General features: G+C 35.3%; 30 protein-coding genes, 2 long non-coding RNA genes, 1 other non-coding gene and 1 pseudogene across 52 annotated transcripts in view; 26 read left to right on the top strand and 8 right to left on the bottom strand.

Moving 5' to 3' along the window:
• Positions 1 to 2,034, top strand: part of LOC133783486 (KH domain-containing protein At5g56140-like) — a 5,098-nt gene extending 3,064 nt beyond the window's left edge. The window contains exons 4-7 of one of the 2 annotated variants that reach the window (XM_062223125.1): positions 670 to 789; positions 870 to 986; positions 1,064 to 1,207; positions 1,287 to 2,034. In XM_062223125.1, coding sequence (XP_062079109.1) covers positions 670 to 789; positions 870 to 986; positions 1,064 to 1,207; positions 1,287 to 1,439 — 534 coding nt within the window. In that variant the 3' untranslated portion in view covers positions 1,440 to 2,034. The remainder of the gene's footprint in view (positions 1 to 669; positions 790 to 869; positions 987 to 1,063; positions 1,208 to 1,286) is intronic. The other variant, XM_062223126.1, reaches the window with a different exon arrangement.
• Positions 2,035 to 2,510: 476 nt separating this feature from the next.
• On the bottom strand, positions 2,511 to 4,845 carry LOC133783488 (probable calcium-binding protein CML21). Its single transcript, XM_062223127.1, has 5 exons — positions 4,580 to 4,845; positions 3,962 to 4,198; positions 3,653 to 3,855; positions 3,124 to 3,298; positions 2,511 to 3,035 (listed from the first exon to the last, which is right to left on the bottom strand). Exons 2-5 carry the CDS (start codon positions 4,158 to 4,160, stop codon positions 2,914 to 2,916), a joined length of 699 nt encoding a protein of 232 aa, XP_062079111.1. The 5' UTR covers positions 4,161 to 4,198; positions 4,580 to 4,845; the 3' UTR covers positions 2,511 to 2,913.
• A 3,324-nt stretch (positions 4,846 to 8,169) lies between these two features.
• Positions 8,170 to 10,310, top strand: LOC133783489 (ubiquitin-conjugating enzyme E2-17 kDa-like). Its single transcript, XM_062223128.1, has 5 exons — positions 8,170 to 8,337; positions 8,727 to 8,837; positions 9,085 to 9,212; positions 9,744 to 9,848; positions 9,941 to 10,310. Exons 2-5 carry the CDS (start codon positions 8,768 to 8,770, stop codon positions 10,085 to 10,087), a joined length of 450 nt encoding a protein of 149 aa, XP_062079112.1. The 5' UTR covers positions 8,170 to 8,337; positions 8,727 to 8,767; the 3' UTR covers positions 10,088 to 10,310.
• A 2,301-nt stretch (positions 10,311 to 12,611) lies between these two features.
• On the top strand, positions 12,612 to 14,869 carry LOC133783490 (uncharacterized). The gene is made up of 3 exons (XR_009870901.1): positions 12,612 to 12,875; positions 13,390 to 14,455; positions 14,527 to 14,869. It is a non-coding gene; the product is annotated as an uncharacterized LOC133783490 (long non-coding RNA).
• Positions 14,870 to 19,994: 5,125 nt separating this feature from the next.
• LOC133783491 (phosphatidylinositol/phosphatidylcholine transfer protein SFH13-like) lies at positions 19,995 to 25,048 on the top strand. 2 transcript variants are annotated; one of them, XM_062223130.1, is made up of 16 exons: positions 19,995 to 20,233; positions 20,508 to 20,643; positions 21,111 to 21,221; positions 21,411 to 21,714; positions 21,824 to 21,923; positions 22,177 to 22,443; positions 22,631 to 22,708; positions 22,783 to 22,887; positions 23,013 to 23,062; positions 23,143 to 23,242; positions 23,338 to 23,436; positions 23,521 to 23,634; positions 23,737 to 23,902; positions 24,057 to 24,448; positions 24,544 to 24,618; positions 24,718 to 25,048. In XM_062223130.1, the coding sequence occupies exons 3-16, from the start codon at positions 21,206 to 21,208 to the stop codon at positions 24,736 to 24,738; spliced, it is 1,887 nt and encodes a 628-aa protein (XP_062079114.1). In that variant the 5' UTR covers positions 19,995 to 20,233; positions 20,508 to 20,643; positions 21,111 to 21,205; the 3' UTR covers positions 24,739 to 25,048. The 2 variants fall into 2 exon arrangements, with proteins under 2 accessions (XP_062079114.1, XP_062079115.1); XM_062223131.1 differs by lacking the exon at positions 20,508 to 20,643.
• Positions 25,049 to 28,017: 2,969 nt separating this feature from the next.
• On the top strand, positions 28,018 to 30,075 carry LOC133783494 (GPI-anchored protein LLG1). Its single transcript, XM_062223135.1, has 3 exons — positions 28,018 to 28,384; positions 28,473 to 28,529; positions 29,408 to 30,075. The coding sequence occupies exons 1-3, from the start codon at positions 28,297 to 28,299 to the stop codon at positions 29,767 to 29,769; spliced, it is 507 nt and encodes a 168-aa protein (XP_062079119.1). The 5' UTR covers positions 28,018 to 28,296; the 3' UTR covers positions 29,770 to 30,075.
• A 187-nt stretch (positions 30,076 to 30,262) lies between these two features.
• LOC133783492 (pentatricopeptide repeat-containing protein At5g56310-like) lies at positions 30,263 to 32,202 on the top strand. Its single transcript, XM_062223132.1, has one exon. The coding sequence runs from the start codon at positions 30,519 to 30,521 to the stop codon at positions 32,163 to 32,165; it is 1,647 nt and encodes a 548-aa protein (XP_062079116.1). The 5' UTR covers positions 30,263 to 30,518; the 3' UTR covers positions 32,166 to 32,202.
• Positions 32,129 to 36,422, bottom strand: LOC133783493 (actin-related protein 8). Of its 3 annotated transcripts, none has more exons than XM_062223134.1 (12): positions 35,928 to 36,407; positions 35,753 to 35,838; positions 35,599 to 35,648; positions 35,420 to 35,487; positions 35,274 to 35,335; positions 35,016 to 35,113; positions 34,432 to 34,513; positions 33,989 to 34,131; positions 33,573 to 33,721; positions 32,957 to 33,090; positions 32,722 to 32,840; positions 32,129 to 32,541 (listed from the first exon to the last, which is right to left on the bottom strand). In XM_062223134.1, exons 1-12 carry the CDS (start codon positions 36,263 to 36,265, stop codon positions 32,464 to 32,466), a joined length of 1,407 nt encoding a protein of 468 aa, XP_062079118.1. In that variant the 5' UTR covers positions 36,266 to 36,407; the 3' UTR covers positions 32,129 to 32,463. The 3 variants fall into 3 exon arrangements, 2 of the variants coding, with proteins under 2 accessions (XP_062079118.1, XP_062079117.1); XM_062223133.1 differs by having other exon boundaries at positions 35,578 to 35,648; positions 35,928 to 36,405; XR_009870902.1 differs by lacking the exon at positions 32,129 to 32,541 and having other exon boundaries at positions 33,643 to 33,721; positions 35,578 to 35,648; positions 35,928 to 36,422.
• Positions 36,423 to 38,395: 1,973 nt separating this feature from the next.
• On the top strand, positions 38,396 to 41,500 carry LOC133784543 (uncharacterized). Of its 2 annotated transcripts, XR_009871404.1 has the most exons (4): positions 38,396 to 38,565; positions 39,685 to 39,795; positions 40,700 to 40,749; positions 40,839 to 41,500. It is a non-coding gene; the product is annotated as an uncharacterized LOC133784543 (long non-coding RNA). The 2 variants fall into 2 exon arrangements; XR_009871405.1 differs by lacking the exon at positions 40,700 to 40,749.
• Positions 41,501 to 48,672: 7,172 nt separating this feature from the next.
• Positions 48,673 to 52,028, top strand: LOC133783495 (uncharacterized WD repeat-containing protein C2A9.03-like). Of its 3 annotated transcripts, none has more exons than XM_062223136.1 (10): positions 48,673 to 48,822; positions 49,121 to 49,309; positions 49,400 to 49,570; positions 49,675 to 49,761; positions 49,850 to 49,984; positions 50,071 to 50,181; positions 50,518 to 50,609; positions 50,700 to 50,805; positions 51,090 to 51,176; positions 51,267 to 52,028. In XM_062223136.1, the coding sequence occupies exons 2-10, from the start codon at positions 49,178 to 49,180 to the stop codon at positions 51,678 to 51,680; spliced, it is 1,335 nt and encodes a 444-aa protein (XP_062079120.1). In that variant the 5' UTR covers positions 48,673 to 48,822; positions 49,121 to 49,177; the 3' UTR covers positions 51,681 to 52,028. The 3 variants fall into 3 exon arrangements, with proteins under 3 accessions (XP_062079120.1, XP_062079122.1, XP_062079121.1); XM_062223138.1 differs by having other exon boundaries at positions 48,687 to 48,822; positions 49,131 to 49,309; XM_062223137.1 differs by having other exon boundaries at positions 48,728 to 48,990.
• Positions 51,686 to 55,581, top strand: LOC133786161 (uncharacterized; annotated as a pseudogene).
• Positions 55,582 to 57,631: 2,050 nt separating this feature from the next.
• TRNAW-CCA (transfer RNA tryptophan (anticodon CCA)) lies at positions 57,632 to 57,703 on the bottom strand. Its single transcript has one exon. It is a non-coding gene; the product is annotated as a tRNA-Trp (tRNA).
• A 131-nt stretch (positions 57,704 to 57,834) lies between these two features.
• Positions 57,835 to 58,552, top strand: LOC133783497 (photosystem I reaction center subunit V, chloroplastic). The gene has a single exon (XM_062223139.1). It carries the CDS (start codon positions 57,949 to 57,951, stop codon positions 58,456 to 58,458), a length of 510 nt encoding a protein of 169 aa, XP_062079123.1. The 5' UTR covers positions 57,835 to 57,948; the 3' UTR covers positions 58,459 to 58,552.
• Positions 58,553 to 61,404: 2,852 nt separating this feature from the next.
• On the top strand, positions 61,405 to 64,476 carry LOC133783498 (high mobility group B protein 10-like). 2 transcript variants are annotated; one of them, XM_062223141.1, is made up of 6 exons: positions 61,405 to 61,844; positions 62,454 to 62,532; positions 63,097 to 63,259; positions 63,363 to 63,434; positions 63,589 to 63,944; positions 64,031 to 64,476. In XM_062223141.1, the coding sequence occupies exons 1-6, from the start codon at positions 61,618 to 61,620 to the stop codon at positions 64,109 to 64,111; spliced, it is 978 nt and encodes a 325-aa protein (XP_062079125.1). In that variant the 5' UTR covers positions 61,405 to 61,617; the 3' UTR covers positions 64,112 to 64,476. The 2 variants fall into 2 exon arrangements, with proteins under 2 accessions (XP_062079125.1, XP_062079124.1); XM_062223140.1 differs by having other exon boundaries at positions 61,409 to 61,844; positions 63,363 to 63,443.
• Positions 64,477 to 91,635: 27,159 nt separating this feature from the next.
• Positions 91,636 to 96,680, top strand: LOC133783499 (vacuolar cation/proton exchanger 5-like). Its single transcript, XM_062223143.1, has 13 exons — positions 91,636 to 91,891; positions 92,299 to 92,457; positions 92,633 to 92,896; positions 92,993 to 93,060; positions 93,157 to 93,185; positions 93,602 to 93,798; positions 93,884 to 94,096; positions 94,245 to 94,379; positions 94,848 to 94,964; positions 95,046 to 95,099; positions 95,368 to 95,484; positions 96,115 to 96,211; positions 96,327 to 96,680. The coding sequence occupies exons 2-13, from the start codon at positions 92,416 to 92,418 to the stop codon at positions 96,347 to 96,349; spliced, it is 1,356 nt and encodes a 451-aa protein (XP_062079127.1). The 5' UTR covers positions 91,636 to 91,891; positions 92,299 to 92,415; the 3' UTR covers positions 96,350 to 96,680.
• An 8,867-nt stretch (positions 96,681 to 105,547) lies between these two features.
• LOC133783501 (heavy metal-associated isoprenylated plant protein 47-like) lies at positions 105,548 to 106,275 on the top strand. Its single transcript, XM_062223145.1, has 3 exons — positions 105,548 to 105,685; positions 105,811 to 105,889; positions 106,002 to 106,275. Exons 1-3 carry the CDS (start codon positions 105,680 to 105,682, stop codon positions 106,145 to 106,147), a joined length of 231 nt encoding a protein of 76 aa, XP_062079129.1. The 5' UTR covers positions 105,548 to 105,679; the 3' UTR covers positions 106,148 to 106,275.
• On the bottom strand, positions 106,238 to 107,924 carry LOC133783500 (uncharacterized). Its single transcript, XM_062223144.1, has 2 exons — positions 107,780 to 107,924; positions 106,238 to 106,915 (listed from the first exon to the last, which is right to left on the bottom strand). The coding sequence occupies exon 2, from the start codon at positions 106,882 to 106,884 to the stop codon at positions 106,276 to 106,278; it is 609 nt and encodes a 202-aa protein (XP_062079128.1). The 5' UTR covers positions 106,885 to 106,915; positions 107,780 to 107,924; the 3' UTR covers positions 106,238 to 106,275.
• A 3,261-nt stretch (positions 107,925 to 111,185) lies between these two features.
• Positions 111,186 to 115,464, top strand: LOC133783502 (probable amino acid permease 7). 2 transcript variants are annotated; one of them, XM_062223146.1, is made up of 8 exons: positions 111,186 to 111,315; positions 111,389 to 111,507; positions 111,694 to 111,930; positions 112,733 to 112,826; positions 114,024 to 114,238; positions 114,315 to 114,448; positions 114,549 to 114,776; positions 114,856 to 115,464. In XM_062223146.1, exons 2-8 carry the CDS (start codon positions 111,414 to 111,416, stop codon positions 115,255 to 115,257), a joined length of 1,404 nt encoding a protein of 467 aa, XP_062079130.1. In that variant the 5' UTR covers positions 111,186 to 111,315; positions 111,389 to 111,413; the 3' UTR covers positions 115,258 to 115,464. The 2 variants fall into 2 exon arrangements, with proteins under 2 accessions (XP_062079130.1, XP_062079131.1); XM_062223147.1 differs by lacking the exon at positions 111,186 to 111,315 and having other exon boundaries at positions 111,361 to 111,507.
• Positions 115,465 to 116,234: 770 nt separating this feature from the next.
• Positions 116,235 to 122,020, top strand: LOC133783504 (probable amino acid permease 7). 4 transcript variants are annotated; one of them, XM_062223150.1, is made up of 8 exons: positions 116,235 to 116,559; positions 116,645 to 116,887; positions 117,042 to 117,135; positions 118,807 to 119,021; positions 119,106 to 119,239; positions 119,339 to 119,566; positions 120,469 to 120,849; positions 121,883 to 122,020. In XM_062223150.1, the coding sequence occupies exons 1-8, from the start codon at positions 116,457 to 116,459 to the stop codon at positions 121,892 to 121,894; spliced, it is 1,410 nt and encodes a 469-aa protein (XP_062079134.1). In that variant the 5' UTR covers positions 116,235 to 116,456; the 3' UTR covers positions 121,895 to 122,020. The 4 variants fall into 4 exon arrangements, with proteins under 4 accessions (XP_062079134.1, XP_062079135.1, XP_062079136.1 ...); XM_062223151.1 differs by having other exon boundaries at positions 121,860 to 121,992; XM_062223152.1 differs by lacking the exon at positions 121,883 to 122,020 and having other exon boundaries at positions 116,645 to 116,743; positions 116,822 to 116,887; positions 120,469 to 121,052.
• Positions 121,927 to 127,490, top strand: LOC133783503 (probable amino acid permease 7). Its single transcript, XM_062223148.1, has 6 exons — positions 121,927 to 122,065; positions 122,657 to 122,878; positions 122,996 to 123,089; positions 125,796 to 126,010; positions 126,144 to 126,505; positions 126,997 to 127,490. The coding sequence occupies exons 1-6, from the start codon at positions 121,927 to 121,929 to the stop codon at positions 127,396 to 127,398; spliced, it is 1,434 nt and encodes a 477-aa protein (XP_062079132.1). The 3' UTR covers positions 127,399 to 127,490.
• An 11,916-nt stretch (positions 127,491 to 139,406) lies between these two features.
• Positions 139,407 to 150,379, top strand: LOC133783507 (probable amino acid permease 7). 2 transcript variants are annotated; one of them, XM_062223155.1, is made up of 6 exons: positions 139,407 to 139,661; positions 140,220 to 140,441; positions 140,593 to 140,686; positions 147,848 to 148,062; positions 149,061 to 149,422; positions 149,902 to 150,379. In XM_062223155.1, the coding sequence occupies exons 1-6, from the start codon at positions 139,502 to 139,504 to the stop codon at positions 150,301 to 150,303; spliced, it is 1,455 nt and encodes a 484-aa protein (XP_062079139.1). In that variant the 5' UTR covers positions 139,407 to 139,501; the 3' UTR covers positions 150,304 to 150,379. The 2 variants fall into 2 exon arrangements, with proteins under 2 accessions (XP_062079139.1, XP_062079140.1); XM_062223156.1 differs by lacking the exons at positions 139,407 to 139,661; positions 140,220 to 140,441; positions 140,593 to 140,686 and adding exons at positions 145,427 to 146,707; positions 146,787 to 147,020; positions 147,651 to 147,744.
• A 7,906-nt stretch (positions 150,380 to 158,285) lies between these two features.
• Positions 158,286 to 159,418, bottom strand: LOC133784544 (uncharacterized). The gene is made up of 3 exons (XM_062223842.1): positions 159,363 to 159,418; positions 158,872 to 159,239; positions 158,286 to 158,790 (listed from the first exon to the last, which is right to left on the bottom strand). The coding sequence occupies exons 2-3, from the start codon at positions 159,229 to 159,231 to the stop codon at positions 158,761 to 158,763; spliced, it is 390 nt and encodes a 129-aa protein (XP_062079826.1). The 5' UTR covers positions 159,232 to 159,239; positions 159,363 to 159,418; the 3' UTR covers positions 158,286 to 158,760.
• A 4,361-nt stretch (positions 159,419 to 163,779) lies between these two features.
• Positions 163,780 to 166,340, top strand: LOC133783509 (probable amino acid permease 7). Its single transcript, XM_062223158.1, has 6 exons — positions 163,780 to 163,933; positions 164,018 to 164,251; positions 164,526 to 164,619; positions 164,720 to 164,934; positions 165,023 to 165,384; positions 165,832 to 166,340. Exons 1-6 carry the CDS (start codon positions 163,864 to 163,866, stop codon positions 166,231 to 166,233), a joined length of 1,377 nt encoding a protein of 458 aa, XP_062079142.1. The 5' UTR covers positions 163,780 to 163,863; the 3' UTR covers positions 166,234 to 166,340.
• A 7,201-nt stretch (positions 166,341 to 173,541) lies between these two features.
• Positions 173,542 to 174,761, top strand: LOC133786162 (probable amino acid permease 7). Its single transcript, XM_062225372.1, has 4 exons — positions 173,542 to 173,591; positions 173,689 to 173,903; positions 174,116 to 174,333; positions 174,636 to 174,761. The coding sequence occupies exons 1-4, from the start codon at positions 173,542 to 173,544 to the stop codon at positions 174,759 to 174,761; spliced, it is 609 nt and encodes a 202-aa protein (XP_062081356.1).
• A 2,086-nt stretch (positions 174,762 to 176,847) lies between these two features.
• On the top strand, positions 176,848 to 179,840 carry LOC133783508 (probable amino acid permease 7). The gene is made up of 8 exons (XM_062223157.1): positions 176,848 to 176,978; positions 177,107 to 177,199; positions 177,561 to 177,797; positions 177,895 to 177,988; positions 178,226 to 178,440; positions 178,537 to 178,670; positions 178,766 to 178,993; positions 179,258 to 179,840. Exons 2-8 carry the CDS (start codon positions 177,118 to 177,120, stop codon positions 179,657 to 179,659), a joined length of 1,392 nt encoding a protein of 463 aa, XP_062079141.1. The 5' UTR covers positions 176,848 to 176,978; positions 177,107 to 177,117; the 3' UTR covers positions 179,660 to 179,840.
• A 136-nt stretch (positions 179,841 to 179,976) lies between these two features.
• LOC133783510 (transcription factor MYB80) lies at positions 179,977 to 182,601 on the top strand. Its single transcript, XM_062223159.1, has 3 exons — positions 179,977 to 181,409; positions 181,501 to 181,630; positions 181,727 to 182,601. The coding sequence occupies exons 1-3, from the start codon at positions 181,277 to 181,279 to the stop codon at positions 182,442 to 182,444; spliced, it is 981 nt and encodes a 326-aa protein (XP_062079143.1). The 5' UTR covers positions 179,977 to 181,276; the 3' UTR covers positions 182,445 to 182,601.
• Positions 182,523 to 195,154, bottom strand: LOC133783506 (proteasome activator subunit 4). The gene is made up of 35 exons (XM_062223153.1): positions 194,873 to 195,154; positions 193,846 to 193,948; positions 193,635 to 193,747; positions 193,035 to 193,157; positions 192,600 to 192,701; positions 192,349 to 192,514; positions 192,087 to 192,203; positions 191,920 to 191,987; positions 191,724 to 191,825; positions 191,434 to 191,635; positions 191,034 to 191,267; positions 190,831 to 190,958; positions 190,575 to 190,692; positions 190,251 to 190,469; positions 190,006 to 190,161; positions 189,809 to 189,885; positions 189,490 to 189,698; positions 188,856 to 189,072; positions 188,686 to 188,765; positions 188,460 to 188,577; positions 188,203 to 188,373; positions 187,321 to 187,489; positions 187,202 to 187,245; positions 186,844 to 186,886; positions 186,635 to 186,780; positions 186,387 to 186,481; positions 185,376 to 186,277; positions 184,554 to 184,832; positions 184,375 to 184,470; positions 183,720 to 183,898; positions 183,511 to 183,592; positions 183,231 to 183,355; positions 183,052 to 183,144; positions 182,807 to 182,960; positions 182,523 to 182,705 (listed from the first exon to the last, which is right to left on the bottom strand). Exons 1-35 carry the CDS (start codon positions 195,031 to 195,033, stop codon positions 182,664 to 182,666), a joined length of 5,433 nt encoding a protein of 1,810 aa, XP_062079137.1. The 5' UTR covers positions 195,034 to 195,154; the 3' UTR covers positions 182,523 to 182,663.
• Positions 195,155 to 203,628: 8,474 nt separating this feature from the next.
• Positions 203,629 to 210,622, bottom strand: LOC133783511 (BRASSINOSTEROID INSENSITIVE 1-associated receptor kinase 1-like). Of its 5 annotated transcripts, XM_062223160.1 has the most exons (11): positions 210,254 to 210,622; positions 210,026 to 210,161; positions 209,851 to 209,922; positions 209,244 to 209,387; positions 208,822 to 208,893; positions 208,662 to 208,733; positions 208,489 to 208,565; positions 207,316 to 207,450; positions 206,894 to 207,232; positions 206,073 to 206,464; positions 203,629 to 204,206 (listed from the first exon to the last, which is right to left on the bottom strand). In XM_062223160.1, exons 1-11 carry the CDS (start codon positions 210,363 to 210,365, stop codon positions 203,892 to 203,894), a joined length of 1,866 nt encoding a protein of 621 aa, XP_062079144.1. In that variant the 5' UTR covers positions 210,366 to 210,622; the 3' UTR covers positions 203,629 to 203,891. The 5 variants fall into 5 exon arrangements, with proteins under 5 accessions (XP_062079144.1, XP_062079145.1, XP_062079147.1 ...); XM_062223161.1 differs by lacking the exon at positions 209,244 to 209,387; XM_062223163.1 differs by having other exon boundaries at positions 209,244 to 209,922; positions 210,026 to 210,166.
• A 3,354-nt stretch (positions 210,623 to 213,976) lies between these two features.
• Positions 213,977 to 214,534, top strand: LOC133786164 (tabersonine 16-hydroxylase 2-like). The gene has a single exon (XM_062225373.1). It carries the CDS (start codon positions 213,995 to 213,997, stop codon positions 214,532 to 214,534), a length of 540 nt encoding a protein of 179 aa, XP_062081357.1. The 5' UTR covers positions 213,977 to 213,994.
• Positions 214,535 to 215,561: 1,027 nt separating this feature from the next.
• Positions 215,562 to 217,027, top strand: LOC133783514 (photosystem I chlorophyll a/b-binding protein 6, chloroplastic-like). The gene is made up of 5 exons (XM_062223166.1): positions 215,562 to 215,720; positions 215,817 to 215,978; positions 216,065 to 216,102; positions 216,201 to 216,715; positions 216,821 to 217,027. Exons 1-5 carry the CDS (start codon positions 215,665 to 215,667, stop codon positions 216,836 to 216,838), a joined length of 789 nt encoding a protein of 262 aa, XP_062079150.1. The 5' UTR covers positions 215,562 to 215,664; the 3' UTR covers positions 216,839 to 217,027.
• A 105-nt stretch (positions 217,028 to 217,132) lies between these two features.
• Positions 217,133 to 223,628, top strand: LOC133783513 (pollen receptor-like kinase 3). The gene is made up of 2 exons (XM_062223165.1): positions 217,133 to 221,548; positions 222,199 to 223,628. Exons 1-2 carry the CDS (start codon positions 220,228 to 220,230, stop codon positions 222,780 to 222,782), a joined length of 1,905 nt encoding a protein of 634 aa, XP_062079149.1. The 5' UTR covers positions 217,133 to 220,227; the 3' UTR covers positions 222,783 to 223,628.
• Positions 223,629 to 224,614: 986 nt separating this feature from the next.
• On the top strand, positions 224,615 to 226,442 carry LOC133783515 (uncharacterized). Of its 2 annotated transcripts, none has more exons than XM_062223169.1 (2): positions 224,615 to 225,721; positions 226,109 to 226,442. In XM_062223169.1, exon 1 carries the CDS (start codon positions 224,861 to 224,863, stop codon positions 225,542 to 225,544), a length of 684 nt encoding a protein of 227 aa, XP_062079153.1. In that variant the 5' UTR covers positions 224,615 to 224,860; the 3' UTR covers positions 225,545 to 225,721; positions 226,109 to 226,442. The 2 variants fall into 2 exon arrangements, with proteins under 2 accessions (XP_062079153.1, XP_062079152.1); XM_062223168.1 differs by having other exon boundaries at positions 224,619 to 225,601.
• Positions 226,443 to 226,639: 197 nt separating this feature from the next.
• LOC133783516 (THO complex subunit 3) lies at positions 226,640 to 229,781 on the bottom strand. The gene is made up of 11 exons (XM_062223170.1): positions 229,627 to 229,781; positions 229,467 to 229,562; positions 228,317 to 228,446; positions 228,126 to 228,217; positions 227,875 to 227,943; positions 227,715 to 227,772; positions 227,528 to 227,627; positions 227,351 to 227,437; positions 227,181 to 227,259; positions 226,949 to 227,081; positions 226,640 to 226,860 (listed from the first exon to the last, which is right to left on the bottom strand). The coding sequence occupies exons 1-11, from the start codon at positions 229,687 to 229,689 to the stop codon at positions 226,823 to 226,825; spliced, it is 945 nt and encodes a 314-aa protein (XP_062079154.1). The 5' UTR covers positions 229,690 to 229,781; the 3' UTR covers positions 226,640 to 226,822.
• An 833-nt stretch (positions 229,782 to 230,614) lies between these two features.
• On the top strand, positions 230,615 to 232,784 carry LOC133783517 (probable ribosome biogenesis protein RLP24). Of its 2 annotated transcripts, XM_062223172.1 has the most exons (5): positions 230,615 to 230,756; positions 230,928 to 231,038; positions 231,863 to 231,976; positions 232,114 to 232,250; positions 232,343 to 232,784. In XM_062223172.1, exons 2-5 carry the CDS (start codon positions 230,958 to 230,960, stop codon positions 232,512 to 232,514), a joined length of 504 nt encoding a protein of 167 aa, XP_062079156.1. In that variant the 5' UTR covers positions 230,615 to 230,756; positions 230,928 to 230,957; the 3' UTR covers positions 232,515 to 232,784. The 2 variants fall into 2 exon arrangements, with proteins under 2 accessions (XP_062079156.1, XP_062079155.1); XM_062223171.1 differs by lacking the exon at positions 230,615 to 230,756 and having other exon boundaries at positions 230,845 to 231,038.
• The last annotated feature ends 5,321 nt before the right edge of the window (positions 232,785 to 238,105 follow it).

Genomic DNA, 238,105 nt, shown 5'->3' on the forward strand with positions numbered 1-238,105 from the left:
AACACCAATGAGCAATGAATAATAGATTTTAGCTTAGCTTCCTGTTCCAGAATCTACTGATCTAAGATGGTTCTCTATTTCTCCTGCTTTATCTTTGCTGTCCAGGCAAACTTGATTTCAAGACATAGCACAGTCTCGTTTACTTTTGACATAAGGCTGCATTTTTTGTTATGAGGGAATCGTGAAGCAGTATAGTATTGAACTAATTAGCATCCTCATCTTCTTATCACTGACCCTTTGTTTATGCATCCAATGGTCTCATATTTGCCATTAGAGAGCTTTTATCTGACATCATTTAACTTATCGGGTATAGCAAAAGTCCTAAATTGAGGTGCTGGTTCATCAGCTATTGTATGCTTTTATCTGATGCAAAATAAATAATACTTAAAAAAAAAAATTGGTGTGACAATATAAAATTAATATCTTGGTTGTAGTTCAACTTCTTGATGTAAAGCCTAGAAGAAATAGTCTTCTTCTTCTTCTTCTTCTGAGGTTAAGTTTGGTTTTTTTTTTCTTGGTTACATATCAGCTGCAATGAATCTCTTTTACTCACTTAATATCAATCTCTCCTTGCTCTTCTATTTTCTAATAAAGCTTTGCCAATATATATCCTGTGATTTCTCTTGCACTAGCTTTGTTGTGGACATTGACACTTATGGTAATATTCAGATGTCGAGTTTATTACAGCCCGCATCATCACCAAACTGGCTGAGTTCTCAAAGTAGCTCATCGGGTCTAATTGTTAAGCGAACAATCAGAGTGGACATTCCGGTTGAAAATTACCCCAATGTACTTGTTAAATTCCACACCACTTTTCTCAGGGACCTTTATTTTTTTAAAGGCTGACATTGCTTGCTTCATTCTTGCAGTACAACTTTGTTGGCCGCCTCCTAGGTCCTAGAGGGAACTCTCTCAAGCGAGTGGAAGCAACTACAGAGTGTCGTGTTCTTATCAGAGGTCATGGTAGCATAAAGGATCCAACTCGGGTAATCATAAGATAAAGCATTGGTTATATCAAGTCCTAGAATATTCAGTTATTTATTCTGTTGTTCATGTATAACAGGAAGAAATGATGAGAGGGAAACCAGGGTATGAACATCTGAATGAGCCTCTACATATTCTAGTTGAGGCAGAGTTACCGGTCGAAATCATTGATGCTCGTCTAATGCAAGCACGTGAGATACTCGAAGATCTACTCAGGCCAATGGTAAGTCATCTTTTTTCACGTCTTTTTTATCTGCTGGCACACGTTCCCTCCCTTTACACCTTCCTGCATTTGATCTCAGGACGAATCCCAGGATTTCTACAAGAAACAGCAGCTGAGGGAGTTGGCCATGCTAAACGGTACTCTTCGCGAGGAGGGTTCTCCCATGTCTGGCTTGGTCTCCCCATTCCACAACAACAGCCTCGGCATGAAGAGGGCCAAAACCAGGGGGTAATGTGTGCTATAACCGGAGGGCTCTTGGAGCTCGTGTGTGAAACTTGAGCGAGTAAAACAAACAAACAAACAAACAGCGGTTTCCCGTGCCACCACAGGTATTGCTGTATCATCATCGGACAGTGCCTCCAACTACCATCGGAGGGGGGCACCGGCACTGGCACTAACCATGTGCCAGTTGTTCTAACTTGTTTCTATATATGGTGTGTGTTGTTTATTCTAGTTGGAGGAGGTTTAATGATCGTAATGAGAGAGTTAGTAAAGAAAACGTTTTGAGTTTGGAGGATTTGCTTTTGTTATGTCATCGTCTCATAATTTAGGCTGTTTGGTCTGAGCAGTCTCTCCAAGACTGCATATATATATAATTATATTATTATTATTATCATTAGGCTTTATTGGTATAATATATATATATATATATTTGTGGTTGGTTTCAGTGATTTTGCTTGTATACCAAAGTTTACAAAAAGCCAAACAATGCTCATTTTCTTCTTCTTCCTTCCTACCCTTATGGATGATATGTTCTCTGTGTACTATTCAAGTGTAGATTATATAGAACAACAATTGGTCAACGCCATTCTTTATATTATCTTCTAGTCAAATTTGTTTTTATGATTTGAAGAGAGTGAAAGAACAAGTTTCTATGCTCTGTCTGTTTCATGTGGAAGAACAGTAAAGTCAAGATGTATATTTAGTTGGTTGCAATAATTGAGTCAATATATACAACTACCAAAAAAAAACAAGGTATTTATTTTGGACATCCTTTTCTTTTTGTTGAATCAATTATTCTAGGTTGGACTTTGTGTTTTTTCTTTTTATTTGAATACGTGTTTTGACAAATTACTATTTGGATTCTATGTTTTGTAAAATGGTTAAAATAGAATCCTAAACACGATTTTGATCAATGTTTTTTCAACTAAAATCACAAATAATTTACCAAACTAATAATTCATAACAAAAATAAAATCATTCTGTTTAAAAATTGTGTTGTTATACTTAATTTTTTCTTCATCAAAATTGAGTTTAGGATTCTATTTTAATAATTTTATAAAACATAAGGTCTAAAAAGTAATTTATCAAAACGGGTCAAAAAATGTATAAACCCATTATTCTATACATGAAATAGGTTGAGAGTATTTACACTGAGACTGAAATTACAAGCTCTACACATACATATCCAATATAAGCAGAAGAAGAAGAAGAATTATTATGAAAAGCACAAAGAAAAAGTAGGAATATACTATTTTGTTCTCTCAAGTTTAATGCCAAATACTACAATTGTCTTTAGATTCTCAAAACAATTAAAATTAACCTGCAAGTTATTTTAATTTGTTTTTTTTTAAATTGAGAGACAAATGTAGTATTTGGCTTAAACATATAAACTAAAATGGTATATTCCCAACTAAAAGTTTGTGTGGTTACTAAATTTGTCTTCTCAAAGCATTCAATCCACATACATACATGCATATATACAATTATGAACCACAACCACCTTCTTCTTCTTCCTCATCCATCTCATCAATTCCAACCCATCTGGTAAATGCAAAGAGAAATTCTTTGAAGTTGACCATTCCATTCTTATCCCAATCCATCTCCTCTGCAGATACCAACAACATCATCATCATCATCATCATGTTATGTCACTAACTTTAGTTGGAGAAGAAAAAGAGAGAAAGAAAGCTAACCAAATCTCTTCATTGCTATTCGGCCTGAGGAGCGTTCCCCTGATGTAGTTTCATTAATGGCCTCAACCATTTCACTCCTACTCACATAACCATCCTTGTTCTTGTCCAAGAACACAAATGCATCCACCAATGTTTCGAATGTCGCCTCCAATTTCGGCATTGCACTTTTCAGTTTCTACACAAAGTCATGGAAAAACATTGGAAAAACAAGTTTGAATCTGGCAAAAAAAAGAAGGGATCCTGTGTTTTTTTCCATTATCTGTTTGGACTCTGTGTTTTGACAAATTACTTTTTGAACCCTATGTTTTGTAAGCTAGTTAAAATAGAACCCTAAACCCGATTTTGGTCAATATTTTCTCAACTAAAATAACAAATAATTTACTAAACTAACAATTCAGAACAAAAATAAAATCATTATGCTTAAAACCAATACAGGCTCCAAACAAGTAATAGAGAAAAAACACATGTCCAAAAAAGTATAAACCCAAAAAAGATTGAAAAATAAAAGTTATGGTTTAGTTTTGGATACAGTGTGAAGTGTAGCTTGATCTTCCTTGAGTAGATAAACAAGGCAGAGAAGAACTATGAACTCATTGAACTTTATTCCCTTATCCTCATTGAAATCACAGGCTTTGAAGAAATCACTCATTTCCTCTTCTGTGAAGGATATTCCCAGCTTGTGGAAACATTTTTTCATCTCTTCTTGGTCGATTGCGCCATTGGAATCCTCATCTGTTTCGATAAGAATACATTACATTACATGGCAATTGTTATAGTTTTTCTAGTTTTTTTTTTTTCAGAAGAAAAACACACAATCTTTGGGAATTTGAAGACATACCAAAGAGCTGAAAAGTAGCCTTGCAATTCCTCAAGCTCTCATCAATCTTAGGGAACTTTAAGATTATGCTATCAAAAGATTTCATGGAACTTCCTTGAGTTGCTCTCTGCTGCATCACTCCAACTAATTTGGAGTCAAGCTTTGTTTCAGATGTACATGCTTTTTTAGGTGATTCACTCTTCCCTACTACACCCCCCATTTCCTCAATTAGCAACACAAACACAAAAATATGGGATTCTGCCAAAAAAAATAAATAAAAGATCTTAGGAGTGAGATATCTCAGAAAAAATCCTCTTTTGCCTCATTCAACTCATTGTAATTTTGAATCAAAATCTCAAACAAGGCTCTGCAAAGGGCATACTAATCATTGATTAAATAACAAAGCTTTTTTTTTTTAATGTTTATCCAAAAATCTCACATTTTGTGGCCCCCTTGTACCTATCAGATTGTAATTGCTGCTATTTGTACATATAAAATAAAAAATTATAAAAAAAAAAATATATGCTTTTTACATAATCCAAAATCTCAGTTTACAGAAAAGGAAGAAACAGATGATAAAATCAATAAAAGGTAGAAACTTTGGTGAGAAAGATTATTAGAGAAAAGCATATTGCACACCAGATGTTTGATATTATTTCCCAGCTTGGAGGCTCCTTCTAGTGAATAGAATCCAAGAGAACCAGAATCAGAGATATAAGAGTAAAACCCAGAAACAGATTATGAATGGTTGATAAACCAAGTGAAGAAGTCAGAGCCACACTCTAAAGAAAAAAAAAAGATGTATATAATGATGATATGTATTGTACAAGAAAGAAAGAAAGAAAAAAGAGAGAGAAATAGAAAGAGAAAGAGAGATGTAATTGATTGATTTTTGGCTAAAGTTAAGGGAAGTTGGGTTGTATTTGGTTTTATTTTGGATTTTGGACCAATCTTTGTGCTCCACCCACCACCTATTCATCTCTTATTTCTGCTGACTTTTCTTTCATTTTTTTTTCCTTTTTCTAAATTAATATATACATGTGTAGTGTAGGAGGAACTGATGAGGTAATTCACAACAACCCAATTTAAAAACTAGCTAAATAAATAAAAGAATGTGAGAAAATGAACCAAAATTTAATAAGTTGTAGTGGAAAAACCACTTCTAGATTTGGGGCCTATGTATATAATATAAATGAAGAAAAAAAAAGTCAAGAGACGTTAGTCTTTTACATTATTATTATAAAGTAGGAAAATGTGCATACAATTACATGAGTTGTTGTAGTGAAAGAGGCCAAAGGAAGAAGGCAATGGAGAAATAACAATGGAATTGGTTGGTTTTTGAGATGCTATCATCAAATGTTGTCATTTGTCAATCATAGAGAAATATATAATTTCATAGCGTTTGTTTATGAGTTTATACATTTTTATATCATGTGTTTTATCCTATTATTTGTTTGAACCATGTCTTTTAGTAAATTACTTTTTGGACCCTATGTTTTATAAAATTGTTTAAATAAAACCCTAAACCCGATTTTGATCAAAGTTTTCTCAACTGAAATCACAAACAATTCATCAAACTAACAATTCAGAACAAAAATAAAATCATTCTGCTTAAGAAATTGTATTGTAATATTCAATTTTTTCTTCATCAAAATTGAGTTTAATAGTCTATTTGAACCATTTTACAAAATATAAAATTCAAAAATGAATTTTTTAAAACATAAGGTCCAATTAAGTAATACGACAAAACACAATGTCCAAAAAAATATAAACTATTTGTTTATTATTAGATATATTCAATTAGATTAGATGATAATATCTATCTTAAGTCAAGTCAACTTTATCTTAAACTTGACTTAGTGTACCAAAGTTTGGGGTTTAGCTTAATGTTCAAAGTTAGTAGAGTGCAAACTTGATGAAAAGGAGGTCCACTTCACTAGAAATCAAATGAGAAGATTTAAGAAGGATTATGCTTTGAGATTATTGTGATATCAATTTGCTATTTTATTCAATATTTTTGTTGCTTTCTAAATTTTGATGATCTCAAACTCAAACTCAAACTCAAATTAAACAAAAATTAGGCTATAAAATGAGCTTAAGGACCAACAACAATGCTTCTCTCATAGGGTAATGTAAGAAGGGTTATTTCATGATCATACTAAAAATAAAGATTGATGATTGAGAGAAAGAAAGAGAGTTATAAATTAATGGAAAGGAAAGTCCATTTCTATACACATAGCAACAACACATATTTGATACTTCACCCATTCCTTGTATTTTTTTTTTTAGAAAATCACTTTTTAAAAAAAAAAAAAAAGATTTAGATTATTTTCATTTAGACAAAATGCAATTTTTAAATAGTTTACGTATTAAAAAAAATATTCTTCATATTAGGATACATTAAATATATATTTTACAACAAAATCAAATATATACATTTTTTTTTAGTAAACATCAAATATATATACTTATTTTGAAGGAATCAAATATATATTTTATACATGATAAAAATCTTGTAAATAAATTATTTTCATGATAAAAATAATGAAAAAGATTAACAAATAATAAAAAAAGGAAAAAAAATCTACAATAATATACGGTTTCTTTTTATTTATCTTATTTGTAGGGTATTGTTGTACCTGAAATTACTCAGCTCGGATACAGCTGACAGATGAATAAGTGGGAAAATAACCAAGTAGAATATCTGGCTAACAGTGATGTGAACAACTCGAGTTTTGGGCTAGACAGCAAGATATATAGGCTATTATCAGACTGCCTCTCAGGATAATAATTGAGCTTGAGACTTATAATGACCAGATCCAACTTTGGGTGCTCTGAGCTTACTACATGCAAGAGTCCAGATAGTCTTTGAACACGAGCTCGGATGAGATACTCAGCTCGTGGAAACCTAGACAGAGCTCATACTGAAGGATCCCAAGAGATTCGGAGGCTTTTTATACGCTCATTAATGGCTAGACTATATCACATATCTATCATTTATTATCCGAGATAGTAGGAGCATATTTATTCTGTTATCAATCATATCCCAATGTAAATGAGAATAATCTATATTAATTATATACCTTATTTATTTACGTAGTTACCCAAACCTGTCTATGGAGTTCCCCTAAAAATACTATGAATATTGGACTGTAAATTGGGAGAGCCATTTTTTGTATTTTCGAAACTCTACAGAAATAGAGAGAGAAAAGTAATAAATATTGACTCGTAGACTAGGTGGATTTTAATCACTGAATCACGTAAAGGTTGTGCGTTTTCAAGAGAGTGTTTACTACTTCATCACGGTTTATAATCTAGCATTAATCTACCCGTTTAATTTCTGAATACACTGTTGGCAAAAAATCGCGTCAACATGTATGACTCTGTTTTATGCACGTAAAGTAGTTCTAACCTCAATTTTTTTTACGATAGTGTCCATTATAGTCAGAGCAAACCTCCTACAAAAAATTTCAAGATAATTTACGATATCGAAATCAGGGTTCAAACAATATGTTGTATGCACTCGTGCATTTTTTTTACATACGTAAAAAAAAACTTTTAAACTCTCATTTCGGCACAATAATTTTTCAAAAATTTGCCAAAAATGTGTTATATGATTACAATCAACAACATCATTAAAAAACGTGTTTATACGTTTTTAGACCATGTGTTTTGCCTTATTACCTGTGTTGAACCCTATGTTTTGACAAATTATTTTTTGGACCCTGTGTTTTATAAAATAGTTCAAATAGACCCTGCATTTTGTAAAATTGTTCAAATATGCTCCTAAACCTGATTTTGATGAACAAAAAATTAAATATAACAACACAGTTCTTAGACAGAACGACTGTATTTTTGTTATGAGTTATTAGTTTATTAATTATTTTTTGTTTTAGTTCAAAATTTTTTAATCAAAATCGGGTGTAGGGGTCTATTTGAATTATTTTAGAAAATACAGAATCTAAAAAGTAATTTATCAAAACACAGAATCCAAACAAACAATGAACAAAAACACAACAAAAAATTAAAATTTTAACTAATTTACTTACCTAAAACAAAATCGTACCAAATCAATACCATAAAAGCACATAGCTTAGTCTATACTCTACTCTACCTAAAAATATATATTTTTCTTGTAAAAATATCTTATTTTTCTTTAACTATTAAGAAAAATGAAAAGAAAAGAAAAAGAAAAAGAAAAAGGCTTTGGCATCTGCGTGGGCTTTCGTTACACCGCCACCTGAGAGAGAGATAGACTATATATATATATATGTATATATATATATAAATGTATAAGTATCTAGAAAAATCACTGGGCTTCATCTCCTTGGAACGCTTTGGCTTCTTTTTCTTTCTCTTCTTCTTCATCACTCAAACCCTACCCAATTCCAATTCAGGTTTCTCTCTCACTCTCTCATAAAAAAAAAACCTTATTTATCTGATCATCTGATTCTTCGTTTGATTGGTTTGAGTGCTTCAGCCTGGTTGTGTCAGAATCTTTTTCCCGTATTTATATCTTATTATATTATGATCATCTTAATCATATATTTATATAAATATATATATATAGGGATTCGTTCTTTACTTTATATATTTTTCTTGAATATGATGATGACGATGATGATGATACGATCGTTGTTTTATTTAAATATTACTACTTTTTGGTCTTTTCTTACTATTAATTTATTGGAAAAACAATACCTTTATTTCGTTTAAATTTTGAAATTTGTGATTAATTAATATCTTTTTGGTCCATAACAAGAACATTCTTATTGTGTTTCTGCAGCTTAGAATTGTTAGGTAAGAGAAAGTCTCTGTCTTTTTAAGATGGCTTCAAAAAGGATCAACAAGGAGTTGAAGGACCTCCAGAAAGACCCTCCTGCTTCTTGCAGTGCTGGTATTCTTTTACTTTTTGACTTGTGATGATTGAAGAAACATTTTACAAACTATGTATTTGTTGTTTGCATGCATTTATGTGTGTGTGTATCTAATTGGGAACAAGGGTTCATTTTGTCTTGTTTGCTTGGGATTGTTTGTGCCAAGCCAATTGACTACATTTAACTTGAGATTCATTAAGGAGAATGCAATTATTCATATTCTAATTGGCAATTGCTAGTAGTAACTAAAGGGCTAATCTTTAACAGGTCCTGTGGCTGATGATATGTTTCATTGGCAAGCTACTATCATGGGCCCTGCTGATAGTCCCTTTGCTGGGGGTGTTTTTCTCGTATCTATTCACTTCCCACCTGATTATCCATTCAAACCACCAAAGGTATACATACAATCACATTTTGTCTCTGTAATTATTACTATTGTTGTTGTTTTTATATTTATAGCAACTACTCAGTGATTAATATTCATGTTATCTTATACCCTGTTGTAGAAATCCATGGCTAGTAGTAGTATTGATAATGTTATGCCAGAATAATTACTTATGGAGATGTTTGGAAAGTAGGATTTGATCAATTTTGTCAAGTGATTTTGTTATGAAATTAGTGGAATATTGAAAGATTAGTCCAACAATCTAAGTAATTCTTTGGGATATTTAAATCCCATTGGAAAACTTGGAGTGATTTTAATCACTCAAATCCTCCATCCTCATATGGTAAGAAAACAATTTACAACTTTGTATTCAACTTGTTTTTTCTTAACTGTATACAATTACATGGGATAGCATATTAGCATGGTTATTAGTTATACTCGAAGTTTGTATTGGAAATTCTCTGGTTTTATGCAACACAGATTTTCTTGTTTGTGGTTTTCTTTCAACAACTGCTTATTCTCCTGTGTTGTGGTTGGACAGGTTTCCTTCAAGACAAAAGTTTTCCATCCGAACATCAATAGCAATGGCAGTATATGTCTCGACATTCTGAAAGAGCAGTGGAGCCCTGCTCTAACCGTATCCAAAGTAAGATAGGTTCTTTGTTCTTGGTGGTTTTGTTTCTCTTTAGTTTCAATGGTGTGAAAAGCTTGTTAAATTGAATATGTTGGGGGTGGCAGGTTCTTCTGTCGATATGCTCGCTGCTGACTGATCCAAACCCAGACGATCCTCTGGTACCGGAGGTCGCTCACATGTACAAGTCGGACAGAGCTAAGTATGAATCTACTGCTCGATCCTGGACTCAGAAATATGCAATGGGGGGTTGAGAGGGTTATGGTTTATTCTGCCAATGGTTACTGGTGTCCTAGACCTGTTTTGGTAGAATTAATAGTAGTAGTAAATAAATAGAGGTTTGTTTGAGTAACTTTCTTGGTCTGTTACTATGCTTTGTGTGTCACTCTCTTGAGTCTTGACACACCACACCAGCCATTCTTGACATTATTATTTTGAATAGTTGATAATAGTAGCATTGCTGTTGAATTTTATCAATTCATTATTGATTTTTTTTTTTTTTAATTATTTGGGTATGTTTCATTCCTACTATTGGTATTGGTTTTCCGAGTGATCATGCCATCATAGAAGTATCTGATTCATTGGGACAGTTTGGGCCTGCCTGGGCTGCTGAGGCCCATTTCACTAGTTGAAAGTGACAATACCACTAGTAGTCTCCTATCCCATATGCAAAAATGCAACTTACTTTGGGTCTTGTTAGTTTATTTATAATCACTTTTGTTTTGTTAATGATAAATAATATAAGCATGTTATTATCGATGGCATGGCACATTAGACATTAAAGTGTGTTTTGGTTTGGACAAGAAGAAGAAGATGGTGATCATGAAAAAAGTGGGTTTGATATGATATGAGCTTTGAACATAACTTTGAATATTATAACATGTGAAATAAGTAGACTTTACTTTTGGCAGAGACAAGTAAAGTGAGCCAAGTGTGTTATGGTTGTATAGAATAGACATGGATGTGTAAAGATTTTAGAATACCTAACTAATAATATTATGTTTTAGGAGGATTCTCCGGTGCACCCAAAAAGGGGCACACACCAGTGTGTTTTTGCATCGGAAAGTATTTACGGTAATTTTTTTTTTTTTTGATCGTGTACACTTTTTAGAGTATTTTATAAATTTTCAAAAAATTCTAAATAATTTATAGTGCTAAAAATAATGTCTTTACATTTACTTTTTCCGCGCACTAAAAAACAATCAAAACAATCACGCTTGTACATTGTTTGGAATTTCTACCTTTTTTGGCATGTAGGGGATAACTACCAATGTTTTGTATAATAGAGCAGTATTACAAAACCATGGGAGATGTTGGAAATCATGAATTTGACTTGAACCTAATAATTATTAAAAAATGATAATCGACCAATTCTAGATCTAGTACTTCCACCAATTCTAGATTTAGGGGTAGGGGTAGCTGAATATTGTATTATGGTTTTTTGTGTCAGAGAAACAGAGAGGGGAATCACTGGGGTATTTTTCTTTGTCCTTCCTTTGGTAATACCAGTTCTCTAAACGTATGTATGTATGTATATGTTGTTGTAGCTTTTAGTCTGATTTCATTTGTCTTCTGACTTTATCTGCGTTTATAGGAAAAATACATACACAAATGGACTCAACAAAAGTCACAAAAGTGAAATGAGAATTGAGTAGTAGTCATATTAATGCACATATATCCAAATTCTAAGCTCTTGTTTTGCCTTTTTGTGTTTGAATATTTCCTTTCCATAACACCCTATAACTAAAACAAGAGTAATTTAAATCGTTCAATTAAAATTTTTACTTAGTTTAATAGTTAAAAACTTCTCACGATTTTAGGAGTGGTTACAAGATATCTTATGTGAATTTAAAATATTAAATTATGCATAAATATATTCTAAATTTATCTATTTCAAAATAAATAAATCAAAAGAAAACTAAATATCTAATTAGTTCCTTAAAAAGTGAACATCATTTAAATCTTGATATTTATTCTAATATTTTTGAGCTAACCCATGTACATAGGATCCCTTCGAGCTGAAGTTCAATCTAACCCTTGTACATAAGATCTCTTCGTGTTGAAGTAGTAGAATCTTCTTGAGCCCTTCTATAGTTTTATTCATTATCCAATTAGACAAATTAAACACGTTATGAGAGTTTGAGTAATATTTTCTTTTCCTAGTTTACTCTGATTAGGGGTGAGTATCTAAACCGACAATCCGCGGCGACCGACCGCACCACACCGCACCGTATACTTACAAATATGTTAAAAAAAATTAAATTTTACATATATACTATTTTTTAGTAACCCAATCTAAAACTAGGAACCCACTTAAATTAGCAGTCCACTTAAATTAGGGTATAACATTATTCTCTAACACATCATACACGATAACAACTCATTCATCTCTCATCTCATTTGCGCCTCCTTCCTATCACCTCTCTATCTCACACATATTTTTTAACACACTTACACTGTGGAAAACCACCCTAACCACACCGCAAAAAATGGTTTGGTTTGGTCGGTTTGGTGCAACGAAATCACACCGCACGGTGTGTTCTAGCTACTACACTGCACTTGTGACGTGTATTAAAAAGTGTTCAAACCGCTCAAACCACACCGTGCACACCCCTAACGCTGATATTATTTTTCAGTTAATTTTATTTACCTCTAAGATCAAATATAACACTTGCCCCTTCAAAAGTATACTGTACCCGTATTCTTTCGAGAATGTGTCCACCTACCACTCTCGAGTATAGTATAAATCTCATTTTGTTATCGAGCATTTGGTTGGTACTTGACCACTTGTCATTATAAAAGTTGTCGTTTTTTTAAAAATACCGTCGTTTGTTAAATTTTTTGTTGCTTCGAGATATCATTGTCGTTTTTCAAAATAATTGTGTCGTTTTACGAGAAAATCGTCAAAATTCATTTTGGGTTAGTTTCGACGGAAGCTTATTGTAGACGATCTGTTTGCCGCCTCACTCACTCAAACATCGCCGCTTTCCCTCGCACACAGACACCGCCGGAGACGCCCTCGGACGAACGATTCCCCCTCAGGTGTAGTCGTATCATCCGATTCTCATTTTTATCTTCATTAGTTTGAAAATAAATTTGTGTTCATTCCTTGTATTGGGCTTGATTTTGATATATATGATCTGATTCTGATTTTTGTGGTAATTAGTTTCAAAATAAATCTTTGCTTTTCTGTAAATAGATTGTGAATCTGTGCCTTTATGATTGATTAAGTAGCTTTTTAAGAAAATATGATCAGTTCGAACAAGAACCAAAAAAAAAAAACTAAAAATTATGGAAGTAATTGAAGAGAAAGGCATGAGCTAATGTATGTTTTAATTTGGAGATGAATCAAAGAATCACAACACTTCGATAATTCTTATCACAAACCTGAGTGTTTTCTTTTAACCTCAGTTTGATTCATCGAATACTTTGATATTGCTGTAAATTTTCAAAATTGTGACTGTTGCCTTTGTTGCTTGTGCCATTAGATGTGATGATTAAGAATATGGGTTGTTCTATGTTTTGCAAAGGGGTTCTAAAGTTTGCTTCTTTTTAGGTCAATATGAAGACAGTGTCAGGGAATGTGGTCTCTTCAAAGCCAATATCTCTATCAAAAGCTACTTCAATTCTCTCCACATTCGTCTCTACTAACACCGGCGCTTCCCAAGCTATTGCTGCATATCTTCGACGCTCCTTGGCGTCATTCAAGGAGCTTAAGCAGCTTCATAAGGACCTCAAGACCAAAAAATCAGAACGCAAGCGGAAGAGGCGTGGAGCTGCTGATGCTGAGGGAGAGGCAAATGTTGGAGAAAGTGCAGCTCTAGTTTTAGACCCAACTCAAGAAGAAGTGTGCCATGAGTCGGAGCCTAAGCGTAAAAAACAACGCAGATGAGTTCATTGTTTGATAGTTCTTCTTTTAAGGATTCCCAATGTTATGAATTTATATGAAAAGCAGTAGGAATTTATGGCTAGATTTTGGATTTCTGATAAGTAGATTAACCCTCTTTTTTGTTTCTTTTTATAGTCAATGTCTAAGCCTCAATTTTGTTTAGGTTGTTACCATTTTATGTTGGGTTAGAGATTGAGTTTTACTTGCTAAGGTTGTATCTTTATTACCATGTTTATTGTTCAGATTCAGAGGTCGTCTATATTACTTTGACTTATGGTAATTTTGAGTTTAATGCCTTGAATCGAAATAACACAAGTAAAATATCAAACAAAGCTCTGCATAGTGCATGCCAATCATTGATTGAATGACAAAGCTTTTTTTTTTTTTTTTGCTGTTCATACAAAAATCTCACATTTTGTGGCCCCCTTGTATTCATTAGATTCTAATTACTGCTATATGTCTTTAAAAAACATTAAAAAAGAGGTTTTTTTTTACATAATCCAAAATCTCAGTTTACAGAAACAGAAGCTTAAATTAATGAAAGGTAGAAGATTTGACAAGAAAGAATATTTGGAAATTTATATTGCACACCAGATGGTTGATATTTCCCAGCTTGGAGGCTCCTTCCTTATAGTAAATAGAATCCAAGACAATCAGAGAGAGAGAGAGAGAGAGCAGTATATGTCTTGACATTCGGAAAGTGCAATGGAGCCCTGCTCTTACCGTGTCCAAGGTAAGATAGATTGTTTGTTCTTGGTAGTTTTCTCTTTAGTTTTAATGGTGCTAATGCTTATTCGGTGGCAGGTCCTTCTGTCGATTTGCTCGCTGCTGACGGATCCAAACCCAGACGATCCTCTGGTGCCGGAGACCGCTCACATGTACAAGTCGGACAGAGCTAAGTATGAATCTACTGCTCGATCCTGGACTCAGAAATATGCAATGGGGGGTTGTGAGGGTTATGGTTTATTCTGCTGATAGTTACTGGAATCCTAGACCTATAAGTAACTTTTTTGGTCTGTTATTATGCTTTGTGTGTCATTCTCTTGAGTCTTGACACACAACAGCACCCCCTTGTTCACATTATTTTTTTGAATAGTTGATTCATAATAGTAGTATTACTATTAAATTTCATCAATTCATTATTGAACTTTCTTGTGTTCTTAGGTTAGTTTGCCGAGTGAGTGATCATGCTAGCATATAAGTATCTGATTCATTAGACAGTTTGGGCCTGCCTGGGCTAAGGCCCATTTCACTAGTTGAAAGAAGCATAGTTTTATATATATATATAAGAAGAAGCCAAGGCACTGTGGTTGTGACTGTATATTGATAGTGACAATACCATCAGCCAATCCAAGCCAAGCCCTCCTATGTGCAATTTGCTTACTTTTGGTCTTGTTATTTTATTTGTTACACTTTTGTTTTGTTAATGATAAAATGAGCATATAGATGTAGATGTAGATGTAGGTGTAGTGACACTAGTGTAGTGCTACTATTAGGTATGTTATTATATAATGGCATGACACATTAGAGTGTTTTTGTTTGGAGAGGAAGAAGAAGAAGAAGAAGTGATCATGAAAAAGTGGGTTTTGATTTGAGCTTTTGAACTTTGAATGTTACAGCATGTGAAATAAGTAACTTTACTTTTGGCAGAGAAGCGTGTAAACTAAAGATTATAGAATATTTTTAACTAATACTATTATAAAACCAAGGGAGATGTTGGAAATCATCATGATTTTGACCTGACCCCAATATTTATTAAAAAATGATATAGATAATCAACCAATTCTAGTTTTAGCAATGTCACAAATCACAAAATGCATGGTTTAGGGTCAAAGAGTAGGGACTAGGGAACATAGATATAATACATATATATATATTTATAGTTTTTTGTGTCAGAGAGAGAGACAGAGGGGAATCACGGGGGTATTTGTCGTTGGTAATACCACTGCTCTAAGCATGTAATCTATAATTGTAGCTTTTACTTTTAGTCTGATTTGTGTAATTTCTTTCAATTAAGAGAATGAGAATGAGAATTTGGTTGTGTTCTGATCTGATCTGACTTGACTTCATCTGAGTTTGTAGGAAAAGAAAAATACATAGAGAAATGGACAGAGCTAAAGTCAAGTCACAAAAGGAATTGAGAATTTAGTTTGGTATTATTATTGAGTACTGAGTATTGATATTAATGCATGTGTATATAACTATATAACTATATATATATAATATATGCATATTGTAAGGTAAGCTGTTGTGTTGTCTTTTTGTGCTTGATTTTTACAATGCATACCATACTAATTACCAATGATCATCTGCTCCAATAGTGAATACTCCTATTCTCTTCCTCTGTGTGTGTATATATATATATATATAACTATACACCTATTATATTAGATAGAGGAGAACATCTATATAGGGAGGAGGGAGGAATGTGAAAGTAACTAGTAACTGCAGGTCTAAGGACAAGTCGTCTCTGTCTTGTATGAAAGGGACCTTTCTTTACCGACTTCTTCCTCCTCCTCGAGACTCCCAAATCCAAAACCCATTTCCCATTTCTCATTCCCCATTTCCCTATTATCTCACCCTTTCCTTTTTTTTTTCTTCATATTTTCATATATAAATTTAGAGTAAAGATACGTGAACCTATATGCACACAAATATTACACACAGTGTGTCACTGCTTTTTAAAACAGTGGGTGTGATTGGTTAAGCTAAACTGCCACATCACTGCGTGTAATGTTTGAGTGTATATTTTTTGTGCTTATATCATTACTCAAAAATTTATAGAGAATAATGATATCTGGACTAAATTATTATGCACCAAAATATTACACCAACGGATGTGACACTGATTTTTAAATAGTGAGTCTCGTTTGAAAATAAATTTGATTAGTTCAATGAAACTGTCACGTTAGTTGGTATAATATTTTGGTGCACATATCACTACTCATATGTAAATACAAGTTATCTCCTCGTGCATGCACTACTTGCCACCTTATTTCCTAACCTAGGAGCTACCTCCCTTCTTTTATCTCACCACATACTTTGGGTTTTCACCTTGTGGTGAATTCGGTGACTCTATCAAAGTGTTTTATCTATGAAAAATATACCGAGTATTCATCTTCTTTGTGCGGGGAGATTCTGATTAGGGTTTTGTTCTAGGTTTGCTTTAGGGTTTTTGCGTTTGTGGTGAATTCGGTGACACTACCAGAGTGTCTTATTTAAGAAAAATGAACTTTCTGATATTCATTTGTGTGTCGAGATTTTGAGATTTGTATTAGCTCTTTGATATTTTCCAACTTATAACAACCAAATGAAAAAAAAGTTGTATTTAATATATTTTGAGTTTCATTTTATGTACTTAATATTTGATTGATTAATAGGGGTATTATTATGACTATAGACATTGTAAACAAAAATATATAGGGGGTTTCTTTGGTAGGACTCTTTTGTGTTTCTCAATCATTGAACAGTTTTTGGCGCGATTTTTTGTTATGACCGTGTATATTGTAGTTATTTAGAGCATCCTGCAAATTTTCAGAAAATTCTGAATAATTTACAGTGCCGAAAACAGATTATTGCATACGTGACTAATTTTTTTATGCTCGTGGAAAATAACATGTTTGAACTTAGTTTTCGGCACTGTAAATTATTCAAAATTTTCTGAAAATTTGCAGGATGCTCTAAATAACTACAATATACACGGTCATAAAAAAAAATCGCGCCGAAAACTGTTCAAAGGTTGAGAAACACAAAAAAGGCTATGGTATGGCTCTTTTTGAGACACCTATCAAAGAATTACCCAAAATATATATATAAATTACTAATTAAATAATTGATTGTGACTGAGCCAACTAGAGGGTAAAATCTGACCCAATTTTTTAAACTCAGAAGTTATTATGATAAAATAACTAAAAATACAATAAAAGAAAAGTATGGGGTGGTTTGAATAAATTATTGGTACTATTATATGTTTTATATATATAGAGTTGAGTTGACCTTTTATCTATACTCAACTCCCATGCAAAAATATTAAAACTTGATTCTTACGCTCACTTACACATATTTAGTTACGTACACATTCAAATATATATATATATATATATATATAAACTTCTACTTCATCACAATTCACAACCACATTAATTAATTATTAATTAATTAAATCACATAAATACAAAAGTAAAAATTAATAGAACAGTGACCACACAATAAATACAGCTGTCTAGCCAAAATTCTTATTGTCCCATTTTGGAATATTAGATAACTATACATGTTATATTGGCCTCTACTTCTTCTACACTTTATCTTATATATTTTTTTTCTTTTTATCTTCATAAAATTTAAAAATATATATATATATATCAATTGGGTTTGATTTGATATATATCCAATGGTTATATAGTAAGTAAATACTAAAGTTCATTTATGACATAAATATAGTTAATTGATGTGATTAAAATAATGACTTACTTGGGGGTATCATTAATTCACATCACATATCTATTTTTCTATAAATATATATATATATACACTTTTATTTCTTTCTTTTAGGTTTCAAAATTGATCTCCTACCACACACATTATTCTTATTCAGCCAAATTTCCTCCTTATCCTTCCTTTCCTATAATATAATCTTTTTTTGTTTATTTTTGTAAGTTGATAAATTGGGTAATAAATAATAAAAACAGTAAATGTGTGAATATATATATGGAGAGAGAGTAGTTGTATGTAATGTGGTGGAGAATATGTATTAAATAAATGTATGTGTTACATTAATAATAAGTGGTTGGATGCTCATTGCCAAACCACAAAATCCTTGTGATATCTAACTCATATTAATCTTTGACATATTATAAATATATATATATATTATGTGACTTTTTTTTTGGCAAAATCATATATATTTTTAATATTATTTTGTAATATAGTATTTTTATTTTAGATGAGTATCAAATTTACTCGGTATCTTATTTATCTAAAGACTATTTTGTAAAGAATTATATAAATAAATACAACTAGTAATACTAAAAAACAAAACTATTTTGATTAATTAGTCATAATATATAATTAGTAATATAGTAGAATGAGAGACTAGTGAATATAATATATAGTGTATATATATATATACATAGAGTGTAATTATGAGTTATATGGTGTGGCATTAAATTTTGGGTCACTATATCCCTATATATATACATGAACCATCCACATCCACATATCATTGTCATTTATATAACTATATCTATATATATGATATATATATACATATATATAAGAGGTGTAGGTAGTACTACTTAGTAGTAACTATGATTTGTATTTGGTTACAAACAATTCCATATAATAATAATAATAATGTGAATGAGTCAACATAATACTCATAATATATTAGTAAATAATAATATTATATAATTATAATGTTAATTAATTACAAATCTGATATTTATTCATAATCACACACCTAACTATTTTTGCTATTTGGAATTAGCTAATTAATAGTTGTTGTAACCTTCTTAATCTAACCATAATATCAGATTAAGACTAGACTCATTCTTTCAAATATTATTTTTATATATATATATATTTTATTTTATATAAATACACACATATTATTAATAGTCAATTCTCCCTATTTGTCCGTACAAATTTCCAACTTACAAGCTACATTATATATATATAGGTTATATATACAGGGGGAGACTTCGGTGCAGCCAAGACACGATTTGGACATTTAGTATATATTGTTGTCATTTAAGATATTCTGCATATTTTTTAAAAATTTCGAATAGTTTACGGTATTGAAAACAAGGTTGTTGTACTCATATCTATTTTTTGTATGCGCGTGTAAAATTCAACTGTTTGAACCCTGTTTTCGGCACCGTAAACTATTTGAAATTTTTTAAAAATTTACAGAATGTCTTAAATGACAACAATATACACTGCCACGACAAAAATTAAATTTTTTTTATCTAAATCTTACTCTATATATATTAATTTTAATATTAATACTAATTTTATATATATATATGTATAAGAGATTTCATATGATGACACCTATGACTATCTATGAAAATTCTCATTTTATATAAAATAAAAATAATTAAAAGATTGAGACACTCGAACCTTCATTCATAATAAATATCTAAATAAATTACCAAAACTATTTATTATTATTTATTTTTATTTTTTTATATATTATATATTAACATATATAGAGAGAGAAAGTGAAGAAGAAAAAAAAAAAAAAAAAGCAGAGCCACTGAGGCACACACCAATATATTTATATATATATACATTGTATCTATAGGTGTATATATGCATAGATAGATACAACAAAAGGCATATTATATAATACGATACACACCAAAAGCAGATCTTCGTCGTCTCAGAGGAGCTGCTGCTTTGCTTTCTTCGAGGTAATTCGTCCAGACTCCATTTTGATTCTCATCTCCAATCCATGGTGCTTTTTCCGATCAACTTCTCCCTCTAGGGTTTCGCTTCTCTATCCCCGAAGGTATTTTCATATTCGTTCATCTCCCAAAGCTTTCTGCTTTACGTTTTTTTTTTCAATTATTGAATGCGAGATCGGACCACTGCTTTTACTCCATTGTTTTTTTTTGGCTTAAATGCATTTTTACATATCGTAACGTTACCAATACGAATTCAATAATCATTTATTGAATTTACTCTTCTTCTTCTAACGCTTTCGTTCTCTCTTCTTTTTTGTCTCTTTAATGTTCGCATTTTTTGTTTTTGTTTTTCGTTTATGGGTCTTTGGTTCTTTTCAGCTCAATTGGCTGCCTCCAACCCATTTAGTCGAATTACTCTGTTTTTAATATATCATTTTGGAGAAGAGGAAAATACCCAGATTAGAGAAACCGACAAAAGGTGGCAATTTGGATTGTGGAGTACCATTGTTTTTGGGTAAGGAGAAAAATGTGCTTCTTTAGATTTTGAGATTTTAGCTTCACCAGATCCATTTTTGTTTTTTGTTTTTCTAATCATTAAGTTTATATGTGTGTGTTATGTATATTCACCCTTGAAAAAGTCTCCATCTTCTGAGTGGTACAGCTATCAAATTATGAGAAACTTACTCCTCTATCTGATTCCAGCTCTCTCACTTCATTCAATAGCATAGAAAAATGGGATTTTTATATTATTGTTTGATTAATTTTACTCTTTTCTCTTTGGGGTTGGGACTTGGAACTTGCATACAGTTGGGAGTAGCTCACTGAAATTTTAGTCAACAGCTCAATAGATCATCCTCATCCTTCTATAGACTACCATTTCAAATACTATGAATATGCATTTTAATATTTTTCAGTACTCGTGTCTTAGTTTGGGGTCTTAATCTTGTGGTCCGCTTCTATGCTTGTTCTGTTCTTTGACAGCATATGGAGACATGTACGTGAAAGAATCTTCTTCTGTCAATTTGTTTTTTCCCTTGGAAGACTAGTCAACTGGTTCAAAGACTTGTCTTTTCAAGATGTATTCAATGCCAGGTATGCTTACTTAATTGAAAGCCTTTGGTGCTTGGTTTATTGGAAGCTAGCTTATCATTGTATGCTAAATATAATTTTGAAAGTAATGTACTAGCTAAGGAGTATTTTTATTCAGAAGAAGAAGAAGTATACGAAAAATTGATCCTTATACATATGATATTTTACTCCTACTTTATTTTGTTCTTGAAGGCCTAGAAGGAATGAGTACTCATGAAGAAATTAGAGATAGAAGATCAGATTTTGAAAATTCTGAAGATGAGAGGAGGCGTTCGAAAATCGGTAACCTCAAGAAGAAAGCGATAAATGCTTCTAATAAATTCACTCATTCACTTAAAAAAAGAGGGAAAAGAAAAATTGACTACAGGGTTCCCTCAGTGTCAATAGAAGATGTACGAGATGAAAAAGAGGAAAGTGCTGTACAAGATTTTCGCCGAAGACTCGTTGACAGGGATTTGTTACCGCCTAGGCACGATGACTACTATACTTTGTTGAGGTTGGTAGTCAAATTTTCACACTACACTCCGACAATTTCTTGTTTCTTTTTTCTCAATTTATTGTCTATTTGCTGTTGTGATTGCTCATGCTCACCTCTTACTTAGCAGATTTTTGAAAGCTCGGGATTTTAACATTGAAAAGACTATCCAAATGTGGGAAGAAATGCTTAACTGGAGAAAAGAGTATGGAACAGACACTATTTTGGAGGTAAGATGTCACATTTACCGCTCTGTTAATGCATGCTTGAGAGTATCAGTGTAGCTGAAAAGGCTATATGTATTTATTTTAACCACACTATTCTTTGCTTGGTGATAAACGGATTTCGGATTGAAGATATTTCTGTGATTTTGCCACTTTAGAAGCATTTATATTATGCTTGTTTTCTCATGAAAGCTTAGTGAATAGCAGTTAGACATGAACATTATTTCTGACAGCATTTTTGGTATTGATCAATACAAAGGATTTTGAATTTGAAGAGCTTGAAGAAGTGTTGCAGTATTATCCTCAAGGGTACCATGGGGTTGATAAAGAAGGCAGACCAGTGTACATTGAAAGGTTGGGTAAAGCTCATCCTAGTAAACTCATGCGTATAACCACAATCGAACGATACTTAAAGTACCATGTCCAAGAGTTCGAGAAAGCAATACAGGAGAAATTCCCTGCTTGTTCAATCGCAGCCAAGAGACAAATCTGTTCAACCACCACAATATTGGATGTGAATGGCTTAGTAAGTGGCCTTTCATCGTGTATGTTTTTATTAGTTGAATATAGTTCAAATTACCTTAAAGGTTTGTAATTTAGCAATTTTCTGTGACCCTTTGTGTTATATTCAGTTTATGGTTTGGTAGTAAGTAGGTCTAGTAAAAAAAATTGTATATGTGCATAACTGGCAATTGATTTTCCTTGAAATCCAGGGAGTAAAGAACTTCACTCGAACTGCTGCAAATCTTCTGGCTGCCATGACAAAGATAGACAATAGCTATTATCCTGAGGTATCTGACCCGTTTCGGTAATATTTTATTTCTGCTGCTAAATCAGTGTATAATTATTTATGTAATGATTTCAGACACTACATCGAATGTACATTGTCAATGCTGGTCCTGGCTTTAAGAAAATGCTTTGGCCTGCTGCACAGAAATTTCTCGATGCTAAGACGATTGGAAAGATACAGGTTAACAATCTCTTTTATGCTCCAGTTTCTTGTCCTCTGCAACCTTTTGAGTGTGTTTTTTTTTCTTTTCATTTTGATAGTTACTTTGAGTACTGCTGTGTTAAAAGCCCATTTTATTTTGGCAGGTTCTGGAACCCAAATCCTTGTGCAAACTTTTTGAAGTCATTGACTCAAGGTATGTGTCTAATTTATTCTGTGTAATGTTGATTGGTTTGATTGTACTGACCATTTAATCTACTTCCATACTTTCCTCAGTGAATTGCCTGACTTCCTGGGTGGATCATGTACATGTTCTACTGAGGGAGGTTGTCTTAGGTCCAATAAAGGACCGTGGAATGATCCTGACATTATGAAGGTATGAACTCTATAACTTAAGCAGGAAAAAATCTGCTAAGCTTAAAACTTTTGTGGAACTAATATCTGAGATTAACCTAGGTCTCTCATTTGTAGCTCGTACATGATGCTGAGGCAACTTTTGTGCGGCAAATCACCAGAGTGTCACATGATCAACTGAAATTTGACTCTTATGTACAGATACGCCCAATGAAGGTAAGTTCCATTTTTGCTATTTACATAATGTTAGTTTGTTATTCGCATATACATATAACTCGTACGATTTATTCTATGAAGCAGGGAAGGAGTAGTGATACTTCAAATGCAGAATCAGGGTCAGATATTGACGATCCATGTTCTCCATTGAGGCGAAGGAGTTCTGCAATTCCATGTTTGGCACCAGTACATGAAGAAGTGGGTCTTTCAGATCATATAGATAGGCTTATGGTTGTGTGTATGTTCTTCGCCTAGCTTTTGTATTAACCCATTTTAAGATTTAACTTCTGTTTCGTGCAGGTCAGGGCATCAGATTCAAATGTATACTTTAGCTGTGACGATCATTTTCCTTCAGATGAGAAAACTAATGGAAATGATGAAGAGGCAGGACGTGTCCAGGATCAATCACTAAATAACAATTGCAATAATATTAGGAATATTTATTACGAGGCACTACCTTCGGCAGGTAACTGTTCCCTGCCATTAAAATGTTATTGTGGCTACCAGCTACCACACTTCTTGGATATGTCCACTATTAGTGTTTAATCGGAGCTTCAGAACCGTAACTTTTACTTGCATTTATGTTATGAAATTAGTGTCTAATTTTCATCAATCTTCAGGTAGTTCAATTATCCATTGGTTCAATAACATCAAGGAAAAATTAGACAAAAGGGAATTCCATCGCGGGGCTAGAGTGCTGATGTCTTTCTTGTTCAGACTATTCACAATTTTCCGCAGTGAACGGTTTGAATATTGGAGAAGACAGAACAACATTCACCCCTCTAACTTGGTTGAAAACAACACAAGTATCCATTCAGAAGCTGTTGAAGCTGAAACATTAAATGAAGAAGATCGTGTCCTTCCGTGCATGGAGCGTCTTCAGAGACTAGAAAAAGTATTCACCGAACTCAGTAACAAGCCTCCTGCAATTCCTTTGGAGAAGGAAAAGATTCTCATGGAATCTATGGACAGGATTAAAAACGTCGAGATTGACCTCGAGAAGACAAAGAGGGTATGTTTTATTCGACCGAACGGTGATATATCTGATTATGCAACCCTTGATTTGGCTAACAGTTATCTGTTTTCATTGGTATCACCACATCACAGCTGGTCCATGCTACGGTGGTGAGGCAAATTGAGATTGCTGAATTTCTGGACAATCTACAAGAGTCAAGTTGTCGAGTAAGTCACTTGTTATTTAACTTCATAAGCATATGCATTTTTCTATTTGATGAGCCAAGTCTGTCTGACACTGGAAGAGGGATCTTTTTCTTAATGCAGCAAAGAAGATTGTTTTGTTGAATGAAAGCTTAGAAAAAGAGATTTGGGGTTGAAATGAGTGAGTGGAATGGTACAGTGATGATGGCACTCACAATTGTTAGATTTCTAAATTGCTAATGGGATAGATGGGGGAGGAAAGAGAAGACACTAAATATAAATAGATAATAATATTAAAAATAATTAATTTTTTTTTAGAGAGACAGAGAGAGATGAAAGAATTGCGGCATGTTGATGTTTCACTTGAGCTTCTTTGTGTTGTCTCTTGGCTATATGTAATTGTAATGTACAGCAAGCAAATCCAACAGTTGAATTGAAAGCCTCTCTTCCTTTCCTTGTGTTTTTCTTCAAAGTATTTCATATTTATAAGTAAGATTATATTTTTTTGGACCCTGTGGTTTGTCTTATTACTTGTTTGGATTCTGTGTTTTGACAAATTATTTTTTTGACCCTATGTTGGTCAATGTTTTCTCAACTAAAATTACAAATAATTTACTAAACTAACAATTCAGAACAAAAATAAAATCATTCTGCTTAAAAACTGTGTTGTTATATTCAATTTTTTTTTTGAGTTTAGAGTTATATTTTAACTATTTTACAAAACATAGGGTTCAAAAAGTAATTTGTCAACACACAGAGTCTAAACAGGTAATGAGACAAAACACAGAGTTCAAAAAGTATAAACCTTTATAAGCAACCATACTATATTATTATCATTATCATTACTTGGCAATGTTGTCAAAACTAACTAAGGTGTAGTATAGGAAATTAGGAACAGGAATAGGATGTTGTTTATTTTGGTGCGAACCACCACCAAATAATAACTATACTAAAGAACTTTATGTGGACCTGGTTTGGGTGGTGACAGCCATATTTGGCTGGAATATGATGTCAAATACATCAGCCTTTATTTTGTTTTTTCTTAGAACGTGCTCTCCAAACCCAAAACTAAAACTAAATCTACCACTGAATGTTATGTTATTAATTCAAAAAATAGTGTTATTAAGAACTTCAGCATACTAAGGGGTGCACATGGGTTGGGTTCATCTGATTCGGATTTTACAGGTTTCGGGTTGAGAAAAATGGTACCGAAACCGATCCGAAATTTTTGGGTTTTTCGGGTTTGGGTTTGGGTTTGATTCAGGTTGTGCTGGGTCATTTGTGTTTTTGGGCTGAAAAGTCAAATTTTGCAAAAATATCATTTTTTTACACTTTTTTTTTTCAAAAATACCATTTTTTTTTTGGATTTCGTGTTTGAACCCGAACCCAAGTTTTTAACAAACTTCAAATCCGAACCCGACCCGATTTTTGTCGGATTCGGGTCGGATTTAACCCGAATCCGACGGGTTTTCCCAAAAATTGGGTTTTCGAGTTGCGGGTTTTTCGGATCAAATGTTCACCCCTAACATACATTTTGGGGAAAGGGAAATATGGGTTTTTGTTACACTATAAGAGCATCTACAATGGTAGTAGCCACAGAAGTGGCATTACCATATATGTCAGATAAAATGCCAACATGGCATTAAGAAGTGATACTTTTATATATTGTGGCCAGAGAAGTAGCTTGCAGATGGCAACGTTGCCCATTCTACTTTTAAAAAATTAATAATATTTTAATACAATTTATGTACTTATGGCAACAAAAAAGATGGCTTACACTGCGGTTGCTCTAATATCATAATACCTATTTTAATGCACTAGCCACAACAAATAATAACTCAGACTTGGTAAAAAAATAGACTTTTTCTTGTTGGGTCATTGTTAACTTAATATTATTATTGTAAGAAAGCAATTTCAGATTATTAAAATCTAAAAAAGACAATTTGGAAGAAAATAAGTATGGGTTTTTGTCATATTTGTATCAATAGATAGTGTAGTAACTGCTACGCCAACTAATTTAATGCACTACCCACTTTGAAGTGTTGGGTCATTGTTAATATTATTATTAGATAAAAAAAAGTGCAATTTGGGAGAAAAACATCACATGTTTTTGTCGCAGCCATTTATATCAATATGGCACCTTCTTTTTTTTTTTTTTTCTGAAGACAGTATAGTTCCTAATTTAATGCAATAGACTTGGTAAAAAAATACTTTTTTTTTGTTGGGTCATTGTTAATTCGAGGGTTTATATATTTTTCACTTTGTATTTTGTCTTATTATTTGTTTGAACATTGTATTTTGATAAATTACTTTTTAGACCTTATATTTTGTAAAATAGTTAAAATAAAACCTAAACTCGATTTTGGTCAATGTTTTCTCAACTAAAATTACGAATAATTTACCAAACTAATAATCTAGAACAAAAATAAAATCATTTTACTTAAAAACTGTGTTGTTATATTTAATTTTTTCTTCATCAAAATTGAGTTTAGGGTTCTATTTTAACTATTTTACAAAACATAAGGTTCAAAAAGTAATTTGTCAAAACACATGGTCTAAACATGTAATTGGACAAAACACATCCAAAAAAATATAAACCCTTAATTTTATTATTAATAATAAAAAATAATAACTTGGGACAATATGGGGTTATTAAATCTAAAAATACAATTGGGGAAAAAGGAAAGAATGGGTTTTATTAGGTGTGAGCATCGGTCGGTTTGGACGGTTTTTTTACAACAAAAAATCCAGAATTCGGTTTTCTGTCCGGATTGGTGCAATCCAAAAACTGACCGAACCAAACCAGTTTAAAAAAAAACCGACCGTTTTGGACCGCGATTTGGTCGGTTAAACCAACCAAACCGAATTGATTATTGTTTTTTTTTTTTTGAAAGTTTTAGTTAAAAAAATTAAAAATTTTGGATTGTTGGAATTCATTTTTGTGCATTTTTAAAATATAAATATATAGAACATAATTACATTTACAAATTTTTAAGTTTGAAACATAATTAAAAGTACAAATTTTAAAAATTTTAATAATTAATAATTATATAATATTATATTATTATTTTATTATGTTCGGTCGGTTTCAGTTTTATTGATCGGTTCACCCAAAATTTCAAAACCGACCGAACAGTGGCGGTTTGCACCGTCGACGGTTTTTTCGGTTTTCGGTTTAAACGGTTTTGGTTTTTTCGGTGTTCAGTAAGTCGGTTTACACAATTTTTTCGGTTTTTCAGATTTTATACTAGCCCTAGTTTTTATCACATTTATATCATTAGAAAGCCAAAAATTTAGACTTGGTAAAAAAAAGTATATATATTTTTGTTGGGTCATGACATTGTTTATATTATTCTAAGTTTTTTTTTTTAAAAGGCAATTTGAGACAAATCACGTATAAATTATAATAGATATAAACGCGGTTTGGTTTCAGTGCTAGAAATCTCAGTTATCGCGTTTTCTTTGCTTTGCTTTGCTGTACTCTACTGTAAACCATCTTTCTACCCAACCTCATTTGCTACTACTGCTCAGCTCTTCTCTTCTCTTCCCTTTTTTTTTAATAATTTTTATTTACTTATTTTGTATGTTTCTCATTCATAACGTTTGTAGATCTTAGTTCTCAAAGAAAGATTCAAGCTTTTTCATTTATTTAGTTATTTTTTCTCATAAAAATCTAAGAAGTAGAAGGTGAACCCAGAAACCATGAAGCTGGATCGGAGCTCTGCGCTTATCTTTTCATTTTTATTGATGGGTCTTCTTGCTTCTGCTTCATCTTCTACTCACATCTCAGGTTCTTTTCTTACTTTGATCCTTTTCTTACATAAACGCATTTTGGAGGTTGGATTCTGAATGAATTTTGTCTTTCTTTTTTTATGCAGATTCCATCTTTGACTTTCATGTTTCTTCTGGTCGCAATCTCCTTCAAGCTAAGAAAGGTATGTTTCTTTACAAATTTTCTTCTTTTGTTTGGTTGGAGAGAGGCTTTGATGAATGCATTTATATATGTGTGGCTGTCTCCTGTTTCAGACCTCATTCATTTCTACATTTAAGATTTGCCCATTTCAATAATCTTTCTTTTGTGTGACACTTCACCCATATCAAATTTTCTTTGAAAAGAGAAGCCTTTTAGATTAAATTATCTTCTCCATAGGTGATAATTTTAAGCTTATTTGACCATGTTCCTTTTCAATAGGATCATCTTGGCTGAACAGATTGTAATAAAGCAAAGTGTATATACATATATACCTTTAAGAATCACCATGCTATATTGGAACTATCAAGTTTTTCCAAGCCAAGCCATTGATGGTGTTTAAAGTCTCATTCTTTTGCTAGCATAACATAAATGTGTTGCTCATCTTTGTTTGCTGCAACAAAAACAATTTCCATGATACTGAGTATTCTTCTTGATTGTGATCTGTATCATATCAACCTCTTTAGCTCAAATGAATGCAAGAAGAAGAGCAAGGAAGCTTCCATTTTTTTTCTTTCAAACTAGCTCCCTCATGTAACCCTAGATACAAAGAACTATAGCAATTTCTATGTAGGTACCCAGTAGGGCTCCAACCTTTGACATTGTGGGAGCAAACCACATGCCTAATTATTTGAGCTGCCCCTCTGGGGTGAAAGCCTCCATCTGTCTTTGAAATGAACCAGATTTTATACATAAATGAAGGGCCTGTTGATTTTTCTTTTCCTTTTCTTGACTTTGAAATGAAGCAAAGTTGAGGTGCCATCTCTGCTGTTTAGAATAATGACAATAGTTCTCGACTCCATTAGTGTCCTCTAAAGAGATTATATGTCATGTTATATGCAGGTTGCCCTGTGAACTTTGAGTTTTTGAACTACACTATCATCACCAGCCAATGCAAAGGACCGCATTACCCTGCCAAGCAGTGTTGTGCAGCATTCAAGGACTTCGCCTGTCCATATTCGGATGTGTTGAATGACTTGACAAACGATTGCGCTTCAACCATGTTCAGCTACATTAACCTCTACGGCAGATACCCACCTGGTCTTTTCGCCAGCGAGTGCAAAGAAGGGAAGCTTGGTTTGGAGTGCCCTGCACAGCCACCATCTGTATCAAAAGATGTAAATGCATCTAATGCTGTGGCTTACTCATCACCATTGAGCTTGCTAACGGCAGCCTTTATTGTCTTGTTACTCAAGTTATTTTAAGGAAAACACCTTTTCTTTTCACCCTTAAAGTATTGGTTGGTTGACTACTAACCTTGTGGGCAATTCAAATTTTCATTCGTTGGGTTAAGTCATGTTTCACCCTTAAAGTTATATGCTAGAGGCTTATTGTATGTAATTGTCTCCCTCCACTTATGTATTGGTTTGAGTTTATTATGGCTTTGTGGCCGTCCAAAGTAGGCGGGTTGAGGCTTCTCTTGTACTAGACATGGGTTTGTGTATTACCTTGACAACTATATATTGTAAAAGATTCTTTCATATTAATTTTTATACCTTGTTGCTCTCTGATTTTTGTCTCTCCTTTGCTAAATGAGAAGACTTGGTCCGATGTTAACAGTCATGTCATCACAAAGATTTTATATCATTATTGTCAAATATTTTTAATTAATTTTTATGTTTTAGATATACTGACACGCCGTGACCATGCCAGATGACTTTTCCATTTCATTGGGAGGCAATGAAATCATATTATTTCTTTTCAATCAAGTTCAGAAGAGTTGGAGGGGCAATATGATATTGCCATAAATATGGGGTCCCAAATGCAATTATCTAAGTTTTCCAACAAGTTTTGGATTTCTTTTTTTTGTGGCTGTGATTGACCAACCAGTAAAAGTTTAAAATCATGGGCTGAATCTTCTTTGAGATGGAGAAACTAGAAACCAGCACCAGTTTTCCAGGGCTTATACAAATACCATGTAAAGGGAAGAACTTAATATACCATTACATACAATATGGCTTCTTTAACAACACTACCACCATCTGTTGTTGTGAACCATAAGATTCCTCCCACTGTGGCTTTGCTTCAAATGTGCTGCAACTTTCATGAGGTAAGACAAGTTCATGCCCAGTTGGTAGTCTCAGGACTCCTACGCCGCCATCCCAACGGCGGCAGACTTATCGAGTCTTACGTGAGAGCCTCACACGTGTACTATGCCATGTCTGTCTTTGACACAATTCCTTCTCCTGATGTATTTGCCTACAACACCATTATCAGAGGACTCATGCTGATAAAAGACCCTCATAGCTCGCTCTTAATGCTTAATAAACTGTTGCTAAGTGGCCTCATCCCGGACAATTATACTTACACCTTTGCCCTCAAAGCATGTTCCCAACTCAAAGCTCTTTGTCCAGGTAAGCAAGTCCACTGCCGGATGATCAAGGCTGGAATAGCAGCAGCAGCCAATACTTACACTCACAGTTCACTCATACGAATGTATACAAGCACAGGTTGCATGGATTCTGCAGAGCTTGTTCTTGCAGAGTTAGTGTCCACACCTGAAAACACTGCTAGTACTATTGTTGCCAAGAATGCCATGATATCTGGGTACCTGAGTCAGGGTCATGTGGATAAGGCCAGAGCCATGTTTGACAAATTGGTAGCTAAAGATGTTGCTTCTTGGAGTGCTATGATATCAGGGTATAAAGATAATGCTATGTATGTTGAAGCCTTGAGCATCTTTGGAGAGATGATGGCTTCTCGAGTTTCGCCAAATGAATCAACGCTTGTGAGCTCTCTGTCTGCCTGTGCTCATTTGGGAGCACTGGACAAAGGAAGATGGATTCATTCGTATGTGGATAAGAATGGTGGTGATGAGATGAGTGTTACTCTTGGTACTGCTCTGATAGACATGTATGTTAAGTGTGGCTGCCTTGAATGTGGTTATCAAGTCTTCGAGGAGTTATCTCATAGAGATGTAGTTACATGGGGAGCTATGTTATCTGGCTTTGCAGTGCATGGGAAGCCCCAAGAGTGTTTTCAACTGTTTGATGAGATGGTTTCTCAAGGATTCCAACCCAATGGAGTTGTATTTGTGGCTATTTTAACAGCTTGCTCCCATGCTGGCTGCGTTGAATTGGGACATCAATATTTCCATCAAATGGTGAATGACTTTGGAATAGTACCTTCAATTGAACACTATGGCTGCATGGTAGACCTCCTTGGCCGTGCTGGGCGGTTGGCAGAAGCAGAAGATCTCATTTCGGCCATGCCAGAAAAGCCTAATTCGATCATTTGGGGTGCGTTTCTCAGTGCTTGTAGAACATACAAGGACCTAAAGAGAGGGAATGTTGCATTCAGACACCTGACCGAGCTAGAACCAATGTCCGGTGATCGGTACAAGCTTGCAGGGCTTATGTTTCAAAATGCTGGTGAAAAGGAAAATGCCAACATGATTAGGAAGTTCATCAATGAAAATGATCTGGAGACAACCCGTGGAGTGAGCTTCATTGAAATCGATGGCGTGGTGAACAAGTTTGTATCCGGCAGTGTTAATCATGACAGAAGTGAAGATATCTATACAGTATGGGAAAGTCTACAGAGATTACTAAAGATAGCTAAATCTGAAGCTGAGAAACAGTTGGAGTATACATTCTCATAAATAGTTACACCACAAGTTCCATAAGCATTACAACCTTCTTTTTTGTGTGTGATTTTATTAATGTAGTAGCACAAATGTCACAGCATAACATTATTATTCCATAATACTTGCATTCAAGACAATGAATACACACCATATAAGTCAAAGACTAAATCAAAAACAGCCTATAGTCTTTGACAGAGTTCTATCCTTTCTTTTTGTATAAATTTATAAGTTGAAAGATCTTCAAAGCCCTCCACAAGATAAGGTTGACTTCGAGTTTTTCTGTAAGTGTACAACTGTATTTGATAAAGAGGATTCACCATCGGCGTTTGATTCTGGGATTTTGTCGAAACTGCTTCTTTGTCACACACCAAGGGCCGGGGAACGTGCTCAACTGTATGAATAACAACCAAAATGAGACAACCACTACTTCAAATAATTTAATGTGATAATGGAGAGAGCTCATGTTGTATATTGAAATAGAAGTCTCAGAGTTAAATTTTAATAATTTATTAACATGCCATCTCGAAAGAGTACTATAAGTCCAAATGTTTAGTAAGTAATGCAAGCTTACATTGCTGATAAGCTTAGCGCCAAACCATGCCGTGTCTTGGCCATATGGAGGAGGAATGACCTTAACTCCACTGGACAAAGATGGAGAGAGTATTCCATGCAGTTCCTTTTCTAGTCGCCCTGAAACAACAACCAAATGCATGCCACATTGATATCAATTTTCATTTAACCAACTGGGTCAGAAAGATTTGATTCACCAATTGTATCCTTTCCACATGAAATTGAGCTATATATACCTGCCAGTCCGGGTAAACATGCCGAGCCACCTGATAGTATGACAGTCTTGAACCAAGCATTATCATTTGTTAATTCTGCAGCATCACAATGGTCCATACAGAGTGCTACAGCCTGGTGCAAACCCATTGCTCGCCTGTACCAAAAGCAACAAATAAAAAAACTGTAGATGATGCATTCCAGACCAGTTGTACTCGTACAAATACATGAGATATACAAATACCACTATCCTTATTCTAGACATAATAGCAACTTACAAAAACTACAATATTATAGAGTTCCAATTCTAGTGAAAAACAAGATTAGCTGTACCAAATTTGCAGAAGAATAATGAAACAACTACCTGATTATATGCATATTATTCATATGTTTTTCACAATTTAAACGCTATACTTTCATGAAGTCTCAATTCTTTTCTATTAGAAGAACTGTATTCTCAATCACATTTTTAACGCCTAGAATCAAGACATAAAGCATTTCTAGACATCTTTTTCGATGAATTATATGGTAGAAGTTTTAATATCCTTGCGGCACACACACACACTCACGCATCCACACAGTTGGAACTTTCGTGACAGTGCTCATGAAGCAATAAATATTATAAGTCCCAGAACTTACACTCCTGCCATTCGTGGCTGGAATAAGATTTCTCCTGTTTGAAACCGCTCTTTTGAAAGAGTGAACTGACCTTCTCCTGCTGCGTCAGATGATGCTCGTGTATCTTTGAGTAGCTCAGCTTCATAATCATAGGCAACATAACAGAGATTCTGTATAGAAATAGGTCATAAATAGAACTCAGCTTCAGCAAGGTCTCCTTACAAAAATGAGAGAGAAGAGCAGTAGAAAACAAAATCGAAACATTCCACTAAAACACAGGATACTAATGGTATTAGTAGTTTAATGTACCATGAGCAAAGTATTTTCTTTGAGGGTGCAAAGCTGATAGTATTAAAACAGAATGACTAGAGTCTGGAAAAACAAGGATAAATATTCAACACAATATTCTGCACTCAAGAAACAAGCAAGACTTGTACCTCTTTCAAAGTGCGAACGGTGTACAGCGATTCAAAACTAATATTGTTCTTCTGCATCAACTCCTTAAGAAACCCGGTAAGTTTTAGTGCTCCCAGTCCCACAACCTCCACACCCACTTTGCGCATTACTTTACCATGTAAAACTAGAAACCGAAAAAGAAAAGAAAAGAGTATATTTCAGATCCCCAAACATTGAATGCAACCAAGATATGATATAAAAGAAATGACACCAGCATAAAAAAATGAATAAAAGAAAGCACTGGAAAATCCATAGAATGAAAATGAAAAAAGAAGAATAAAAGCATCAAGGCTGCATGGAAAGTTAAAACTGTAACTTATACTGCAGGGCTAATCAGTATATATCATAGGTAAATGAAACCTTGTTGATAGTTTAAGGAAGCATAAAGCATATAAAAGATAAAAGTGAAACTAGCACTCCTTACTTGGAACAACCGATGTGACTTGAAACCCAATATTTACAACAATTCCTGAAGTTCTTCTAGCAGCATACAAAGCTAAAGTTGCCTACATTTTCAAAAACAGAAAGTGGATAAGATCTTACAAATAAAAATCATCTATCAAAGAATCAATTGAACATTTTAAGCCAAAAACAAAAGGTCCAAATTACTCACAAACAAGCATAAGTACATAAAGCATCTCAGCTTATAGTGTTACACAAAAGCCACACAAAAGGAAAATGAAGAATGAAAATTGGATCAAGGCCTCAAAATCTATATCCGATGGTAAATGTCATTTTTGCATGAAACAAGCTAATCTTAATTCTTTACCAAAGAGGGGTAGCTCAAATGATAAGGCATATGGTTTGCTATACCAAAAGGTATGAGGTTTAAGTTTCTCTTGGATACCTACATAGCAATTGCTATAGTTTTCTTAGTCCTCAAATACTACTGTAGTGTTAGCGGAATCCTAGTTTTATAAAAATAAAAAAATTACTCTTATTTCTTTTAGTACTAAATATTTTAGAATATTAAACAGCAGTGGCAAGTTAAGGCTTAGCGAAATTTACCTGATTAATTGCACAAACAGCAGGAACATTCATGTCAAATAGTGTTGTGTATATAGCTTCCTTGAGTTGCCGTCTTGATGCTTTTGCAGATTCAGTATCTGCAATAAAAAGACAGAAACCACATCATAAGGACAGAAAGTGTCTCAAACAAGAAAAACACACAATTCTCAAGTGTCTCACTAAGGAATTACACGACCAAACTTCAACAAAATTGAACTATCTAAATCACAGAAAGGCAATGAATATATAGAAGCTGACCATCATAATGCAATATTGGTATAGACACAACCACTGGCTGTGATGGTGCTCTTACCTGCATCCTGTGAAAGACATATCAAATATACATACGTGAGTAAAGAAGCTCATTTCATGAAAGCCAAAGCAAAGAAAAAGAGAGGAGCTACCTGTTATAAATAGTGGAAAAAAACTGTCTAAGTCTGGAATACATTGGAGACTCAATGTTACCAAATTCCTGCATATGAGAAAGTGACAGTTGGGATTACACACAGTTGTGGTGAATGAATGAATGATGAAACTTTGAAGCTGTTAGTTAAAAGGTGACCAAGAAAGTAGCAGAGCGCACAGATGGAGCAGCATACTTGCTCCAACCGTATTTGCAATAGCCAGAGCCACCTGGTCAAAGGGCAGAGAAGACATAATTATAAAAAACAAGAAATGGGTATTGAGTAGTGTTCCTTCCTATATGATAATTACCGCAAGGAGCATATAGGTATTACCATCAATGATAATTGAGCCAGGGACTTTCAAACGTTGACCATAAATCCGCATAAAAGACAATTGGGTCGGTTGAGGTGTGAGGGTTCTGCAACCAAGAAAAGCGAAAAGCATTGATAATGAAAGGAAAAAAGCAAAGAAAAAAGTGAAAGAAGTCCGAATTGAAAGTGGACTTACGGAAGGGGATAAGCAGATCTCAAATGGGTTTCGGCAAACATAAGAGAATCCCAAGAGTGAGGAGGAGAAGCATTCTCATTCTGGAGGAAGAAAACCCAAAGCTTTTCGTCTGAAGCCACGGAATTGAAGTACTTGCAGACCACACTCATCTTGGCAGCTTCTTTGGGTCCCAGAATTTTGAGGATTTGCAGAAAAACATCTGAAGGTATCTCCTGGAAGGGGGAAGACGGCGATGGCGGATGAGGAGAGAGACTGTGGCGTTCGGATGAGTCGGGTCTGGGAGTGGGAGAGGAGCGCTTGGAGACTGAATCCCATACTTTTTTCAAAAGGGTAGCCATGGATGGTGGAAAGAGAGTGTGAAAGCTATTCAAGCTTCATATCGCCATAGCCATTAGAGACAGAAACAGAAAACAGAGGAAGAAAGAAAGAAGTGGTTGATTTTGGTCTGTTTCTAAACTAAAGGTTCAGACTTTGAGTTCACACGTGTGTAAAGGAGGGAACTTGACACTCTTTCTGATGTAGTTTTTCTATTTTTTAATTTTTTAAAAATCAGACAACATTCTCTCAGCTGAAATTACCATGCAAATCATTGAATCACCCTCTTTCAGTATAAATAATAGATTTTTTTTTATTCCATAACTAGTGGTATTTTAAAGGTATTATACTTTTTTATAAAATAATTAAAATAGAATTATTAACCAAAACCGGGTTAATAATAGTTTGGTAAATTATTTGGGGTTTTTGTTGAGAAAATAGTAACCAAAACTGAGTTTAGAGTTCTATTTTAACCATTGAATCACCCTTTTTCAGTACAAATAATAGATTTTTTTTTATTCCATAACTAGTGGTATTTTAAAACACATAATATTAATTTGAAATAATAGCATTAAATTTGGATTGGAATTAATATTTAATAATCTAATAATTCATCCTTAATTAATTAAAAGATGAATCAATCAAACAAAAATCTATAACTGATTTTTAAAATTTTTGAAGAATGACAATGTTTGAATTTTTTTTTTTTTTTTTGTATTATTATAATTGTAAAGAAAGTTTGATTATTGCATAATTTTTAAATTTGGATTCATGTCCAAAAAGCCATATAATTTATAAAAAAATTATATTTGAAATTAATTGCTGGTTAAATTGTATTAAAAAAAATCAAGAATCATTTTATCAATTTATGAAGATAAAAAAATTGAGGCATTCAACAATTATCTTTAAAAATATATATTTTTTTATTAATTAATATTTAATAATAATTAGTATTAAGATAAAAATTCACAAAAAAAAAAAAGCTAAACTACAAAAAGAAAATTATATTTGAATGCATATATAATTTTGACACTTTCTCCAAGAAAAAATAAAAATAGGAAATAAATGATATTGTGCAAGTAGTAGAATACAATAAACCAAAACAAATGTAATGGAAATAAGATATTTACATTTTATAATAACAAATAAAAGACAAAAAGGAAACATGGGATTCCAATGAAAATAAGTAATCTTTAGACGATTTTTTCAAGTAAAATGGTATATTGGCTCTTAGTAGATAATAGGATAAAAAAAAAATAAATATATATATAATAATTATAATTGTGTAGAATCTATATAGTAAAATATCATAATAATAAAGAATAATTAAATATTAACATTAATTTTTATTTATATTTTTAATACTTATTTACAGTATAAGTAGGCACCCATACTATTGAAAAAAATACATAAGAGGTTACTTTCTTTTTATATTTCTTTATTGTTCTATCTTTTTTTTATACTTTATTTTCACTATTTTTCATAGTTTTATAACAAAAATTAGATTTTTATGATGTTAGAAATTTTTTATATAGAAATGTATATATAAAATCTCCTAAAAAAGAAAAAAAAATCATACTACAAAAACAGTTAAACAAAACTTTTTTTGTTCAAAAACTATTTTTTATTAAAAAAAAAATCACATGAGATGTTTCCGGCTTGCTCTTCATGTCTCAATCCTTTAAGAAAGTAAAAAAAAAAATGTTTTATGTGTTTTGACAAATTATTTTTTAGATTCTTTGTTTTGTAAAATATTTCAAATAGAATCCTAAACATAATTTTGATCAGAATTTTCTCAACTAAAATCACTAAACTACAATTCAGAACAAAAATTAAATCATTCGGTTTAAAAACTGTGTAATTATAGTCAATTTTTTCTTCATCAAAATTTAGTTTAATAATCTATTTTAACTATTTTACAAAATATAAAATCCAAAAATAATTTTTTTAATCAAAACAACTTACAAAAAGTTATAAACTCAACAAAAAAATCTGCTTCCTTTTGATTGATTGGGTTTTATACATTATTTTCATAATTTATGTTGGATTGGGAAGGGGACATGTGCCCAATTTAATGGCTGTCAATTAGGGAAATAAAAAATCTATTATTTGAGTGGTGAGCTGGGGAGTAGGGAGAGAAATCATTTCATATCACTCTCTTCCTCTAGCTTGGTCGAAACCCTCACTCTCACTCTCACACTCATTAATAAGTTCATCTTTAGTTCATCAACACACTCATCCAACTAAGTTTGGCAGCCTAATAACCTTCTACAACTTCAAGCTGAGGTCAAAACTTGGATGCAAAGGGTAGGATTTGAAGAAGGTAAGAGTTAGAATTTGTAGCTCATCATCATCTAATTCTTTAAATAGAAAAGTTAGAAGGATTCAAAAGGCTTGAAGAGTATCATCCACAAGAGTGAAACTAAAAAGGTTTGGGTTTTAATAAGTTGTTATTTTGAAGTATATAGTTAGATGGAAAGTTTGAGCTGTGTTAGAGAAAATATCTCATTATTTATAAAAGTATAAGGTACTCCACTCATCACCAATTGGTTTTGAGATAGAACATCATGCTTCTTATCATGCACTCTATTCTACTTTAACGAAATATGTATTCGATCCAAATCCAAATCCAAAATCGGTCAAAAAAGAAGGCTAAAAGAGTCATTTGTGATTCGGGGATAGTGAGCCAAAAAATGTTAAAAGAGCTAATGAGTCACTTTCGATAGAGTCGTCCAAGATTGGTGAGCAAAAATAGCCACCATCTTAAGAGGATGTTAGAGAAAATATCCCACATAAAAAGTGCGTGGGTATATTCAACAATTTATAAAAGTATGAGTTACTCCACTCGTTACTAATTGATTTTGAGATAGAACTTCATGCACTCTATTCTACTTCTAGACCGCTTTTCACATTTTAACAAGCTGATGAGCTGATTTGATGTAAAGTTTAAGCATGCTTTGATGTTGTATTATGTTGCATGCATGAGGATATAAACCCAAATCAGCTAGAAGAGTCCAAAGCTCTTTTAAGGGTTTAGGTTACATTTTGAAATTGCCCAGCTCATAGGTCTGACTTTCAATGGGTTTAAGATGCTATATTTTGTGTGGTATTTTTTAATTAAATTGCTATGGAAGAAAAGTAGATAACATTATTAGGCTGTGGAATCACTAAAAAATGTTGAGTATTCATTAAGTTATGACTAACAAAATTAGTGTGCAATATGTTTTAGAAAATCCAAATTTGACCTATGATTTTGGACTAAGGTTTACAAAAACGAAAAATAACCTTTTGGCCCTGGAATTGTTGTGTTATGTTCTTAACATATTAAAGTTATAAGCTGGAGAATTTTGAGAGAATTTATTAAAGGATGTGATTTTTGGAATTTTCGCAATTTGAAGGTTTGAGATGATGTGCTTAATATTGGGTTTGCATGTTATCATAGGCTTGTGAAGACCCTTTTGAGGAGGAAGAAGAAGAGATTGAGTTTTTGGCTGAAACATCTGATGTTGTTGAGGGTGAAGATGAGGGCATTGACTTTGACTTTGATTATTTGGTGGGTCATTTAATCTAATGTGTTCAAACAAATCCTTGGAATAAAGACTTTAACTGCATTTCTCTTTTTTCTCTTCGTATATGTTCAATCCATATATAGATATATATATGAGTGCACTCTTAATGGTTACTATCCATGGATGGTTACTTTAATATTAATCATTAGATTAAGATCAATGATCCATATTTATAGTTGTTAATTAATATTTCTAAAAGTAAATTTTGATTTTTTTTAAGTTTGTAGAAAGATTACCTGATGAAAAATGTGTATTTATTATGAAAATATAATATTGTAAGCTTTTCATTTTTCAAATACATGTCAATTTCAAAATATAGCTATTGTTTCTCATTAGTTCGAAATACCATTAATTATAACAAAAAAAATTAATTAAATTCGAAATTAATGTAGAAAAAAAAATATTTACTTGTTGGTGACTTGCTATACCAAGTCTCTATGTTGTTAAATCATCATAATTATTAGTACTCATCTATAAGTAGTAACCATTGAGAAGTCTTCTATATATATATATATATTAATTCTGCCTTAATATATATAATTTTTCATATGTCTATATTTAATTGGAAATGGTTAAGCAACCGCAAGTTAATACTCTTAATGTAAATAGTTGCTGTTGGATTTCAAGGTGAACTTATTTGCAAAGTGAATGGACTTGATTTTAATTTTCTCCATTGACTGAGTCTTCCACAGCTTGTACAGTCTATTGCAAATGGTCTTTGAAGACTTTGAATTTTATTTAGTCCATGAACTTGCAATGTCTTTAGAATCCTCAAATGCTATAATCAATTATATGAAGACATTTTTTAACACTACACTTTTAGCTATTACCAAATTGCCAATATGATGATGTCACACCACTTTGGCTGAGTTTGATTTATTTTTTTAGTTATTTTTCTTACTGGTTTGCTCTTCCAGTCTCTCAATCATCTAAGAATGGTAAATATTTTCCCCTTCTATTCTTTTTTTCCCCACCACCAAACCAACTCATAAAGCTGATAAGTTATTTTGGTGTCTTCATTTTTCAGTGGTGCAGTTCACTTCACATCAACAAATAATAATGACCGCGGAGTTGGAGATTTCGATATGGAGAGATTTCAACTTTTCGAGTCTTTCTTCTTTCCTTGGACAGTGACTGTGAGACTTAAGTCTCTTGCATTGTGTCTAAATCCCCTGCTGCAACAGCGACGGAGCTAGACTTTGGGAAGAAGTGGGGCTTTCAATAGATTTAGAGTTTTAGTGAGGGCTTTTATGTTATTTTCTTTAGTTATGTTAAAGTATTTAATTAAAATTTCAAATAAAAATTTTTTTTGAGGTGGGGCTTGAGCCTTCACATTGGCCTTACTACCCTCGTCCCTGGCTGCAATAATTTCTTGCCTCCCACCAACAACTAACTTGAAAATATAATATTCTTGCTAAACTTTTAAGTTTGGAAGAACTAGTGTTGTAAGTGAAAACTTTGAGGGGGTTTTTTACTACAATGGTCACCATGTTTGACTAATGTGGTTGGACGACATAAAACCGCAGTTTTGTAGTAGTGAGTGACCCTTGCAATATGCCTAGAGTCCTTTTGCTTAACTCCTGTGTTGTGTCTTTATTTGCAGCATACTAGTTCGATTCGAGTCCTGATGGTAAGCTTCGTGTAGTTGTTGGCGACAATCAGCAGGGTATGTTAGTGGACTCCCAAACTGGAAAGGTACTCATTTTTTGTGTCAACATTCTGCTGATAGCAATAATAATGCATCGAAATTCGAAAGCTTATATTGCTAGATTCATATATTTTCATGCAGACAATGATGCCTTTGCATGGCCATTTGGATTTCTTTTCCGCATCAGCCTAGCACCCGAATGGCGTCACTTTTTGTTAGAGAAAAATATACCACATGAAAAGTGTGTGAATATATTCAATAACATAAGAGCATGCGTTACTCTACTCATCACCAATTGGTTTTGAGATGGAACCTCATGCTTCTTACCATGCACTCTATTCTACTTCTAGATCACTTTCCACATTCTAACACTTTTGCAACTGGAAACCAGGACAAGACCTGCCGGATATGGGATGTTCGTAACCTCTCAAAATCGGTTGAAGTACTAAAGGGTAACCTTGGAGAGATTCGGTTTATTTGGTACACATCAGATGGTCGGTACATGGCAATGGCAGAGGCTGCAGAGATTTTGTGCATGTGTATGATGTGAAAAGTGGTTATGAAAATGAACAAGAAGTCCATTTGTTTGGTGAGATATTTTGCTTGTCATTTAGTCCAGAAACAGAAGCACTTTTCATTGGTGTATGGGATTGTACTTGTGGAAGTCTCCTTGAGTATGGTTGACAAAGGAACTACACAACTCTTTGATTTGAGTTGCACTTGCATAGTTGCTTGGCAGGGAAGAGGTTTTTCAAGAAGAAAATTTAGATGTAAAAATTGTCTTCTTTTTTTTGTATAACAAAAAGGCCTCAAAGGATATATTTAGTTCATAAAAATAAGTTAGGAGAGCATGGTGTATAGCATGGTGTCTTCAACTCTCAATTACTATACTACTACTAGTAGTTGTGTGTGAGTTTTTTTTAAGGACTATGAAATAATGAAAATATATTATATTACAAGTCCAATTACTCATAACAACAAATACAAAATCTTTACTAATATAGAAAATATCTTGCCAGAAAAATATTACAAATTCTTCAATAAAAATTTATGGTCACCTTCTAGAGTTGATTCTTCTCTTTATGTAGTTTTGTGGAAACAAGTCACCAGGATAACATTATTAAAAAAAAAAATTGTTAAAAATTACAACATATAATATTTTTTTGAGAGGTAATGTTTTTTACAACAAATAAAATTAAATAATAGTAGTTCCTTATTTGGTGTATTGGTAAATTGGTCTTTACTATATCTTAAAAATGTAGAGGCTTGCTTCTGAACAACAAAAACTCTTTGAAGTTTTGGAGCAAAGGGAGATATTTTGGAGACAAAGATCGAAGCAATTATGGCTAAAGGAAGGGGACCAAAATAGCAAATATTTTCATGCATCCGCTAGTGAAAGGAGAAGGGGAAATCAGATTCAGCGGCTACAAAATAAGGAGGGGGCCTGGGTGGAGTGGGAGAGTGGTTTAAAAGACGTTATGTCTTAATATTTCCAAGAACTATTTCGAGCTTCTGATACTGAGTGGGGCGAAGTTATCGATTGTATTGAACCAGCTATCTCTAGTGATCATAATGATGCGTTACTCAAGCCTATTTCTGAGGAGGAAGTTCACGCGGCTGTCTTTCAGATGCATCCAGATAAGTCTCCAGGTCCAGATGGGATGACCCCAGCTTTCTACCAGAAATACTGGCATATTATTGGTAAGGATGTGGTGGAGGTAGTTCATAATTTCTTTGAAACAGGGGTTCTCCCTACTTCTGTTAATGATACCAATATTGTCCTGATCCCTAAGAAGAAACATGTGGAAAATATGGGAGACTTGCGACCGATTTCTCTATGTAATGTTTTGTACAAAGTGGTGTCGAAGGTTCTTGCTAATCGGATGAAGAATTTATTAAACCAGATTATCTCTGACACTCAGAGTGCTTTTATTCCGGGTCGGTTGATCACCGATAATATTATGGTTTTCATTTGAAGTGATGCATTATTTGAAGAGAAAACAACAAGGAAAGGAAGGGTATATGGCGCTCAAACTAGATATGAGTAAGGCTTATGACAGGATAGAATGGTCTTTTCTACGAGCAATTTTAAGCAAGTTCGGTTTTCATGATAAATGGGTGAATTTAATTGTTCATTGTTTAGCCTCCGTCCAGTACAAGATCGTTAGTGGTGGCCAGGAAATGGGTCATATTGTACCTACTAGAGGAATCCGACAGGGGGACCCGCTCTCTCCTTATTTGTTTATACTGTGCGCAGAAGGCTTCTCAGCTCTACTTCAACAATATGAAAGGAAACGATGGATTCATGGGTGTAAGGTGGCTAGAGGAGCGCCTACGGTATCGCATATGCTTTTCGTAGATGATAGTTATTTGTATTGTAAGGCTACTGTTCAGGAAGCAGGAAAAGTTTCTCAGCTTCTTAATTGTTTTGAACAAGCTTTGGGTCAAAAGGTTAATCTTGCTAAGTCCTCAATTTTCTTTAGTCCCAACACTGATATTCAATTGAGAAGGGTGATCTGTGAGGAGTTGGGAATGCAGGAAGCTGGTTCGGGCAGTATGTATTTGGGCCTGCCGAATATGTTGAGAAGAAATAAAGGACTTCTTCTGGGGTTCCTGAAGGAGAGGGTTAGGAAGAGGTTACAAAACTAGCAAGGGAAGCTTTTATCTAGAGCCGGTAAGGAGATCCTTATTAAGACTGTCATTCAAGCTCTGCCAACATATGCAATGAATGTTTTTTTGAAACCTTTGTCTATTTGTAAGGACATTGAGCGTATGATGAGTAGATTCTGGTGGAATGTTCCTGAAAACAGAAGGAGAGGCATTAGTTGGATGAGCTGGGATCGCCTTAGTACTCATAAAACTAATGGCGGAATGGGATTTAGACACTTGAGGGATTTCAATTTGGCCTTGTTGGGAAAGCAAGGCTGGCGTCTATTGTCTAATAAGAATAGTTTAGCTGGACAGATTTTCAAAGCTAGATACTACCCTCGTGGTGATTTTTTGACTGCAGAACTAGGCCCCAATCCTAGCTTCATTTGGAGGAGTGTTTGGGAAGCTCAGAGTTTGGTTCGTCTGGGGATTCGGAGAAGTGTTAGCTCAGGGGTAGAGATCGATGTGCTTAAAGACCCGTGGCTCCCTAATGATGATCACCTGTTTGTCACCTCTAGGCACCCAGGCCTTATCAATAAGAAGGTGGCTAGCTTGTTCTACCCAGGGTAGCGTATGTGGGATGTTGAGCTATTAAATGATCTGTTTGAAAGCAGGGATAGGGATCTAATACTGGGTATTCCTCTAGCTGATGAACCAGGTGCAGACGTTTGGTACTGGTCTAAGGAATTCTCGGGCTTGTATTCAATCAAGAGCGCCTATAAGCTAGCTCAGTTGATGAATGGTAGATGGCAGGAGGATGGGAACGCAGCTTTCTGGCGAGTGATTTGGAAGTTGAAAGCCCCTCCTAAAGTTAGAAATCTGCTGTGGAGAGCAGCTTCAGGCTGTCTTCCCACCCGTGTCCAGCTTAGACTTAAGCATGTGGAGGTGGACTCGTTGTGCCCGCTGTGTCAAGGAGCGCCTGAAACTATTATTCATATCCTGGTAAGCTGTCCATTTGCTCAAAGATGTTGGGAGAAGGTGAGGATAGGCATCCCAGGGTTTACTTCCTTAGTGTTTGCTAGTTGGCTTCAGGATGTGTTTGGCCAGATTTCAGACAGCAGCAGAGGTCTCTTAGGTTCATTGTGCTGGGCTCTTTGGAAGGCTCGTAATGAGCTGGTTTGGAGTCAGAAGCATCTCACGGTGGATCAGGTGGTGTTTCTAGCTACATCTTCTCTGTCTCAATGGCTTCAAGCTCAGGATAACCAAGTGGTTTTGCATTCCAGTTCTGTTGCGGCAGGTGATGGCAGTGAACGCTGGACCAAGCCTCAAGTGGGATCTATAAAAGTTAATGTTGATGCTTCTCTGTTTCTCAATGATAATCATTATGGCTTCATCTGTGTTGCCAGAAACCATGAAGGGGTTCTGCAAGAAGCTATTGTCTGCTATAGACAAGGGGTAGTGTCTCCTATAGTGGCGGAGGCTATTGGCGTGAAGGAGGCCTTGAGCTGGATTAAAAGGAAGGGGTGGAGTCGCGCGGTGCTGGAATCTGACTGTCTAGTGGCTGTACAAGCTATTAGGAGTAGTGTTTCCATGCCCTCTTATTTTGGTTTATTAATTAAAGACTCTCAATGCATTTTGTCCACTTTACCAAATGTTACTTTGTCATTTGTTAAGCGGTCTGCGAACAAGGTTGCTCACTATTTAGCGAGAATCTCTTGTTTGTATGCTGACTGTATTTTTTGTGGGAACGATATTCCCGCTGACCTTATAGCTGTTTTGGTGGCGGATTGCTAGTTAATGAAGATTACATTTTATTCAAAAAAAAAATGTAGAGGCTTACAAGCAATCAAGGCTAAAGCTCTCTTGTAAATATATATATATGGTGTATAGTTACTTCAATATTAATAATTAATAATTGAATTAAGATCAATGGTCCATATTTATAGTTGTTAATTAATATTTTTAAAAATAAATCTTAATTTTTCGAATTTTTGGAAGGTTTACCTGATGAAAAAAGTGTATCTATTATGAAAATATAATATTGTAAACTTTTTATTTTTCAAATACATGTCAATTTTTAAATATAGGTAGTGTCTCATTGGTTGGACACAACATTAATAATGACAAACGAAAAATAATTAAATTCAAAATTAACGTAGAAAAAAAATATTTACTTGTCTATGATTTGCTATACTAAGTCACTATGTCATCAAATCTTCATAATTGTTAGTACTCATCTATGAGTAATAACTATTAAGAAATCTTCCATATATATATTTGTTTGTACAGAAGATTTGATATTTTATATTTAAACATCCTTATTTTTCATTTTAATTTATGTATACACCTTTGCTCAAGAGAGTGAGCTTAATTAAGCATCCAATTCAAGTGTTGTTCATTGGAATCTGAGCAGGATTGGTCCTGAAAAATTGGAGGTTCAAGCTAAAGTATATAATATGAGGCTTTCAATGTAATATTGTTTTTTTGTATATATAAAAATAATATTTTTTGAAAGTCTATATAAAGTACTTTTTTATATATAAAAGAAAAAAAAATGGGCCTCCAGTTTGGTGCTACCTTATATGGTTGGGTTGGCTAAGCCAAGAGCTACACTAATTAACTTCTTCTTAAAGTGTTTTTTAGCCTAAAATGTCAAAGTACATTGTTAATCTAATCAAGATTTAAAATTGATTTTAAATTTTAAAAGCTTAAAAATGGTTTTTAGAATCTTATCTAACCACACATCTGTAAAGACAAAGACTTTAAATCTAATCAAGATTAAAAGACATAGACTTTGAGTTCACACGTGTGTAAAGTATGGAACTTGGTTATTATGATAATTATCAATGTGATTATGTTTATTGGCGATAATTAATTATCTTCTTTCTTTCTTTTGTCATTTTTTTTTAATATGGGATATTTGTGGTAAAAGTTGGGGGTGAACATTTGACTCGCAAAACCCGCAAAACTTGCACAACCCGCCCGACCTGTAACCCCAAAACTCGCTTTTTGGCCAAACCCGTTAATTTCAGATCGGATTAGACTCGAACCCGAGTATGTTCGGGTCGGATTCAGGTGTAGTAAATACACATATACGGGTTCGGGCTACACCCAAACCCGAACAAATAAAAAAATAAAACTTTATTTCAATTTTAATTCAAATTTGATGACAAAAAAACCTAACCCCCTACCCTTTCAAAAAAATTTACCAATGCCCAATTTGTAAAAAATCAATTGAACCAAACTAACAACAAAGTTTAAAAAAAACATGGGAAAAGTAAAAAAAAATTAAAAAAGTGTAAAAAAAAAAATTGGTATTTTTGAATTTTTTTTACCAAGATCCATTTTCGGCTCAATCCCACCCAAAGCTCAGCCCCACCCAATCTGACCAAACCCGAAATTACCCAAAAAATCAAAAAATTCGAAGGGGGTTAGGTACCCCATTTCCCACCCCGAAACCCGCAAAACCCGACCTGTGTGCACCCCTAAGTAAAAGTATCGAAATTATTATGTTTATAACACTTAAGTAACTATAATATTGTTTTTCTAACGGAAGTACCTACCGTCTATGTTTTGTTGCAATCATTTATTTTGTCACTAAGTCCACCACGTGACATCAAATTTGCATTTAATCTAAGTACTTTTGTCATAAATATCTCATAATTTAGATATTTTTTATGCATATATATCTTAAATTATGTATTTTCACTACAAATATTCATTTAATTTGGTACTTTTGCCAATGTGTCACTAACGCATTTAAATGTTACAACAAATAGCTGCAACAAAACATGAACAGAAAATACTTTCATCGGCAAACAAATAATTTGTTACTTAAAAGCTACAAATATAGGTGTTGTTTGGTAACACTTAAAAAAAAGTTTTTTATTTAATTAATTAAAAATTTAAAAATTAAACATGAAATGTGTTTGGTAACTCTATTTTTATTTATTATTTTTTAAAATTTTAATTAAAATTTATTAAATTTTAAAAATAGAATTTTTTCACTTTCAAATTTTTTTTAAACAGTTTTTAATTTTTCCTTTTTTTTTTCTTCTATTCTTTAAATCAACACCTTATATTGTTAAATAAAAAATAAAAATAAAAATTATCAAACTCGTTTATTATTTTTTATTTTTAAAAATAAAAAACAAAAATAGTTACCAAACATATTTTTATTTTTTAAAAATAAAAAAACAAAAATAAAATTATATTTCTATTTTTGTGTTTAAAAAATTCAAATAATTTACTTATTTTCACCACAAATATTCTTTTTAATATTTAAAATATCATACGACACTATTTAGCTCAAATTACCTTGTTTGTCATTTTTTTAGCAACTTACCATGTAAATCATTGAATCATTGTTTTATATAAAAAATAAAGATTTTTTTAATAAAAAAATACCTTTTAAAGAATAAAAAATCATATTTATGAATTTTTTTTATATAAATAATAGATATTATTTTATAAAAAAATATCTTTTAAAGAATAAAGAAATCATATTTATGATTTTTTTTTGAGATAAAAATACAATTTTTTTTCGCAGCAGATAAAAATACAAACTTTATATATAGAAAAATAAAAAATAAACAATCTTTTTTGTTACAAAAAGTATATTTTCTATATAAAAAAAAAAAAATCGTATGAGATGATAGTGATGTTTTAGAGAATGAGAAGGGTTGATTGCTTGCTTATCTTCTTCCCCGAGAAGTTCTAATTCTAATTGCTTTTGCAGATACCCCATCACAGTCATTTCTTCAAACACAAAGAGGTCACCTTTCTTTTCTTTTCATTTCACTTTTTTCTCTTTCTTTCATCTTTCATTTTCTTTCTTTCACACACAGCTTTCTGAGATTCTCTATTTTCTTATGCTACGCGAATTCAATTACTTACGAATCAGAAGGAAGAAATGGTTTTGATTAACTATGCACATATCTTTGTATGTTGTTCGTTATTATTCCTCTGAAAGATGGGTTCCATCTTCCATGCATGTTTTCGAAAACCCAAAAAAGTTTGTAGCTTTATGTTTGAGATAGTGTGCTAATTATTGGGTTTGCATGTTATGAAAGGCTTGTGAAGACCCTTTAAGAAATTGAGCTTAACTAAGCATCTGGGTCAGGCCAACTATGTCTCATTTTGAAGGGGAAGAAGAAGAGGGTGAGTTTATGGCTGAAGCATATGATGATGATATTGAGGATGAAAATGAATACTTCTCAGATTCTGATGGCGATGACCTTCGCTCTGACTTCGATTTTTTGGTGGGTCATCTAATCTAAAGTGTTCAAACAATTCCATAGGATAGAGACATTAACTTTATCTCTCTTTTGGTTGGGTTTCTCCAATTGCAGCAAAATACTAAATCAGCTGATACCACTGCTAAGCAAGCTAGAGCAGGCAAAGATATCCAAGGTATTCCTTGGGATAGGCTTAGTTTTACCAGACAAAAGTATCGCCAGACTAGGTTGGAACAGTACAAGAACTATGAGAGTTTGCCTTTTTCTGGACACACCTCCTCAATGGTATAAATATTATTACACCCTTTTATTTATAGTATTATTATGTTTTGACACCATAGTTATAGCTTGCTTCACAGACTATTTATTACTCTCTACTTTCTGAACAGGACTGTAAAATTACTAAGAAAGGGTCTACATTCTATGATTTCAGAAGAAATGCACGATCAGTGAAATCAACCATTCTTCATTTTCAGGTTTGCTATACAGAATATGCCACCATTAATTCATATCAAAGTAAACCACAACAACAATGCATTTATTTTTATTTTTATGGTGATGCAGTTGAGGAATCTGGTGTGGGCTACTTCAAAACATGATGTTTACCTTTTGTGCAATTACTTAATCATTCATTGGTCATCATTGACCTTCACCAAGTCTGAAGTTCTCAATGTTTCAGGACATGTAGCACCCTCTAAGGTCAGTTGTTGTGTGGGGTTATTTCCCTTATAATTAATCTAAGCTTAGTATCATTGTCAAATTTACTTACTATTTTTTCCATGTAGAGTCATCCTGGAAGTCTGCTAGAAGGATTTAAGGAACCTCAAATCAGTACTCTTGCTGTAAAAGATAATCTTTTAGTTGCTGGAGGATTGCAAGGAGAACTTATTTGCAAGGTGAATGGTCTCTTGATTTAAATTTTCTGCATTGACTGAGTCTTGCACAGCTTCTAGAGTCTACTGCAAATGGTCTTTGAAGACTTTGAATTTTATTTAGTCTATGAACTTGCGGTCTTTGTTGTCTTGCCATGTCTTTAGAATACTCAAATGCTTTAATCAATTACCAAATTACCAATATGATGATGTCACACCACTTGCGCTGAGTCTGATTTTTTGTTTTCTTACTGGTTTGCCCTTCCTGTCTCAATCCTCTAAGAATTCTTGAATTTTCTTTTGAAAGATTTATGACCAGAAAAAACAGACACTAACTCCTTCCTTTTGATTGGAATGCAGCATCTTGATCGACCTGGAATTAGCTACTGCACCAAGACTGCTACTGGTGATAATGCCATAACAAATTCCATTGAGATATATACAAGTCCCAGGTAAATATTTTCCCCTTCTGTTTCTTTCTTCCCTTCCACCAAAACCAACTCGTAAAGCTGATTAGCTATTCTGGTGTCTTCAATTTTCAGTGGTGCAGTTCACTTCACATCAGCAAATAATGACGGCGGAGTCAGAGTTTTCGATATGGAGAGATTTCAGCTTTCTAAGTCTTTCTTCTTTCCTTGGGCAGTGAATGTGAGACTTGAGTCCCTTGCATTGTGTCTAAACCCACAGCTACAATAGTATCTTTCCATGTCTATCAATAACCAACTTGAAAATATAATATTTTTGCTAATCTTTGTAGTCTGTAGGAACCGACATAATAAGTGAAAACACGGAGAGCTTCTTTACCACATCGGTCACCATGTTTGACTGAGGTGGTTGGGTGTTATGAGAGCCCAGTTTTGTAGTAGTGAGTGACCCTCGCATTATGCCTAGAGTCCGTTTGCTTAACTTCTGTGTTGTGTCTTTATTTGCAGCATACTAGTTTGAGTCCGGATGGTAAACTTCTTGTAGTTGCTGGGGACAAACAGAAGTGTATATTAGCAGACTCCCAAACTGGAAAGGTACTCGTCTTTTGTGTCTACTTTGTGCTGATACCGATAGTAATATATTCAAACCCGAAAGCTGATATAGATTCATGAATATGCATGCAGACAGTGACACCCTTGCGTGGCCATTTGGATTTCTCTTTCGCTTCAGCCTGGCACCCGGATGGTGTCACCTTTGCCACTGGAAACCAGGACAAGACCTCCCGGATATGGGATGTTCGTAACCTCTCAAAATCGGTTGAAGTGCTAAAGGGAAACATTGGAGCCATTCGGTCTATTCGGTACACATCAGATGGTCGGTACATGGCAATGGCAGAGGCTGCAGATTTTGTGCATGTGTATGATGTGAAAAGTGGTTATGAAAAGGAACAGCAAGTCGATTTGTTTGGTGAGATATCTGGCATGTCATTCAGTCCAGACACAGAAACACTTTTCATTGGAGTATGGGATCGTACTTATGGAAGTCTCCTAGAGTATGGTCGACAAAGGAACTACACATATCTTGACTCTTTGATTTGAGTTGCATGGCATGGCATGGCATGGAAGAGGGTTTTGAAGAAGAAAGTTTAGATGTAAAACTTGTGTTGTTGGTTTGGTTGGTTTAAGTGAGTTTTCAAAGTGAGGCTGATGTCCATACAGAAAGGCCTCGAGGGGATTGACTTGATAGATATATGTAGTTCAGAAAAAGAAATTAGGAGAGCACAGCATATAGCAGTGTGTCTTACCTTACTCTCAAGTACAATACTACTAGTAGTAACTAGACATGTTTTATCTTTCTTTTTCTTTTTCCTTTTCAAAAGACTATTAAAAGTCACAACAAATACAAAATCTTTAGAAAGATGATTAATATAGAAAATATGTTTTATACTTTTTTGGACCCTGTGTTTTGTCTTATTACCAATTGTGTTTTGTCCCATTACCAATTAATGGATCCCTGTGTTTTGAGAAATTACTTCTTAGACCCTATGTTTTGTAAAATAGAACTCTAAAGTAAAAAAAAATTGAATATAACATAATGATTTTATTTTTGTTTTGAATTGTTAGTTTGATAAATTATTTGTGATTTTAGTTGAGAAAATATTGACCAAAATCAGGTTTAGGTTGTCAAAACGAGGGTCCAAACAGCTAATGAGATAAAATACATTGTTCAAAAATATATAATCCTTAAGTCGTTAATATAGAAATTAGTTTTTATCCTAAAGAAGATTTTATGTTCGAAGCATAAATGTTGGATTACTCCTATTGAATTGGTTCATAGGTCTATGGGGATAGAGATACAATTTTGACCAATAAAAATAAAACGTTCTCAAATCTTATAATACACCCTAAAGTATCTATCTTTTAAAGCTCACATACCTTGGTTGGAAAAGCATAGAAGCTAACTAAAAAGTTAACAAAGTTATCAATGTTTATTGAAAAAACAAAGACTATTTTATTAAATTTCTTTTTATGTTAAATTTATGAACTCTACTCGTGCACATATATGAAAATATCCCTTGTTCAGGACTTCCTCAAAGGTATTAATTCTCACCCTTTTTATTAGGGGTGCACACGGGTCGGATTTTCGGGTTTCGGGCTCATCGGATTCGGGTTTTGCGGGTTTCGGATTAAGAAAAATGGTACTGAAACCGATCCGAAATTTTCGGGTTTTTTCGGGTTCGGGTTCACTCGGGTTCGGGTTCGGGTGTAATTTCGGGTTTGCTGGGCCATTTGTGATTTTGGGCCGAAAAGCCCATATTTGCAAACATGCCATTTTTTACACTTTTTTTTTTCAAAAATACCATTTTTTTCAAATATACCATATTTTTTTTTCAGATTTCAGGTTTGATTTTGGGTTGGGCTGAGCCTATTGGGTTTTGGGCCGAAAAGCTAAATTTTGCATAAATACCAATTTTTTACACTTTTTTTTTTCGAAAATACCATTTTTTCGGATTTCGGGTTTGAACCCGAACCCGAGGCCAACAAATTTTCAAACCCGAACCCGACCCGACTTTTTTCGGGTTCGGGTCGGATTTCACCCGATTTTGACGGGTTTTCGGGCTGCGGTTCGGGCGGGTTTGCGGGTTTTTCGGGTCAAATGTTCACCCCTACTTTTTCGGGTTTCATTTAAATCATTATAGACTATAGAATTATGCCTTAACACCTTAGCTTGTACTGTCTAAACAGGACTGTAAAATTACAAAGAAAGGGTCTACATTCTATGCGTTCACTGAAACCAACCATTCTTCATTTTCAGGTTTGCTAAGGAAAAACAAAATCAAAGAATGCTCCAATCCAAGCTATACAACGTGATGTTTTGCTTAGATTAACTTTTGTTGTTCTGGTGATGCAGTTGAGGAATCTGGTGTGGGCTAGCTACTTCAAAACATGATGTTTACCTTTGTAGCAATTTCTCCATTAACCTCCACCAAGTCTGAAGTTCTCAATTATTCAGGACACGTGGCACCCTCTGAGGTCAGTGTTTGTGTTGAATAATTTCTCTCTTATGATTTATCTAAGCTTGTTATTATTGTCAAATTTACTTACTAGCTTTGCCATGTAGAATCATCCTGGAAGTCTGCTAGAAGGATTTAAGGAACCTCAAATCAGTACTCTTTCTAGTTTCTGGAGGATTTCAAGGAGAACTTATTTGCAAGGTGAATTATTCTGCATCAGATTTCTGAGTGTCAATTTGAATACACTGACCATGTATAGTTTTAAGTTTTTGAAAATACACTGCTGCAGTGTTAGTCTATGTTCTTGTGGTCTTCTCTTGTTGTTGAAATATCTTTAAATTACTCAAATTCCTTCCTTTTGATTGGAATGCAGCATCTTGATCGACCTTGAATTAGCTAGTTCACCAAGGCTACCAACGATGATAATGGCATAACAAATGCCATTGAGATATATACAAGTCCAAGGTATATTCCTTTTTTCACACACCACCAACACCAACACCAAAACCAAAACCAACTGACTAGCTATTCTGGTGTCTTCAATTTTCAGTGGTGCAGCTCACTTCACTTCAGCAGATAATGACCGCGTAGTCAGAGATTTCGATATGTAGAGATTTCAACTGTCTAATTCTTTCCTTTTTCCTTGGTCAGTGAATGTGAGTGAGACTGAATTCATTGCAAAAATGAGACCGCCCGGCTTAGTTGCCTTGGAATCATTTTGCTTAACTTCTGTGTTGTGTCATTATTTGCAGCATACTAGTTTGAGTCCTGATGGTAAACTTATTGTGGCTTGTTAGTGGACTCCCAGTGTGGAAAGGTACTCATCTTTTGTGTCTACTTTGTTGTGCTGATATTAATGTATCAAAATCTGAAAGAAGATGGTATAGCTAGATTCATGAAAATGCATGCAGACAGTGATGCCCTTGTGTGGCCTCTTTCACATTAGCCTGGCACCCGAATGGTGTCATTTTCGCCACTGGAAACTAGGACAAGACTTGCCGAACATGGGATGTTCGTAACCACTCAAAATCGGTTGCAGTGCTTGTTAGACTATAGTGTCCCACATGTAATAAGTGTAAGAACATTGAACCCTTCGTAAGAACATGTGCAACTCCACTAATCACCAATTGGATTTTAGATGGAGCCTCATGATTCTTGTCAGTGCTAAAGGGCAACCTTGCAGCGATTCGATCAATTCGGTTCACATCAGATGGTGGCTACATGGCAATGACTGAGGCTGCAGATAATATACATGTGTATGATGTGAAAAGTGGTTATGAAAAGGAACATGAAATTGATTTCTTTGGTGAGATTTCTGGCAAATCATTCAGTCCAGACACAGAAGCACTTTTCATTGGAATCTGGGATCCAACTTATAAAATTCTGCTTGAGTATGGCTGACACAGGATGACAGGAACTACACATATCTCTACTCTACTCTTTGATTTGAGTTGCATGGATTTTGAAGAAGAGAGTTATGTTAAAATAGTCTCATGGTTTTCTGATACAAATTCTTTTCTGTTTTTGTTGATGATTGGTTTACTGTTTTGGCACATTATGAACATTGTTGCAGCAGTTGATTTTCTTGCCTAGTTTGAAACTTGTTATGTTGTGGCATGGAGGCATGTTTTAGCTCTATCTTTTTCTCTATTTTAGTGGGCCACCAAGTAAGAATCCTACCAAGACTTTTTTTTCTTATCTCTTATATTTGTGGAGAGTCTTTCTTAGATTAATTGAGTAACACAGAATCAGGAGGAGGTTGCTCTAAGAAATAGTGGGATGCTACTTTGAGTTCTTGAAGGCTTATCAAGACACATGTTGAGGGGAGTTCAAGATCAAAGAATTGGAGAGAGTTTACTATTTTTAGTGGAGGGATTCTAGGAGTTAGAAGAAATGAGTGGGACACTAAAAAAGAATGAAGATTTTCATGGAAGAACACCATTTGTAATTACAAGAGTTGGAAGCAAAGTAGAAGGGAATTCTTACTTGTTTTTACTCCATATATATATAGTTAAGAAAAGAAATTAGCAGGCTGTGTTACTTAACTACAATACTACTAACTAGACATGTTTTATTATTATTATTTTTTAATTGAAGACTGAAAATATAGTTGATTACAAGTCTTATTACTCAAAATAACAAATACAAAATACTATTATAATAGTAAGTAGACATGTTTTATTTATTATTTATTAAGACTAAAAATACAGTCGAAGGATAATTAATATAGAAAATATAAAGCCGTTAATGAGATGAAAACTCTATACAATCGATTATAAGTTCAATTACTTATAATACCAGTTACAAATGGTAAATTGGAGATTTCACTAATTTATAAGTTCAATTACTTATAATACCAGTTACGAATAGTAAATTTGAGATTTCACTAATTTCGTTGCAACGTATTACACTCGTTCGATATTTTTTCCTATGACACCTCATCGGTAAATGCTTCTATTTAAATTGAAACGGAGCCTTAAGTCTACATTTGAAAATTTTACACTACAAATCTTTAAATAATTAATATAGAACATATAAGTATGCACAATTAGTTTGGTTGTAAATAGGTGTTTCTAAATTTAAATAAAAATTTATTAAATATTTTATATAATTAGGATTGGCTTAAGTGAAAGGAGATGTAAAATTTGACCAACAAAAATAAAACAATCTCAATCTTATAATATCCTAAATATCTCTATTTTAAAGTACACACATCTTACATAACTCACAACTAGTATCCATGTGGGAGCAAGGATTCAAAGACTAAATGGGAAGGAATGGCTTTACATACATATATAAAAAGGATGGCTTTACATATATAACCTTTCTTTTTTAAAAAATAAAATAAAATAAAACCCTACTATTAAGTGGTTATACACATATATTGTAGGGGCTAGAAAAAGAGTCACATCGATGTGTCTCTTTTGTAATTCCAGTCCGCGAACAGTTTGCGGTGTAATTTTTTTAAAGACTGCAAAATTTTAAAAAATTCTAAATAATTTACAGTACTAAAAACTAAATGCAAACATAGTTCAAAAAAATATAAACTCCGACAATTATAGATTCTTATTTAATTTGTTTCAACTAAACAAATCCCCACATACAATGTGTTCTTAATTTTTGAGCTTGTGATGTTATTGTAATCAAATCTAACAACTAAAACTAATAATAATCACTAAACCAAAAATAATAATACAAAAAAATTTTAAAATAAAAAACATCCAATTGGATGATGAAAACCCTACTATTAAGTGGTTATACACATATATTGTAGGGGCTAGAAAAAGAGTCACATCGATGTGTCTCTTTCGTATTTTTGGTCCGCGAATAGTTTTCGGTGTAATTTTTTTTTAGATCGTATTATAGTTTTTTAGAGCATCCTGCAAATTTTTAGAAAATTATAAATAATTTACAGTGCTAAAAACTAGATTCAAAAAAATATAAACTCCAACAATTACGGATTCTTATTTAATTTGTTTCAACTAAACAAAGCCCCACATAACAATGTAAAAATTATTTGTGTTCTTCATTTTTGAGCTTGTGATGTTATTGTAATCAAATCTAACAACTAAAACTAATAAGGGTTTATACTTTTTTAGACCATGTGTTTTGTCTCATTACCTGTTTGGACTCAGTGTTTTGACAAATTATTTTTTGGACACTGTATTTTGTAAAATAGTTCAAATAGACCCATAAACATAATTTTGATGAACAAAAAATTGAATATAATAACACAGTTGTTAGACAAAATGACTGTAATTTTGTTATAAGTTGTTAGTTTGATGAATTACTTGTTATTTTAGTTCGAAAAAAACTTTGATAAAAATCGGATTTAGAGGTCTATTTGAACTATTTCAGAAAACTCATCGTCCAAAAAGTAATTTTTAAAAATACAGAGACCAAACAAATAATGAGTCAAAACACAAGATCTAAAAAAAAGACATAAACCCAACTAATAATAATCACTCAACCAAAAATAATAATACAAAAAAAAAAGTTCAAAAATAAAAAATGATCCAATTGGATGATGGGGTTTGAACCCGACGTGAATCGAACACGCAACCTTCTGATCTGGAGTCAGACGCGCTACCATTGCGCCACGGATCCCTTTGTGATAACCTCAGCCTCGTTTTCGTCTTATATTAATAAAAACAAAAACTTTCTTATCTTAATCTCTAATCCAAACTCAACCAATCAAACCCCACCAACTCAGCAAACCAAAATCTCTCCGAGTTCCCTCCCATCCTCACAATCTTGTATCATATGATCATATATGTTTGGTTACACTTCCACACTACTTTTCCATAATCCCAGAAAAATAAAAATCCAATCTTTATTCACTAGTTCTGAAAATGGCAGCCTCATCATCGTCGACCATGTTCTCGTCAGCCATGTCACCGGCGACCCTTCAGAGGCCAAACGCCGCCGCCCAGCTGATCTCTCCGGCCAACCTCAGCTTCCAAGGCCTGAGAGCTCTCCCAAAGCAGCACCACCAGACCAGAGCTGCCATGGCCGTGAGCTCGGGCTCGAGCAGGAGAAGTAGTAGTGGCACCATCAAAGCTGAGCTGAACCCTTCTCTGGTGATAAGCCTGAGCACCGGGCTGTCTTTGTTCCTGGGGAGATTCGTGTTCTTCAACTTTCAGAGAGAGAACGTGGCCAAACAAGGGCTGCCGGAGCAGAACGGAGTGACCCACTTCGACGCCGGAGATGTTAGAGCCAAGGAGTACGTGAGTCTGCTCAAGTCCAATGATCCTGTTGGGTTCAACATCGTCGATGTCTTGGCTTGGGGCTCCATTGGTCACATCGTTGCTTACTATGTCTTGGCCACTTCCAGCAATGGCTACGATCCCAGTTTCTTCTAAACAATTTATTATGCTTTTTTTTTTTTTTTTCATTTTCTCATTGTTATTAATCACTTTCTTTTCTAAGTATGAATCGAACTACTTTCAAGTACAATTGCATGTGCATGTGCATGTGCATGTGTTTGTTTTTGTAATTTGTATAGCTTGATGAATTACACTAGTAGTGTGTGTATTGGGTTTTGTGCTTCTTTGATTTTGTTTATGATTTCTTATTATAGTGAGACTATGCTAATTACCAAGAATTTAATTAACTAAAATGACAATGAATTAGAATTCATGACTCTATCTAGTGCAAATCAAAATGTGTTTTGGATCTCTCTGATTTCCCATTTCATTTGAGAAGTCATTATATATAAGTTTCCTTACCATATTTATTCAAGTTTTTTGTATTTTCTAAATCATACTCAATAATGTTTGTCATTCAAGATGACAATGAGCTTGTATAAAAATACTTAATTTTATCATTTGATGATTAGAAAAAATATAATTGTATCATTATCTTACTAATTTAATCGAAATTGAGTTTAAATCCAATAGAATTTTAAGTAATATTGTGCGATATGTGATCATTCATGTGTTTGTCTGCACATCATGTTATGACGGTTAAGCTTCTCTAAATTTGGTAATCAATTAAGTTGTAGGGGTTCGCACACATCGTTAAACCCTTGAATATGAGAGGATTATTCTCCGTGCAATGACAATGATTGTTGTTATTTGACATCTTAAAGTGTCCAACACCATATGAGGTGGCAGCCCAATATTGTTTAGCTACATACCATAATACTTATTAAATTCAAATAAGTGGTACCTGATATTTGATTGTATCAATAGCGGTATGCTACCTACTTGTGGTGTTGGACACTAATAGTGTTCCTTAGCAATTCTTAATGACAATAGGGGTTGAACATGGTTCGGTGATTAAGTTAGGATGGTTGTTTGTAGCCTTGGAGGTATTGTAACCTTGGAAATCAAATAGAAGGTTGCTTCTCTTTTCAAGATTTGGTGTGAGCATTAGTAATTACTTATGTGACCAACTCGAGAAATGGCCTTTGTTAGAGTTATGATGAGTCCTTACCCCCCTAAAAGTTTCAAGAGTGAAGTACTTGTAAGCGTAGGCCAGGTCCAATGGGATCGGAAACACAACAAAGTGATGCTAATATGGCGCTATATCTCATTCCAACCACATGGCATTTGATGCTAGTTTAACACAAAAAAAATGGCATTTGCCATTAGAGTTGCCCTTACTAAGACCCCCAAAGGTCGAGGTGCCCACCTCAAGGGTAGGTAACAATCTGTGGGGTCCTCAAAGTATGACGGGCATTCCTTGAGGCCACATACTCTAGGCTCTAACCTTGGCGAAATCTCTTAAGTTGTTTGGGAAAAAGGGATGGACTTGACCTAAAACCTTGAGCTTCTCTATTAAGCTTATAGTAGACTTGGACATATAACTACATTTCTTGTCCAACTAATCTTTCTTTTTTATTATTGTTTTTTTTCTCAAGAAACTAGTTCAACTACTTAGTGTGAAAATCCACTACCAAAACTTAACAATCTCCTTATTTTATATTTATGTATATAGTATGAAAATGTATAAGATGTAAAAGACGAATAATCACATAAAATTAGGTTATTTAGAGTTAACGAGTGATTTAATAATTTGAAAATTTTATTTTTATTGACTTATAATTACATTTGTGGGCACTCAACTAAAATTGTGATAACTTATATGGGTAATAACAAATATGTAAACAAAACGTGCAAGCATGCAAATAACACTATGATTTAGGGCTTGGTTGACTAGACTTTTGCTTTAACTTTTAGCTTCCCAAAAAGTATTGTTTCAAAAAGCTGATGGGACTAACTTCTTCTAAAAGGACTTTTTTAGAATTAAAATCCAATGTGAGCGGGAAACCAATTAGTATTAAAAGTGTTTTAGCACTTCAAAAGTTAAAAAAAATGATTTTTAGAAACCTAACCAACCATCCTCTTAGACTTAGAGTGGTTGAGCTCAACTAAGCTTATGTGTACTTTGAATATAATTTGTTATTAACCTTTAATAAGAATTTGGTTCACTTATTTATAGAATCAAAGGTGAGAGTTACATTGGTTTGACCATTTAAGTGAATGTTACCATATTTATTTATTAATTACCTACATTCATTATAAAAATAATGTTTTGGACGTTTTAGACCATGGGTTGCAGCTGAATAGCCATTTTGGCGTGGTCCCCAAAAAAAGTGTATTCCAATTTTTTTAAAATATCATTAAATATATATATTTTACAAAAATATCACTTTTGTATATACTAAAAGTGTTGTTATTCTAAGTTTTCTGTGTGATTATTTTTCTTGTTATTTTAAATTGAAAGAAAAAGGAGGTGATTTTTTATCTAAAAAAAATGTACTATTATTTCAAAAATGGTATATAACTATTTGTTATTTTGTGTTTTTATCAAAACACATAATATGTAACTTATGTTTTTAATAATACTCATTTAGTATCCTATAATTTGAAATTGTATAAATTTAGTACCCTGAATTCAAATTTGAATGATAAAATTTTATCAATATAACTAAATTATCTTAAGTTATATGTAATCAAGTAATTAAATTTTAATTTGAAACTCATATAATTAATGACAATTTAGTCATATTGATCAAAATTAAGTTCATGTATCAAATATGTATAATTTTAAATTATAAATTATCATATTATTATTATTGAAAATATAAATACCAAATATATATTTCTATAAAATACAAAATAACAAAGGAGTAATTACCCATTCAAAAAAATATATTTTTTTATAGAATGTATTTGATTAGAGGTTTAAAAAAAGCTAAATTTAGTATTCTCTAATCTCTGAATAGAATAATCTCATAAAAGATCGTATCTTTCCTTCCTTTTAACCTTTAAAAATACAATAAAATATAGAAAAAATCATATTGTATTAAACAATAAGCTGTTCTGTTCTTGTGGTTGAGGTAGATTAGGATTAAAGATTAAAACTTTAAGAACAGTATCAAATCAACACAATTACAAAAAAAAAAAAGGGTTCTTCTGTTCTGTGCTGTGCTGTTCCGTTCTGCCATTTGATGTAAGCATCGTTTTCTTAAACCCCACCAAACCACCGAGTGACCGAGTCAAGACTCAGCTCAAATGACTGAAAACTCCCATCACCATAGTCGCTCCCAGGTCCCAACACCACCACCACTCGACAACCCTTCTTCCATTTCAGCTCTCCACCAACAACTTCGAGCTGAAACCGCTCATGGGTCATCCTCCTATCCTTCTCCCACCGCCACCTACGACCAAATCATTCAAAGCCCCAACCTTTTCTTGGAGAAGCTCACTGATTTTCACACTTCCTTTGGTACCAAGTTCATGTAAGTCTCTCTCTTTTTATCATCTGGGCATTTTTCATTTCATTCGAATTTAAGGTTTTTCCACTTTGTTCTTCCTCATAATTGATTGAGCTTAGACTTTTCTTCAAATCTGATAAGGTTTTTATTTTATGAAATTTGACTGTAAATATCTGACTGAATGGGAAAATTTTAGCTTTGAAAATAACTACACAAGCTAAGATTAAGTTTCATTCTGATGCTTTTTAGTGTCACCTTTCTATTGATATTGTTTCATACATGCATGCCATTTCACTATCTATTCCTTTTGATTCTAAACATTTCCATAGAGCAGAATAAATAGGGGAATTTGATAAACTAACAACACAAAGAGGTTTTTTTGATGAAATTTGTAAAATAACCTGATTGAATCTACACTAACCGACCTGCTTAGTGTAAATTTAGTATCATTTGAGGAGTAGCTTAGTGTAATTTTTTAGTAGCAGGAATGTCCTTTTGGTTGTTTTGCAAATATATATATATTTTTGAAAAGTTAGTTTGGTAATTAATATTTACATTATAGTCAATTTTACAAAACACTCAATCAGAACATAGATGAAACATAATCAACATTCTTGGCTGTTTTCCTCATAGGATTCCCACCGTAGGAGGAAAGGCTCTTGATCTACTCCTCCTTTTTGTAGAAGTGACAAGCCGTGGTGGTCTTGAAAAGGTTTGTTTGTTTGGTTATATTTGTTTTAATTCCACTTGTCTATTCAAGTAGGAGTAGGAGTATTAGACTGTTGTGTGTGTCCTACGTGGAATAAGTGTAAGAATATTGAACCATGAATAAGAACACGTGTAACTCCACTAATCTTTTTAGATGTAGCCTCGTGATTCTTGTCATGGTATCAAGAGCCAATTCCCTAGCGGTTATTCGATCCACACCGATCCAAAAGAGTGAGCCAAGCCGAGTTGGAAAAAAAGAATAGGCCACTTGTGATCAGGTGATTCAAGATTGGTGAGCGAAAAATCGCCACCATCTTGAGGGAATATTAGACTATTGTGTCCCACATGGAATAAGTATAAAACCATTAATAAGAACACGTATAACTCCACTAATTACCGGTCAAGAATATGTGTAACTCCATTAATTCTCATGATTCTTGTCAAGGAGAAGGCTAAAGGGACTTTTATACTAGAATGGATTAAAACTTCTAAGTGGTACAATCAACTAAGTTATTAAGAGGTTTTTCAATACTAAGCTACTTTATACATGTCATATCTATTGTTGTAGGTTATTATGGATCGAAAATGGAAGGAAGTGGTAATGGTGTTTAATTTCCCAGCAACAATAACCAGTGCTTCATATGTGTTGAGGAAATACTACATATCCCTGCTTTATCACTTTGAGCAGGTGTATTATTTCCATAAACAAGCCCCTTCGATCACAACGAGTGGTAATTGGAAACATGTTTCTCGGTTCTTCTTTCGAGTGTTGTCGACTGTAATCTTTTCGGTAGATGGCATAATGTGTGCTTCTTCTGTTATTTCATGTTGTAGATCCTGCAAGCAGGAATCTTGCCAATGAATTTGGAACCCCTGATGAAGATACTACTAGAAACCAGTTACCAGGCGGTCAGGGTAGGTGTTGTTTCGATTAGTTCGCTTGAACTTTTCGAATTTCCTTTTTCATTTGTTGCATAAATCATTGGATAGATTGTAAGTTTGTATATATTTAGACTCAGTTCGCTATGGAAATGTATCGGTCTCCTATCTTTATTTGCAGAGAACCTGGAATTGCAGCTTGGTTGCTCAGTCACTGGAGCCATTGATGGAAAATTCGACAACGGATATCTGGTTACAGTTAACTTGGGTTCAGAGCAGCTGAACGGTGTCTTATATCACGTCCCTCTCCACGCAGCTCAAAGTTCTTATTCTTCAGACGTTCATCATCACCGAAACAGAAAGAAATCCAAGTTGGCATCACGAGACCCCTCTCGGCCCAAGTCAAACAGGAGTGGCTACAACTTCTTCTTTGCCGAGCATTACACTAGGCTTAAGCCTACCTACTTCGGGCAAGAGAAAGCGATCAGCAAGAAGATTGGGGCTATGTGGAATAATCTGACAGAAGCAGAAAAACAAGTATGTTAGCTCACCCTATGACTCTCTTAAAATCTTTTTTTTCTTTCTCAAGTAGAACTCCATTTGTGCTGATGCAAACATAACAGGTTTATCAGGAGAAAGGGGCAAGGGACAAGGAGAGATACAAGAATGAAATGCTCGAATACAAATCCTCGACACCCCAATAGGCGATCGAGTCGAGTTCGTAGTGATGATAGAAATTAGAGAGTAGTAGACAGTAGACAGTAGACACCACCTCTTTAGGACAGGACACCATTGGTGTTGGTAGTATGTATGTTTGTTGAAGCTGTTTTTGAAGGTTTCAGTTGTTTTTTTTTCAGTCGCAGTTTCTTATGTCAACTGATGAGTTTGTTTATTTGTAACTGTTAGGCTTACTGATGTTTACTTGAACAACAACAACAAAAAATGAAGTTTTTTGATGCAAAGGAATTCTCATTTTCTGATTTCAGATAGGAATAGGATTCTGTATAGAACTCTCTCTTGGGGATTTTGAATTGAAAGATTTGAAATGAATGAGATGATTATGTGCAAATCAAGTCAAATGATACTGGAAATACTATGTTATTTTACTTAGAACTAATCGATTTATACTTAAACTACGAATTGTACATAACGTTTTCTCTAGCAAAAAGGATTCAAATTTGACAAATGATAAAAGGATTTAGGCAGCGGAATAAGAATGGTAATGTACATTGGAATCAATGATAATTGATAAATTGACAAAATTAATCTCATTTTATTAAATTATAAATTTAATTTAATATATATTAAATATTTAACTCTAATATATAATATATATTATTTAATGTATATTACATATTAAATATATATTATATATTTTAATATTTAATATATTATATATTATTACATATTATTTAATATCATACATATATATAATATTGTTGACGCGGTTTTTCGCTAATAATGTATTAAGAAATTAAACAAGTTGATTAGTGTTAAATTATAAACCGTAATGAAATAATAAACACTCTCTCGAGCACACACAATTTTTACATCGTTCAGTGATTAAAATTCACTAGTCCACGAGTCAATATTATTACTTTTCCCTCTCGATTTCTACAGAGTTTTGGTAATGCAAAAAATGGCAGTCCCCTTCCCTGTCCATTATTCCTAGTATTTATAGGGGAATTCCATGGACAGGTTTGGGTAACCACGTGAATACATAAGGTATATATTTACTACAGATTATTTCCATTTACATTGAGATATGATTTGATAACAGAATAGAATATAAATGATAGATATGTGATTCAACCTGGGCATTAATGAGCGTATAAAGAGCCTCCGAATCTCTTGGGATCCTTCTATATGCGCTTTGTCCAGGTTTCCACGAGCTGAATATCTCACATGAGCTCGTGTTCAACGACTATCTGGACTCTAGCCCGTAGTAAGCTAAGAGTGCCCAAAGTTGGATCTAGTCATTATAAATCTCGAGCTCAATCGTTATCCTGAGAAGCGGTTTGATAATAAACTGTGTATCGTGCTGTCAAACTCGTAAACTCGAGTTGTTCATATCACTGTTAGCCAGATATTCTACTTTGCTATTTTTTTACATATTCATCTGCCAGCTGTACCCGAGCTGAGTAATTGAACTCATGCTAATTTTAGGGTACAACAATAATATATGATATTTAATACTAATTAAATATTATATATATAAATGAACGGGCAAAATTGACAAAAATAGTTGAAATGGAGGATTACCAAAGGGAGATGTGATAATGGAGGATTCCACCAAGTGTAGTAAAGGAGCATTTCATTGGAATGAATTCCAACACTCAAAATGTCAAACCAAACAATGGAATGAGAACTTTGATTCTGTTCTCATTCCCATTCCCATTCAACCAAACCAAACATGTCATTAGTGTGCTCGATCTTGACAAATAAGTGGCAGAAAATCAGAAGAAGAAAAAAAAGAAAAAAATTATTACAAATAAGCTCTTGTAATAGTTTAAATTAAAGAGGTTTTTCCAACAAAAAAAAAAATTGTATTTTTTTACGGTCCCTGATTTTTTTTTAAAAAAATTACTAACTTAAGTTTTCAAAAATACGTTTTTCAAAGTTTTATATTTACAAAAATACGGTGTCAATGAAATAATTAAAAAACAATAATAAGACAACAACTAAACATTAACCCACTGGATGCTAACATGTTTTTTTAAAAAAATAAAAATATATCTACAAACAACTAAACAACAAATAAACATCAACTGAACAACAAAACAACTATAAATAAACTTAAACAACTAAAAATCAACATGAAAAAACTATACTTAAAATCTAAACAACAACCCCACAACAACAGGGTGCAACTCATTACATTTTAAAAAAACAACTAGAAAATAATAATTGGACAACAACTAGACATCAACTCACTGCATTAAAAAATAACTAAAAACAATAATTGAACAACTAGAAGTCAACTCATTACATATTAACATATCTTTTAAAAAATGATTCAAAATATATCAGAAAATAATTAAACATCAATTAGACATCAACACAACAATTAACTAATTTTGCATAAATGTATATAAATAAAATTTTGAATATTTATACAACAAATTTTACTTTATTTTTATTTTGTTGTGATCCTTTTAGTATTATTCTCCTTATTATTCAACAAATGTTGGCTCCAAAATTTAGGTGCAGCCTTTGTTGACCTTTCAATGTTAATATTTTTTTTCCTTTTTCGAAATTTACCGAGTGATAGAGTTGGCAGAGTTTTGGCTGAGTTGCTTTATTTTTATTGGCCAACGTACTATGAACAACAGATAACATTTTCTTATCTATGGAAACAAATACAATAGTCTTCCTTTATCCAACCACGGCGCCAAAACATCTTTTCTCGTCCAAAGCCCAGTATGAGTTTGGAACCTGAGGTTGCATGGATGAGTACGTAAAAGTGTAATAAACAAACGATGAACAATAAAAAAAGTTTAAAATCCCGTGTGCAAGTAAAAATATTAAAAAAATGAATTATTTGTCCCTTTATGTAAAATTTCCTTTTATATTTCATCTTAGTCCCCCAAAAAGTGTGGGCCGGCCCTCCACATTGTGTCGAACTAGTCTATATTTCATTATATTAAATATAGGGTTATTTCATACATACCAACTTTTTATGATTTTTTTTTACATTTTTATGGTCCTTCAGTTTTTATGATTAAATACTAAAATTCCATGACCTTTTTTTTTTAAAAAAAAATGTACTTTACTAATAGCTAATCACATTTATTTTATTAAGAATGTATCAACAACAATTGTGACTATTTTTTTAAGTGTAGTATAATTTTTTTTAAGGTAGAATCATGTCTTTCAGTAATTGGTTAATGAAATGCTCATTTGTGTACACAGTTTATATGGCTCAATTATTGGTTGTAAGTTGTAACTAAAACCAAAGATGTTTGAATAATTTTGTGAGTTATTAAATTGTGTTCATAATATTAATATTGTATATTATATTAAACAAATACAAAAAATAATTTTACAAAATATATTTTTTGAAAATATTTCACTGATTAAAAATGAAGTAATGTATATAAAAGAGTCACCAAACACACTTATGTGGATAATTATATAGAAACCATTTGATTTGTAAGAGAACATGATATGTACGCACTTGGAAGACATACATGATTCAAAAGTATTACGAGTCAAATTATTTCGGGGCCAATCAATTTTTCATTGGGACCAATCAACCCATAGAGACCGTAATAATGAAAAAAAAGTCGTTCACCGTAAAAATGGAATTTATGAGTCAAATATAGTGCTTTACGTAAATTTCTCTAAATTAAATTAGAGGACACATTCATTATTCACTAATGTACGCCTTGATTTTCCCACGGGCTGATTAGCGAGCTGAGTTGCGGCCTAATCATGATTATCTCGTGGACATCCCCGAAACCGGAGCTGCCGTCATAAGATCATACCTCCTTAGCTCGAGATAACCTAAGGGTTCGCCTCTGGTAACTTAAGGACAGAGTCCGGGCTCTAAAGGCCGAAGGTCGAGTCAAGTGTCCAGCCCGTAGTACGAGCTAGAGTTGAAGGCTGTGACCCTTTATAAAGTCAGCCACGCAAGGTAAACGTGCATATATTAGACATCACGTGTTTGATATATCTCTGACTTCTCGGACACGCATCAGGAATGTGCGTATTCAGACACCTACGACTGGGTTGGGCCGTGCAGCCCATTATCTCCTTACCTATTGATTTGACCACACTTATGTGTTAGGTTTATGAATTAATCATGAATGTCACAAAGTTGATATGATAGGTGAGAAGGTCACGGGACGACCTTCTTACCAACTCCCAGGTGCCTTCTCCTATAAATATGGAGACCCTGGGAGTTAATAGGGGTTGGATTCTCTCTTGTAAGAAATACATTGTAATCGTATACCCAGAATATAGCAATAATATTGACTAGTGGAGTAGAAGGATTTTAACCTTCGAACCACTTAAAAAACATGTCTTGAGTAACCATTTCATTTTCCTAAGATCATATATCTGTTTCGGTTCAACCTTAGCACTAATCCCTTTATCTTCTTTTCTTAATTTCCTGTTGGCGAAGAACCGCGTCAACAGTTTGGTGCTTTCATTGAGAGCCTAAGTTCGGTTAGTGCTGTCGCAAACATCCAACTATGGTGACTACTCGATCCAGGCACGGTAACGAGGCAGAACAGCATGATGAGCAGGAGGCTCATCACACTGCCGTCCCTGGTGAACAAATTCCTGAAGCCCAGTAGCGGCCAGGAAAGCAGCCGGCGGGCTAAGATGACACTGGAAGTTCGGCCCCTCGGCCACCTAATCCAAACCCGTGTTATTACACGGCGGTGGAAATGGAGAACGCTCAGGTAAGGAGCCAGCTAGCAATAGCTAGCCAGCATATCAAGGATGTGCTGGCCCGGCTACCCCCTCTCACAACCGATGCTAACGTCGGAGAGAGGCAAGGTGAGGCTCCTAAGTCTCGCCGGGGTGACCGGTCCAGGCGTAGCCATTCAGACAGACTTCAGACGCCCAACTCCACTCCATCATCACACCATCGAGAGGCAGAGCCGAACAACATCAATACAGCCGTTCGGTCAGAACGTCGACTCCGAGCTCCCAACCATCCTCGAGCGCACCCAGGAGAGCTCGAGGAAATTCCCGAAGGAGATCCGGGGAGGGCTCACAGCATCAGCCCGTCCCCAACAACCGTCCTACGCCTCGTCTAGATTGCCAGGCACGGGACCAGCGGGTTGGCAGGGCCGAAAGGCCCCCACCGAATCTAATCTGACTTGATGGAACCAGGACCGCCTCTCCAATCAGGAATCCTCCGTCTCCGATCAGATATCCGTCTCCTCCTCGGCCTGTTCGAGATATCCCAGCCTATGGGAGTAATAGGAGAAACCCGCCATCAGCTGAACTTTCCCGACGTAGCAGGGCGCCAAGGGAAAGCCCGGATCATCACCGCCGAGGGCAGACTCCAGGCCTGTCTAGCAGGAGCCACGGGACCGGCAGTCACCGAAGCGATCTCTCTGGAGGAGACCTGCGTCAGCTTTTGAGTTCGGCACAAAGTCATCAAACCACCCAGGGAGGCGACCTTCGAGATCGCCTTAACTTTCATAGGGGAGAACCAGCAGGAGGAGATAGCCACGCTCGCTCAGGGGGGGCCCTGTCCGAAGTACGTAACGGTGGGAATGTCCCAAATAACCTATCTCAAGATAGGAGGGGCAATAACCCACCAAATATGTACAATGGAACCGGAGCTGTTGAATAGCCCCGGAATAACCACGGACATCAGGACCAAACCCTCGAGCGCCTAACTCAGATGGAGGAGCTGATGAGGAAGCTCTTGTCAGAAAAAGAAAAAGATGAATATGATTCAGGGGACGAGATGGAGCTCTTCGCCCCCAGCATAGTAGCAACGGCATACCCATCTGGTTTCCGAATGCCACACTTGTCAAAATTCAACGGGGACGGAGACCCATCGGACCACCTAGGGATGTTCAACACTCTAATGATGGCCCACAACATTGGCCTCGAGCTGAGATGTTTAATCTTCCCTTCCACACTGACTGGACCTGCCAGGCAGTGGTTCAAGCAAAGTAAAATACAGTCAATCAGCTCCTGGAAGACTTTCTCAGCAGATTTCAAAAGGGCATTTCGAGCCTCCCAGGCCGCCCGTGTTTAGGCTGACTCCCTGGCTAACGTAAGGCAGCAGCCCGGCGAGACTCTGAAGGCCTACTTGAGCAGATTTGCGAATGTCGCTGCTCGGGCCAGAGACGCAGATGATAGCTCCAAGCTCATGGCCATGAGAACTGGAATCCTCGTCGGAGGGGATCTCTGGAAGGATATACAAAGGAAGGGAGTCAGCTCGGTTAACGAATTCCTTAACAGGGCCCAAGAATGGATTAACTTGGAGGAAGCCGAAGCCGAAGCTGCGGGGACCATCCAGGTCCCCGAACAGCCCGCTGGAGTGGGGACGGAGGTCGTGGCAGCGACCCAAAATGTCACACAGAACAACCAGCTCGGTGGAGGCAAAAGAAAGGGTAATGGTGAAGGCAGTCAGCACGGCCAAAAGAAGAATAAATCTGTTGACAAAGTCAAGCCCGTCTTCGCGACTTATACGGAGCTCACCCAGTCTAGGGAGAATATCTTCCTAGCTAACTCTACTCGCCTCCCCTGGAAGAGGCCCGAGCTGTTGAAGCACCAAAAGGGGAAAAGAGACACCTCCAAGTTTTGTCACTTTCACAACGATGTTGGCCACAACACCGACGATTGTAGGCATTTAAAGGATGAGATCGAGACTCTCATCCGAGCCGGTCCTTTGGCTCAGTATGCGCGAAACAGGGTTCCAGCAGGTCGACCTGCTCCAGAAGTCCCGGCTAGTCAGCCCGAGTCTCGGATAGATCAGGACCGTCCCCCCTCCCTTGGTTGGAGGGGAGATATCCACCATATCTGGAGGGCCGCATGTGGCTGGTACAAGCAGGGGTGCCCAGAAGAGGTACGTGAACGAACTTAAGGCACACAATGGAGAAGAGTTCGTTTCGGAGCAGCGCCTGCCAAAGCAGCAGCGATTGGAGAAGCAACCGATCATTTTTACAGAAGATGATGCGGGCCGTGTCCAGTTCCCGCACAATGACCCCCTGGTCGTGGCAGTTCAGCACGCCAATCGGAGGGTTAGGAGGGTACTGATCGACAATGGAAGTTCGATGAACCTTCTATTCCGATCCACTTTAGAAAAGATGGGTTTGACCGTCGCTGAGCTGAAGGCGACCTCCATGATGCTGTATGGTTTTTCGGGAGAAGGATCCGCAGCAATAGGGATGATCGAGCTGGTGATCACCCTGGGGGAAGGATCTCGGACAGTCTCCAAGCTCCTCGAGTTCGTGGTCATTGACTGCTCCGCTGCGTACAACGCAATTTTAGGACGACCTACGCTCATAGCTTTCGAGGCCGTCACGTCCATTCGCCACCTCGCGATGAAATTCCCTACTTTGACGGGAATCTGCACTATCCATGGCGATCAGCTCGCTGCCAGGAAATGCTACAGCATTTCCATGAAGGTAAAATCTAAACCCGGGCAGCTGGCAATGGCCATTCAAGGTGAAGAGGAATCTCAGGAACCCTTAGCGGATCCTGAGATTGAAAAACCTCAAAGCGCCAAGGGGGAAAATGTCGTCTTAAGTGAGGATATTGACCCTCGAATAGGCGAGGACAGATCCGAGCTCCAGGCGATTGAGGAGCTCGAGGAAGTGAACATTGATCCGCAGAATCCGTCACGAACGGTCAAGCTCGGGAAAAACCTCTGCAGCAAGAGGAAGGCGGAGCTGACCAAGTTTCTGCGAGATAGCCTGGACGTGTTTGCTTGGTCCCATGAGGACATGGTGGGAATTAGCCCCAGTGTCATCATGCATACACTTCATCTAGATAAAAGCGTCCCCGCAAGTCCCAGAAGCAAAGGAGTTTAGGAACAGCTCGAGCTGAAGCCCTAGAGGAAGAGGTGGCCCGGCTCAAAAAATGTGGCTTTATCCGTGAAGCCAAGTTTCCAATATGGGTTGCCAACCCCGTGCTGGTCCCGAAGCCTAACGGGAAATGGCGGACCTGCATCGACTTCTCCGACCTGAATAAAGCCTGCCCCAAGGATTGCTTTCCATTTCCCAAGATTGATCAGTTGGTAGATGCCACGGCAGGGCAAGAGCTCATGTCCTTTATGGACGCGTACTCAGGCTACAATCAGATCGCGATGAATCCGGCGGACCAGGAACACACCAGCTTCATGACCCCGACTAACGTCTACTGTTACAAGGTCATGCCGTTTGGTCTGAAGAATGCCGAAGCTACCTACCAAAGGCTAGTAAATAGTATGTTCGCAGACCAGATCGAAAAAAACATGGAAGTGTAAGTTGATGACATGCTAGTCAAGTCAAAGATTGCCGATAACCATGTTTCCGACCTGAAAGAATGTTTTAAGATACTACGGGAATATGGCATGAGGCTTAATCCACAGAAATGCACTTTTGGGGTCGCGTCAGGGAAATTCCTGGGGTTCATAGTCAATACCCGAGGAATCGAGGCAAACCCCGACACGATCAGATCACTGCTCGAACTTCCTTCGCCCAGATTGCGAAAAGATGTCCAAGGCCTGACCGGAAGAGTGGCAGCCCTCAACCGGTTTATTTCCAAGTCCACCGATAAGTGTTTGCCCTTCTACAACCTGCTCCGAGGAAATAAGAAGTTTGAATGGACAGTAGAATGCGAAAGCGCATTCCTCGACCTGAAGGCACATCTGGCCGAGCCGCCCGTACTGTCCAAGCCCAAAGCAGGAGAGCCTCTTTTTCTCTACCTGGCAGTCACTGAGGACGCAGCTAGTGCCGTACTGGTACGAGAAGAGGACCAAGTTCAGAAGCCAGTCTACTACATTAGCAAAAGACTTCTCGGAGCTGAGTCCCGATACCCGTTGATGGAGAAATTAGCGTTCTGCCTCATCACGGCCTCTCGAAAGCTCAGGCCGTACTTCCAGTCCCACTCGATACACGTCATGACCGATCAGCCTTTAAGGCAGGTTTTGCAAAAACCTGAAGCATCGGGACGTTTGCTAAAGTGGGCCATCGAACTCAGTCAGTTCGAGATTATGTACACTCCGCGAACTGCCATAAAAAGTCAGGCCCTGGCCGATTTTATGGCAGAATGCGCGGGATTCCAGGAGGATCCCGCAGAAGATTCACCCCAGGTCACCTCGTCCCAGGCATCGTGGAGGATCTTTGTGGATGGTTCATCCAACGAGAATGGCTCCGGGGTTGGAATCATTTTGATATCCCCCGAGGGACATAGGTTCCACTCGGCACTGAGATTCGGGTTCAAGGCCTCCAACAATGAGGTCGAATACGAAGCTGTGCTGGCCGGGCTGAGGATAGCCGAGGAGTTGAAGGCGGGCTCCGTCCAGTGCTTCAGTGACTCCCAGCTCGTGGTAAACCAGGTTCTGGGCGAATATCAAGCACGGGGATCCAAGATGGCCGCCTATCTGGCAAAGGTAAAAGCTGAGCTGTCCGCGTTTGGGCGAGGCTCGATTGAACAGATACCTCGGGAACAGAACGCTAACGCGGATGCTCTTGCCAAGCTTGCCACCTCTGGGGAGACGGAGACCTTGGGGTTAGTACCGGTAGAATTCTTGGGGAAACCAAGTATAGAAGAAGTCGGGACGGAGGTCGAGATGATCGACGCCAGGCCGACCTGGATGACGCCCATCCTTGAGTATCTCGTCGAGGGAAAGCTGCCTGAAGGGCGTAATGATGCACGACAAGTACTCTATCAAGCTCCCAGGTATACGATAGTAGACGGGGTGTTATACCAGCGGGGGCACTCCCTGCCTCTCCTGCGATGCGTCCTTCCAGGCGAAGCAAATACCATCTTGCAGGAGGTGCACGAGGGTTTTTGCGGAGACCACGCTGGGGGGCAGAGCTTGGCCTTAAAGGTCCTTAGGTAAGGATATTACTGGCCAACTCTGTCCAAAGACTCGATCTCATACGTGAAGAAATGCGACAAGTGCCAGCAATTCTCTGCAGTTGCCCGAGCTCCTCCAGTCGAGCTGAAGATGATCTCGTCCCCATGGCCGTTCGTTGTGTGGGGAATCGATTTGGTGGGCGCCCTCCCTACTAGAAAAGGCGGGGTCCGTTACGCCGTGGTAGCCATTGACTATTTTACGAAGTGGGCTGAGGCAGAACCTTTGGCAATGATAACGTCCAAAAAAGTGCTTAACTTCGTAGTGAAAAGCATTGTTTGCCGATTCGGCCTGCCCAAGAAGATTGTCTCCGATAATGGTACTCAGTTCGACAGTGACCTGTTCACCGAGTTCTGTGAAAGATACGGAATCGTCAAAAGTTTCTCCTCCGTGGCCTATCCTCAGGCGAATGGCCAGGTCGAAGCTGTCAACAAGACTCTAAAGGCGAGCCTCAAGAAGAGATTAGATGAGGCAAAGGGAGTCTGGCCAGAACAGCTCCCCCAGGTCCTATGGGCATACCGAACCTCACACCGAACTCCTACGGGTCATACTCCTTTTTCCCTAACCTTTGGGAGCGAGGCAGTCCTCCCCGTGGAGGTTAAAGTGCTTTCGCATAGGATCCAGTCTTACGACCAGGACCGCAACCACAAGCTCCTGTGCAATTCCCTTGACCTAGTTGATGAAAGGCGAGAAGATTCGCAACTCCAGCTCGCCCATTATCAGCAGAAAATCACTCGCTACTTCAACACCAAAGTCAAAAAGCGCGCCTTTAGCATTGGCGACTTGGTCCTAAGGAGAGTTTTCCTGGCCGGGAAAGATCCCAAAGATGGAGTCTTGGGACCAAACTGGGAAGGACCGTACCAGGTCATCGAAATCATCAAGGAAGGAACTTATAAGTTAGCTCGGCTTGATGGAGGGGCAGTCCCGCGGACTTGGAACACCGTCCATTTAAAGAAATATTATCAATAATTCACTTGTAAGGCCTGGAAGGCCATGTGTTTATGTATGAATGAGAATCAGCCTTTTGTACATGTTTGCAAATGTAATCTAAAGTAACCGCGAAAGACCCTTTCCCAGTTACTTGGGGGGCATATGGTACATGGATATAACCAGGTCTCCTTAATGACTTAGAAGTTGGTTCATATCAATTGACCGTTGTTTTTCTTAAAAAACGCGAGATATTGATAAGGATTAACGATAACTAAGTCCTATCCTGGATATAACCAGGTCATAAAACTTAGAAGTTAATTTAAATCTATTGATCGTTGTTCTTCCTAAAGAGCTAGAGATATGGATAAAAGTTAACACGAACTAAGTTTTCAAAATAAGTTCCTGGTCATAACTGGGTCATAAAACTTAGAAGTTAATTTAAATCTATTGATCGTTGTTCTTTCTAAGGAGCTCGAGATATGGATAAAAGTTAACACGAACTAAGTTTTCAAAATAAGTTCCTGGTCATAACTGGGTCATAAAACTTAGAAGTTAATTTAAATCTATTGATCGTTGTTCTTCCTAAAGAGCTCGAGATATGGATAAAAGTTAACACGAACTAAGTTTTCAAAATAAGTTCCTGGTCATAACTGGGTCATAAAACTTAGAAGTTAATTTAAATCTATTGATCGTTGTTCTTCCTAAAGAGCTCGAGATATGGATAAAAGTTAACATGAACTAAGTTTTCAAAATAAGTTCTTGGCCATAACTGGGTCATAAAACTTAGAAGTTGATTTAAATCTATTTGATCGTTGTTCTTCCTAAAGAGCTCGAGATATGGATAACAGTTAACGTGAGCTAAGTTTCTAAAAAAATTGTAACCAAAGTGCGCAAGGACAAGAAATAGGATCAATTAAAAACATAAAACCAAATTGTCTCGAGGTGGAAGCACCTCATGCAAAGGTTAAACAAAAAAAAATCCTAAAAAATAGTGAAGGGCACAAGAGAGGAAAAGCCCTAAGCTCTGCCAGGTGGCCCCTTGGAGGTCGCCGTCTCGCCTTGCTCAGTTGTGCCAGAGCCTTCCCCGGCCTCGGAGGGCGCTTCTTTATCAAGGCGAGCTTGGAACTTCACCAGCAGGCGCTCCCAAAGACTCGCTGACAGGAAGGAGTAGTCAGCATCCGGGTTGTAGGCCCAACAATGATAGAACAGGTCTTCCAAGGCCTTTTCCGAAGTTGTCTGCTCGGCCTCCAGGGCGGCCTTGGCCTCAACCTTTGCGGTATCTAGGTCTGTCCGCGAGGTGGTGAGGGAGGTCTCGAGCTCTTGGACCTTCGAGCGGCTCTTCTCCAACTCGGCCTGCGAGGTCGCCAAGGCATCCTTAGCCGCCTGCAGAGAGGTATAGTGCTCGCTCCTTATATCCTCGAGCTGAGTTTTGGCCCTGGCGATGCTCTGGTAAAGAGCATCAACGCCCTGCAAGAAATGAGGGATAAATTGCCTTGGGAAAAAAGAAAAAAAAAATAGGGCAAAGTGTAATAATAAAAAGCCATAAAAGGGTGAGTCAGCTTACCATTAGGGTCATGCTCATTGAAGACTCCATCACGCCCACCGGGCTCATTGTCTCGATGGTCCGGAGCTCCTTCTCGGTGAACTTGTATATGTGGTTGACAGCGTAGTTCGCCGACTCATACACCGTTCCCCGGAAGGCCTCTGGGATCTTCTCCAGGTCCTGGGGGTTGACTGGGATGCGTACCTCGGGGGGTACAATCGCCGAAGCCCCGGCCTCCATTTCTGCATCCTGGGCAGTGATAGGAGCTCGCGGAGGAGGTGGGGGCTTGTTGCTCCTGCCAACAGCAGGAAGATTAGTTCCCGCAACCTGAGCGGTGGGGAGCTGCTCCTTCTCCTTTGCAGGAGATTTAGTGGGAGTTCCGGCAGTTTTCTTCAAGGTCCGGAGCTTCTTCATCTTTGGCCTAGAGGCCCCGGCAAACGCACCTCGTAGGCTCTCTTCGGGCTGAGGCATCTCTTCTGTCAAAGTAAAAACATGGTTAGTACGAGATTTAACAATCATACAGAAACAAAAACAAAGGGGGAAAAGAGTAACTAAAGTACACGCATACTAGAGGAAGCCCTACCCCCCGAGCTAGAAGAAGAACCTATAGTTACGACCATCGGTTCTGGAGTTTCTGCGGGAGAGTCTAAGTCAATTATTTCCCGAGATGGAGCAAGTTCTGGATCCGACTCTGGTTCCGGGCTGGATTCTTCTACATATTTCCTAAGTCCCGGAGCCATGACACCTCTCCTGAGGGATGGCCAGGACCTAAGGTTGGTCCCATACTCCTCGAATAGGATCGACCTAAAGGATGAGGTGCTATCTACGACTACGGTGCCCCTAGGTCGGCTATCTTGGTAGTCTAGCACAAGCTGGTCGACGCAGTGGAGCAGGGTTGTGTCCAGGTCCGGATCACTTCGGTGGCGATGGACGAGCTGTCTGGGGTTGAACCTAGCTAGCCGGGGGTCGGCAATGGCCCTATCTAAGTTCCTAAACATATAAAGGTTACCTTGCCCAGAAGGACCCGCGGCTGCTTCAGATCGGATCCTCTCCTCGTCTGTTATCTGGGCGACCTCCAACGTCCGCTTCCTGTTCCTCACAAGTGGAGTCTCGTCCTCCTCGTCTTCCTCATCTTCGTCCATCGCGACCTCCTCCACGATGGTGGGCCTAAAGGTGCGAGCTGGGGGAAGCCCCCGAGGCCTCCTTAGATTCAAAGTCTGATTTGGGAAAATCAGCTTACAGGCCACCATCGTCTCGTCCGTCACGAGCGCTCGATAGTCCTTCTCACTGGGGGCAAGCCCGCCAGTGTCTCGTATTGACCCCCTAGGGTCGCAGATTTCTCTGTCCTCGCGAAGATAGCTGCAGGATTAATCTAAGTCAGAAAGGGACACAGGAATTGTATGAAACTTAACTTCCGAGCTAAAGATAAAAAGCACTTACGAGGACGATTGAAGTAATGGAGCTCGCAGCTCCTGAACCCCGTCGACATAAAGAATTGATCTTTAAAGTCATTAGGGTGGCTGGGCAGCTCGATGACCGCAGCCGTATTGGGAAATCAGGTTAGATAGTAAAACCCATCGCCTCGCCCCCGCTGATCCGGGCTGGCCTTGAGGCAGAAGAAGTACAAAATATCCGCAGGAGTGGGGACCTCCCACTCGTGCTTCAAAAATAAGTATCTCAACCCCGCCAACAACCGATAAGAGATGGGGGGGAGCTGGAAGGGGGCCAACTTCACATAATTCAGGAAGTCAGAGAAATACTGATCCAATGGCAGGAAGGCCCCCGCCTTAAAATGCTCGTCGCTCCAGGCTGCGAACGACTCGTCGAGCGGCGCACAGCTCCGCTCGCCCTCTGCGGGAGGTCGGGCCACCACAGATGCCTTCCCCAGCACGATGTTGTGGGAGAGGAAGATTTTGTTGATCTTTGCCTGGTTGGTGATCTTTGAGACGATCCTCTCTGCCTCAAAGAACGCGTCAGGAGCCACCTCGAGCTCCTGCTCCACTGCCGGCCCAAAGCTGGGGATCGAAGAGTCCGGCATCACCGCCTTTCCTTTGTCTTGCAGAGAGGTCGAGCTGCCGACTGTCTTCTTTGGAGCGTTCCTCTTCGGTGCCATCTGGTCGCCAAACGAACAAAAGAAAAGATTTCAGAAAAGGCGACCTAAGCATAGGGAAGAATCAAATTGTTCTTTACACGAGCTGAGGTAAGCCCAGGCCGTGGAGAGTGGGACCACGCGGTTCAATGAACACGCGCCTGTGCTCCCAACAGATCCCTAATTACTCGGAATTCGTGTGTCAGGAGGGTCAGATTAAAATTTTTCCTTGGAGGGAAAGTTCCAATAGGCATTAAAGGCAAAACCGCCTGTGAAGCGTATCCCCTAAGCTACCTGGTTTTGCACCCAAAATATGTCAAAATTCCTACCCAGAAATTGTCCCCAGAAAAGGCATCCTGTAAACCATACTCTTAAGTGATTTCCTACAGCAAAAATAACCTAACCTAAAAGGCTTTCACCCTTCATTCCCACAAAAACCAGTAGACCCTTGCATGTGACTATAGTAAATATTTACCTAAGCTACAGTGAAAAATATTTCCAAAACACGCATGGTCAGGGAACTTACAGGGTATTTGATTGGAAGGTGGATGAAGGTGTCGCCTAGGTGGGAGCTTCGCCGGAGTATTCGTCCAAAGCTTTGAAGGAGTCCTCACGCCTGAGCTCCTTGAACGCTGAAAATGGCAGTCACAGAGAAGAGGGTTTTCTTTTTCTTCTGAGATGAAGAGAGAAGATGGAGAGAGTTTCTGAAAAATTTCAAGCGAAAGAGTGGCCCATGCATAGGGTGGCCACCCCTTTTATATACGCGAAGGGTCACGTAAGAAGGGCCGTTGGATGGCCCTGATGTTGGATCCAAGGCCCTCCACTTGAAATATGAAACGACGGCTGGGCATAGGCTAGGCCATTAAATGCGGTTCTCGGAAGACGTACTGTCACCAACCACGATGTTCCACTTATCAAGTGCCTGCGTAAAGTGTGGAACGTGAAGAGTTTGTGGGGAAGCCTAAAAGCCCCTATTGCGGCCTTATACGACGTCATATACCACGAGCAGGGGCTTAGGGGGCAGATGTACGCCCTGATTTTCCCACGGGTTGATTAGCGAGCTGAGCTGCGGCCTAATCATGATTATCTCGTGGACATCCCCGAAACCGGAGCTGCCGTCATAAGATCATACCTCCTTAGCTCGAGATAACCTAAAGGGTTCGCCTCTAGTAACTTAAGGATAGAGTCCGGGCTCTGAAGGCCGAAGGTCGAGTCAAATGTCCAGCCCGTAGTACGAGCTAGAGTTGAAGGCTATGACCCTTTATAAAGTCAGCCACGCAAGGTAAACGTGCATATATCAGACATCACGTGTTTGATATATCCCTGACTTCTCGGACACGCAGCAGGAACGTGCGTATTCAGACACCCACGACTGGGTTGGGCCGTGCGGCCCATTATCCCCTTACCTATTGATTTGACCACACTTATGTGTCAGGTTTAGAAATTAATCATGAATGTCACAGAGTTGATATGATAGGTGAGAAGGTCACGGGACGACCTTCTTACCAACTCTCAGGTGCCTTCTCCTATAAATATGGAGACCTTGGGAGTTAATAGGGGTTGGATTCTCTCTTGTAAGAAATACCCTGTAATCGTATACCCAGAATATAGCAATAATATTGACTAGTGGAGTAGAAGGATTTTAACCTTCGAACCACTTAAAAAACGTGCCTTGAGTAACCATTTCATTTTCCTAAGATCATATATCTGTTTCGGTTCAACCTTAGCACTAATCCCTTTCTCTTCTTTTCTTAATTTCTGTTGGCGAAGAACCGCGTCAACAACTAACAACTCAATCTTACGCGTTAAAATTAATTTAAAATAAAAAGATTAAATGTGAATAGTATTAAAATATCTCACATTTAAAAAAATATCTTATTTAAAATATTAAAAGTTTTCAAATTATCTATGATTTTTATTATTTAAATACATAATAAAAGGAAAAATACTAGTTTGTTGATCGAGAACAAGACATTACACCCCGAATGTGTAAGTAGATCATATCGTAGATTGCCTAATCAGTAAAAATTCAATGCACTGATCTAATCTTAGGACTTGTTCTTTTGAGCATATATTTACAATTAAAATCAACTATGACCTAGTCACTATAATTGTAACTATCCATATGTTCGAGATTTTATAAATATTTGTATTATTTCAATAATCATGTCATGAAATAAGCAAACAACACAATTGTCAAACTAAATGATCTCTACTACTTTTATTGACAATATAAAATCGTATTACATATCCGACATAGCTTTATAAGGGCATAAAACCCAACAATGGCACAATTCATAAATGCGAGATTGTACTATCTTGAACGAGAACTCGAAAAAGAATAAAAGCAAAATAGTAGTAAAAGAAGATCATAAAGATCATCCTCCATCATTGATTCTCCAAATTGATCTTAACCCTCCACTTCCACCAGTCGATGATGATGATGATCATCCACACCCACCATCATTCAAATCTCATTTGTCTTACCTTAATAGTATTATTGTTTCGTTAAAACTTATTTTCATATAAATAAGAATTCATAAGAGAATTCATAACCTTTCAATAATTAATAATTGTACATCAATCTAATCAAATCTTGATTTTACGATGTGGGAGTAAATAGAATGAATATGTCCCGAATCAAGTTAAAATTAATTTAAAGTAATATCTCACATTTTAAAAAACATTAACCATTTTCAAACTATCTATTATTTTTATTATTTAAATAGGGAATGACTACAACGCATCTCTTTTGTTTGCAATACCGGTACATCTTTTTTCTATTTCGGTACCCGAATAGTTATAATCTCAAAAAAATTTATATGATGGTGTACATTATAGCTATCTAGAACATCCTACAAATTTTCAAGAAATTTTGAATAAATTATGGTATCGAAACATGGTCTAAACTGTCTGTTGCACGCGTGCCTATTTTTTTGTGTACGCGTGTAAAATTTGACAGTGTGAACTCTGTTTTCGGCTTCGTAAACTATTCAGAATTTCTTAAAAATTTGCAGGATATTCTAAATACCTACAATGTATACCGTCATATAAAAAAAATAGAATTATATTTATCCAATTGTCAAAATAGAAAAAAGATGAACCGGTGTTGTAAAACAAAGTAATGCATTGTAGTCGCTCCATATTTAAATATATATAATATAATATAGTATTTTTAAACGAATGAATTCTAATTCTAATTCTACTAAACATATATATAACCATTTTTTATTTTGCTGTAATCATGTAATTAACAATAGATTGAAGATAAGATGCTGTCATCAAAATTATCAAAAAGAAAAAGTAGAGGAATTGAAAGTATATACCTAAATAATTATTTGACGTTAGCATTAAAGGCAATTCTCCAAATTTCCTATATAATTAAAGCATGTAAAATACATGTTTATTATTTTTATTCATTTTAATTACAAATTCAGACTGATTTTGTGAAGATTTTAAGTTGATTATAAGAGGCAAAATCAGATTTAATTAAAATCAACAAATCATATAAAAGCAAAACCACGTCAAAATCATATTATATACGGATATTGTTTATAAGAAACTTTATTTTAATTATACGGAAATTAAAAATTAATTACATAAATATATAATTAAAAAAAATTCTTCTAAAATTACGGTGTTGACTAAAAACTCTATTTTTTTTTATCTCTTTTTTTTCTTCATGTCCACCAACGTTGACGGTGTTATCTTTCACACAAATCATTAGAGAAAATCTGCAACAAAAAATCTCATCTAGCAATATATATATAAGACAATTTTTCTATAGGGGCTTCACTTTAAGCCCTGCCGGTAGGGCTCTTAGTGTTTTTCGACCCATGAACAGTTTTTGGCGCGATTTTTTTTATGACCGTGTATATTGTAGCTATTTAGAGCATCCTGCAAATTTTCATAAAATTTCAAATAGTTTACACTACCGAAAACTAGGTTCAAACATGTTGTTTTCCACGCTCATAAAAAAAAATTAGTCACGCGTGCAACAACATGTTTGAACCTAGGTTTTGGTACTGTAAACTATTTGGAATTTTCTGAAAATTTGCAGGATGCTCTAAATGACTACAATATACACAGTCATAAAAAGTCGCGTCAAAAACTGTTCACGGGTTGTAAACACTGAGAGTCCTACTAGTAGGGCTTAAAATGAAGCCCCTATAGGAGAATTCCCCCTGTGAATAGTTTTCGGCGTGATTTTTGTTATGACCGTGTATATTGTAGCTATTTAGAGGATCCTGGAAATTTTCAGAAAATTTTGAATAGTTTATAGTACCGAAAACTAGGTTCAAACATGTTATTTCCATGCGCATACAAAAAATTAGTCACGCGTGCAAAAACATGTTTGAACTTAGTTTTTAGTACTGTAAATTATTCAGAATTTTCTGAAAATTTGCAGAATGCTCTAAATAGCTACAATATACACGGTCATAAAAAAAACCGCGACAAAAACAGTTCACAGGTCGAGAACACTGAGAACCCCACCGGTAGGGCTTAACTAAAGCCCCAATAGGAGAATTCCCCATTTTCTTTTTGCTGAAAAAGCTTCCCTATATACACAATATCATAGTTCATGATTAGAGAAAGAGAACTTATGTTTATATATAAATATAAATATAAGATTTCCACGTGGTTTTTGGTATTGTGTGTTATGACTATGTGCATCATTCTAATTTTATTTCACATTAGCCTCAAAATTTAAATTTTACTTTATATAAACATCATTTTATTGTAATTTAGTAAAGCTTGAATATTATTTTCATGCAATTAGCTAATAAAATATAAAATAATAAACATTAAACTAACAAAATTGAAAGTATAAAATTTATGATGGAAATGGGAGCTAATTGTACCATGGAGTGTCCAACATATATTTTGACTGCAACTTTTGACTGTTAATTAGGACTTAATTGCATTTTCAAATTGACTTAGTTTTTTTTTAACAATTTAATTAGATTATTTAACAGGTTGTTGATATTGCTATAGTTGCTTAACATGTTGAAATTTGTAAATTGGTTTTTATAAGTTACTTTAGATTTATTAACAAATTGCTTAACATTTTGTAATTTTCATTTGAGGTTGCAGTAGATTGCATGAGTTACTTAAGAATAAAATTAACATGTGATTTTTTAAGTTAACATGGGTTGCATTGGCTTGCATCTAAGATTACAATAGATTGCTTGAGTTGCTTAAGGATGAAATTAACATATATGAATTTTTAAGTAACCATGAGTTGCATAAGAATTAAATTAGCATATGCGTTTTTAAGTTGCTATGGTTTGCATGGGCTTGCACTTAAGGTTGCATGAGTTACATAAGGATGAAATAATTAGCATGAGTTTTTGAGTTGTCATGAGTTGCGTGAGAACATCTTTGGTAACCTCTGTTGCAAGATCTGCAACCTCTATTGCAACATTTGCAACTTGACGTGAAACCTCATTTGTAGCCCGAGGTGCAACCTCATTGGCAACATTTGCAACTTGAAGTGCAACCTCTGTTGCAACATTTGTAAATTCTATTGCAACTTTTGAAGCCATACACTACTACAAAAACACATTTTAGGACACATTTTTAGGACACTCACATAAATGTGAGTCCTAAAAAAGTCTCCTGGACCTTTTAGGACTCACGTTGCGAGTCTTTAAAGAATTTGTTTTAGGACTCGCTAAAGAATTTGTTTTAGGACTCGCAGAGCGAGTCCTAAAAACTATGTGTGTCCTAAAAGTTTGAGTTTTTTTAAACAAACACCTCCTGGACTTTTTAGGACTCGCATTGCAAGTCCTAAAAACTTATGTGTATCATAAAATTTTGAATTTTGAAAAATTTCGAATTCCCTCCAATTTTTTTTAACAAAAGTTTTATTATTATATATTAAAAAAAAACCAAAAAAATCACACAGCCCACATTTTCACTCTCTCTCCTCGGTTCCCTCTCTCTCTCTCTCTCCCAAAGTTCCTTCTCTCTCTCCCTCTCTCTCGAAGTGCCACCGCCGAACGCCGCCGTCCCACCTCTGGCCACCGCCACGTGCCGATCCAATGGAAGCGCCGTCCCCCGACCCCCGGAGATGGCGACCTCATGCGCGGCCTAAGGCCCTCAACGGAGCACTTGAAGTTCGGTCGTTCATGGGTTTCTCCCAAACTTTCCGAGCATATTCCGACCACCTCAAGCCACCACGAGCTAAACCACCACCACCACCATACTCCTTGCTTCTTGGGCTTTAAAACCCAATAGTTTGTTTTCCAAACCACCACCTTTTAATGGTGGCGCCGCCACCGCCGCCGGATTTAAAACCCACAAATTAATTTTTTAAAAATAAAAAATAAAACTTTTCAGGACTCGCATTGTTTTTAGGACTCGCGTGCGAGTCCTAAAATACCCCAGTTTTTTAAGGCTCTCAAATAGGCGCGAGTCCTAAAAAGTCTTTTTTGTAGTAGTGATAGGTGCAACCTCATTGAGAACATCTGCAACCTCTATTGCAACATTTGAAACCTGAGGTGTAACCTCATCATTGGCAACATCTGTAACCTTTACAGCTTGAGGTGCAACCTCTGTTGCAATATTTGCAAACTTTATTGTAGCCTTTAAAACTTGAGGTGCAACCTCATTGACAACATTTGCAGCCTTTATTGCAACATTTGAAATCTGAGGTGTAACCTCATTGGCAACATTTGCAATATCTATTGCAACCTTTAAAACATGAGGTGCAACCTCCATGACAACTTCTGCAACTGGAGGTACAACTTCTGCAACATTGCAAGTTGCAACATATGCAATCTGATATGAAACCTCAAAATAAGGTTACTTAAGTTATTGTATGTGGCATATCAAATTTCTTAAGTTGTTGAAATTCACATAAAAAGTTACTTAAGTTGTAGGATGCACCTTTAACTAAAAGTGTTGTTGAATGTTGCATTTGGTTTGTTTAAGTTTGTGGTCTTAGGCTTAGTCTAGTTGGTTCCACGCTTCTCTTTTCCAAGAGGAAGTCATGGGTTCAATCCTTCCCCTTGGTTTATGCATTTTTTTTATGGGCGTTGATTCCATATCATTTGAGTATATTTATAATGTGTTATTTTGTAAAGAGTTTATATATTTTTTAAAAAAATTATTGTAGAAAATGACTATAAAAAAATATTTTACAAAAGCCCAAAATTTATGTGAGAAGATGTTCGGTTTTTATTTATTTTCATTTAGAGAAAACTTATATTGATTTGTTGGTGAACATAATTTATCAATTTTATAATATAGTTTATTTGGTTGGTTGACCTAAATAGAACAAGAAAGGGAATTGATTTTTGTTATTTTTATAAAAATAATTTTTTCTATACAAACTTACATGAACATTCAATACCTTCAAAAATATGTTGATGAGTGTATTTTAGGATAAACTACTTTCTAGCTAGTTTGTGATTCATATCAAAAAAAAAAAAAAATGATAGGCATGTAATAAAATCTATAAGAACATATTTCCATGTTTAGTTGTAATTATATATATAATAACTTCTTAGGATCGATAAAATGAATGCAAATATCATGCGTGTATTAAAAGCGAACAAAACCATTCATTTGTGGTCTAAGTAGAAAAAGAAAAAGAGAGAATAAATAAGAAACAGTAAACTAGAGAAGTAAATAAAAGAAAACTGTATTTTTAGAAAAAACAATATATATAAATGAACTACAATAATAATTATTGATATAAAAATGTAAAGAAAAATTAAAAAAAAATCGTATAAAGAATAATTTCCCTATTATATATGATTGTGAAGAAATTTAAATGTAGATTTTGCTATTGAACACTCTGTCAAAATTTTGAAATTATATATATTCTGTACAGTTTTTTTTAAAGACGTTAAAATTAATTTAAAATAAAAGATTGTATGTGAATAGTATTAAAATATATCACACTTTAAAAAACTAAATACAAACAACGTGCAATGTACTTTTACTTGATTTTATTTATAAAATTTATAATTTTTTTATTAAAATTGTATCATTATCATATAAATTTCAAATAAATACATAATATTATATATAAAAGAATGACATAAACATATTAAACAAATAATTGAACCAATACATTATTTATGATTTTTAAAAATATAAATATAATAATCTTTTTAAACAAAAATAATAATTTTTTAATAAAAATTAATATTATGTATTATATATTATTATAATAATATTTTATAATATTTAAATTTATATTAATATAAGTATTAAATATCTCATCTTGTATTAAATATTATTATCATAATAATATTTATAATATTTGAATATATATGAATAGAATTAGTAAAAAATTAGAATTATATATTATTATGATATAATATTTTATAACATTTAAATTTGTATTAATATAAGGGTTAAATATCTAATTTTGTATCATTTATTATTATAATAATGATATTTTATAGTATTTGAATATAAATTTATATTAATATAATTAGTAAATATTTATTTTTAATTAATTTTAAAGATATATTTCATTAAATATTTATAATATTTTGTTAACGTTAACAAAAACAAACTGTTAAAACTAATTTTTTTTGTTATTTTTATATAAAAATAGAAGAGATATCTAATTTAAAATATTAACCATTTTCAATTCTATTATTCTAAACCTATATAAAGCTAACATGATCACTTATTTATTTTGTGTTCGACACTGGTGAAGGTGTTGGGGAACAGTGGTAAAATGTTCAAGTCTGACAATCCTCTTTGCCACATAAAAAATTCACAACCCTTTTCAATAATTAATAATTGTATGTGAATCTAATTAACTCTTGATTTTCCGATGTGGGAGTAAATTGAATGGTTTATGCATTTTTAGATTCTGTATTTTGACTTATTATTTGTTTGGACTCTGTGTTTTGATAAATTACTTTTTTGATTTTGCGTTTTCTAAAATAATTTAAATAGATCCCTAAATCCGATTTTGATCAATTTTTTTTTAAATTAAAATTACAAATAATTCATCAAACTAACAAGTCATAACAAAAATACAATCATTCTGTCTAAGAACTGTGTTGTTATATTCAATTTTTTGTTAATTAACCTACCACCACCATCCTCATCGTCTTCTCCTACTCATCCATGTCTCGAGTGCCCTAGATCTTTTGCTAGAGAAAAAGCTATCCATGGACACATGAAGGTTCACATTGATAGAACATTAAGAGGTGTTCGACCACCGAAACCATTACCACCACCATCAACGGTTGTTGGTGGTAGCACAATTCATAAAGACGAGATTGTACTATTTTGAACGAGAACTCGAAAAAGAACCGATCACATAATCATTGATTATGAAGACGACAAAGACAAAATAGTAGTAGAAGAAGATGATAATGATCATCCTCCATCATCAAAGAAGCTGCTTCTCCACATTGATCTTAACCTTCCTCCTCCACCACATGATGATGATGATGATCAGCCACGCCCACCATCCATTCAAATCTCATTTGCCTTACCTTAATTTTATTATTATTATTAAGTAGCCAGTATTATTGTTTCATTAAAACTTATTTTCATATATATATATATTTAGACTATTACTAAATAATAAATAATTAAACAAATTAAAATATGATATTTTTCATATATTTTACAATGATAATTTTTTTAAAATAATAAATAATTAAATAAATTAAAATATGATATCTTTTAGATATTTTAGAATGATAATTATTTAATAATACAATCATATGTTTTATAACTTAAATAAAATTTAATTAAACTTAAACTCACTTATTAGAATAATATCATATTAAACATATAATATAATCTACTGTGAATTAGCAACAAATTATTTTTTTTAAAAACCTAGCGATAAATTTAAATTTAAAATTCACGTATAATATTTAATATTACATAAATATATAATATATAATCTCTTCTTGTCACTCCCAAATTCAAAAACTAGAACAAACATAAACTTAAACAAAAATAAATAAATTATTTAATTAAAATAAGATATTTATTTCAAAATTTATATAATATTAAACTAAATTTAATAAAAATAATTAATAAATTCTATAAATAAAACAAAGCATAATTACACGTTGTTTGTACCTAGTATATATATATATGTGTGGATTGAGTAAATAATTAATATGTTTAAGAATTAATAATGAAAGAGATCATAATCATCAAATTTTAAGGAGAGAGAACTAATTTGTTTGGATGTTTATGTATATGAAAAGCTTGTTCGATCCCAGCCCACGTTTCTAAGATTAGAGTCAATTGATGTTGTTTTTCAGTACAATATATTTTTATCAAGAAAACAAAGATTTAATTAATGTTTTTTAATTAGTTAGTTAATTAATTTCTTCAACATATGGGAATAAATGCTTAATGATTAACAAATTAATATGTTAATAAATCATAGTTTTCCACTTTTATTAGCTCATCTCTCTCTTTTTCTCTTACACTCTCCTATATTTTATTTTCACAAATAAATAATTTTGATGATTATTTCTATTTAATTATATTTAAATATACACTAATGCGTTACTATGTATATAGAAGTTTTCATTTCTTTAAATATATAAAAGTATTTCTTAATAATTTTTTTTTTATTAGATATTCTCTTAATTCATTCATACATTAATGAAGGCAATTTTTGTTTTTTTATGTGTTCAATTATATTATATTATGTTGACATAATAATTTAGATTTATCTGTCTTCAAATGTCATTTCTGGCTAATTCTTCAAATTCTCACTCTTTTATTCCGTTAGTCCCCAACCACCACTACATTTTCTAGTGTAGTGATTATAGCTTATGTTTGAAAGTGGATGTAGAACTATATATATAAATAATTTATATATATTTAGGGGAATTCCCTTATTGGAACTTTACTTTAAGTTTTATTGGTAGAACTCTCAGTGTTCTCGACATTTGAACAGTTTTCGGTGCGAATTTTTTTTTATGACCGTTTATATTGTAGCTATTTAGAGCATCAGCGCGATTTTCAGAAAATTCTAAATAGTTTACAGTACCGAAAACTTGGTTCAAACATATTATTACATGCATGGCTAATTTTTTTTATGCGCGTGGAAATCAACATGTTTGAACTTAGTTTTCGGTACTGTAAACTATTTGGAATTTTCTAAAAATTTGTAGGATGCTCTAAATAGTTACAATATACACGGTCATAAAAAAAATCGCACTGAAAACTGTTCACGGATTGAGAAACACTGAGAGCCCTACTGGTAGGGCTTAAAGTGAAGCTCTTATAAAATAATTGTCCTATATATTTTATATAGATAAGAAATGCATTTTATTTACTCCTACAACAACTGTAAAATCAATAGTTGAATTGATATATGATTAGTAATTATTCTAGTCTTCACAACATGAAGTCACGGTAGAACTTCTTTTTATCTAACATGGTTCGATAGTTGCTAGGACAAGAAAGACATTAGCTCTTTCAAGGCCAGGGACAAAATCCTAAACTTATAGATATCTACATATAATTAAATCTATATATATATGAAAATAGTCTTTAGTTAGGTATTGAGTTTGGACCCAAAATCCAAGATGTAGTATATGCTAAGAGCATCCCAACGCTTATACCCGCAGAGGTAGCTTGATCATATTTGTTAGACAAAATGCCATGTTGTCATTGCCAAATGAGATTTTTACTTGTTGTAGCTAGAGAGGTTGTCGCTGTCAGGTAACGTTGCCTTCTTTTCTTTTTTCTTGAAAAATTAATAACATTTTATACTGATTTATGTACTTTTGGCAACTCACAAAGTTGCTTGCACTGTTCATACTCTAAGGGCAAGTTTAAACCATAAACACAAAATTGGTGTTGAACCAATATCAAAATGAAGTAATTTGAACACCATATTTTTTTTTCCATTCCCTACAAAATATACATTATATTATTTTATCTTATAAATTAAATAATGTATATTTATATTTATAAAATAGTAATATAAAAAAAAAAAGTTTGACATGATAAACAATACCACATCAATAATATCGTGACACTGTTTATTTTTACTATTTTAACGTGCCAAGTTCAATTATAAGAGTCTCATTGGGCTTATATATGGTAGAATATTAACACCAAATTAGTGTTTTGCAGTACAATTGGACTTAGCCTATCAATACATACATAGTATGATTTAGACAATTAATCATTACTATCTTTTATGGGTAGGTAACTATTTGGTATTCTGTGTTTTTGCAAAGTATCATTTTGGTACCTTTTGTTTTCAATAATACTCATATGGTACCCTGTATTTTAAAATCGTACATATTTGGTAGCCTAAACTCAAATTTAATTAATAAAATTTTACCAATTTAATCAAACTGCTGTCAATTATGTAAGTTCTAAATTTAATTACTTAATTACATATAACCGATGACAGTTTGATCATATTGACAAAATTTTATTCATTAAATCTGAGTCTAGGGTATTAAATATGTATAATTTTAAAATACAGGGTACCAGATGAGCATTATTGAAAACAGAGAGTACCAAACTGATACTTTGCAAAAATATAGAGTAACAAATAAGTAAATTCCCATCTTTTATACATATTCATATCTAAATTAATTAACCTTAATGCATGTCTATGTTTTCTCTCACCACATTCTCATGACATTATGTTCCTAGATGGTTATATATATGTATATATATATATATGGGTGAATATGTCCTTTATATATATATATATATCTCATAAATAGTTGTCCTAATGTCCAATGAAAATTAATTACACTATTTTCGTATATGTATTAAATGCATGTACATATAATTGTTTGTATTGTGCCAATTTTTGAAAAAATCTATCCAACCAACACGTTTGGCCGGCCTTTACTTCAATACCAATTAATCACCATTACATGCTAATAATAATAATAAAAATATTATTATTTTTTTAATTAAACAATGAAAAGCTTTTAATTAGATTTTCTTGTTTGTTTGATACAAATGCAATCATTTTATATAATATGAATAAAACATAAGAATTATACAAAGTGTCGTTTTTGCCAAAAAAGTCATTCTTGCATTTATCATACAAACATTTTCTTAAGAAAAAATAAAGACGAGTTAATTCTTGGACAAATTACAAATGTCAAAACTGGTCCACAAATTAAATAAAAATAGGGAAAAAATTAAATTAAAATGGCAGGGTCGGTTTCCATTTCTCTCTTTGACGAAGTGACCCGAGAACTGCCTTCCAAATTCCATACCTTACTCTTGGTCCTTGGATGATTATCCTTCTCCTCAAAGTCTCAAACCCCAGATAGATAGATTCCATTTCAAGAGTGTGTAGTGTGAGACTCAAGTAATCTTTTCTATGCAGTTGGCACCATTAATCCCGTGAAAGACCAGAGCTTTACTCGAAATTACATGTTTTGTTACTTGTAAGTATATTATTTGATCCGAAACTTGTTTGTTCTTGTTTTCTTTTATGCCATTTGACTTATTAGATGGCCCTTTAGACCTTGGAAAGACTGGTTTTTTTAGTAGATCCCAGACCACCCATTTCCATTTCTGTTGTTTTTATTCTATATATTTGTTAGGTAGAGTAAAAAGCTTTGAACTTGGATCTGGGGTTTGAATTTTACGCACCTATTACTTTTGAATCTTTCAACTTCAAGAATTTGTTTCGGTACAGGAGTAATTTCTCCCCAACTTCAAAGTTTTAATCTTCTGTACTCATTTTATTGGTTGAGGAGACTTTTCTACGGAAGGCGTGTGACTTTGCTAGTCAGAAGCAGTATTTGAATCTTGAGTTGATGGTTCTGAATTGTTTGTTTTCTTGTATCAGATTATCTCGAGACTTTCCTTTTTTCAATTTTAAGGAATTTATGTTATCCGAGATCTGCAGTATTGCCCATTGCTGGGTTTCTTTCAACAAATAGTTTTGTTTTGGATATATGAGTGTATGGAGCGTAATTCATTGGTAGGAATCCGATCTCAACTTGAAGTAAGTTGCTTCTTCATTTTCTTTTTGATACTTTCGAACATAACATAACATGGCAGTTTCTTTCAGTTTATGACTTTTTGGGAAACTTTATAGGCTGAGTATTAATGGAAATTGATTATTATATGGATGAGGAAGCACCCTCTTAAGAGTTATATGACTTTGAATGTTGTTCTAGATGGGTTCATTAGAAAACGGATCAACAAATGACTTGGAAGATGAGACTCTTCGTAGTCCGGAAAATGTAGCTCAGAAGCCTCATTCTACTACTCTAGCAGCAGAACAAGGGATGCATCTCGGATGTTCTCGAGCTCATGTTAAGAAAATCTTCGGGAATGCTGTATATAGGAGCATAAAGATTGTAATTTTTTCAAATAAGTTGAATTTGCTAATGCTTTTTGGGCCATTAGCGATTCTCGTCAATAAACTTACCGGCCATCTAGTGAGTTTAACCTCTCCCAGCTAAGCATTCTTGCAATTCAGATAGCTGTTCTGTTCATGTGATTATATTTTTCCAATTTTGATGTGGAAATTGCAGGGTTGGGTCTTCTTCCTAAGCTTGTTGGGTATAACGCCTTTGGCAGAGCGTTTAGGGTACGCTACAGAGTAAGTGTCTCTCTCTCTGATCTTTTAATTATGTCATAAAAATATGCACTGTTTAGTTAAGTAGGTCATTGATTGATACACTTTTTCTTCTCATAGGCAGTTGGCATTTTACACCGGAGCTACTGGTAACGTTCTTGTAACAATATTATTCATTAAGTCTTCACTTATCTGCACCAGTTTCGGTTGTTTGTTCTTCAAATTATAAATTTGTTTATCTTGTTAAATACTAATAAATACTAGTCTTTGCAAAAGTTTACTTTTTTATGCCCACATTTTGGTGCATCAACTTCAGGCACTTAGGAAAGCAAATAATAGAAATAACTGAAAACTATGAGCAATACTCATAAAGTACTTCTTACCATTGAGGTGAGGAGCAGATGTTGGTTTCCTTTGTTGCCAGTAGCAATTGATCACTTTGTGAGGCCGGATAGTATATAAGGAAATTTTATCTAGTTTTCTGTCTTTCGGACATTCTAGTCGGGAAGGAAGATGAATGCTATGGTAAGATAACCTTGTTGACGTATCAAATTTGGACTTGCAGTTGGGGGTCTTTTAAATGCTACTTTTGGAAATGCAACAGAACTAATTATATCAATCTATGCTCTGAAAAATGGAATGACACGTGTTGTTCAGCAGTCATTGTTAGGCTCAATCCTATCGAACATGTTGCTGGTGCTCGGTTGTGCATTCTTCTGCGGTGGCCTTGTTTTTCATGGGAAGGAGCAATTATTTAACAAGGTGGATATATTTGTTTCTTCTTTCGGGATCGGTAGCTTTGTCCCCTCGAAACAATTATCGTTCTGATTTAAGTTGGTTTATATAGGCAACTGCTGTCGTGAACTCTGGATTGCTTTTGATGGCAGTCATGGGTCTCCTTTTTCCAGCTGTTTTGCACTACACACATTCTGAGGTGCATTTTGGGAAGTCAGAGATGGCACTTTCAAGATTTAGCAGTGTCATCATGCTTCTGGCATATGCTGCATATCTTTTTTTCCAGTTAAAGAGTCAGAGGAATCATTACGTACCTATCGAGGAGGTTGTTTTTTTTTTACTCTATATATTTGTATAATTTATTCTCCGGGTTTATTGGAACCGTTGTGCAGTTTTATGTTTTTGGTTCACTATCAAAAAAAGCTTTACCATTTATGTTTATGATTATGAGTGAATATTTTCTATGAACTCAGGAAGGGAATCAGAATGAAGAGAGCCCAGATGAAGATGAGGTTCCTGAGATATCTAAATGGGAATCAATAATTTGGCTTTCCATTATGACTGCTTGGATCTCAATCCTATCTGAATATTTAGTCAATGCTATAGAGGTATCATCTTTTGACTCCTGATTTCTTCTCTTGAACAGATTTAATAATACCTTGTTTGGTAATGAATTAGAATAGTATCTTCTGGCTCCTTGCAAATGACCCAAAAAAAGGCTTGTTTGTAATATTATAGGAAATATTAGATCGGTATGGACCCTTGTTTGCAATGTTTTGAGTTATTGGAAGGTTGTCAAGCCTAGATGGAGGAGCATGTTTGCATACTAGAGTAGTCCTGGAGTATTATAGAATGTTCAAACCCTTCTTGAATGAGCATATGCTCGCCAAGTCGGGAGCTGTGGTGTAGCCTAGACAGAGGAGCATGTGTGCCTTAAGTCTATTATAGTCTCCAGTATTATTACAAGCATTTCTCATTGCTCTCCATGAGTTGGGAGTTTTGAATGTACTCGTTTAATTATTATTGTCTTCTTTTGTGCCATTGGCATATTTCTGAGTTGACGACTGTTTTTGTAGGGAGCGTCCATCGCACTGAAAATTCCAATTGCATTTATCAGTGTTATTTTGCTCCCAATTGTGGGCAATGCTGCAGAGCATGCTAGTGCTATAATGTTTGCCATGAAGGACAAACTTGTGAGTTAGAACCTTTCTGCTGACTTTGTCTTCCAAGTTTTTGTCTACCATGACTGTTAATCATATTAATCTTCTCTTCAGGACATATCTTTGGCAGTTGCAATAGGTTCTTCAACTCAGATAGCCATGTTTGGGGTATGAATTATCTTTCTGGTTCCACCGAATTGTTTTTTAGTCTAAACACACAAAGTACACAACTTTGACATACGCAACTCTTGGAAATTGAAATGTTCCATTCTTTTATATTGCATTGCATCCACTCGAAGCTAATGCTTCCTAACGAGAAAGATGAAAAAGTGGCGACGGCCAGACCACTTGTTATTGCACATATGGATCGCTATGCATTACTACTACTTGGTTTTGCATTTCTCAAGTTTTATTTGTTTATTTGTTGTCACTGCAGATTCCTTTTTCTGTAGTTGTTGGATGGATTATGGGGCGTCCTATGGACTTGAACTTTCAACTTTTCGAGACTGCAACATTATTTATAACCGTTTTAGTTGTGGCCTTCTTGCTGCAGGTTTGTGTCCACTGGTTTTAGTAAATAGTTCAGAACATGTTAGAGGAAAAGTAACATTTGAATTGTTTTAACATTTACAAGGTATTACAATGATATTAATTAATAAGTTGGTTCCAAGACAAACAACAAGATACTAAAATGATATAGTTTTAATTAGGGTTTATACTTTTTTGGACCCTGTGTTTTTTCCCATTATCTGTTTGGACTTTATGTTTTGACAAATTACTTTTTGGACCCTATGTTTTGTAAAAGGTTTAAAATAGAACCCTAAACTCAATTTTGATGAAGAAAAAATTGAATATAACAATACAGTTTTTGAGCAGAATGATTTTATTTTTGTTCTGAATTGTTAGTTTGGTAAATTATTTGTGATTTTAGTTGAGAAAACATTGACCAAAATCGGGTTTAGCGTTCTATTTTAACAATTTTACAAAATATAGGGTCCAAAAAGTAATTTATTAAAACACAGGGTCCAAACAGATAATAGGAAAAAACACAGGCCCAAAAAGGTATAAACCCTTCTAATTAAGTATTGAATGAACAACTGCAACTAGAGCCTCAACATCTGTGACAGGACTTGTTTATTCTGAACTTACTATATTTGGTTTGCACTGTTGTGTTTTGTTGCAGGAAGGGACCTCTAACTACTTCAAAGGATTAATGCTTATCCTTTGTTATCTAATTGTTGCTGCAAGTTTTTTTGTACATGTAGATCCTACACCAGATGGTCAGTTTTAAGGAACTTCAACTAGTTTTGTTCATTGCTGTTTATCTTCAATTTCTTCTTCTTCATCATCTTTTAATAATAATTCTTTCTCTGGACATGGGATTCGATCGTGTAGATGATTCGCAATTGAAAACGTAGTGTGGATAGGCCTGTTGATTGGAGTGGAAGTTATAGATGACAAATATAAAAAGAGGTGGGAGATGAAGCGCGGTATTACACGAGTTGGAATCATCTTTCTTTCTGTTGTATATATTTCAATTGTGATCATCCATTACACTCTCCATTGTTTCTCTGCTTGTGCCTTGTTCAGTGAATTTCATTGTCCAGGTATCTTGCAGAGCTCTTGCTTGCTTGGATGTTAAATTTCCACTTTGACTTAGAAGCTGAGTGTATATTTACAGGAGAATAATAATCTTGTCATTTTCATAATGATGCAATTTAGTTGAAATGGTTTTCCATTATGCTGCAATATCATCAATTGGCCATATTGATTGCAACCTTAATTTCAGTTATATGGTACCTACCTGCCTGCCTAGTGTTATTCTTCACTCAATGGTAGGTTTGGTCTTGTGATGCTTTATCTCTAAAATAAATGAGAATTGCTAAGGGGCACTATTGGTATTTAACACCACAAGCAGGTGACATACCGTTATTGGTGCAATTCAATATCGGGTCTTACTTATTTGAATTTAATAAGTATTATTATGTATTACTAATTAGTTATGGGTTGTAATTCATGTGGTGTTGGACATTTTAAAGTGTCAAATAGCAACACTCAAAATGAATAAATAAAAAAGAGTTCTTTTACTCTAACCCTGCATTTTCTTGGGCTAAAACTTGCTTTCATTCTTTCCCTAAATCTTTTCTCCATGCTTTGCAGCATTAAATCGTGAACTTTGCATAGGCAAGCACAAAGAAGTTGGAGTACTTAGTGGCATATCTATGGCGACTTGAACTACTAGAATTAAAATTTATCTTAACTATAAAATAATATATTATTTTTCAAGAAATCATAGTAGGATTAAGTTAGCATGTTATGAGTGATTAAATTTGAAATAAAACACCACATTTTGATTTTAAATATTAAAATTATTAAATTAAACCATTCATAAGATGCCACAACATATAGTATTAGGCACCATAACAGTACTCATGAGAAAATGGCAGGGAAAAAAGAAACCAAAAATGAGAATACAACATAAAATTTAAATGGGGGCATTGATTACTTTTGAATTTTCCTTTCATTTAGTCATTACATATAATGTATTTTTCAGTTGTTGAGGATGTGGAAACATGTGATGAGATTTCGTGTTTGGGTTTGAAATGCAAACTTTTCCTGGTTTGGCAGCTTATTATTCATGATGACAAGTCCTATCTTGTACATTTGGGTGTAGGGTTTATCATGACTAATCTATCATATGTTGAAAAGTTTTGAGTTGTCAATGTCCCAAGACCTTTGGGACCTATATTACATTATAGAGTAATGATATGTGCACTCAAAATATACACCAAAACATTACACATAGTGATGTGTCAGTTTGACCTAACCAATCACATTTATTAAAACTAGGACCCACTGTTTTAAAAAGTAATGACACGTCACTGTGCATAATGTTTGGGTGCATATTTTTGGTGCACATATCATTACTCTTACATTATAATACCGGAATGAAAATCCAAGACATAATACAAATACACACCAACAATAAATTCTAGAGTAGAAGAACTTTCTCACATTTAATGTGGGGGCTTGGTTTGTTAGACTTGTAAGAACAGAAGAATAGCAAGACAATTGAATATTGAAAGGCCAACTCATTTCTTAGATTTCATGGATTCACATTATATCACATCAGAACCATCTTGTTTTACTTGCCTTCTTCACCAAGTTTTCTTTTGGCGGAGTCAAACAATCTATTTTGTAATATATATTGACTTGGTTTATAATGTATGTCATGTGGTAGAGAAAAATCTATAAGAACCATAATATGACTAATTAATTAACTACATATTAGGTTGAGTAAAAGAAAAGCAGAGAAGTGGATAACCAACTCATTGGACAATATAGGTTAAGATACAGTTGTGATACAATGTTCACACTTGACACTATATAAAGACTCTTTACTATGAAATAAATAGCTGTATCAAACAATCAACAAAGAGCATATACAGAACAGAGAATTTGAGTTTTGTGAAGCATAAAATGAAGGTAAACCATCTTCTTTATTAACTTCATATTCTTACTATCATAATACTTGTTGAATGCATTCATCTACCATTTTCTTCTAAGTCCTTAATTCTTGTGGTTCTCCCTCCCTCCAATGAATATTGCAGCAAAAAATAGTGATAGAAGTGAGTATGAAATGCCAAAAATGTCGGTCCAAGGCATTGCAGATAGCTGTTGTAAAAGATGGTAACTTAACCACAATCAACTTGATTTTCTCTCTTTCATATTGAAACTTGTATTTTGAGAGCAAGAAACATGGCTTGTTTACTCTACTTATTATGTGTAATGTTCTTACTAGGTGTTATCTCAGTGGCTTTGAAAGGGGAAAGCAAAAATCAAATAGAAGTGATTGGAGAGGGAGTTGTTGATGCAGTTGGCTTGGCTCAAACTTTGAGGAAAAAGGTTGGATATGCAAACATAGTGACAGTGGAACAACTGAAATAAAATTCAAAAATCTGATATATTGTTTCTTTTTCACTCATATGGTTTTGTATCCTTAGAATTATGTATGTGTCTATTAGAACCCATCAAAGATTTCAAATCAATAACTTATATGTGTTAAGTTAGTTATCAATAATGAATGGTTACACAAAAACCTGGATTGATTAATAGTCTGATTTTCAAAGAACAAGACCCACATGGAAGTAGAATTGATGCTGGCTGTAAAGCATCATCATCATCCATTGTTGTCTGTATTGATTGACTCTGGTGCTACACATTCATTTGTTTATAGTAAAGTGATTGATAGACAGTGTAGGTCTAGTGAGTATTATATTGCGGGGTTCGGGGCTATACTGCCTACAGAGGAACTGGTAGTTTCTAGGAGATGTATTAGAGCACTGCCAGTGATGGTGGACAGTAGGGAACTATCAGTAGATTTGATTGAGTTGGATATGGATGATTTCAACATGATTTTGAGGATGGATTGGCTAGTCAGATATAGGGCCACTATAGATTGCAGGAAAAAGATGGTGACTTTTGAGCCATAGGGTGAGAACCTCTTTGTTTTTGTGGGTACTATGCATGAACCCCGCATTCCTATGATATGAGCATTGAGGGCTAGGGACCTATTACAAGGAGGTTGTATATGTTTTCTGGCCAGTGTGGTGGATACCACTAGAGTCATGCCGGTGGGCCCAGGAGAGACTAGACTGGTATACGAGTTTTTGGATGTGTTTCTTGAGGACTTAACGGGATTGTCGCCGCACAGGGATATCCAAATCATCATTGAGTTAGCACCAGGTACAGAACTAGTGTCAAGGGCACCATACAGGATGGCTCCGGTAGAGCTAAAGGCGTTGAAGATACAATTACAAGAGCTACTAGATTTGGGATTTATCAGACCTAGCTCCTCACCATGGGGTGCTCCGGCTTTATTTGTGAAGAAAAAGGATGGGACTCTGCGGATGTGTATAGACTACATGGAGTAGAATAAGTTAACCATGAAGAACAAGTACCCACTGCTGAGGATAGATGACCTGTTCAATCATAATGCATGTAAGACAAGGTACATGCATTATGAGTTCTTGGTCATGTCGTTTGGATTGATCAATGCCCCAGCAACATTTATGGATCTGATGAACATGGAGTTCAAGGATTTCTTAGATCAGTTTGTGATTGTCTTCATCGACGACCTCCTGGTTTACTCTTGTTCAGAGGTGGAGCATGAGCAGCACCTCTGACTGGTATTGCAAAGATTGAGGGAGCATCAGTTATATGCTAAATTTAAGAAGTGTGAGTTCTGGCTACTAGAGGTAACATTTCTTGGACATATTATGTAATATCCAACATTTTCATAATACATTTATTTATAATAAATCAGAGTTTTAATACATAAAATGTACAAGTTTACAAATTTAAGAAATAGTAATGGAAAAATAGTGTTTAAAATATGATTTTATGTTTTTAATGAGATTAAAGAGAGAGAAACTTGAGTAGTCAAGTATTGGACCCAAATGTCATATAATTTTAATTGGGGATTTTTATAAAATTAAGAAAGTTTTGCTAAAGGGCTTATTTGAAAAGAATTTTAATATTTTGGGTTCAAGTGTAATTTAAAAAAAAAAGGCTTCAGCCTTTCTTTTTTACCCGAGTCTCTCTCTCTCTCCTCAGAAAACCCCTCTCTCTCTCTCTCTCTCCTCTGCGTATTACTGTTGCCGACGACGCAGGAGTACTTTCCGGCCACCATTTTTAGCCACGCGCCGAATCGTTGGATTCAGAGGCCTCCGAACTATCGACCCACGCGGGAATCTAGAGCTCACTCGCCGATTAAACGCCTCAACCACTCGATTTAAGTTCGGCCACCCCGCGACTTCAAAGTTGCGATTCGGCCACCTCGGGCATCCGTTTGCCGATCCGTCACCACCATCGTGCTCCTCGTGTTGTGGGCTTCAAAACCCAATAACTTGTTCCTACATCTACCATAGTTGGGTGGTGGGCCCACCACGAGCCACCGCGATCCACTGTAGACCGACGGTCGAAACTTAGTGTTCGAGGTTCCGAAGTACGTTTTGAGTCTCAGAAAATCATCGTTTGACTTATTGTGGAACCCGATCATTTTGGTATAATTTCTTTAACCTATATATTGTGATTTAATTATGATTGATTAGAGTAATTGTTATTATGTGTATTTATAGTATATAATTATATATTATTGATATATGGAATATTTTCTGTAATTTACTGGCTGTCTGGGATTATATATATTTTTAAAACAGGTTTTGATTTTGGAATTGTCCACTTTATAGCCGTTGTGCTGTCTAATTTTCTAGAAAATATTAGATATTAAATAAAGTATAAAAATACATATTTAATTGATTTTATATTAATATGGAAATTATTATGATTAAGTAATTTTAATTATTATTGTTATTATTTTGTTAAGTAAATCAAGAATACAGATTCATATATATATATATATATGAAAAGTATGATTTATAGTAAACCTATTATCTAACCATTATTATTGTATATTAATATTTGAATATTAAAATAATATCAAATATTAGCTTCTTACAGTTATTGATATTTGTAAGACCAGTGAAGTTTGGAGAAAGTATATTTATTATATCACTGGAATTGATATTATGACTAATTAATAATAATATAAATATTTATATTTATATTATTATCATTATATTGATTATTACAACTTTATGTTAAAAATATGATTTTTTTTATAAAATGACTATTTGAATATATACATCCATATACGTATTGCTATTGAAGTATTTTGTTATTAATATCGAAATAAGTTTAATTATAGACGATAATTATTATTTTTGTTGGGATTATTATTATTATTATCATAAGGGTACATTATCTTATGAGCAAGGTTTAAAGCATAGTTTTATATGAAGAGTTATTTGCATTACGTTGATAATAATTTATTATTATCATTTATATAGTTTCTGGTATTATTAATATACACTATCAATAGTGTATATTTATGATTTTGATAGAATTTAATAAATGATGTGCCTTGAATAGGATTTGTATGGATTTGATTGATTGACTCTTGGTGAGGAATTTTAAAATAAGCTAAGGACCTAAGGTAAGTAAATCTCACATTTTGTGCTTAAGTGTAAGATGCATGACTACATTGATTGTGTACATCTGATGAGTTAAGTATGGTATGATGATGATGCATATGATAAGTATGTGAAAAATGGTTATATGAACACCATAAGGGTGTTGTGTGATATGTAATTGATGAATTCTGTGATATGTGAAAGATGTCTTACTTGGTTAAGAATGATATGAATTATGTGCAAGTATGTGTTCTTATGTTGATGGATATGTGGATTACTCTATGTTCATGATTTGTTATATGTTATGATATATGAAGCGTTTAAGTTTTTAGGCTTGAAACCTTAGACCTGAGCCATAGCTCTACGTTAAGGTATAACAACGCCACCAACCCAAAGCTTCATGTATTATGACTAAAGATGTTTTGAGTTATATGAGATGTGATACAATGCCTTGATTGAATACCATCAACATGAGTCATGAACACGAACATTGGCATTTCAGCATCAGCATGTATGCATGACATGTACAGTTATGTGATACATTATTATGTGATATAAGACCATGCATATGAATATGAGAAAAGTTATGAAAAGTCTTATGTAAAGTTAAACATTTTAATGACACAAGGCTTAAGCAAAGTGATAATAAGATGTTTAAAAAGGGTGCCACTATTTTGATGAAGCAATCAAGTAAGTTCAGTAAAGAAGACGGAAGTCTATAAGACTTATAGTGGCTGCCCACTAGTGTGGGCTAGGTCAGAGTTGACCATTCAGATATGTTTGCCATGTTTCCGTCTTTCTCCTCCATATGTGTAATAAGTATGGCAGCTATGGCAACGATGAAATGAGTGTTATGATGAGCCTAGCTGAGATGATGGCTAGCCGGAGGAGAACCCATGGGATTCTATATGATATGTGTAACAAGCCCTGCAGGCATTGGCTGAATCAAACAGTGTGCACAAGTGATATTGGGCCCATAAAAATGTGAAACTAAAAGAAAGAGCATAAAAGTAAAGTTTGAAAGTGCATGAGCAATAAATGAAATGCACAAGTATATAAGTCAGCATATTAGTATATGTGCACTACAAACTCACGACATTCATGTGTATGTGTATGCATGAGATTTGCTTACTGAGCGTTAGCTCATTATGTTATTTTCCAACATTTTTCCAGGTGTGGCTTTAGCTGTTGAGCAACTTGTGGAGCACGGACTCAGTAGCAATGCAATAATGGTTTAGAGTTTTCATATGGCTGCCTTAAATTTAAAGTATTCATACGTGTAATAATTTCTTCTAATAAGTTTATATAAAAGTTTTAAATTTTTCTGTATTTCTTCGTATCATTTTATTTAATTCTTTTGGTCAAGTGCCTTACATACTCGTAAACCCTAGAATTACGAGTATGTGGCAGACGTACCCTACCTTAGGGACGTTACATATTATCAATGGATATAGGATTAAGGTGGATCCGGTCAAGGTAGAAGCATTTAGGGATTGGCCGAGGAACGCCTCAGAGGTTAGGAGTTTCCTTGGATTAGCTGGATATTACAGACAGTTTGTGGAAGGGTTTTCAAAGATTGCCACAACATTGACTGAGTTGACGTAGAAGAATTTGAAGTTCACATGGTCAGACAAATGTGAGGGTAGTTTCCAGGAATTGAAGCGATGATTTATTACTACTCCGGTGCTGAGTCTTCCTTCAGACGGGGACAAGTTTGTAGTATACTGCGATGCATCAAGACTGGGGTTGGGATATCATCATCAGCCTACATTGTCTATCAATCACTCCAACTAGTTTTGTTCATTGCTGTTTATTTTCAATTTCTTCTTCTTCTTCTTCATCTTTTAATAATTCTTTCTCTGGACATGGGATTCGATCGTGTAGATGATTCACAATTGAAAACGTAGTTGATAGGCCTGTTGATTGGGGTGGAAGTTATAGATGACAAATATAAAAAGAGGTGGGAGATGAAGCGCGGTATTACATGAGTTGGAATCATCGTTCTTTCTGTTGTATATATTTCAATTGTGATCATCCATTACATTCTCCATTGTTTCTCTGCTTGAGCCTTGTTCAGTGAATTTCATTGTCCTGGTATCTTGCAGAGCTCTTGCTTGCTTGGATGTTAAATTTCCACTTTGACTTAGAAGCTGAGTGTGTATATTTACAGGAGAATAATAATCTTGTCATTTTCATAATGATGCAATTTAGTTGAAATGGTTTTCCATTATGCTGTAATATCATCAATTGGCCATATTGATTGCAACCTTAATTTCAGTTTATATGGTACCTGCCTGCCTAGTGTTATTCTTCACTCAATGGTAAGTTTGGCCTTGTGATAAGGAGGATGTAACATACTTCTATTGGTGCAATGCAATATCGAGTTTCACTTATTTGAATTTAATAAGTATTAGGTGTCAAATAACAACACTCAAAATAAATAAATAAAAAAGAGTTCTTCTGCTCTAACCCTACATTTTCTTGGGCTAAAACTTTCATTCTTTCCCTAAATCTTTTCTCCATGCTCTGCAACATTAAATCATGAACTTTGCATAGGCAAGCACAAGGAAGTTGGGGTAACTTAGTGGCATATCTATGGCTAGAATGATAATTTGAATTAGACATGATAATACGACTTAAACTACGGTAATTAAAATTTATCTTAACTATAAAGTAATATTTTTTTGCAAGAAAACTTAGTAGGATTGAGTTGGCATGTTATGAGTGCTTAAATTTGAAATAAAACACCACATATTTTGATTTTAAATATTAAAGTTATTAAATTAAACCATTCACCACAACATGTAGTATTAGGCACCATAACAATACTCATGAGAAAATGGTAAGGAAAAAAGAAACCAAAAATGAGAAAACAACATTAAATGGGAGCATTGATTACTGTTGAATTTTCCTTTCATTTAGTCATTACATGGTAAATAATCAAATGGCTATAATCAAACCATTCCTGGTTTGGCAGCTTATTCTTTATGATGAAAAGTCCTATCTTGTACATTTGGGTGTTGGGTTTATTATGACTATCTATCATATGTTGAAAAGTTTTGAGTTGACAATGTCCCAAGACCTTTGGGACCTAAATTACAATATAATACCGGAATGAACATCCTAGACATAATACAAATACACACCAACAATAAATTCTAGAGTTGAAGAACTTTTTCACATTTAATGTGGGGGCTTGGTTTGCTGAACTTATTAGCTAATGTTCATTAAATTTGACTTGTAAGAACAGAAGAATAGAATAGCAAGACAAACGATTGGAATAGTAAATATTGAAGGGCCAACTCATTTCTCAGATTTCATGGATTCACATTATATCACATCAGAACCATCTTGCTTTACCTGCCTTCTTCACCAAGTTTTCTTTTGGCCGAGTCAAACAATCTATTTTGTAATATATATTGACTTGGTTTATAATATATGTCATGTAGTAGAGAAACATCTATAAGAACCATAATATGACTAGTTAATTAACTACATATTAGGTTGAGTAAAAGAAAAACAGAGAAGTGGATGACCAACTCATTGGACAATATAGGTTAAGATTCAGTTGTGATACATTGGCATTTACTATGTTAGAACAATGTTCACACTTGACACTATTTAAAGACTCTTTACTATTACATAAATAGCTGCATCAAACAATCAACAAAGAGCATATATAGAACAGAGAATTTGAGTTTTGTGGAGCATAAAATGAAGGTAAACCATCTTCTTTATTAACTTCATATTCTTACTATCATAATACTTGTTGAATGCATTCATCTACCATTTTCTTCTAAGTCCTTACTTCTTGTGGTTCTCCCTCCCTCCAATGAATATTGCAGCAAAAAATAGTGATAGAAGTGAGTATGAAATGCCAAAAATGTCGGTCCAAGGCATTGCAGATAGCTGTTGTAAAAGATGGTAACTTAACCACAATCAACTTGATTTTCTCTCTTTCATATTGAAACTTGTATTTTGAGAGCAAGAAACATGGCTTGTTTACTGTACTTATTATGTGTAATGTTCTTACTAGGTGTTATCTCAGTGGCTTTGAAAGGGGAAAGCAAAAATCAAATTGAAGTGATTGGAGAGGGAGTTGTTGATGCAGTTGGCTTGGCTCAAACTTTGAGGAAAAAGGTTGGATATGCAAACATAGTGACAGTGGAACAACTGAAATAAAATTAAAAAATCTGATATGTTGTTTCTTTTTCACTCATATATGGTTTTGTATCCTTAGAATTATGTATGTCTATTAGAACCCATCAAAGATTTCAAATCAATAACTCATATGTGTGTGTTAGTTATCATTAATGAATGGTTACACAAAAACCTGGATTGATTAATAGTCTGATTTTCAAAGAACAAGACCCACATGGAAGTAGAATTGATGCTGGCTGTAAAGCATCATCATCATCCATTGTTGTCTGTAAAGATATTACCTTGGTCTTACCCCTCCTCATCAACAAAGGATACCCCATTTTCGTTAAGTCGGAAGAATCAACAGAGAAATAATCACCACACCGGCATTGGTTAAAAAAATGAATCATATTTCCTTCATCTTCATCTTCAAGTTCAACCATCATATCTTCTAAGGTCACTTCTTCTGCATCATCATCCTGCCTTAAAGCTCGTCGTAACTCACTATCATAAAGCGATCGTGACTTTGGATTGCTGAGTATTTCCCAAGCCTTCTGTACCTTGAGAAAATTTTCCTCTGAAGTTGAACAACCATTGCCATTGTCATTGCCTCCTGAAGGAGGAATCATCTCAGATTCATTTTGCAACTTGTCAGGATGAGACTTGAGGATGGCAGACCGGTAGCATCTGCGAATTTCGTCATAAGTTGCATCTTCTTTAACAGATAAAATGTCATAGTGAGTTTCCTGAATGCTACTGCTGCTCTTGTCAACAAGCATAGTTGTTGCTTTTCTTTTTTATCAGATTTTGCTGAAAATGCAAATCAAACATGTTTCGTTTTAGAATTTACTTGAAATTTGAAAAATAGATAAACCTCAATAAAATAAAAAACATAGCAAGGAACCATTAAGAAGAAGCACAAATTCCCAAAAAGGTGCAGATATTAATAATGATGAATCAATAAAGATAAAAAGAATTACACCAAAAAATACAACATCAACTATCTCTGGACATTTAAGATAAATCCAGTACAGTTTGAGTTGCTCCCAACTGAGAGAATCATTGACAATATTGAAAATTATTACTCAAATTCAAAATGCAACAACAAACATGGATCACTAGAAATAAATCCCTACCTACTTTTGAACATCCAAGTTCTGTAGGTAGGCAGACAACAAGGTTGTTAAGATTCAGAGAATGACACCAACTACTATAACTCTATTTATACCCTTTCTTCTATTTGATCCTAAAGAAACAGTCTTGCTATTCTACAACCTTAGCCATGAAATCAAACAAAGAAAAATTCCATCTCAGGTAAGACATTAGAGGTCACAGAAGAGCATATAGACTCACAGGCAAAGCCAATTGAGATTTTAGAAAAATTGGTTGGTTCTTCTTGGCTTAGGGTTAGGGGTGGCTCAACAACAACAACAATACATAAGTCAGTGGTTGGATTTGGAGTTGGACCAGCAGAGTAAAGACTGTTTATTTCCATATCACGAAGCCTAAATTTCACCAAAAATTATACCTTTTCACATAAAGCTGGTGATGAGTTTGAAAATTCAAAACCCCAATAACAAATCATCTACAGCACATGATTCTGATTCTCACACACAACACAAATATCATCTAGAACAGAACAAAGAGCATTTACAACATAGTGTCGAGCATTACCAAAAGCCTCCGTTGATTGATGGAAAGAGCAGACCACCCACCACCGTGAGGAGCTGCTGCTCTCGTCGGAGACTCCCTCCTCCGCCGCCTGCTCTTCAAACTCAGAGTACGAACGGAATGAGGTCACGACTTACAATAATTTTGTTTTTTTAATAAAAATATTTATATTTATGAAACTGAAGAACGGGTCGGGTCGGGTCGGGTCGAACCTCTCTTGTATGGTTATATATTTACTTGCCCCGCCCCAATTAACGAGGGGCCAATGTATAAATAATATATGTTTTTTCTTAATTTTTGAGAGAGCAAATAAATTTTGGACAATTTTCATATAAGAACTTCACTTTAAACTTTATTGGTGAGACTCTTTAGTGTTTTGACCTGTGAACAGTTTTCGGCGTAATTTTTTTTATGACTATGTATATTGTAGCTATTTAGAGCATCAACACGATTTTTAGAAAATTTTGAATAGTTTACAGTACCGAAAACTAGGTTCAAACATGTTGTTGTACGCGTGACTAATTTTTTTTATGCACGTGGAAAACAACATGTTTGAACCTAGTTTTCGGTATTATAAACTATTCAGAATTTTCTGAAAATTTGCAGAATGCTCTAAACAACTACAATATACACGGTCATAAAAAAATAGTACTGAAAACTGTTCACGAGTCGAGAACAGTGAAGAACTTCACCGATAAGGTTTAAAGTGAAGCCCTATAAAAGAATTGTCCAACAAATTTATACACATACATATTGATTTATTTATTTTTTAAAAAAAAGTTACACTATTGAAATTATTATTTAAAAAAAAATTAAGTTATGACCTCTTTAGTGCCCTTAGCTTAGTCATTGAATTGAAGCTATTGGTTAAAATATAATACATATACTTTGTGTAGTCATTTTTGTGGAAAACTTGATCAGCTAACTTAACTTTTATGTTAGAACTAATTTTTATATTAGTTGTATAAAAATATAAAAATTACTTATAATTTGGTTGACACGACGTAAATAAATTACTAATTTGACGTTATATTCGAGAACAAAAGATATAGTAAATTTTAAACATTGAATATTATAAATTTTAAGGTTATTTGCAGCAAAACTCTATATTTTTTTACAAAAATTGTGAGAAACTCCCTAATGAAAAATTTTGGTGGCTCTTTATTCTTTTACAAAAGTTGCGACAAACCCCCCAATTAAAAATTTTGGTGGCAAAACCCCATTTCGTTAATGGTTTGTTACATTTTACCCCTTTAAGTTGTTAAATGTCATGTAAGCAAGTTAAGTGCCAATTAAGATATACGTGACAATACTTTATACGGCTACATGTAAAAAAAATTTAATTACTATTTTTTTAAATAATAATTAATTATTTTTTGACATGTAGCTTATATAGGTGTTGCTACGTGTATCTTAGTTGACACTTAACTTATTTATATGACATTTAACACCTAAAAGAGTTAATTTGCAACAAACCATTAACGGAAGGAGGTTCTGCTACCAAATTTTTTTATAGGGGGGTTTGTCACAACTTTTGTAAAAGAATAGGGGGTTTTGCCACCAAAATTTTTAATTAGGGGGTTTGTAGCAACTTTTGTCTGCAAACAACCCTAAATTTTATTAGAATTATATCATTAAATATATATATATATATGTATATATATATAAATATAAGTTCTATCGGTGGAGCTCTCAGTGTTCTTGACCTTTGAATAGTTTTCGACGCGAATTTTTTTTATTACTGTGTATATTGTAGCTATTTAGAGCATCAACGCGATTTTCAGAAAAATCCGAATAGTTTACAGTACCGAAAACTTGGTTCAAACATGTTGTTGCACTCGCGACTAATTTTTTTTATGCACGTGGAAATCAATATGTTTGAACCTAGTTTTCGGTACTGTAACTATTCGAAATTTTCTGAAAATTTGCAGGATGCTCTTAATAGCTACAATATACATGTTCATAAAAAAAATCGCGCCGAAAATTGCTCATGGGTCGAAAAACACTGAGAGCCCTACCGTTAGGACTTAAAGTGAAGCCCTACAGAAAAATTATCATATATATATATTTGTGATTTAGGAGCTTGGGTTTATGGATGTGCTTTGCTTTTGTTTGAATTCTCACCTTTCATGAGCATGAATGAAAAACTAAACAAGTTCTTAGATACATATGATATGATCATTGACTTATCAATATGATGATGATCTTTGTTGTTAGTATTATTATCATTTCCTTTTGTTATTATTATTGAATGAGAGAAGAAATACTTTTTTATAAGATACCCAACATTGTCAATAATTAACAAACAAAAAAAATATTTTTTTGAAGTCAGGGTAGGCAAATGACAAAGATTGCCATTGGAAATTCAAATACATCATTCCACTAAAATTGAATTAAAAAGTTTTGAAAGAAAGAGCATATTTCATAGATGTTTTTTTTTGTCAAGAAATATTGAATAAGTATAGATAGGTGGATGAGTCTCTTCTATTCAAAAAAGTCCATTGTTTAGCCTAAGGGCACGTTTAGTCAATTCAAGAACCATAACATTGAAATTACGATTAACATTAGAAAGAAAAACCCCAAAAAATTAGATAATAAAATTTTTATATCCAAAAAAATGACTACTATCTTATTATTATGATACACAATAGTATAATCTAAAGTTTGGACAAAAAACAATGAATATTTCATATATGGTACATCTTACATCTGTAGTTGATCATTACATGGTAAATAATTCAATGAATATAAATAAATAAAAACATTTTTCTATTGTTGAGGATGTCAAATTGAGTGATGAGGTTTGAAAAAAGAAGAGTAAACTCCCATCAATCATCAATTAAAATTGATTCACAGCAATAATTTTTTTTCCTTTTATATGTATATATATATTTTTCAATGATTATATTAAATTTTATCATATAATAAGAATAATCATTGGTGGGGAAGAGGGGTTTTCTTAAATTTTCTTTCAATCTTGCACGTCAATTATACAATGACAAGCACATACATATATATATATATATATTTACACCACTAGCTATATTATAATACAATTAAGATCATAAAGTAGTGAATGAATAACCAATGGATGTTATGTAACAGTTAAAAAAGTCATTTGGTTTATGACTTTATGGTTGGTTCTTTTCTTTAACTTCTCTTGAAAATTTTGATTATTATTATTAACAAGACAACAATATATATATATATATATATATTTATTTATATACATACACAGATTCAAATAGTTAAACAAGCCACTGGTCCATATAAGGGCTATGTTCATTCTTTATCACTTGCTTTACAATTTCTTTTTTTGTTTTTGTCAGGACTTATTTACAATTTCCATAATGAAAATTATGACTTTTTCAACACCCATTTCCCATATTTATTCCACAATATTATGATGTGAATAATTAAAAAAATGTATGTATATATATATATATAGATATATCAAACTTAACTATCAAACTTGAAGGTATTAGCCTTGTTGGGTCCAACAAAACAATCTATTCTCTTTGGTCCTCAAACACACCTTGGTGAGTCTTGGCTTATATTGATTTTGTTGCTTATAAGTTATACTTACATACATATATGTGTGTATATATGCAGATGCAGAGTCCATTGAGGGAGAAAAATGGGTGGAAATGGAAAAGCAGAAGAGGAACAATCACTATTACATGAGACCTTATCTTCATCTGATGACTCCACCCAGCTTCTGAAAAGAACAGGTATTATTATTATTATTATTCCTTTTTCATCATCATCATCAATATCATCTTCTTCTTCTTCTGCAAATATTTTAGAAGGGAAGGTGTTTGATAATTGGTTAATGAAAACATGACATCAGCTCAGAGCAAAAAATCTGTGAGTGAGTAATAAATTGTTGAGGTTTTGTTGTTGTTGTTGTGAACTAGGGACCACATGGACTGCTGTGGCACATATTATAACAGGGGTCATAGGAGCTGGGGTGTTGTCACTTTCATGGAGTGTGGCTCAGTTGGGATGGATTGCAGGCCCTTTGCTCATGGTGGTATTTGCAGCCATAACCATTGTTTCCACACATCTTATTTCTGACTGCTACAGATACCCACATCCTCATTTGGGCCCTGCTCGTTGCCCTTCTTATATGCAAGCAGTCCATTTGATTTTAGGTGACCAATACTACACCTGATTACCACCACTCTACTCTTACATTTCATCCCCAAATATATTTATATTTGAGAATTCTCGACTTCACTTTAAGCCCTATTGGTGGGGCTATTTAGTCTTCTCGACCTGTGAACAGTTTTCGGCATGATTTCTTTTATGACTGTGTATATTGTAGTTGTTTAGAGTATCTTGCAAATTTTCAGTACTGAAAACTAAGTTCAAACATGTTGTTTTCTACATGCATAAAAAATATTAGTCACTCGTGCAACAATATATTTAAACTTAGCTTTTAGTACTATAAACTATTCGAAATTTTCTGAAAATTTGCAGAATGCTAATACTGAGAGCCCCTCCGATAAGGCTTAAAATGAATCTCCTATAGAAGAATTGTCCTATATATATATCTAAATTGTTATAAATATTTGAATTAGTAGATGTTCATATATAGCTCTCAAATATTTAGTAACAGACAGATTTGTTCTTCTTACTTATTGCATTGTTTTTTTATTTTCTCATAATCTGTGAATCCGGGGTTTGATAAAATAGCTTCTTTTATATAATTCATTGCAAATTCTTGCTTTCTTCTTTATTTTACAGCATAAATATATAATTTTATATATTGGAAATTTAAGTACACAATTAGAAATGTAAAGTGGCCTATGTTTTAGCTTCTTTTTGTCTGTCTTTGTTGTTGATTCCTAGCTACTCTTGGCAGCTACTTATGCACATACTTAGAGTGAAGTATATGTGGTTTTTCTTACACATTATCATCATCATATAACAATGTGAATGCCAATATTGTAGGAGAGAAATGGAAATATGCGTGTGGAGCGTTTGTGCAACAGAGCTTGTATGGGTGTGGAATTGCCTATACCATTACAGCAGCCAGCAGTGTCAGGTGTGTATATTTCTCTTTCTTTACTTTCTATTCTATGTAAGCATTACCTGTTTTGACTCTGTGTTTCTATTCTATGTAAGCATCACAAATATAGAGTTTATACATTTTTAAACTCTGTGTTTTGACTCATTACCTGTTTGGACTCTGTGTTTTGATAAATTATTTTTTGGACCCCGTGTTTTGTAAAATGGTTCAAATAGGCATCTAAACCTGATTTTAATGAACAAAAAATTGAATATAAACACAGTTCTTAGGCAGAATGACTATATTTTTGTTCTGAGTTGTTAGTTTGATAAATTATTTGTGATTTTAGTTCAAAAAAACTTTGATCAAAATTAGTTTTAGGGGTCTATTTGAACTATATTAGAAAACACAGGGTCCAAATAGGTAATGAGGCAAAACATAGGGTCTAAAATAGCATAAACCCAATAATAATATATATATATATGTATATATATATAGCTCAGGTGCTTTGATTGTAAGCTTAAACTTTATGTTTGTTCATGAAATATAGCAAAACCCCTCGATTGAATAGGCCACCGTATAGCTCGAGAAGAACAATTTTATGTTGTATTTGCCAATAATCCTACTTGCCCAAGTATGAGACAATTAGTTTGGACAAAAGAAATGAATGGACTTTATGATTGCATAATGCCTTGCACTGACTTAACTCTCCTATTAGAAAAGATTTTAAGAGTATTGATGCAGCCACATCAATAGCCGTTACATAAGATTTAGTTAGTCTTTTTACTGAAGGAAATGGATATGCAGCAACTTTTTCTGATGAATTGGTAGCTGGCTACTTTTAAATAACAAGGACAGAATTGATTAGTGTGTTCTAGCACCTCTTTTGGTCTCCTGCACAGACAGATAAAACCCAAGGCTCCAGAGAAAAGTATTTGCATCACTCATGCTGTTACCATATTTGTAACTGAAATGTTGTGTCACTTAATGACATCCATGTTTGTAAACTGAAATTGAATCCATTACCAAGTGGTGACTTAATTTGGAATTTTATGGCATTGTGTGACTCATATCCTTGTGTTGTGTCCATTATTAGCAAGTTTGTACAGATTCTTTGCTTCCTTATGTTGGTGCTATAACAGGAATTTTAGGCAGTAACAAGCAAGAGGATGTCTATCTTTCTACACTTTATGAAAACTACTCTTGATTTAGTTCTTTGTTATGTTGATGCAGAGCCATTCGGCGATCAAACTGTTACCACGAAGGAGGGGAACATGCTACATGTTCGGATGGACTTAGTCTGTACATGTTGCTATTTGGAGCTCTTCAGATTGTAGTGTCACAGATACCGGATTTTCATAACATGGCATGGCTTTCTGTTATTGCTGCAATCATGTCCTTTACCTATTCTTTTGTTGGATTTGGACTTGGCTTTGCAAAAGTCATAGGTAAGGCAATGAATTTTAACATAGTTGCAGCTATACAAATAAACATATATAAAAGGCTTATTTATGGTAATTGCAGAAAATGGAACAATTCAAGGGAGCATAACAGGAGTTCCAGCCTCAAATATGGCCAACAAATTATGGTTGGCATTTCAAGCAATTGGGGACATTGCTTTTGCCTATCCATACTCAGTAATCCTTCTTGAGATTCAGGTAATTTGATTTCTAGTCTCATTTCAAATCGTAGAAACTCAACAAGGGTGATTTAAAAACCTCTCAAGTATTGTGAATATGGTCTTTAATGAATATGAAGGATACCTTGAAGTCTCCCCCAGCAGAACACCACACCATGAAGAAGGCTTCACTCATTGCAATCTTCTCAACAACCATTTTCTATCTCTGCTGTGGATGTTTTGGATATGCAGCATTCGGAAACAACACACCAGGAAACCTCTTATCAGGATTCGATTTCTTCGAACCTTACTGGCTCATAGACTTTGCTAATGCCTGCATTGTTCTACACTTGGTGGGAGGATATCAGGTAATAACAGCCACTATTGTATCAAAAGTAGTAATATGATCATTGGATCAATTCTCAAGGCATTGTTGTTGTGTGGCAGATATACAGTCAGCCAGCATTCGCAGCAGTCGAAAGGTGGTATAGCAGAAAATATCCAAACAGTGGATTTGTGAATAGTTTCTACTGTTTGAAGGTGCCATTTCTGCCTACACTTCAACTAAATTCTTTCAGACTATGCTTTCGAACCACGTATGTAGTGTCTACAACTGGAATCGCCATGTTGTTTCCTTATTTCAATGAAGTTTTGGGAGTGTCAGGGGCCCTGAGTTTTTGGCCTATGGCTGTATATTTCCCAGTGGAAATGTACTTTGTGCAAAACAACATTTTGCCTTGGACAAGAAAATGGCTTGTTCTGAGGAGTTTTAGCTTTGTTTGCTTTCTTGTGACAGTTGTTGGGGTCATTGGTTCACTTCAAGGACTTATAAGTGCTAAGTTTAGTTAAGTAAAACTATTCTAGTATTGTATTGTAATATAGTGTAAAGTGTATATAAACCAAATGGCTCCTTCTGTAATATAGTGTAAAGTGTATAAAACTATTCTTGTATTGTATTGTAATATAGTGTAAAGTGTATATAAACCAAATGGTTCCTTCTGTAAACTAGGGACTTCAAATTCATGAGGCAATGGGCACCACTAGCATTAAGTTTCATCAATATGTTTTGTATTTGTTTATATCTGTCATGAGACTCTTGAATATGGAACTGATTCTATGGAGAAACTGTCTTTCGACTTTGGTACATAAGGAAAACGACAATAGCATATAAAAAGGACAAAAATATGACAGGAAAAAAACGACAAAATTAGTAAAAAACGTCAATGTTATGAAAAACGACAAAAATGTAAACAAAACGACAAAAAAGTGAGAAAACGACAATAATATGAACCAAACGACATAAATATGAAAAACAACAAACGTCGTAAAACGACAATAATATGAAAATCATTATTAAGAAACGATACTATTACACGAAACGACAGTAATAAGTAAAACGACAACAACATAGAAAAACGACAATAAAGTCATAAACGACAGCATAAAAACGACAATAATAATAATAAACGTCAATGGAATAGATAGAAGAACGACAATAATATGAGCCAAACGACATAAATATGAAAAACAACAAACGTCGTAAAACGACAATAATATGAAAATCAACATTAATAAAAAAAACGACAACATTGTTAAGAAACGATACCATTACACGAAACGACAGTAATATTTAAAACGACAAAAACATATAAAAACGACAATAAAGTCATAAACGACAACATCAGAAAACGACAATAATAATAATAAACGTCAATGAAATAAATAGACGAACGACAATAACTAAAAGAGGCCGTTGACATGAAATGAAACAACTCTGCATCAGGCGACCATCAGCACAGTGAATGAAGATCTACCAATCACATGTACATATCAAATCAGTAGAAGAAAAAACAAATATTTTAAGCTCGTAATACAAGAAAAAAAATATTTTTTTCGTAATACAAGAAAAAAAAATGTCTTTGTCATTAGAAACTTGGAACCTCAAAAGGGTATGAAACTATGTGAGTCAAAGGTCAACAGCTTCATAGCGATCTGTATTCCATTCCATATAAGCTTTGATATGTGTTTGTGTTGGAAGAAAGAGCGAAATGGGTGGGGAAGGAGATGAGGAGCTATCACCATTTGTGGAAAGCTTTTCTTCATTTGATAATGAAGATGGTGCTGAATCAAACCAGCTGCGCAAAAGAAATGGTAAATCTTTTATATTTTCTTTGGTCAACATCATTATCATCTTCTTATTCTGAGGTTTTTTTTCTGGTTTGTTTTTGTTGTGAAGGGACCACATGGACTGCAGTGGCACATATTATAACAGGAGTTATAGGAGCAGGAGTGTTATCACTCGCATGGAGTATAGCTCAGTTGGGATGGATTGCAGGTCCTTTGTTCATCTTAGTCTTTGCTCTCATCACCATTGTTTCTGCAGATCTTCTATCTGATTGTTACAGATACTCAGATCCTCATTTGGGGCTTGACCAATATCGTTGTTCTTCTTATATGGAAGCTGTCAGATTGTACTTAGGTGACCACTTCTTTTGACTACAATTCCTCTTTTTTACTTATTATCATTTAATGTGTGATGTGGGTTTCAATTAGTTTCATTGAATTAGTGCTATCAACCTCAGAAATTTGAAGAGATGTTTGACTGGTGTACATTACAATATGGAAACTTTTAGGGGAGAAATGGCAATATGTGTGTGGAGTGTTTCTGCACCAAGGCTTGTATGGATGTGGGATTGCCTATACCATTACAGCTGCCAGCAGCATCAGGTTTGTATTCTTCATTTCACACTTTTCTTTGTTTAATTTCAGATCTGTTTGTCTTTCTATATTTGGGATTTTTTTTTCTGTTTGTATACATGTATATGTATTTGGTGAGAGGAAAGAAAGATTGACTTTCTATCCAAATATGGTTCAGTCAGGTGATTTTATTGATGTTGTATGTGACTAGTCTTTGAGGGGTTTCCTTTTCTGTTACTACTTGCTCTGGGAATGAGCTGTATGTGGTTATGGAACTATGAGACCAGTCCAGTTCAGACCAGACCAGACCAGACCCCCAGTTGTTGGTTTGGTCCCAACACATGTTAATATGTTATAGCCCAAGAAGAGCCATTCTAGTATATTAACATTAGCAAAAACTTCTCTAGTATGCCTTTTACTGCTAATCCAGAAGAGTAGTTCTACACGCTTATGATTAAATTTTGTATTTTGTTTATATGCAATCATGTGACTCAGTATAATTAGTTAGTATTCATTTGTTTTAAATGGCTAAAGTATTATGGACAGAGAGGTTTGAGAAATGAAACTAATTTTGTGTAAGGCATTGTGTTTTTGATGATATCCATGCTTGAATGGCTTAGTTTTCTTTGTTAACTCTATTCATGGGGTACACACAGAACAAACTTATATAAACAACTGCTAGTTGAAAAGGAAAAGGCGATCCAACTAACTTTTGAACTTGCTATAGGTTCTTGACTTCTTAGCAGACATTCACTAAGAACTAATAAACTTCTTAGTAGACACTATTTCTCTAATTAAACTAGGCATGACTTATATACAAATGTTATTGTCTCTAGTTTGGAATACTTCACAGTTAATGGATTTGAGGGCCAGTTTCTTTTAAAAAATTTGTTTAGATACTGCACTGATTGACAGTACTTAAAAAGGTCACATCATTCAAGCTATGAATATAGAAAAAAGTTACGAAGATGATTATATCATGGTTGATATAACATTGCGTCATCATTGTGTCTATTAAACCTTGTAAGTTTAGATTATAGACAGAGAGATATGACAAATGAAACTAATTTTGTGCTAGGCATTGTGTTCTTTATTACACCCATGCTTGAATGGCTTAGTGTTTTTTGTTATATTGTTGGCCATAAGCTATCAATTTATATGGGAAAAAAAGGTAATAAACAAACTTTTGAACTTTCAATAAGTTCTTAGATTCTTACAATGATGATAGACATTCATTAAGAACTAATAAACTTTTGTTCTGTTGATTTCCTTTGGGATAAAATTAGATTCTGGGTGGCTACCTGGGTTTATAGGTCGAAAGGATTTGAAGATGTTTTCTTTTTGGATCTCTGTAGGGAATGGATGTATTTGTGGTCTTAATCTTTTTGTTCTGGTTTTTTCTAGGGCTTTGTTTTTGTCTTATTTTTGTTTCCATGGTATTCCTCTGCCAAAAGTGAGGGTTATAATTGATTTTGAGAGGAGGTCTTTCTGACCTCTGACTCATCTTTTCAAAAAAAAAAAAAAAAACTTTTTAAACTAAGCTTGAATCCATTTAGCTGCATGGCTTTTATCCAAATGTTATTGTCTTCAGTGTGGAATGTTGTGCAGTTAGGATGGATTTGAGGGTCAGTTTTTATTTTTTTTATTTTTAATTCTAACAATCCTTAATAAATTTTAAATATTTGTTCTATTGTAATGCAGAGCAATTCAGAGGTCAAACTGCTACCATGATAAGGGACATGAGGCTGCATGTTCATATGGAGATATTCAACACATGCTTGTATTTGGATCTATTCAGATTGTAGTGTCACAGATACCAGATTTCCATAACATGACATGGCTTTCTGTTATGGCTGCAGTTATGTCTTTCATCTACAGTTTTATTGGATTCGGACTTGGCTTCGCTAAAGTCATAGGTAAGCCAATGAGTTTTAAGCTAGTTGCATCTTTATATCATCTAAAATTTGAAACTTGTTCGGTGACTTAATTGGTAATTGCAGAGAATGGAACAATTAAAGGGAGCATAGCAGGGGTTCCAGCCTCAAATATGGCCAACAAATTATGGTCAGCCTTCCAAGCACTTGGGGATATCGCCTTTGCCTATCCATACACGGTTATTCTTCTTGAGATTCAGGTTTGATGTCTAATCTTAATCTAAAGCATTAAAAGATAAGAATGGTACTTTAAACCCTCTCGAGTTTTGAATAAGGTTTTGTAATGAATGAATATGAAGGATACATTGAAATCACCTCCAGCAGAAAGCCAGACCATGAAGAAGGCTTCAGTGATTGCAGTCATCTTGACAACCTTCTTCTATCTCTGCTGTGGTTGCTTCGGATATGCAGCCTTTGGAAATGACACCCCGGGAAACCTCTTATCAGGATTCGAGCTTTTTGAGCCTTACTGGCTCGTCGATTTTGCTAATGCTTGCATTGTTCTTCACTTGGTGGGAGGATATCAGGTAACAAAGTCCATTTATATCTAATTCACAAATGGAAAAATTTTCACCCAAAAGGGGCAACTCTAACATTTAGGCATGGCAGGTTCGAGTCCCTATTGGTTACTTACATAGCAATTGTTATAGATTTCTGGTCTCCAAATATTGTAAGGTTAGGTAGAGAGCTTAGTTTTAAAAAAAAACATTTACAAATGATTTGGTCCTACAAGGTCTGAGATCAAGTCCCAAATGGATACCAACATAGTAACTGTTATAATTTTCTGGTCCCAAAACTTTTGCAAATAAATGTTCCTATTTCCTAGTGTTGTTTACCTATTCCTTTTTTATAAATGTACATTCAACCAGTATGTGCAGTCGATAAAATAGTTATTTGATCCCATAATGTTTGAGGTTCGAGTCCTTTCTGGGTACCTACATAGCAATTTTTATAGTTTCCTTTACAATATAACAGAATTAACTACCAACTGTAATAACAGATTCTTTACTAAATATTCCTCTCAAGATCTGAGGCTCGAATCCCTCTTAGGTACTTCTAGTGGTGTTCACCTATCTATCTAATTTTTATAGTTTCCTTTACAATATAACAGAATTAACTACCAACTGTAATAACAGATTCTTTACTAAATATTCCTCTCAAGATCTGAGACTCAAATCCCTCTTAGGTACTTCTAGTGGTGTTCACCTATCTATCTAATTTTTATAGTTTCCTTTACAATATAACAGAATTAACTACCAACTGTAATAACAGATTCTTTACTAAATATTCCTCTCAAGATCTGAGACTCGAATCCCTCTTAGGTACTTCTAGTGGTGTTCACCTATCTATCTAGAGCTACTAGTACACAAAAATTTAGTTTGAAAGTGAATTGGTAGCAAGTAATTCAGGTGTTATTTTTCACTCTCAGATGTTCAGTCAGCCAATATTTGCAGTAAGTGAAAGATGGCTCAGCAAAAACTACTCGAACAGCGGATTTGTGAAGAATTTCTACTGCTTGAAACTGCCATTGCTTCCACTCGTACAACTTAATCCGATGAGAATATGTTGTCGAACAGCTTATGTAGTGTCGACCACAGGAATTGCCATGATGTTTCCTTATTTCAACCAAGTTTTGGGAGTGTTAGGTGCCATTGGCTTTTGGCCTTTGACTATATATTTCCCATTGGAAATGTACTTTGTTCGAAACAAGACTCAACCTTGGACAAGACAATGGCTTGTTTTAAGGATGATTAGCTTTGTTTGCTTTCTTGTCTCAGTTGTTGGGGTCATTGGATCACTTCAAGGACTTGTAAGTTCAAAACTTGGTTAACTGAAAATTATTATAGTTAGTTCTTTATACTATACACTAGTATTATATATAATAGTATATAGAATAGAAACAGAATGGGAAAACAATGTTGAGGAAGAGAACAAATGGCTCCTTTTGTGAGGTAGTTTGAGATATATTATACAATTTTTTTGAGCTTCAGTGATATTATTGTCTTTATTTCATTCTTTGAGTGTTGATTCTATGGAGAAACTGAATTTTGAATATTGTACAGCATTAAAACGACAAAAACATAAATAAACGACAACAGTATAAAACGACATGAATACTAATATTCGATAATAGAGTCATTAGAGTCGAAAAATGACATAATAATGAAAGAGCACCTTGAACATGAAATAAGCTACATAAAAGATAAATTATTATTATAATTTATAATAAGAGAATCTTCTATTTAAATCAATTTTAAAATTTGAACCACACATGGAAAATATTTTTATCTTTATATAATAGAGTCAATTATTCTCTTAATTTTATTTATAGAATTTATTAATTATGTCTCATAATTAATTGTGCATGGTTTCATTTTTCTTTCTGTTAATTGATTCTTAGTTTGAATTAAATATATAAATAGGATTTTGGATTATTTAAAAAGAAAACCAGTTATTGCTAGCTTTTCTTCTTCCTTGTTTTTTAATAAAGAGAAATAACTAGTTTAATTAGTATGACAAGTAATAATTAACCCACCGACCAAATCTTTTTTTCTTTTTTTTTTTTTTAAAAAAAACATAACAAATAATAAATATATATTTATAGTAATATAGTTTCACCAAACTGTCAACCGAATGCGTTTGCTCAAAGATTGACCTACCCATTTAAGTCTTCAGTTAGTTAGTTACAAGTTTATTTTTTATTTTTTATATATACTCAATTCATAATAAAAACACATATTATTCATATAATAATTTGGTATGCAATAACATAAATATATATTTTATATTTTTATATATATGAGTCCTATATATGCATAGAGTTGAAAAAAAATCATTTTGAGGTGTCTGGCTGAGGAAGAAAAGAACTACTCAAGAAGATCATCATATGGGTGGAGAAGATGAGGAACAAGAGTACCACTCATCATCACTAGTAGCACCCTTAACACAACCAAAAAACTTTTCTTCATCTGATCATGATGATGATTTTGATGATGATGGATCCAATCACCACCAAATAAGAACAGGTAAGTACTATACAACTATATATATATATGTATGTACACCAATAAACAAACTTTATAGTATAGTTTTGTTATATAAAATACTTAAATTTATCGAAAAAGAGATTCGATTAATGAGATTTGGTATGATACTTATGAAATCGATGATATCGATGAAATTGATATTCAAATATTTCTTCTTAGAACGTATTGATTTGACCCCATATAAGTGGGACTGCCACCCCATAACATGTTGCCGCCAGAAGCAGAACCCTGTATTTTTTTCTAGAGAATCTCCTCATTGTTCACGAGCAACTAGAAAGCAAAACCTAGTAAGAAAAATCTCGAAAGAGAAAAAAAGAGTGTAGTTTGTTTACTGTTTTTGGAGTTTTTCTCCTTTCTATCTTATAAAGCACAAGCATTTTTTTTATTATAAATTTAGCAATCCAACAAGATCTCCCGAAAAACTAATAACAACGAAAAATCTTACCTCTTATAAGAAGAGTGACGGTAACAGCTATTAGTTGTTTTTCTATTCTCATTTCTGCGAAGAGATCGAAAAAGAGAATAACGAAACTAAAGTAGGGTTAGGGTTTGTTGTGATGAATTAATTAGGGAGCACATGGAGTGGTGCAGCACATATAATAACAGGAGTGATAGGAGCAGGAGTGTTATCAATTGCATGGAGTATAGGTCAGTTGGGGTGGATTGCAGGTCCATTGGCTATCATAGCATTTGCAGCCATTACCTTTGTTTCGACTTTTCTTCTTTCTGACTGCTATAGATACCAGCATCGTCGCTGCCCTTCTTATAATCATGCTGTCAGATTCTATTTAGGTACATATTTACTTCTATATCATCTATATATATATATACACACACACACAACTACCAGTCTTCCCTACTTATAATAATACTTCTCAAATTGTAATAATTAAATGTTATTATATATAGGGGAGAAATGGGAACATGTGAGTGGAGTGTTTGTGATGTTGAGCTTATCTGGAACTGCGATTGCCTATATTATCACATCAGCCAGCAGTGTCAGGTACATATAAACATTAATATCTCCTCCTAATAATACTACTATATTTTGGTATATAAATATATGTTATGTATAAAAGCAAAATAGCTCATAGAATCTAAAATTAATAATTGACTTAATAGTATTAAAATATAAACATGAATTAGACAACTCTAGTCTATCCTAAGAGCGTAGCATCATCGTCATTTGGAAAATGAATGATAGGAGCCGATGGAGATCATGGCGGAGGTGCTGAAAACGACCAGCCATATCCGAATGTAGATTGATGATGAGGCAGTTGGGACGAGATTGCCACATATATCTGGGCATAAATTGAGGCGGTACTGGCGGGGGAGCTTGTGTAGGCATGTCAACATAATCTTCGAACATATATTGAGGCGGTGGCGGAGCTTGTGAAGGTGCAGCTGCATACTTCTCCCACCATTCAACCACTTCATTCGATCTCATTGTTTAAGGTTGTGGACAAGATTCAGGGGGATGGCTCGGGGTAAAAACTCAATGTCTTCTTTGTACTATCCCATCAAGTTAGCTATCATCTTTTTGAACATGCTATTATCATTAGATTGAGTGGACTAGGTGTATGACGATGACTGAGATTGCGCTCAAGCTTGAGATTGATTGTTGGAGGCCCCTTTCCCCTTCAATGTGCAGCCACTCCTCGTTCATTGTCAGGACGTTCACTCGACACTTTTCTCATGATCATCATTTCATCGACCGTGCTTCCTTCATCAGAAATGGAAAATGGGGCTTGCTGGCTTTTCGCTTCAAAATCTTTATACAATATATCCTATTTTATAGAAAAATGTCGATAATACATACAAACCATAGTGATTTTAAGGTCAAACAATGAGTAAATTATATTCTTACATAGTTTGTTCTTGCCTGGTCATTGACGAAGTCTTCTTTTTCCTTGCGGATGTGAATCTGCTTCCAACTCTCAATGTAACCCGCTAAATTTCTAGATTCCGGGTAAAACAAAGAAACAACTTATTAGATAAGTAATTAATTAATAAAGAAAAGTTATATTTTTTTGTTACTTACTCGATCGTGAAGGGCAGCCACAAACGACTTCGATCCTTGAGTAGAAGGATACTTCATCAATTTCCTATTGGTCTGGTTGTCTTCGGCCTATTTAATCATTTTCTCATCATCCACAAGGCAATAAACTTTTTCCAATCTTCAACACTAACACCACTGTAAGGGTTATTGAGGGCCCGATCTAAGTTCTTATCTTCACCGTAAAACTTCTTAAAGTGCGCATTCCAAACAAGTTTTCATATTACAATATTTTACTCCAGCATCATGATTTACAACCGCAATATTCTGATTATAGTCTTACCGCCTTGCTATATCAAACTAGTACTACATTTTGAAAAAAAAAACGTTAGTAAAATTGCACATAACACATAGGGGTTGTTTGATATGCAGAAATTGGAGACGATAATGAGAATCTCAATATTTTCCCATGTTTAGTACTGGGTGTGAATCTTTCTAACCTGGGATACTGTACTCCAGGGGTTTTAACTTTTCCCGATTTTGGGTTCAAGTGAAACTCACCTGACAGGTGGTTTTCAGATACCCAGGAATGTGAAACACTTCAAAATTATTATTATTTAAAAAAAAATCTTAAACCAATAATTTTTTAGTTAATGACTTATTTTATTTTTGAAGCTTATAATATAAAAATAATTATACATATATCAAATTAATAAAACCTTAGTCATCATCATCATCTCATTAATAAAACTTTCTTTGTCACTGTCATGACCCCATTGATTAGTAGTAGAAGGACGAGGCACAATGTCAACACGTTAAGCTGGTTCGTTAGACTGTTACACAATCTACTCTCCCAAATCGATAGTTAGGATGAAATTTGATGAGTTCTCTTCATGGACAACATCAATACTAGTGATGAATTCATGATTCACCAGATCATCGAGATAGAAAACTTGCTTCGCTTGGGTAGTAAGTGTATACTGGTCATCTTTGTACCATTTAACTGTGATATTTATACTAGTGATATTATTTTTAGTGATTGATTTATTCCTGCTCGGATCAATATTGAGCTATTTGCACTGAAATAATAGTACTTTATATTCACCACTATAAGATAGTTCCAATACTTCCTCAAGTTGGCCATAAAAAGTCAACCAACAACGGATACTCCACTATTTTGTGTAGTGCGATTCTGATCTCAATTATTTGTTACAAATTGAACCATATTCACAATACACGCTTGGTAGCCTTACTGACCATCTATGCAGACAAAAAAGTCTTGGATAATTCAAAGAGACATATTTAAGAGTCCTTACTCACTCCGCTTCTCCGAACGAGTCTAAGGTATTTGGTGATTACAAATAATTAAAAACAAAATCACTAAGCGATAATAGCCGTTTCTATCCAATATTTTATAATAAAATCTTACCAGCAAAGAAAAGCAAGACAAATAAAATATGATCTTATGATATCTTATAATTTGTTCAGTTTTATGATATTTCCTTATCTTATAAATTCTAAAATATTTAAGTTAAAAAATTATTAAATATAGTTAATTAATTATTTCTCAATTTTATTCTCTATAGTTTAATTTTATTATCTATTTAATTGGAGACAATGAGGGTAATTTGATCATTCTTACTTTATCACTCTGTTCTTAATTGAAGTTTGCTCTGAGTTTTGATTTATTTATATATATATATTTTAATGTAGAGCAATTATGAAATCAAATTGTTATCATAAAGAAGGGCATGAGGCTGAATGTTCTTATGGAGATATTGTGTACATGTTGCTATTTGGAGTGGTGCAAATTTTTATGTCACAGATTCCAGATTACCATAACATGGCTTGGCTTTCTATCATTGCTGCTATCATGTCCTTTTCCTATTCTTTCATTGGATTTGGCCTAGGCTTTGCCAAAGTCATAGGTAACATGACAAGATTATTTTGCATATTAACATTAAATTCAATCACTTTTAAGCAAGTTTCAAACATGCTTGCAATGCAACCATGTGTAATAGCTTTGGGCTTGCTTAATTTATTTTGGTGAAAAAATTGCAGAAAATGGAACAATTAAAGGGAGCATAACAGGAATTCCAGCTTCAAACATAGCCAACAAACTATGGCTAGCCTTCCAAGCACTCGGAGACATCGCTTTCGCCTATCCATACGCGGTTATCCTTCTTCCGATTCAGGACACCTTGAAGTCTCCTCCAGCAGAGAACAAAACCATGAAGAAGGCTTCAATGGTTGCAATCTTTGTGACAACATTTTTCTACCTCTGCTGTGGTTGCTTTGGCTATGCAGCCTTTGGTAATGACACACCGGGGAACCTCCTAACCGGGTTCGGATTCTATGAGCCTTTTTGGCTCATAGACTTTGCCAATGCCTGCATTGTTCTGCACTTGGTGGGAGGATATCAGGTAATCTAATATGCTACTCCAAACTTTAATAAACTAAATAAAACTCATTGGTACCGTGATGACCTACTCTTATTGGTGTAATTTTTTTACCGAAATAAACGAGGCAAGAAACATAACAAGGATTGCCCATTTAAAAACAAATCAATAAAACCTGCATCGTATGTTAAATGGGGCGGGGATGGTATTTCAAAATCTAGTGGAGATGCTTCTCTAATGTGTTGTTTTATTATTATATTAAGTTTAGGTGCAAAATTTTAAATGGAGTAAGGATGGTATTTCAAAAACTGAATTGACTTTTCCAAAACTCACCCCACCAAATGTGGGGAAAAGAAATAAGAACAGGAATGGTATTTCAAAGGCTGCTACTTGCTCCCTTGACATTTCTAGTCAAGATGCTTCTCTATTATCATTTCTACCCAAAAAAAAAGAGAGAAATTATATTAGAGACACTGACTCATTCTCACTCTTATGTTTTTTTTTTTGAGTGGCAGATATACAGTCAGCCTATATTTTCAGTAGTTGAAAAATGGTTCATTGGGAAATTTCCAGAGAGTGGTTTTGTGAATAACTTTCACAAAGTCAAACTCCCATTTCTTCCTCTACTTCAACTCAATTCTTTCAGACTGTGCTTCAGAACAGCTTATGTGATGTCCACAACTGGAGTTGCTATGTTGTTCCCTTACTTCAACCAAGTTTTGGGAGTGTTGGGAGCCTTAGGTTTTTGGCCTCTAGCAATATATTTTCCTGTGGAGATGTATTTTATACAAAAGAAAATAGTGGCTTGGTCTAGACAATGGATTGTTCTTAGAACTTTTAGCTTCTTTTGCTTTCTTGTCACTGTTGTTGGCCTCATTGGATCCCTCCAAGGCCTTATTAGTGCCAAATTAAGCTAAGAAATAATGGATTATTCTTATTTATTATGATGTCATAATGCCATTCTTCTTTGATTGAAAATTAATAAATCAAAGTATAGTTCTATAATGTATATAGTAGAAATGTTTTGGTATTTTTAGTTTGTAATGTTAGTCTATAAAGTAAAAAGATATTTGTGGCGAAAGTAACTAGATTATTACGTTTGTAGCACTTAAGTATCTAAGTTATTTTTTTGTCAGTGAAAGTACATTCCGTCCATATTTTGTTACAGTTGTTTAATTTGCCCCTAAGTCCACAATGGATGTCAAATTTGCTTATAATCTGGGTACTTTTACTGCAAATATCTCATAATTTGAGTACTTTTGCCGCACATATTTATTAAATTTTGTATTTTCACTACAAATATTCATTTAATTTATTACTTTCAACAACATGTCACAAACACACTTAACGGTTGCAACAAAACATGAACGGAAGGTGCTTTTGCCGACAAAAAAAATAAGTTGAGTATTTAAGTGCTACAAACGTAATAATTTTGGTACTTTTGCCGCAAATATCCCTAAAGTAAATGACTTTTAAAAGTTGGGATACTTGTAACGCCCCAACTCCTAGGACCGTTACGGTGTGCCTTGTAAACAGTGCTAAACTCGCTAATCGAGTCATTTGGCCAAAATGTGATCTAAGTATGATTAGCGGTTTAGGGTTTAAACACTTTGGTTATGATGTAACGTTTCATTAGAACGTTTAATATATACATTGGGATCCCAAAAATATAAATTTCAGAGTTTATTACAGAAAATATTTACAACAGGCCGTTCTAAGCGGCAAAACAGGGTTCAACCCTAGTTCCACTTTAAACCTCGGCCGTGGCGGTCGAGCAGCTGTATATGTACACGTCATCACCTAAGCTCTCCAACTCAAGGATGGTCCAGCCTCCTCTTGCCTTTACCTGCACCACATAGCACCCGTGAGCCGAAGCCCAGCAAGAAAACATAACACTTTTCATAAACATTATCAAATGATTATCATTATAATCACACTGAATATAAAGCTTTCAAACCAATGGGTGAACATCACATGATGCTAGCGGGAGAGTGGCTGTTAGGTAAACCACTAGCCTCCAAGCTCTCTTTTCTAGCGGGAGAGTGGCTGTTAGGTAAGCCACTAGCCTCCAAGCTCTCTTTTCTAGCGGGAGAGTGGCTGTTAGGTAAGCCACTAGCCTCCAAGCTCTTTTTTCATTCATCGACCCTCAGGGTCGGTCAGGCATTAATGCTCCTTGAGTCATTCAATGCTAGTAGTCGATTAGATCTAATCTCTGTTGGCTTGCGTGATTCACGCTAAGGCCGTTCTGACAAATAAGTTAGCGCTACCTGACCTGTGTCCAGTATCACTGCCGAACCTGACTAATGAGTCACAGCTTCACAGTTAACACTAACACTTTTGTCGATTCTGACTGAAGAGTCAGTGCATCGTGACTAGTGCCCAGTACCACTGCCGAACCTAACTAATGAGTCACAGCTTCACAGTTGATACTAGCACCTTTTGTCAAATCTGACTAATTAGTCAGTACCATACACAAGTAAGCAATGCTATCAATATGTATCATATGCCAGTTATCCAAGAGTAGGGCACTCAGCATGCTTACTAAACAGTTTCTAGCATAATCATGATCATGCACAAACTCAGAGACTCAAGCTCTGGCCAATCTCATATTCATCATTCATGGCATGCCCTAATCACATGTTTCTCGTGCATTACATGCATCACACTTAATCATCCAGCACGCCTCAACAACAGTCATATGCAAATGGGCAAGATTGCCAAGCATTCATTATGCTATCAACGTTTACATTTAAACACCCAACATGCATCAATCATAACCATGCATGTCATACTCAATAATCAACCAACATGCTTCAATGATAACCATGCATGTCACATATACATAGGGTGCAGTTTTCTTACCTCAGATTCGAGCTTGTACCAATATAAGAACGATCCTTGAGAACGATCAACCTTTAAGCCCTTAGCGGTCACCTAATCATAACCATATATGGAACACCATTAATAACATGATAATCAAAGGTTCCACACCAATATCTAGCCCCCAAGAGATCAATCCAAACTAATCCAAGTAGTAGGGACACTCCCGAGGCCCATAACTAAGTTCCCGGGGTCAAAACGAGCAAACGGGGTGAAAACAGGGCAAGGGCTGCGGCCCTAGCACCTTGGGCCGCGGCCCCCAGGGTTCTCTGAGGCTAGGGCTGCGGCCTAGGCCGCGGCGCCCAGTGTCACGGGCCGGCTATTTGGGGATTCCAACTAGACGGAACGTGCGGCACTTGCAGACTCTTCAAGCTAGCAAGTCAGCCTACAACACACACCTACAGGCAAACAAACTCAGCGGTTAGCCACATACACATCTCGGACATGCAACGGGCCATAACGAAGTATGAGCAAGCACAAAGCAAGTCATTCCTAGGAACGTCCACACAACACAAAGCACACAACAAGGCAAGTGGCACACAAAGGCCCAACGAAGGTAACAAACAAGCAACACATAAGCAACAAGGAAGTACACAGGGACAAGTATAGATAAATGTTATTTCATTAATATATAGCCTTGATAGGGCAAGGGAGTACACAGCTTTGGCCCCTATCTGCTGATGGCCATGGTGCTTCCCTAAGTCACCAGGTCACCTCCCCCTAAGGAGCCTTCTAGGGAAATAAAGTCTTCCCAGGAACATATATGATTTTTGTCTGGGAGACATATGCAATATTACAAAACTGCCACTACCCTATCCCATGAGGTTGCTTGGTGCAAGACTTGACTAATGATCAAGCACCAAGGCATGCTCATTACAAAATGGCCCCATGTGGGTGTGCCAAAGGGGCAGCACGCCACACTCTCCCCCACTTAATCTTTCGGCGCCCTCGACGAAGTAGCTTGTAGATCTTCAATCTTCTGCGTGAGCTTCTTCAAGTCTTCCGCCCTTTCCCAGCTGATTTCGTCATCAGCGAGCCCCTTCCATTTTACCAGATATTCCTTATGCTTTTTACGGTCAGTGGTGACCGTTCTTTCCGCCAGGATTTCTTCAGGTTGACGCTTGCTCCTTGGCTGAACACTGACTCCTCCTCTGGTTGACTGGTTGCGCTTTGGATTGGCTGGATCTTCATGATACGGCTTCAAGTTGCTGACGTGAAGGACCGGGTGTATCTTCATCCAAGCGGGTAGGTCGACTTTGTATGAAGTTAGGCCAACTTTTGAGATGACTGAGACTGGACCCTCGTACTTGCGGACGAGTCTGATGTCTTTGTCCCCTCGGAATCTCAACTGTTCGGGCCGCAGCTTGATTAACACTAAGTCACCTGCTTTGAACTCCAGTGGTCTGCGCTTCTGATCTGCCCACTTCTTCATTCTTCTTGAGGCTTTCTCTAGATAAGCTCGGGCAATCTCTGTTGTCTTCTTCCAGTCTTTGGTGAAGTGAAAGGCTCGCGGGTTCCGACCGCGATATTCGTCCACTGTGTGGGGTAACAGTGGTTGCTGTCCATTAACAACTTCAAAAGGGCTCTTATTCGACGAAGAACTCTTTTGAGAGTTGAAACAAAATTGAGCTACATCGAGTAGTTGCGGCCAATTCTTCTGATTGGCATTGACAAAGTGGCGCAAGTACTCTTCCAACATCCCGTTGAATCTTTCTGTCTGCCCATCTGTCTGTGGATGGTAGCTCAAGGAAATATTCAGTTGTGACCCCAAGAGATTGAATAATTCGGACCAAAACGTCCCCGTGAATCTTCCATCTCGGTCACTGACTATGTTCTGGGGCACTCCCCAATATTTGACAATATGTTTGAAAAATTGTCTGGCTGTCTCTTCTGCCGAACAGTACTTCGACACTGGGATGAATGTTGCATACTTCGAGAATCTATCCACGACCACCAAGATCGCACTTAAATCTCCTGTCTTCGGAAGACTGGTGATGAAGTCAAGCGACATGCTCTCCCACGGTCGGCTTGGGACTCGCAAGGGCTCCAACAACCCAGGTGTCTTGTTCCTATCGACCTTGTCTTGCTGGCAGACCAGACATGTCTTGGTGTACTCCACTACATCGTCCCGCATTTGTGGCCAGTAGTAGCCCTGCTTCAAGAGGGCATGGGTTCTCTGCCACCCTGGATGACTTGCCCACAGAGTGTCATGACACTCGCTTAGTAATGTCCTTCGCAAATCTCCAGCTTTTGGAACATACAAGCGTCCCCCTTTAGCCCACAGAAGGTCATCCTCCACCCAGAACTGGCGAGTCTTGCCTTCTTTTACGAGCTTCAGGATGGTCCTGACAACTGGGTCTTTTTCTAGGTTTTCTTTAATGCGTTCCTTGAGTGGAGTGTTCACCACGCTAGCCGATAAACTAGCCATGATCTTTAGAGTCGCCAACTCCGCTTTACGACTCAAGGCGTCAGCTGCCTGGTTCAAGCGTCCTGCCCTGTGCTCAAAACGAAAGTCGAATTCCGCCACAAACTCCTGCCATCGAGCCTGCTTAGGGGTCAGCTTCGGCTGAGTAAGGAAATGACTCACAGCTGCATTATCCGTCTTCACCACGAACTTTGACCCCAGCAAGTAATGCCTCCACACTCGCAAGCAATGAATAACTGCGAGGAGCTCCTTCTCCTGGGCAGTATACCTCCTCTCAGCTTCAGACAGCTTGCGACTTTCGTATGCGACTGGGTGGTCCTCTTGTACTAGTACCCCTCCCAGAGCATAATCCGATGCATCTGTCTGTACTTCGAAGGGCTTGCTAATAGTTGGCAAGGCAAGAACAGGATCCTTCATCATGGCTTCTTTCAAACTTCTGAACGCTTCAGCACACTTGTCAGTCCACGCCCAAATCACACCCTTTTTCAGAAGCTCGGTCAAGGGTGTCGCCCTTCTTGAGTAGCCGTCCACAAATCTTCTATAGTAGTTAGCTAGGCCCAAGAAGGAGCGGAGTTCTTTCACGTTTGTGGGGGCTTTCCATTCCTGGATTGCCCTCACCTTCTCCAGATCCATACGAATACGGCCACGTTCCACCACGTGGCCTAAGAACTTGATGCTCTCCTGTGCAAACGAGCATTTCTCTCGCTTCACATATAGCTGGTTCTCTCTCAACTTCTGAAACACTTGAGCCAAGTGTTCTTGATGCTCTTCTATCGTGGCGCTATAAACCACGATGTCATCCAAGTACACCACCACGAACTTATCTAGATACTCGTGGAATACTTGGTTCATTAGTGTACAGAAGGTAGCAGGTGCATTTGTCAACCCAAACGGCATTACTCGAAACTCAAATGCTCCGTATCGAGTAACACACGTAGTCTTTGGTTCATCCCCATCTGCAATCCTCACCTGATAATAGCCCGATCTCAAGTCCAACTTTGTGAAGTATTTAGCTCCACTTAGCTGGTCGAACAAATCAGCGATTAGAGGAATGGGGTATGTGTTGCGAACTGTCACCTTATTGCCCTACAGTCGATGCACAGTCTCAAGCTCCCATCGTGCTTCTTCTGGAATAGCACCGGTGCGCCATATGGCGCCTTCGACGGTCTGATGAAGCCTGCCTCCAATAGCTCTTTTAATTGCTTCCTCAATTCTTCTAGCTCAGGGGGTGCCATTCTGTATGGCGCTTTTGTTGGAGGTTTCGCTCCAGGCACCAGTTCTATCTGGTGATCAATCCCCCTCTTTGGTGGCAAGGCTTTGGGGAGTTTATCTGGCATCACATCCCCATACACCTTCAAGACCCTCGTAATTTCTAGTGGAACAATTTCTTCCACTACTTCTTCGAACACGGTGGGCACAGCTACATAAGTCGGCTCCTGCTTCCTCACACCCTTCTTGAACTGTAAAGCTGATAGAAGCTTCACAGCAGGGGGTGGCTTCACCTTTGCAGGTACCATTGAAGGAGTCTCTCCCATTATGAGTAAGCTTCCAGTGGCAGGAATTGGAATGGCACCTTTCTCGGTTAGAAAGTCCATTCCCAAAACTACATCGAAGTCGTCCATATGGACGACCACCAAATCAGTCTGCCCTTCCCACGTGTCGATCTTCACGTTTACCCCTTTAGCCACGCCAGATGTGGCCAAGGCTTTGGAGTTGACCGCCTTCATGCGGCCTGCATCTTTCTCCAGCTTTAGTCCCAGTCGCTTTGCTTCGAGTTCAGAGATGAAGTTGTGGGTGGCGCCAGTATCAATCATCACGCTTTTGGCAGGCTTGCCATTGATAGCGGCATCCACGAACATTAGCCCTTTCCCCAGGGTCTTCTTCCCTTTCTCGCCATGCTTCTTGAGAGCGTTCAACAGGCGGACAGCGCCCATGTGCGCGTACTCTTCTTCTTCTTCCTCTTCTCCTTCACCTTGTTGTTCTTGGCCAATGAGGGCATTTATCTGGCCCCGGAATTTGCATACTGCCGACTTGTGTGGGCCTTTGCAAATCCAACAAGCTAGCGGCTTCTTCCCTACAGCAGCATCTGTCCCACTGGAAGAATTGGACTCAGCTGTCCTCTTCTCTCCCCCACTCTTGCCCTGCCAGGACTTCCCAAACTTCTTACTCCCGACGCTACTTGAGCTGGCTGGAGGGGTAGCCTTTTTCGGCAGGCTACTCTCCGGAGTGTAGTCTGTTAAGCGTTCGGCAGCAGCTTGAGCGGTGGCTAGATCAGTCACCCGCTGTCTTTGAAGTTCTTGCTTGGCCCACGGTTTCAGTCCCTCGAGGAAGCAGAAGAGCCTGTCCACTTCGGACATGTCTTTAATATCGAGCATCAGTCCTGAAAATCTCTTTACATACTCTCGAACTGTCCCGACTTGTTTAAGCTCTCGTAACTGGCGACGAGCTATGTAAGCTACATTTTCTGGCAGAAACTGCGTCTTTAATTCCCTCTTCAGGTCCGCCCAAGATGTGATGGTACACCTGCCATTCTCTATATCATCATATTTGGTCCTCCACCACACTTTGGCATCCCCCGACAAATACATGGTAGCCATGGCGACCTTTCCATCTTCTGAATCGGCCCGCACGACTCTAAAGTAATGTTCCATGTCAAAGAGGAAATTCTCCAAATCCTTTGCATCTCTGGCCCCATTATAGGGCCTCGGCTCGGGTACTTTGGCTCGGCCATATTCCATACCCATCGGCCCTGTTGCAGGGGCATTCCCAACCGCTCGCATGGTCAGGTTTACCTTGGCAGTAAGCTCAGCCATTTCTTCTCTGAGCACACCGACTGCCTCCCTGCAATCTTCCGTTGTGTCATTTATTGAAACTTCTTGTTCCTTTAGCATGCGCTCCACTGCCGCGATGCGCTCTTCCCACCTCGAGGAAACAGAAGTACTTGTTGGAGTGTTTCTTTTCTCCAACGCGATAATTCTGGATAAAAGAACATCATTCTCCTTCTCCAACGCAGCTATGCGATTGTATGCATCAGACGAACCCGAGTCCTGACTTGCAAAGGAAAGATCCCTGACCCTCTCGTCCAGGCCATCCAGTTCCCCAACTCGCTTCTCAAGAGCTTCGATCCTCTGAGTGTGGTTCACCATAGTGTGTTTTTGCCAAGCGCTTTCTAACTTGGCTCTGATACCAACTGTCACGGGCCGGCTATTTGGGGATTCCAACTAGACGGAACGTGCGGCACTTGCAGACTCTTCAAGCTAGCAAGTCAGCCTACAACACACACCTACAGGCAAACAAACTCAGCGGTTAGCCACATACACATCTCGGACATGCAACGGGCCATAACGAAGTATGAGCAAGCACAAAGCAAGTCATTCCTAGGAACGTCCACACAACACAAAGCACACAACAAGGCAAGTGGCACACAAAGGCCCAACGAAGGTAACAAACAAGCAACACATAAGCAACAAGGAAGTACACAGGGACAAGTATAGATAAATGTTATTTCATTAATATATAGCCTTGATAGGGCAAGGGAGTACACAGCTTTGGCCCCTATCTGCTGATGGCCATGGTGCTTCCCTAAGTCACCAGGTCACCTCCCCCTAAGGAGCCTTCTAGGGAAATAAAGTCTTCCCAGGAACATATATGATTTTTGTCTGGGAGACATATGCAATATTACAAAACTGCCACTACCCTATCCCATGAGGTTGCTTGGTGCAAGACTTGACTAATGATCAAGCACCAAGGCATGCTCATTACAAAATGGCCCCATGTGGGTGTGCCAAAGGGGCAGCACGCCACACCCAGCAAGGCCAATTTCCTGACACCTGCTTCTTCGAACTAGGGCCGCGGCGCTCAAGAACAGGGCCGCGGCCCCCAACCGTGGGCCATTCCCAAACGCGTTTTAAACACTCCAAATCTTCCAAAAACATACCCAAACATTCCCCAATCATCAAATCAAAGTTCACAAGCTTCCCAATACTCCAAAACCCTCAAAACCCAAAGCTCAAACCAACCAAAAACTCAACAATTAACAAAGTCCAATTCTAAGCTTAAAAACTTTAAAAACTTAAAACTTAAAACTTCGATTACCTTCGATTGGGTTGTTTCTCGTCAAATCCTTTGGTTAAGAAGCTTCTAATCTTTCCTAGGATCGCTATGCCTCGACCCTCACTTGATTCTGACTCCTAGAACTCAAGATTTCCTCAAAAATGCTCAAACGGTAAAACGGACTGTTTTGAGAGAGAACGAGAAGTTTCTAACGTACGTTCTTATCTGTCAAGCTAATTCAAGCTTAAGTAACCTCAAATAAAACCTAGTGCTCGGGGTCCCGAAAACACCCCCGGGGACACTATAGTCAAAACTTCCAGAATTTCACCTTGATCTCAAATATTCCCAATCTATCACCAAATAAACATTCCTATTACCCCAAATTTGACTCCGTTATGACAAAACCGCTAACTCTTAATCTAAGATCGTCTCATGCTGCATAGCTCGAATATATCTCCATAATAATGAAATCTTATTCACAAATTACAATACGCACCTAATAGGCAAAATTACCAAAATGCCCTTATCATTATAAGTACACCCATATGCATGCATTTATCATCATATAATAATATAATTCACATTAACATGCATATATTCATTTTATAACATATTAAATCAATTATGACCCTCCCGGCCTCCTAATCAAGGTCCTAAACCTTATTAGGAAATTTGGGGCATTACAATACTTTTCTTTACTAGCTTATTTACAATTTTTTCTTTCTTTCTCATTTATACAAAATAAAATTATAATTAGTGCCAATGTAATTTTTTTCCCAAAGTTAGCAAATGAGATTAGAGCATTACTGCTATATAAATAGACGTGTGTTATAAAAATGCTTAATTAGTTCACCAATAACAGTTTCAAGTGAGAGTTATTGAACAAAAAATAGCAATATTATAAACAATTAGTAAAAAATAAAATGTTTTTTTTAATTTAAAAGGTTTCTTTTTTGGAGAAATTACTTTTTAATCTTTTTAAATTAATATCCAAACACTTTAAAAATATTTTTTTTATTAAAAAAGATCTTCATATAATAATAGTCATCCAAACAAAAAAAATAAGTTAAAGATTTTACCCATTTTATATTTTTAGTTATAAGCAAAAGTGCAGAAGTTCTGTCAAACAAGGTCTTGTAGTTCGATATCTTTGACAAATATATAGCTATAGGGGATTAAAATTAAACTCTTTAAATAATATTAAAAGACAAATAATTATTGAAATAATAATAAGTTCTACTATTGGAAAGACAAATTGGTAACATTGTGTTAGGAATACTAGGGAATATACTCATTTGGTACCCTATGTTTTTGCAAAGTATCATTTTGGTACCCTCTGTTTTCAATAATGCTCATATGGTACCTTGTATTTTAAAATCGTACATATTTGGTACCCTAAACTCAGATTTGATAGATAAAATTTTGTCAATGTGATCAAACTGTTATCAGTTATATGTAATTATGTAATTAAATTTAAATTTGTAACTTACATAATTGACAGCAGTTTGATTAAATTGACAAAATTTTATCTATCAAATCTGAGCTTAGGGTACCAAATATGTACGATTTTAAAATACAGGGTACCATACCAAAATGATACTTTGCAAAAACAAGGGTACCAAATGAATATATTCCCGGAATACTATTGTAAGGATAAATAACTATTAAAGTTATAAAACTAGTTTGGTAAATTTTTATTATAATTATGTTAAGTGAATTTATAAATTATTTATGCAAATATTAGTTACAAATATATATATTTTTATTTGTAAATTAGTTTTGTAAACTTTTAATTTTTGTTGTTAGGAATTAATGTGTATATGTTGTTTACAAAATTGTAAAATTTGTTTAGTTATTGTAATAGTTTTGTTACTACTTATTACAATTTTGTAACTGACATTTTAATTTTTTAATGATTTTTAGTTACTGCCCGTAACAATTTTATTATTAATTGTAATAGTTTTCTTACTACTTGTTACAATCTTATAACTTATATTTTTACTTTGTAATTATAGAATTTGTTACAAATTAGTTGTTCTAACATCTAACATTTTTGTAAATTTTAGTTACAAAAATTGAATATTTTAGCTATAAATTAATGGACGATTCTTCTATAGGGGCTTCACGTTAAGCCCTATAAGTGAGACTCTCAGTGTTCTCAACCTTTGAATAGTTTTCGGCGCGATTTTTTTTTATGACCGTGTATATTGTATCTATTTAGAGCATCGACGCGATTTTTAAAAAATTCTGAATAGTTTACAATACCGAAAACTAGATTCAAACATGTTGCACTCGTGACTAATTTTTTTTATGCACGTGGAAAGCAACATGTTTGAACCTAGTTTTCAGTACTATAAATTATTCAGAATTTTCTGAAAATTTGCAGGATGCTTTAAACAACTACAATATACACGGTCATAAAAAAAATTGTGCCAAAAACTGTTCACGAGTCGAGAACAGTGAAGAACTCCACCGATAGAGCTTAAAGTGAAGCTCCTATAGGAGAATTGTCCTAAAATTAATTATGTAAATCATTGTTACAAATATGTTAACAAAAGAAATGAGTGTGTTACCATGTGGTGATAATGAATTTTCAAGTTAGTAAATTAATGGTTATAACTATAACTATTAAAATCTATATTTATTTGTTTATAAAAAAAAATCTATCTTTATTTGGATTCGTTTTCACTGGTAACATTTTATTTTGCGATTATTTTTTTCCTCTGATTATCTTTTTCAAATTTAGTTTTAAGATAATACCTAAAAAAAAGAGTCAAACCAACAAACAAAATTTATGTTAATAGATTTGACCATATTATAATATTATTAAATAAATAGGATACTAACAATTAATAATTATATTATTAGCTTCTAGAAACATTATTAACTTGTTATTAGGAAAAATTACATGAGTTATTAAAAGGGCTTGGGTGCCGTATATTTATAATTAATTTCAACGATATATTAAGTCTTTTTTTTGTTAACTTACAATTATATGAAAATTTCCCAATATATAATTATGGTTTTGGATTATCTAAAAAAGAAAACCACTTAATAATATATGAATCAATTAATAATGCTGGCCATCACGACTTTTTCTTCTTCTTCTTTTTTTTAATTAAAACAATTAACTAATTTAACGTGACAAGTAATTAATAATATAATTAACCCACCGTCAACATTTTTATATAAATATATATATAACAAATAATAAATATATATTCACCAAACTGTCAACCGAATGCGTATACTCAAAGATTATCCACCCATTTAAGTCTTAGTTAGTTAGGTTTAGGTATTAGTTACAAGTCTTTTTTTTATATATATGGACTAATTAATTCAAAATAAACATACATATTTATATATTTAAAATTATTATATAGATATGCAAAAAATATGTTTCTCCAACGTGCACTCAACTATATTGTTCATATATGATTCAAAAATATCAACTATATATATATATATGATGCAAATGTCAACACATATATTACCAAAAAAAAAATTGCCAACATATACTAACAATTTGGTATGTAATAACACATATATATATTATATATAAGTATAAATATGAGTCTTATGTATGTAGAGTTGAAATTTTTTATTTTGAAGTGTCTTTCTGAGGAAGAAAATAAAGAACAAGACAAGAAGATCATCATATAATGGGTATAGAAGATGAGGAACAACAGTACAATTCATCATCAATAGCAGCACCCTTAATCCAAGCAAAAAGCTTTTCTTCATCCGATGATGATGATGATGATGATGGTGATGTTGATGATGATGTTGGATCCCTTGGTCATCACCAAATAATAAGAACAGGTAAGTATACTATTATATTACTAATAAAAATCACGGGTGAAAATTTTTATCGCATACAGTCTCGTTATAATTTTTAAATAGTAGTATGAAAATCTCTTGAAAAGAGAGAAAAAAAGTATGTATAGTACTTTACACATAAAACTTTTTGTTTTTTGTTTTTGGAATGTTTCTCTTTTCTAATAAAGTAGTAGGGTTGGAGCTCAGACTCCCCCGAAAAGCTAATAACAACGAAAAGTCTTTCTGGCTCTCTGTCACTGCAATAGCTTTTAGGGGCCGTTTGTTTTAGAGTGGAGATTGCAGTAAAGTGAAACTCAAGTAGAGAATAAAATGATTCGGATTACTCACAAATATACCTACAAGTCTCACAGAATATTCAAGTTTTCCTCCTCCTTAATTACCGAACCAAACATTAGAAAGTGTCAACTTTCTCATTCTCCCTATAAGCAAACCCCCAAAACAAATGCCCCCTTAGTCTTCTATTCTCATCGCTTTTACGACAAGAAAAGAGCGAAACTAAACTAGGGTTAGGGTTTGTGTTTGTGTTGTGATGAACTATAGGGAACATATGGAATGGTGCAGCACATATAATAACAGGAGTGATAGGAGCAGGAGTGTTATCACTTGCATGGAGTATAGGTCAATTGGGGTGGATTGCAGGCCCATTGGCTATCATAGCATTTGCAGCCATTACCTTTGTTTCGACTTTTCTTCTATGTGATTGCTACAGATACCGGCATCGTCGTTGTTCTTCTTATACAGAGGCAGTCAGACTCTATTTAGGTACATCTATATATATATACACAACTACCATTCTTCTCTACTAGTCTTTTCTCTTATATCTCATCAAATTGTAATAATTATTGTTATTATATATTACTATTACGTAATAATTAAATATGTCATGCATGCATGATATTATATATATTTATAGGGAAGAAATGGGAATATGTGAGTGTAGTGCTTGTGATGGTGAACTTATTTGGAACTGGGATTGCCTATGTTATCACATCAGCCAGCAGTGCCAGGTACATACACATGCATGTCCTTCCTCCTACATTACTTTACTTCGAGATATATATATATATATAAATATATAAATACATGTATATGTATATGTGAAAATTGACTATTATTTTTTTTAAATAATTTTGCACTCTGGTTTATTTTTTATAATTGTTTGTAAAATAATATTTGTCTGAAATTCGACTAGTTATCTAAAATTTTCGACCAGTTGTCTAAAATTTTTGATTGGTTGTTTGAATTTTTCGATCACCTGCCTAAATTTTTGAGTAACTATCGAAATTATAAAAGATTATTTTGTAAAGAATTATTAATACTAAGTTGGGGTGGAAAATGACAAATATAGGTTATTTTGCAAAATGGTACATATTTATATAAATATATATATATATTTATATATGTAAAAGTTGTTTTGCCGAGTACGACTCTATCTAGAGCTATTTTGGTCAATAGGTAGAATTTTGACTGAAAAATATATTGTATGACAATTGTTTTAGGATTTTTTTTTTGGTTCAAACTTATTAGTTCCACATAGATTCAAAACATGATTTGATGAGTGTTCGAACATAATATTATCAGTATTCAATTATATATATCACAAGTTAAATTAATTAAATGTTCAAATTATTTTCACGAGATCATTACTCGATAGGATTTGAATCCTGTTTGAACTAGGGTTAAACATATATGGAAAACCTTTGAAATCTCGTCTTGGGTTTATTTTCAAACTATCATTCGTTGCATTGAAGACCTCATTGATGAGGGACTTCAAAGCTCTACCATGTCGATTTCCATTACTCCATCGAAGTATATATATATATATTTCGATGGAGGCGATTCTTGTTAGATAAAAAAAGAAGAAGACAACAAAAGTTTTCATCCATAATAAAATATCCTTCTAGATATATATAAGAAGAAGAAGAATTTTAGTTTTATAAGAAACAATATGTGAGGCTTATTAGTCCAAATTTACTTATCATGGGGTATAGAAGTTTTCTAGTCTTTTATATATATCAATTAAATCTCTTTCATTTATAGTTTATAGGTCTCTCTTTCTAATTTCTTATTTCTTTTTTTGTCCCAAATTAGAGGTTAGGACAACATACTATTATTTTATCATGTCAAAATTAAGATGCATAATTGACCATTTCAAAAAAAAAAAAAATGCATAATTGACTTCTCACAATCATAAATAATAATATACCAATATAAAGTGAAAAAAATAGTATTATTTTGTTACATTTTTTTAATAAATCCATTCACTTTGAAATATAGAATTCAAAAGAAATTGTGTTTATTACTTGTAAAAAAAATTGTGTTTATAAAAGGTGAGAAGATTTTTTTTTTAAATTATTAACCGATAACTTCTTTTAAATACTAAAAATACAAAACATCATTCTAAGATTTTATAATAATTAAAAAAGTACAAAATTGTGCATGACAATCCCTACTAAAATAACATTTCCAAAATATCATTAATTATTACGAATAAAACTTATTAATAATTTTTTTCTTATTAAGTCGAATCAAATGTCAAATGTTGACAGCTAACATTAATCTTTTCCCAAATATACAAATTATACCAAACAGTCAATTTGTTTTTTTCTCTCCTTTTAATTAAAATGCAAAGATTATTAAAGTTCATTTGACTTTTATGCACATGTAGCTAAATATATAATGTTCAATAGACACCAAAATTTTGTACTTATTTTTGTTATATTAAATAAATATGATATATTAGATTAAGTTGATTTAAATCAAAATCCATTTTTTATTAAATCAACTACTTAATCTTACTGTGTATTACTCTTTATATATATATATATTCATTGAATTATCTCATTAATAAATAACACAAAAACTATATTTAGAAAATTAAAACCAATTTAAAAATAAAAGATAAAGAAAATCTCAAACCTCAAAAAGTACTAGTGTTCTTTAGATATAGTGACAATTTTGGTATTATATTTTAAGAAATATATTTATTTTGGTCGAGAAAAAGGGAACTCTATTATATGATTTGCAAAACTCACTACAAATTTTTTTAGTTTTAGTCACAATAAATTTTGTGACTAAAAACAAAAAATTTGTGACTAAAAAAAAATCATCTTATATTTATGTCATCACTAAAAAGTCTATTATATGATTTTGGTATAATGTTCTTTAGATATAGTGACAATTTTGGTATTATATTTTAAGAAATATATTTATTTTGGTCGAAAAAAAGGGAACTCTATTATATGATTTGCAAAACTCACTACAAAAAACTTTAGATTTAGTCACAATAAATTTTGTGACTAAAAACAAAAAATTTGTGACTAAAAAAAAATCATCTTATATTTATGTCCTCACTAAAAAGTCTATTATATGATTTTGGTATAGTGTTCTTTAGAGATAGTGACAATTTTGGTATTATATTTTAAGAAATATATTTATTTTGGTCGAAAAAAGGGAACTCTATTATATGATTAGCAAAACTCACTACAAAAAAATTTAGTTTTAGTCACAATAAATTTTGTGACTAAAAACAAAAAATTTGTGACTAAAAAAAAATTATTTTACTTATGTCATCACTAAAAAGTCCGTAGTTAAAAGTATTAGTCACAAAAATTACAATTTATTGTCACTAAATGTATTTTTAGTCACAACAAACTTTATTACTAAAAATAATAGGTTGTGACAACTTGTGATTAAGTATGACTTTTTAGTCACAAGTAATTTTTTTTTGTTACTAAAAGTAACATTTAGTCACACAAAATATATGTTGTGACTAAAAAGTTGTCACTAAAAATTACTTTTTTTTTACTCAATGACAAAATAATTTTTCAAAAATAAACAAAAAATAAAAAATTAAGATGATATTTCAACTAAATCCATGGTATGAAATGGGAAGTGAGTGATGGTGTATGGTCTATTATTATTAGTTTTTGTCACATTGTTTTCTTGCCCTAGTAGTCCAAGAACAAGAATACCAATTTAACAAGATATTTATATATATATTTATAGATTTATAGATTTTGTGTGTGATAACACAAAGCAAGATTTTTATCAAAGAATTGACTTGTGAAACAAAATGTTAAAAAAGAAAGTGGACCAAAGTTAAAAAGGCAAACCCACTGGTTGGACCTCCTAAAGTTGGATACTAAAGAAGACAACAATGAAAGGACTTTGTGAGAGCAAGGAGCTTAATTAATATATAAGGTCTTAATTAAGCATATAACCACTTATATCTTAATCAAGTGTGTATAGAAATATTGTCCAAACATAATAATTTAGTGATATAAGAAGGTGCTTTTTAATTAATATCATTTTCAAAATTATAGAATATTATTATGTGCTGATTAACGGAATAATATTGGTGTAGATTTAACGTGATAGTTTAAGAGAATGTTGTTACGAAGCACCATATGATCTCCAACACCATTTGATGTGGTATATTGTGATTAATACAATTTATTATCAGGTCTCACATATTAAGTTGTTCATCATTGTATGTCGTATCAAATAATGTTGTTGGGTTATACCATGCGGTGCCCCATAGCAATACTCAATTTAATAATGTGCGACTCGTCTATATTAGTACAACAATATTGAGCAAGTACATGCGATGCCCTATGGCATTACTCAAAACTACTGTCTTAAATAAAAATTTACAGGATGGTAAAAAAAAGCGAAAAAAAACTAAGGGTGTTTTTGGTATTCAATTTAGATACAACTTTATGATTTAAATTTTTAAAAATCCGTGGGACCCGTCAAATACATGATTGGTAGACTGTATTTGAAAATTAAATTCGAATCAGATTTAGTTTTCTCCATTTTCACAGATTTAGTTTTTTAAAACTCAAAAACAATTTACAGACATTGAACCAATCACATTCCCATAAACATGTTTTTAGTCACTAAATTCGGATTTTCAAAAATGCAGTTTTCTATTCTCGAACCAATCAATTTTCTCCAAACTTTTTCATTATGGTGTTTGGACATTTCAATAGTTCTAAGCAAACAAGGACAATTATATTGATGATTGTCCTTTTGCTGTTTACTAGCAAGTAGAATGGACTAACCAACCACCCACTCACTCAGTGCATCTTCTGGTCCTAAAAAATGACCTCAATTTCATATTTATATATGTCACTATGCCAATAGATTCAAAAAATATTTGTGGGAATAAAGAAAGTAGTAAAGTAACAAAGAAAATTCCAAGATGAAGATGACACTTGATTCCTTTTCTTTACTATTAGTCAAATTCTGGTAGTATTAGAAAATTCATGTAGAATAGTATAAAGTTTCTTTTGATCTTTCTAAGCTTTTTTTTCCCATATTCAAGTGACTATTCAAAAAAAAAAAAATAGACACGTATATAATAAATTTAATACTCTGAAAAAGTACAACGTAATTATAAAAAAAGTTTATGCAGAAAATAAAAGAGTATGCACATGAAGAGAAAAAGTATCATCTATATATATAAATATATAGGATAATTTTTCTACAGGAGCTTCACTATAAGCCCTAACAGTAAGGTTTTTTATTGTTCTCGACTTGTGATCTCCGATATTTTTTTTTATGATCGTGTATATTGTAGTTATTTAGAGCATCCTGCAAATTTTCAGAAAATTTCAAATAGTTTACAGTACCGAAAACTAGGTTCAAACATATTGTTTTCCACGTACATAAAAAAATTAATCACACGTGCAACAACTTATTTGAACCTAGTTTTCGGTACTGTAAACTATTCAGAATTTTTTAAAAATCGTAGCCCCACCAATAAAACTTAAAGTGAAGTTTCTGTAGAGAAATTATACTCAGTATATATATATATATATAAACCAACTTGGCATGATATGAATATGACAACTACCCATTACTGAATTATTTCTTATAAAGGCATGGAGTTGCAATAATGTCTTAGCTTTTGTAAAAAAAATCAGTTCAAATAATTGATTTTAAGGACCTTCATTCATGGAACAAAGAGCCTTTTTCCCCATAAAAAGAGAACTATATATATATATATATAGTATGTAGGTTAAGATAAGTATATATATAAAACCAACTCTAGACAAATCTACTAGTTGGACTTTGAGTCCATAGAAATAATTAGTGTCTAAAATTTCTAAATCTATCAATTTATATCCAATAATTACAAGTATTAGGGCACTCCACCTTCTCTAAATAATTAACCTATCTAGCTAGGCTTGACTATTTAAGTATAAAGTTTATATTTTAAATGTTAATTAATGTTAGAAAATATATTTTAAATTTTGGATTAATTATAAAAAGAAAAATCTTTTTTTTTTATAGTGTTCAATTGAGACCTTGATAGAAAAGGGTTATCTAGGACTGACCATTCCCACCCACCCACTGGAACTCTTTTTGGACTAAACACACATATATTAATATACATATATATATAGGGGTTTTTTATGGCTCTTTGTTGTTTTCAATTCTTGAATGGTTTTTGGTGTAATTTTTTCATGATTGTGTATATTGTAGTTGTTTAGAGCATTCTACAAATTTTCAAAAAATTCCGAATAATTTACAATACCGATAACTAGATTTAAATATGTTACTTTCTACGCGTAAAAAAAAAATTAATCAATCTACTTTTCGGTACTATAAATTATTCAAAATTTTTTAAATATCGTATTAATATTCTAAGTAGCTACAATATACACGGTAATAAGTCTAAATATAGTAAAAAACTATTGAAATGACAAGAATACTGAAAGTCCCAAGTGGGGATTAATATATATATATATATATTTATATAGTCACATGCACACACAAAACAAAACATACTTACGTACGTACTCACAACAAGTCAACATCATCATCTACAACTTGTCCCCAACCCAACTATGATCACCTCTATAAACCAAACACCTTCTCTCTCTCTCATTCGGTGAAAAAAACAATAATGCTTATGTAATTCTTAGAAGCAAAACTGAGCTGAGCAACCATGGCGGTCCAAAACTCTTTCGAAATCGACAGAGCTTCCTGCGACGACGATGGTCACCCACTTAGAACCGGTAAAATAGCTTCTTCTTTTTCCATATCTTACAAAACTCAGTCATGAAACTCATCGAACTCGATATCTTGGTCACTTAGGAACACTATGGAGCTGTGTGGCTCACATCATCACTGCTGTTATAGGCGCTGGAGTGCTCTCTCTAGCTTGGAGTACTTCTCAGTTGGGTTGGATTGGTGGCCCAGTTTCGTTGCTGTGCTTTGCCATAATCACCTATATCTCTTCGTTTCTTCTCTCTGATTGTTACAGAACTCCTGATTCTGTAACTGGCAAGAGAAACCACTCTTATATTGATGCTGTTCGAGTTAATCTAGGTAGGTATACTCATTTTTTAAATTCCAAGCAACGGTGGAGGGCGAGGCCGAGTTCGTCCCAGGGTTGGGTTAGGTGGCTTCTCTTTATGGGCCCACTGCTACTCGGGGAGTGAACGCACAATAATGAGAAGCCACCTAATCAGGCCGAGTCCATCACAGGGTTCGGTTAAGTGGCTTCTCTTTATTGGCCCACTGCTACTCGGGGAGTGAACGCACAATAATGAGAAGCCACCTAGTCAGGCCGAGTCCATCCCAGGGTTGGGTTAAGTGGCTTCTCTTTATTAGCCCACTACTGCTCGGGGAGTGAACGCACAATAATGAGAAGCCACCTGTTCAGGCCGAGTCCATCCCAGGATTGGGTTAGGTGGCTTCTCTTTATTAGCCCACTGCTGCTCGGGGAGTGAACCCAAAATAATGAGAAGCCACCTACTCAGGCCGAGTCCATCCCAAGATTGGGTTACGTGTGGCTTCTCTTTATTGGCTCACCGATACTCGAGGAGTGAGCACACAATAATGAGAAGCCACCTAGTCAGGGTTCGGCCTCGACCCTTTATCTTATTCATCTTTTATAGTCTTCAACATATATAGGGCATGGTTTTTTGTTTTTTATAGATTTTGTTATTAGTTCAGGTAGTAAACATACTTTGGTTTGTGGGTTACTTCAATATTTGAGCATGTTTGGAACTGGTATTGCATATGTGATTACTACTGCAACAAGTATGAGGTAATTCATAGCCATTTTATTACTTTTTAACTCTGTTTTTAACTGAAGTTTGCTATGATAATTTTGATGTCTTGATTTGTATTTTTTTTTTCTTTCAATGCAGTGCAATCATGAAATCGAATTGTTACCATAAAAAAGGGCACGAGGCTGATTGTTCTTATGGAAAAACTCTGTACATGTTGCTATTTGGAGTGGTGCAAATTTTTATGTCACAGATTCCAGATTTCCATAACATGGCTTGGCTTTCTATCATTGCTGCTATCATGTCCTTTGCCTATGCTTTCATTGGATTTGGCCTGGGCTTCGCCAAAGTCATAGGTAAATTTTTAAGACTGATTTTTATTTAATGTTATTTTGCAAAATAATTATTTTTTAATGGTATTTTGCAAAGTGTGTAAAGAAGATTACTTAATTTGTAAAATTATAAAAAAAAATACTGTTATTTTCATTTATAATTTTTTACAAAATAGTCTAATCGATGTGACTTCGGTGAATTTGATAGGATGTTAAGTGCGTGTTAAGAATATTATTTTATAAAGAAATATTGGAAAAATATCATTTGGTAAAGTTTCTTTATTTTTTGGCAAAGTAGCATTTTCAAGAAGGATGTTAAGTCACAAATGTGTGACTAAATATCACTTTTAGTTATAATAAACACTTAATGGTATTTTTGCAAAGTATGTAAAGAAGATTACTTAATTTGTAAAATTATCAACAAAAAAATCACTATTATTTTCATTTATAATTTTTTACAAAATAGTCTTGTCGACACAGGGTCCGTGAATTTGATAGGATGTTAAGTGTGTGCTAAGAATATTATTTTATAAAGAATTATTGAAAAAATACCATTCGGTAAAGGTTCTTTCTTTGTTTTTTTTTTGGCAAAGTAGCATTCTCAATAAGGATGTCAAGTCACTACAAAAAAATGTACTCTTTAGTACCAACATTTTATTCACAACATATATTTTGTTTGACTAAATGTCACTTTTATTTGTAACAAAAAAAATTTTCTGACCAAAAAATCATACTTAATCACAAGTTATCATTAATATAGTTTTAGTTACAACCTATATTACTTTTAGTGATAAAATTTGTTGTAAATACAAATATATTTAACGAAAACAAATTGTGATTTTTGTGATTAATACTTTTAGATCCACAAACTTTTTAGTAATGACATGGTTAAAATGATTTTTCTTTAGGACTAAAACTAAGATTTGCATTAAGTTCAATAACTTTTGAGCAAGTTCTAAACATGCTTTCAATGCAGCCATATGTAGTTTTGAGCTTAATTTATTTTGGTGAAAAAATTGCAGAAAATGGAACAATTAAAGGGAGCATAACAGGAGTTCCAGCTTCAAACATGGCCGACAAACTATGGCTAGCCTTCCAAGCACTCGGAGACATCGCTTTCGCCTATCCATACGCGATTATCCTTCTCGAGATTCAAGACACCTTGAAATCTCCTCCAGCAGAGAACAAAACCATGAAGAAGGCTTCAATGGTTGCAATCTTTGTGACAACATTCTTCTACCTCTGTTGTGGTTGCTTTGGCTATGCAGCCTTTGGCAACGACACACCGGGGAACCTCCTAACCGGGTTCGGATTCTACGAGCCTTTTTGGCTCATAGACTTTGCCAATGCCTGCATTGTTCTGCACTTGGTGGGAGGATATCAGGTAATCAAATACATATGCTACTCCAAATTTTAATACTCTTTTTTATATGAAGAAAAAAAATCTCATTGATACCATATGACCTACTTTTATTGGTGCAATTTTTCATTTGAAAATTTTCAACCAAACCTGCCTCGAATGTTAATTGGGGTGGGGATGCTATTTCAAAATCTAATCTAGCCTTTCCTCGCTATGTTGTCGTCTCTAGTCTAGAATGCTTCTCTATTCTCATTTTTATAAATGTTAAATGGAGTGGGGATGGTATGTCAAAACCGAATAACTTTTCCCCGCCAAAAAATTAACATTTTTTTATGCGGGGAAAAGAAACAAGAACTAGAATAGTATTTCAAAAATCGACTTTTTCTCGTTCCCTTGTCATTTCTAGTTGGGATGCTTCTCTAGTCTCTTTTTTTACCAAAAAAAGACAAATCAAATAGACCAACTCATTCTTGCTCTTATGTTAATTTTTTTTTTGGTGGCAGATATACAGTCAGCCTGTATTCTCAGTGGTGGAAAAATGGTTCATCAGAAAATTTCCAGACAGTGCTTTTGTGAATAACTTCCACACAGTCAAAATTCCATTGCTGCCACCAGTTCAGCTCAATTCTCTCAGACTGTGCTTCAGAACAGCTTATGTGTTGTCCACAACTGGACTTGCCATGTTGTTCCCTTACTTCAACCAAGTTTTGGGAGTGTTGGGAGCCTTGAATTTTTGGCCTCTGGCCATATATTTTCCTGTGGAGATGTATTTTATACAGAGGAAAATAGTGGCTTGGTCTAGAAAATGGATTGTTCTTAGAACTTTTAGCTTCTTTTGCTTTCTTGTCACTGTGGTTGGCCTCATTGGATCCCTTGAAGGCCTTGTTACTGCCAAATTAAGCTAATTAAGAAAACAATGGATTATTATTACTATTATTGTTTATTATGATGTAGTAATGTCATTCTTCTTTTGATTGAGAATTAATTAATCGAAGTATAGTTACTAAAAATAATATAATGTAAATAACACAATTTTATTGTAGATTTGTTTTGGTATTTATTATTTGTAATGTTAGACTATAATAATGTAAATGGCTTTTAAGTTGGACACTTTTCTTTACTAGCTTTATGATTTTTTTTTCTTCTCATTTCTACAAAATAAAATTATAGATATTAGTGGCAGTTTATATTTTTACTCAAAGCAAGCAAATGGTATTAGAAAATTTAAAACTACTTAGTATTATAAGAACATTTTCAAATGAGAATTACTGAACAGGAAAAAAAAATAGCAAAATATCAGAAACAAAACGACGAAACGTCCAATAACGACAACAATATAGGAAACGACAATAATGATTTAAAACGACGCTAATATAGAAATACGACATTAAATTTAAAAAGAAGAGTGAATGATGATACATCGAGAGAAAGAAAACGACGGTGATATCAGTTGGGTATGTTATATTATATTGCTGCTCAACTCAAGTGCCTATTATGTATGTTTGTGTGTATATATTATAGAGAAATAACAGAAATGTTAGGGACAAAAACGACATCATTCGAAGAACGACAATAATGTTGAAAAACGACAACTAATTCAAAATGCCAAGATGAAGATGACGCTTGATTCCTTTTCTTATCTAATTGACAAACCTGCCAATATCCAAAAATTCATGCAGAATAGTTTAAAGTACCTTTTAGTCTTTCTAAGTTTTTTTCTTTCTCATTTTCTAGTAACTATTTGTGATCGCTAATTCAAAATGCCAAGATGAAGATGACGCTTGATTCCTTTTCTTATCTAATTGACATATCTGCCAATATCAAAAAATTCATGCAGAATAGTTTAAAGTACCTTTTAGTCTTTCTAACTTTTTTTCTTTCTCATTTTCTAGTAACTATTTGTGACCACATTTTCAACCTACATATAAGGTGCTTCTCCAATGCACCCCTATTTTTTTGGTGTACCGATTGTAGTGGACAAAATTCGTATACTTGAAAAATAATAGTCCAACAAGCAGTCAGTCAGCCCAATAAGCTATCTAACTAGCCAAGAAGGCCCAAAGCCCATGTAAAATAGGCTCGCATATACAAAGTACCATCCAATTACCCAAAACCATACCCGGACCCGAATTCGGATACACTCAGTCAGCCAGGGACCTTGAAACAGTCAAGGCTCCCATCACGTTCGCCAAGAATCTCGGAATAAAACCACTTGGAGCGAGTCAAGCGAAGGAGAAAGACGGAGGAGGACGGAACGAGAAGGAGGACAATAAATAAGACCATCAGAGGTTGAGAAAAGGCATCAAATAATCACTGAACTTTCTTTACTCTCTAATTGAAACGAAGGCTACTCTATTTCTGAGCAATCCAGTCAAGCAAGACTAATTAGTCAGTCTGATTGGACCTGACCTAGTCGCTTGACTCCTCCGTCATCGCCACCGTCACTCTGACCATTTTACGACTCCTTCATCCATCATCATTTCGACTATTTATATCTTAATTTTATTACTTTCTATTAGCTCTCGTTACAACCCGACTGACTTGAGCGTCGGAGTCCCTTTGGCTGACACCCCACCGGTGCTCCCAATTGAACTCTCGTCTCTCTTCTTTTTGTTATTGACAGGTTGCTGGTGCCCATCTAATCAATTGTAGGAAATCACCTCTACAATTTGGCGCCCACCGTGGGGCCCTAGCAATCAAACGATCAACAAAGAGATCAAAAAGTTCACTTGAGAGCCATGTCAGACGTGACTGAGACACCCGATCTGTCTGCTCAACTCGCTGCTCTTACTGCCCAGATGAATGAAGAACGCGAGAAAATGAGGAGGCTCGAAACTGAAAATGCTGACCTGCTCGTACGAATGGAGGCCATGTCCTCTCAAGCCACCGAGGCTCAGCCATCCCGCTTCCGAGGCCCAGTCAGCCCTATGCAACCTCTGGGAGACCTCACTCCTATCTCTAACAGTGATGGACTGAATCAGACAGTTCCATCACCCTCGGTAAGGAATTATCAAACTCCACCCACCATGTCTAACATTCAAAATTATGTTGTCAATACAGGCGAACAGGTAACCATGACTGAACATGGACATTCATCTGCGCCCGGATCACAGCAGATTCCGGGAATCAGCCAGCCAGCCGGTGCAGCTGGACAGCAACAGATTCCAGGAGCCAGTCAGCCAGCCACTGGACCCGGACAGCAACAGATTCCAGGAGCCAGTCAGCCAGCCACTGGACCCGGACAGCAGCAGGTTCCAAGTGCTAGTCAGCCTACCATTGGAGCCAGCCAGATCATCATTGGAGCTGGTCAGAATATACCTGAGCAACAGGCAATCGGATTTAATCACCCAGTCTTGAGCGAGCCAATCCGCCGAGCAACCACAAGCTCATTTCCAATCCAAGATCCTGAGTTGGCTCGAAAGTTAGCTGAGATGGAGGCGCTCATTCAACGGATTCCTGGGATGCCGGCTCTGATTAAGAAGAGTGCAGCAAGCTGTTATGCGGACTCTCCATTCGTAGATGACATTGCACTAGTGGAAATGCCAAAGAAGTTCAACTTCCCAAATATGAAGATGTTTGACGGGACGTTTGACCCGGATGATCACATCGCACAGTATAGGCAGAGGATGTTCACCGTTGCCATCCCACGTGATATGAGGGAAGCATGCATGTGTAAGGGGTTTGGTTCTAGTCTGATTGGACTAGCCCTCCAGTGGTATACTAATTTACCTAATAATTCTATTTCTACTTTTGCACAATTGACTGACACTTTTGTTGAGCAGTTTGCTAGTAGCAGGAAACTTGAAAAGTCTGCAGAAGACCTCTACATCATAGTTCAACGACGGGGTGAGCCTTTACGAGAGTACGTAGGCCGCTTCAACAAAGAAAAGGTTTCTATAACCCATTGTAATCAGGACACAGCCATCTCAGCCTTCCGCAAGGGACTCCGGTACGACTCAGACCTATACAAAGAACTTACCAAGTATCCTTGCAAGACGATGGAAGACGTTCTCGCCAAAGCCTGGGCACAGATCAAGTGGGAGGAGGATGAAGTTAACTATTATCACTCTTCTCCGAGGAAAGACACTCGAAGAGACTCGAGGGCAGGCAGACGGCAGAGTGATAGACGATCCGAGCCATACCCGTATCCCAACAGATCAGAGAACAGAAGGAGGGAGTACAACCGGTCGTCCGAGACACGTCTGCGAGATGGACCAAAGATACCAGAATACAATCTTTCAATTTCACCAGCTGAAGTCGTTGGCGTACTGAAAGGACTCGGAGACAAAGTGAAATGGCCGGAAAGGATGAGGACTCCGTCTGACCAGCGAGACAAAGCAAAATGGTGTGAATTCCACAATGACCACGGTCACCGAACGGATGAGTGCATTGCCTTAAAACTCGAAGTATCCAACCTGTTAAAGCGTGGTCACCTGATTGACTTACTTACAGACAAAGGCAAAAGAACATTCCAGCAGGAGGCAGACAGGTCAGTCGTCCGAAGAGAAGTAACCCCGCCGAAACCACCTACTCATGAACGGACGGTGAACGTAATAACTGGTGGCTCTGAGGTAAGCGGAGTCACCCATTCAGCAGCCAAAAGACATGCCAGGCAGACCAACTGGGTCAAAGGAGAGTCCGGCGAGACAGAGAAGAATACCATCAACCTACCAGCTCAAACCATCAGTTTCTCAACAACAGAGTCAACCAGACTCCTCAACCCACATCATGATGCTCTTGTCATTGCACTTTACATTGCTAATTGTCTTACTAAACGTATACTTATTGATAATGGTAGTTCAGCTAACATTTTATTTTTAAGTGCTCTCAGGGAAATGGGGATAGATGAATCAAAGATTATAAAGAAGACTACAATCCTCATCGGTTTCAGTGGAGAACAAAAGAACACACTAGGAGAGATCGAGCTACCTGTCTATGCCGAAGGAGTCAATCTATGCACAAGATTCCTGGTAGTAGACTCTCCGTCTGCTTACAACGTGATACTGGGACGACCATGGATACATGAAATGGAGGCAGTCCCTTCAACATACCACCAAGTTCTAAGGTTCCCAACTAAGTGGGGAGTAAAAGAAATTAAAGGCCAATAGAAAGATTCGAGAGCGTGTTACCAGACTACCATGAAACCCAAACCCGCTCAGTTATAGCAATTACAGGAAGACAGACTGACTGACTCCCAGTTGAACCAACCAGACATGGAGGAGTTGGACGAAGTCCAGATACATCCGGACTTTCCAGATCACAAAGTCCAAATCGGATCACGATTGGATCCTGACATCAGAACTAAGCTCATTGACTTTTTATCTGCCCATTATGATTGTTTTGCTTGGTCCCATGCGGACATGACTGGAATTGACCCCGAAATAATTGTCCATAAATTGCAGGTTGATCCAGACTACCCACCAAGGAAGCAAAAAAGAAGAAAATTTTCCCCTGAAAGGAACAAAGCCATTAACGAAGAAGTTCAAAAGCTTATTGATAATGGGTTCGTGAGGGAGGTGCATTATCCCGACTGGTTGGCTAACGTAGTCATTGTGAAAAAAAAGAATGGCAAATGGCGAGTTTGCATTGACTTCACAGACCTCAACAAGGCGTGTCCAAAAGACTCGTTCCCATTACCGCACATAGACATGCTAGTAGACGCCACAGCCGGTCATGAACTCCTAAGCTTCATGGACGCATACTCAGGATACAACCAGATCCTGATGCATCCAGACGACCAGGAAAAGACAGCCTTCATGACCAACTTAGGCATATTCTGCTACAAGGTCATGCCATTCGGATTGAAGAACGCTGGAGCAACATATCAGAGACTAGTCAACAAGATGTTTGCCGGATTACTGGGGAAGACGATGGAAGTCTACATTGACGACATGCTCGTCAAATCCCTCATTGCAGAGGACCATATCAACCATTTAAAACAATCTTTTGACATTCTCAGGAAATATAATATGAAACTGAATCCAACTAAATGTTCTTTTGGTGTGACTGCAGGAAAGTTCCTTGGGTACCTTGTAACCCAAAGGGGAATCGAGGCAAACCCAGCACAGATAGAGTCAATCCAAAGGATTCCTTCCCCAACGTGCATAAAAGACGTACAGAAACTAACTGGACGCATTGCAGCACTCAGCCGATTCATCTCAAAGTCTTCAGAACGATGTCACCTCTTCTTCAACACGCTAAGGAAATCAAAAACCTTCGAGTGGACAGCTGAATGTGAAGAGGCACTGGGCCAGCTAAAACAGTACCTGACCAGCCCGCCTCTCCTCTCAAAGCCAAAAGACAATGAGACATTATTCATCTATCTAGCAGTATCCGAGACGGCAGTTAGCGCAGTCCTAGTCCGGGAAGAGGAAGGCAAGCAGTCTCCAGTCTACTATGTAAGCAAAGCTTTGCTTAATGCAGAAACCCGATACAGCCAGCTGGAGAAGCTTGCACTAGCACTCATCCACGCAGCAAGGAAGCTACGCCCATACTTCCAGTGCCATCCAATAACGGTCTTGACCACCTTCCCACTCAAAACAATCCTCCATAAACCAGAATTGTCAGGCAGACTTACCAAGTGGGCGGTAGAGCTCAGCGAGTACGAAGTAACATACAAGCCACGAACTTCCCTCAAATCTCAGGTATTAGCTGATTTCATTGCAGATTTTACACCTAACATGCATGTGCAGACAGAAAAGGAACTTTGTTGTCTGACCGAGGGACAATCAGTCGGAATCTGGAAGTTGCAAGTAGACGTCTCAAGTAACACCAGAGGAAGTGGACTCGGACTCGTCCTGACTTCACCCCAAGGTGACATAATCGAACAAGCAGTCCGATGCGGGTTCAAAGCTACCAACAATGAAGCTGAATACGAAGCAATGATAGCAGGACTCGGACTAGCCAAAGACATGGGAATAAAAAAGATCGTGGTCTTCAGTGATTCTCAATTGGTAGTCAACCAAATGCAAGGTAGCTACCAGGCCCGGGATAACAAAATGACTGCCTACCTCAACAAGACTAAAAAGTTGCAGTCAGTCTTCGACGAGTTCACTATCAACCAAGTACCAAGAGGGGAGAACAGCCATGCAGATGCATTAGCAAACCTTGGATCCTCCATCCAGACAACCGACCCCAAGACAATACCTGTAGTATATCTCCAATGGCCAGCTGTCTGGAAAGATGAAGAAGAGCAAGTTAATGACATCTCCAACAACCGAACATGGATGACTTCAATAGTCGAGTACTTAGAACATGACATACTTCCCGAAGATAAGAACGAAGCACGTCGGGTCAAGGCTCAGTCAGCCCGCTTCACTATTATACAAGGTAAACTATATAAACGTTCATTTTCTGGTCCATATTTGAAATGCATTAACCCTGCAGAGGCCAAATACGTACTGGCTGAGTTGCATGAAGGAGAGTGCGGCAACCACTCTGGAGGACGAAGCTTGGCGCACCGTGCCCTAACACAAGGCTACTACTGGCCAACCATGCGAGCTGATGCCTCTGACTATGCCAGACGATGCGACAAATGCCAACGGTTCGCTCAGATATCCCACCAACCTCCGGAGCGTCTCATCTCAATCACGTCCCCTTGGCCATTCATGAAATGGGGGATGGATATAGTAGGCAAGCTTCCAACCGCACCAGGACAGAAAATGTACATGCTTGCAGTGACCGACTACTTCAGCAAGTGGATCGAAGCAGACTCATTCCACCAAGTCCGAGACAAAGAAGTAAAGGGTTTCATTTGGAAGAATGTGATCTGTAGGTACGGATTACCAAAAGAAATTGTGACAGACAATGGTTCTCAATTCATCAGTTTCGACTTCCAAGACTTCTGCAAGTTCTGGAACATCAAGCTCAGCTTCTCGACACCAAGGTATCCCCAAGCAAATGGACAGGCAGAGTCATCTAACAAGACCATCATGAACAACATCAAGAAGCGCCTCGAAAAAGCTAAGGGAAGATGGGCTGACGAGTTGCCAGGAGTCCTGTGGTCCTATCGAACCACAACCAGGACTGCGACAGGGGAGACACCATTCTCATTAGCTTACGGGATGGAGGCAGTCATCCCTACTGAGAGCGAAGTTCCGACAGCCAGATATGAGCTAACTACAGACGAAGAAAATTGGGAAAACATGTGCCATGAACTCGACACCATCGACGAAAGAAGGGACAAAGCACTCTTAAGAGTCTCAGCCTATCAACAGAGCATAGCCAGACATTACAACAAGAACATCCGCACTCGGACATTCAAAGTAGGAGATTGGGTTCTACGAAGAGTCTTCCAGAACACTAAGGAAGCTGGAGCAGGTAAGCTCGCCCCGACATGGGAAGGTCCCTACCTCATCACAAAGGTAGTCGGACATGGAGCATACAAGCTACAAACAAAGGAGGGACGCGATATCAACAACAGCTGGAATGCTATCCACTTGAGACTGTATCACTCTTAACTTAACCCAGTCTACTTTCATTTTCTTTCATCAGTATTCTCACAAGATCTTCATTCGAGCAACATACTGACACTTATAATGCAGGAAGTGTCAGAACTACATTTGGGCTTGATCCCTGCAAAGGGTATGTAGGCAGCTCCACGGAGCGCAGCCCCCTATCACAACCATTTTTTCTTTATATATATACTACGAACAGTTCAATAACAAATCTAAATATAAATTGACTAAGTCACTTTATACTTAGATTGGGGGAATAAGACACTAATACTCCATAAGTCATTCAGCCAATCAGCATCCGATACAATAACTTAAACAACACTAACAGAAGCTACAACAAGCCATAATACAACAAAACGAGGTCAGTTAGATCAGGATACAAATACTACATAAGAAAAAGTTCATACAACAACTAGAAAAGGCCCGACAAACTCTGTTATCCCATGACAATGAACACGAGTAGAAGAGGAATCAGTCATCCACAACCAGATCATTAGTAGTCATGATGCCAAAAGAAGTGGCTAACTCTTCGGCCCGGGTTATCTCTTCAGCCCTCATCTTCTCCAATTCCTCAAGATCAGCAATGTATTTGGGAACATCCCAGCTATCAGCCTTACCATCCCGAAACTCACTAGCCATTACGCCACGGCATTGGATCTCAGCCTCCAGCCCAATGACCAACATCCGATTCTCCAACGAAGCAACCTCGGCTTTCAAATCATCAACTTGACCAAGAGTCACTCTCAGCTTCTCGACATCAGCTTCCTTGGATTCTAGTTGAGCCTTCAAATCAGCTATGAGTTGATCAGACTCCTTCTTGGAATCTTTCAGCCGACTAACTTCACCCCGAAGATCATTTCTCTGACTCCTTACTTCCTTTAGAGTTGCCATTAAGGACTTGATTTTCTACTTCAGCCAAATGACCCCTTGCAAACCCTGACACATAAAAAAGAAAATGTAAGACAACAAGAGAAATCAGCTAGTCGGCACAAACAAAACTAAATGAAATATTCGTACCTGGAACAAATGAGAAACAGTGGTATCAATTGACCCATCCGTACCAACCTGCTCCATTCTGTGATCATCTTCGGGCCACAACAACTTATCAATCTCTCCTAAGTGAGGCCCAATCTCACTATAGGCCGCAGCATTGGAAGGGAACGAAAGGGCAACGGTGTCGCTAAATGGGTCGGAAGAATCATCCTGCACAGCCTTCTTCTTTTTTTTCGTCTGACTCCGCGTCAAAACAGGGGGATCAGCCGGAGGCACGACAACCTCTCTGTCAGCTTCTGAGCTCCCAACGGACGATTTCTTTGCTTGACGCAAACGTTCCAAGGCATTGGAACCGGTTAGAGGAAGTGTAAAGGGTCGGGACATAGCTACGTCTGCAAACAACCGCTCACTTGTCGTCAATTCAGTCAAAAAATTGGGAGTATATCCCAAGACTTCTAAACTTCTCTTGATAAACACAACACGAGGATTATCAGGACTCTGTAGAAGAGGAATACCTTCAGGGAGTTTTTCAACAGAGCGCCACAAAGAACTCTGACGAAGACTCGATTCAGACAACAAACCACCATTATATAGGCACACAAATCCACCCGATTAGTGCCAAGTGTCAACCATCAGGTGGCCCTACCAAAAAGGATTTAACTTCCTAAGGACACTTAAAGTCTCATAGACAAATGAAAATTCACATTGAGCGCACTAGGCCCACTTGGCCATCTCCCCCGGACACACTACCTCCTCGGCAGACCACTCGGCCCAAACACACGAGTCACTCGGCCACCCCGACGAAGCACTCGGCCCACCCGGAGGAGCACTCGGCCATGCCGACAAAGCACTCGGCCACCCCGGTAAAGCACTCGGAGGAGCAATCAGCCATGCCAACGAAACACTCGGCCTTCCCGGAGGAACACTCGGCTCGTGCAGCCCATTCAGTCGGCCAACATGTGACCCACTCGGCCATGCCTCAGGGCCACCCCGTGGACCACTAGGCCAGAAGGCCGTTCGGCCCAAGCATCCAGTCGGCCCAAGCAGCCGGTCGGCCAACCAGGCCCGCGCGCATCCGCAATCCACTCGGACAGCCGGATGCATATGTGCTCATTACTCGGCCGGATGCGTAGGTGCGCATCACTCGGCCGCAAGTAAGCAGCCAGTCGGCCCAAACAGCCGATCGGCCAACCAGGCCGCGCGCATCCGCAGGTCACTCGGACAGCCGGATGCGTAGGATCCCCGTGAATAATTTCTGAAAAAGGTAAATTGAGTCAATGCATATTCTGTAACTATTGGGAAAATGGATAAATTCTGATGGAATTAATTTCTTTTTTACTCTTTGATAAAAGAATGAATTCTATACCAAAGAGTGAGGGACAAACTGTAGTGGACAAAATTCGTATACTTGAAAAATAATAGTCCAACAAGCAGTCAGTCAGCCCAATAAGCTATCTAACTAGCCAAGAAGGCCCAAAGCCCATGTAAAATAGGCTCGCATATACAAAGTACCATCCAATTACCCAAAACCATACCCGGACCCGAATTCGGATACACTCAGTCAGCCAGGGACCTTGAAACAGTCAAGGCTCCCATCACGTTCGCCAAGAATCTCGGAATAAAACCACTTGGAGCGAGTCAAGCGAAGGAGAAAGACGGAGGAGGACGGAACGAGAAGGAGGACAATAAATAAGACCATCAGAGGTTGAGAAAAGGCATCAAATAATCACTGAACTTTCTTTACTCTCTAATTGAAACGAAGGCTACTCTATTTCTGAGCAATCCAGTCAAGCAAGACTAATTAGTCAGTCTGATTGGACCTGACCTAGTCGCTTGACTCCTCCGTCATCGCCACCGTCACTCTGACCATTTTACGACTCCTTCATCCATCATCATTTCGACTATTTATATCTTAATTTTATTACTTTCTATTAGCTCTCGTTACAACCCGACTGACTTGAGCGTCGGAGTCCCTTTGGCTGACACCCCACCGGTGCTCCCAATTGAACTCTCGTCTCTCTTCTTTTTGTTATTGACAGGTTGCTGGTGCCCATCTAATCAATTGTAGGAAATCACCTCTACACCGATGTACCCATTTTCTGTCTTTGGTACTTGAATAATTTTTGGCATAATTTTTTTTAGGAAATTTTATACAAATACCTTAAAAATGTAAACTTATTCCAAAAATTATCTTAAAACAACTTATTTACACATATATTGTGCCATGTTAGCATAGAATAGTGAATTTTTTTAAAAATTGATAAATCTCGCTTCCTATTTTTGGGTTGTAAGAAGTTACATTTTGGTTACTTACGATACTGATAAGATACCGATTGATCACTTTTTTTTATAAAAAACTTAATTTTTTTATTATATTATTTCAGATATCTTTTGGTTACCTCCAAAAATTATTTGTAGACATCTTAATATATCAACTAGTTTTTTTAGGTTATATTATGATATCTTATTATTTAAGATACTTTTAGTAACATTTAAGCTTATTTCGATAACTAATGAGTTGTCATATAGTATAACAAGTTACCATATAACTTATTAATAAAAATTAATTTAGTATGCTGCATAATAACTTTTAAATGAAAATTTTTAATAGGCTTTTTTAGTCACTCATGTAATTTACATGTCTTACTATTTAAGATACTTTTACGCTTCGAGTCAATTTTAGAAACTAATCGATTATCATATAGTATAAAAAGTTAATCCTATAATTCAAATTTACCATGAATAGCTTATTAGAAAAAAAAAAGTATTTAGTATGTTGCACAGTTACTTTTACAAGTTACATTTTTGGGTATGACACAAATTTAAAGTAACCAACAAACTTAGTGAGTTACCAAAAAGAGTTTTCTTATGTTCTATTTAAAAGTTACCAAACAGTATCCTAAATAATATATTTTAAAAAAAATTACTTAAAATGTTTCTAAAATAGCTTTAAAATTATTTAAAATATCATATAACATATTTTAAATGTAAAATAAGAATACACTTTTTGGTAAATTAAAATTTGTTTAAGTTTAAAATTTAGTTAATTTTTTGTTAACAAAATATGAAAATAAACTAAAAGGTTATTTTATTATTATGGTCATCTTCTCTGGTGACGCCAAAAAAATATATGCTTCCCACATATCAAAATGATCACCTTGAAGAGTAGGTCGCGATGATACCACTCTTGAGCTCAACCAATCAGCAGTGTGGCCAGAAAACTTTTTTGAAGTTAAGGAAAAGAGAGAGAAAGAGAAAAGCCTTAACAAAACATGAAAAACGTTAAAATTATAAATTAAATGGGCCACGCTATCTTTTTAAATTAGATGCAAAATATGGTGACACATGTAGGTTTTTTAATGGTAGTGTATATTATAGTTATTTATAGTATTTTGCAAATTTTAAAAAAATTATGAATAATTTATAGTGTCAATAATAAAGTTGAAACATGTTACTTTTCACACGCATAAAAAAGACAGTTTGCATCATGTTTTGTAAATTATTTGAAATTTTGTTAAAGTTTGCATGAAACTCTAAATAACTACAATATGATGAATAAAAAAAATTGCACCGAAAATCATCTAGGTACTAAAAACAGGAGTAGGCATATCTTTACACTCAAAAATAGAATAAAGTGTTACTTTTAAATTTTCCATATATATAAATTTATTTATATATATATATATATATTTGGCAAATATGAATATGAAAACCCATTGCTAAATGATTTCTTATAAAGGAAAGGAGGTGCAATAATATCTTATCTTTTGTAGAAAAATCCTTTCCAATAATTGGTTTTAAATTTAATAAGGACCACCATTCATGTAGGGTTAGGGTACGACCCGTTTCTAGAGTTTCAATTTGGAGGTATCTCAATTATATATGACTTGACTCATTTTTAAATTTGCAGTCTGAATTTGAAAATTAAATTAAGATATTATCTAATTTAAATAAATAGATAAACTAGATATTTTATAATAACTTAAAATTTGAATTAAAAAAAAATGATATTTATTTGCAGGAAAAGTATCCAAATTATTACGTTTGTAGCACTTTAGTACTTAAGTTATTTTTTTGCCAACAAAAATACATTTCATCTATATTTTGTTACAGCTGTTCATTTTGTCGCTAAGTACATCACATGATGTTAAATTTGCTTATAACCTGAGTATTTTTGCTGCACGTATCTATTAAATTAGCTACTTTCACCACAAATATTAATTTAATTTGGTACTTTCACCAACATGTCACAAACAAACTTAACGGTTGAAACTGACGGCGACAACAAAATATAAACAGAAAGTACTTTCACCCGGTAAAAAATTAAAACTTAATAATTTAAATATTATCATTAATTATATATATATATACTTTCACCACAAATATAAATTTAATTTTGTATCTTCACCACTATGTCACAAACACACTTAAAAGTTGGAATTGACACTAACAACAAAACATAGACAGAAACTACTTTCGCCAGTAAAATATTAATTAAATAATTAACTGCTAATAATTTAAGTAAGTATTATCATTAATTATATATATAAAAAATTATATCAACAACAATAAAATAAAACATAGACAGAAATTAAAACTTAATAATTTAAGTACATATTATCATTAATTATATATATAAAAAGAAACATCAAATCAACAACAAATAAGAAAAATCTCTCTTAGTTTGTTCCATTGAAACGTGGATTGAAAATGTTATCTTTTCTAGACGAAGGAAAGAGTGGAGAATCAAATCCTGAAATGTGTACAGATTATAGATACGAGTCTGAACATTCTTACCCACTCAAACCCTTTTTGGACCAAAGTGTGAGGCAATCACATGTTGACATGCACACACAAAACAAAACACACTTACGTACACACAATAAGTCAAGCAAATTACCAAATCTACTACTACTACTCATCGAGAACCTAACTCACCCCTAGCTAGCTACAAACCAAACACTTTCTAATTATATATCTATATATATGTTAGTAGCAAAACTGAGTTGAACATCTATGGCGGTCCAACACACTTTCGAACTCGAAAGAGACTCATGCGATGACGATGGTCATCCACTTAGAACAGGTAAAGACTTCATCTTTTTTTTTTTCTTTTTTCAACTCAGTATTTACAAGATAACTAAACTCAGACTCGATCTTGGTCACTTAGGAACACTATGGAGCGGTGTGGCTCATATCATCACGGCTGTTATAGGAGCTGGAGTGCTCTCTCTGGCTTGGAGTACTTCACAGTTGGGTTGGATTGCAGGGCCAGTTTCTTTGCTGTGCTTCGCCATAGTCACCTATATCTCTTCCTATCTTCTCTCTGATTGTTACAGGTCTCCTGACTCTGTGACTGGGAAGAGAAACCACTCTTACATTGATGCTGTTAGAGTTAATCTAGGTACTAATTTTTTCAATTTGGAGCATACCCTTTATGGCTGAGGCGGAGTCCAGCCCGAGTTCTGGCTAAGTTGGTGATTCACTTAGCCAGACCTGGACTCGTCCTCGACCCTTATTTTTTTTCAATTTGGAGCATACCCTTTATGGCCGAGGCCGAGTCCAGCCCGAGTTCTGGCTAAGTTGGTGATTCACTTAGCCAGAACTGGACTCGGCCTCGACCCTTATCTTAATCTTGTTCTATAGTCTTCAACACATGGATTTTGTTGTTAGTTCAGGTAGTAAGCATACTTGGGCTTGTGGGTTGCTTCAGTATTTGAGCATGTATGGAACTGGTATTGCATATGTGATTGCTACTGCAACAAGTATGAGGTAATTCATAGCCATTTTATTACTTTTTTATCTCTGTTTTTAACTGAAGTTTGCTTTGATAATTTTGATGTTTTGGTATGTGTTTTTTTGCTTAATGTAGTGCAATCATGAAATCGAATTGTTACCATAAAAAAGGGCACGAGGCTGATTGTTCTTATGGAAAAACTCTGTACATGATGCTATTTGGAGTGGTGCAAATTTTTATGTCACAGATTCCAGATTTCCATAACATGGCTTGGCTTTCTATCATTGCTGCTATCATGTCATTTGCCTATGCTTTCATTGGATTAGGCCTAGGCTTCTCCAAAGTCATAGGTTTGATGAAAAAATTGCATTATGTCATTAAGTTTAAGACTATAAGTAGTAGTTTTGGACTTACTTTGGTTTGGTGAAAAAATTGCAGAAAATGGAACAATTCAAGGGAGCATAACAGGAGTTCCAGCTTCAAACACTGCCAACAAACTATGGCTAGTCTTCCAAGCACTGGGAGACATCGCTTTCGCCTATCCATACGCCATTATCCTTCTCGAGATTCAAAACACCTTGAAGTCTCCTCCAGCAGAGAACAAAACCATGAAGAAGGCTTCAATGATTGCAATCTTTGTGACAACATTTTTCTACCTCTGCTGTGGTTGCTTTGGCTATGCAGCCTTTGGTAATGACACACCGGGGAACCTCCTAACCGGGTTCGGATTCTATGAGCCTTTTTGGCTCATAGACTTTGCCAATGCCTGCATTGTTCTGCACTTGGTGGGAGGATATCAGGTAATCAAATAAACATGCTACTCCAAAATCTCATTGATACCACGTGACCTACCTTTATTGGTGCAATTTTTCATTTGAAAATTTTCAACCAACCAAACCTGCCTCGAATGTTAAATGGGGCGGGGATGGTATTTCAAAATCTAGCCTTTGCTCGCTATGTTGTCGTCTCTAGTCTAGAATGCTTCTCTATTCTCATTTTTATAAATGTTAAATGGAGCGGGGATGGTATTTGAAAACCGATTGACTTTTCCCCGCCAAAAAGTTGACAGTTTTTGATGCGGGGAAAAGAAACAAGAACAAGAATGGTATTTCAAAAACCGATTTTTCCTCGTTCCCTTGTCATTTCTAGTTGGGATGCTTCTCTAGACTCATTTTTTACCAAAAAAAAGACAAATCAAATAGACTAACACATTCTTGCTCTTATGTTAATTTTTTTTTTGGTGGCAGATATACAGTCAGGCTGTATTTTCAGTGGTAGAAAAATGGTTCATCAGAAAATTTCCAGACAGTGCTTTTGTGAACAACTTCCACAGAGTCAAAATTCCATTGCTGCCACCATTTCAGCTCAATTCTCTCAGACTGTGCTTCAGAACAGCTTATGTGGTGTCCACAACTGGACTTGCCATGTTGTTCCCTTACTTCAACCAAGTTTTGGGAGTGTTGGGAGCCTTGAATTTTTGGCCTCTGGCCATATATTTTCCTGTGGAGATGTATTTTATACAAAGGAAAATAGTGGCTTGGTCTAGAAAATGGATTGTTCTTAGAACTTTTAGCTTCTTATGCTTTCTTGTCACTGTGGTTGGCCTCATTGGATCCCTTCAAGGCCTTATTACTGCCAAATTAACCTAAGAAAACAGTGGATTATCATCATCATTGTTGTTATTTATTATGTAGTCATGTCATTCTTCTTTGATTGAAAATTAATAAATCATATAGCTTAGCATATTTTGATAGTAGATTTGTTTCTGTGTTATTATTTGTTATGTTAATTAGTCTATAGAGTAAATGGCTTTTAAAGTTGGATACTTTTCTTTACTAGCTTTATGATTTTTTTTTCCCTCATTTCTACGAAACAAAATTACCCTTGAAATAAACACAAAACAAAATTGTAATAATTAGGCAGTATTAAAAAATTCATGTAAAGTATCTTTTGTTCTTTCTAAGCTTTGTTTTTTCTCCATATTCAGGTAACTATTTGTGACCACATTTTACAACTTAGAACAATGTGTGAATATCTAAAATCTTAACAATATCAATTTATATGTAATAATTAGAAAAATACCATATGTTACATTAGAGCTCCACCATCTTAGATAATTGTACAGTTTGAATTTGAAAATCAAACTAAATGAGATTTTATCTAATGAAACAAATAGATAAACTAGATATTTAGGTGTTATAGTTATTAGAGAATATCATAAAATTTGAGTTAAAAAAATAACAAGTACTATCATTATAAAAAATAAAAATAAAATCCTTCTCAAACAAATGTTATTAAGAAGTGAAGTGAATCTAATCCTGGAACTGGTGCAGATTATACAGATCGAGCTCGACCATTGAGACAATCACATGGTGACATGCACACACTTACGTACTCACAACAAGTCTTAGTAGCAAAACTGAGTTGAACAACCATGGCAGTCCAACACTCATTCGAACTCGATAGAGCTTTCTATGATGAAGATGGTCATCCACTCAGAACCGGTAAAAACTTCATATCTTTTTCAATCTCCATGATTGAAACTCATGAGTTGTATATGAACTCATCAAACTCGATCTTGGCTACTTAACTCAACCAGGAACACTATGGAGTTGTGTGGCTCATATCATCACAGTTAGGTTGGATTGGTGGACCAGTTGCATTGCTGTGCTTTTCCATAATCACCTATGTCTCTGCCTTTCTTCTTTGTTACAGGTCTCCTGATTCTGTAACTGGGAAGAGAAACCACTCTTATATTCAAAAATACCCTTTATGGGGCGAGGTCGAGTCCAGCCCGAAGTAGCTAGTTTCTTTTTGTCAATTGGGCCACCTACTCAAAAAGCGAATGCACACTCGCTTTTCGAGTACATGGCCCAATGACAAGAGCTCTGTTGTTCTAAGTTGCTGCAGAAATAAAAAAGGAACAAAATTACCGAATGATTGTCTGGGTTGAGTCGCGGACTAGGTCGCTCTCTTTAAGACGTTCGCGGCACTGCCCAGAATTCGTGCAAGCAGACTATCAGCCCCGTCGTCCCCAGGATAAAACAGCCCAGTCTTCACTGTGATCGGACCTTCACTGCACTGTAGAGACCCGTCGTATACTACACCCTTAATAATACTACTGCTCGGATTTTTTCTTTAATCATAAATAGAGTTTAATTTTTTCTGAAAAGAGATAATCCTTCTGAAAAGTAATCGCTCCTTTTTAAAGAAAAATTGATTTTTTAATTAACGGGAATAAAGACGTTTTTTTATTAAAACGTGGGAGAGGCATGGCAGTTATAACCCTGAAAAATCTGAAGAGATTAAGTCTTCAGTTTACCAAGGTGCACACCACACCAACCAACCAACCAGCTCAGCTCAGCTCGGGTCGGTCGGACGGACGGCGGCGGCGGCGCGCGCGCGTGTGGTGGTCAGGTAAGCCTTTGTGTGACTCCTCCCTCTCCCACAAAAGTGGGTACCCCTTGGGGCACAACCCCAAGGCTGAAGTCCACACTCTATATACCCTTACAAGAGAGTATTCTAAACTAATGTGGGACTCTTCCTCTAGGGAGTCATTAAAGCACCTTTTCTATTTTTAATAATTCATACTATAATATATTAAAAGTTCCAACAATCCCCCACTTGAATTATTTAAAAAATATTTTCATCGAGCAGTAACCTAAGAACAATAAGATTGAACATAAACAAAGGTATCTTTCGACTTGAACCTTTGCATAGTGAATGCAATTTAGAATATACTAGAGTGACACGTAGTCTTGAACTCTATCTCTAACATTGCACCACGCACAATCTTTCCAGGGTGTAGTCCAAAAGCCCGTGCTTTAATGGCCATGCACGTCTATCCCAGTATAGTGAACGCTCTAGAAATTTGCCCTAAATTTCATAGGAAGCGGCCCCACTTCCACATTCACGCAGGTGAGTCTATCAAGAGTACTCCTGTAGCTCGGTACTCCACTCCACATAGAGTATAGATCTCATTAAGAGTTTCGATTAACTCATCCTTATGTCGCTTCAGGAATTCATGCTTCAAGTTAACTTTAAGTAATAGCATGATCTGTCTCATATCACATCATAACTTGTTATTACCCATTGAACCTATTTCTTGGGATCTCCAGTCTATAGGTCGGGTTACCATCATGTGTGATTCATCATTCTAAGGGCAATAGTCCCATTCCTTTTGATGTTTTAAGGACTTTCTCTCTAGCTAATCCTTTCGTCAAAGGATCAGCTAAATTTTCATCAGTGCGTATATGATCCACTCTCACAGCTCCAGTAGAGAGGAACTCTCTAACAGTACTGTGCTTACGTCGTATTTGACGTCTTTTACCGTTGTAATAACGGTTCTGAATTTTTGCAATAGCCGCGGTACTATCACAATGGATCAACACAGCTGGTATCGGTTTTTCCCATAAAGGAATCTCAGCTAGCAGGCCTCTCAACCATCCTGCTTCTTCACTAGCAGTAGCTAGTGCTATCATTTCTGACTCCATTGTAGATTGAGCCAGAATAGTCTGTTTCTTAGACTTCCATGAAACAGCTCCACCAGCTATGCTAAAAATATAGCCGCTGGTTGCCTTGGAGTCATCTGACAAGGTGTTCCAGTCAGCATCGCTATATCCTTCAAGGACAGCGGGAAACTTTTGATAATGCAATCCAAGGTTCATAGTTCTCTTAAGGTACCTCATGACCCTTTCTATAGCATGCCAATGCTCAACACTAGGTCTACTAGTAAACCTGCACAATAGTCCCACAACATAGGCAATGTCGGGTCTAGTACAATCAGTGGCATACCTAAGACTGCCAATGATGCTCGCATACTCTGTTTGTCTTACACCATCACCAGTGTTCTTAAATAGCTTTACACTGGGATCATAGGGTGTACACGCAGGTTTACAGTTAAAGTAATTGTATTTCTTTAAAATCTTCTCAATGTAATGAGATTGATCCAAAGAAATTCCCTTTTCAGACCTAGTGATCTTTATACCAAGGATCACATTCGCTTCTCCTAGATCTTTCATGTCAAAGTTTTCACATAGCACAGATTTTACATCATTTATGACATGTAAGTTCGAACCAAAAATAAGCAAGTCATCTACATATAAACATATGATGGTGCAAATGTCATTCTCAGATTTATAATAAATGCATTTGTCACTTTCATTCACTTTAAAACCATGTGAGATAACTAGATTGTCAAACTTTTCATGCCATTGCTTAGGTGCCTGTTTTAAACCATACAAAGATTTATCTAATTTGCACACTTTATGTTCTTGACCATGGATCACAAATCCCTCAGGTTGGTCCATGTAAATCTCTTCTTCTAATTCACCATTTAAAAAAGCAGTTTTAACATCCATTTGGTGCACAACAAGATCATGTAAAGAAGCTAAAGCAATAAGCACACGAATAGATGTTATCCTTGTGACAGGTGAGTATGTGTCAAAGAAATCTACATTTTCTCTCTGTCTAAAACCTTTGGCAACAAGACGTGCCTTGTACTTATCAACAGTACCATCAGGTTTCAATTTCTTTTTCAGAATCCATTTGCAACCTATTGTCTTACATCCTGGAGGTAAATCAACTAAATGCCAGGTTTTGTTAGACTCAAGGGAGTCCATTTCATCATTAATGGCTTCTTGCCACAGGTCAGCATCTAATGAGGTCATAGCTTCTTGGAGGTTCGAAGGATCCTCCTCTAAAGTATATGCACAAAAATCAGAACCAAAGTCTTTAGAGACTCTAGCTCTTTTACTTCTTCTAGGTTCAGTTTCATTCCCCTCATGATGCTCAATGTCCCTAATCACAGGCATGTTACTAGATGATGCACCCCCACTATTTCTCAATTTAAATGGAAATCTATGTTCATAAAAATCAGCGTCATTTGATTCCAAAATAACATGGTCTTTCAAATCAAAGAAACGATATGCTTTACTATTAACAGCATAACCAATAAACACACATTCATATGCTCTACTAGCCAATTTTATCCTCTTAGGATCAGGAATTCTAACATATGCTAAACAACCCCAAGTTTTAAAATAAGAGATGTTTGGTTGTTTATTTTTCAAGATCTCATAAGGAGAAATTTTGCTTTTTGATTTTGGAACTCTATTAAGCACATAGCAAACAGTTAATAATATTTCTCCCCACCAATAAGATGCAGCACCAAAATTAAGCAAAATAGCAACAATTGATTCAGTAAATGTTCTATTCTTCCTTTCGGCTTTGCCATTCATTTCAGGTGAGTATGGTGCAGTTCTTTCATGTATAATTCCATGTGAGTTATAAAAATCAACAAACATGCTCGAATCATATTCAGTGCCTCTATCACTACGAAATCTCTTTATCTTTCTATTAAATTGATTTTCAATTTCAGTCACAAAAGATTTAAACATATCAAGAGCATCACTTTTATTTTTCATCAAGTACACATAAGTAAAATCAGAACAGTCATCTATAAAAGTGATAAAATAACGTTTTCCATTTCTGGTCAACGTCCCATCAAGTTCACATATATCGGAATGAATTAAATCTAGAGGCTCAGTTTCTCTAGTCACAGATTTATGGGGTGTTTTTGTGATCTTAGCTTGGCTACAATAGTCACATTTTTCAAAATCATTTAAAGATAATTTAGGAATTAAGCCTAAACTACTCATATTTTTTATTATGTGCTTGTTAACGTGACAGAGTCTAGCATGCCAAGTATTAAAACTACACAACATATAAGCAGAAGCATTCACTTTATTGACATCAACATTCAATTTAAACATTCCCTCAGTTGCATACCCTTTCCCTACAAATATCCCATTCTTAGTTAAAGTAAACAAATCATCCCCTATAGTCTGTGTAAACCCCGCCTTGTTGAGAAGGTAGCCCGAGACCAGATTCTTTCTCATCTCTGGAGTGTGCATGACTTCCTTAAGAATCACAGTTCTTCCAGAGGTAAACTTTAATTCCACATCACCAATACCAGCAACAATCGTAGTGTGCGAATCTCCCAGCAACACTTTCTTATCCTCAGTAGCAGCAGTATATGTCTTAAACATATTCCGATCATAGCAAACATGGCGAGAAGCGCCAGTGTCTACCCACCACCCTTCTGATCCACCAACAAGGTTGATCTCAGATATCATAGCCGTGAAAGGCTCTTCAGTTGTCAGGTTAGCCTGCGGAGCAGAGCTTGGCCTGTTCCTGCACTTGCGTGCAATATGACCTGGTCTGTTGCAAACAAAGCACAGAAATGGAGCAGGTTCATTCTTATTATTAGGGGGGTTTTGCTGCTGTCTGTTTTGGTTCCTTTGATGGTTCCAATTCTGAGTATTGTTCCGAGGTTGATTGTTGCGGTTTGAGTTCTGCTTGCGATTCTGATTTTTGAAATTTTTCCCATTGGGTTTCAGAACTGCAGTGGACCTTTTGTTAGTGTTGTTGTTGCTGGATACAACAAGCACTTCTTCTTTCTGGTCCTGTTTACGAGCTTCCTCCTCAATACGAAGGCGAGTGATCACACTTTCTAGTGAAAATTCTTTAGTTTTGTGCCTGAGAAATTTTTTAAAATCTTTCCACGCAGGGGGCAGTTTGTCAATAATCACAGCAACTTGAAATTGTTCATCTAAAGACATACCTTCAGAAATTATTTCATGAGCGATTTTCTGAAGTTCATGAGATTGGGCTTCCACTGACTTGTCATCGGTCATCTGAAATTTGAGGTAGCGACTGACAGCGTACTTCTTGGTTCCAGCCTCCTCAGTGTCATACTTCTTTTGCAGTGCGTCCCAGATTTCCTTGGCATTTTGGTCAGAATTATAATAGTCATACAAGTCATCAGATAAACCATTGAGAATGAAATTTTTGCATAAAAAATCATTTTCGACCCAAGCATCTAAAGCCTTAGTTTGTTTCTCTTTTTCATCGTTGTCTTCCTTTTCAGATACAGTAGGCTTATCAGTAGTGAGAGCGGTGTTAACCTTTTTGATTGTGAGGAAAAATAACATCTTCTGTTTCCATCTTTTAAAGTGGTTACCCTCAAAACGAAATGGTTTGTTTATGTCTACAACACCATAGTTATCATCGGTAGTCATGGCAGAAACTAAACGTCTTAAAATTGTTGTTCTAAGTTGCTGCAGAAATAAAAAAGGAACGAAATTACCGAATGATTGTCTGGGTTGAGTCGCGGACTAGGTCGCTCTCTTTAAGACGTTCGCGGCACTGCCCAGAATTCGTGCAAGCAGACTATCAGCCCCGTCGTCCCCAGGATAAAACAGCCCAGTCTTCACTGTGATCGGACCTCCACTGCACTGTAGAGACCCGTCGTATACTACACCCTTAATAATACTACTGCTCGGATTTTTTCTTTAATCGTAAATAGAGTTTAATTTTTTCGGAAAATAAAGACGTTTTTTTATTAAAACATGGGAGAGGCATGGCAGTTATAACCCTGAAAAATCTGAAGAGATTAAGTCTTCAGTTTACCACTTATTAACCACGTTTTTATTAAATAAAAAAATATTTAATAAATAATTTTTTAGAAAAAATAATAAGGTGCACACCAACCAACCAGCTCGGTCGGACGGACGGCGGCGGCGCGCGTGTGTGGTGGTCAGGTAAGCCTTTGTATGACTCCTCCCTCTCCCACAAAAGTGGGTACCCCTTGGGGCACAACCCCAAGGCTGAAGTCCACACTCTATATACCCTTACAAGAGAGTATTCTAAACCAATGTGGGACTCTTCCTCTAGAGAGTCATTAAAGCACCTTTTCTATTTTTAATAATTCATACTATAATATATTAAAAGTTCCAACAAGCTCACCTAGTCAGAGGTGGACTCGACCTCGATGCTTGTTCTATAGTCTTCAACATATAGGACATGCTTTTTTTTTTTTATATATATATATAGATTTTGTTGTTAGTTCAGGTAGTAAACATACTTGGGCTTGTGGGTTACTTCAATATTTGAGCATGTGTGGAACTGGTATTGCATATGTGATTACTACTGCAACAAGTATGAGGTAATTCATAGCCATTTTTTTACTTTTTATCTCTGTTTTTAACTGAAGTTTGCTTTGAGTTTTGATGTTTTGGCATGTGTTTTTTTGCTTAATGTAGTGCAATTATGAGATCCAATTGTTACCATAAAAAAGGGCACGAGGCTGATTGTTCTTATGGAAAATCTCTGTACATGTTGCTATTTGGAGTGGTGCAAATTTTTATGTCACAGATTCCAGATTTCCATAACATGGCTTGGCTTTCTATCATTGCTGCTATCATGTCATTTGCCTATGCTTTCATTGGATTAGGCCTAGGCTTCTCCAAAGTCATAGGTAAAAACATAACTGTGTAAAGTTCTCATTGTAAAGTAACATTTTTTCTTTTGTGCAGAGTAGCATTCTCTAGAAGGTGTTGAATGAATTTGATAGAATGTCTAGCAAGAATGTTTTGTAAAAAACTATCAAACTATTTTACAAAGTGACATTAAGTTTAAGACTATAAGTAGTAGTTTTGGACTTAGTTTGGCTTGGTGAAAAAATTGCAGAAAATGGAACAATTCAAGGGAGCATAGCAGGAGTTCCAGGTTCAAACACTGCCAACAAACTATGGCTACTCTTCCAAGCACTGGGAGACATCGCTTTCGCCTATCCATACACGATGATCCTTCTCGAGATTCAAGACACCTTGAAGTCTCCTCCAGCTGAGAACAAAACCATGAAGAAGGCTTCAGTGATTTCAATCTTTGTGACTATGCAGTCTTTGGTAATGACACACCAGGGAACCTCTTAACTGGATTTGGATTCGATGAACCTTTTTGGCTCATAGACTTTGCTAATGCCTGCATTATATCCCACTTGGTGGGAGGATACCAGGTAATCTAATTAATATGCTACTCCAAATAACTTCAATAAACTTTAAACAAAGCAAAAGAAGAAAAAGAACTCATGATTGGCACCATGATGACCTACTCCTATATTTGTTATGAAATTTCCCCTATATTTCTCAATGCTCTCATGTTAGAAAAATGGTTGATGAGGAAATTTCCGAACATTGCTTTTGTGTAGGGGTGCACACGGGTTGGATTTTCGGGTTTCGTGTGCATCAGGTTTAGGTTTTGCGGGTTTCGGGTGGAGAAAAATGGTACCGAAACTGATCCGAAAAATTCGGGTTTTTGTGAGGTTTCGGGTTAGGCTGGGCCTATTGGGTTTTGGGCCGAAAATCCCAATTTTGCAAAAATACCATTTTTTTCAAAAATACCATAATTTTCGGATTTCGGGTCGGATTTAACCCGAATCCAACAGGTTTTCTCAAAAAATGGGTTGTCTGGTTACGGGTCAGGGTTTGCGGGTTGTCTGGTTACGGGTCAGGGTTTGCGAGTTTTTCGGGTCAAATGTTCACCTATAATTTTGTGAATAACTTCCACAAAGTCAAAATTCCATTACTGCCACCATTTCAACTCAATTATCTCAGACTGTTTTGGGAGTGTTGGGAGCCTTGAATTTTTGGCCTCTAGCCATATATTTTCCTGTGGAGATTTATTTTATACAAAAGAAAGTAGTGGCTTGGCCTAGAAAATGGATTGTTCTTAGAACTTTTACTTTCTTTTGCTTTCTTATCACTCTGGTTGGCTTTATTGGATCCCTTCAAGGCCTTATTACTGCCAAATTAAGCTAAGAAAACAATGGATTATTATTTGTTATGACGTAGTAATGTCATTCTTCTTTGATTGAAAATTAATAAATTAAAAAACAGCAATATTAGAAACAAATCGACGAAAACGTACAAAAACGACAACAATATGATAAACGACATTAATGTAGAAATACGACATCGAATTCAATACGAAGAGTGAATGATGATATCGTAAAAAGAAGAAAACGAGGGTAATATATCAGTTCGGTAACTCAAGTGCCCATGGTGTATGTTTGTGTATGAGAAAAGAAAAGCAAAATTAGGAACAAAAACGACAGTAATTTAATAAACGACAATAATGTTGAAAAGCGACAACCAATAGTGGTCAAGCCTGAACAGGAAAAACACCGACTTTATAAAAAAAACGACGAAATCGTAAAAAAACGACAATAATATAGGAAACGACAGCATGTTGAAAAACGACAATAATATATATAAAAAAAATTATGGATATTTGCAGCGAAAATACTTAAATTATTGTGTTTGCAGCACTTAGTACCTAAGTTGTTTGTTTGGCGGCGAAAGTACATTCTGTTTATGTTTTGGTGTAATTTAGTGCATCTGTTTGTTTCGTCATTAAGTCCGTCACCATGGAGGGAAATTTACTTATAACTTAGATACTTTTGCAGCAATTATATCTTAAATTGGTTACTTTCGCTACAAATATCCCTTTAATTAGGTACTTTCACTTCAAATATCCATTTAATTGAGCATTTGCACTTACGTATCACAATCGAATTTAACGGTGAGAACTGACGGTTGTACTAAACTGCATCAAAACATGGACAGAATATAATTTCGCCACAAAAAAATTAACTTGAATACTTAAGTGTTACAAACGTAATAAATTTAGTACTTTTACTGCAAATATTTCAAAAAATCATGACATTAAATTATGATATAGAGATTAGAAAAACGACGGTAATGTCAGTTCGGTATTTTCACATTATATTGCTCCACCTCAATTCAAGTAGGTATTATAGATAGGAAAGGAACAGCAGTATTAGGGACAAAACGACAACAATACACGAAACGACAATACTGTTTGAACACGATAATAGTGTGATGATATTGAGAAAAACGAAAACGACGGTAAAGAAAAAAAAAAAGAAGGTAAAACGACAACAACTGTAAATAAAATGTAATACTGTTAGAAAACAGCACATTGAAAAAGAAAAGTGAAGAATAAATGTATATTGAAATAGAAAACGACAAATCTCAGCAAAGAAAACGACAACAATATGAGGTCAGATACAATGCACACCAGTCTAATCCACTCCACGTAAGCTAAACAATTCTCTCGTGTGTTTTTAAATCAACGTTCAATTTAAATTTCACTAATTAAATATTTTGATAAGGACACGTGTCAACCATCCATGAATATTTAGTGCATAATATTAAAATAATAATAATAATGATGATGACGTGTGTACTAATGATTGGGCGACAAAGTCGTACAAAAGTGAGACACATGGAGTTGGACAGAGCCGTACGACTCTTTAACACTAACAGCCTAGGATTATGCCACGTGTCCACCACCTTCGCCTTCTTCACTTATAAAAAAAAGACTGCATTTTTCTTCGACGCTCACTCACTCTCTCTCTCTCTCTCTCCATTGTTTGAATTTAAGTTCTTTCTCAAACAAAAACATCATTACAGAGTGAGACAGAGATAAGAGAGAGAAGAGAGAGAGTGTTATATATTATCAAGAACACGTATGCTTCTTTTTTGTTTTCTTCTTCAAATGATTTTTATTATTAATTATATATTCTTTGTCACATCATGACTCATATCATATTATATATATATATATCTGTTGTTTGATTATTTTCATCACATTCAGTCTCAGACGCCATGGGAGGAGGAGAAGCTTATCTTCATCATCATCACTCTCAAAACACCCCATTATTGCCCAAGTTTCCTCTTAAGAGAACCGGTAAGTGATTCCCTGTTATTTTTCTTATCTGGGCAACTTTTAGATTCATCATCGTCTTAGTATATACGTTTTCCTGGGCTGAATTCGAAATGTATAAGCATATTAGGTGTTTGTTTGTTTGTCTGTTTAGTAATCTCATCATCAACTATATATATATATATATATATATATATATATTAGTGATTACATTTACATTTACATGTTTGGTGATCCAGGTGTGTAAACAACACATGTATATATCTATTTCTAGGTCGACTTTGAAATGTTATAGTATGTAAGGTGTTTGTTTGTTTGTTTGTTTGTTTGTGTAGACATCTCATCATCAACTTACATACAATTACTTGTTTTGAATTGTGAAAAGGAAATGTATGGACGGCTGTAGCACATATCATAACAGGGGTGATAGGATCAGGTGTATTATCCCTTTCATGGAGTATGGCTCAGTTAGGTTGGATTGTGGGTCCTCTTGCCATGCTTGCCTTTGCAACCACAACTCTTTTCTCAGCGTTCCTTCTCTGCAACTCTTACCGATCACCAGACCCTGAACATGGTCCTGCTCGAAATCGCTCCTACATTGAAGCTGTTGATATGAATTTAGGTGAAACAAATCATCCCTTTTCTTTACTTGGTTGTAATATCTAATCCATGGATTTCTTGTTGTACTTTAGTTGATATGATTTGAAATTCTTTTGCAGGGAAGAACAATGCTTTGGCATGTGGCTTTCTTCTCCAACTGACCATGTATGGATTTGGTATTGCCTATACTATCACATCTGGCATTAGTATGAGGTATGTTATCATGCTTTTGTTCTTTTAGGATTGTTTGGCAAAGTAAACTTATTTTGATTGTCACCTTGCAAATTTGCATTCTTTTGATAGTTCTTCACAAAATTACTACTTCTGACACATTCGACACCCTTTTATTTTGCAAAGAAGTATTTTAAGAATGTCGTTTCTCTTCATGTTTGGATTCGGATTAAAACTTGAAGATCATATTGTAAACATTATTCTATGATGATACCACAGAGCAATTCAAGAATCAAATTGCTACCACAAAGAAGGGCATGAAGCCCAATGTATATATGGAGATTCTTCTTATATGCTACTATTTGGAGTTGTTCAAATAATACTATCCCAACTGCCTGATTTTCATGGCATACAATGGCTCTCAATTGTTGCTGCAATCATGTCTTTCGCCTATGCCCTCATTGGATTGGGACTAGGCATTGCAAAAGTTATAGGTATGAATGAATATGTCATTAAACTACTCTTTTTTTAACCTCATTTCATTCTCTTCTACTCATTCTAATATTTTGCTTGTCATTGTATGAATGAAGCTCACGGCTACATTGGAGGCAGCATAACTGGAATTTCAACATCTAATCCAGCTGATAAAGTATGGTTGGTATCCCAAGCCCTTGGAGACGTTGCGTTTGCTTATCCGTTCTCCATAATACTCTTCGAAATACAGGTGAATTTTTAACAAGATTCAAGAACTACATTCATTAAACTATGGCTTTTATTAAGAGGCTGACATAAAAGAACAATATTTGCTGAATTTCGAAGGACACTTTGGAGTCACCCCCACCAGAAAACCAGACAATGAAGAAGGCGTCCGCAATATCGATAGTAGTTACAACCCTTTTTTATCTCTTTTGTGGAGGCTCTGGATATGCTGCATTTGGTAACTACACACCAGGGAATCTCATGACTGGTTTTGGATTCTACGAGCCATATTGGCTCATTGATTTCGCTAACATCTGCGTTGTCCTTCATCTAGTAGGCGGTTATCAGGTACCAACATATCATGATGCTTAAGTTGAAAAAATTTCACACTTCCATCAGCAAAATAGTCATTTTGCACAATAGTCTCTTTTTGATAATTCTTTGCAAATTATTCTTTCAAACACTCGACACCTGTTGAAAATACTCGACACCCTATCTGGAAGTTCATTTTGCAAAGAATTATCTAAAGAATACTATTTTACAAATCGACATTAAAAAAAATGTCTTTTTTCACTTAAATCACATAATGTGAATTTTTGGTTTTGGTGGCAGATATACAGTCAACCATTATTTGCTAATGTAGAACAGTGGTTGGCTGAGAAGATCCCACAAAATGAAGTCTTGAACAAGAATTACAGACTTCAACTTCCACTAATCTCAGCTTTTAGACTGAACCCTCTTAGGCTGAGTTTCCGAACAGCCTATGTCCTATCAACAACCGTGATTGCGATGATCTTCCCTTACTTCAACCAGATTCTTGGGGTGTTAGGAGGCATAAACTTCTGGCCCTTAACCATATATTTTCCAGTAGAGATGTACTTGAAACAATCAAATGTTGAAGCTTGGACAACAAAATGGATACTGCTTCGTATTTTTAGCACCGTTTTCTTGCTTATAACGGTTTTTGCCTTGATTGGTTCCATCCAAGGAATAATAAGTGCAAAGCTAAGCTGAGGAGAAGAAGTTGAGAGATGCACATTGCATTGTTATACATAATCTAGAGAGTCATAAAAGTTATTTAATTTGCATAATTGCAGTTGATTTAGGTTGATTTTTGGTTGGCTGCTAGTTTTTTTAAATGCATCCATAATTGCACTTGCACAAGTCAATAATATTTCATGAGTTTAATGATTGATTATTGGTACTTGATACAAATCTTGTTTGTACTGACACAAGTTACAAGCCAACAGCCTCAACATTTGCAACTCAAACTAGGAGAAGCTAAAGCAGTAGTTAAAAACACTCAGAAAGAGCAGATCATGGACCAAATCAGCAGCTTTTTTCTCTTTTTGATTAGCTACCAATCGACCAATCAAAAAATGCCACATCCTGCTCGGGTTTTTTAGCATTTTTGGGTTAATTAAGGTAGTTTAATGATTGATTATTGGTACTTGATACAAATCTTGTTTGTACGGACACAAGTTACAAGCCAACAACCTTAACATTTGCAACTCAAACTAGGAGAAGCAAAAGCAGTAGCTAAAAACACTCAGAGAGAGCAGCATCATGGACCAAATCAGCAGCTTTTTTCTCTTTTTGATTGGCTACCAATCGACCAATCAAAAAATGCCACATCCTGCTCGGGTTTTTTAGCATTTTTGGGTTCATTAAGGTAGTTTAATGATTGATTATTGGTACTTGATACAAATCTTGTTTGTACGGACACAAGTTACAAGCCAACAACCTTAACATTTGCAACTCAAACTAGGAGAAGCAAAAGCAGTAGCTAAAAACACTCAGAGAGAGCAGCATCATGGACCAAATCAGCAGCTTTTTTCTCTTTTTGATTGGCTACCAATCGACCAATCAAAAAATGCCACATCCTGCTCGGGTTTTTTAGCATTTTTGGGTTCATTAAGGTAGTTTAATGATTGATTATTGGTACTTGATACAAATCTTGTTTGTACGCACACAAGTTACAAGCCAACAACCTCAACATTTGCAACTCAAACTAGGAGAAGCAAAAGCAGTGGTTAAAAACACTCAGAAAGAGCAGCATCATGGACCAAATCAGCAGCTTTTTTCTCTTTTTGATTGGCTACCAATCGACCAATCAAAAAATGCCACATCCCGCTAGAGTTTTTTAGCATTTTTGGGTTGATTAAGGTAGTTTTTGTGTGAGAAAAGAGGAAAGCCACCCAACCCTGCATATATCATAGGTCAAAAAGAAAGAGAGAAAGAGAGTTGACCAGGCATCTTGTGGGTGAGCTACCAGCCTAACTATCACACGCTCTATAGCGTTGAATTCTTTAATAAAATCATGCACCTTTGATGCCCCTATGCACTATATGCCTTCCTTTGTAATTTTAACCCTTTTTTTTTCTTTCCCATGCAGCCTTATACAAACAACTTTTCCCACACTCACTCCTTTTATAAGAATTGCTTTCTCCACTACTCTCTTCTCACCATTATTCAAGGGAAAAAAATAGAAACAAAATTACCCCAAAACAACTTTTTTTTTTACTTCTTTTGGCTTCTTTTATTGTTTCCGAAAGTTTAAGACACAAACTTAATAACCCTTATTTGGTTTCTTTTATCTCTTCTATTTAATCACCAATTTACACTAAAAAGATGGGTAGGATTCCTTGTTGTGAGAAGGACAATGTGAAAAGGGGACAATGGACTCCTGAAGAAGATAACAAGCTCTCTTCTTACATTGCTCAACACGGTACTCGCAACTGGCGCCTCATCCCCAAGAACGCCGGTTTGTGCTCTCTTCTTTTTTTCGTTTGTCCCTAGTTCTTGCTCTTGCTTCTTAATTTCCTATACATATTGATTTTCATCTGTTCATATAGGTCTACAAAGATGTGGGAAGAGCTGCAGGCTGCGCTGGACCAACTACCTCCGGCCGGACCTAAAGCACGGCCAGTTCTCTGACTCAGAAGAGCAAACCATTGTCAAGCTTCACTCCATTGTTGGTAACAGGTACAATCACTTTGCAAATGAATAGCCATACCATACCATACCACTTCATCTCTCTTTCTTTAGTAGCTTAACTCGTTCCAAATGACCATATCACAGATGGTCAATAATTGCAGCCCAACTGCCTGGGCGCACAGACAATGATGTGAAAAACCACTGGAACACAAAGTTGAAAAAGAAGCTTTCCGGCATGGGAATTGATCCAGTCACTCACAAACCATTTTCCCACCTCATGGCAGAGATAGCCACCACGCTGGAACCTCCACAGGTGGCTCACCTCGCAGAAGCAGCGCTCGGCTGCTTCAAAGACGAAATGCTCCACCTCCTTACCAAGAGGAGAATCGATTTTCAACTGCAGCAATCAAATGCTTCGCTAGGGAACGCTACAGCCACGTACACAGACAGTAAGCAAGAAGAGAGTGAGGATGTTGAGACCATTGAGAAGATCAAACTCGGCCTCTCAAGGGCCATCCAAGAACCTGATATGCTTCCCCCAAACAAGCTTTGGGACTCGGCAGCAGCTGGGCCAACTTTCATGAGTTTTACAGGCGATTGCAGTGCCTTCCCTTACCCTGGGTTTCAGTATGAACCATCTTCTTGCAGCAATGAGAGAGATGGATCGCCATGGAACCAGAGTATATGTACGGGGAGCACGTGCACGGCTGGAGATAGGCAGAGCTGCTTACCTGACAAACTCGAAGAAAATAGAGATGACTCGAATGCAGGGAAAGAAATAAGAAATGAAACCATCATATTCAACACAGATAGTGTCTTGTGGGATTTACCCTCTGATGAGTTAATGCATCCAATAGTTTAGTGTAATAGAAAATAATACAAAAGTGGGAAAGAATTCTTTCTCCCGAGGAAAATAAACTTCTAATGGTAGCAATAATAATGATGGAAAATGTAAATGAAGCTCATTTTTATAAACTATGACCAGAAGAATAATTCAATACATTATTTCTTGCTATCAATCTCAATCAATGTTTTAACAAACTTATCTATTCTCTCACTACAAACAAATACATTGTAAAAATCAAGCGAAGTACGACGATGATGACGATGTATCAGCAAGAACCTGCAAGCAACCATATAAAAAGATTCAGAAACTATGAATAGGAAGAAGACTAATTACAGTTAGATGTTCAATTCAAGGTCTAGCATCTCTTAAGGAACTACCTCGAGTTGTTCTTCGGTAAAAGAATCTTTTTGAATATTCCATGTGTCTGCATGGGTGCGGCGGAATTCTGCAACAGCTTTCGTAACTGTAGATTTCACAGGCGAGGCCTCTCCAACAAAGCGAGCTAGTAATGTAACATGCTCAGGCAACCAACTGAAAAAACAAGAAAAAATTGCTTAAATGGTTACAGAAGAAGAGGAATAAACATCTGAAAACACTATGCTTTGTATTAAACAATACAAACCTGGGCATGTCGTAAGGGGCGGACAACACAGAAGCTGCCAATGCGAGTACAGCCCCGTGTATGGAAGCTACTGATGGACTTGAACTCAAATTTCTGCATTTGGAAATTACCAGTCTTAATGTACAAAATCATACTATTACCCATATAAGTATTCTATATATATGACCAGCATAAAATACCGCTGTTTCCTTTTCCGTTGAAGGGTATTTGCTTCCTTGTAAGCTTTATCGCGAAAGTCTTTAGCTAGATCTTCATCCCCGCCCTTCATGAGACCTGCTAGAACTGCTGCAGCATGCTCTCTTACCTGAAGCAGAACAAAAATATTAGTTCAAGAACATCCTAATAACAACTTTTAAATTAGACATTACATGTTTGTAGATTTAAATAAGTCATACAAAAGCTAAATTTACTGCAAAACACAAATATTATTATCAAAATATAATAGAGCAAGGAACTTGCCTCAACTTGGTTGTCTACAAGTAGCTTCTCAACAGTTTTCCAGATTTTCTGCTTCTCTGTGCTTGAAAGAATGAAGGTGTGCCTATATTGAGATCATTAAAAGGGATGAGTCAACATAAGACAATACCAAAACTGTAAAATTTCTATCCAGACTCTAAACATCACAGCTTATATAGAATGGCAATGTAGGGATTCTTCGAGTACGATACCTGTACATAAAAGTTCGCAGGAACGTCAATGTTGCAGATCTCGTTCTCCAGTTGGAATCATTTGCTGAAGAAAGAATCACACATAGAGCTTCCTGGAGATGGGGTTCCCAGAAAACCCTCCACTTTAACAATTCGAAAGCTGCCTTGGCCAAGGTTGACAAATCTTTATTTGATGTCTCCTTCAAAAAGCAACCAATAACTCTCAGATATGAAGGATTGATCCCGAGGCAAGTGAGAAAGATACAAGATCCACTATCCAGTATATACAAATATATATATATATATATATTCACAAGATACATTTACAAATACACAAACCCCATGACACGCTCTCACCCACCCAACCACATGAGCCAGCCTCGAGTGACCAGGATATTTTGTTTGTTAGCCTTATCACATAGATTATCTCCAAATATAGATTGTCATGAAAGAGAGAACAAATTTACTACACATTCATAGAACTGTAGACCAGAAAAAGAATCAAGTCCACACTAGTTCATGTTTTATAATGTTAAATGATGACACTATTCATGGCTATTGGTCAAACACACACAAATTGGTAAAGGCAAGCGGGCTTCAAACAAAAGCAGAAGCTCAAACCAAAACTGAAAAGTCACTAGAGTTATAAACAGAATCAAATTTAAGCTGTACGCACCTGCAAAGATATTACAGGATAAAGAAGACCGACAATTGCATCCAGCAAATATGATGATCTCCCCGACTTCAGAGATGAGATGATGAAATGGAAAAGCTTCACAAAACAGAAAAATATGTTCAATAGATGTTTTAAAAAGCAAAAAATATTCCATAGAAAGACTTCAGAAAATTCAATACCGTCTCCATCCATTTGACATCATCTTGTGAATCACCATTCAAATGCCCATTTTGACTTGCATTCTTCTTGGTCTCCAAGCTGTCTGATTGATTGCTATGCTGAATGTTTACTACCACCTCAGAAGCTCGTTTTTTGAGAATCTGAATCCAACTTCTCTGTTGAAGTTGGCTGTCAAGATCCATATTCTCTCCTTCTTGTGAATGTTTATGACAAACTGATGCATAAAGCTGAATATTTGAGCACAACACCGAAAGAGTAACACCTATAGCTTCCCTTACCTGTCTCATACAAAAGATATATCAAAGCACGATAAAAATATCTCTTAACTTTCCAAGATTATTCCAAAATAGAAATTGGATTATCATTTAATGTGTGTCCAACTCTTTTGTTTTACTAATTCTGAATACAAAAGTACAGCCAATACCTACATAATCTACACTCTGCACTGTTCTACTTTCTTATTCATTACTCAAATATCAAAATCTGCATTGTTTAGACCTTTTTGCACTCATGTGAAAAGGGAAAACAAAATGGGATTCTCCTAAAAATAACAACATGATCCATAAATTTTTTACAAGAATTTAGAAGAACCTTTTTATCTAGTATCCAAAGAAATTAGTCATTGCTTGTCAGTGTTTTGCACAATCACAATTCTATTGCATAGTAACAAGCATTTGCAGAGATTTTTTGCAGACGAGATATTAAAGGACATTTAAAGCTTACTTTTACTTGAATATATTTGTTATATAAATAGCAGTGAATAAAAAAACCTAAAAAAAAGGAACTAGAAAAGTAGTAGAATATAGGCAAAGCTCGCTTACTTGGGCAGATGAATGGCACATATTAGCAAGTAGCTCCTCCAGAAGTTTAAAGTGGAGCCGAACTTCAGTTGCTGACATCTTTTGAGGGGATATTTCGATAAGTGCAGCCGAAAGAAAAGCATAACGCTTGGCAACAACAGTAGTAGTTACTGTTGAAGGTAGAGGTGTAGATAAACAATCCAGTATTTGCTGCCTCAGAAGAGGAATTTTTGTTCCGTATTTTCCTTTTCCAGTTACTGCGTAACGTATACAAGCTGCCCATTCAGGTATTGATTCAACAGACTGCGATAGGATGATATTCTGCAACTGGACCCCCATCCAGCTGTCCCAAGCTTCAACAAGACCATTGACATCAGAATGCAACACACCGGCAAAAGCTTCCGCAGCAACACATTGCTTAGATCTCTCCTTTGCAAGTGCAAACTCTTCCAAAGAACTCTTGAGTGCCAATAAAACAGGCATGCCACATTCTTGTACCAACCGCTTGAAAATCCGTGCAAAGTTTGAGTAAAAATTATCAGTACCTAACAAAGATATCCAACTAGGAGTACGCGGCCATGAAGAAGAAAAGTCAAAATAAAAACGGGTGATTGATTTATCAGCTAGGCTCTGAAAAGAAGAATTTCCATAACTTCCCCTTGAAGATGTGCTATCAGTATCAGTAGTGATGTGAACGTGTGAAAGACTATTTAAAGTCTCATTAAAAAACCCATCTTCCATAAATATTTGAGTTAATTCACCCTCTAGGGATGATTTTCTAATTTCTTGTAAATTCCCAGAATAATTAGTCTGTTCTTCAGCTGAAAGTTTATACGGTGACTCTTTTAACAGAGTATTCAAAGCGGAAATGGCAAGTATTCTTGTTTGTGGAAGTTGACTTTTTAAATTTTTTAAGAAATGACCTGGAAAGGGATTAATGTCAATATCCATTGTAATGAATGAGACAACACAATAAACATGGAAAGGAATAAAAGATCAAGTAAATCACAAGTAGACAAGATCAGAACCAACCAGCAGTTTCACTAAGAATTTTTGAGGAGGAACTTGAGTCATTCCTAGATCCCATAGCCAACAGGAGTAGAACTCTATTAGCCATCAGATTGTACCTAAAAAAAATAATTCATGACATTTATAACAAGTTAACAACAATAAAAAACATTTCCTAAATAGTTAAATACATGCAATTAAAACTAGAAAGGTTTAGTGTGTGTATAAGACACAGCTCAACGGTATAAGAGAAAAAGTAGAAAAGATAATACCTCCAATGCAAGCCAATAGAATCAAAACTCATGGAAACAATCTGAGAAACCAAATCCCCAAAGTCTTGCCCCTCTAATTGATCGTTTGACGTCCTAAAAATGCTTTTAGACACTCCAGAAAAGTGGATGTTGTACTTGACAAAAAGCTGCAGAAACTCATTCTATTAGATTCATTTCATTCAGAATTAGACCTAAATGAATCATCATACCTCATTTATAGCTTTCTGGGATTTCAGCGACTCGTGATGAGAGCTTCAAGCAGGAAAAAAATAATAGTCAGATATCATGTACACCAACTCACCCTTCAACATTAAATCATATTGGTTTAAACATCATGCTCTATTACAAAACTGAGTCATACTAAGAGCTCCAATAATTTACCAAACCATTAACACATGGTATTGGTGAGAAAATAAAATACAAAGCCATCGATTTTCATGACAGAACCAGCAGTGAGACACCTTCTCACCATGATATCAGTAATTTTAAAGCTTAGTTGTGGTGGGTGAAATGTCATTGCCAATTAAGTCGGTAAAAAAAAAGGACTACTCCTTAACAAATAGTTACCTCGAAAGAATCCCAAGAATAAATGACGAGAATGCCTTTGGGTCCTGAAATTACAAAATAAAGTCAGAAAATTGTATTTCTTCAATATCTTAAAGCATGCAGTTTGTTTCAATCACTACCGTTGTCACATGCTTGAGAACTGTTTGTGTTGCAAGGACTGCACAAGAACCTAGCACAGCATATTCTAGTGAGCTGGAGTTCCGTAAGTTCTCGGTGAGAGTGAGAACACACTTTGAAATCATAGTCGGCCATCTCTTTATCATCTTCAAAAGTGATTTTCCAGCAAGCCTGAGTACCATGGCACAAAATCAAATTTGGTGATACAACAATTCCAAAGTTAGAACAAATAAACAAAGGTCAAAAAAAAAAAAAGAAAACACTAAAATGTATTCATGAAGAAAGACGCACAATTTACTAAATTTGGGATATAGTGGCAAAGTAACATGCTGAGTGATCAAAAAGAAACTCAGTAATGAAAAAGCTCCCCACATAAAAGAAGATCTACTCTATACCAAAACCCTGGAGACCTATAAGCATTACTCGATACTAAATTGGAGCCATGAACCCAAAACACTATCACTAATTACAGAGCACATTTATTAATCTCTCTGTCAAAATAGAACAAAGTTGGTGAAGAAAAAAAGAATTGAAAACATATTCACTGCTTGTAAAGAAAAATCATTGCGACCCGGCAGAAATTATCAGGCACATTTTCCTTGGTAAATTTACTTATATTGGTCAGATAAATGAACAACATGAAAACCACACCACAAATTCAATACGTAAAAATAAAATAAAGTTTCTTCATCAATAAGGCAATGGCTCTATTCAGATTACAAATTTTCCACTTCTAAAAGGCTAATGTATCCATGACCGAGATTAAAAGACAAAAGGTTATCTTAAGATATTTATAGTGATTATACCATTTTAAGTTGTTAAATAATTGTTCACTCCAGCAAATTTCAAAGTTAAGCAAAGCTAAATAAGATTTGAGGACTTACGCACGAACAGTTTCATAGCTATGCAATGAAAGATTTAGAAGATCATCCATCAAAAGATTCACATGGTCTGATGGATAGAAATTTCCACTGGTGCGAAATAAATGGTATGATGACTGTGAGGATCTCCATGTATTGTGCATATATGCCTTGTCAATAAGTGCCCATCTCGGCCTGGAATTTACAACATAATTTGGCATCAATGCTAAGATAAATGAATTAGTGTTTCCATGAATCAAAAGGAAACTTGATGTCGTTACCTTCTTTTTCCCTTAGAATGGGATGACACAATAAAATTTATTGGAGGTTCTATTATAGCAGCAGATTCTAACTTCCAAGCCTGCCTGTGATTTGCCCATTCATCATATTCCAAACTTCCTACAAAAGAGATATATAAAAATGATACATGAGTGAGGCTGAACATACAGGAAAGGAGAAGGTGGGTAACTGTAAAAGTAATACAAAACCATAGATCAAAGCCATTACCATAGTTCGCTAAAGCGTCCATAATACGAATAACGAGTATCAAAAGGATGCTGTCATCTGATTTTTCCTCTACTAAGTATCTGCTCAATGCAAAAAGAGCAACAAGCTTCAGTAAATCAGACCACCTAAACAATAGAAAATCCATCAGGACATTTTTAACAATTTATTACTTGCAAGCAGTGTGTATGATCTCAGCAGCCTTTTCACGCAGAGCAATACTGCCAACAGTCGAACCAGTTGCTCCAGCTAATAAAAACGAGATATGCTCCTGATCTTCTACAATCTTATTTCTTGAAGATGGAATAAAATCTGGTAAACAAGACAAAACACCTTGCAAGGACGAATCTATACGCAAAAGAGTCACTTTCAAGTGTTCTTTCTCATCTCCTGGTTGACAAAAAATGAAATCAGGTATGATTTGTAAAATTTATAAAAAACCAAACATGTGTGTGTGCATGTGCATGAATTTGCATTTACAGAGTTAAAAAAAAACACTTCTTGTTCTGTATCATAAATTACACCAAAGAAATTTTTAGTTTTTCGGCAGAAAGCAAGTCATTGATACCACAAGTACAACACATTTTCAATCTTAATTTTAGCTAGCCATAACCTTCATAGACATCAGATATTTAAATTTAATATGTTTATATTCCACCACTCACACATGCAAAAGTAGGCTAACTATCATGAAAAACACACATTATACATATCCTTTCATGAAGAAAAAAACGGCTATTATTAGTATTACCACTCCATAAAAAATTAAAAAAAATTAAAAAAACTGAAATACGATAGAGAAATTACCTGGATCGGAATGAGTTTTAGTTTGACATATTTTGAGAAGATCATCCAAAGCTGAACTAAAATGAAGGTCCAAAAGTTCATTTGCAAACTGAACTTCTTCAACACTTGGAACATGCCACTTGGGTTCCGCCAAATGTTTATCATCAGAAAAATCGTTTGTGCTAATCCATTCCTCTAATCCAGCAGCATTTGGATGTCGTAAAACACACCTAGGAAAAAGGATATTTTCTCAATATCTTACATCTTTAACCTTATGTTCTTCGAATCCACTGAATGGCAGTGGAAAGAGATATTAAATGAGAGCAAAAAAAAAGCATACTTGTACTGATCGATGGGATAATAAAGAATCAGACTTCCAAGAAGGGATCGCAGAAGGTGATCACCAGCTCCATTGACCTATCAAATGGTCAGACAATTATAGAAAACAAAAATGAATGAGCCACTTAGTGGTCAGTCTACAAGAGAAGCATTTTTATTACGCGAGAACATCAGTTGTGAAAAGTAAGGAACAAAAACCTTCCAAGATGGACACTCAAAAGCAGAAATGATGGCTTCTTTGAGTTGATCTTTATAGCGTAGAAGTGCAGGGCCTCCATAACTGATAGCTACTGATAATATCTTCAGCTGATAATCAATTGCCGTTTCAAGAGCGGGAGAAATTGAGGGTTTGGCCTGGAAAGCAACCAATATAACATTTATAGCAGAAATTCTGGTGCAGTATAACTGTATTAGAGAGTAAAATAATAACCAAAAGAGTGTACCTTGGTTGAAACAGACGCATCAGGAGTTCCTCTTCCTCCAAATCCAGTAGCTGGTATTCCTTTTAAAGAGGATATAACAGACAATAAAGTCGGCTCAACAAGTTGAGTTATTGCATCTTCTGGGTTTGTATGAACACATGCACAACAAAGCAATCCAACCTCTGCAATTGCCCCAGGAAGAATATTGGTTCTAACAAACTTGGAAACTTTCTTTAAGGCCTGTTATAATACAAGGAAAAGTTAATAATGTCTTGTTGACATGTTAGACCACAGAAAAACTTGAAAAAGAAGTTGAAGCAAACAGGCAAGAACAAGAACTGAAACCTGATTATACAAGGGTTGTGATAGTCTTCCAAACAAAATCTCAAGCATGCAGAAGTAGTATGGACCGTCCTCAACCAGAAAAGTTCCAGATGTTGATGATGAATGCAAACCTTCATTTCTGCATCACAGACAACAGTTAATTCATAACAAAGAGAAAATTACAACAAATATTTTGACTCCAGTGAAACTGACAAAGAACAAAACCAAAAGATGAATGTATGCAAGGGAAGTGCATAAAATTAAATTCATGACTTACACAACACTGCTTGGTTCCAAGTGTAAAAGCAACGAAAATAGCCGGCATAGGAACTCATCCAGCCATTCAGAAAAGCGAATCATTGGCATGACTGGAAGCTCATCTATGTTATCGCTTAACAAAGCCAACTGTGAAATTTGAGGGGATAAGTATAACATGAATAGATGGACAGAGAGCTTATGAAGTGAAGTTTGTATACTTACATTAGAAAATATGGAACCAATTAATTGCATGGTTGCCAAGGTTTTAGGAGGATCATTGGCATCCATACCAAGCAATGCATTGGACAATGAAAGCATCATAAGTTCTATGAATTCATCACCACCATCAAGATCAACAGGTTTTACTGCAGAAGCTGATAGGGACGTCAGAAATAGTGAACGCCCGACAAAAGCTACTGACATCACAGCAATTTTTAATTGATGGGTGGCAGTCATCTGACTAGACATAAAAGTTGGTAAAGAGTAGTTATTCCAGTGAAACAAATTCCATTTATAGGAGTGAATGCAATCTCTTGAAAACTGATGTGGTATGGCAAGGTAACAATCTAATGGCTAATATTTCGAAATGAAATCCACAAAAAATAACATGAAAGTGACTAACCGTTTCCAAGGCCATATGGAACCGAGATGCAACAAAAGGGAGAACCAATATAGGCTCCACATACGACAAAATTGAAGTGGCTGCAGCAACAGTTTCGGAAAGATGCTCATTTTTGCTGTATTGACCACGATCAATTAACTTCAGCAGCATATTGACAAAAGAAGTCCTTTCTGATCTTCCTAGACTATTCGCACATGTGTTCCTGTAAAAACAACAATTAGAAGGAAGCTTTAAAGATACTCAAGTGTATAGATAACAGATCTTGCAGCACTATGCAGATGTATCCTTACAGTTGTTCATGTTGTAGGCGTTTCTGGAATGATAAAACCAGATGCATCAAAAAGCGCTCTAATGAGTACGTCCACCGTCCACCATTAGAGGGATGGTAATATCTACAACAATTAACACCATAATTTCAAACCTTTGATTAAAAGAATGAAAAACACTTTAAAAAAATTATTAATATCAACATGTAAGTATACAAACTGTTCTAAGAGGTTGACCAATTTCTCAAAGTGCTCCTGTGTTGATCCACCAGGTTTCAACAAATAAACCTGCACTTACAAAAGAACACATTATAATATACCAAGAAACGTCTCATGGACAGTAAATCATCCACATTGCAAACATAAGCAACATGATGGGAATCTTACAATTGACTTAGCAATGGCCTTTGCTGGGGTCATTGTTTTATTGGAGAACAAAAACCTTGTGTTTCTGGGAACATCCACTGAGAAAGGGTATGACCCACTTCCATTTGCCACTGGAACCTAAAATTAAGAATGATGTTGAGTTGGTATACATATGAATTATGCCTACTAAAATGTACTTTAGCATCATTTATGACAAGATTTAGGGGACAGAAATCGCATAAACTACCTGCAAAATTTAGGTCTCACATAATTATTGAATTACCTCAAACATATTTAAGTATCTATTGAAAAGAATGGGTAAGAAAGACTCCCAATCAATAAAGTTGTAATTCTTTATGGCACGAGCTATAATGGCTGCCCACTGACTGTTCCAAAATTGACAACTTGGTATAGATTCCCACAGATCTATACACTCTTTAACTCTATCCCTGCAACGCAAATGGAAAGTTAATTTCCTTAACACTTCATGCTAAAATTTGGAGGAGAAAGAGTTTGGATCGTATATGCTCCTACTCTGAAAAGAATTCCTGGTTGTCCAAGTTTGTAGGAAGAAACAGTCTCACAAACCCCGACCCCTCAAATGATGCATTATGCCATGGATTCTCCAATAAGGATCTGCATATTTGTTTTATAAGACACATTATCCAAAAAGTGAGTAACAAAACCAGGTTAAACCGTCTTGAATAAATTGGTGATTGTTACACAGTTATGCTCATCTATTTTTCAGTAAAAATCAAACACTACAATATTGAATGAGAAGCAAGATGTCAGCAAGACAGAAGTTTCCAACTAATGTATTTGCTTGAAAACAAAACATTATATTTACATATACATATATATATATATATATATCAGAAACTTAACTTTTAATGGATGAAAAGAAAACCAAAAATAACTATCATGAGATTGACAATTTTGACAAGGGCAAGCCTCAAGCAATTAAATTACCTAAACTCAGACCAAATCTCAAATGCAGCACCCGGTGGGAAGAACCTTCGACAAGACCGAACAAGGGACGTAATCATCTCAAAATGTCGTTGTCTCAGTCTCCAACCTTCTGGACCAGTATTCCTGCACCATTTACGTACACAGATTCAATTTTATTTTTTATACATATAAATTTCCAAAATGTTTTGTTATGTTGCAGTCCATGAGTTCTTATAAAAATACTACATAAACCATATAGTCGGTGGGAAAACAAAAAGGTACTATAAAAAATTGCTAGAGAAATATTGACAAGTACAATAATTACGATGGTAGAGCTTTTCTTCACTTGTTTCTTTAACCAATGATAATTGATTTCAGAGCTTGAAAGATTCTTTCAATTTGGATTTTGAAACCCTCGTGTGCTTAACAGAAACACACTAAAAGATCACAGCTATTCAAGATGAAAATATTAATAGTATATGCTTTGTACACATCAAAGTAGCGAACTCATTATGCCTATTAACCAATTTTACCGACTAAACAAAAAAACATAGGTACAGAAATAACCAGTCTCTTTACACTCACATGACTGCAAAAAGAAGATAGAAACATAAAACTTACCTGGTGAAATGTGTGTGTATCAGAGTATCATAGAGCGGCCGCCATTGAATTTGGAAGGACAATTTCTTTCGATATTTGTTGAGTATTCTAATCAGAACATTCCCCCATCTAACCTATTAAGACAAACGGAATCAACATTTAGGGATTAGAAAAGAAAAATGACAACAAATAAGTGGAGTAAGAACATTTTTCAGAATACAAGGTAGCACACCTGGACGTAAAGCTTGTTTTCTGATTTGTGAAACAATTCTAACCCAACCTCCACAGCAGAAGTCACATCTTCCAAAGATAACTCACTTTTTGCCTTTATGAAACTGCAAGTGAAAGATTAAATAAGTTGGAAAAACCACTCTAACCATCTGAAACTGAAAGTTTCCATTTTTAACAAAGAACATTCCTCTAGATACCATCTAGCATTGCATTGAATGTGTCAAGTAGAGAGTATGCTACCAATTACAAACAACATCTTTACAACTACGAGTAATAATAAAATCGTTAGTTGTTGAAATCAAAGGAAGTCAATATCCCAGTCATTGGACAAGGCCAAGTGTTCCACTATGGCAGGGTAGAAGAGCAAGCAAGGCCCTGAATCTTCAATATTCAATAATTACACTTATTATATATACACCAAACTAGCACTGACAACATGAAAGCCCAATACTTTAATGAAAAAAAAAAGATAGACTTTAACCTAAGTTCAACTATCATTGGTTCTTGAAGTTGGGGGCAGTGTCTTAACAAAGATGAAATAAATAGAGAAACCACTCTAACATTCCTCTAGATGCCATCTAAAACTAACATCTTTACAACTACAAGTACTAAACAAGATTCTCTTATAATAAAAGTCGTTAGTTGTTGAGATCAAAGCAAGTCAACAACCCAAGTAATTGGACAGGGATAAAGAGCAAGCCCAAGAATCTTCAATATTCGATACTTAAACTTACTAACAAGCACTAACAGTACCAACATGAAAACCCAATACTTTAACGAAGAAAAAGATAGAGTTCTTGAAGTTGGGGGCAAGCAAGGTCCTAATTCTTAAACAAATAGTAATGCTTCAAGAACAGGGCAATGTCATTCAAGAACTAAAATTCAATTCATAACAGTACAGATTAAGGTGTCGGTAGGTAGGTACAAGTCAGAAGCAAAACTCAACCAAAGCAACAAAACAAAGTCCTTGAGAGTCAACCACAGTGAGAAAAGAAGAAAAGAAAGGAAATTTATGATAAAATACTCACAGGTCGATGACGGAAACCCATCGGAGAGTGGAGTAAACGGAATCGGGATCGTCGAGTCGGTAAGAGCGGTTGAGGGAGTTGAGAACACGGGAGAAGGAGTCCTTCTCTCGCTTAGTGGCCTCAGCCACTGGCGGTGGAAGCCATGCATTGTAGAGATGCATAGTGATGGAATTTGATTTGCTTCTCTGTCTGAGAGAAGAGAATTTGGTTTGTGATTTTCTTTTCTTCTCTTTTCTTTTCTGACAAGAAAATGAGAGAGAAAATGAGGATCAATGAAGTCTTCGTGCTCTTATTACAATCAATTATATATATATATATATATATATATAGACAAAGATTACAGATTGGGAATTCAGATTTGGGGATTTTTCTTTTTCAACAAAATAATTCGAATGAATAATATTTATTTATTTACATAAAGTTTATTAATAGTCAAATTTAACTAAACTATTTCGTTTGACTAATTAATTATTTTTTAATCACAAAAGCAAGTGATGCTTTGCTTGGTATACATAAACTTTTTATACAAGAAATGTGTATTAATATCCCTTTTTTTTTTAAATAATATACACACAATTTATACAAAGAAATTATAAATTTTAAGTATCTTTATAATAAATTGCAAATCACACATAATTTAAATAAAAATAATAATAATAATAATAATGTAAGTATTATTGTGGATTAATAGTAGGAAATTTGAATAGTTGATTGGATTACACGTGGCACGCATAGAAGCCATATATAAATGTGCATGTAAAAATGGACAAGTCAATTACTAGACTAGCTAGTGATATGTCTAGTAATAATCTAGTAATTTAATTAATATTAAATTAGAGGGTACACTTTTTATTTGTGAAAATAATAGAAAATTAGGGTAGACAACTATTTGATACATTGTGTTTTTGCAAAGTATCATTTTGGTATTCTGTATTTACAAATAATGCTTATTTAATATCTGCATTTTGAAATCGTACATTTTTAGTACCCTATATTTTAAAATCGTACATATTTAGTACCCTATATTTTAAAATTATACATATTTAGTACTTTAAACTCAAATTTAATTAATAAAAGTTTATCAATTTAATCAAATTACTTTCGAGTTACAAATTATATATAATTGTTGACAGTTTGGTCATGCCGACAAAATTTTATCAATTAAGATACCAAATATGTATGTTTTCAAAAGAAAGGGTACGATGTGAGTATTATTGAAAACAGAAGATACCAAAACAATACGTTATAAAGACAAAAGATACTAAATAAATAAATTCTCTTAAAATTATAAATATCGGTATACATCCAAAATTAAATTAAATTAAATTAAAAAAGTCATAAGTTCATATTTGGAAAATGGAAAGGAACGGAGGTAATGAAAAGTGAAATAGCTTTTGGTTGATTTTAAATAAATATAATGTTATGTGAGTTGTTCTTTTCAAACACTTTATACCATTAATGATTTTATAAATTCATAGTGATGAAGAATAATTCCTAGAATAGAATTTTATTGCTCTATTTTCGGCTATAAGTCAACCATTTATATTATATATTCCTTTTACATACTTTTTTTTTGTTTAAATAAATTTTAACCGTAAAAAATAAACGCCCATGTCTTTTTTTTTTTTCTTGGTTAGAACCTGTGGATGATAACACCATGTGGGGGACTCATTATTTTTTAATTTTTGGAGAAAAAAATTGAATTAATCACCATAAATATTTAGAAAAAAAATACAATTTTGGTGTCTTTGTTTTCGGGAAAAGTTGAGAAATACATACTTTTAGGAGTAGTTAACTAAAATTAGATACTAAATATATTCAGTTGAACTTTACCCGTTATTATCATGAGACTTCTCAAATTACCCTTATTTGAGCACATAGTTCTAAGTGTTGTTATAATGTGTATTATATGTGTCATATTATAGTTAAATTAGAAATACATTCTAATTGTAGCGTGTTTAAGGAGAGAAAAAAAGTATGTAATTGACGGGGTATAATGGGTACATTAATTGAAAATTTGGGTACTAAAATAAGAGTTAAAAATAGTGGATAAAAATTAAAGTAGATCATTTAAATTGGGTACCAGATCTAATTTCCACTTGTTTTTGTTGAATATGCAATTGGCCATGTGTTTTGTTTAATGGTCATTCGGACTTTGTATTTTATAAAATAGATCAAAATAGTACTCTAAACTTAATTTTTGTCAATATATTTTCGATTATAAAAGCAATCATTGGGTTGTTGCCAATGCACTGGGTTTAGAGAAACGAAGAAGGTGGTCGATGAGCTGAGATGGAAAGATTATATTTGAAAATATTTTGACCAAAATCAGGTCTATGATACTATTTTGATCTATTTTCTATAACACAAGTCGATCTCGTATTCGAGAAAAACACAGAAGTCAAATTGGTATTTAAAAAAAATGAACGTAAAGCACTCTTAATAAAAGAACTAAAATAGCTCTAAATATATTGCTATTTAGAATATATCTCCATTAAGTGAGCTATTTTACAATTTTTTCATTACTTTAAATATATTATATTGCTTTTTTTACAACAAATTTAGTTTAACTTATAAATGTGTGTATAAATTGAATAAAAATAATTTTAAATAAAATATTTAATTGATGTAAAGAAAATATAGATAAACTATGTACTGTGTAATGTAAAATAAATTAAATGAGATTTTGGTAAATATATTATAAATAATAGAGTAAACAAATGAGGACATCAAATAATGGACAAAAGAAAGTCATTAAAATTACCTTACCAAAAAAGCAAGCACTACATTTAGCCATTTACTCCTATTAGAATAATTATTTATTTGTGTTCAAATATTTATACATTTATAATGACTATCATGCTTCCCACAAAATAAATATATATTATGGAAATTAATTGAAAATATCATAAAATTGGGATAAAATATAATTAATTTGTATAATATGTTAGTTCCATTTTAAGAATAGTAACTAGTTACTAAACATTTGTTTCATAGTAATGATATGTAAAATTGTTTATTAATTACTATTTTTAAGGGTGTAGGTTTAAAAAAAGAAGTTAAAATCACATTCAAGATGGAATATAGTTTCGATGGTAATGGAAAGTACTTTGATAATTTCACTTGAATTAGGATTCTCCTAATTTGATTATAATTAGTCTTATATTGAGTTTTGGAATTCAATTAGCAATATGTTTTCATTCTCAAATACATCATTGAATCTAAATTAAATGCTCCTCTTTGTGTATATCATCGGTCACATCTACAATTATCTTATCAAACGTAACTAGTGGCAACCTAAAAAGATAAATATGAAAATATCACAAAAATTCTTAGACATCAAGATTAGTGTTGATCAAAGAACCTTTAGGCAAATAAGTAAGATAGATGATGAGGAACAATGATCTAATCTTCACAAACACAGAACAAGAAAATACCAAAAAGCACCAAGAAGTGATTAACTCAAAGAAATAGCAATCTGTTATATTGAAATCATCTATTGTTTTTGTACATTGAGTCTATTACACTGAAGTCTATTTATAGACTAAACAAAAAGAAGGTATTAGTTATTAACAATAACTAATGACCTGTACAAACAGTAAAGAAAAATTACTAACGGTAATTAACGGTCACTTAACATAACAATTCTCCACCTTGACCGTTAATTCCCTCAAAAAGAAATAAAACTGACTGCCCAAAAACAATTTAGGTCTGCAAGATCACTTATCAGTGATCATAAGTAGATCAAGACAATGTTTGAATTTAGCTGATGGTAGAGACTTTGTAAGCATGTCAGCTGGGTTTTCTGCAGTTGACACCTTGTTTAAGCAAACTCTTCCTTCAGCTATAATGTCTCTAATGAAATGCAGCCTAACATCAATATGCTTTGTTCTTTCATGGAACACTTGGTTCTTACTAAGATGCAAAGCACTTTGGTTGTCGCAAAACACTGTGATAACCCTTTGGTCTAGTCCCAGCTCCTTAGTTAGACCCTTCAGCCACAAAGCCTCCTTTACAGCCTCTGTACATGCCATGTATTCAGCTTCTGTTGTAGACAAAGCTACTGTTGATTGAAGATTGGCCTTCCAGCTTATAGTACACTCATTAATCTGAAAAACATATACCCTGTTTGTGACCTCCTGGTATCCAAGTCTCCAACATAGTCTGAGTCGATAAATCCCATGACTGTTGGATCCTTCCCATTTGAGCTATATACCAGACCTGCCTTTGATGTTCCTTTTATGTACCTCATTAACCACTTTACAGCCTCCCAATGCTCAAGTCTTGGGTTCCCCATATATCGACTGACAACACGTACACCATGACAAAGATCTGGTCTAGTGCAGATCATTAGGTACATAAGACTTCCAACCACACTTGTGTAGGGAGTTTTCTGCATTAGCTCCTTGTCAGCTTCAGTGGCAGGTGCTTGAGTTGAAGACAGTTTGAAATGTTGTGCAATAGGGGTCACAACTGGTTTTACATCATTAAAACCAAATTTCTTCAATACATTTGAGATATAGCTACTCTGAGATATCAAAAGCCTCCTTGACTTTCTATCTCTAAGTATCTCCATTCCTAGAATCTTCTTAGCCGGACCAAGATTCTTCATCTCAAATTCATTGCTCAACATTTCTTTGACCTTGTTTACTTCTGAAATTAGTTTACTAGCAATTAACATATCCTCTACGTATAATAATAGACACACCACTGACTTCACATGTCCTGTCTTAACATAAACACAGCAGTCATATGAGCTTCTTTTGAAACCAGATTTGATGACAAACTCATCAAATCGTTTGTACCATTGACGGGGTGACTGCTTCAGTCCGTAGAGTGATCTTTTCAGCAAGCAAACATAGTCTTCCTTTCCCTTCTCCTCAAAACATTGTGGCTGTCTCATGAGAATTTCTTCACTTAACTCTCCATGAAGAAACGCTGTTTTTACATCCATCTACTTGAGTTCTAAGTCTTCTATGGCTATCAAAGATAATAACACCTGAATTGAGGTATGTTTCACAACTGGTGAAAATATCTCATTGTAGTCGATTCCTTCTCGCTGTGTGAATCCCTTTGCCACTATCCGTGCCTTGAACCGAGCTCTTTCAACTCCAGGTATCTCATCCTTGTATCTGAATACCCATTTGCTTCCTACTATTTTCTTACCAGCTGGTTTCTTAACCAATATCCATGTTTCATTCTTGTGTAGGGAACTGATTTCCTCTCTCATAGCCTCCTCCCAATCCTTTCCATTACTGCAGCTTATAGCTTCAGCATAGGTTCTTGGTTCTTCCTCACTGAACTCAGAAACACTTAGTGCGTAATGAATCAGATCTGCAAAACCAAAACGATCTGGGGCTTTGGTGGTCCTCCTGTCCCTGTCCCTTGCTAGCTGGTAGTCTCTCAATACTTCATCTTCATCATTGTCATCATGCTCCTCTTCTTTAATGGCCTCATTATTGTCATCAATATTCTGAAATTGCTCCTGCTGTTCTGGTCTATTTTCAGCTTGGTTCTCCACCTCAAAATGCATACTAATCTCTTGGTTTGTGCCAGAATTTTCACTTTGAGGTTTCAGTGTATCTTTGTAGAGCTTGTCCTCTTCAAATACCACATCTTTGCTGATAAAATATCTGTTTTGGTTACCAGGTTCTATACTCCATAACTTGTAACCTTTGGTCCCTGTTGGATAGCCAATAAACACACCTTTAATAGCTCTTGCATCCAACTTATCCTGCTTGACATAAGCATATGCAACACAGCCGAATGTCTTCAAGTGTTCATAGCTCCCAGGATGTCCTGACCAGACTTCTAATGGGGTCTTAAAATTAATTGCTGAAGAAGGGCACCGATTGATTAGGTAGCAAGCTGTCACTACTGCCTCTCCCCAGAAATTCTTGGGTAGTCCTGAGTATATCAGCATACACCTTACCCGTTCAAGGATGATTCTGTTCATCCTCTTAGCAAGGCCATTTTGTTGTGGAGTATGCCTCACTGTGAGATGTCTAGCAATCCCAACCTGTTTACAGAACTTGGTAAAAAAATTAGAGCAAAACTCTAAGCCATTATCAGTCCTGAACCTTTTTATCTTCTTTCCTGTTTGGGTTTCAACCAGAGCTTTCCATTCTTTGAAGGTGTCAAATACATCACTTTTGTTCTTTAAAATATACACCCAGACAAATCTTGAAAAGTCATCAATGAGTGTAAGAAAATACCTGGCTCCACCTCGAGATATGACTCTTGAAGCCCCCCATAAGTCCGAATGGATATAATAGATTGTACCCTTTGTGTTGTGAGTTCCAACTCCAAACTTGACCCTTGTAGATTTTCCCAACACACATTGCTCACAAAAATCCAGATCATGAATTGTATTTTTACCCAGCAGCCCTTGTTTGTCCAATATTTCAAGACCCCTTTGGCTGACATGTCCGAGTCTCCTGTGCCATAGTAACGTAGAATTTACCATGACCTTTGAGGCTACTGAGACCTGGTTTTTCTTGGTGTTTCCTTGCAGTACATAAACCCCATTAATCATGGACCCCTTCATCACAGTTAGAGCTCCTTTTAGAACTTTCATGACACCTTTTTCAACTTTCAGTAAATAACCTTCTTTATCCAGCATAGCAACTGATATAAGGTTTCTCTTTATAACAGGAACATGTCTAACTTGTTTAAGTTCCACCATGGTGCCCCCAACCAATTCGAGCTTGATTGAACCTATTCCAATCACTGAGCATGCTCTATTGTCTCCTAGCTTTACAGTCCCTTCTTCAATCCTTTTGTAGTTACTGAACTGAGATTGATCTGGACAAATATGAAATGAGCACCCTGAGTCCATTACCCAATCGATTCCAGAATAGCATTTTGACACAACCATGACTCCAGAACTTTCATACCCATCACTGTTGTCTCCATCTGATGCAATATCAACATTTCCAAATCTCTTGTCTTCTCCAGACTTCTTTAATTCGGGACAATTTTTCTTCAAGTGAGTGGTTTTATGACAGATGAAGCATTTCTTAATTTTCTTTGAGCTCATCTTACCTTTCTTGTAGTTTTCTTGATACTTTCCATCCCTCCTTTGTGTTCTTTCTCGGATCAGCAAACCTTCCCCAGCAAGTTCTTCTCTTAATTCTGATTTCCTCTTCAATTCTTTAGACATCAAAGCACTCTGTACTTCTTCCAATGTCAGAGAATCCCTCCCATATAGCATAGTATCCACGAAATGCTCATAGCTATCCATGGGCAGTGAGTTCAAAACTATTATTGCTTGATCCTCATCTTCGACCTTTATGTCGATATTCTCAAGATCTAGTATAATCTTATTGAAATCATTCAAATGATCTTCAATAGATCTTCCACTCTGCATCTTGAAAGAATATAGTTTCTGTTTCAAGAATAACCTGTTAGCTAGAGATTTAGTCATGTAAAGACTCTCCAACTTTGTCCATAATCCAGCAGCAGTTGTCTCCTTTGAGACCTCTCTCAAGACTTTATCACCAAGACTAAGAATTATGGCACTGTGAGCTTTCTCGAGAATCTCCTGCTTCTCTTTCTCAGACTTGTCTTTGATCTTTCCTTCTCCAAGAAGAGCATCTTGAATCCTTTGCTGCACCAACAAAGCTCGCATCTTCACCCTCCAAAGCCCAAAGTCATTCTTCCCTGTGAACTTTTCTAAATCAAACTTTGCATTCCCCATCCTTTCAATCTCAGCTTCTTCTAGCCCTTGAAATCCCCTGGTTCGGATCAGAACCTGGCTTTGATACCAGTTTGATGAGGAACAATGATCTAATCTTCACAAACACAGAACTCACAAACATAGTGGCAACCTAAAAAGATAAATATGAAAATATCACAAAATTTCTTAGACATCAAGATTAGTGTTGATCAAAGAACCTTTAGGCAAATAAGTAAGATAGATAAATACAATCTAAACCACCGTGATATTATCAAGGTATTGTTGAAAATATGGGCAATAATGTAAGACATGGAATGGAGAAGGTTGGGAGAATGAAAGCATGTACGAAAATTAATGGAATGCTCATTGCAAGAGCTCTCCCATCTCTTTTTATTAGGGCTGAACATAAAATTCGAAAAACCGAAAAAAATCGAGTACACCGACTTTCCGAACACCGAAAAAATTAAAACCAATTAAACCGAACACCGAAAAAACCGTTAACAGCGTAAACCGCCACTGTTCGATCAGTATGAAAAATCCGTGCGGACCGACCGGTTTGAACCAAAACCGACCGAACTTAGAAATATGTATAGGTTATGTTATGCATATGGACTTTTAATTATGTTTTCAAACTTTCAAATTTGTGAATGTAACTATATTCTATGTATTTATGTTTTGAAAAAGCACCAAAATAGATTCCAACAATCCAAAATATTTTGTTTTTTTTTAACTAAAACTTTCTAAATATTATGGAATTTAAAAAAAAAAATTAACTTCGATTTAGTCAGTTCGGTTTTTTTCTTTAATTGGTTTGGTCGGTCGATTTTTGGATTGCACTAATCCGGATCGAAAACCGAATTCTGTATTTAATAATATGAAAAAAACGCTCAAAACGACTGATACTCAGCCCTACTTTTTATAGAGGGATAGAGTTCTCAACCTCCACTACATAAAAGTGAGATGAGGGACATGTGTTAATAACTTTGCCCTTTATTTTCCCCATATGGTAAAGTTATTAACTTTTTTCTAAATAAGTCTAAGCTTGATAAGCTATCTCCTTAGGACTCTATGACGATGATGAGTCAAAAAGGGAGGTTCGGGTTTGGATCTTATTCGAGTAATAATCTATTTATGCAGAACATGCATATTGTTGTAATAATCTAAGCTTAATTTGTTAAGCTTAGGTACCATTTATTTTTACGGTGAACGCACTTGGTTCAACTACAATCTATAAGAACATAAACAAATTTATCTAAACTCACTACTGAGCTAGCCTTAGTGGCTTTAAGCTTTGGTACCATAATTTATCTTATGTATACATAGACAACCATCGAAAGGATATCATCGAGGACCAGACAATTCATCTGGAGGAATGTGAGAAGTAGAGTCAACAATCCAACGAGTATTTGGATGGTGTGACGAGTGGAAGTCTTGGCGGAACAACTCCTTTTTTTGCCAATCCTCCCATCTTTCCGCCAATCCATCCCCTTCGAGCATTCTCACCACCTCAGACATCTTCGGCCGTTCACTCGCTGTGCCTTGTGTGCAAAGAAGAGCCACTTGGATTAGCTGCTCCACCTCCTCATTGACATAATTTCCTTGTAGATTGGCATCCACCAATGTTTCCAACTTCTTATCGTTCCAGAGTCCTTTAACCTGTAATGCCACAATTGATTTGGAAAATTTGATGTAAATAAAACAACTTTTTTAAGTATGAAAAAGGTTAATAATGAACTATGTCCAAAACTCCATGGTAGACAAGATTTACATTAAAGTAGTGTTTGGTTGGAGGAATAAGAATTAATATGAATAAAAAAATTGACAAAATAATTAGGTCTTTCCTCCCATCTTCAAATAGAATAGTCTATTAGAGTGTCTCACCTCGAATAGATGTGAGGATTCAATCAAACATATAACTCATCACCAATTGGTTTTAAGTTGAAACCCCATATGCCTTATCAAACCTTTCAATCTATAATTATGCAACATTTCGTTCTCAATCTCTCTACAACATTCTCTTACAATCTAACATTCATCCCTCTATCAAATTTTACACAGTCATTCCACCAAAATGATAGAAAAATCATTCCAATATTCTAAAATGCAAGCAAACAATTATTCTATTACTCCCAACCAAACATCACTATGGAAATGACAGTAATAAAGTACATACACAATCAGGGTTGTTTTAATAACCAAGATAGACAAACAGACATTGGTATGGACTACTTAGATTCAAGTGGTCATTATGCTAAAATTAAAGTGGGGTGATATGGTCTTACACATACATGCTTTCATTTGAAATACACATTGGTTCACCAACCTGATTGATTGTGTGGAATTTTCAACACAATTTACGTTGACCATTGATGAATTCAAGACATACTCTTGTAGTAATCAAAACCTATTCTAATTTTGGACTATAAGTCAAACACAAATATTTGGTAACTTGAAGATTCAAGTATATAGAAATAACAGAATTCCATGTTGGTACTTTGTTGAAAGGAAAGAAGGAATAGAATCAGATGATGCAGCATCAAGATCAAGTTTCACTTGAGATCAGAACATCTTAAAGATGTGAAAGGTTCATAGAAGACAAACTTTCATATACCAGAGAAAAACACAAGGATGAGATCTACCAGAAACACCAAATTCACCTCCCCATAACAGTCAATTAGCTTAATGCTAAAATTGGGATTTTTCTATCAATGCTTCTGCAGGTAAAGAAATATGTACAAATTTTTATAACATTGGTTGTATATATATGCATACATATTTTTTAGAAAATAAATGCAAAATTACAATAAAGGTGGCTTATGCAAGCCTTCAAGGTGTAGGTGTACCATGCCACTATAAAAATATAAGGTTTTTAATATATAAAAGAAAACTATTAGTCTAAAATGGCACGTAAGATTCACAAAATTGAGATACAAAAATTTTGTGAATTTCAATGACATGAATGGAACTTTGGCAAGCAAGACAAAGTTTCACCTTCAAGCTATTTCCTCTAGTAAATCTTTTATAAAAATTGTTCGAATCCAACAAGACATATACTGATAAATAGAGTCATATTCTAATTGTAGGTAATAAAACAAAGGTTTATACTTTTTTGGACCATGTATTTTTTTCCATTACTTATTTGGACCCTATGTTTTGACAAATTACTTTTTGGACCCTATGTTTTGTAAAATTGTTAAAATAGAAACCTAAACCCGATTTGGGTCAATGTTTTCTCAACAAAAATCACAAATAACTTACCAAACTAACAATTCAGAACAAAAATAAAATCATTCTACTTAAAAACTGTGTTGTTATATTCAATTTTTTCTTCATCAAAATTGAGTTTAGGATTCTATTTTAACCATTTTACAAAACATAACATAGGGTCTAAAAAATAATTTTTCAAAACACAGAGTCCAAACAGGTAATAGAGAAAAACACAGAGTCCAAAAAGATATAAACCAATAAAACAAAGCATAAGTAAAGTGTGTTAAAGCTATCAAGAAGATGAAAAGTCCATACCCAATCAAATAACATGACATCATCATTTGCAAGACGGGCTAGATCATAAGCGCTCTGTCCAGTTATGAGTTCAAGAAGCATAACTCCATATCCAAAAACATCAGTTTTCTCTGAAGATTTTCCAGTTGAAAGGTACTCCGGTGCTATATACCCAACAGTGCCACGCACAGCAGTAGTAACATGAGTATCTTTATGATCCATAAGTTTAGCCAACCCAAAGTCTCCAACAACTGCCTCAAATTCCTCATCTAACAATATGTTTGCAGTTTTGACACCACGGTGAATAATTTTAGGATCACATTCATCGTGCAAATAAGCAAGGCCCCTTGCAGATCCCAATGAGATACGTTTTCGTATTTCCCAATCAAGTGGGGACTGTGAACCAGGACATTCTGCAGTCATCAACAAAAAAATATTATCACTGAAAGTAGCTTATTTAAAAAAGATATACCATAATATACTTCTTGTTAACCTCCTTCAGTTTCCTATATGAAATTGTCAATCCACAACTATACTTGACAATGTTATTTTAGGACCAAATGAATTATCATACTATTGATAACTCCTGCCTTCATTCTCTTTCTCTATATTCTTTTTCTTTGCTGTTTCTGTTTTTGATAGTGTTCAAACAACCCAATTTTGTTGCCTACAAATTAAACCAAGCAGTCCCTAACACCTAGAGCACCCTTGCTGCAGCATTGGAGTATTTTTTTTTTTTGTTGGCCCTGAAATCGGAGCAATTTGCAAGAAAGAAATTGAAAGCATTTCTCAACAAGTAAAACAGAAATAAAACCACAGCACATACAAAGCTAAGAAAGTACCTCTTAAACAAGATGCAACACTCCCATTAGCCATATATGGGTACACAAGCAACCGTTCGGTTGATGTCAAGCAAAATCCACGTAGACGAAGTAGATTACGGTGTCGAGCAATGCTGATCATTTCTAGTTCTGTTTGGAACTGTAGCACCCCACCTTGGGTACGCTCTTTTTTAAGCCTTTTTACTGCAACTAGAGAGCCATCAGCTAAGTGCCCTTTATAAACCTTGCCAAATCCACCTCTGCCTATAATATTTGTATCGCTATAATTATCAGTAGCAACTTGAAGCTCCCTCAGAGTAAACCTTTTAAGCTGTCCCAGAAGGACCTCTGGATGCTCAGCTGTGAAAATTATAAGTGAGAGGCATGCATCATTTACAGAAAACTATCACTAATTGAAATGAAACTTTTACTAATTCACCAACCAGGTACATGAAAGAAATGATTCTGTCGTTTCCTTCTCCAATACCAGGTAAGAGCAATTGCAGAAACAGCGAAAAGAAGAGCAGCACCAGCAGCAACTCCTCCAGCAATAAGTCTAGTTTTACTACTACTGCTACCTACAATATTCACCAGATTAAGTGTTGAGAAACTAAATGATGCAAAATACATATTAAATAATTAGAATTCATATTGTTAGGATGATTATATTTTATTATAAACTTATTTTCTTAATATCTAAGTTTTATTTAATTGAGTTTATTAGAGTTTTTGTACACCTTAAATCCTAAAGTTTGTTTCCTAGTTGAATTAAGATTTGTTGTTTGCCTATTCATAATATTGTTTTCATTACTAGTCAGACTTCTTATATGATTATAAATCATTGAGATTTTTCTCTCTAATTCTTTATCTATCCTTGTTCTTTTTACAAATTCTTGTACGCCTCTCTATTCTTCTTTTCTAGGCTAGTTCTTTTATATATTTTTCCCTTCATCCTACTTCACTAAACCTCTCTCAAGAAGCTACATCCCAAAGGTAAAGAAACTCAAAGCCTTAATCATTAATGCAGTGCACAGACCACTAAACTCCAGTACTTGATAAAAAAAATTAAGATTTGTATCCTCCAAAGAGCATGCACTACTAATCTATGAGGGAAGTACTTAGATTAGTGATACTCTTAGAAATTGGACACCAAACTTTAAAAAAATCTGAATAAGCTATACAATTTGAAACAGCAGAGAGAAATAAAAAGACTGCTAAGACCCACAATCATCCTCGTCCAATTTTTATTTCTATTTTTGACCAGTGGAAGGATCACTTGAGTATAAAACTGAAGGGGAGGGACTCCTTCTCGCCAACAAGCTAATTGTCTACCCAAATAGTATACAAAGTCAAAATATGAGCCGCTAAAAAACGATATAAAACGAAGCTACCCCGGAAATATAGACAAAACAACTTGAGACCACTCAATTGAGTCCGAGCGAAACAAACTGCTTGAGCAAAAAAAAGAAAATAAAATAAAATACCTACATGAAATAACCTCTAGGTAAAATGGGGTATATTCATTATGGTATATTGAAAATTTTCCATTGAATTTCACAAGGCATGAAAAATTAATAAGAGACTACTTGGAAGCTATGAAAAGCATATCATTTCACCTGCGGAACCAGATGGTGTTGGAGTTATAGAAGCTGGTAGTGAAACTGGTAACTCGATTAGTTGATTATTTAGAAAACTGCAAAAGAGCAACTTAGCAGTCTTAACTGATTTTTGTCATGTCAAAGGACCAACCAACAGAAGGTTGTTTTAAAAGAAGTTGTTTCCAACGAACCTGGTGGGGGGAAATAATTCAAAAGAACCATTAACTGGAATATGTCCAGACAGCTTGTTGTTTGAAAGATCCCTGCATCTCACAAGGTAAAATAAATTGTTTTATTCCTGGCAAAATAAAAATATTAAGAATTTCTTATTGTTATTTCAAATAAACTTACAAGACTTGCAGTGAGTCAAGACCTGTTAAAGTCATAGGAATAGTCCCTGACAAACTGTTGTTGTTGAGACGTCTGTTCAACAGAGCAGAAAACGTTATTGTTTACAATCACAGTCATGCTTATTCATCCTAACCTAATCACAATTTATATGTGAAAGAAACAAACAAAATTTAAACAAGAATATTATATAGTCTCATGAACATATCAACCTCATTTTCCATAGGTTTATTTCTTACGTTTAATCATAAAGAAATAGCAATAGAAACTTTAACAAGAAAGCTACCTTTCTCAGGTCGATATATGGCATAAATAACTCACAAAACAAAGCATATCATATCATATCGTCATATCATTCCAAGTCTAGTAAAAATTATTTAGATTACCACTACCAAAAGATGTAGGTGAAGGATGTGTATTCATACAGGAAACGTAGTTTTCCAAGCTTCCCTAGTGTGGCTGGAATCGAACCATTTAATTTGTTACAGGAAAGTTCCAAGCTCACCAAGTTTGTCAAACTTCCGAGCTCTTCTGGGATTTTCCCACTTATATTATTGCTAGAAAGTTCCCTGTCAATAAAATTTAACAAGCAACAAGAAAATACTAAAAGCATATCCCAACTATGACACATAAATCATGAAGTTGTGTTATTTGGTACAACTCTAAACTGAGGATGGGGAACAATGTTGTGGCACAACCCACTGCAATCAAAACTCTTTCAATAGATTGAACCATAATTGTAGAGAGAAGTGACATTGCAAAACAAATGATCCACCGATTCTCCATCAAGCTTAAGTAAAACGCACCACCTAGGAGACAAGACTGAAAAGGCCTTTCTTTCTGTATCACCTCACCTCTTGTACACTAAGGCATCCCCGTAGCAGCAATTATACCAAAAATGTTACTTTTGATGGACAAAAAAAAAGCTTTTTCTTAAGTTAAGTGCAATCTTTTAAACTACTCAGTGATTTTTGCTGCAAATATTTCTAAAAAAACCGAATTTGAGTCAGCTGAACTAAAACTATGACTTACAAGTACTGTAGATTCGTTAGCTGACCAAGTTGAGGAACCAATGTACCAGTTACATTTGCATTTGCAAGATCACTGGATGAGTTCAAAAACGAAATCATATAAAATCACCATCTCAATAACAATATGAGCAAAGTCAATTGTACAAAAGCCATGTCACAGAGTAAACAAAGCTTACACTCGAGTAACACTTGATTCGTTATTGCAGGTAATGTGATTCCATCTGCAGGGGGGCTCAACAAGTGTGGCATTCCAATTCTCAAAAACATTGCTGGGATCAACTAAGTTGGTCTTAAACGCAATTAGGGCATCACCTATACTTTCATTTTCCAGGAAACCAAACAGCACCCCCTTATTAAAAATTGAGCACAAAAAATAAATTCAACAAACAAATAATAAAACATACCTTCTGAAATAGCATATAGTTTTCTGAGCAAGCCAAACAACAAAATCAACCACAGGAAAGCAGAACCCGAAATCACTGAGATGAGTCGTCGCCTTCGTTCCCTCGTCTCCATTCCTTCAAACTTCCATAAACATCTACAGCCTACACAAAGCTTCGGTTACCGAATCGAATTTCGTATCGAGACCCACGTTATCGGATACGAAATTCGAAAACGAAACGCCGATTAAACAAAATCACAAGAAAGTAAGAGCAAGAGAGAGGTTTGAGCTTCGAAATTTCTTCGCAAAGTTGCTGAAACGGGGAAGAAGTCGTCGCTCTCTCTGCATTGTCTGAGCGTTTAGTCATTGCCCTTTTTGTTGGACTTTTTAGTTTGTTTGACTAAACGAAAAAGTTTGTTTTGTCTTATTAACAAATTGCACTTGTCTAGCATTACTATGTTGTAAAAGAGTTTGTTTTGTCTTATTAAATATGGTGAAATTTAATATTAGTTCTCATACAATTTAACTAATTAGAGGTGACACCTCTTGTCTTATGTAGTAGGGTGTAACATGCCGGCCTTGAGTGCATATTACAAGCAAGGTTGGTGCTCAGTCAAATGCACACGCGAAGGTGTATGCTGGTGAGCATGTTGATGTTTAGTTTGTACGGTAGTGATATTTTCGTAAATATCTTCAATATTGCCTAAAAATGGACAGGATTCGGTAATTCCCATATTGAAAAGTCAATGAATGCAATTGTGTGATTGGATTTGGGAGATTCGGAGAACTGGCGAGCTGAGAGCCAAATATGTCTCCCAATCAAAAATCATATATGTTCATAGTAGAAGGTTAGAAGCTCAGAAGACTCTTTGTAGGGGGAGCACCTGGTGTCAGCTCTCCACCACTCCATGGCGCAGGTGCGTCAAGTGAGCTACTACTAGTTAGGAGGACTAGTAGGGCTGGCATATGAGGACAACAAGGGGACTCATATGTCTCCATGAGTAGGAGTACTCATGTACTTTACCGGGCTACCTCGGTGGTGCATCAAAGTATGCTGCTAGAGGTTTAGGGATACGGTTCCCTTGGCTTGCTGGTACACCGCTTGCATGGAACGTGGCCCAAACCTCCGAGAGATGTCGTGGTGCGACATGGCCACGAGTCTCGACACGAGATGGTGCGAGAAGTCATTCGTGGGACTTGTTAGCATACAAGCATTGGAAGGTGCACTATGCTTGAGTAGGACTAAGGTCTAGTGTGTGCTAATAGTCTGGCAGCTAGTCTCGAGGGCCATAGTGCCTTGAGGATTGGACCATAGACATATGGTAGTCCTTGGACCGTGACGGGAGCTATTCGGATAGTATGGAATAGGACATGACGAGAATTGTGGGCATGTCAGTTGGGCGTTGGCTCTTAGCCACACATGCTACCTTGGCTTGCAAATGTTAGGGCGAGCATCAGTGTTGGAATTTGCCTTGCCATAGTGGGAGCCTATGGACAGTGTGAGTATCTTGGCTAGGGAGCCTTGATGCACGGATGCACTCATGGATGCTTGAGAGCATGACACAGGGGGAGTTGTTCGAGAGACGAAAGTGTGCAAAAGAACACGTTCGCGCAAAAATGTGCCCATTGTTATCTAGATGGTTGGAAGGCTGACCTTGGCTCGGGGGAGTCAAGGTACTGCACGGGTGTTTCGCTGCCTAAAATGGTGTGCCCGTGACATAAGACACCTTAAGGTACCAAATAACAAATCATGTAGTATTGGGTACCTTAAGGTGTCAAATATCAATACAATTTGTCAAATTTAAGGATCGAAACTTAAATATGGTAACTTTCACTTTTGTTTTCAAATTAAATAATAATAGTAGGAGTAGAGTAATGTTAGACACAAATTGTACATACTTTTTACACACAGTAATATATATATTTAATTTTAATCATAAATATTTTTAAGTGAGATCATATCATTTTTAAGTGTGCGATTAAGATTAATTACACAACATTATGTATAAATAGTGTGTACAATTTAAGTGTTTATCTAGCATTACTCATAAGAGTATGACTTATAAGGGGCACCATTGGGATGCGCTATAGCATATTACTATGAAAGTAATCTAATATCGACTCTAAGATATTCTAATTAAATAATTAATATTGAATATAGCTAATTAATCATAATGTATCACCTGTTACAATGTTGAGTATGTTCATGTACCAAATATCAAAACTCTACTAATTATTTATATCATAATAATGTAGTCTATTAAAGTAGTACTAATAATTCTAGAAGATGACTATTGTTCTGTCTGTGGACGAAGCCACCATTCCCGATCCTCATCAATTGTGTGATGACATCGTTGAATCGCTCATACTTATGAAAAATGCTGTTATCGAAAAAGGGCTCTCCTCAAATAATCATTTATTCTAGACTATATATAAATAGAGGGAGCAACTATTTCGGCACCTGAATAGTTATAATTCTAATTTTTTTATATAATGGTGTACATTATAACTATCTATAATATAATATCAGAAGAACCAAATGTTTCATCATTCAATGAGTCATTACCCTCCCTACGCAAGTGAGGTACAGCCTGAAGATAATTAGATCAAAAGTTACTATTTGTCATGAATGACACCGTGGTTGACTTCCAAACAAATCTTAAACTGATAAAGCAAGTGTGAACATTTGAAGTACATTGAATTAGTAGTTATTTATGTATCTTCAGAGTTTTCATAATGTCGTTATTAGTTATTACTGTGTTGTTATGGTTTTTTCCTTTTTCATAATGTCGGTATTAGTTATTACTGTGTTGTTATGTCGTTATTAGAGTTTTCATAAAGTCTCTTTCTTTTCCTTTTTCTTTAGCAATTTTGTTTAGTTCGCTTTGCCAGCAGCTAGCTTCTACAATTTGACAACCAAACACTCATCTCATATAGTCTGGGAACTTACTAATGAGGTTTTTTTTCTTCAGGAAATGTTGTTGTTGCTTCTTCCTCTTCTCAACTCATCATCTGTGAAAAGTTTTCTTCACCCATTTTCAAAAGATAAATCTTCAAGTTCTGCTGAAGATGACTCTACTTGTCCCATATGCCAGGCTAATCCAACCACTCCGTTTATTGCCCTTCCCTGTGAGCACAGGTAAATATAATAAAAAGGTGCTGTTTTTTTTTTTTTTTTTGTAGTCTAATGAGTTTGCTAGATTTGACTAATGGCCAACCCCATAAAATCTTTAATTATCAGGCGACAAGAATGGGGCACCTTAAAAATCTTTAATTATAGCATCAGTCTTTATATATATATGTGCGTGTAAGCGGGCAAATGCCAGAAAAAAAAAAGTGGGGAAGCTGCTAAGGCTAGTATTAAGTAAAGAAAATGATGAGCAAGAGATTTCAGGGAAAGGTTGTCATTGTGACTGCCTCCACTCAGGGGATAGGCTACAGCATCGCTCAGCGAGGATGAATTTTTGGACAGGTTGTGACTATACACTAATTGGAATAGACTTTTCCTAGGACATGGCTGCTACATTCAATACTTAGAACCACACTCTAATTCTCAAACCCTTGTTGATTTCTCAAACTCCACACTTTCTTTCTACACTATGCATTTACTTATTATTTATTTCTTTCTGCTATTTTTATTTACAAATTTGCTGACACAGGAAATATCAAAGCAGTTATCCTGGTTAGTTTGTTTTTAAAGAAAGAAAGATATATAATTTACATGAGTGATTCTGAGAATAAAGTTTGATTATATACTCAGGACATGTTTGTAGCTGGGGGAGAGACATCATCGACAGTTGTGGAGTGGGCAACGGCAGAGATGGTAAAGAATCCAACTGTGATGAAGAAGGCACAAGAGGAGGTGAGGCAAGTGTTTGGAGGAAAAGAAAATGTTGAGGAGGAAAATCTCAATCAACTAGAGTTCTTAGACATGATCATAAAAGAAACTCTTAGACTACACCCTCCTGTGGTTTTGGTCCCAAGAGAATCTAGAGAGAGTTGTGTGATTTATGGGTACCAAATGGCTGAGAAAACCAAATTAGTTGTCAACACATGGGCAATGGGGAGAGACCCCAAGTACTGGACTGATCCAGAAAAGTTCTACCCTGAGAGATTTCATGAGAGTTGTACTGATTTCAAGGGCAATGATTTTGAGTTCATTCCATTTGGTGCTGGAAGAAGGATGTGTCCTGGCATATTCTTTGCCTTGGCTGATATTAAGCTTCCTCTGGCACAGTTGTTGTTCCATTTTGATTGGAAACTGGCTGATGGGATCAATCTCGTCATCATCCAGTCTTTATAAAGTTTTTATTAATATAAAATTATATATAATTTCTATGAATATATATATATATATATACTACAACCTCCATAAAATATTACTATAGTACAACTCTAGTATAATTATAAAAATATTTAAATTTATTTTGAGACCAATTATAAATAAGAATAAATTACACATTGTAATAAATTATAATATGTCTTGGTCTTGCTTTTAGAAAATATGTCTCCACATAGTAAGAATTGTCTTAATATTAAATATATTTATATTTAAAATTCATGATAAAATTTATTACCAATTTAAACTTGTAAAATAACTTTATTTATTTATAACATTATATAAATAGCTATATTTTTATATTTTTTCGTTTATTAATGTTTTTCATTAAATTTGACATATTTTATTAATTATTTTTAATTTAAATTTAAATGTGTATTTTTGTAATATTTTTTAGATATAATTATATTACCTCCTCGTAGTAATAAAATATGTTGGGTCTCAACATTATTACTATAAAGAAATTTGACTGTATATAATATTAAATTTTGAGGGTACAATGTTAAAAGAGTTTATACCTTTTTGGACTCTGTGTTTTTTTCCATTACCTGTTTGGACCTTGTGTTTTGACAAATTACTTTTTGGATCCTATGTTTTGTAAAATGGTTAAAATAGAATCCTAAACCCGATTTTGGTAAATGTTTTCTCAACTAAAATCACAAATAATTTACCAAACTAACAATTCAGAACAAAAATAAAATCATTCTGCTTAAAAACTGTGTTGTTATATTCAACTTTTTATTCATCAAAATTGAGTTTAGGGTTCTATTTTAACCATTTTACAAAATATAAGATCCAAAAAATAATTTGTCAAAACACATAGTCCAAACAAATAATGAGAAAAAATACAGAGTCCAAAAAAGTATAAACTAACGTTAAAAAGTATATAAAAGAACATTGCCAAAATAGTATTGTCACATGCCATCTCTCATTCATTATTATATAAGTGTAGTGTGACTATCGACAAGGTAAGGGCCATGTTGTGCCACGTACACGTCTCATTACACACACACACATGTACACTATCATCAACTATCCATCTTCTTTCGAAAAACTCTAAAATCTAATCGACAAAATCCTTATTGCTCAACAACATGGCCATGGCCATGGCAATAGCTTCTTCTACTGCTATGTCAACCCTCCCAAACAGGTCACATTTATTTACTCATTAAACAAATTTTATCTCAATTTTTCAAGTATATACTACTTGACCATCTTACTATGTATACTTTCTGTTTGGAAATAGGGAAATTCCATTGAAAATTTCACCACAAAAACTCACTAAATCATTGCTTAAAACAACTAAGGTTAATGCAACAAAAGGATTATCGAGTGTTTGTGAACCACTTCCTCCAGATAGGCCTATATGGTTCCCTGGTAGCTCAGCTCCTGAATGGCTCGATGGAAGGTCAACACTTTTTCTACATTTATTTATTTTTTACATTTTTATCACATTTTCCTTAATGCTCACCTTTTTTTTTTTATATTTTAAAGCCTTCCTGGGGACTTTGGCTTTGACCCTCTTGGATTAGGTACTGAAAAATAACATTCTTCTCACTCATCATAATTTGAGTAGAAATTCCCATTACAAATCTTGGAGTGAAAAATAGTGCTAAATTTGATTTTCCAGGGTCTGATCCGGAACTACTAAAATGGTTCGCGCAAGCTGAATTGATGCACGCCAGGTGGGCCATGCTGGCGGTGTCTGGAATCCTCATCCCTGAGTGGCTCGAAAGGCTGGGATTCATCCAAGACTTCTCGTGGTACGAGGCTGGTGCTCGAGAATATTTTGCGGACCACACAACTTTGTTTGTGGTCCAATTAGTACTAATGGGCTGGGTTGAGGGTCGAAGATGGGCTGACATCCTCAACCCAGGGTGCGTGGACATCGAGCCCAAAATGCCTCACAAGAAAAACCCAAAGCCTGATGTTGGCTACCCTGGCGGGCTGTGGTTTGACCCATTCATGTGGGGAAGAGGGTCCCCAGAACCCGTCATGGTTTTGAGGACCAAGGAGATCAAGAATGGGCGTCTTGCCATGCTCGCTTTTGTCGGATTTTGGTTCCAAGCTATTTATACTGGCAAAGACCCTATTGACAATTTGATGGCTCACATTGCTGATCCCGGTCACTGCAACATATTTTCGGTAACAATCTTAAGTGTTATAAAAAAGAAACTCATTATAATCTATGTTTATAATGTTTTGTATTAAGTGAATTGCTTTGTTGATAACAAGTATTCATATTTGCAGGCTTTCACTTCACAATAAATGGTTATGGCATGGTGTGGTGTGGTGTCTGAATTCAGAAAGTTGGTCACACAACAAGCAGTGTTTTTCCAGAGTTGTATGTACATTAAACCATTTTTTTTCTCAATCAAAGCATATACAGAGTAAATTATAATTGGAAATTAACTGAAGCTTCCAAGAAAATGTACTTGACCCTTTTTTTCTTCTTTTGTTTTCAAGTTAAGTCTTTTTTTTTTTTTTTTTTGGTAAGAAAGTCAGTGCATTTCAGAAAAAACCAAGAATACAACAACTCCTCAGAGCAAGGTTACATTTTCAAACAAACTAAGAAACCAATCTAAGTCTACAGCTTTAACCCTTACTAAACAAGAATAAAAAATCCTATTATAAACAGTCTTTTTAGTCAAGTATATAGTGTGCTGAATAGTCCAAACTAAACTCTCCCAAAAAGTTAAGGGGCTGATTGGTAGTTAATTTAAAAATATAATTTTAGAAAATTATTTTCAAATTAAATGATTTGAAAATATTGAATTTAAAAATAAATTATAAATTTTTGAGATCTTAAATGGTTGGGTGTTTTTAAAATTTAAAATCCATAGCATAGAAAGAAAACAATAATTTGTTGTTTTCTCTTTTGATGAAGGATTTTAACTTAGTTTTCAAAAATGGTTTTTTTTTTATTTTCTAAAACAAGTGTGCCAATCAAGTTTTCATTGGAGTTTCCATTTTTTAAATTATGAAAATAATAAAACTATTTTTGAATCCACTACCAATCACACCCTAAATTTCTAACTTTCCAAATATGATAAACAAAGCTAGCTAGAATAGACCAGTAGACTAATTTCCTGAACCTGCTAAGCTTGCTTCTTTTGATCCACTTGAATATGCCTTCTACTGAACAATGCCGAGTCTTAATAGACAGCCAAAACAGAATGGTTTGAATTCAAGTTAAGTCTTTTGTAGTTGACATGAACTGTAGATTGACCTCTTTCTTTTTGTTCTTAAAGTTTGGACACCAAAACAAGAGCCCTCATCTAGGCTTGAGGTGGATTTTTAATAGAGTAATGATATGTGCACCTTAAATATGCACTCAAACATTACGTATAATAATGTGTCACTACTTTTTAAAATAGTGGGTCACAATTTTAATAAGTGTGACTAATTAGGCTAAACTATCACATAATATTTTGGTATATATTTTAATGGCACATATCATTACTCTTTTTAATATACTAATAAGTCTAAATATTCACAACTTTGTTAAAAATATACCCAAATTGATTATAATATATTATTATATATAAGGAATTCTATATTTAAAATAAATATTTCATATATAACTAATTGGGTATCCTACTCATTATTAATAGCAACTTTCCTAAAATATCCAACACTCATCAAAACAATTATTTAAATATAATAAAAAAATTCCTATTATGTTTTCTTTTCCAGTAATCAATATGAAGGAAAAAAAATGCTTAGTATTATAATATAATAATTATGAAGAGAGCAGTGTATTGTGATATCATTACTTTCTTTTAATACTTATTACCTTTTTCATATTATTTATTTTTAATTTTTTTTTATGCGTGCTTAAAGCAATATGTTTGAACCTAGTTTTCGGTATCGTAAATTATTCAGAATTTTCTGAAAATTTGCAGGATGCTCTAAATAACTACAATATACACAGTCATAAAAAAATCGCACCAAAAAATATTCACGGGTCGAGAATACTGAGAGATAGCCACACCGGTAGGGCTTAAAGTGCAGTCCCTATAAGAGAATTATATTATATATTACACGTGCAACAACGTGTTTGAATTTAGTTTTTGGTACTATAAAATATTCTGAATTTTTTTAAAATTTGTAGATCTAAATAGCTACAATATACAAGGTCATAAAAGAAAAAAAATCGCGCTGAAAAGTGTTCGTGGATCGAAAATACTGAGAGCAACACCGATAAGACTTAAAAGTGAAACTTTGTACAAAAGTTGTGTTCGGCAAAGACAAAATACCCAAAACAAAGAGCTCCAAAAAAAAGACAAGCCAACAGGATAATAATAATAATAATAAACAATAAAATCTACACAAAATCAAGTATCCATAACAACATTAAAATAAAACTCTACTCAAAAGAAACAAAACAAAAAAAAAAACTAACCTTTTATTGCAGGTTTCGGCAACAATGTTCTTCCCCCAACCTCATCAAAGTAATAAACTTTGATCATGAAATGTTGAATCACAGCCAAGAAATTTGGGATTCAGTCCTTTCAAATTCAATATACACCTTCAGAAATAAAGACAATCTAAAAAAAGGAAATAGAATAAACTTCAATTTGTTATTTTTAGAAGAGTATCTTACAATGAAATCTGTATCATTAATTTGATAATATATTATAGGAGTATTCTATTGTAGGGGCTTCAAAAATGGGGCTCTTTTGTATTTTTAACTCGTGAATAATTTTTAGCGTGATTTTTTTTATGATAGTATATATTGTAGTTATTTAGATTACCCTGCAAATTTTCAGAAAATTCCTAATAATTTACTGTGTCGAAAACTAGGTTTAAACATGTTATTTTCCACACGTATAAAAAAATTAGTCATGTATGCAACAACCTGCTTTTAAACTAGTTTTCGACACGGTAAATTATTAAGAATTTTCAGAAAATTTGCAGAATGCTCTAAATAACTACAATATACAAGATCATAAAAAAAATCGCGCTGAAAACTGTTCACGGATTGATAACACAAAATAGCCCCACCGATAGGGCTCTTTTTGAAGCCCCTACCAAAAAAATTTCCTGTATTATAAACTTTTGATATTTATAATAATAATAATAAAAGTGTTGTTATTTGTCACCTTAAGGTATCTAACACTACATGAAGTGATACCTATGGGTGATTAACGATATATCATAATACTTATTAAATTAAAATATCTTGAACCTCTACTGAATTGCATCAATAACTTTTGTTATGGTCTTGGACAACAATGCACCTCAGCATTTCTCTAATAATAATAATAATAATAATAATAATGGGTATATTAAAATGTCTCAACAAAAGTGTAATTAATTTCCATAGTGTAAATTTTGTTCCGGAAATGAAGTTGAATGGAACACATCCCAAATAAGGGGAAAGGTCTCTAATAAGGCTGACTCGGTCAACGAGATTTCTCAACCCAAGATTATTACGTCTTCTTCCAAAATCTATTCTTAGAATTGGGTATGTCTGTAATTGGTACAGTTTTCTGATCAACTCCCTTCTCTCAAACCCCAAAAACTCAAAAAAAAAAAATGAAACACAGTCCGATTACCCCACAAAAACAAACTCAGCAAAACTCACAAAATCATACATACTCACCACCACCACCGAACAACGGCTGTGTCCCCATTCCTGGCTCAGCTCAATAATGGTCGTTGTTCCTTCTCTCCTCTTCCTCCTCTCCCTTCTCTCTTCGACTATCTTCTTCGTTCCTTCTTCCCATTCTTTTTCTGAAGCCGAATCCCTTCTCAAGCTCAAGAACTCCTTTACGCAGACCAATGCTCTCACTTCCTGGGTGCCTAACTCCTCCCCCTGTTCGTCTCGGTGGGCTGGGGTAATGTGTTTCGACGGAATCATCACCGGTCTTCACCTCACCAACATGGGTCTTTCTGGGAAAATCGATATCGATGCCCTGACTCATGTTTCGGGACTTAGAACGATCAGTTTCATGAACAACAACTTCTCTGGCTCAATACCGGAGTTTAGCAAGCTTGGAGTTTTGAAATCTCTTTTACTTAGCGGGAATGCTTTTTCTGGAGAGATTCCTTCTGATTTCTTCTCTCATTTGAATTCTCTTAAGAAAGTTTGGCTCAACGATAATCGATTCTCCGGCAAGGTACCGGAGTCTCTGGCCCAGCTGACTCATCTCATAGAACTTCATTTGGAGAACAACCAATTCACTGGTTCGATCCCTGCGTTTAAACAGAGCGTTAATTCACTCAACTTGTCTAATAACAAGCTCGACGGTGAAATCCCGGGCATCTTTTCCACCTACGACGTTAGTGCTTTCGCCGGAAACGATGGTCTCTGCGGTAAGCCGTTGGAAAAGGTTTGTTCGGCGACACCAACCCAATCGTTTGCTCCGCCAGCCAGCACGGATTACTCCAACGACAACAAGTTAGTCGTCGGCGGAGTCGTGGCTGCCATGGTCATTGTCTTGATATATGCTTTGTTGAGCTCGAAGAACAATCGAGAAGACGATTTTAGTCAGCTGGGGAGGGACACCATGGACGAGATGGTAGAAGTTCACGTACCCAGTTCCAACCGGAGGAACTCGGAATCATCCAGCCGAAAGGGCAGCGATTCCAAGAAAGGTGGCGGCGGCGGCGGTGGAGGAGGAGGGTCGCAACATGGGAAGAGTGGGTCGATGACTGATTTGATAATGGTGAATGATGAAAAGGGTACTTTCGGGTTGTCGGATTTGATGAAGGCTGCGGCGGAGGTGCTCGGTAATGGCGGGTTGGGGTCAGCCTACAAGGCCGTCATGTCATTTGGGCTGTCTGTGGCGGTGAAGAGGATAAGGGAGATGAATAGATTGGGAAGAGAAGCGTTCGACGTCGAGATGAGGCGGTTCGGTGGACTCCGTCACCGGAATATCTTGACTCCGTTGGCTTACCATTACCGGAGAGAAGAGAAACTGTTAGTCTCCGAGTACATTCCCAAAGGCAGCTTGTTATACGTTATGCATGGTAAGAGATATCTCCACATGCACACACACAAACACAAAATCATAGGGCAACTTTTTGTGATTTTGTTTGTGTTTTTTCGGTTCGTAAATAGTTTTTGACGCGATTTTTTGATGGGTATGTTTATTGTAGTTATTTAGAGCATCTCTAAATTTTCAGGAAATTTCGAATAGTTTAACGTAACAAAAACTAAGTTAAAAAATGTTGTTGCACGCGTGACTAATTGTTTTTACGTGCGTGGAAAACAACATATTTGAACCTAATTTACGATAAACTATTCGAATTTTTTTTTAAAATTTGCATAATGCTCTAAATAATTACAATATATACGGTGATAAAAAAAATCACGTCGAAAACTATTCACGGAGCCTGAAACACTGAGAGTCCCACCTACCGGTAGGGCTTAAAGTAAACTTTTGATATTATAACTTCAAAAAGAGCCCTATTAGTGGGCCTCCTTTGTAGCCCCATCCTGAATATTTGCAATATATTCTAAATAATTACAATAAACATAATCATACAAAAAAAATCACACCGAAAACTGTTCACGACCAGAAAAACACAAAATATCACAAAAAGTATGCACCCTTGCAATACCCCAAAACCATATTCTTTCACAAAATCATTAATAGTATCTTTGTTTTAACATTTAGGAGATCGCGGAACTAGTCACGCGGAGTTGAACTGGCCAACTCGTCTAAAGATAATCCAAGGAATCGCCAGGGGATTGGGATTCCTCTACACAGAGTTCTCAAGCTACGACCTCCCCCATGGAAATCTCAAGTCCAGCAATGTCCTTCTGAACCACGACCACGAACCAGTGCTCAGCGATTACGCTTTTCACCCTCTGATGAGCCCCAGCAACGCAACTTCATGCATGTTCGCCTACAAAACCCCAGACTACTTCAAGTACCAGCGAGTCTCGCCCAAGACCGACGTCTACTGCCTCGGCATTCTCATTCTCGAAATCCTTACCGGGAAATTTCCTTCTCAGTACCTCACCAACGGTAAGGGCGGAACCGACGTCGTTCAGTGGGTGTCTTCGGCAAACAGCTCGGAGGAGATGGAGAGAGAGTTGCTCGACCCAGAAATCGCTTCTGGGAATGTTGCTAATACCAATGCCGTGAACCAAATGATTCAACTCCTTCGCGTGGGAGCTGACTGTGTCGAGAGTAATCCCCAGCAACGGATGGATATGAGGGAAGCCATTAGAAGGATAGAAGAAGTACAAGTATGATCATGATGATTATCGTTCCAAAACACATTAAATACAAAAACAAAATACTTAGTATAGTATAGGAGTCTTTGATGGTGATCAAAGAAGAATATGTTGATCGGTGGGGAATTTGAAGAGTAATGGTGATTGAGAATTCCCCAGATGATAGCATTCTAGAAGACACCTACATTTTTATCAGTGTGTGATGATGATGATGATGAACAATTTTTTTTTTCTTTTTTATTGGTGCATATATATTTTTAATTTTTGGGAAAGAAAGTGCATGCTTCTTGTTTCTATAGTTAGGTATCATTTTCAAGATTTTGAGTGGGAGAAAGAGAGTGGAGAGTTTCAACTATTCTAATTAGAAGCTACATGTATAGTTAATTTAGGCAAGGAGGATATTGATTATTTGGATACCTATGTGTTGCAAGAACAACTTTTATAAGAATTTTGTTTTTTATACACAACTTGTTTGTTCATAAAATGGATGTCAAAATGTCATTCTAATTGGAAGCTAGATGTATAGTTAATTTAGGCAAAATGATGATATTGATTATTTTAATACTTATGCGCTTGTTGCAAGAACAACTTCTATAAGAATTTTGTTCGCTTTGGCTTCTACACATAATTTGTTTGTTCATTAAATGGATGTCAAAACGACATTTCTTAATGGTGATCTCAATGAGGATGTATAGTTAATTTAGGTAAAAGGAGGATATTGATTATTTCGATTCCTCTGCGCCTGTTGCAAGAACAATTTCTATAAGAGTTTTGTTCGCTTTGGTTTTTATACACAATTTGTTTGTTCATCAAATGGATATCAAAACGATATTCCTTAATTGTGACCTTAATGAGGATGTATAGTTAAATTGTGGTGTTGGGATTTGTCCACCTTTTTTCAAAATGTCTAAGGCTTGCATACACTACTAATCTATGAGGGATATAGCCAAAGAGAGTGTCTTTATTGTTGAGACAAGAGAAGTGAGTTTAAAAGAGCTTTTTCTATTGTTTATATGTCTTTTATTGTAAATATAAGGAGTGCATACTTGTTCATGTATTGCTACTCAATGATAACACATAAATCCTAGCATATCTCCTATGCGAATCAAGATCCGTGTCAAATTATTATGTCTCATAATGTGTCCAACCAATATAATTCTGACACTTCATTTAATTTTCTTTTCATTAAAAAAACTATTACCTTCCCTAGTAATATGAGGTGTAAGTGCAAGTATTATATTGATTTGACACATTATGAGACACAATAATCTGACAAGGGATCTTGATTCCTCGTATGCACACTTACAAGCCTTATCAATCGGAAAGTTAAACAACCCATTTAAGAAAATAAATATATTTCTAACTTTAAAAAATTATTTAAAATATTTATTTTGAGAAAGAATAAGAAAGATAAAATAAATTAAAAATTTTAAAAATAATTAAAATCATATATTTTCCCTTCACTTTCTTATTATATATCAAAATAATAAAAAATAAGTATAAAAGTGCAACATTTAAAAAATATTGAGTATATTTACCACCATAAAAAAAATTGGATATAAAAGTACAACATTTTGAAGACATTGAGTATTTTAGCTGTCATTTACTCTAATTTTTACTATCTTCATATAAAAAGTTTAGAATTCAAAATTAGTAGTGGTTGGCCATATACTCAACACCATAACCACATTACAAAAAATTATATATATACATACCAAAAATATATATATTGCAAAATAACATTAAAAAAATGTCAATTTTCACCTACCCTTCAAAATTAACATCTGTCATATAGGACCAGGTCATAATATTGGGCCTTAGGCCCATTAGGCCCAGGTCTTGTTTTACATGTTACCGTTGAAAATAAATAAATAATTAAATAAAGATATGAATCGGACCGTTCGGAAAATGTAGAAGAAGTAACCGTTACCAATTCCAGTCTTTTCCTCAAAAAAAAAAGCTTACTTTAAAAACTCTCTTTCTCACTCTTCTCCTCACCAAAGCTATCAAACAAAGCGCTCTCTCTCTCTCTCTCTCTCTTAATCTTTCTCTACTTTCTCACTTCTCGACTCTCATTCCTTCATTTCCATTCATCAATGGCCGAAACAAAGCACACCCACATCGTAGAAATCCCTGTAGACGAAGAGCATCTACAAAAATCATCATCCACAAACATGGTCTCACTCTCATCAGCCATACAACACCACCCATTAATGGAAATCTCAAACAGCCCTGGTCACCTCCTACTCCTCAAGCTCTGGCAAAGAGAAGAAGACCTCTACGGCCGTCGCATGGCTCGTAAAGAAACCAGACTTGACTCCATCAAAGGAGAGATCTTCCAACTCTGCTGCTCCTTCCTCCTATTCCAAGGCTTCTTCTTGACCCTTTTGTTCACTTCTTCCGTGCGTTCGGACCACGTGTTGGTCTGCAAGAAATGGTGGATTCCGAGCCTTGTTTCGGTTTCCACATCGGCTGTGTTTGTGTTCCTTGTTCAGGTCAAGCTTTACAGGTTGTGGAAAGTGTGGAACCAGTTGCAGAGGGAGAGGAATGATAACAGAGCTGTGAGTAGGTGTATTCAGGAGCTGAGAATGAAAGGTTCAAGCTTTGATCTTTCCAAAGAGCCATTGAGTTGTGGTGGTGGAAAGAGAATGAAGAGCTCTAGTGTTGAGATTAAATGGAAGCCAGTCACTTGGTGTTGTCAATATCTTGTTACTATTTTGCTTGTTTGTTTTGCAGGTTTGGTCTTTCCTGCTTCCAAACTCATTCTATGCTACTTCTGAGCTTTTTTGCTATATATATAATCGTATCAGGAGTATGGCTTCACTTCTCTTCTTCATGTAAGTATACACATTGTACATATACATATACTAGTTTCTTTTCTTTTGGTTTAGTTTGGTTTGAGATGGTTTCACTCGATGCTTTGTGATGGACTGGATTATCTTGGTCATAGAGAGAAGGTATGAGTTACTTTACTATCTCATGCATCATCATGTTAGGATCATTATAAGTTGGAAGAGTTAAGGAAATTCTCTTTTCTATTCCTATTTTGACTTGAGGAACTCGAATCTCAGGCTCTGAATTAAAGAGAGTTTCTTTAGTATTATACTAGTCTAGTTCCTTGCATGATTTTGTTCTCAACTCACCTCATCATCATGTTAGGACTTAGGATCATCATACTTTGGAAGAGTTAAAGAACTCTATTTCTTAGGAACTCGAATGACTTTGAATAAAAGAGAATTTCCTTAGGATAATTTGATTATACTAATCTAGTCTCTTATATGTTTAGTATTTATACTAGTCTAGTCTAGTCCCTTATATGGTCTTTTTTTTTTCTCTTTGGCCAGGCTCTTCCTTGTTTGAATTCTTCAGCATCTTCTTCTTCAAGAGGGGATGAAGCATTTTGGTCCGATGGTTAAAAAAAGCTCTCATTTGAAGAAACAAATGAAAAGGAAAGAAAAGGTCTTTGAATTGTGATGCTGACTCTGCCGAGAGACTTTTGAGGAGCTGTTATTTCTTCCCACAAGACCATTTTTAGGAACTGAGCAACACCACTTGTGTGTTCTCAGCCAAGTTTATTACCCTCTAATGTATTATTATTATTCTTTATGAAAAACTATATCATTCATGCACCACAATTTGGAAAAGCATTCTTGAAATCGAGGAAGCTGTAATTTTGTATATCTTTTTCTATCTTCTGAATAGAGAATTATTTTTTACTAATGTGTTTGATGTTTGATTAAACAACCACAATTCCAATGGAAGTTAAATGTTTGATTAAAGAGTTTCAAACTCAGGCAATCCCCTTTCAAAAAAAAAAAAAGATTTGATCGAAGTGGCCAAATCATTAAAATCAGAAGTTTAGAATTAAAAATTAGTGATGGTTGGGAAAATTGCTTCTTCTTTTTTATAATCAATTCAATATGAAATATGATACTGCTGCCAATATAATCAATTCAATTCAATATCTAAATTCTGAATAGAAAATTATTTTTTACAATTCGTTTCATTAACAACCACCACAACTCCAATAAAGGGTTCCCAATCTCAGGCAATCTCTCTCAGGCAGCACTTTCAAAGCCAAAAATTCGAAAAACACCTGTTAAAAGACAGAAAAAATATGTATGTCAAGTCTGTTGTGTAGTTGTTGTCAAGACAAGATTTGCAACACAGAAGCTAAAACATACCTTCATCAGCCTGATATTTGTTCTTGTCATCTCCAGCATATGCAAGTAAATTGTACTTGGGATTCCACTCAACACTATTCATGGCCGCCCGACATGGAATTTGATGCACTGTTTTTCCAGTTTGCGCATTTGACTGTTTGTTTAAAAGAGAAATAATATTGTCATTATCCTATCTAATTACTTTTAAAACATTAAACACACTCTTGATTGTTCAATCACATTGAATGCTTACTATATCAATGAACAAGTCCTCGCTAGCCGAAGCAATATATTCACCGGTATGGTTGAAGCTTATTGTCCTTACAGGCCACCTGGATTAAGGTAAAAAAAATGATGAGCCAAATTTATATATAAATATTGATTCTTAATTGGGAGGAGTGTTGTCATGACCGGGAAGCTTACTCGAGTTTTGTAAATGTTCTCACACAAAGCATCTCTGAGATATCCCACAGGCTGACTAAAGAATCAGCACTTCCAACCGCAAAAAACCTGTAAAACGTATATTAAGGATGAAAATAGATGTTTATTTCCATGAGTAACAGATGGGCAAATAAAGAATAAGATAGTTTTGTAGGACACCTTCCAGTTGGGTCAATTGCAATGCAATAGCAACCAGCTGTATGGGCCATAAGAGTGTCAAGTGGTCGAAGAGATGGGTATGATAGAACTTCGACAGTACCTAAATAGTGGAACAAAGATAAATCAAATAACCATTCCAGTGGGCGGAAGAAAAACTCTATTATTCTCATAACAAAAAATTGCTCACCATTTCCAGTGGTCAGAAAAAACATATCACCCTTCATGTTCCAAGCTATCTCATTTACCTGGAAAAAAAGAAAAATTCAATCCAGTATAGTAGAGCATTGTCGCATTGTCACAGACATAAAGCTGAGAGAGAGAGAGAACTAGCATTTACTTCGAATTACCTCATAATTAAACTTGCGCTTATGAATTGGCTTAAACTTTCGAACATCCAAAATTGTTAGTTCATCATCCTACATTTTCGGGGTCAAGAAAAGAAACAGCATAAGATTTCCTCCGGGCAAAACACAGATTATACTGGTTCAAGAACTGAAATCAGCATCATATCAGATGACCCGAAATACCACTAAAAAATGCAACATGGATTTATTTTAGTTTAGCAGGTGCGTGGTGACATCAGGTCATAGAAACATACCCTATTGCCAACAGCTATGTGTGTGCCATCAGGTTTGTAGGTGATGTTAATGTTCTCCCCACTAAGTTCTGCCTGTTGCGAGCATTTCCCACCTGTGTAACCAAAGCAACCATTAAGGAATCTTTACAGTACTGCCTAACTTCCCACAACATAAATGGAAATGCATATGAACATGAGAAGGAATCACTTACTACGAGCATCCCACAGACGGACAGTCTTATCTCCTGATGCAGTTGCAATTAAATCAGCATGTTTGGGATCCCAACATAGCTGATCCACACTATCAGTGTGCCCCTTTAGCTCAATATCTTTAGCCTTACCCTGTAAAAGAAAATGTCACATAACCACTAAACATTTGAATGGAGATTCTCTTGCAAACAAGAAACGAATAACACCAAACAGCTTCAAAGCCTCATTTCCTGAAATAATAAATAACAACTAACTTACCTGTTTTAGTAAAGCAAGAACCAGAGCAACGGTTCTTGGCTTTTAATTTAGGAAAGCCTTTATTAAAAAAGCTAGAGCTTTATTCATTTGAGGGAAACAAGTCATTTTGAGAAAACTTGCTGACCCGTGAAAAACAGTGCAAAGCTGTTGTGAGTTTGAGAGTTTTGGAACACAACTGTTGAGAAAGTGTTTCCATGGTTGTGCTGGGGGTTTGGGATAACTGAGTGTAGATTGTATAGTGAGATTTATTATGAGGCTTATCACTCAACTGTGAGGGTGTATTTTCATAGACTTTGATAGTGGATTGTCATGGTGGTCCTCTAGACTGAATAAATGTAGGCTTTTATTGTTCTTTACGTTTCAGTTTTATTTTTCTGTTCTGTTCTGTTCTATTATTTGTGTTTGTGTAGCATTGTGTGAACAGGTTCTTAGATCTTGAGGTTCAACTTACAACATTATTCATGTCCAGTGAGTTCACTCATTCATAACTATATGGTGCTAACAACAGTAAAAAGCAACTGAAACAAAGCTTTCCGAAGAAGCCCACTTTCAGAAAATGAATGTATTTTGTTTAGTAGCAAATGAGAACAGAAAAACATCAAGCTAATAAATCCAACAACAGCACCCAATTCTAAAATTATTATATATACCAAAATGAAAATACAGAATTAAGGACCCAAAAAGGAAATCATAGTATACCAAAGATTCCTTCAAACTCATAAAAAGAGAAACCCAACGAGAAAAAGCTCAAAGCTTTAGAAAATTTACATAGTTTAATATAGTGCTTTACAGTGCATTTTGAGAAGAAAAAAAATGATGGAAATTAAGGTGGTGGTGTCTGTAAAAGTAAAAGAAAAAAGTGAATTTGAAATTGAACTTGAATGGAGAGCTTACATGGCCATGGGGCTCGATATGCCAAACCCTAGCAGTTTGATCGACGGAGCCGGAGGCGAGCTTAGTGCCGGTGCAGTTCCAAGCCACCGAATGGACCTTCAATAAATAAATAAATTAATTAATAAAAAAGAAGCTGTGGAACACTGAGTGAGAATAATACCTTCTTCTTGTGACCTTGGTACTCTCTGCTCTGCAGAGTCTTCCATGGAACTGACTCCTCCATTCTTTCTTCAGCTCAAAGCTCGGACTTTTCTCAGTCTCTACTCTCTAATCTCGACTCTTTCACCCTTCTCTTTACTGGGCCTTGACTTGGGCCCAAAGTCGTGGGTTAATGGCCCAAGAGCTCACATACTGGAAAAATTGGAGAAGTTTGATAGATATATAAGAACTCAGAAGAGAAGAAGACTCACTTTGGGTCTGTGACGCAGGCGCCCGTGTCAGCAATAAGCCCAACTCGGCCCACGTCCATCGCACGTGTGCGGTGCCCGTTATTATTATTATTATTTTGGTAAAAGATAATTTTCTTTTGCTTTTAAATTTTCTTTTTTCAAAGGTGAGTTTTGGATGGTTAAATTTGAAGTTTGAACGTTAACCTTGGAAAATGAAAAAATGTGTTTAAGTAAAAAGGGTAGGTCTATATTTTTACAAAATATTATTTTGATATTCTATATTTGCAAATAATGCTCATTTGATATCTTGCATTTTGAAATCGTACTTATTTAGTACCTGTATTTTAAAATTGTACATATTTGATACTCTAAACTCAAATTTAATTAATAAAACTTTACTAATTTAATCAAATTACTCTCAATCATACGAGTTACAAATTATATATAACTACTGATAATTTTGTCATATTGACAAAATTTTATCAATTAGAATACCATATGAGCATTATTAAAAATAGAAAATACTATAATAATACTTTACAAAAACAAAAGTTACCAAATGAGTAAGTTCTCAAGTAAAAATAATAAATGATAATTATTATTTCCCTAAAAAAATAATAATAAATAAATGATAATTTATTTCATTTTAATATTTGAATGGAAAATGAATATTTTCAGAAAGTAATCTGACTCTAGTAATTGAAATTATAATATGAATAATTAATATGGTTGTTTTCGAATTTGGCAAAAAATCTTCTTTTTGTATTGGGTAATAGCTTTATGGACTCATATAAAGTATGTTTTGAGTAAATAAAATGAAATTGGTAAAACCTAATAAATATAATTGGCCTATATATGAAACTGTTCGGTGAAGAAACCCTAATCCTCCCTCCCATCCCAGGTATAAAGTTCTATACTTTTTGTTGCTTGAGGTAAAATTAAGCTTGTTATTGGTCGATTGAGTCGTGTATTATATATATATATATATATATATATAGGGTTGGTAGTGTTTACCACTTCTAATGATATTAGGGTTTTCTCATATTCTCTGTTCCTCTTTCGTTTCCTTCAGTTGGTTCTCATTTTTTAGTTTGAGAAAAAGATGAGGTTGGAGAAGTGTTGGTTCTGTTCTTCCACTGTATATCCAGGGCACGGTATTCAGTATGTTCGCAACGACGCAAAGGTGCTTCCTTTTCTCTTTCTTGTGTGATTATACATAACATACCCTTGTCTGTGTTTTGTGTTTTGCCTTTTCTGGATATCTAAAAATACATTAGATCAATGGTGTCTCTTTCTAGTTTGATTGGAATATCATTTTGTTGCTAGTTTTGTTTTTATTTTGCTATGAATGATGTCTACAAAGAAACAATGATTAGTCATTTAGGCAGGAATTTCAATGGAGTTGCTTTGATTTAGCTTTTTGTGCCCACTGAGGATGTTCCTGCACATGTTTACACTTTAGAACTTGATTACAAGATTGTTGGAGTTTATGATTAGTCATTTAAAAGCTTCATAGTTGATTTTCTTCTGTCTTTTTTGATTTAGTATAGAAAATGCCCAGTTAGCTGAAGGAGAGAAGATATCATTAGTTGGCATTGGTAACAAAGCCACATCGTTGCTTTGCTCCCCCACCCTCATATTTCTTTTATATATTTTTCTTTTTAGTTATAGGGTGAAAATTAATTCTGAAATTTTGAAAAAATAATGGCAATGTAGGTGAAGCCCAACTAAAAAAACCAAAATGCCATTAAAATCCTCCCCTGAATTCAATTCCTAAAGAAAGAAAAATCCGGCTCTGTATTGGATGCCATCTTTATGATTGCGTTGAATGTTCTCAGCCTTGTGTGTTTTTCATCATGGGATATTGGTCATTGTTTATAATTGCTATTGTTGTAAACCTTGGCCTTTTATTTAATTTTCTGTGTTATTGTTAGTCTTTTGGACATTTTCATTGTACATTGTTTTGCCATCTGTTTCTCTTACTCTTACAAGTGAACTCTTCTGCAGATTTTCCGCTTTTGTAGGTCCAAATGCCACAAAAATTTCAAAATGAAGAGGAATCCTCGTAAAGTAAAGTGGACTAAATCCTACAGGGCATTACGGGGAAAGGATATGACACAGGTTTATATGCTTCTTTCGGTTTTACTCATCGATTCTTCTACTTGTTTCATTTATTGAGGTAGATTCAGTAACTCTTTTCTTATGTCAAGAAAAGATATTGATGGTTATGAGCTTGGTTTCACTTGTTTCTTTTACAGGACTCAACCTTTGAGTTTGAAAGGAAGCGAAACAGGCCAGAGAGATACGATAGGAATGTATTTAACAACACCTTGAATGCTATGAAGAAAATTCACAAGGTTAGAGCTGAAAGGGAGGTTAAACATATAGCCAAAAGGTAATTATTTACTTATTCTGTTTCATCAGTTCTTCGAAAAGCTTGGTAGTGGGGTTTCTGTTCTTTGAATGTGACAGAAACTTCTTTGACAGGATGCAAGGGAAGAAACAAAAGGAACTGCAGGAGGCACAGAAGGAACTGGAGCAAAGCATCTACATGGTCAAGGCCCCATCTGTGCTCAAAGAAGACCAATCTCTCACACTGCCCAAGCTCAAAGTCAAGGTCAGCCAAAAACAAGCAGCGGCTCAACAAATGGAAGAATAATGAGTCTGCAAATTTTAATCTTAATTCGACCATGGGTGGGACCAAAATTTTGACACTTTTTGTTTATTATTTGGAGAGAATTCCTTAGAAGGTTGTATCTGTCTGCCTTCCTTTACATTCTTGTTTCATTCTCTTCAAAAACATCTTATAATCAAATCTTTAGAGATAAAAATTGAGATTGTTATTTACTGCTTGTACCTTTGGATTTTGGTACAAGTTATTATTGATATAACATGCTGTGAAGCACCATTTGTTGGTGGGTTTTCTCAATAGGTTGTCAATTTTTCCTTGAAAGAATGTTTTCTTCTCGGTCAACTCTAACTCCTCCATATCTCCCTCGCTGGTTTTCGTTACCATCAGCCGCAAGGTATCACTGAGTTTTGAGATTGAAGTTTGAATCGATTGTCTTTAATATGATTTGAGAGTTTTTTTTTAGTCTTGCAAATCTTTGGTTTCACTGTTGGAGAGCTCTGCTTTGATCATTTAAATTGGCAGAGAACTAGAATTTCTAGCATTTTTTGTTGGACTAACTCCCCTTGATATTAATTCATTTAAATAACTCTCTAATGAGATTGCAGTTGTTGGCATATAAAATTGGAGGGAAATAGACCAATTCTATATTTCCATTTACAAATTAGAACTGGGATGAAATACTGAAAGTGAAACCATGTTTAAATTTTAGAGGTTTGACTGGAGCAAGTTTTTGAATTCAGGACATAATTGCAGGTTTAAAAAGGCACTTTGTCTTTCTTGTATTATTATAATTGATAATGTACATAGATAGTTTAGAAAAAGAAATTGAAGTAGAAGAGGTTCAATTCAATTTTGGGGCTATTGCTTGAAAATGTATGTATATATACATATATATATATATTATATTTTGATGAAAGCCTACATTTGTAATTTTTTTTTTCACAAACCCAACAATGGAAATTTGGAAGCATTGCTGCAATGTCTTGTTGTCATTAATTAATTTTAAGCAATGTTGCTTTTTTTTTGAAAAAAGAGTAAGAGTTCGAAATGACCTCCTCTCAATAATATTGAAAACTCTCACTTATGGCGGAGGAATACCGTAGTAACATAGTGAAAAAGAAAACAAAAGTTATGACCACAAATGCACCCACTCCCTACGAAGATCCAAAAAGAACACACCCTCAAACTCTTTCGTTCTATACACCCAAGTGGCAACCCAGAACCTGATCTTATCCCAAAGGTTGTCCACAGAAGAATAGGAATCGTCAAAAGTCCTCGAATTTCTCTCCAACCAGATAGCCCAAACTGTAGCGAGGACGGTACACTGCCATAAATGCGTCACCCTCTTTCCTCCCTCCAAATGAGAGAGAAACAATTCCGCACAGGAGGAAGGCATACACCAACCGACCCCGAATTCTTGTAATACTTTATTCCAAACGATGCTGGCGAAAGAGCACTGAAGAAACAAATGGCCTCCTCTGCAAATTCTCATGGACAATGTTGCTTTGTTGTTGTTATGTGGTAGTTTAGTCTACTTTTAATTTGCACTTGTAGTTTTCTTTGGTTTGTTCTGTCTGTATTTCCATCTTTCTTTCTGGTGTTGTCTCTCGTGCATCTTTATTCTTTTCAATATGTTACTAAGTAAATATATATAGCTAATTATTAACTCATATGTGTTATGTATGTATGTATTTTGCCTAAGAGAGTTTTCTTGCATAAATGCAAATCAATTGAAAAGGGAGAAAGAATGCTGTGACTACTTATCCTCCGAAGCTCAGACTATGGAATTCAGAGTTACCAATCCCAGAACGACAAACCCATTTCCATAATAACACTTACTCAGAAGATAATCATGGCGAAGTCTCAGTGGGTTCGAATAGTCCTTTGCCTTCTCATGTCAAACCCATTTGTGAAGCAATCTGTCTCAAGCTCCGCCACAGCTCCTCTTATCAGGTTTCTTTGCTAACCCTTCTTCTCTAATTGATTGAACTTTCTCCAGGAAAAATATGGTGTTTCGATAGAACCATTTCTCATGCCAAAGAAAAGAAACAATTTTTGTGAATAGTTAATTGACAAGTGATGAATTGTTTGAGGCTTAAGCCCAATGAGCAATACAGGAAACTCACTCTTGTAAAACTCTTGTGAGACTATCATGGGTTTGATCACTTGACTGGTGAAAATGGTTATCTAGTAAAATTAAAAACTTTGAAATGTCTGTCTGCTGGTGAAAATGGTTACAGAAAGTTTTGTTCTTTGGGATCCTGGCATAGGGACTGACTGACTGACTGACTGGTTTAGCAAGTTCTAGATCTCTAAATTACTGGGGATATTGAATGAAATCTTATAGTATAACTTCACTAGTGTTATATACTTGTTTCATCAATGTGAATTGGTTCAACTCCTAGCTCAAAATGCTGCCAACTCCCTACTTAGGTTTCAGGGGATTAAGGTAGTTTAGTTGGTAGATGATAAATTTGCCAATGAAGCCTAAGATTAGATAACTGATTAGATTACCAGTTTATCATAGTTTGTGAGATTTCTGCTTAAAGGGAAATGTGGCTGCACTTCAAATATCTCTTTATTTTTTATTTTCTAGATTCACTTTTGGCACAACCATTATTATAACTTAGAAATCCAAATTAATCCATTTTCAGCAGTAACAACTTATCTATAGTGTCATTAACTGATGATAAAATTATGACTTGTGCAAGTTATTAGGGAGATGTATGAATTTCAAGAATCAATACAAGAGAAAACTGTCAAAATGCATTGTTTGCTAGTACTCGATAAAGCTGAAATACCTGGAGAGATGGGTGGTTTTTCTGGTCGTATCGTGCGTGTGAGCTCTGCAGTGATGAAAAAGCTTTCTGGGTTGCAATCTTACAAACGCATAGTACACACAATCAATAATTGGGAATCTCAGTCTCGTCCACTACCACACAAGGGTGCAGTTTTCTTACGTTGAATTCCGAGCAGAGAGTACAAAATGGTCCCGAGTACGATCCTCAGTTCTGAGCCTTGGCAATAAACCTAGTCACGTTGGCCAATGGGTAATCATCAATTTCTAATCCAAATAAATACTTAGGAGACAAAAGCTAGCCTTCTGAACCTCGATTTCTACTAAACCGGGTAGCAGAAATTGTCCCGAGCGCCTAGGTTTGAACCCCCATGCCTTACCAAACCTAGATACCATCCTAAAGCAAAATCCCCTAGGTGGGTCGCGTCTTGGCCCTAAGGGTCGCGACTTGCCCCCGAGTTAGAGGAACCCTCAAGCCTCAAGGGGAGGCGGGCCGCAACTTGCCTCCTAAGGTCGCGACGCGCCCTCAAAACTGAATCTATAGAAGCAATTGGTCTCATGAGCATTCCTACCAGCTTTTTAAACTTAGATGATCAACAACAAGAAGCAAGTGTGTTCGAGTTTATGCAGTACTTATGTGTTCGAGTTTCATTGTAATTTCCTTCTTTTTTTAACTCTTTAATTTTTTTTTTTGCTTAAAATATGACGAGGCAAGTGTGTTTTCTCATATCTGGTATTTAAATTTAATGGCAACATGCAATAGAGGCTAACTGATTTCAGGAACCTTGTAGAAATTATGTTACTTATGCAGCATTTTAGTTATCCACTGCAGGATCCTGGAAACCTTGGTAGGTTAGTCAGATCAGCCATGGCCTTTAGATGGGTATGGAATTAGTTCAAAAGTTACTCATCAATCTTACTTTGTATTTCTGTTTTGCTCTGAACCTTTTCTCAATCATCTCTGATATTTGGATTCAGTTTGTATGTACATATGTGTGTGTGCAAAGGGAAGAATCCCATATTACCTAAGTTTCTAAAATAAAGACCACTGTTAAAAGAGTTGCAAAAATATAGAGTAATATTGGACAATTTATATGTACATATGTGTATGTGCAAAGAGAGGAATCCCATATTACTTAAGTTTCTAAAAGGGTTTATACCTTTTTGGATCCTGTGTTTTTTTCCATTATCTATTTGGACCCATTATATACTAAAATCTTGCTTTTTTTTTTTTTTTTTTTAATATAATTTAAAGGCATGAAAGAGTGGCATTTAAAGCACTTTGATCTCATTATATACTAAAATCTTTTTTTATTTTTTTTTATTTTACATCAAACTTTTATATTGTACTACTAACTACTAATGAGAATCATTTTACCATATTTCAATGTCAAAAAATGGGTTAATTCTTGAGGTTTTAATTGATTTAATAAAATTTTTAAGTAAATTTGAATTCATGAACATTACTTTGTTTGTATAGAATGTTGGGTGTTTTTACAACTATTTTTTTAAAATTTGTTGTATTTTAATTATTGGTAAACTTGGGCTTAATTTCTAATCTATTCCTCTATTTTTAGGCGTGTTTATTTAGGCGAAAGTGAGGACCCAAGTGAAAGAAAATTTAGAAATAATAAAACAAAAGTAGTGTAACAAAAAATATTAAAGGCATAAAAAGTTGCTTGTTGTTAAGGGCTAGCAAATGGTATATGAGTATTTTAACACATTCTCGTCTAAATATTTAAATCAAACCGTCCAAACATTGAAGGAGCCAAGACTAAAACATAATAGGGTCAAAAATAAAAATTATTTAATAAAAGTTTATTAATATATAGAAAATATATAAATAAACAATTTTTTCTTTACTTTTAGAGGGGACCAATATGCATTTTTACATATATTTATATTATTATTTTTAAATATAATGTACAAAAATGTAGAAAAATATGATTGTCGCTATTTGGTACCTTAAGGTACCCAATACTTCATGAGGTGACACTTTATGGTCGATTAGCGATACTCCATAATATATTAAATTCAAATATGTGGAATCTAATATTAGATTGCACCAATAACGGTACGCTATCTCCTTGTGGTGTTGGACACCAGTAGTGTTCCTTAGCAATTCTCGAAAAAAAGGTTAGAATGGACCTAGACACTCATGGTTCTTCCTAACTCCGTTATTGCATTCAAACGCATAACAAAATGAATCTAAGGGCTCAAAATGAATGAAGGATTAAGGGCTTGAAAATGAAGTGGGGGATGGAAGAAGATATATGTTATATTTTTTTTGTCATATTTATATTTTAAATGGATTGTTAAGAAGTTGAAAATAAATATTTTTAGTTGTTGGAAGCTTTAAGTAATTAATTAAACAATCCCAATTGTCTATTTTCTCACATCATATAACATAAGAGATTCCAACGCACGTGGACAGCCTCTTATGTATGTAGTTGACTAAGTTATGGAGTTTTATTTAATAATGATTAATATATTTGTTGAAGATAGATTACTTGCAGAAGATTGAGAAAAATCTGGGACAGAGTTTTAATAAGTTGACATACAAATAAGGTGAGCACGTTTTATTGATTATTATTATTATTATATATATATATATATTTATATGCACACGGTCGTATTTTGAGTTTCAGATGCATCATGTTCGGATTTTACAGGTTAGTGTCCGTGTACCAATTGATATACATATTTGGTAATTTGTATTTTATCGAAATACAGAATTAGTACCTTATTTTTCAATAATACTAATTTAATACACTGTAATTTGAAATTATACATACTTAGTATTCTCGACTCAAACTTGATC

Source organism: Humulus lupulus, chromosome 6, assembly GCF_963169125.1.
Source record: "Humulus lupulus chromosome 6, drHumLupu1.1, whole genome shotgun sequence".
NCBI classification, from domain to species: domain Eukaryota; kingdom Viridiplantae; phylum Streptophyta; class Magnoliopsida; order Rosales; family Cannabaceae; genus Humulus; species Humulus lupulus.

What these genes read in the sequence shown, in the direction of transcription:
- LOC133783488 (XM_062223127.1), bottom strand. Translation starts at nt 4,160, where the DNA reads ATGGGGGGTGTAGTAGGGAAGAGTGAATCACCTAAAAAAGCATGTACA. An exon ending in GGCTACTTTTCAGCTCTTTG is followed by an intron (nt 3,856 to 3,961) that starts GTATGTCTTCAA and finishes TTATCGAAACAG; the next exon opens with ATGAGGATTCCAATGGCGCA. An exon ending in ATCAAGCTACACTTCACACT is followed by an intron (nt 3,299 to 3,652) that starts GTATCCAAAACT and finishes GACTTTGTGTAG; the next exon opens with AAACTGAAAAGTGCAATGCC.
- LOC133783489 (XM_062223128.1), top strand. Translation starts at nt 8,768, where the DNA reads ATGGCTTCAAAAAGGATCAACAAGGAGTTGAAGGACCTCCAGAAAGAC. An exon ending in TCCTGCTTCTTGCAGTGCTG is followed by an intron (nt 8,838 to 9,084) that starts GTATTCTTTTAC and finishes AATCTTTAACAG; the next exon opens with GTCCTGTGGCTGATGATATG. An exon ending in ATCCATTCAAACCACCAAAG is followed by an intron (nt 9,213 to 9,743) that starts GTATACATACAA and finishes GTGGTTGGACAG; the next exon opens with GTTTCCTTCAAGACAAAAGT.
- LOC133783491 (XM_062223130.1), top strand. An exon ending in GACTACTATACTTTGTTGAG is followed by an intron (nt 21,715 to 21,823) that starts GTTGGTAGTCAA and finishes CTTACTTAGCAG; the next exon opens with ATTTTTGAAAGCTCGGGATT. An exon ending in TATTGGATGTGAATGGCTTA is followed by an intron (nt 22,444 to 22,630) that starts GTAAGTGGCCTT and finishes CTTGAAATCCAG; the next exon opens with GGAGTAAAGAACTTCACTCG.
- LOC133783494 (XM_062223135.1), top strand. Translation starts at nt 28,297, where the DNA reads ATGAAGCTGGATCGGAGCTCTGCGCTTATCTTTTCATTTTTATTGATG. An exon ending in ATCTTCTACTCACATCTCAG is followed by an intron (nt 28,385 to 28,472) that starts GTTCTTTTCTTA and finishes TTTTTTATGCAG; the next exon opens with ATTCCATCTTTGACTTTCAT. An exon ending in TCTCCTTCAAGCTAAGAAAG is followed by an intron (nt 28,530 to 29,407) that starts GTATGTTTCTTT and finishes TGTTATATGCAG; the next exon opens with GTTGCCCTGTGAACTTTGAG.
- LOC133783492 (XM_062223132.1), top strand. Translation starts at nt 30,519, where the DNA reads ATGGCTTCTTTAACAACACTACCACCATCTGTTGTTGTGAACCATAAG.
- LOC133783493 (XM_062223133.1), bottom strand. Translation starts at nt 36,265, where the DNA reads ATGGCTACCCTTTTGAAAAAAGTATGGGATTCAGTCTCCAAGCGCTCC. An exon ending in TGGCTCAATTATCATTGATG is followed by an intron (nt 35,649 to 35,752) that starts GTAATACCTATA and finishes CCCTTTGACCAG; the next exon opens with GTGGCTCTGGCTATTGCAAA. An exon ending in ACCAATATTGCATTATGATG is followed by an intron (nt 35,114 to 35,273) that starts GTCAGCTTCTAT and finishes TTTTTATTGCAG; the next exon opens with ATACTGAATCTGCAAAAGCA.
- LOC133783495 (XM_062223136.1), top strand. Translation starts at nt 49,178, where the DNA reads ATGTCTCATTTTGAAGGGGAAGAAGAAGAGGGTGAGTTTATGGCTGAA. An exon ending in GACATGTAGCACCCTCTAAG is followed by an intron (nt 49,985 to 50,070) that starts GTCAGTTGTTGT and finishes TTTTCCATGTAG; the next exon opens with AGTCATCCTGGAAGTCTGCT. An exon ending in TCTTTCCTTGGGCAGTGAAT is followed by an intron (nt 50,806 to 51,089) that starts GTGAGACTTGAG and finishes CTTTATTTGCAG; the next exon opens with CATACTAGTTTGAGTCCGGA.
- LOC133783497 (XM_062223139.1), top strand. Translation starts at nt 57,949, where the DNA reads ATGGCAGCCTCATCATCGTCGACCATGTTCTCGTCAGCCATGTCACCG.
- LOC133783498 (XM_062223140.1), top strand. Translation starts at nt 61,618, where the DNA reads ATGACTGAAAACTCCCATCACCATAGTCGCTCCCAGGTCCCAACACCA. An exon ending in CCCTTCGATCACAACGAGTG is followed by an intron (nt 63,260 to 63,362) that starts GTAATTGGAAAC and finishes TTCATGTTGTAG; the next exon opens with ATCCTGCAAGCAGGAATCTT. An exon ending in TGACAGAAGCAGAAAAACAA is followed by an intron (nt 63,945 to 64,030) that starts GTATGTTAGCTC and finishes CAAACATAACAG; the next exon opens with GTTTATCAGGAGAAAGGGGC.
- LOC133783499 (XM_062223143.1), top strand. Translation starts at nt 92,416, where the DNA reads ATGGAGCGTAATTCATTGGTAGGAATCCGATCTCAACTTGAA. An exon ending in AGGAGCAATTATTTAACAAG is followed by an intron (nt 93,799 to 93,883) that starts GTGGATATATTT and finishes TGGTTTATATAG; the next exon opens with GCAACTGCTGTCGTGAACTC. An exon ending in CTCAGATAGCCATGTTTGGG is followed by an intron (nt 95,100 to 95,367) that starts GTATGAATTATC and finishes TTGTCACTGCAG; the next exon opens with ATTCCTTTTTCTGTAGTTGT.
- LOC133783501 (XM_062223145.1), top strand. An exon ending in GATAGCTGTTGTAAAAGATG is followed by an intron (nt 105,890 to 106,001) that starts GTAACTTAACCA and finishes TGTTCTTACTAG; the next exon opens with GTGTTATCTCAGTGGCTTTG.
- LOC133783500 (XM_062223144.1), bottom strand. Translation starts at nt 106,884, where the DNA reads ATGCTTGTTGACAAGAGCAGCAGTAGCATTCAGGAAACTCACTATGAC.
- LOC133783502 (XM_062223146.1), top strand. Translation starts at nt 111,414, where the DNA reads ATGGGTGGAAATGGAAAAGCAGAAGAGGAACAATCACTATTACATGAG. An exon ending in ACAGCAGCCAGCAGTGTCAG is followed by an intron (nt 112,827 to 114,023) that starts GTGTGTATATTT and finishes ATGTTGATGCAG; the next exon opens with AGCCATTCGGCGATCAAACT. An exon ending in TGGCTTTGCAAAAGTCATAG is followed by an intron (nt 114,239 to 114,314) that starts GTAAGGCAATGA and finishes TGGTAATTGCAG; the next exon opens with AAAATGGAACAATTCAAGGG.
- LOC133783504 (XM_062223149.1), top strand. Translation starts at nt 116,457, where the DNA reads ATGGGTGGGGAAGGAGATGAGGAGCTATCACCATTTGTGGAAAGCTTT. An exon ending in TGGCTTCGCTAAAGTCATAG is followed by an intron (nt 119,022 to 119,105) that starts GTAAGCCAATGA and finishes TGGTAATTGCAG; the next exon opens with AGAATGGAACAATTAAAGGG. An exon ending in ACTTGGTGGGAGGATATCAG is followed by an intron (nt 119,567 to 120,468) that starts GTAACAAAGTCC and finishes TTTCACTCTCAG; the next exon opens with ATGTTCAGTCAGCCAATATT.
- LOC133783503 (XM_062223148.1), top strand. Translation starts at nt 121,927, where the DNA reads ATGGGTGGAGAAGATGAGGAACAAGAGTACCACTCATCATCACTAGTA. An exon ending in TCACCACCAAATAAGAACAG is followed by an intron (nt 122,066 to 122,656) that starts GTAAGTACTATA and finishes TGAATTAATTAG; the next exon opens with GGAGCACATGGAGTGGTGCA. An exon ending in TGCTGTCAGATTCTATTTAG is followed by an intron (nt 122,879 to 122,995) that starts GTACATATTTAC and finishes TATTATATATAG; the next exon opens with GGGAGAAATGGGAACATGTG.
- LOC133783507 (XM_062223155.1), top strand. Translation starts at nt 139,502, where the DNA reads ATGGGTATAGAAGATGAGGAACAACAGTACAATTCATCATCAATAGCA. An exon ending in GGCAGTCAGACTCTATTTAG is followed by an intron (nt 140,442 to 140,592) that starts GTACATCTATAT and finishes ATATATTTATAG; the next exon opens with GGAAGAAATGGGAATATGTG. An exon ending in GGGCTTCGCCAAAGTCATAG is followed by an intron (nt 148,063 to 149,060) that starts GTAAATTTTTAA and finishes AAAAAATTGCAG; the next exon opens with AAAATGGAACAATTAAAGGG.
- LOC133784544 (XM_062223842.1), bottom strand. Translation starts at nt 159,231, where the DNA reads ATGTCCCGACCCTTTACACTTCCTCTAACCGGTTCCAATGCCTTGGAA. An exon ending in CTGTTTCTCATTTGTTCCAG is followed by an intron (nt 158,791 to 158,871) that starts GTACGAATATTT and finishes TTTATGTGTCAG; the next exon opens with GGTTTGCAAGGGGTCATTTG.
- LOC133783509 (XM_062223158.1), top strand. Translation starts at nt 163,864, where the DNA reads ATGGCGGTCCAACACACTTTCGAACTCGAAAGAGACTCATGCGATGAC. An exon ending in AGGCTTCTCCAAAGTCATAG is followed by an intron (nt 164,935 to 165,022) that starts GTTTGATGAAAA and finishes AAAAAATTGCAG; the next exon opens with AAAATGGAACAATTCAAGGG. An exon ending in ACTTGGTGGGAGGATATCAG is followed by an intron (nt 165,385 to 165,831) that starts GTAATCAAATAA and finishes TTTTGGTGGCAG; the next exon opens with ATATACAGTCAGGCTGTATT.
- LOC133786162 (XM_062225372.1), top strand. Translation starts at nt 173,542, where the DNA reads ATGTGTGGAACTGGTATTGCATATGTGATTACTACTGCAACAAGTATG. An exon ending in AGGCTTCTCCAAAGTCATAG is followed by an intron (nt 173,904 to 174,115) that starts GTAAAAACATAA and finishes AAAAAATTGCAG; the next exon opens with AAAATGGAACAATTCAAGGG. An exon ending in TTGTGACTATGCAGTCTTTG is followed by an intron (nt 174,334 to 174,635) that starts GTAATGACACAC and finishes GCTTTTGTGTAG; the next exon opens with GGGTGCACACGGGTTGGATT.
- LOC133783508 (XM_062223157.1), top strand. Translation starts at nt 177,118, where the DNA reads ATGGGAGGAGGAGAAGCTTATCTTCATCATCATCACTCTCAAAACACC. An exon ending in GTTTCCTCTTAAGAGAACCG is followed by an intron (nt 177,200 to 177,560) that starts GTAAGTGATTCC and finishes AATTGTGAAAAG; the next exon opens with GAAATGTATGGACGGCTGTA. An exon ending in ATCTAGTAGGCGGTTATCAG is followed by an intron (nt 178,994 to 179,257) that starts GTACCAACATAT and finishes TTTTGGTGGCAG; the next exon opens with ATATACAGTCAACCATTATT.
- LOC133783510 (XM_062223159.1), top strand. Translation starts at nt 181,277, where the DNA reads ATGGGTAGGATTCCTTGTTGTGAGAAGGACAATGTGAAAAGGGGACAA. An exon ending in CCTCATCCCCAAGAACGCCG is followed by an intron (nt 181,410 to 181,500) that starts GTTTGTGCTCTC and finishes CTGTTCATATAG; the next exon opens with GTCTACAAAGATGTGGGAAG. An exon ending in CACTCCATTGTTGGTAACAG is followed by an intron (nt 181,631 to 181,726) that starts GTACAATCACTT and finishes ACCATATCACAG; the next exon opens with ATGGTCAATAATTGCAGCCC.
- LOC133783506 (XM_062223153.1), bottom strand. Translation starts at nt 195,033, where the DNA reads ATGCATCTCTACAATGCATGGCTTCCACCGCCAGTGGCTGAGGCCACT. An exon ending in ATGTCAAATGGATGGAGACG is followed by an intron (nt 184,471 to 184,553) that starts GTATTGAATTTT and finishes TGTTTTGTGAAG; the next exon opens with CTTTTCCATTTCATCATCTC. An exon ending in ATCCTGTAATATCTTTGCAG is followed by an intron (nt 183,899 to 184,374) that starts GTGCGTACAGCT and finishes TGCTTTTTGAAG; the next exon opens with GAGACATCAAATAAAGATTT.
- LOC133783511 (XM_062223160.1), bottom strand. Translation starts at nt 210,365, where the DNA reads ATGGAGACGAGGGAACGAAGGCGACGACTCATCTCAGTGATTTCGGGT. An exon ending in CTAACGAATCTACAGTACTT is followed by an intron (nt 209,388 to 209,850) that starts GTAAGTCATAGT and finishes TTTTATTGACAG; the next exon opens with GGAACTTTCTAGCAATAATA. An exon ending in CTTGGAAAACTACGTTTCCT is followed by an intron (nt 208,894 to 209,243) that starts GTATGAATACAC and finishes TCTGTTGAACAG; the next exon opens with ACGTCTCAACAACAACAGTT.
- LOC133786164 (XM_062225373.1), top strand. Translation starts at nt 213,995, where the DNA reads ATGTTTGTAGCTGGGGGAGAGACATCATCGACAGTTGTGGAGTGGGCA.
- LOC133783514 (XM_062223166.1), top strand. Translation starts at nt 215,665, where the DNA reads ATGGCCATGGCCATGGCAATAGCTTCTTCTACTGCTATGTCAACCCTC. An exon ending in ATGTCAACCCTCCCAAACAG is followed by an intron (nt 215,721 to 215,816) that starts GTCACATTTATT and finishes GTTTGGAAATAG; the next exon opens with GGAAATTCCATTGAAAATTT. An exon ending in CTTTGACCCTCTTGGATTAG is followed by an intron (nt 216,103 to 216,200) that starts GTACTGAAAAAT and finishes TTGATTTTCCAG; the next exon opens with GGTCTGATCCGGAACTACTA.
- LOC133783513 (XM_062223165.1), top strand. Translation starts at nt 220,228, where the DNA reads ATGGTCGTTGTTCCTTCTCTCCTCTTCCTCCTCTCCCTTCTCTCTTCG. An exon ending in CTTGTTATACGTTATGCATG is followed by an intron (nt 221,549 to 222,198) that starts GTAAGAGATATC and finishes TTTAACATTTAG; the next exon opens with GAGATCGCGGAACTAGTCAC.
- LOC133783515 (XM_062223169.1), top strand. Translation starts at nt 224,861, where the DNA reads ATGGCCGAAACAAAGCACACCCACATCGTAGAAATCCCTGTAGACGAA.
- LOC133783516 (XM_062223170.1), bottom strand. Translation starts at nt 229,689, where the DNA reads ATGGAGGAGTCAGTTCCATGGAAGACTCTGCAGAGCAGAGAGTACCAA. An exon ending in ACATAGCTGTTGGCAATAGG is followed by an intron (nt 227,944 to 228,125) that starts GTATGTTTCTAT and finishes CCGAAAATGTAG; the next exon opens with GATGATGAACTAACAATTTT. An exon ending in AGAACATTTACAAAACTCGA is followed by an intron (nt 227,260 to 227,350) that starts GTAAGCTTCCCG and finishes ACCTTAATCCAG; the next exon opens with GTGGCCTGTAAGGACAATAA.
- LOC133783517 (XM_062223172.1), top strand. Translation starts at nt 230,958, where the DNA reads ATGAGGTTGGAGAAGTGTTGGTTCTGTTCTTCCACTGTATATCCAGGG. An exon ending in ATGTTCGCAACGACGCAAAG is followed by an intron (nt 231,039 to 231,862) that starts GTGCTTCCTTTT and finishes ACTCTTCTGCAG; the next exon opens with ATTTTCCGCTTTTGTAGGTC. An exon ending in GGGGAAAGGATATGACACAG is followed by an intron (nt 231,977 to 232,113) that starts GTTTATATGCTT and finishes TTTCTTTTACAG; the next exon opens with GACTCAACCTTTGAGTTTGA.